General features: G+C 42.1%; 3 protein-coding genes across 3 annotated transcripts; 2 read left to right on the top strand and 1 right to left on the bottom strand.

Moving 5' to 3' along the window:
- The first annotated feature begins 121242 nt into the window (after positions 1-121242).
- Positions 121243-204701, top strand: ppargc1b (peroxisome proliferator-activated receptor gamma, coactivator 1 beta). The gene is made up of 12 exons (XM_072395142.1): positions 121243-121346; positions 176560-176745; positions 182700-182900; positions 188757-188882; positions 191341-192355; positions 192509-192554; positions 194047-194111; positions 194362-194983; positions 196867-196924; positions 197153-197271; positions 197573-197700; positions 198549-204701. The coding sequence occupies exons 1-12, from the start codon at positions 121266-121268 to the stop codon at positions 198638-198640; spliced, it is 2739 nt and encodes a 912-aa protein (XP_072251243.1). The 5' UTR covers positions 121243-121265; the 3' UTR covers positions 198641-204701.
- A 16239-nt stretch (positions 204702-220940) lies between these two features.
- On the bottom strand, positions 220941-262003 carry pde6a (phosphodiesterase 6A, cGMP-specific, rod, alpha). The gene is made up of 23 exons (XM_072396322.1): positions 261675-262003; positions 261148-261289; positions 257241-257393; positions 253426-253515; positions 252476-252616; positions 249121-249195; positions 248749-248813; positions 244756-244822; positions 242592-242639; positions 239862-240011; positions 238251-238394; positions 237699-237764; positions 237391-237537; positions 235587-235694; positions 235099-235208; positions 233105-233192; positions 232742-232842; positions 229289-229396; positions 229147-229210; positions 225663-225737; positions 221991-222074; positions 221709-221877; positions 220941-221576 (listed from the first exon to the last, which is right to left on the bottom strand). Exons 1-23 carry the CDS (start codon positions 262001-262003, stop codon positions 221536-221538), a joined length of 2565 nt encoding a protein of 854 aa, XP_072252423.1. The 3' UTR covers positions 220941-221535.
- Positions 262004-265142: 3139 nt separating this feature from the next.
- On the top strand, positions 265143-277973 carry slc26a2 (solute carrier family 26 member 2). Its single transcript, XM_072395141.1, has 5 exons — positions 265143-265235; positions 266141-266768; positions 266884-267174; positions 271959-272407; positions 274643-277973. Exons 2-5 carry the CDS (start codon positions 266157-266159, stop codon positions 275409-275411), a joined length of 2121 nt encoding a protein of 706 aa, XP_072251242.1. The 5' UTR covers positions 265143-265235; positions 266141-266156; the 3' UTR covers positions 275412-277973.
- The last annotated feature ends 1046 nt before the right edge of the window (positions 277974-279019 follow it).

The following is a 279019-nucleotide window of genomic DNA, read 5'->3' as shown; positions in this document are numbered from 1 at the left end:
TTTGCAGAGTAAACAGAGCTCATCGCAGGACTCTGCAATGTGAGCAGCCCTCACTGGTAAGATTGTTCTCACAGCAGCTGTCACTACATCATCTACGAGTGTTTACTCATATTCTTCCCCTCTTCCTGTTTCTTAGATTTGTTCATATCCCCTCAACTTTTATCGCAGAGACTGATTAAGCAGCAGTGGAAAACTATTGTTAAATCATCATTTGTCGTGGTGCGTTTCCACTGCAGCAGGCTGGAACCACTCTTTCATCAACATGCACCATCACTGCAGCAGAATATCTATCACATGCACGATTCAAGCTCATTTCTAAGCTGTGTGTTTGTGTTTCAGGTGAGGTCAGTGTTGCCTTCAGTGCTCTGCTGTGAATGTTAAGCAGCAAATGTTTCCCAGACAAATGGAAGTTCAGTTTTAGCTGTTATGAACCAACCTTAAAGCCTTAAAACTTTCTCTTTTTCCCTGCTTGTCAGCCCGTTAAAAAGGATCTATTTTTACCTGATTTGTTCTCTCAGACATCATCAGTCAGACACTGACAGCAAACATCCAAACATGTGCCCTAATGGCTTGTTTGTCAAGTATTACCATCAGTCCAGTGATTTCTTTTTAAGCCGACTCTATTTACGATATTGATAAAGAGGCGAGTCAAGAAATGCTAAATGGGTAAAGACACAAAGACTCCCGGGTATCGATTCACTCTGAAAGAGAGAAACACACAGGATGACAAATATTAATGACATGACCACACAAATAGGAAGAAGCTACATGTTGTTCAGGAGTTTGTGCACATCTGAAATAAACTGCTTATTAGCCCTTCTGTCGCTCTGTGTAGCTTTAAATCAGTCACACATATATCACAGGGCAACCTCCATCAGTGAACGTATTGCTGCAGTGTTTGTATGTGTGAAATACGGTGTATTTGTCAGACAATCGTGATTCATTCTGATAAATTATAGTTATCTATAAATGTATTAACTGCTGATTTACATTTGAGAGGCGCCAGTTCATTTGAAAATGTAAAATGATTAAAAATGTCTTTGTAAATCCACTTTAAATCTTCTTTTTTCCCCACTTTTGTTGGCTTATCGCCACCTTTCTTGGAGCCAAAAAACACAAGCTCTAAATTTATGGGGTTTGAATGAGTTTTCTCTCACAACTGAGGAACTTTGCCCAGATTTTAGACCTGCTGTTGATACCAAAGTGTCAAAAAAGTTACAAAAAAAAACTCTCAAGGCCTTGAAAAGTGTGTTTCTATCCCTTTCATGGGATAGACTTCTGCACTTCTGATGGTGGGGTAATGTAGTCGTGAATGTTCGAATCGGGGAGTGAATCTCAAGATGAAAACTAAATTATGAAAGGTTACTTGCAAGTGGAGGTATCAGAATGGTAATGTATTCACTTTCTATTGCTTTCTACTTTATTAGAATGCACCACTTGCCAGTCAACCAACTTCAGGCTCCTGCAGCTCTCCAGGAGCTCCAGGGGCTCACTTGGTATTGCTTTTACTCTCTGATGACCCGCTCTATCTTGAGCGAGGATCTCATTGTATCGCTGTTGGAATTGGCTCCTCCAACATAGAACATGGAACATAAATACATCTGGCTTTGCCTCCTGAGACTGAAGGTGGTGATCTGCAGATCCTCATCCATGACACTGATGGATAATTCTGCTCTTTCGTACTGAAACAGGATTTTTAGCAGAAAGGGACTGCAAAAAAGCACCTCTGTATCTGGCTAAAAAGGCAATAGTTTATCTATTTAACAGACATTATTACATGACAGATAACTTACATTTTTGTGCCACGAAAACACCTCAGAAACATTTTAGTTGAGCTCTCGGATGTCTTTTTAGTTGTTGTTGTTATTTGGTTTTTTTTAAGCACAGATGTTTGAGCGTAGCATCCTGCTGGAGCCCATTTTTACAATTATTTCCCCTTACTCTGCCAAACCAAGTGAAGATCATCCTCCATACATCTACGTGACTGTGCACTGACTCACATCTCATGAACAAACATTATTAAAGGGGAACTCCGGTATTTTCAAACCTGGACCTTATTTCTGGCATGAAATACGTTCATCTTCTCACAGAGAACAGTTTGGTGAAAGTCGGCGTCCTTCAGAAGATATTTAGATAACTGGAGATCCATATAACGGAGTGAACGGGGCTTAGAGGATGCAGCCTCTAAATAAGGCATTATCTGTCTTTATTTCACCAATACTTTAAGAAGAATGAATGAATGAACGTGTGCTATAGCTCTGTTAGCTCATAGCTGCTGTTATGTGGCTACTTGCGGTCCATCTTACTCAAAGTCGTCGTTCACATCGTCAAAATCTGATAAATATCCTGCCATGTTGCACAAAACTATCAGCAGCAAACTCTGTGTGAAGTTAGCCGACTGTCACAGAGCACGGAGTGAATAAACTGTGCTGCAGGGGGGCGTGTGGATGAAGTGGTCCCAGTAGAGTGCCTGTGTAGAAATCCCTCCGTTAGCTCTCCTATAGCTGCAAGTAGCCACATAACAGCAGCTATGAGCTAACAGAGCTATAGCAGACGTTCATTCATTCATTCTTCTTAAAGTATTGGTGAAATAAAGACAGATAATGCCTTATTTAGAGGCTGCATCCTCTAAGCCCCGTTCACTCCGTTATATGGATCTCCAGTTATCTAAATATCTTCCGAAGGACGCCGCCTTTCACCAAACTGTTCTCAGTGAGCAGATGAACGTATTTCATGCCAGAAATAAGGTTTAAAAATACCGGAGTTCCCCTTTAAGCTGTGCTTTCAGAAAAAAGGCAAACTCTTTCACACCAACAGAAGATGCTCTGCACACGAATCCCAGCTGTAAGATTTCTTCTGTGTACGGCCGCAGCTTCCAGAGGAATCTGGCCAGATGAATGTGTGTTTCAAGCATCTCTACAGAGAGCATTAGTGGGCTTCAGCAGGCACTTGAGTGTGAACTGAAGAGCATGTGCTGTGGCTTTTAGAGGGGCACTTAGAGAACAAACGCAGCCTCTGTTTCAGTCTGGATGCTGCTTGCTTGAGTGTCGATGCTCCAGTGTTCATAGTTTTGTGTGCGGACATGTGCACGCATGAATATTCTATGATTTTCTGTGTACACTTTTGCACAGCAAAGGCTTTCTCTATGTCTAATGTGTTAACATTCTCATTGAACATATTGTATGTCTTCATGCATATTCATAAGAATAGCTTGGAGATGTGTGCCATTATCATTAATGCTTACATCAGCAGCAGTTTGATGCAGGAGAGCGCCCTCAAGCACTTGATAGCCTCTAAATGACTGCATGCACGAGTGTAAGTGTGTATTAATGAATTAGTCTTGGCAAGCTTGCCTTTCAGTGTGTGTGTGGGAGGATGCACATCCCTGTGTGTGTGTGTGTGTGTTTGTGTGTGTAGCTGAAACTCAACAGTGCAGTAGCAGGCTGATCTTGAGCTAAAAATATCTAGTCCTCAGGCTGAGGCTGATCTTAAAATAGACGCACAGCTCACTTCAGCATCTAGAGGACAACAAAAGAACTGCATTGAAGCGTTTCATAGATCACTGCTGATGTTGATGTTGGGAGAAATCACCTGAAAAATCACAAACAATTAAATGCTACAAGAGAAAAGAAGGAGAAACATGTCGATGACACCTAGCTTGCAAATTAAAATATCACCCGACCTAAATTTGGTAAATCGTGGATTGGTTAACCAACACATGATAAGTGAAGCACCTGTTTGCTAGTCTTTTTGCTCCGGCTAACACTGAACAACCTACAGTAAGTGCTATTAACTCATCAAAACACATATAGTGAAATCTAAGAGCCGGAGCTGTAGCTGGAGGGCTCAGTCTGGAGCTACAGGGCTATTTTCTGAACATATGCAGATGTTCTGGGTGGGAAAAAACTGCTTTGAATATCATTACATCACTCTGTCTGCTCAACATTTACACCTTTTACTTTCTACACTGCAGAGGTTGTGACAGATTGCTCATAGATGGATGCAACCACCTAAAGCAATGCTCCCCTCCCAAACTGTCCGATGTGACTGAAGAGTTATTTTTAAATCACATTCATGACAAAGAGAATAGAATCTTCTTAAAAGGGAGGAAATGGACAATGAAGGTCTGATCAGGTGCTGGAAAGCTCAGGTGTGAAATCTGGAAGAAGAAAAACGAGCTGCTGGAGGTAAAGACAGAGATGATGGATGAGTGAGATAATTACTGAGGAATGTCAGCCGTCAAGACAATAATTCAAATCACCTGTCACAGAATCTTCTTTAATTGCCTTTTGAAGACAAAGAAAGTTTGGCAAGATGTTTAGAAAATCTAAAGCATCACCTGCATGTGCAGAAAAACCTCTTTATCAGAAACCTTTGTGGCCTTTGAGTTATGAAAACCACCAAATTTAAACTGAAAAGACAAATAGACGAGCATTTTTAAACAATGTTTGAATATAAGTTACTGCACTTTAGTAGAAAACCCAAACACAAGGTGAACCTTTACAGAACAGTCGAGGTCTGTGGTGTTGATTATAAAAGGTCTAACACAATCAATTTGATCTATACACTTCATTCAATGGGCTCCAATGCAGCTTTAACACATTATTAACAGCTGAATAACGGGTTAAAGCTATCTAATCAGTGCAGTGAAGCGACGGGCCTCATTCAAACTTAAAAAAGACGATAAAAATTCTTCAATATGTGCCTTAAAAATAGATTTAATTATTCTAAATTCAACAGAAGCCAATGGTTTATTTCACCAGAACGCTGTTTTGATCAATCTTAAAGAGGCTGCTTCGCGTTGCTAATGGAAACCATGTTTCCATTAGCATGTGTGAGGCTTTGCTCACAGCTGATCCTTAAAGATACGATTTATCCTCAAAGAGGAAGGCAGTAAGAGGCAAAACACATGTTTTCTGTCAGCTCTGCAGCCCAGTCACACAAAATCCCAGCATACTTGTGAGAGTTAAGCATAATGCATACGTTACTCTTCTTGTGGGGACATAAAGCTGTTTTCACCATGTAAGCAGGGTCTGTTTAGGGTGAAAGCTTGTTTAAGGGTTCTGGAAAGGTGGGATTTGGTTGCAGTGATAATAAATCTTAGAGATCTTGTGGCTTTGTGCCATGATTTGTTATGTTTTATCAACCTTAGAAAGAACCATTTGTGCAGCCGATCCCTCTACATGCAAGAGCACTGATCAGGAGGCAACAAAGAAGAAGAAAGTGGAGGAATCACTGGCTGTGGAGGCTGTTTTATTGAGGAAGTTTGGAGCTGGAAGTTTGAGGACATACAGTTGAGATATACAGAAGATCTTAATCATAAAGTAATGCAAGAACTGGCAGCAGCAGGTGAAATCACCGCGTTAATGAAGAGGAAAACATGGACATTTCTTAAATGGAAATCACTGCTAAAGGACAAACAGCTTCGGAGTGAAGATGGAGATTCTTGTTTTCTGTAACTGAGCCCACTGATATAGATGTAATTTGTTGCTAGACAGAGGGAAGATGGTGTTTGAGATGGTTTCTACCTCCATTTTTACCACGAGATGTCAATAACTGTTAGAAACTGTTGCTTTAAGTTTGATGTGTAAGTTTTTGTGTTCGTGGCTATGATGAGTCTCTAAGAGAATGACTGAAGTCAGTGTAAAGTCCTCTGAAGTGTGGAAAATGTGGCTGTGTGTGTGTGTGTGTGTGGTGTGTTGGTGTGACAGCTGATCTGCTCTGAAATTAGGAGCAGCCAAAGTCAAACCCCCCGAGGGGATGGAGAGGTGCTGAGCTGAGATGAAATGACATGAACACACACACAGTCACAGAATGCTTCGCCTCATCTGTGTTACCAGGAAATAAAATATTCATCATGTGACATTTTATCATTTTTCTTTTCTGAAACGGTTCTAAAAATCCACAAAATGTGATTTCTTGTACTCACATTTCATTATTTTATTTATTTCTCATGAAATGCAGCCCTTCACTAGACTGAGTGCCTGCCCTTCATAGTGTCCGTGCACATCTCTGTCATTTCGCAGCGATACATATCCCTGGTTGAGATGCAGATCTGCAGATTTAGCTTCTCCTCGGAAGTGACAGATCTGTGCGTGTCCTGTTAGTTTTTTAAGTGTACAAACTTTGAGTTTCCACAGAGAGGGCACAGAATCATGTGAGTCAGGTGCATTTTTCAGTTGTTTGCAGTAATCTGCACCCAATCTTATAGCTCAAGACTGCACAAAGGGAGTAACCTTACATCCATCCATCTTCTATACCGGCTTAATCCATCAGGCGGGTCGCGGGGGGGCTGGAGCCTATCCCAGCAGTCATTGGGCGAGACATACAACCACAACCACACTCATACTCCTAGGGACAGTTTTAGAGACACCAGTTAACCCAACATGCATGTTTCTGGACGGTGGGAGGAAAAGTAACCGGAGAGAACCCACGCAAACTCGGGGAGAACATGCTCCACACAGAAAGGCCCCAGCTGGGGATGGGAGTAACCTTCATTTCAACATAATTATCATAGCGGCTCCTCTGAATTTAAACAGGTCCTTTCTTATTTATGTAGGTTCAGTATCTTGGCAAAGAATTCTTTCACTTGTTGGACAAACAGGGGATTGAAACAACCTTCCAGTTGGTGATCAATCACATAAACCTTCACTGTTTGTTTTGCCCCACGATGCCAGACTTTTCATCATGTCGATATATTCTGAATATATGTGTTTTTCTTCATTTGAGGTCTACTGTTGTGCCCTCTTCTTCTGCAGTTCTGGCTGGAAAAGTGGCACCATCTACTCTATGGCGTAACCACGCATTCTTTGGGGGGGTCGTGTCCCCCCCAATATTGAGAAAATACCAACCTGTCCCCCCCAATATACAGAAGAAAATATGTAAAATGCATGTTCTCCTTTTATGAACCCTGTCAAGGGATCGGTCTCTTGTTATGTCTTATTTATTTTCAACGTATTTCCGTGTGTTACCATGGGAACGTAACGACTGCGCCGCGGTCGCCGTTGTTGATGCTAACACTCTAGCCAATGAGAGTGACCCACCGGGCGCGCTTGCGTGTGTTACCATGGGAACGTAACGGCTGCGCCGCCGTCTCAGCAGCGGCTCTCCTTATCTTTACGTTGGACTTCTACTTTTGACGGAGCCGCTGCTCAACAGAGCAGATTGTACCAGAACAGGAAATCCAACACAGAATCAACAAAATAAACTTCCGCCCCCTTTCAAAATAAAAAAAAAACTTAAACCAAAAATAACATTAGACGATTAGACTTTTCATTGTTAATGCACATTTTGAGACATTGACACAATAGAAATGAACCTGGACTTAAAAGTCCTCGGCCCATTTTTTGTTAAAGGAAAAGTCTGTAATTTGTTACATCATTAGTTGTCCTTATTAAAATATTTCCATAAACATGCTTTGGGTATTTGGTCGTTTTCCATTGGAAGCTGTCCTATTTGCTACAGAACTACTGGAAGAGCATAACTGTAATTGGTAGGTGTGTTTAAGGTCAGTAAACAGTAAGCAACTAACCAAAACAAAGTGGGGGGGCAGTCACTGTCTCGGAGAAATTACACTATTCCTTTAGATGTGAACTTACATGGTCAATGTAGTCCTCTAAACTATGTTCTAAATGTCCAATTTTTCATATATAAATAAAGAATTGTAGATAATGCACTCAACAATTTTGTTTTTCTTGGACCCCCCCAATGTCTAAACCATGGTTACGCCCTTGCATCTACTGCTTATCGTGACGAACCCTCAGTAACACTCATGGATGGAAGCAGTTTTTACATTTTCCAAGGAAAAGGCTCGCACAGAGCAGCTGTAGTGAGTTTGTTTTGCCACTCAGTGGTAGTCAGGGGAGTGGTGTCATGTTAAAAAGAGGCATCAACACATTCCCATGAGGTCAGTAGTTTTAACCTGCGCTACATTCCTGTGCAGTATGAATTCTGTGCGTGTGCACGCTCCTCCACAAATACACGTGCAGACGACCAAAAACAGAAAGAGATTAAAACTCACTTGCATGCATTTGTTCTTGAAGCTGTGCCCAGAAATGTCACATGTCTCATAGGCGTTATGAGGAAATGCATCTCGGCCTTCATCTTCGTCTCTCTCAGCATCTCTGACATGTGCCACCGAGGCGCCAACTTTTTTTTTTTAAGCATGTCTGCGTGTAAACCTGTGAAAAAGCTCGAAGCATGTTCTCTTTGAGCATGTGAGGCCATCACGGGGATCTATAACTTTCTTTTGGTCTTTTTCTACAAAGTAATGCAATGCATGACGCTGGGTGTGAATAATGTGATGTAGGAACAACATTATGCTGCTTTTATTCATTATGGAGGACTGAAACTACAAGTAAATACAGAAATGTCTAAATAAACAAGTTTATAGAATACAAAATGCCACTGAAATTAATGTTGAAAAGATTTTTCAAGACAGAAAAAGCTAAAGTCGTCGTTTTACATCTAAATGCGTGATTATGTGCACTTTTAGTAGTATTAAATTAACCAGAAAAGGAAGGGAAACCACACAAACTATCGACTATAAGTCCTTCAGCTCCTGAATCATCCTGCATAACTTTTTAAACCCATTCACAGATCACCTCTGTAATACGCAGAGCCTTATATTTATCTATACAGTGTCTCAAGATCTTATATGAGTGTATTTAATGTGCATCTTAAATCTATATTAAACTGATACTATTCTTTTATTTTGCTGATGTAACACGTCGTCAGTTTCTCCTGAATATAAATGGAGTCTTATTCTATCTTATCAGTGTTAAAAATGATGTACCGTATTTTTCGGACCATAAGGCGCACTTAAAATCCTTTAATAGCACAAAAATCGCCTGAAAATGCGGTGCGCCTGATGCATTAATTAATTCTGGTTGTGCTTTCTGACCTAGAACTGATTTTATGTGGTACACGGCGCTCAAAAATCTGTCAAAATGTTTTAGCTCGGCCTTGGAAAGCTTCGAAGCTGCACTGCTGGATGGATTGAGCATTACGGGCCACCGTAGTCACGAGCTTCAACATTAAGGTGTGTGCATTCATTCATTTTCTATACCCACTCCTGTTCAGAGACATGCTGATTTTGACTTATCTGAGTTTTGTTGCATTTAATGCGCTTTATGTATGAAAATAGACCCGTTAGCAGTCGATCATTGATATTGTGCTTTATAGCCCGAAAAATACGGTAGTTAATAGACATTTTTACAGCTACAGGAAGCGTTCCCTGACTTTACCATCTCACAATTTATAAACTTGGCTTATGACACCGATACTTATTGGAAAAACGTTGTCTGCATGTCCTGCACATGACTGCGGTATCCTTCCTGAGATCTAACAGCTTCTCACATCAGTTGCAGCTCTATAAGTTGTCCTGAGGGAGGTCTCAGCAGTGAATTGAGTGATGATGTTTCTTTTTATTACAGCAGAGCAGCCACAATGATAAATAATTATCAACCAATAACAGCACACCGAACCATATCACACTTGAGACGTACAAACTCCCCACAACATTACCGCCTGATGAGGTGCTGCAGTTATTTTATATTTAGACAAGAGACCCTCGTGCTCTCACACATATCAGGTGACTGTTGTTATTAGATCTGAAATGTACTGATGAAACACAGATACACTCACATACTGTCTTCCTCTCATGCACAAACACTCTCCCAAACTATTCTCAAATTACAGCCTCAGCTGTCACTCTTCATTAGCTGTTTCATTGTGTGTTACATTACGGAGGGGTGGGGGGGTGCAGCCGAGCTGCTAAAATATGGAAGAATCTAAATATAGCATAAGTTTAATGCTGTTATGTTATTTGATAGCACTGCATTAACGTTCAGTGAGTCGTGTTGGACGTCCTTCCTGTATCGCTGAGTGTGATGTGAAAGCCAATAAATCTGTTTTGACACTGATTCAGATGAAAAAAGTGTAGAAACTTGTGTTGTTTACGCTGTTCAAGCCTCTTTCCTCACCGACTGTAGCATCTCTCAGAATACTTGAATAGCAGGAGCTGAAAACTTTGGGTAGCAGAAAAGTGTTAAACCGAGAAGCTTCTCATTGAAAGCAAAAAGCTCTGTTGATATCTATAATAGATGTGTGTCTGATTTAATCACACTGATGGAGCTGATGGAGATATTTTGCCTCAAAGCTGGACCTTTGTTGTGAGAAAAGCCGAAACTTCCCGTGACTTTTACAACTTGAGAACTTGTGATGCTAACAGACTGCATGTGATTAATAAAAAACTAAAACAAACTCAGCAACTTGTGTGGCTGCGAAATGAATCCAGCTTCATCATTTATGGAAAAACAGGTTGTTGTAGCTCCCATGTTGTATGATTCATTATTTTATGACAAACTGTTCTTACTAGTTTTCTTATGATTATGCCACTAATTATTTAGAACATCTGTTGCCTTGTTAATGCTGTTTCTCTCTGTTTTTCATCTATCATGTATGTCATTCTGTGGAAGCTAAGCTAGCCTATTAGCAGGCAGGTGGTGCTTGTGCATACAGTGAAATATAATCCTGCAGGCACCACTGACCTCATTAAACATGTTTTTTAGTGGTTTCTTTGGTCTTAATTACTGGTTTCAGATCATATTGAATATGATGTGAGTTATTGCCTCATTTAGAGTGGGGTCCTGTTTACATTTTGTATTAGCGTGTGCTTCCCATGTGGGGAAGATGGGTTTGAGACCAATTCAAATTAAAATGCTTGGGCCACATTTGGTCCAGGATCTAATTTCTGCAGTGGCAGTGAAGAAAGCAGCTGTGAGCACAATTCCAAAACTCTGGATCTACCCTATCGGTCCTGTGATTCACCTCTAATGGACCTTGACCAGAATTAGCTTCTTCACAGCCTTCGTCTCAACGTGTGCAAAGCAAAACAGGGAGATACACTTTGGACACAACTTCGAAGCTGATTTCAAATGATGAATGCAAAAGCAATCAATGGAAATACATTGTTTTACTGAACTGGATCATCGGGATCCTTCTCAATGAAAAAAGACCATTTTTGTGGGGGAAATATGCATCATAGGGGTGGCAACACCCATTCCGACAAGGCTTTCTGTATAAGGAAATGAGCGTTACTCAACAGGCGAGTCCCTTCTTTCTGTTCATGCATTTTACATGTTTTAACACGTTTACAGATAATAAGCGTTATTAAAAACATAAAGTCTCGGCAACTGGAGGAGGAGAAGCAGACCGTGGCTGTCAATCACACCCTCTGAAAACTCAAAAAAAGGCTTACAAACATGGAGCAAAACGGCTCCATAATACACACAAAAATCCAAAAGAAACGAAAGTTAACTTAAAAAAAGCAACGAAAGTGGTCAAAATCGGTGTTTTACGCATGCCTCTGTGCGTCTGGCACATGCGTCTTCGGGCTCTCCCACGTTGGTTTGTGGATGAAAGCCATATGTTCAGCTCCCCTTACATGTAAAAACAATCTCTACATGACATTTACTCCCAGGTGTGACCAGTTAGGTCCTTAAGACATCAACAGGCTGTGTGTGTTTCCCAACATTGGAGCGAGTACTCATAAATCACGTGAATAACACGAGTAAACGTTTTTACTGCATTCTGTTGTCAAACTTTAGGGCGTATTTGCGCCGGCATATCATTGGTGCAAAATGTTTTGTGTAAAAAAATAGGCTGTTAAAAGGAACTGTCGGAAAGGCGGTATGTTAAAAAAAACAACAACATACCGTCATTCCGACCATGGGAGGAAAAAAGTGTTGGAAAGACGGGATAATTTGTTAGAAAATGAAGTCCTGCCATTCCGACAATTGGAGGCCAATGTTGGAATGTCAGCATCAGCGGATCACCAGGAGGCTTCGTTGATGAACAGTTTAACTTTTGTTTTGATTATACTCACAGTAGTCAGAGGGCTCATCATTTAATAAAAAGCTTTGCAGCATTCAAATCAAATTAATCTTAGCTTTCCAAAAGTATACCCACTTATACACAGGCTGCAGGCTAGCTGTCAGCAATCAGTGGGTTATAGCTTCACTGTGCATGACTTTACTATAAGAGGTGCTGTGACACTAAGTCTAATTTATTTTAAAGGGGAACTATTTTTAAACTTAGACCTTATTTCTGGCATGAAATACGTTCATCTACTCACCGAGAACAGTTTGGTGAAAGTCGGCGTCCTTCGGAAGATATTTAGATAACTGGAGATCCATATAACGGAGTGAACGGGGCTTAGAGGATGCAGCCTCTAAATAAGGCATTATCTGTCTTTATTTCAACAATACTTTAAGAAGAATGAATGAATGAACGTGTGCTATAGCTCTGTTAGCTCATAGCTGCTGTTATGTGGCTACTTGCAGCTATAGGAGAGCTAACGGAGGGATTTCTACACAGGCACTCTACTGGGACCACTTCATCCACACGCCCCCCTGCAGCACAGTTTATTCACTCCGTGCTCTGTGACAGTCGGCTAACTTCACACAGAGTTTGCTGCTGATAGTTTTGTGCAACATGGCAGGATATTTATCAGATTTTGACAACGTGAACGACGAGTTTGAGTAAGATGGACGTTCTTACCGGAGTGAATAAACTGTGCTGCAGCCATGCTTTCCCCTTTAAGTCTCTTTACTTCTTTCACATGGTAACGGTTACATAACTTACTGAAACATTTGCTCTTTACTGGTGCCTATGCTCACACACAGTAAATCTACACTTGATAAAAGAGTACTACCTCTTTCTATGAATTATATACCTTCTAAAAGTTAGCCACTGTAAGAAGCCTACAGCCATTTCAAAAGGCTATTAGTTATTTTTCAGGCTCTTTAACCCAAAGCGACTTACAAGACAGGAGAAGGGTTTGGGCAAACAATAAATGCTTCTGTTCAGCTGGTGAGTCTTGGATGATTTGTTATCTGTAATCTGCAACACGTGAAGCTGCAGACAGCCAACAAGGCAATAACTACAGGTCGAGACCTCCTTTTGCTTCCCTTTCTTTCCCTCTTTCTTTTATTCTCTGCCTAGAAACCTTTCCTACACGGAGCTAAATCTCACCGTGACCTTGCTCTGCTGGATCGACCTCCGAGCGCCTCCTTACCGAGCTGTAAAACACTGAAATGAAAAAAGATAAATGGCAATTTGTCTTAGAGAACAAAAAAAAAGAGGGAGGTGCAAAGATACTGTAAAGCAGGTAAAGAAAATATGATCTGGAAGTCCGTAAGAGGAGAAAACCAAAGCAGAGCATCATATTAACATGAGACAGGGAGAAGGAATGGAAATAAGGATAAAGGGAGGAAAAGGGAGAGGAGGAGATCAGAAAGTGAGATGCAAAGGAAGCAGAAAGATGGAGGCAGAGGATAAAGCCTACACAGGAGAAGGAAAAGGTTGTTTATCACTAAACCCATGAAGACAAAGTAAATGTAAAGATATAGCTGGACAGAGGGCAGGAGAAGAAGAAAGGCTCAAATATGAGTAGAAAGGACAGAGGAGCTAAGCGATGCATCCATAGAGACAGAAAAAGTGAGCTTAAAGAGGTTTGAAGTGATTTTATTTGGACTTGAATCCCGTCAATCTTTTAACCAGCAGCAGATAAATGTGTCACCGGTGAAATGGAAAAGGTCAAATATTTTCCTTTCATGTAAAATGCATAAAAAGTTGTACCTGCCAGAGCACTTTTTATCGTTTATGTCTGCATAACCGTGAAGAGGCGGCATTAGAAAAGGTGCTCATAGACAATCACCTGCTAAAAACAAACGATGGCTCCTCAGAAAAGGTACTTTGTGAGTCTTTAGCTTTTGCCATTATTTATTTACCCTTTTTAAAAGGGGAACTTTGGTATTTTTAAACCTTATTTCTGGAATGAAATATGTTCATCTGCTCACTGAGAACAGTTTGGTGAAAGTCGGCGTCCTTCAGAAGATATTTAGATAACTGGAGATCCATATAACGGAGTGAACGGGGCTTAGAGGATGCAGCCTCTAAATAAGGCATTATCTGTCTTTATTTCACCAATACTTTAAGAAGAATGAATGAATGAACGTGTGCTATAGCTCTGTTAGCTCATAGCTGCTGTTATGTGGCTACTTGCAGCTACAGGAGAGCTAACGGAGGGATTTCTACACAGGCACTCTACTGGGACCACTTCATCCACACGCCCCCCTGCAGCACAGTTTATTCACTCCGTGCTCTGTGACAGTCGGCTAACTTCACACAGAGTTTGCTGCTGATAGTTTTGTGCAACATGGCAGGATATTTATCAGATTTTGATGACGTGGACGATGACTTTGAGTAAGATGGACGTTCTTACCGGAGTGAATGAGCTGTGCTCTAAAACCTTTACTCGTCTGTTTTTTCTTTGCAAATTGTAACATTCTTGAGTTTTAATAACATGAAACTGTCACAAAAGGGATTTGGCGCGTTGGTAGAGGTAAGAGAAGATGGACGATGGCTTTAAACCTTGTTCTGTCACACAAGAGAACCAAGATTAGGTCCCATTTTACCAAATATTTTCCAATAATTTTACATTTTCTCACCTTTGAGGTCAGTTGCAGTTGGTTTGGGTTGGGAGAGGTACATGTTGCCTTCAAATATGAATAAGAATATAATTATGTTTGTGTTCAGAATTAATTTCCTGTGCTCACAAGAAGATTAATTTCTATAACGATGGCGTCACATCCTGTAACAGTAGGGGGCGCCAGAGAGTAAAACACGGTCAGATTATCTGGTGCTATTTTAACTGTGACCTGCTACATTTTGGACACAGATGAACCTGTTGTAAACATGTCTGTGATTTTTCTCCTTATGTGCACACTCGTCCACGAGCACTTTTCACACATGCACACTGTGTCAGCTGTGCAGACAGATTCATCCCGACAGGACTGCAGCGCTCTGGATTAATACACTAAGTGTTTCACATGCCAAAATGCATCACTACAGTCATGAACCTCCACTCTCATCTGCTACTCTGATAACCACAGCCAGATGTCAAATCTTACAGCCTTCAGGAAGACCAGTCGGTCACCCTCCTAACCTGCAAGCATCAGACAGACGTGCATCCCAACCCGCCCAGTCATGCAGGAGCATGCCAGCTAAGCTGTTAGCCACCAATTTGACAACTGACCTACTACCCGACAAAATTCAGCCATCTGGTGAGCAAACCACTCACTATTGAGCAAGTAACCATCAACTCAAAGAAACAAGCAAGCAAAAACAGCCTCATAATGTAACTGTCAGTCCCAGTGAGTCTCTTTGGGTCCAGTTGGTTTCAGGTTAGGCTGCAGACTCATGGGGTCGTTGTAACTCTCTCTTCATCCTCCCAGTCTTACCCACCCAGCGTCCTTTCACTGTCTCAGCATTCCTGGATGACATTCAGAATTACTTAGGCTTCTTACACTTGTTTCCCAGAAAAACAGCCTATCACACATAGGTAGTAATTAACCAGTACACTGTCAAGCAGAGATAGGAAATTCTTTAGCAACAGCAGCCCTTAAGGAACACGACACATGGACAGCCAGCTAAAAACAGCCATCCTGTCACATGAAGGCTTTAACAACCAGGGACTGCAGCTTCCCATTATCTGAGCTCTCAAACCCTATTTTTTAGTCATGGAGTATGAATTAGAGTTACAATGGCAAAGCCAAATGATAAGCTGGTCATTTAAGGTCAATGAACAGCAGATGCTTGAGTACTGATTGCAGGGGAGCACTTATGCAGCTCTTTGTGTGCACACACCTCTACCGGCAGAACGCTGGTAAGCTTATGTATGCATATCAAAGCAGGTTGAGGAAGGAAGCGGAGTTAGAGGGTGGAGCAAACAACCACAGCAGCTGCTTTGTCACTTTTACATTCCTGTGCCTCCCTCTACATTGTGTGGTGATTATTTTCACTTTGTTTCCAGGTGGGTCACCAACACACTGATCCTGGGGCTTCCTGTGATCTCGGCTCATGCAACTACGAGCTTCGGTGGCTCAAAGGATGTCTTTCTTTTATCATTAAGCAGCAATCTTATGATTATGAATTTGCTGGGTTTACCACCAAGGTCAGACGGGAATAACACCTCCATCCTGTCTCAGAATCTATTGTTAGGCTGCCTGTCAGCTGGACATGGAACCCTTTACTGCCTGGCCATAGCCACTAAGTGCCAAGTACTGTCCCAGCACTCTGAATGATAAAACCTCGCACATTTCACACAGAGAAAGCAGTCTGTGAGAGGCAAAGAGGGGCGAAGACGTGACAGAAAGAGCACAGCCTGCGGAAAATAATAAGAATGAAAGAAGATGTCAAAATAGGTCAAAGGAAACTGCTTTACAGTCTTACAGCTGCATACACCATTTGGTCTGTGTACCCTGCACGAAGACCAGCTGTCTATACTGAGAAATGCACTGGCTGGGACCCATATTCCTGGTGTTGCAGGGCCTTAGACCTGCAGAACTACCGCACAGGTTTTAGTTTACATCAAACTGGCTCCTCTCTTTCAAATTTAAATGTATACATTTTCAAACCTTACTCTATCTGCCTTACGCCTGTCAACCCTGCAATAATCTTTGACCTGTAAAAATCCAGCTTCCATGAGCATGAAAAACTGAGCTCAAGGTTCGAAACAGCAGGCCGTAAACCAGAGGGTGACATCATGGTTGCTATGTCCATCTTCTATATATACACCCGATGGCCATGGCACACATTTAGGGGCTTTTTTCTGTTTGAAAGACAGACTAAATCTGTATACAGCAATCACAGGATGGTGGATGGTGCAAGTCATAGGCCTGTTGCCTTGACAACACATTCAATTGGATAAATCCACAGATTTTCCACAAGAGAATGACAAGTGATCCACGACCATATCGACACACTTTCCCAGACAAAATGCAACTCAGCAAAACAACACAAGATGAAAATATTGCAGTTTTTCTGTATGAGTTTGAGAGGAAAACAGTAGTTTACATTTAGATGTTTTCCTCACTGACAGTTACAAAGATTTATTCATAGCCTGCAAATGAAAGATTGGTCTCGAGGCATTTTTCCCTCCATAATCCTGAGGCATCTTAGTTTCCATCGAGGAATCTGTTTATTGGCTGCGATGGTGATGGAGGTGTAAACTCATCGCAGAGCATGGCTATAATTCCTGACTTGGATCTGAGCTGGAGCTACTGGATCTATATTTAAATCTCAGTTTATTTCTTACAGTGGACTTGTTGGACTGACACAGCACCACATGATTCAACTGGCTGCCAGCTGGAATGGAAACACACTAATGGAAACATTTTGATGCAAGTGAGACGACAGATCACCAGACATACAGTTTTATAAATAATAAACACAAGCTTACTATTTCACTGAGCTCACGATTCCAGGTTAGAGCATTAACTTAACTGCTAAAACCAAATTTCTCAAGGAAACAATGTGCAAAATGTAGCCAGTAGTGTAGAAGTATCCAAGTAACATGATTAACTGGATCAGAGGGAAATGTTTTACCTAATCTGAACACTTTTGAATGGCCTTTGGATGCCAAGTTCTCAGATTTCTGGCGTTACACACCATCACTGTGTCAGGATCACCTGGTTTAAAGGTCAGAGCAGCTAACAGCATCTGTTACAACACAGCAAGAAAGTGGATTCCTGTTGGCAAACCAGCACACAGTCCAGTTATAAGACAAACCGTCTGGTTTTAGAGCAGTTTTGTGATCTCACAGGATCAAGATAACTTCATCTAAACGCCAATCGTGCACCAACCCAATGTCCTTTCTCTGTTTCAGCATCCCTCAGCACTGAGGCTCCTTACTCCCAGCCTGGTGTCCTAACCCAAAACCAGATGCAGTCTTCAGGGTCGTTCCACTAAAACTTCAATCGATACCTCAGGATCTCCAGAGACTCCCAATTCTCCTGCTCTTTTTGGTGAGACTTTGCTGTTGTTTATGCATTTAGCAGACGCTTTTATCCAAAGCGACTTACAGGTAGGCAGATAGGGTAAAGGGGTCTTGCCTAAGGACCCCTACTGGAGGTAATACCTTTCATGCAGGGAATTTGAACCCAGATCTCCCACATGGAAGGTGGCAATCATACCACTACACTATCCAGTCCTATCTGCTGTAGTCCTTCTGTCTGACATCTGGAACTTCAGCTATAGATTCAATCTTTTTTTCTCCTCACTTGAAGCCCCAGAAACACCCTCCGATCCAGAGAAGTGAAAAGGAAACAGAAAACAAAGAGCTAAAGAAACAGCTGTTCCATGCAGGTCTTAGCTTATGGCTCTTAAGCGCCACCTTCCTTTTTAGGAGTTTGTTAATTGGTGAGCAGCCACTAATAAAAGTTTTTTCCCTTGGCTCCTAGCACAGCCTCAGCTGATGCATCAAAGCACTGACACCAAAAAAAAAACACCTCGTATTTGACACATTGGGAGTAAAAATAGGCTGAAATATTCACCTTACTCTACTAATATAGTTACATGACTTAGTTCCAGACATGTATTTAGTATTTTATTGCAGCACACAAATGGACACTTTCTACAAATGTTGATCTTGCTTTCTTAAAGGGGAACTCTGGTATTTTTAAACCTAGACCTTATTTCTGGCATAAAATACGTTCATCTACTCACTACTAACATGACGTCATCGACGCCCGCCGCTGCAGCACAGCTCATTCACTCCGGTAAGAACGTCCATCTTACTCAAAGTCGTCGTTCACGTCGTCAAAATCTGATAAATATCCTGCCATGTTGCACAAAACTATCAGCAGCAAACTCTGTGTGAAGTTAGCCGACTGTCACAGAGCACGGAGTGAATAAACTGTGCTGCAGGGGGGCGTGTGGATGAAGTGGTCCCAGTAGAGTGCCTGTGTAGAAATCCCTCCGTTAGCTCTCCTGTAGCTGCAAGTAGCCACATAACAGCAGCTATGAGCTAACAGAGCTATAGCACACGTTCATTCATTCATTCTTCTTAAAGTATTGGTGAAATAAAGACAGATAATGCCTTATTTAGAGGCTGCATCCTCTAAGCCCCATTCACTCCGTTATATGGATCTCGAGTTATCTAAATATCTTCCGAAGGACTCCGATTCTGTTTCTGTATTTATCAGACGCTTTTATCCAAAGAGACTTACAAATGAAGATATAACAAGCTATATAAAAAGCTAACAATAAGCTACATAGAAGGAACCCAGGAGTCCGACTCTGTCAGAGGGGACAGAGTAGAGATAGGGTGCAGGCATAGAAGGAAGTGCAGAAAGATAAAGTGCAGAGATAGAGGGGGTAGGGAAGTACAAGGTAAGTGCTGGGATAGGAGATGCTCTCTGAAGAGCTGGGTTTTCAGGAGCTTCTTGAAGATAGACAGGGACGCCCCTGTTCTGGTAGCGCTCGGTAGGTCATTCCACCATCGTGGGACGACACATGAACAGAGTTTGGATTGTCTTAGGCGTGGTGTAGGAGCTGCTAGACGACAATCCTGGGACCAACGGAGGGACCCAGTTGGGACAGAAGCCTTTGCAAGAGCATTCAAGTAGATGGAGCCGCTCCATTAAGCTCTTTGTAGCTAACATCAGGGACTTGAATCTGATGCAGGCGGCTAAGGGCAGCCAGAGGAGTTAAAGTTTCACCAAACTGTTCTAGGTGAATAGATGAACGCATTTCATGCCAGAAATAAGGTCCAGGTTTAAAAATACCAGAGTTCTCCTTTAATGTAAATACAATCTCCATCATCCACAAATGCAACTTAAATGAAAAATTAATGTGTTACAATTAACAAAAGTGTAATAATGACTCACTGACTGTGTGCAGTCTTACAAATAGATTTCCTACGAATCACTTTAACTTCCTGCGGATGTGATGACACACGTCCAACAGTTGCTGTTTGGAGTCGTGTTATAATAAGGCTTACATATCAACAATGATGGAGACTTACTCTCTGTCACTAAACAGCTAAACTGTTGACAGTGTAAGCAGCCAACAGAAAGGATTTCCACCACAACCCAAACAGTGCAAAGCCTGAAAGGGGAGATGGCAAACTTAACATAGTCCATGGGAAGCAGCACCACAGCACTGACTCAACCATTTACCACTGAGGTTTCCAAATTAACTTAAATCCATGTCAAAACAAGGTTTCAAATGGCGTCTTCCTCTGTCGTCAGCTTGTGCTTCAAGTAAAAAAGGACTTGACTTGTTGCTGTCAAGCCTTGTTTCCTTCCAACAGGAAATCCTTCATGACACCAAAGCTTTACTACTTTTTACTGTTTGAGCTTCAGTTCAGCAACACTGAAATTTGCTCTTCAGTCTGCTTGAGTGCAGTGATCTCAAACCTAGAAAAAGAACCGGCAACACGTCTGAAATCATACAGTGAAGCTTGTTCACATTCACTGTAGATCTCAATGTAAATAAGCAACAGCAAAACCAGCGACTTAAGTGCCAATTTTTACTGTTTGGCTACTGAAAACTGATCAAATATACGACAAAACCTGTAATATGCAAACTTTGCTTTACAGGCAACACAGTCTTACAATCTTATTTAGTTAAGACTGATGTAATAGAAACATAATTAAATGCACACCATTCATACTCCCATTTCTTTAATGTTTAATCTTTTTATGAGTCTATTTCTTATTGTTAGCCACGAGTACAATAAAGTACGCTACAACTAATTTGACATTTAACTGAAAATAGTACAATACAACATGTCTGTTTACCACTGTTTAATGTGCAGCCCACAGAAAATGTATTACATATTAGATTTAACATGATTACATTTCTCATTTTGATCCCTTACAGAAGAGAATTAAGCAGGCTCAGTCCTAGCTCTGCAGCATACCTGTTCCTGCCACCACACCTGTAGCTGCAGCTAGTTCTGATTTGTTTGTGTTTTCTACACCTACTAATTACTCTGCTAATTATATGTGTAGCAAACAGGCTAAAGCTGAGCAGGCCGATGGGAACATACTTTGTTTTATTGTTGGTATAATAACTTTGTTGTGGGGAAATGTGTTTCATGTTGTTTCAGTAAAACACGGAACCATAAGATCTAACCTATAACTCTGGTGCATATTAAAGGGGAACTCTGGTATTTTTAAACCTGGACCTTATTTCTGGCATGAAATACGTTCATCTACTCACCGAGAACAGTTTGGTGAAAGTCGGCGTCCTTCAGAAGATATTTAGATAACTGGAGATCCATATAACGGAGTGAACGGGGCTTAAACGATGCAGCCTCTAAATAAGGCATTATCTGTCTTTATTTCACCAATACTTTAAGAAGAATGAATGAATGAACGTGTGCTATAGCTCTGTTAGCTCATAGCTGCTGTTATGTGGCTACTTGCGGCTATAGGAGAGCTAACGGAGGGATTTCTACACAGGCACTCTACTGGGACCACTTCATCCACACACCCCCTGCAGCACAGTTTATTTACTCCGGTAAGAACGTCCATCTTACTCAAAGTCGTCATTCATGTTGCCAAAATCTGATAAATATCCTGCCATGTTGCACAAAACTATCAGCAGCAAACTCTGTGTGAAGTTAGCCGACTGTCACAGAGCACGGAGTGAATAAACTGTGCTGCAGGGGGGCGTGTGGATGAAGTGGTCCCAGTAGAGTGCCTGTGTAGAAATCCCTCCGTTAGCTCTCCTATAGCTGCAAGTAGCCACATAACAGCAGCTATGAGCTAACAGAGCTATAGCACACGTTCATTCATTCATTCTTCTTAAAGTATTGGTGAAATAAAGACAGATAATGCCTTATTTAGAGGCTGCATCCTCTAAGCCCCGTTCACTCCGTTATATGGATCTCCAGTTATCTAAATATCTTCCGAAGGACGCCGACTTTCACCAAACTGTTCTTGGTGAGTAGATTAATGTATTTCATGCCAGAAATAAGGTCTAGGTTTAAAAATACCGGAGTTCCCCTTTAAGAAACAAGAGGAAATATCACATCATAACCACACTTGATGTTTATTTCCTTTCCTGACACCCCCAGGTCCACATTAAGGTAGGGGCCAGATTAATATCCAACTCAGCAAATACGAATGCAAAGTTTTCTGAAGTAGAAACGAGTTTTTTTGCAAAAGTGAAATTAGCCCATGATAATATGTACAAATATCAAATATATGAAGTGCTTTATAGGTGTTTGTGTGAGTAAGTGAATAAAAAACTAATTGTAGAGCACTTTGTCGAAGCCAGAAAAGGTCAAAAGGTGGACCACTTACCATTAGTGTGGACCATTTAAATCCCAAAAGTCCCATCTCTTATTAGGCCTAATTGCCTCCGCCACGGTAGAAGGTATACAATCGCTCTTAATTGGCTTTTTCTCTAATGGAGAGCTTTTGGAAACCCATGAAGATTGCTGTGGTGTTAGACACTTAATGAAAGGAGCAAAATGCTTTAAAGATGGTGATAAAGTTAACATAAAGGGCCTAATGTGACAACCATGCTGTGCAGCTTCCAGCAAGAAATCAGTTTCTATAAGTAATCAGAGATATATGGAATATGTTTGTGTAAAATCATATTTTCCAATGTTTAGTTGTTGTTGTCCTGCAGGTTAAGCAGTTGCTTTAGAAACAACATGCCAGGAATATTCTGGATCTGCTTCCAGATTCCAGTTGAGACAAACATTTCCTTGCTTGGTCGGACTTCTGCACAGACATCCAATGCTTTAGTTTCCGCTTCTGTTTTCCGTCTTTCACGGTAAGTATGTGTTTACTGTGCATTAATAAAGACTTATGAGCCTGTTCAGCACCAGACTAACTTGGAGAGTAAGGTTTTTACTTGGGTTAGTGTCACCGTCTTTCTCTCTGGCTCCGGTTCTGCTTGCTTTGCTCGGACGTCACCACCGGGAGGTTTTGGGGTGGGTTGTTTACTTCTGTCCCCGGCAGATTGACACATGCCAGTAAAATGGTGTACTTACCGTCGTTCTCGATGTGAGAGACTGAAACGGTGTTTGATGTTTCAATCTCTCCAGACACCGACGTCTAATAGGTACTCTGTGATGGGCTATTACAACACTTCCACCCACACACATATGTGGGTGAAAAGGATGCTGGCAGCACTCACTGAGTGAAGGTGGGAAATCCATTTTGAAAATTTCATCCTGGAAAAGTGAAAATATCTGTCAAAGTTACAGATGTGTTGATGACAGCACAGGTCATGGAAGCTTTGTCTTGAGAGAGAAAAACATATAAATACGAGCTGGTTTTCAAGGACCACTCAATAACTTTTACTGTGTGGTGAAGCCAGCTAGTGTGGCTGTTATTTTCATCCAGCTGTTGGATTCACAGCCTGCAGTGTTCATGTATGCAGTAAATCTGTTAAAGATACAGAAAAAAGACACAAACTAGTCAGAATTTTACATGAAATAACGACAAAACTTATCGTTGGATCCTTTCGCCTTTTTGGGTGTTTGGTGACAAGCACGTAGCACGCTAGCACGTAGCACGCTAGCACGTAGCACGCTAGCACGTAGCACGCTAGCGTGTAGCACGCTAGCACGTAGCACGCTAGCACGTAGCACTCTAGCACGTAGCATGCTAGCACGTAGCACGCTAGCACGCTAGCATGTAAATCTCATATGAATCTCATCATCTAAGAATGAGCATTTCATAAAACCGGATGGGAAGCTGCTAACTTCGGCCCCTCTTTTAGCTGAAAATAAGTTTATTCATCCAAAATGGAAAGATAAAAATCTATTTCCACACGTTTAATACGAGGGGGTGGAGTCTGTTTCTCATTATGAATTACACACCGAACACAAGTATGAAAACAAGGCAGAAGTATTAATTGCACAGATCGATATTTTGTTTTGAGGCATCAAAATGATGCATTGTAGATTAAATATGAATTAGAAATTCCTCTAACAAAGGTCGTGTCTCCTCAGCAGTTGAAGTCAATGAAGGAAATGCAGAAGATACACTCAAATACTGTTTCCTTTGATATTTTTTTAATTTTCATATATGTAGGTTTTCTTAGTTTAACCTTAAAATCTTTGAAAAACCTAAAATTGTCCAGTAAAACCTTTTATTTCTCAGTCTCTGAAGAAACAATGAACAAAAAACATCTTAGAGGTCAAACCTGCTGCTTTTATTGTAAATTATTGACTTTTCGCTCATGTTTAACCTTGTTTTTTGTTGCTCCAGGTCATAATGGGACACTTGGGGAGTGAGTTTGATCCTTCAAAGGGTGCACACACTCAGACATGCAAGGTTCATTTGACATAAAACAGTTCTGGGGATTGGGGATCAAGGACATGGGCCCAAATGAGATGAGATTCTGGTAGTATGATAACCTTAAACAAAAATATCAGTCAGACATATGTTGGTGTTGATTTGGCGTCCCGTGGAGGTACTCTGTCCTCACTCCGTCCTCCACGGGTTTTTTGTGACTTCTTCTATGAAAGACTGATGTTTACTCTGAAGTTTAAACCCTCATATTTCCTTTCTGTCCCTTGTAGGAATAGTACTTTACAAAAACATAGCTGTAAGAACTATTTAAGGGTGCAAACAACTTACATTTATGCTCATACTGACCAAACCAATCAATGTCCATTAGATCACTCTTGGTTCTGAATAGGAAGAACCAGCTGAGGGTTAAAATAGGGTCGAAATTACCGTATTTTCCGCACCGAAAAGCCTTAAATTTTCACAAAAATCGACCGTGCGCCATACAATCCGGTTTCCTTTTGGGATAAACAAAGTAGTTTTTCATTTCATTGTGAACATCCACAGACCTATTCCATCAAATAGTGTGTGGCATGTGCATGTGGGGCTGTGTGTGTGCATTTCCCTATTTCCACATAGACCAATTCTGACGAAAAGGCTTGGGGGCTTTTCTACTCCAACTCAGAGGACACCTCTAGTTTAATATATATCTATATGCTAATGAATTCACATCATTACACAAATGTTTTCATATACAGACAGTGATCTCATTGGTATAGTTTCCTCAACTCTTTAGACCCTGAAATTTGTTTATTGCTAAGGTTCCCTATTTCCAAGGCACAAACATCTTTTAAACCAGTAAATCATAAGATCTTATGCTGAGTTGAGTTGAGAAAAAAGCTCTACTTTCTATATTACTATTCAGGGTTTGATCAGTCCAGTACAAATACCTAATTTACACCCCTCTCTATCTTTAAAACTAGGCTTAAAACTTTCCTTTCTGATAAAGCTTATAGTCAGGGATGGCTCAGGTGATCCTGAAACATCCCATAGTTCTGCTGCTATAGGCCCAGACTGCTGGGGGGCCTCATCTGTCACACCTTTCCTCACTTTGCTCTTTTTCCCCCTGTTCAATTTCTCAAATATTATGTACATTTGGCATTATTGTGGTGATTAACTTGTGTTTTCCTGTCTCAGCAGGTATCCTTTGAATGGTGTTACGATGTTTTTTGTCCCCTCTTTCCTGTCCTCTCAGCCCCCAGCTGGTCCAGGCAGATGGACCCTTCCTGGTTCTGGTTCTGATGGAGGTTTCTTCCTGTTAAAGGGGAGTTTTTTCACTCCACAGTCCCTCAGGCTCAGGACGGGAGATTGGACTGAAGAGAAGTTTCAGTGCAATCCAGTGGTTTCCTTAGCTAGGATATTGTTTTTGACTTTGCTCTGTGTGCATGAATTAGATTAATGAATTTAATTAATTGGATTTGATTGGATTATGATTAAAATTAATTGAACTCCAATTGGCCTGAACTGGACTGTATCATTGAAGTGCCTTGAGGTGACATTTGTTGTAATTTGGCGCTTTATAAATAAACTGAATTTAATTGAACTGCAACTTGAGCTGTAAAAGGAGTTGAGTATATTGGTTTTGAGGTGGGGGGTCACTGTTATGTGCATTTTATTGATCAAAACTGACCATAACAAAAATAGCCAAATAATTGATGCTTTTATTATTAAACATTGGCAGTAACTTATCGTACCGCTAACCCAGGTTGAAGTCAATCACATATCGTAGAACCGAAAAAGACACTAAATCTTGATTATGTGCATGCATCCCTTTGTGCATGTCTATATGAGTGAAATCATGGGCAATAAATAAGAAAACTTTTGTACCATTAGCACTTCTATCAACATGCCAAGGCTAAAGAGAACACCCCGAAGAATCTAGTTTTAGCCTACTGACAACAGAAAAGAGCCAAATGTGAATGTCGTGCTGAAAAGGTCATGACTGAGGAAAGGAAATGAAGTGAAATGAGACGAAAAAAGGTGTGAAAGCTTGTGTCTTGTTGTGGAGCTTGTTGACAATAAGACTGCAAAGCTGATGATGGCTGACACATTCAGGGTCAAAGGTGGCAGTGACTGACAGTCCAGGCCCAGCATCTGTGCAGCCTCCAGCCTGACAGCCATGACAGACAGGCACAGGGAAGAGCGATAGGCTCGAGGCTGGATGTCATGATCAGAGACTGACAAACCAAGAGGTCGTGGTTTGCCGTATGGGTCAGTTCTGCTGGTGTGACAGTGAGGATGATGAATGAGTAAATCCTCTCGAATCAGCAACTCCCGATTCATAAATTAAGATCCAAAGTAAGGTAAGTAACGTTAATCTAACTGGAACATCAAATAAATATAAGATAAAACCCACCTGGAATATTCAATTTTAAAAAGGCAGATGGATAGCATTAAAAAGGCAGATGGAGGCCTTTTAGTATTAGCATGAATGGGACATAATGTTTATGAATTACTGCAATTTTTTCTAATAAATCAGATTTTATGCGGCAAGCATAACTCAACAGCCGTATCAAGTAACGTGACAACCTCCCTCTTAAAAATCACCGTCCATATTGGTATGAGGACACAAATGCGGGACTAAACAGGCAGTAGGTGGGCAGGTGTTGGAACTAACCAAAAAGCAAACTATGCAGGAGATTCGATATGCAGATGCAGGTGACTAAAACTGCAAAGAACACCAGAAAACCAAGAATAACCCAAAAAAAAAACAGCAACTGAAAGACAAAACAAGCCTAAAAATAAGAAAATCCACAGACCAGGACAAATAATGGTTAATATATCACGTCAGCCGAAAAATTACCGATAAAAAGCAGTTTGTTCGGACATCCTTTTAAATGTCAACGAAAGGTGATATTTACATTATGAAACAGAAAACTAAATATATCTCCCATCAAATGAATAACAACTTTAACATTTTCAAACATACATCCATCCATCAATAAGAAAGATCAGACCATACCTGACCCAACATGCCCCCAGCTCCTGGTGCAGGCCATGGTCATCTCCCGCCTTGACTACTGCAATGCTCTCCTAACTGGTTTCCTAACTGGTCTCCTAACTGGTTTCCTAACTGGTTTCCTAACTGGTTTCCTAACTGGTTTCCTAACTGGTTTCCTAACTGGTCTCCTAACTGGTTTCCTAACTGCTCTCCTAACTGCTCTCCTAACTGCTCTCCTAACTGCTCTCCTAACTGGTCTCCTAACTGGTTTCCTAACTGGTCTCCTAACTGGTCTCCTAACTGGTCTCCTAACTGGTCTCCAGCCTGTGAAACCTCTGCAGATGGTCCAGAACGCGGCGGTGCGTCTGGTCTTGGATCAGCCTAAAAGAACTCGTCCCCCCTCTGTTCATTGAACTCCTCTGGCTGCCCTTAGCCGCCCGCATCAGGTTCAAGTCCCTGATGTTAGCTACAAAGTGCTTAATAGCTACAAACGGCTCCCATCTACTTGAATGCTCTTGCAAAGGCTTCTGTCCCAACTGGGTCCCTCCGTTGGTCCCAGGATTGTCGTCTAGCAGCTCCTACACCACGCCTAAGACAATCCAAACTCTGTTCATGTGTCGTCCCACGATGGTGGAATGAGCTACCGAGCGCTACCAGAACAGGGGCGTCCCTGTCTATCTTCAAGAAGGAGAGCATCTCCTATCCCAGCACTTACCTTGTACTTCCCTACCCCCTTTATCTCTGCACTTTATCTTTCTGCACTTCCTTCTATGCCTGCACCCTATCTCTACTCTGTCCCCTCTGACAGAGTCGGACTCCTGGGTTCCTTCTATGGAGTTTATTGTTAGCTTTATATAGCTTGTTAAATCTTCATTTGTAAGTCGCTTTGGATAAAAGCGTCTGCTAAATACATAAACAACATAAACAACAACATTGTCATCCACTTATCCGAGATCGGGTTGCTAAGGGCAACAGGTTCAGGAGAGAAACCCAGACATCCCTCTTCCCGGCAACAGTCTCCATCTTCTCCTAGGGGAACCCTAGGGTAATCCCTGCAGTAAGTCCTGCATCTGCCCAGGACCTCCTCCCAGTAGAAAAACCTCCACAGGGAGGCGACCAGGAGGTAACCAGATGATCAAACCACCTTGCCTTTTGGGTTTGGTTGTCTCAGGGGTTACCTAAAGCAGCTGACAGGTACTGTGTGACTAAAAAGCTGCTGTGTTGGTGGCTGCTGAAGCTACAAATGGGTGTAGGAGGATCTCAGGAAGACAAGGACTTTGGGTTGGCCTCAAGGATGTTCTGGCAAACCATTCAACAACTCAGAAAGGGAAAGCAGGGACATTCCCCGGTTGTGCTTGACTTGGGTGAACAACTGCTGACCTAAACTGAGGATACTGTCGGGCGATGGAAGGAGCACTTTGAGAATCTCCTCAGTCCGAGTAGCATGTACTCTATTGAGGAGGCAGAGTCTCCTGGCAATGGACGAGATCCGCCCTGAGATACTAAAGGCTCTGGGGCAGACTGGGGTAGTGGTTCCCAATTAGCTGACGCAGCACTAATAGCATAGAGTTTATCCTCTGCCAAGGCTAACTCCGTAACACTGTGGATTAAACCCAGAAGCAGGCTCACACTAATGTCAGGTAAAAGGAAAAAGGTTTGGCAATGCTGTTCAATTAAGAACCAAGTAGTGTGGCAACAAGAGAAACAGGAAAGTATGGACAAACATTTAGATTAGGAGTACTTGGATGGTGTCACGATCCGTGAAGCACTGGACGCAGATGCAGGGTAGAAACAATAACCAGATTTTATTTATATAATGATAGTCACTCTCAGAGCAAAGCAATAGATTATGAATTCCTAACTCACTCTTCTCGATACCTATGGGTGGAAGAGTGAGACTATAAAACTTATCAAAAGAAAACTCTCTCCACGCTAGGAGGAAAAAACAAAAGGTTTTATAAATCTTACAACTAAACTTATCCCTCTCCGAACCGTCGGAGGCTCTATAGAAATTTAACAAAATCAATAAACAAAAGAGGCTCCTTCTAATGGAGTTGCTATGAAAGTTATAATTATAAATCAAAGACACTCCTCTACCGGAGGTACTACTGAATAAATGACAAACAAAACTTCACTTGACTAAATCTATGAAAAAACTTAAAACAAAAAATCGCTCTCAAGGAGGAAATCATTAACAAACAAGATCTTTGGTTTACGTAGGCGTGGAATCACTGTGGAGGCTAGCGGACGAAAGCTCGAGAGACAATTCAACACACTGGCAACGAGACAAAGGGAAACCCAGACTAAATACACCTGAGGAACCAAGGGGAACAGGTGGAAACACTTGGGAATCAGGGAAGACAATCAGAGGCATGACACGGGAGGAAGGGCAAGTTATCTGAAACGAGAGGAGTTGTTAATTTCAAAATAAAACAGGAAGTGACAAGACAATAAACAAAAACCTAAGAGTCTCTGTGAGACCTGACAGATGGAACATAACAGACTAGATTTAGCAAGTTAAGATCTGGCAACCGGTAGAGGCAGCATACAGGTATTTATAGACAGGTTGAGGTGTGGATAATACTTTGTACTTATCAGTGCAGGCAAGACAGTTTCTCTGTATTCAAGCTTATTGGAAAGAACAGGTAAGGGGATAGGAAGCAAGAGAGGAAATCTGGCCTGGATGACAGGGGGACCGTGACATTGTTGGGTTTTTCTAGTGCTCAGGCTTCAACTCCCCACCAAGTTCATCCAAATTCGGCTTTTTCACAATAAGATGCAGGTGTTAACTGCTATTTCTAACAGAAAACAAATAGTAATACAAGTGTTATTTCTGTTCTTTGATAATAGAAGGCATCATAGAGGTCGTAACTGTAATTGTATAATTAAAAGAAAATAGTAAAAGCAGTAAGAATGAGGAAGTTGAAGTTGTGGACATACAGTACTTGCTGTTTTAGAAGGAGTCGCATTAAGTGAAAGCAAAACAGACAGTCCGTTAGTCAGTTAATCTGCAGTACTCAGATGTTGACCTCACTGCCCTTTATAGCTGGATAATACTGTAATCCCACATTCACACACACACACGCATATATGTGTATATATATATATATGTGTATATATATATATATATATATATATATCTTTGTAAGGATGCTATTGGCATAATAAATGTATTTGTCCCTCATCCTAACCACAGCACTCTTAATAGTATATTTTTTGCCAAATTTATACATAGTTCTAAACCTTAAAACCCAGTTTTAATCACCACACAGCTTTTTGAATGCCCGTGTAGAAATGAAGCCTTATTCTGATTAAAAACTACGACCTCAAAACTATAGACATGCTAACATCCACTTACACACATGCAGGGTACCCATAACTAATCTCATAAGTCCAGATGGCCTTTGACATGCAATCATTATCTTCAGTTCTACATGTGGACATTGTCTCCTCCATCTGCCTTTATCTGTTTTACTTTATTAAAACTGCTGCTTAAAACTACACAGAACAAACTTTAGCAAACTAACAAAGATATTTCAGCAGCCAGCGATCCTGAGTTGCTGACACCCCCACCCTTAAAGGGGAACTCCGGTATTTTTAAACCTGGATCTTATTTATGGCATGAAATACGTTCATCTACTCACCGAGAACAGTTTGGTGAAAGTCGGCGTCCTTCGGAAGATATTTAGATGACTCGTGATTGGCGTATATCCAGATAACGGAGTGAATGGGGCAGGGACGATGCAGCCGGAGGGATTTCTACACAGGCACTCTACTGGGACCACTTTATTCACTCCGGTAAGAACCTCCATCTTACTCAAAGTCGTCGTTCACATTGTCAAAATCTGATAAATATCCTGCCATGTTGCACAAAACTATCAGCAGCAAACTCTGTGTGAAGTTAGCCGACTGTCACAGAGCACGGAGTGAATAAACTGTGCTGCAGGGGGGCGTGTGGATGAAGTGGTCCCAGTAGAGTGCCTGTGTAGAAATCCCTCCGTTAGCTCTCCTATAGCTGCAAGTAGCCACATAACAGCAGCTATGAGCTAACAGAGCTATAGCACACGTTCATTCATTCATTCTTCTTAAAGTATTGGTGAAATAAAGACAGATAATGCCTTATTTAGAGGCTGCATCCTCTAAGCCCCGTTCACTCCGTTATATGGATCTCCAGTTATCTAAATATCTTCCGAAGGACGCCGACTTTCACCAAACTGTTCTCGGTGAGTAGATGAACGTATTTCATGCCAGAAATAAGGTTTAAAAATACCAGAGTTCTATGTATGTATCTATATATGGGAATTATATGGACAAACTCTGAAACTCCAAGCAACACTACAGCAAAAACCTCAGTCAGAATGGCAATGAGGCCTTTCTGTGTGGAGTTTGCATGTTCTCCATGTGTCGTGCAATCTGTTGGTTTCCTTATCTAGGATATTATTTTTTGAATTAGCTCTATATGAATTCATTGGATTATGATTACAATGAATTGAATTGCAATTGGCTTGAATTGGACTATATTACTTAAGTGCCTTGAGATGACAATTGTTGTAATTTGGCGCTTTATAAATAAAATTTAATTGAATAGGTGTGGGTTCTCTCCAGGTACTCCGGCTTCCTCCCACCACCCAAAACATGCATATTAGGTTAACTGGTGACCCCAGAAGTGAGTGTGTTAGTGTGGCGCTCTGATGGCAACCTGTCCAGGGGGAATCTTTGTTGGTATGAACCAATTTATTTCTTTATGAAATATTGAATATGTCACATTTTCTCTTCTTTTCTTCAAGCTATTTCTTTAAGACGTGTCCTACTTATTTCTGACAGCTGCTGTACAGTGTAAGTTAATGACTAAACCATATTTCCGTCTCTCCCCTTCTCGCTGTTGACCTCTGTGACAGCTCCCCTGCTCACCCTTCATGCCTTTGCTGCTGCAGCTCTCACCCGTTTGCTGCTGACATGCTTACAGCAGCACTCTGCCTCCTCAAAGGCAAACCATTAACAGCAACACAGCTGCATGACACATTCATTCCCGATAACCAAGCTACGTCTCGTTAAAACTCCCAACACACACACAGACGAGCAACTTTGTTAAAAGATTAATTGGCTTACGATAAGGAGCTGAGATCGACCCGAGTCCCCTGTAAGTAAGGATCAAAGTCACAGAAAGAGCTGCAGAAGGTTCAGTTTCTCATCTTTTTCTCTCTCGTCACATATCTGATTCGTTCTCTACAAGATGCTTCCGCTGGATACTAAACTGTCTAATTCACTCTCCAATCCTGTGTGTGGGCTGACAAAAGACTGAGGTGTGGGCAGTAAATTACAGACTAAATTAATCAGACCGTATTTCGAACACGGCTTTTTTAACACTGAGATCTGACGGATGATCTTTCCTGTTCTACCCAGATGGAAAACTGATGCCACCAGCTAATAGTAGTGAAAAATATGCAAGTTTTGGATACATTTTGTCTAATTTTGTGTAAAGAAATCTCGTAAAAAGTCCTACCTTGGTGTTCTTGGATAGGATTGAGCTGAGGACTATGGTGGCCTGACTAATTCTATCACACATATAACACCGTAGTCCTGGCTTGGTGTACTGGGTTGCTGTCAGGTTGTTGTAGGAATAGAACCTTTCCCAGACCTATTTCCTGTTTCTTTATCTGATAAAAAATAAAATAAAGTACGTCCGCTGGTTTTAATCTGTCTTTGGTCTACAATACTATCATCTCAAATCTTCCCCAGCGTGCTGAAGCCATGATTCTTGGATTTTCTTTTAGATAAGGATTTGCTGGTGTTGAGTTTCCATCGCGGGATCAGATGCATGTATGTGTGGAAGTCTAGTGGCTACCAGCAGAGTTATTGATGCTGGTGACCTTGAGGCCCTGAAATGACAGCCATCTACTCAATAATAGATTGCACTGCTCTTCTGGGGAAAACTGGGCGTGAATCTGTGAGTTTGCCCATGTGTGTATGAGAGAGTGAGAAAAAATTAAATATGTATTGCTTTTTTATAAGGACATTTGTGAATCTGTATGTTGTGTATACCTGTATGTTCTGCAGTGTGAAGGGAGTTAACAGCTGCCATGAAAGAGCTGAATATTTTCCTCTCCACAGGGGGGGGGGGGTTCCTGGAAGGAGGTGATGTGGTGCAAAGGAGGAGATGAAGATGCGAGGACACAAAAAGGAGACGAGGAGGAGCTGATTCATCATAGCTGATATGAATATAAGTAACATTTTACTCTCCAAAGCTGAGAAGAGTTGCAGAGCTGATTGGCTGCTAATTGAATGTGTGAAAATCCTAAACTGGCCTGCGTCCAACTCTCATCAGTATCAGTAGTTTCGAGTCACTGCTTGTGCTTAGGCACCAAATATTCTGGGTTTAAGATGATTTAAAATGTGTGGTTCCCCAAAAATGAAAACAGAGTTTCCCTTCTGCTGTTTTTTGAATAAAAGAATCTTTTCACAGAGGCAGTAAACTCATTTGGGGTGGCAGCTTGTTGCTGTCCATAATACCGTCGCGTTTTCATTTTCCGTTCGTGAGCTAGTCTGGGATCATCTTTAGGGAAAAAGAAGCAGCCAACTGAGGTACGTCATGCATTGAATCTTGATGTCTCCTACATGTGTCTCAGTGGAGGTGCTCTATTCCTGTCACGTGAAACTGGAAGGACGCCCTGGGGCACCCTGCTGGAAGGATTACATATCCCAGCTGGCATGGGAACGCTTTAGTTTCCTCGTGAGAAGAAACTAGCGAAGCAAAATTTGATCAGTAGGTACCATTTTCGAATGTTACACCTACATATTACTGCCAAGGGTGCGTGAAAGTCACTGCAGTCATGTGTAATGCGCACGAAATACTGCAACACGGTATGATTCTTAGAGAAAAACATATTTCTCTTCTAGCCTCTTTTTTCTATTCCGGTTTCTGGGCTTTCTGCATGTGACAAGATGATTGCTGGAACACAAAAAGTCAGCTTTCAGTGCAAAAAGCTTTTTCAGCACAGGCAGTGAATTGAATTTCGTGCTGCTGTTCATCTCTATTTGTCGGTGTCAGTCTGAATTAGGCGTAGGGGGAATAAAAGGTAAAAGCAGGTGAGAAAGAAGAGGATGGTTGCTATGTAAGTGTTACTCACTTGTGATTTACAGAGTTCTCCCTAACTATGGGAATAACTGCTCCAATGGAGACAATATAGAGAGCGATAAATGTGAAATCTCTAAATGGTGCAGAGAGCCTCCACAGCTGAAACTCCACAGCAACTGAGAGACAGATGAAACATTTAGTGTAATAAAATTCTGTTATAATTAAGAGAAGATCCCGGCCCTGGAAAGGGAGAATGACTGAGCCTCAGAGCAACAAATGCTGACAGGAAGTTCAAACTAAATACAGCATATCACAGGCTTTAAGATAGGTAATAAAACAGGTGCTTTTATGTGAAATTACCATTTTTATGTTGAAATATGGTGGAGTCAGTCGCACCTGGTCTGTCTTTTTCTTATATTTGCATTATTTAAAGACTAAAGACTGCATCTAAAGTGTGACTGAACACTATAAAACTGTCATGAAACAAATCAATTGATTCATGTCAAAACTTAGCACATGAAGGCAGCCCACTGAGGGCATGATGCTCGTCATCCAGAGGATCTGAGCTCATTTCCATGCTTTATTTCATTTTAAACCACACTATCAGGGTGCTTGAGCAGGCTCTTCATGAACAGGGGCAGAAAGTCCTTCTTACAACAGGCCTTGACTTGAATCCCCATCAGTTGCCCTCCACTGCATGTCATGACCTTCTCCCTGCCTGCTTTGCAGATCATCTCAGGGTGTTAAAACCCATGTTTTGGGGTTTAGGAAAGAAAAACTGCTTATTTAGGTTGATGAAAACCTCTTGGCTTGCCTTAAACTAGACACTAACACAACAAAAGATTAATAAAGAACTTTCCTTTCTGATAAAGCTTATAGTTAGGGATGGCTCAGGTAATCCTGAAACATCCCATAGTTCTGCTGCTATAGGCCCAGCCTGCTGGGGGACCTCATCTGTCCCACCTTTCCTCACTTTGCTCTCTTTTTCCTCCTGTTTAATCTCTCAAATGATTTTATGTCCATGTGACATTATTGTGGTCATTAACTTGTGTTTCCCTGTTCCAGCAGGTATCCTTTGAATGGTGTTATGGTGTTTTTCCCCCCTCTTTTCCCTCTTTTCTGTCTTCTCAAACCCCAGCTGGTCGAGGTGGATGGACACCCTTCCTGGTTCTGGTTCTGCCAGAGGTTTCTTCCTGAGTCTGGTTCTGCCAGAGGTTTCTTCCTGGTTCTGCCAGAAGTTTCTTCCTGGTTCTGGTTCTGCCAGAGGTTTCTTCCTGGTTCTGGTTCTGCCAGAGGTTTCTTCCTGGTTCTGGTTCTGCCAGAGGTTTCTTCCTGGTTCTGGTTCTGCCAGAGGTTTCTTCCTGTTAAAGGGAGTCGTTCCTTTCCACAGTCCCTCAGGCTCAGGACGGGAGATTGGACTGAAGACAAGTTTCGGTCCAATCTGTTGGTTTCCTTAGCTCGGATATTATTTTTGAATTGGCTCCATATGAATGAATTTGATTATGATTACAATGAATTGAATTCCAATTGGCTTGAATTGGACTTTATTACTTAAGTGCCTTGAGATGACAATTGTTGTAATCTGGCGCTTTATAAATAAAATTTAATTGAATTGAATTGAACAGATTCCACATGTTAAGTTTCACCACATCTATGAAGAACTAAAGAACAGACATGATAAAAAGAACAAAACCTTCCAGTCAAATGCATTATTGTAACATTCACATTAAGGGCGGCCGTGCAAAAAGGAAAAGAAATAAAAATAAATAAAAATAAAATAACCATCTGAACTGAATAACCATCCATTTTCTATACCTGCTGAATCAAACTGTCGGGTTGCAGGGGGGCTGGAGCCTAACCCAGCCATCAAATGTCAGCAAATGCTCACATTTTAGACACTCTGCATGCTTTTGGACGGTGGGAGGAAGCCGGGGTACTGGAGAACCCACGCATTCACCTTAAACGCCCCAGCTGGGAATTGAACCCGGAACCCTCTTGCTGTGAGGCGACGGTGCAAACCACGACATCACAGCCCTGACATCTTTACCCCGTTACATTTCAGAAAATGGTTTGACTAAAAAACTAAAAACACATTATTTACAGTAGTTTTAAAGCAGAAAAAAGCAGGAAAAAAAGCTGTAATATATCTCATCGACTTCCTTCATCTCTTTATTTACTGGACTCCAGAAACAGCCCAAACATTTTAACATCAGTCAGTGGAAGTGCACATAAATAACTCAGTGTTTCTGTATGTGGGATTCACCATTTCAACCACTCAGGTCAGGATCTTCGTGTCTTTCATGTCTGAAATATGAACTCACTGGAGGATAGAATGACTCAGAACAGCTCTGTGCTTCTCTATTTGTGTTTTCCTGTGTGAAACTCAGCAAACTCTGATGACTACTTCTATAAGACAAGCCACAACAGCAATGTAGGGTTTTTATCTCAGGATTCCATCGTCAGCTTTAGGGATGATAATGATCAGGATAATGAAAATAGTGTTTCTGTTGCTTTTCTCATCTTAACTGCAGAGGAGATATATTTTGGCCTTTTTTCACAAGTTCACACAAAGTCCTGAGGTCTTAATCAAATGTCTGGGGCAGGATTTGGTCAAAACGCCACAGAGAGGAAGCTCTGTATATGGCAGCCAGTTTCAGGCAGTGAGGTGAGCCACTCGACTCTACTCAAGGGCGTAACCATGGTTTAGACATTGGGGGGGTCCAAGAAAAACAAAATTGTTGAGTGCATTATCTACAATTCTTTATTTATATATGAAAAATTGGACATTTAGAACATAGTTTAGAGGACTACATTGACCATGTAAGTTCACATCTAAAGGAATAGTGTAATTTCTCCGAGACAGTGACTGCCCCCCCCCACTTTGTTTTGGTTAGTTGCTTACTGTTTACTGACCTTAAACACACCTACCAATTACAGTTATGCTCTTCCAGTAGTTCTGTAGCAAATAGGACAGCTTCCAATGGAAAACGACCAAATACCCAAAGCATGTTTATGGAAATATTTTAATAAGGACAACTAATGATGTAACAAATTACAGACTTTTCCTTTAACAGAAAATGTGCTGAGGACTTTTAAGTCCAGGTTCATTTCTATTGTGTCAATGTCTCAAAATGTGCATTAACAATGAAAAGTCCAATAATCTAATGTTATTTTTGTTTTAAGTTCTTTTATTTTGAAAGGGAGCGGAAGTTTATTTTGTTGATTCTGTGTTGGATTTCCTGTTCTGGTACAATCTGCTCTGTTGAGCTTGGCGCGGTTGAGCAGCGGCTCCGTCAAAAGTAGAAGTCCAACGTAAAGATAAGGAGAGCCGCTGCTGACACGGCGGCGCAGCCGGTGGGTCACTCTCATTGGCTAAAGTGTTAGCGACGTAGCGGTGCAGCCGTTACCACGGTAACACACGGAAATAAACTGAAAATAAATAAGACATAACTAGAGACCGATCCCTTGACAGGGTTCATAAAAGGAGAACATGCATTTTACATATTTTCTTCTGTAAATTGGGGGGGACAGGTTGGTATTTTCTCAATATTTGGGGGGACACGACCCCCCCAAAGAATGCGTGGTTACGCCATAGACTCTACTCCAGCCCTATTTTCTGTGGGGGGTGCATCTGATGAGATCGACGGTACAATCATGCAAATTTGGGTACAAATTACACTCAAAATTTGAAACAAGTTACTACCAAATGAGAGAATAAATTAGCCTGAGAGCTGACACAGCAAGCAAAGCTCAAGGCTTTGTGCAATTTAATCAGACATCCAACAAAAACTGTTACACACACAAAACTGAGCATTTAGGACGATTTTAAGAAGGTATCGAGATCAAGGAGGGTTTCCCCATCTGATCAAAGCGGTGCAGAATTATCCCGACCGTTTCCAGGTTTAATTTAGGATGTTAAAGCAATACTGGTTCCACAAATTAAAAAGAAGAGCAGTGACTGAACAGCAACTAGCCATGTCTGAGGGAGGGATGTGTACGGTGGCTTTGAGAGGTCAAACCTACAATTAGGGGATGGCACAAAGTTGTATTTGATTTACTACCAATGGAATACCTAACGTGCAGATTCAAATGTAAGATGGATGATTTTGGTAGGATTTGGACGCCTTTCTTTAAGTATGCAGGTAAAAGACTCACAACCATTGTACTAAAAGGGATGTTAGATGGCATTGAGGGGAAGTGGCTAACTGATGTTTTTGGATCATAAGGCTGGACATTAATTTACTCATTTGTTTTTAATCTATTCATTAAAAAAAATAGCCTTTTCTCTCTAAATTAACAGTTATTTTCTTTCTTTGCTCATATGTATTTGCTGCATCGCTGTCAATGGTAACTGGACTGAGCGTTTCCTTATGTATTTGTGTGATGGTGTATATATCTGTATGTATATATACTTTGTTCCCACATCCTCACAGCTTATTTATACAAGGAGATGTTTTTTTTTTGGTTTTTTTTGTATTGTAGTCAGATATTTGTTTTTGTGGCCATGTTGTTCTGTTGTTTGTAGTCTGTGTTCATGTCAGAAAAAGTGATAAAAATATTATATATTAAAAAAAAAAAGCATTCGTTTGAGTTTTATTCAACAAGATATTCCACAGAAAGTTAGCTCACAGGGTGGAGAGATCTTTCACTTGTTAGTCTGAATCTAATGAAACAGTAGTGGCACAGCACTTTCAATTGATTTATTTCTATGGTAATTGGCTGTTAATTAGCAAAGAATTTTGAATGCAAAGCACAGAAAATGTATGATCTGAATATGATTTTGGGAGGAGCTATAGATGAAGAATCTGGATAAAGCTACTATGAGCTGGAACCGTGATGTGACTTTACCCTGCAGACCTGAAAGGTTCCCCAAACGTTTATAAAGTCACTGATATGGAGGGCGGGAGGCACTGAGAATCCAAGAAGAAAAGCAGATAGACTGACAGGTGTGCAGCAGCATGTCAAAGTCAAGGTCAGATGATGAGAAGGGAAGCTGAGAGTGGTGTGGGAACCAGGACACAGTTTGAGTGTCACAAATACAAAAGCATGCAACACAATTTAGCTTCAGTCTCAGATCACCGGGGCGCCCGACCTCTCTCACTGATTGATCTGTCACCACACATGCACACTCCGAGCCAATTATAAATAACCTTAAAAGAGACTCAGAAGAGATCGTCAGAGGCTATTCCTGAGATCTGGAGGCCTCCTGCTCCCTTCCTTCTACAGTCAACAGCAACTGGTCAGCAGACCTAAAGCGTAAACAGGCATGTCTGGAAAGAGAAGGTCAGCACTGCAGAATGGGTGAGTGAACAGTAAACGTTGGCTACAAGAAAGTAGGGCAGCCAAAATGTGGGAAAAGTGCTTAGAGTATGACTTCCTATTCTGTTTATTCCAACATTTCTGTCGTGTTTCACATGAAGTCGGTCAAATAAGAAGCTCCAGGGCAAGTCTGCCTCCATTCAAGCCCAGTTGGAGCTCTTTGACCTCATTCTAGGTCAGGACAATAATGAATATGTGGAGGATATTAAGAGCTGTAGCATAAGTTTGGACTAGCTATGGACTGAAGCCGAAGTTACGGTTTATGGTCCTTTTGGAGCCAGCTTACAAATAAGGAGAGTGAGGTGTCGACTTTCACACTCACAACCACGCGGCAGCCATCAACAACTTTTATAAGCCTTCAAAATAACTTCAGAACCCATTTTAGAGGCTTCAAAGGTACCAAAAGTAAACGTAGTGAAAACAGACACTGTGTAATATTACCCTGATATATTTTACTATCTAAAGCCAAAGCAACCATGGTGAAATGAATAATAAACAGAACCAAGAACATTTATCTTTCACACCACCAAAAGCATATCCAGTGTGTGCCAAACAATGATTTATAAGTAAGAAGAGCGGCTTTTACTACTGCAAGCCCAGCAGATGCAGGTAAAAGCTTGCAGGCATCACCTCAAACAAACCTGTGATAGAGCAATAAAGTCTGGGCAGAAAATTTATGCCTGACAGAGCAGCCAGCAGGGTCAGCAGCTTCATCTGAGCTGATAAACCCGGAAAGACGGCCCAGACCCAACCATATAATCAGCTGAGGATATGCACCCACTTTGCCAGCGTTTATAACTTATATTAATGGATTTTTAGTGATGAAATAGAGGAAATGCTTTTGTTTTATTGATGTATTTCTTTACGTATTCATCTATTCATTTTTTGCTGTGGTCTTCCTTGTATGGTGTGTATTTGGTGGTCATTTTGTTGTGGTTTTGTTTCTTTTGTTGACCTCGTCTTTAGGATGTTTTGGTATCCTCGTCCTACTTAATTAGCTTTTGTTAGTTCTTTTATTAATGTTAAGACTTGGTTTCCTTTTACTTTTATTGTTCCTGTAAAGCTGGTCAGTATTTGCTTTATTTCCTGTTTTACGTCACAGACTATGCTTCCCTTGCTTTAACTTCCTGTCTGGTGTTATTTCACTGATTGCTACACACCTTTCTTGTGTTTGTCATTACCTCCCTGAGTGTATTCTGTCAGAAACCGGCAGGATCGATTTCAAAATAAGATTATTATGAATAAACTCTCTTAACAGGTCTCCGAACAGAGAAATAAATACTATGAAAAATTACTATGGCTCTGATCACTATAACTATGGCTGTGACAGATGCCGGTATAAACCTTAATCAAAAGAAAGAGTCTCTCCACTCTAGGAGGAAAACGAAAAATTCTATAAAAGAGTATTACTTTAAATTTCTCTTCTAAAGAGGTGAACAAAGAAAACTCTCCTTCTACTGGAGGCACTACAAGATTATACGAAAAAACGAGCTTCCGCTCCTATAACGGAGGAGCTGTGAAACATTAGAACAAAAACTCTCAAAATGAGGAAACCAAAAATGACTGAAAATTTGTCAAAGCAAAGCTGAGATAATCACAAAAACATTTACCAAAAGAAACTCTGAAGGAGAAACGCTCGACTTCAGGAATCCACCAAGGGGTCAAAAACACAGGATACCGCAATGGTCAAGAATCTGGGTTTTTCAGAACAAGAGCTTTTCAGAGGCTGGGATGAAGACTGTAAAGTACAACTGGCAACAACTGTATACACATGAGGATCCAACACTAATAATAATCAGGGGAGACACGCAGACGCAGGACACGGGAGGAAGAGAAGAAGAAGGAGAAGTTGATTTTCAAAATAAAACCGGAAATGACAAGACAAGCTACAAAAACTACAAGTATACAGGAATCATGACATATACACTTCTTGCCTGTGTTCAAAACTGCCCACTGCTCATTCTATAGAGGACTACACTGAGACTTTTTCTGTCATTTTCTAGATCCGTCTGAAATATTCACAATATACAAGAAAATTGATGCAGAATTGATGGTCATGAACGCAGCAAATATATACCATAATGCATGGGGCCAAAGGAAACCAAGTGAACTTACTTCCCTTTAACTGCAGGCATGAGGCAAATACGTTCAAAAACGTTCTTTCTTTATAATGAGCTCACTTTATCGTCTTTACATACACTTCCCTCAGTAGTCGGCAGGGATTAGTGATTAGTGTGATTCCAGAACCGGCTCTTTTTTCCTCCTCCATGCCAAAATACGTGTTTTTTCTTTCCTTGTTTTTAGGTTTTTGGACCTTATCTTGGTTTGTTTTTCTTTGGAATAGGTCACAACACCACGACACAAGAGCACATTTCTCACAGCGAGGGTGTAGCTTTGTAGGGTCCAAGATGGCAGTCATTTTCCTTCTAAGTGAACCACAGCCAAGATGCTAAACAGATCTACATCAACCAGCTGGAGAGGAGGTACCCGACTGAAAAACTGATTAACTGCTGACTGTTCCTCTGTCTTTTTCGAAAAGCAGACTTTTAATTTTATATGACAGTTTAATCCACAGTCAGTTAAAAGTTAAAAAATTATGAAAAATGAAACATGCTAAGGAATATTTTTAACATTTGCCATTCTGAAAGCATTGCTGTGGAGAATAAAATACGAGTAATATTGGATGGACTGCCACTGATTTCAGTATAGATATTAAACATTAACAGTCTCTCTGTTTTGCATGCTATAACCTGGTGAAAATTAAGTGCATATCAGAGACAGACTAATTTATTTTCTCACTTTAAGTCTGGATGAAGCTGTGAAGAACACTAGAATAAAAGTGGAAAAAGTCTGAGGGCTTTGAGCTTCATAATCACCGACATTTTATCATAATTTTTCATAAACACTCGGTTAATGTAGCATACCCAGCTGAATGATGGTCTTAGGCCTTGACTGTGTTTTATTTTAGTGAATTTCCTTCACTCATGAACTCACCGTAAGAGCTAAAAAAGAGAACACAAAACCATTGTTTCCAACTTACATTCTGACTTTCAACATGTCATTTCCAGATAAAAAAGCAGCTCCAACACACATACCATGAAAGACAACAGAAGGCACACAATTACATTGTTTTTACATTAATGAACACACTTGTAAATTAACTATAGAAGGACCAGGAGCTCAGCTAACGCCGATTAGCATTTACGCTAGCAAAACACGTGTCAGCAAAAAATATCCAAGAAATAAAGCACAACAATTCCAACTCGGTGTTACACCTTGTATTAACTTAAACAATCACAAACCTTGTGTCATATCAGCCGGGAGCTTATTAATAATAGCGTTTTCTTCTCTGAACACTTTCACGTGCGGACTCACCTTCGACCGGGGTGCTTTTCAAAATAAAAGTTTCCATTTCCAATGTAAATAATTAAATAATAACCTGGCTTCAAAGAACATTAATAAACTTAACTTAGAAACAATAATCACGTCAAAGGTCATTTACAGTTAAACATCCAGGAATGACTTCTAGTATCTGTTGATTACCTCAAGAAAAAAACGACCCAAACTATGTACAACATGGATCTGGTTACGGTTCAAAATTCAGCTGAGGAGCTGCCAGCGGCCTTCGCCACCAGGATCTTATTTGGAGACACTCTGTGTTTGAAGTTGCTGCTGAAAGAGTGAAACGTCCGTTGACAGCGCCTGATTCAGATGCTCTTGGCAGATTTCCTGTGTTGGGTAGAGTTAGCAGTTAATATAGCTGATAAATGATTCAGGGAGCGGATCTATTCTCGTCTATTCCACCTTCTTTTAGCCAGGTCTTCACTTTCAGTTTTTCTGTCTCTGAAGGTTCTTTCCTCTTCCTATTTTCCTCCACCTCTACTATCTCTGCTTCTTTTCTCACCTAATCTGGCAGTTGCATTATCATTCTCAGCTAGGGATTAATGTGTGTGTGGCTGCTGTATTTCTGTCATACCACAGGGAGCAGCCGCTGGTGTCCGCTCGCTTTTGTGGCCCACTGCTATTTACAGAGTGCATCACATGAGCACAATGACAAACACACACACATAGACGCACACACTGACCTTCACACACATGCATGCACACATATTTCCCATTCGAACACACACACAGCCACGCTGACACTGAAATTTGCTTACACTTATGCAGGCAAATACACGCTACATGCACACCAGCTAGGGTACATTTGGTGTTTAAACCGTACACAAATGCCTCCGACATGCATAACAGCCTCTTGGCTTGTTGGTCACACCACACCTGCTCAGGTCTACTTACTTTTGGTTCTCTTTGCAGGTAAAAGTACAGAATCTCATGATTTAAAGTACTTACTGTACTGATATGAAGTACTTTCGAGCAGTTACTGCCTTAACTACAGTAGAAGTGTAAAGAGAGATTATTTAGTTGAGAAAATGGCAGTAAACTGTCTTACTGTCATGGAAAAAATCATCAAAGCATTTGCTCAAATTACTATAAAATTGTGAATGTTTGAGTTGTTTTATGTGGCTGAAATTTGAGCAAAATACGAATAGTTTCATAAAAAACCTGGGGACAAATCTTCCTCTTTCCAGATACTTTCACTCTGTTCTTTCTCATTTTATAAATGTGGAAATATGGTCATTTTAAACCCTGGTAAAGTTGTTTTTGTATGAATTATCCGTCTGTACAATAGAGCAAAACCGAGGAAAATTTAAGTTCTCGCAGACTTGAGACATTTCTCTGCAATAACCTAATTTAATTGAATCTACATTTAGTTCAGAGTTTATATTCAGCTATTTTTTATTTATCTTGCATACTTTATACTGTATATTTTGTATCCTAATGTGTGGTGATCCTTTATATTTTTTGCATTTTTTGTATAAGCTGCTGGAGACTTGAATTTCCCTGCAGGAGTCATCCCAAGGGATAAATAAAGTTGAGTCTAAGTCTGAGAAAAGTCTTGTGTGCACGTGTGTGGCGCTACCTGAGAGTTAGCTTCAGGCTGCTCTCTGAAGAGGCCGGCCTCGACACATGGTGTCGAAAGACAGAAATGGAACTAAAGGCACGTGGGACCAAAAAATGTCAAATTCAACAGGCAGGGGAATACAACACAACCTGAAACTATGAAACTTTAAAGGCACATTCATGTTGAAGATGGCTTTTGGGGCTGAAAACACAAAAAGTACAAAGAAGCTCTTAACATGTCTCAGATTACAGGTTAAAAATGCTCTTTTTCACGTCAAGCTAACAAACCCGTCAGCTTTCATGCTTGTAATATTTGCCCCTTGCCGGAGGATTTGCACCCCCTGTGCAGCCTATCAGCCCCCGGATCCATATGTCCACCCACGGCCCCTCCCCTGCACCTGAGTTAAAGGAAGCGTTAGGACGCTTTGTTTTGCTCCACTTCAGTGGCGGTGTCTGTTAATGTGTGTGCACCTTAAACAAGCAGAGTCAGACATAACCTTTACACCATGTTATGAAAACACAGGAGGTGGGGGCCGCAGCATGCGTTTGTCCGTTATTTTGCACACCTATGTGACTATTGCATTTATTTGTGTGAGCATATCTGTATCCAGGCACAGGTCTGAGTGTGTTTGGGAGGTTGGCTGCCCATGGGGAAGACTGGAGGCACTCTTGTTTTGAATTCCTTCAAGCCAACTGTCATAATAGAGTTGCATGGAAGCAATACTCTGTGAGAGGGGAGGAAGAGAAGAGGAAAACTACCACAGCAGCATAATAACTCCTCCTTATTAATGATTTATGATTCTGTCGACATGTAATCGTGTCTGCTGATCAGATTGCGACAGCATAAAGCAACGTCATTTATGAAATACTAATCAAAGCAGCTATGGTACGATGATAATCTAAGAGGTTTTATATGTTCCGTCCAGCAGCCAGATCTTCTCGTAATCTTTAAAGGTGGTTTTGGGTAATAGTTCTCCTGGCTTTCTGAAGGTCTCTCAAAGTTTTTCCTTTGACCTCGGCAGCTTTTTCATGCATTCTCAGTTCAGAAACGCTGACCTATGCATTATTCAAGCGCTACAAAAAGGCTTATAACTCAAGGGATGAACAGTTGCTGTCTCCACAAAACAGACAACTTGGCAAAGAAGCCATTTTAAATGGTATCCTTAGGCTCTTTGTTACTAGCAGCCTGTCACAAAGACAAATTTGCACCCATTTCCTCAGCTGAATCTTCTCTAAATGCCCAAGCTAACAGTTTAACACACCTAAAGTGATTCCAAAAGAGCTGTTAGATGAAAACTCTTTGGTCAGATGATCACAGAACTGATAAACACTTCGCTGAAGCTGTTGAGCTGTATGTTTCAGTACAGAAACATCTTTTTTTCTGCTTTTTGTACATAAATTAGGACACAGAGACAACCAAAAATAAGAATACACCCTTATGACACGACATGAAGCTGTCATGTAATGTAACAGATGAAAGGATTCACAGTAGGAAGCTGGTCTGTGGGCATCCAGGAGACTTCCTCACCATATTTGATTTAAAAATCACTTTGGTTTCAGGCCATTGTTTGCTGTTGCTATCACTCAACATTCGCCCCACATTGCAGCTTGTAATTCTTTCTGCTTGAGTCCTGCCACCTCCGTCAGGTATGGAAACCTCCCATTAGATTACATTACTTCAGAGTTGTGTTAAGTCACCAAAAACTATTCTTTTTTGTGATTTTCATGTGATAAAAAGGCTGAAATCCCCAAAACACTTGAACCTCTCACAGAACTCTGAACGCTTAAGAATTCCAGACTTGTTTTCACACTCCTCATCTTGCAGAATATAAAGAAGGTCCAGTAGTTAATTTGCAGTCATCTTCATGCCCTCTAAAATCACCTCTGTGGAGATAAGAGTCCGTGTTTTATTAGTTGGTATAAAGAACTATATGCATGAGAAATTAACTTGAGGAGATTGGAGACCTGCACTTCTTCAGTAAAATTACACTTGGAATATCCTCATTTTTATTTCCCCATCATTAAACTTCCTTGTGATTGTGGATATAATTATTAACTCATCAGAAGAATCCTCCGAGGGCGGCTGTGGCCTCACGCGGACTCTTGAGAATTATATGACAAAAAGAAAAAAAGAAATCCTGCATCAAATCAAATGGAATTACATGTGATATGGAAGCAGGAGGCAATCAGAGGTCAAAGGAGGTGCTGAAAGAGTTTGGAGAGACTCCAAGCGAGACTGTTTTCTTCATTCCGCTCCCGCTGAATTTCTGACCTTTACCGCCCGCTCCCGCAACCTGTGTGTTACACTCCCGCCCGCTCCCGCAACTGTGTGTGTTACACTCCCGCCCGCTCCCGCAACTGTGTGTTACACTCCCGCCCGCTCCCGCAACTGTGTGTTACACTCCCGCCCGCTCCCGCAACTGTGTGATACACTCCCGCCCGCTCCCGCAACTGTGTGTTACACTCCCGCCAGCTCCCGCAACTGTGTGTGTTACACTCCCGCCCGCTCCCGCAAAACTTTGAGAATTTATACCCGCAAAACAGTTAGTTCTCTGCTTTAGTGATTGCGCACTTTGAAGGATTCAATAAACTTGAAAATTAAACCTTGGCCTTTTGGGATGAACCTAATTCAAATTAAAGTAAATAACTCAAGGCGAGTTTATGAAATGGTGTCTGTCTTTCAGTTTAACCATTTTTTGTAGGGTAACTTAACCTCGCTCACCTACACAAATGGCCACTCCCATCAGCCCCGTTTCTCATGCTTAATCAGTCAGTCCCTTCCCCCTTTTCTGCTGGCTGTGATCATGGCGAGGCGCTGTGTCACCGGGGTAATCAATGCTCCTGTTTCCACTAAACGGCCACTTCACAACGCACAAGCCCCACATAGGTGACTCGGCTTTGATGAAAATACTCCGCCGGGCTATTTTTGAACGACAAATCAAAGAAGACACACATCCTATAATTTACTGGAATGGGCCCTGGATCAAATAAGGAACTGATATAAGAAAAGAACAACAATCCACAAAATGCAAACATACATGTACATCACACTGGTTTCTATCACCCAATTCAGAACTATGTAGTGAAATGTCACCGTAGCAGATAAAATCTTAACGGGAGCCCTGTGGTGTGCGGATTGTTCCTTTATTATCCTGTTTTTGAACGATCACCTCAATCAGTGCAGTCGAGATGAATCGGATGAAATATTTGACATAGAAAATCCAGTTACCTTCCCAATAAAACACCCTGTGGAGACTCTTGGTTGTACATCACATCACTACATTGTTAAAATATAAGGATAAGGCCAGAAATCAACTTGCCAGAGGATTTTTATCACGGTTATAGAACAACAACACGAAAGAAGGAAGGAAACGAGTGGAAATCTGAAGAGGTTTTGGACACAAGTGAGTGAGTAAATAAAGATAAAAGAAATATGTGATCTTTGGCAGAAGATACTTTGTGTTTAAAAAGCTTCAGATGTGAGATAAAGTCACACGAGGGAAGGAAAAAGCATTGTTTGCTGGAAACACTGGGTTAGTCTCCCACATCATTACAGTTTGATCAATCTTTAGTCTCCAAATCCCACCTGAAATAGCCACGTTGACATCACTGTAACATCATGAGTATTTATCTTTTTTAGTCATTAGGCAGGTTAGTAACGTTCCTGCAGAGCCTCAGATATTAAAGAGCTGCCTCTTTACCCGACAAGGCAACTAAACTTGATGCATTTCCCTTGTAAAGAACACATTTCAGCAGACCTCTAGAAACTTAGAATCAAAGAAGGTAAGAATATAATTTATAACTATCCATTGCTTTGAATATCAGAGAACTGCACTGAACCGAGCTAAGCTAACCTGAGCTGTCCTCTGTGACTGCAGCTCCAGCTTTACGCCTCCCATTCTATAAGAGCATCGATCCAGAAGAAAACACTCCAGAGGAAGCTGATGCGCCTTTGAGATGACCTTGGTACCCATAGAATTAGATGAAGGCTTATTATCTTAACCTTTCAGACACAGACACATGGACACGAACTGTCCAGCATGCATACCAATGGACAATGAAACCAAGGCAGGCCCACAATCGGCTACATCTGCACACACACGCTCACGAATGCACAAGCACACACTCAGGTGGGCAGACTCATGAGTAATATCACTGCGCTGATTAAGAGCTGAGCTAACAGGAACCTGTGAAAAGTCACAGGATCAAAGCCAAGACACAAACTGCACGTTTTTTTAAGCCCTCAAACACACGCTTCAGTGTCACTGTAACTGAGGAGCTCCCTTCAAAGTCAGAGTCATGCTCCTGCTGTGCTGAAATGCAAATGCAGCCTAGAGGTCAGCCACTCCTCACTCACATGCACACACCCCATGCACACACCTCATGCACACACAGCTGAGTGCGGCGCCAGTGGAATGTCATCTGCTCATGTGGAACCAGCTGACCTTCGACCACTGATACTTGTCCTTGAGTCCCTTGAGGGGGGCCACAGCGGTGGGAGAAGGACAGCGTGTGCACGTGTGCATGCAAAACCGCTGTGCATTTCAATCTCAATTCAACGCCGGATATTCATAAGTAATGCGTCGCGTGTTGAGTGATAAAGGACGCTTACAACCTGTAATGTTACTGTAACTGTCACAGGAACATGTTGGCATCTGACTTTTCTCCAAATCAGACATAGAACTGAAACTGTAGTGTAACGTATTTCAAAATAAACTAATTTTAAGAACTGAAATGACGAAAAAACCTTTTGTTTCATGCAAAAGATGAGATTTAAACTGTTGTCCAACTGCTTCCAGACATAGAACTGAAACTGTAGTGTAACATATTTCAAAATAAACTAATTTGAAGAACTGAAATGACAAAAAACCCTTTTGTTTCATGCAAAAGATGAGATTTAAACTGTTGTCCAACTGCTTCCAGACATAGAACTGAAACTGTAGTGTAACGTATTTCAAAATAAACTAATTTGAAGAACTGAAATGATGAAAAAAACCTTTTGTTTCATGCAAAAGATGAGATTTAAACTGTTGTCCAACTGCTTCCAGACATAAAACTGAAACTGTAGTGTAACGTATTTCAAAATAAACTAATTTGAAGAACTGAAATGACAAAAAAACCCTTTTGTTTCATGCAAGAGATGAGATTTAAACTGTTGTCCAACTGCTTCCAGACACAGAACTGAAACTGTAGTGTAACGTATTTCAAAATAAACTAATTTGAAGAACTGAAATGACGAAAAAAGCCTTTTGTTTCATGCAAAAGATGAGATTTAAACTGTTGTCCAACTGCTTCCAGACATAGAACTGAAACTGTAGTGTAACGTATTTCAAAATAAACTAATTTGAAGAACTGAAATGATGAAAAAAACCTTTTGTTTCATGCAAGAGATGAGATTTAAATTGCTGTCCAACTGCTTCCAGACATAGAACTGAAACTGTAGTGTAACGTATTTCAAAATAAACTAATTTGAAGAACTGAAATGACGAAAAAAGCCTTTTGTTTCATGCAAAAGATGAGATTTAAACTGTTGTCCAACTGCTTCCAGACATAGAACTGAAACTGTAGTGTAACGTATTTCAAAATAAACTAATTTGAAGAACTGAAATGATGAAAAAAACCTTTTGTTTCATGCAAGAGATGAGATTTAAACTGTTGTCCAACTGCTTCCAGACATAGAACTGAAACTGTAGTGTAACGTATTTCAAAATAAGCTAATTTGAAGAACTGAAATGACAAAAAAACCCTTTTGTTTCATGCAAGAGATGAGATTTAAACTGTTGTCCAACTGCTTCCAGACACAGAACTGAAACTGTAGTGTAACGTATTTCAAAATAAACTAATTTGAAGAACTGAAATGACATAAAAACCCTTTTGTTTCATGCAAAAGATGAGATTTAAACTGTTGTCCAACTGCTTCCAGACATAGACCTGAAACTGTAGTGTAACGTATTTCAAAATAAACTAATTTGAAGAACTGAAATGATGAAAAAACCCTTTTGTTTCATGCAAGAGATGAGATTTAAACTGTTGTCCAACTGCTTCCAGACATAGAACTGAAACTGTAGTGTAACGTATTTCAAAATAAACTAATTTGAAGAACTGAAATTACGAAAAAACCCTTTTGTTTCATGCAAAAGATGAGATTTAAACTGTTGTCCAACTGCTTCCAGACATAGAACTGAAACTGTAGTGTAACGTATTTCAAAATAAACTAATTTGAAGAACTGAAATTACGAAAAAACCCTTTTGTTTCATGCAAGAGATGAGATTTAAACTGTTGTCCAACTGCTTCCAGACATAGAACTGAAACTGTAGTGTAACGTATTTCAAAATAAACTAATTTGAAGAACTGAAATTACGAAAAAACCCTTTTGTTTCATGCAAGAGATGAGATTTAAACTGTTGTCCAACTGCTTCCAGACACAGAACTGAAACTGTAGTGTAACGTATTTCAAAATAAACTAATTTTAAGAATTGAAATGATAAAAAAACCCTTTTGTTTCATGCAAAAGATGAGATTTAAACTGTTGTCCAACTGCTTCCAGACATAGAACTGAAACTGTAGTGTAACGTATTTCAAAATAAACTAATTTTAAGAACTGAAATGACAAAAAAAACCTTTTGTTTCATGCAAGAGATGAGATTTGAACTGTTGTCCAACTGCTTCCAGACATAGAACTGAAACTGTAGTGTAACGTATTTCAAAATAAACTAATTTTAAGAACTGAAATTACGAAAAAAACCTTTTGTTTCATGCAAAAGATGAGATTTAAACTGTTGTCCAACTGCTTCCAGACATAGAACTAAAACTGTAGTGTAACGTATTTCAAAATAAACTAATTTGAAGAACTGAAATGATGAAAAAAACCTTTTGTTTCCTGCAAAAGATGAGATTTAAACTGTTGTCCAACTGCTTCCAGACATAGAACTGAAACTGTAGTGTAACGTATTTCAAAATAAACTCATTTGAAGAAATGAAATGACATAAAAACCCTTTTGTTTCATGCAAAAGATAAGATTTAAACTGCTGTCCAACTGCTTCCAGACATAGAACTGAAACTGTAGTGTAACGTATTTCAAAATAAACTAATTTGAAGAACTGAAATGATGAAAAAAACCTTTTGTTTCATGCAAGAGATGAGATTTAAACTGTTGTCCAACTGCTTCCAGACATAGAACTGAAACTGTAGTGTAACGTATTTCAAAATAAACTCATTTGAAGAAATGAAATGACATAAAAACCCTTTTGTTTCATGCAAAAGATAAGATTTAAACTGCTGTCCAACTGCTTCCAGACATAGAACTGAAACTGTAGTGTAACGTATTTCAAAATAAACTAATTTGAAGAACTGAAATGATGAAAAAAACCTTTTGTTTCCTGCAAAAGATGAGATTTAAACTGTTGTCCAACTGCTTCCAGACATAGAACTGAAACTGTAGTGTAACGTATTTCAAAATAAACTCATTTGAAGAAATGAAATGACATAAAAACCCTTTTGTTTCATGCAAAAGATAAGATTTAAACTGCTGTCCAACTGCTTCCAGACATAGAACTGAAACTGTAGTGTAACGTATTTCAAAATAAACTAATTTGAAGAACTGAAATGATGAAAAAAACCTTTTGTTTCATGCAAAAGATGAGATTTAAACTGTTGTCCAACTGCTTCCAGACATAGAACTGAAACTGTAGTGTAACGTATTTCAAAATAAACTAATTTGAAGAACTGAAATGATGAAAAAAACCTTTTGTTTCATGCAAGAGATGAGATTTAAACTGTTGTCCAACTGCTTCCAGACATAGAACTGAAACTGTAGTGTAACGTATTTCAAAATAAACTAATTTGAAGAACTGAAATGACGAAAAAAACCTTTTGTTTCATGCAAGAGATGAGATTTAAACTGTTGTCCAACTGCTTCCAGACATAGAACTGAAACTGTAGTCTAACGTATTTCAAAATAAACTAATTTGAAGAACTGAAATGACATAAAAACCCTTTTGTTTCATGCAAGAGATGAGATTTAAACTGTTGTCCAACTGCTTCCAGACATAGAACTGAAACTGTAGTGTAACGTATTTCAAAATAAACTAATTTGAAGAACAGAAATGACATAAAAACCCTTTTGTTTCATGCAAGAGATGAGATTTAAACTGTTGTCCAACTGCTTCCAGACAAAGAACTGAAACTGCAGTGTAACGTATTTCAAAATAAACTAATTTGAAGAACTGAAATGACATAAAAACCCTTTTGTTTCATGCAAAAGATGAGATTTAAACTGTTGTCCAACTGCTTCCAGACATAGAACTGAAACTGTAGTGTAACGTATTTCAAAATAAACTAATTTGAAGAACTGAAATGATGAAAAAAACCTTTTGTTTCATGCAAGAGATGAGATTTAAACTGTTGTCCAACTGCTTCCAGACACAGAACTGAAACTGTAGTGTAACGTATTTCAAAATAAACTAATTTGAAGAACTGAAATGATGAAAAAAACCTTTTGTTTCATGCAAGAGATGAGATTTAAACTGTTGTCCAACTGCTTCCAGACATAGAACTGAAACTGTAGTGTAACGTATTTCAAAATAAACTAATTTGAAGAACTGAAATGATGAAAAAAACCTTTTGTTTCATGCAAGAGATGAGATTTAAACTGTTGTCCAACTGCTTCCAGACATAGAACTGAAACTGTAGTGTAACGTATTTCAAAATAAACTAATTTGAAGAACTGAAATGACAAAAAAAACCTTTTGTTTCATGCAAAAGATGAGATTTAAACTGCTGTCCAACTGCTTCCAGACATAGAACTGAAACTGTAGTGTAACGTATTTCAAAATAAACTAATTTGAAGAACTGAAATGATGAAAAAAACCTTTTGTTTCATGCAAAAGATGAGATTTAAACTGTTGTCCAACTGCTTCCAGACATAGAACTGAAACTGTAGTGTAACGTATTTCAAAATAAACTAATTTGAAGAACTGAAATGACGAAAAAAACCTTTTGTTTCATGCAAGAGATGAGATTTAAACTGTTGTCCAACTGCTTCCAGACATAGAACTGAAACTGTAGTGTAACGTATTTCAAAATAAACTAATTTGAAGAACTGAAATGACAAAAAAAACCTTTTGTTTCATGCAAAAGATGAGATTTAAACTGCTGTCCAACTGCTTCCAGACATAGAACTGAAACTGTAGTGTAACGTATTTCAAAATAAACTAATTTGAAGAACTGAAATGACAAAAAAAACTTTTGTTTCATGCAAAAGATGAGATTTAAACTGTTGTCCAACTGCTTCCAGACATAGAACTGAAACTGTAGTGTAACTTATTTCAAAATAAACTAATTTGAAGAACTGAAATGATGAAAAAAAACTTTTGTTTCATGCAAGAGATGAGATTTAAACTGTTGTCCAACTGCTTCCAGACATAGAACTGAAACTGTAGTGTAACGTATTTCAAAATAAACTAATTTGAAGAACTGAAATGACATAAAAACCCTTTTGTTTCATGCAAGAGATGAGATTTAAACTGTTGTCCAACTGCTTCCAGACATAGAACTGAAACTGTAGTGTAACGTATTTCAAAATAAACTAATTTGAAGAACTGAAATGACAAAAAAAACCTTTTGTTTCATGCAAAAGATGAGATTTAAACTGCTGTCCAACTGCTTCCAGACATAGAACTGAAACTGTAGTGTAACGTATTTCAAAATAAACTAATTTGAAGAACTGAAATGACAAAAAAAACCTTTTGTTTCATGCAAAAGATGAGATTTAAACTGTTGTCCAACTGCTTCCAGACATAGAACTGAAACTGTAGTGTAACGTATTTCAAAATAAACTAATTTGAAGAACTGAAATGACAAAAAAAACCTTTTGTTTCATGCAAGAGATGAGATTTAAACTGTTGTCCAACTGCTTCCAGACATAGAACTGAAACTGTAGTGTAACGTATTTCAAAATAAACTAATTTGAAGAACTGAAATGACAAAAAAACCTTTTGTTTCATGCAAAAGATGAGATTTAAACTGTTGTCCAACTGCTTCCAGACACAGAACTGAAACTGTAGTGTAACGTATTTCAAAATAAACTAATTTGAAGAACTGAAATGACATAAAAACCCTTTTGTTTCATGCAAGAGATGAGATTTAAACTGTTGTCCAACTGCTTCCAGACATAGAACTGAAACTGTAGTGTAACGTATTTCTAAATAAACTAATTTGAAGAACTGAAATGACAAAAAAAAACTTTTATTTCATGCAAAAGATGAGATTTGAACTGTTGTCCAACTGCTTCCAGACATAGAACTGAAACTGTAGTGTAACGTATTTCAAAATAAACTAATTTGAAGAACTGAAATGACAAAAAAACCCTTTTGTTTCATGCAAGAGATGAGATTTAAACTGTTGTCCAACTGCTTCCAGACATAGAACTGAAACTGTAGTGTAACGTATTTCTAAATAAACTAATTTGAAGAACTGAAATTACAAAAAAAACCTTTTATTTCATGCAAAAGATGAGATTTGAACTGTTGTCCAACTGCTTCCAGACATAGAACTGAAACTGTAGTGTAACGTATTTCAAAATAAACTAATTTGAAGAACTGAAATGACAAAAAAACCCTTTTGTTTCATGCAAGAGATGAGATTTAAACTGCTGTCCAACTGCTTCCAGACATAGAACTGAAACTGTAGTGTAACGTATTTCTAAATAAACTAATTTGAAGAACTGAAATGACGAAAAAAACCTTTTGTTTCATGCAAGAGATGAGATTTAAACTGTTGTCCAACTGCTTCCAGACATAGAACTGAAACTGTAGTGTAACGTATTTCAAACTAAACTAATTTGAAGAACTGAAATGACAAAAAAACCTTTTGTTTCATGCAAAAGATGAGATTTAAACTGCTGTCCAACTGCTTCCAGACATAGAACTGAAACTGTAGTGTAACGTATTTCAAAATAAACTAATTTGAAGAACTGAAATGACGAAAAAACCTTTTGTTTCATGCAAGAGATGAGATTTAAACTGTTGTCCAACTGCTTCCAGACATAGAACTGAAACTGTAGTGTAACGTATTTCAAAATAAACTAATTTGAAGAACTGAAATGATGAAAAAAACCTTTTGTTTCATGCAAAAGATGAGATTTAAATTGTTGTCCAACTGCTTCCAGACATAGAACTGAAACTGTAGTGTAACGTATTTCAAAATAAACTAATTTGAAGAACTGAAATGACGAAAAAAACCTTTTGTTTCATGCAAAAGATGAGATTTAAACTGCTGTCCAACTGCTTCCAGACATAGAACTGAAACTGTAGTGTAACGTATTTCAAAATAAACTAATTTGAAGAACTGAAATGACATAAAAACCCTTTTGTTTCATGCAAAAGATGAGATTTAAACTGTTGTCCAACTGCTTCCAGACATAGAACTGAAACTGTAGTGTAACGTATTTCAAAATAAACTAATTTGAAGAACTGAAATGATGAAGAAAACCTTTTGTTTCATGCAAGAGATGAGATTTAAACTGTTGTCCAACTGCTTCCAGACATAGAACTGAAACTGTAGTGTAACGTATTTCAAAATAAACTAATTTGAAGAACTGAAATGATGAAGAAAACCTTTTGTTTCATGCAAGAGATGAGATTTAAACTGTTGTCCATCTGCTTCCAGACATAGAACTGAAACTGTAGTGTAACGTATTTCAAAATAAACTAATTTGAAGAACTGAAATGACGAAAAAAGCCTTTTGTTTCATGCAAAAGATGAGATTTAAACTGTTGTCCAACTGCTTCCAGACATAGAACTGAAACTGTAGTGTAACGTATTTCAAAATAAACTAATTTTAAGAACTGAAATGATGAAAAAAAACCTTTTGTTTCATGCAAGAGATGAGATTTAAACTGTTGTCCAACTGCTTCCAGACATAGAAGTGAAACTGTAGTGTAACGTATTTCAAAATAAACTAATTTGAAGAACTGAAATTACATAAAAACCCTTTTGTTTCATGCAAAAGATGAGATTTAAACTGTTGTCCAACTGCTTCCAGACATAGAACTGAAACTGTAGTGTAACGTATTTCAAAATAAACTAATTTTAAGAACTGAAATGATGAAAAAAAACCTTTTGTTTCATGCAAGAGATGAGATTTAAACTGTTGTCCAACTGCTTCCAGACATAGAAGTGAAACTGTAGTGTAACGTATTTCAAAATAAACTAATTTGAAGAACTGAAATTACATAAAAACCCTTTTGTTTCATGCAAAAGATGAGATTTAAACTGTTGTCCAACTGCTTCCAGACATAGAACTGAAACTGTAGTGTAACGTATTTCAAAATAAACTAATTTGAAGAACTGAAATGACAAAAAAAACCTTTTGTTTCATGCAAAAGATGAGATTTAAACTGTTGTCCAACTGCTTCCAGACATAGAACTGAAACTGTAGTGTAACGTATTTCAAAATAAACTAATTTTAAGAACTGAAATGACAAAAAAACCCTTTTGTTTCATGCAAAAGATGAGATTTAAACTGTTGTCCAACTGCTTCCAGACATAGAACTGAAACTGTAGTGTAACGTATTTCAAAATAAACTAATTTGAAGAACTGAAATGACGAAAAAAACCTTTTAGTTTCATGCAAGAGATGAGATTTAAACTGTTGTCCAACTGCTTCCAGACACAGAACTGAAACTGTAGTGTAACGTATTTCAAAATAAACTAATTTGAAGAACTGAAATGACATAAAAAACCTTTGGTTTCATGCAAGAGATGAGATTTAAACTGTTGTCCAACTGCTTCCAGACATAGAACTGAAACTGTAGTGTAACGTATTTCAAAATAAACTAATTTGAAGAACTGAAATGACAAAAAAAAACCTTTTGTTTCATGCAAGAGATGAGATTTAAACTGTTGTCCAACTGCTTCCAGACATAGAACTGAAACTGTAGTGTAACGTATTTCAAAATAAACTAATTTGAAGAACTGAAATGACGAAAAAAGCCTTTTGTTTCATGCAAAAGATGAGATTTAAACTGTTGTCCAACTGCTTCCAGACATAGAACTGAAACTGTAGTGTAACGTATTTCAAAATAAACTAATTTGAAGAACTGAAATGATGAAAAAAACCTTTTGTTTCATGCAAGAGATGAGATTTAAACTGTTGTCCAACTGCTTCCAGACATAGAACTGAAACTGTAGTGTAACGTATTTCAAAATAAACTAATTTGAAGAACTGAAATTACGAAAAAACCCTTTTGTTTCATGCAAGAGATGAGATTTAAACTGTTGTCCAACTGCTTCCAGACATAGAACTGAAACTGTAGTGTAACGTATTTCAAAATAAACTAATTTGAAGAACTGAAATGACAAAAAAACCCTTTTGTTTCATGCAGAAGATGAGATTTAAACTGTTGTCCAACTGCTTCCAGACATAGAACTGAAACTGTAGTGTAACGTATTTCAAAATAAACTAATTTGAAGAACTGAAATGACATAAAAACCCTTTTGTTTCATGCAAGAGATGAGATTTAAACTGCTGTCCAACTGCTTCCAGACATAGAACTGAAACTGTAGTGTAACGTATTTCAAAATAAACTAATTTTAAGAACTGAAATGACAAAAAAAACCTTTTGTTTCATGCAAGAGATGAGATTTAAACTGTTTTCCAACTGCTTCCAGACATAGAACTGAAACTGTAGTGTAACGTATTTCAAACTAAACTAATTTGAAGAACTGAAATGACAAAAAAAACTTTTGTTTCATGCAAAAGATGAGATTTAAACTGTTGTCCAACTGCTTCCAGACATAGAACTGAAACTGTAGTGTAACGTATTTCAAAATAAACTCATTTGAAGAACTGAAATGACGAAAAAAAACTTTTGTTTCATGCAAAAGATGAGATTTAAACTGTTGTCCAACTGCTTCCAGACATAGAACTGAAACTGTAGTGTAACGTATTTCAAAATAAACTAATTTGAAGAACTGAAATGACATAAAAACCCTTTTGTTTCATGCAAGAGATGAGATTTAAACTGTTGTCCAACTGCTTCCAGACATAGAACTGAAACTGTAGTGTAACGTATTTCAAAATAAACTAATTTGAAGAACTGAAATGATGAAAAAAACCTTTTGTTTCATGCAAAAGATGAGATTTAAACTGTTGTCCAACTGCTTCCAGACATAGAACTGAAACTGTAGTGTAACGTATTTCAAAATAAACTAATTTGAAGAACTGAAATGACGAAAAAACCCTTTTGTTTCATGCAAAAGATGAGATTTAAACTGTTGTCCAACTGCTTCCAGACATAGAACTGAAACTGTAGTGTAACGTATTTCAAAATAAACTAATTTGAAGAACTGAAATGACGAAAAAAACCTTTTATTTCATGCAAGAGATGAGATTTAAAGTGTTGTCCAACTGCTTCCAGACATAGAACTGAAACTGTAGTGTAACGTATTTCAAACTAAACTAATTTGAAGAAATGAAATGACAACAAAAAACCTTTTGTTTCATGCAAGAGATGAGATTTAAACTGTTGTCCAACTGCTTCCAGACATAGAACTGAAACTGTAGTGTAACGTATTTCAAAATAAACTAATTTGAAGAACTGAAATGACAAAAAAACCCTTTTGTTTCATGCAAAAGATGAGATTTAAACTGTTGTCCAACTGCTTCCAGACATAGAACTGAAACTGTAGTGTAACGTATTTCAAAATAAACTAATTTGAAGAACTGAAATGACATAAAAACCCTTTTGTTTCATGCAAAAGATGAGATTTAAACTGTTGTCCAACTGCTTCCAGACATAGAACTGAAACTGTAGTGTAACGTATTTCAAAATAAACCAATTTGAAGAACTGAAATGACGAAAAAACCCTTTTGTTTCATGCAGAAGATGAGATTTAAACTGTTGTCCAACTGCTTCCAGACATAGAACTGAAACTGTAGTGTAACGTATTTCAAAATAAACTAATGTGAAGAACTGAAATGATGAAAAAAACCTTTTGTTTCATGCAAGAGATGAGATTTAAACTGTTGTCCAACTGCTTCCAGACATAGAACTGAAACTGTAGTGTAACGTATTTCAAAATAAACTAATTTTAAGAACTGAAATGACAAAAAAAACCTTTTGTTTCATGCAAGAGATGAGATTTAAACTGTTGTCCAACTGCTTCCAGACATAGAACTGAAACTGTAGTGTAACGTATTTCAAAATAAACTAATTTGAAGAACTGAAATGACAAAAAAAACCTTTTGTTTCATGCAAAAGATGAGATTTAAACTGTTGTCCAACTGCTTCCAGACATAGAACTGAAACTGCAGTGTAACGTATTTCAAAATAAACTAATTTGAAGAACTGAAATGACAAAAAAAACCTTTTGTTTCATGCAAAAGATGAGATTTAAACTGCTGTCCAACTGCTTCCAGACATAGAACTGAAACTGTAGTGTAACGTATTTCAAAATAAACTAATTTGAAGAACTGAAATGATGAAAAAAACCTTTTGTTTCATGCAAAAGATGAGATTTAAACTGTTGTCCAACTGCTTCCAGACATAGAACTGAAACTGTAGTGTAACGTATTTCAAAATAAACTAATGTGAAGAACTGAAATGATGAAAAAAACCTTTTGTTTCATGCAAGAGATGAGATTTAAACTGTTGTCCAACTGCTTCCAGACATAGAACTGAAACTGTAGTGTAACGTATTTCAAAATAAACTAATTTTAAGAACTGAAATGACAAAAAAAACCTTTTGTTTCATGCAAGAGATGAGATTTAAACTGTTGTCCAACTGCTTCCAGACATAGAACTGAAACTGTAGTGTAACGTATTTCAAAATAAACTAATTTGAAGAACTGAAATGACAAAAAAAACCTTTTGTTTCATGCAAAAGATGAGATTTAAACTGTTGTCCAACTGCTTCCAGACATAGAACTGAAACTGCAGTGTAACGTATTTCAAAATAAACTAATTTGAAGAACTGAAATGACAAAAAAAACCTTTTGTTTCATGCAAAAGATGAGATTTAAACTGCTGTCCAACTGCTTCCAGACATAGAACTGAAACTGTAGTGTAACGTATTTCAAAATAAACTAATTTGAAGAACTGAAATGATGAAAAAAACCTTTTGTTTCATGCAAAAGATGAGATTTAAACTGTTGTCCAACTGCTTCCAGACATAGAACTGAAACTGTAGTGTAACGTATTTCAAAATAAACTAATTTGAAGAACTGAAATGATGAAAAAAACCTTTTGTTTCATGCAAGAGATGAGATTTAAACTGCTGTCCAACTGCTTCCAGACATAGAACTGAAACTGTAGTGTAACGTATTTCAAAATAAACTAATTTGAAGAACTGAAATGATGAAAAAAACCTTTTGTTTCATGCAAGAGATGAGATTTAAACTGCTGTCCAACTGCTTCCAGACATAGAACTGAAACTGTAGTGTAACGTATTTCAAAATAAACTAATTTGAAGAACTGAAATGACAAAAAAAACCTTTTGTTTCATGCAAAAGATGAGATTTAAACTGTTGTCCAACTGCTTCCAGACATAGAACTGAAACTGTAGTGTAACGTATTTCAAAATAAACTCATTTGAAGAACTGAAATGACGGAAAAAAACCTTTTGTTTCATGCAAGAGATGAGATTTAAACTGTTGTCCAACTGCTTCCAGACATAGAACTGAAACTGTAGTGTAACGTATTTCAAAATAAACTAATTTGAAGAACTGAAATGACAAAAAAACCCTTTTGTTTCATGCAAAATATGAGATTTAAACTGTTGTCCAACTGCTTCCAGACATAGAACTGAAACTGTAGTGTAACGTATTTCAAAATAAACTAATTTGAAGAACTGAAATGACAAAAAAACTTTTGTTTCATGCAAAAGATGAGATTTAAACTGCTGTCCAACTGCTTCCAGACATAGAACTGAAACTGTAGTGTAACGTATTTCAAAATAAACTAATTTGAAGAACTGAAATGACATAAAAACCCTTTTGTTTCATGCAAAAGATGAGATTTAAACTGTTGTCCAACTGCTTCCAGACATAGAACTGAAACTGTAGTGTAACGTATTTCAAAATAAACTAATTTTAAGAACTGAAATGACAAAAAAAACCTTTTGTTTCATGCAAGAGATGAGATTTAAACTGTTGTCCAACTGCTTCCAGACATAGAACTGAAACTGTAGTGTAACGTATTTCAAAATAAACTAATTTGAAGAACTGAAATGACAAAAAAAACCTTTTGTTTCATGCAAGAGATGAGATTTAAACTGCTGTCCAACTGCTTCCATGACAGATCTCCCACATCTTCTTCCACAGCCTCTCTCTGATAAGTGATGGACCTCGCAGGTGAGAACCAGCACATGTATTTGTGGTTTGCTTTCTGCAGTAGACCCTCCTAAAGAGGGCCTTGCAATTCATTATTCACCCCTTTAAAATCCTCTTACGTTGCCTTAGAACCTGAAATTAAAAGGATTTTTTGTAAGATTTGTATCATTTGATCAATACAGCACACCTCCCATGCTGAAGGAGGAACATATTTAACCCTTTGGAGTGTGCACGCCATACGTTTTCATCCCAAAGTCAATACTCTGTACTCTGGTGCACCTTTTTGAGCCAAATCTGGTCACGAGAACTTTTCCTGATTTTTCAAGGAAGGACCGCTTTAGCCACTTCAAGCTGGATGCTGTTTTACAGAATCTCGAAGTCCATCCATCCATCCATCTTCTTTACCTGCTTAATCCATCGGTCGGGTTGTGGGGGGGGTGCAGCCCATCCCAGCAGCCATCGGGCGACAGGCTGGTTGAGGCCTGCACTTGAATGGTTTTATCTTTATCTTTTTGCCTTTTCAGATATGGATCAACGTTTTCTCTCGTAAACATGCCCAGAAACAGAAACTTTGAGTTGTGCCGGTCCAGCTTTTGCGTGCCACTTGTGTGCATGTGCTGGGTTACTCTGGGACTGTGCAGGAATATGTGCGTATGTGCTGACAGATCCTTTTCCCACTGTTCACTAAGAGCCCTCTGGTTGACTTCTGATCCTCTCAACCCAGAGAGATTAAAGCCTGATGGAGGAATTCAGGGGAGATGTGGAAAATTGAACGACCTTGCTCGTCCTCTATCCTCAATACTGCCCATTTGTCTTCCCTCTACAGCTTTTTATCTCTCTTCTACCCCATCTCACCCCTTTTCTTTGAGCATTTATACATCTGTTTCCTCCTTGTCCAATCTCTGATCCCCCCTCTTGCAACTTCTTTATTACCTCAAACAATCCTTCCCCCTTCTCCGCCCTATGTTTTCATGCTGTAAATTTTTTATGAGAACACAATTCTTATCCTCCATCTTAACTCACCTGTTTCCTCCGTTTTCTGCTGATTCTACTCGGCTCCTGCATCATTTTCCTCCTTTTGAGCTCATCTAATCAGATTAATCCAACCAAACTCTACAGAAACTGAACCTGATCCAGTGTAATTTCAATAACAAACTAACCAAAAACAGATCTAAAATGATCTAATCTTAACATTGTGTGTAAGAGAGAAAGAATGAGTTGCCTCATGGTGATTTATGAGCTCTAAACCTTGTGTCCTTTCAGTTTTTCTTATCATAACGGTGGTTTTATAGCACTTAATCAGGTTATAGAAAATTACTTGGAAGATATCAATTCAATACAACTTGTTGAAACACACCTTAAACACACAGAAGGGTAATTCTGCCTTCACTGTACTTTGATGATGAATAAATTACATGTTTTAAAGCTTTAAATGCTCTTTTAACTGTTGTGCAGCATCACAGGGAGTATATTTGATTCTGTAACCTTTTAGCAGTTTTAGATAAGCTAATAAAGATAATGCAAGGCGAGAAAAACACAAAAACAATAACAGATCTGCTTGAAATGCAACAATTGTTTGGGCTGAATGGACAAAATCGTGCACTGAAATATGCTCAGTTCTGCAAAAACTGTCCTGTACTCGGTCAAAATGCATTACTACGCATTTTTAGAGCACCTCTCCAATCAATGGGGCATTTTCTGCAAAGTGAGAGAAGAAGTGTAATAAGTCACACCATAGTTTTACATTTGATTGCAGTCAGTGTAAAAATGCAGAAACAACAAACCAGCAGCACGGACTGCATGATTTTATGGGCTGGAACTGTTCAGTTTGATCTAATTAGCTGCAATGTTCAAATTAAAATCTGCTCAGTATTTGTAATGTGTGGAGCTGTGATTTAACTCCAGATTAAAGTGTACAAACACTAATTCAGTGTGGACTCTGAAAAATCAATACAGCACTTTTTATAGCCTGGATGCAGCTCTACGGCCTCAGCCGGGGGGAGGTGACAGGCTCAGTGTTGCAGTAACAAATGCCTTGCTCAAGGGTGCATCGTGAGCCGGTTGTAACTCATCTCAGGTAAGAGGAGAGGCTGATAGCTTATCAAGCCAAGGTCTCACATGTCTTCTGAAGGTGCTCTAAAAGTCCTGATAGCATAATCAGGAAATGTGATGAAAAAACCTGCTTAAATGAGGCGGCAACATGGGTTTTTCAAGGTCCCCGCCGCAGAGAAACCGAAATGTAATTACAGGCACTGTCATTAGGGAGCAAATAGGGAATTCATTTGTCTGTTGCTGCTTTTTTTCTGGGGGAAAAATCTGCAATAAGGGACTGCAAAATACATCGCCTGGCCGATCCAGTCCCACTTTAACAGTTTGATTACATTTAGCTGACACTCGTTCACTCTGGCTTTGTTACAGCATTCATTTTCATCTTGTATTGATGTTGGACCGCTGCATGTCTTCTCCGGCACATCCCAAAAGTGATCAAGGGTTTTAACTTTGGCCCTTCTGGGGGCCAAATGATGTCTCATGCTCCCTGAACCGCTCTCTCGCAGTGTGAGCCGGATAAATCCTACATTCAGGGTGTCAGCTCACCTCATTTCTGGGGAGGTGAGCTTACTGGTCCCTTTTATGTTTTGTATTTGTGTTAAATCTTCAGTTTCCTTGCCTCCTGTTTTTCGTTTTGTAGAGATTTTCCCTCCTGTGTTTGTATTTTTCAATTCAATTCAATTCAATTAAACTTTATTTATATAGCGCCAGATTACAACAATTGTCATCTCGAGGCACTTAATAGTAATATAGTCCAATTCAAGCCTAGAGTTGATTCATTAATGCTAATTAATGCTTAATAAGGTTTCTGTAAGACAAAATATATCAAATCAAATCATTCACTAACAGAGACTTCGAAGGGAGAGATCTAATATTCAGCAAACCATATTTAATAGTTTGATGTTTTTGTTCAGTTAAAGTTTTTTTTGCACAAGAGGATTTGCTCCTTTTGTGTTTTTTTGATTGGGGGGGGGGGGCAGCATCAGGTGGGAAGCCGCAGAGAAGTGTGTAAGACTACAACTCTGCATCCTGGTCTCAACCCTGGGTTGTCATGTTTCTGGATGACTAATAAATTCGTCCATATTTCTAGAAATGAGAGCCGCTCCTTCCAAAGTGGGACGGATGCCGTCTCTCCTCATCAGACCAGGCTTTCTCCAGAAAGATTGCCAATTATCCATGTAGCCCACGTTGTTTGAGTTCACTTCTGCTCACACACCAGGTCTTAATTTGCAGCTGCCTCACCTGATCCTTGTTAGCTTTTCCCTCCCTTTGTATATACTCTTCTGGTCATCTTCACGTTGTAATTCTGCGTTTCCTCGTGGGTCTCCTGTGGGTTTCACTTTTTCTGTCCCGCCCCAGTTAGATTAATTAACCCTTTTCTCATTTTACCACCTGTATAAACCTGCTCTCCTGCAATGGTCCAGAATTTGGGTCGTCTTCCTCCTCAATCCCTGACGAACTGAAACAATCCCAGATCTTAACCCTGCCCCCACAGGCTTGTATAGGGGACACCAGGTGTGATAGGTGCGGCAATTTAAGCTCCTATTATGAAAATTTAAGCTTTTATTTCATTAGCCTCACTGAGAAGTGGTTTTCTTAAGGAACACAACTGTTTAGACCCTGAGTTCTACTGTTAATTTCCTCCCAAGTGACATCACCAACGGTTAAATGAGGTTTTCAGAAGATGAGGGTCACGCTATCTGCCCAGGTTTTAATATGCTGAACAGATCTTAAACCTGCTTTAGAACAATCTCCTTTGCTTGCTACAGATCTGAAACAGAAACATCTCTCCCCACAACCACAGGATGCCTCCTGGCACTTGTTTAAGGAAGGAGAAGCTTCTGACTCTTCAGTTAGGGGTAAATAACTTGTTACAGCTGAAACATATCAGAACTCTGCAGTACTTTTCCAGAGCTTAGTTAAATCCAGGTGGTGGCTTTTTGTTTTTTGGCCAGGCAGGATATGAGATTGAAGTCACACTCTTACTTTCTGACTGTGCTGACTCATCGTCTTCATTGATCGGGTTACTGTTCATTTCATCACTTCAGGTGAGATCACACCTTAATATTTTCTTTTCATTACATTAACACTTGGTACAAATAGTTTCACAACCACACACTCAAGCACTTGGACAGAAAATCACCTCGAGGTGATGCCTTAGATTAGGCTTGTTTCTGCAGGTTGTTGACGAGGAGGTGACACATGAACGGGGGGGGGGGGGTTGTTTTTCAGATGTTGCACCCACAGCTGGCAGTTAGTATTTCAACACAGCAGAGCATAGACATTGTGTTAGTTTTTTATACACTACCAGCTGTTTGTGCTTCTTCTTTGCTCATTTACAACTACTGATGACTGGTTAAGTGTCCACTGAATCAGTTTTGAAGGCCAGGCGAGTTTATCTGTAGCACAATTCGTACACAAGGCAATTCAAAGTGCTTTACAGCTACATAAAATCACAAGAAGGCAAATAAAATCATTCCAAAATATTAAAAAATAATCATTAATTAATTAAATTAAAAGCAAAGAGTGCAGATAAATACTTTCAGTTGTCATATTCACAGCTAAATAAACTGTTTTCAGCCTGGATTTAAACAGAGTTGAGGCCCGTCTCACATCTTCTGGACTGCTCCAGATTTTAGGAGCATAAAGCTGAAAGGCAGCCTCAGCTTGTTTAGTCCTGACTCTGGGCCCCAGCAGGAGACCCCCCCCCTGAGGTCCTCAGAGTCCCAGCTGGTTCATGTGGCTCTAACATGTCAGAGATGTGCACGAGCAGAACTGTTTTAAAGTCTCTGAGTGACAGGAAGCCAGAGCAGAGACCTGAGACCTGGACTAATATGGTCGTATTTCCTGGTTCTGGTCAGGACTCGAGCTGCAGCGTTCTGGATGTCCTGCAGCTGTCTTACGGCCCGTTTAGAGCCCAGTGAGCAGCCGTTACAGCAGTCCAACCTGCTGGAGACAAACGCATGGATTAGTCTTTCTAAGTCTGGTTTAGACACTGTTCCTTTGATGTTTTTTAGATGGTAAAAAGCTGCTGATGTCATTGATTTAATGTGGCTGTTAAAGTTCAGGTCTGAGTCCAATATTACCCCCAGATTTCTAACCTGATTATTAGGTTTTAGAGACACAAACAAACACTTTCTCTTTGTTTCTGTGGACCACAGACAATGGTTTCAGTTGTGTCTGAGTTTAGCTTTGAGAAAACGGTTTGCATCCACACACTGAGAACCAAAATCGAGTTCCTCAAAACTAACACACCCAGATAATGCGGATGGGGATGCGATAACTGTCACGGTTTGGAGGTGGAGGCGAGGAAGGAGGACCCAGGTGCAGACACGGAGCAGGAGGTAACTTAAACTCAGTTTATTTAGGATCAGAAATGAAAATCGCAGCCATGCTGGAACACCAAAAAACCATAAAACTAAACTTGAACAAACCAGAAACACCAATAGCAGGCTGTGCATTAGTTAGCAGCTGATGGGGAACACCATACTACACCAACACCAACTACCTTTATGCACCCAACTAGGCTAAAATAGGCACTATGTGTATATCAGTCCAGCTGAATTCCCAATAAAACTGCTCTCATTCACATGAAAAACAGCCCATTAAGACCACATCAACTGCTTAAAGCAGAAGAAATTGATTTAGTCTTGTTCGTGTCATTCTTGAATGGCTACTTTTGGTTGAATGGCACATTGTGTGCTGCTGAACCTGTTTGTGGACACAGAAAGTAACATAGCTGTGTGAACACTGAAGAAGAACCTCGGAGAATTTCAATGCTTACCCGATCTATCGACTCTGCACAACTGGCAAGTCTCTGCAAAATATACGCGTGACCGTTAGAGTCTGTAAGGCTGCACATGTTTTGTCCAGGTCCAAAATCGTAAAAGTGTGCCTTGCAGGGCCTTTAAGACACACACTTTTGTCAGTTAAACAAGATATTTGGAAGCATACCAAAGCCTCTACATTCCAAAATGAATCATTCTCTTTCTGGAGAGCCTTTCATTCCTTTAGATATGAAAACATGTCAGAAAAAAGGCTCGGCCCAAAGATTTTAAATCTAAAAAGATTAAAAAAAAGCAAGACAAAGGTGAGGTTACACAGGATAGAAACAGGTCTCTGCAGCAGCATCTCAAACGATCTTCAGGACAACACCATCTACCTGGAGATGCTCCTGTACTAACATAAGGTGCGTTTCCATCAGCCTGCTTAGATCGAGAAGTATCGCATCGGAAAATTATGATGGAAACGCCATGATTAAAATCCTCTGATTCGCACAAATGAAAATAGGCTCACAAGCGCAGGTTTGGGTTGATTTGAAAGGGATGGAAACAGCTGGGTTGCATCAAGTCTGGGCACTTTCACCCGATCTCTTAAGGGCATTGAATAACACATCTTACCGCCTTCTCCTCTAATCGCCAGGACCAGTGTTGCCACGTGTATGATAATTATCGTATTTGTACGATCAATAATCCCAAAAAAGGCCAAAAATATGCGATAATTTGACCTTTCTGTGCATGTTTGGTTGTAATCAGCCTGTCGCGACTGTCTGTCGGATTTTTTTGTGAACCCTGAAGGCATCTCCATTTCCAGGTGACAAGTTTCAAGCAAACCGTGCTTTTCTATGAGCTACGTGCACGCGTTTGCCTCAGAAGTTCCTAACAGTAGGAGGCCTCCAGGCCTCATGATTTGGCTCATTAGTTCCCACTTGTCTTTGTTTTCGGGGACATTTATTCTAACGCACCTGCTGATGCAAAGCCGTGAGCCTGTTGGACGCCATTCAACACCAGAGGGACTAAAGCCCATCAATAGCCTTGTTATTTTGGTTATGACGGGTGGGAAACTACATTTCCCACCTGGCAACACTGTCCAGGGCTGACAGCTTCAATACCACTTGCCCGATTCTTAATTAAAGGTTCAAGTCTTCTCTCCAGGGTGATACACTCCGGGTCGGAAACAGGCGAAAACTGCGGAAAACTCGCGCAATTTAGTAGTTTTCACCAAAGTCCGTCCTTTTGATGGAAACACACATGATTCGGATTTCTTTTGGATGGAAACACGATAGATTGTTGTTTGATAGACTTCAGAGGAAGAGCTTTCTGTTTTTATGCTCCATCAGAGGCTGATCATTTTAATAATCAGCTTTAATATGTCACTGAAATCTCAAAAAAGGGAAAATAACATCTCCAAAAAGACTAAAAATACATTTAAAAGCAGTTTTATCATTTTAAGAAGCAGCAAGGTTACATTTGACCTCACAAGATGCATCTTTTTGGTTGATTTTAGAATTATATTCAATGTCTTTAAGAAACTCTCAACTGTTTATGTAAAAAATCATTAGAAGCACATTGGTGTCATGGATTATTTCATTAACATTTGCACCGGAATCAGATATCGGCTTGTTGACAGCTGTTTCCTCTCTGATCCCAGCTGAGAAGAGAAACCACTTTATTGAGGGAAGATTTAACTTCAGGGGGTTGTTCTGTGAAATATATGATGAAACCTTTGATCCCAACCCCTTTAAGGATTTAATTATTGTGGGTTTCAAACCCTGATGTGAACAGACTGATGATGGAGACGCACTGTATCCCTGTTTTTTTAGTTTTCTATTCATTTTTAAAGGAAGTATCTTTAAAAAAAACGTATTTAGGGTGGTGCATTCTCTTGTTTCTACTCATTGGCTCTTGTTTTAAACTACAAAGGGACACAGCAGCTGATGAATGGGCTAACAGACGAACTGCAGTCAGATTAATACCTGAAAGAGACGTTTTACATTCACAACCACATCGATATTATCTTCAGGCTGGCATGCTAACAGCTTCTGCTTCCACACCTTTATCACCTGCAACAACAGTAAGAATGTCAAAGGTCAGAACAGCATGGAGGTTACACATTTCTCTTTAAATGTCATTGCCATAGTGTTGTCGGGATTCTGTTGCTCTAACCTTTGACCTCCTGGATCTTTATTGTTTGTTCACAAGCCGCTTTGAAGTCGAGGCTTAAATAGATTTGTATTCACATAAAAAACAGGAGAAATTATCCACTTTTTCCTTCGTTGGCCTCCTCTGAAATTCTTTTGGAGCTTTAAGCTTCATAAGGACAGATTACCCATGTTTTTGCTCCTGTTTTGGTTAGCTTGTTCTGGTGGAATCACTGACCTTACAGGATGCGACAGTTAAAGACTTCACACTTACACTTCTTTTCATTCAAAGGGTTTTGTCTGAAAACTGAGTGGTGCTGCAGCTGCTGCTTTAAAACTGTCCTCCTCCCACAAACATGCAGTCAGATACGGCAATAATTACGTTAAAAGACCTCAAGAGGTCAAAATAAAGACTGTATTTAAATGCTTTTTATGTGTTTTTACTATCTAATCAGTTTTGGTTTCTAACCCTAGCCAAGTGATGTCACTGCGTAAAGAAAGAAAACCAGGAAGTGACAGTTTATTTGAGACATTTTATTAACTCCCATTGATTCCAGTAGCCGATTGGATGTCTGTGACGTATGCATTTATGTGTGGTTAGAAGGCTACATAAACATCTGCATGAGATTCAGGGAGACATCTGGGCTGCAAACCTCACACTAAATATCCTGATGACCTCTGTGTTAAACCATTACAGCAGCATATCATCGAGCTAACATGCTACCTTTTATGGCAACAAAATGAAGCAGCAATAAAAGGCACATTTCTGTACAGTACAAACATGAATCCACAGATAGAAAGCGTTTTAATAGCTGTTAGCTCACTAGATCAGATAAGAAGAATGTGGTTGCAAAATCAAGCATCAGACTACATCGGTGTCAAAGTTTGAAGTTCAACCTACATATTCCTCCAATAAAAGCTGCGTCTGTGCATTAGTGGAGCAGCTCAATGGGACAAACGTAAATTTACAACCACATTAGTAACGCTGACCTTGTTTGTGTTTCTCTGCCAAAGATGCTATCTCTAAGCTAATGATTAAAACACGATTGCATACATAAAACAATAAAGGGATGTAGGGATTTAATTAAGCTTAGTATGGCATTAACTTTATGGCAGAATAGTTAATCTGTTCATCTCAGAATATAAATTTGGTGAAACGTTGATTATTATGACCATCTGACCCTCTCTACTGCATTTAATTCAACTCACTGGGAAAACTATGCACATGAAATTTAGACACAAGGGAATTTTCTGCTCCAGAAAAATAAAAACGTGGTATTGTGTAATTAATTTGTGCAGTAATTACACCTTTAAAGTAAAGCTTGAGGTCTGTGAATACAAAGTTGTTTAGAACCTCCTGGTCTGGCAGATGCATATCAGTAGAACCAGCTCAGCAATATGATAAGACCAACGAGAGGCTGCAGAAAAGGATCTAAACTTACAAAAGGTCAGCAGATTTAAACATTAGTGGAAAGTCGCTTTGATTAAATGTCACATTTAAAGTCTGGGTCCACCATTATGACTCTTTGTCACGGTGCCTGATAAGCTCAGGAGCATTAAAGTAAAACACTGACTACTTGTCTGACACAAGGATAATTCACTTTGTTGTCCTTATTCATGACTTTAATTGTTACTTGTAATAATTGGCATATTTTAAAGCTTTTTAAGCTTGTTACATCTGTGGTTTTGCTGATCCAAAGGGAGTTAAAGGTTCCATGTGCTGTCAGGTCAGTCCCTTTGCTTTCAGTAACTACGTTTTTATGACTGAACTGATAAAATGATGAAACTTTATCAAGCTACACTGCTTCTACCCTACCAGGATCCAGCTGGAGTGACAAAGTGTGCAGCTATCTGGGACCATTTCATGTTGTGTGCAGCAGTCACTTTATAAGCTCCAGCCACTTTCCAAACTCCCCAGGGAATCAGTCTTTTTATTTACACCACAAAGCCTCTAGTTGAAGTCAAGTACAATGAAACTTCTTGGTTTTGTCCTCAGAAAAAAAGAAGATCCTGCAGATATTTGTAACTATTTTCTCCGTAGTGCTTGTTAATTTGTCTTTGACCTTGAAATAAATGCTAAATAAAAAGAAACGGCATTGACTGAGGAGGAAATGCTGCACAGAAGGAGATATTTACCCCCATTTTTTAGTGTAACAGAGTTCCAAACCCTGCCAGTGTATTATTAAATGACCTCTTGCTTCATCATTGTTCAAAACTGTTTTTGAGTCATTTCTGCGTCTGTTTCACTATGTTTTCCTTTCCTGCGGCTGCAGCCAATCACAGTTCGCTGCTGCTTGAAGAACAAGTAATTAGCTCACATATGCTTCCAATTCTTCAGACTTCTACTTTAGGAACTTATCCTGACAGTGAGGGAAAAGGGAGCTTGTTTTCTTACTTAAGTACATGAACCCATTTTCCAATATTAATTCAAGAATCTTTAAGCAATAAAAGAGCTCTGAGCTTGAGCCCTGCGCGGGACTGTTTTCGTCATCCCGCTCCCGCAAAACTTTGACAATTTACGCCCGCACAATAATAGAAATGCATTCATTTTGTGTCTTCGCCCGTCCCGCAGCAGAAAACACATAATTTTATAGGTTATTAATGAAGAGATTCATGGACAACACAGCCAAGCGGACCGGGCTACATCCCGATCCCGCTGTGTTTTTGTTTTAGCCGCCCGCTCTCGCGAGATTTGAGTTAGGTCCCGCGAGACCCAATCCCAATGCAGCCCTCGACTCTGAGCGTCACAAAATGTTGAAGAAGACTAAAAGCAAACTTGATCACATCTCTGTCACCAACAAACAAACCCTGTCCAAACCCTGTCAGTGTATTATTAAATGACCTCTTGCTTCATCATTGTTCAAAACAACTGTTTTGAGTAATTTCTGCGCCTGTTTTCCTTTCCTGCGGCTGCAGCCAATCACAGTTCGCTGCTGCTTGAAGAACAAGTAATTAGCTCACATATGCTTCTAATTCTTCATACTTCTACTTTAGGAACTTTTCCTGACAGTGAGGGAAAAGGCAGCTTGTTTTCTTACTTAAGTACATGAACCCACTTTCCAATATTAATTCAAGAATCTTTAAGCAATAAAAGAGCTCTGAGCTTGAGCTGTTTTCTTCATCCCGCTCCCGCAAAACTTTGACAATTTATGCCCGCACAATAATAGAAATGCATTAATAATCTTCTCCCGTCCCGCAGGAGAAAACCCGTCATTTTATAAGTTATTAATGAAGAGATTCATGGAAAACACAGCCTAGCGGACCGGGCTACATCCCGATCCTGCGGGGTTTTTGTTTTAGCCGCCCGCTCTCGCGAGATTTGAGTTAGGTCCCGCGAGATCCAATCCCAATGCAGCCCTCGACTCTGAGCGTCAAAAAATGTTGAAGAAGATTAAAAGCAAACTTGATCACATCTCTGTCACCAACAAACAAACCCTGTCCAAACCTTGTCAGTGTATTATTAAATGACCTCTTGCTTCATCATTGTTCAAAACAACTGTTTTTGAATCATTTCTGCGTTTGTTTCACTATGTTTTCCTTTCCTGCGGCTGCAGCCAATCACAGCTGCTGCTGCTTGAAGAACAAGTAATTAGCTCACATATGCTTCTAATTCTTCAGACTTCTACTTTAGGAACTTTTCCTGAGAGTGAGGGAGCCAAGCGGACCGTGCTACATCCCGATCCCGCAGTTTTTGTTTTAGCCTCCCGCTCTCGCGAGATTTGAGTTAGGTCCCGCGAGATCCAATCCCAATGCAGCCCTCGACTCTGAGCGTCAAAAAATGTTGAAGAAGACTAAAAGCAAACTAACAAACAGTTATTTAAGAAAGAAAACTGAACTGAACTTGACCCCAGCGAAGGCTTTTTCTAGCATTCCCACTTTTTTGTGCAGTTTGTCCATATCCGGTCCCACAGGGAATCAAACTCCCACAGCTGACACTGTTAGTGCCTTGCTTTTCACAGTAGCTGAACTAGACAGATGAGGGGTGAAGACGGAGAGAATACACAAGGAAACGTGATTAAAAGTTATAAATGAGTGTCATCTAACTACAAATGAACAGGATGTTGCTGAATGTGAGAGAACTACCATGAAAACATGTCCAAAAAGAGCTTGACGATGAGAGCCTGTGTTGTGTGTGCGTGCATAAGAAGCTCACACACAATGTGGATCAGCCTCTGCTTAATCTGCGCACATCTGCATGCAAATAAAATCCTTCATTTCGATTTTTCATTTATTTATTTCTTTTGTGTGTGCATAATTTTAAGTGTCATCTCTTTTTCCCTTCTACACAGTCTTCTTCGATGTGATTACTCTCTTTTTCTCGCTACCCGGATCATGCTTATCATCTCTCTCCCTCGCTAACCCACTTGTTTTTCCCCTCTCAGCATCTTCTGTTGGTTCCCACGTGCGTGTGTTGTGTGAACGTGAGTATTACTATTTGTTTGACTGAGTGAGCAAACGGCTGAGCTGAGGGCTTTTGCAACATTTTGGTCGGATTTACCGAGGTTATTTGAGGATTTCCCTGCCCTCTCTTGCTGTGTGTGTGCGTGTGCACACGTGCATGCATGTGTATGTGGTCTTACAGGCTCTGAGGTAATCATGGGAGATTTCTTCCTCACTGGAGCGGTTGAGGAGCAGGTGCCTGAGGGATAGTCTCTCTCCATCTCATTTTCCCTCTTTCACGTGATCTCTTATTTTCTTTCAGTTCACCATTCCCCACCATCACATTCAGCTGATTTATTCATCGCTTTGTCTTGTTACAGCATTGTTTGTGTTATTAGATCATGTCGGTTTGTTTGAATTGTGTGAAAACAGGCATATAGTCTGAGTGAAAAGGCTCAGTTATATGATCCACTCATAAACACATAAACTAAATGCAGTTTATGACACTAAATGCAGTTTATGACACTTAATTTTCTTTACTCTAAAACATAAAAATAGAACCGTGGAGTGTTTCCTCTTCAGTTTACCAGGCCTCTCAGTTCATAATGACAGCTCATTTCACACATCATCATGCTCTGTATTAGGCACATGCACTAATAAGCCATAACATCATGAGCAGGTGAAGTGAAAAACATTGATTGTTTTGGATATATTAGGCAGCAAAAGGATCATTCTTGTCCTTAGTGTTGACGTGTTGAAAGCATAAAAATAGACAAACCACAAAGATTTGAGCGACTTTGACAAGGACCAATTTGAAATGGTTGGGTAGTTGGGTCAAGCATCCCCACAAGTGCAGCTCATGTAGGAAGTTCCTAGTTTTCAGTGGTCAGAATCCACAAAAAATGGCCCTGAGGAAAGTCCTTCAATAAGGCTCATCTAGCTATCCAACTGATGAGCTCCTATAGCTCAAACTCATGAAAATGCTCATATTGGTTCATATAGAAAGGCTTCGCAGTTTGTTGGGAAGGAAGCTGTAAGCCGCAGACTGGGTCCATCATTTAGCTGAAGAAGACGTGGCACCAGGACACAGAAGGTGTGTGCTTTAGGCAACGTTCTCCTGGGAAATCTTGGGTGCTGCCATTTATGTGGATGCTTCTTTAACTTGTACAACCTGCCTGCTGTAAACTTTCCTTCATACCAAGGACACGCCTTCATGGACAAAGTAGTCACTGATAGCATTAGCTTTTTTCAGCAGGGTAATGGACCATTAAACACTGCAAAAATCAGCTTTTTCACATCTCAATCCAACCGAACATCTGCAGAATGTGCTGGAGAAACAAGTCTGATCCGTGGAGGTCCTACCTCCCAATTTACAGGACCTAAACCCCAGCATACTGTCAGAGGTCAGAGTTCAAGCTCCAATGGTCAGAGCTGTTGAGACAGAAGAAGCGGAACCTGCTAATTGGTCTAAAAAGCTTTTAGTGTTCAAAACATCATCAAAAACCTTTTATACTCTGTTCTGTGTGTAAATGTAGATACTTTCACAAATACATGCATATGAGTCCAGTCAGGACAAGAAAACACGGTGCACAGTGCACGTGTGTGCAGAACGAGGCATGGCTGTGTTTCCTTTTCATACAAAGATCACGTTTGATCCTTGTTGAGCCGTCAGATCCCCTCAGATAAACCAACTCTGCATGATTATAATACCCAGAATTCTTCTCTTTATGACGCTTGTAATCAATCTGCTCAGATAAATGCTTTTTTAATGGGTTACATATGTATGAATAGCATTACCTTCAGTGCAGACAGCCTTAAAATGAGCATTTTCTGTGTTTCTGAAGGCTAATGGAAGCACCTGTGTGCAGATGCTGTTCAAAGTTTCTTTTATGCTTTTTATATCAACGCAAGCATCTCATTTCTTTTCATTTAAAGCCAGTAACAGAATATTATGTCAACTAAAACAGCTGACGAGCTCCTTTCACAGGTTGAGGTTTGGTCAAGGTGTGTTTCAGCTCCACTGCTGAGTATCTGAAACCCACATCTGCATAACAGCCGTCTGTGCATAAAAATCAGCAAAACCGCGTATGTCTGTCCAGCAGATCCTCTTTTTTGATGAAGAGCTCCTGGGCGTTGCTTTTTAAAGCCCTGGGTAGGCCTTTAGCTTTATTTATGATGCATGGGGTATTAGTATTCATCTGCATTATGCCAGGTGGGGCGGGTGGTGTAAGATTAGGTCACAGGACTTTCAGTCAGTCCTTGAAAACTGACACTAAAAGGGTACCCTGCATCTAGACATCTGACGCCAATGGGTTATTCCTGACTAAGCATCCATTAGTGATGAGCTGGAAGAAACAGAGAGGGAGTCATTCAGATGAGCATGAGGGTGGACAAATCCACACAGAGCTGGTCATTCAGGATTAGAATTGGTTTTCCTGCGTTATGTTAAAGCACCAGGAAAGGTCATGTTATGTGTTATCGACACACATCTTTTGCTCTTCCCGTTAGCAGAAACCACGTAGCCCCAAGGAAGGACCTTTCCCCCGAAAACGACTTTGATACACCTTCGATTTACCCGAGAAAAGCAAAATGTAAAAGTGATGTTCTGCCCGTATGCAGTGCTGTGATATCACGTTAATTAAAGCTGTGTTTTGTCTTTCTTCTCTCATTCTTCCCTCTTTTTTCCCATGATACCCTCCCATCTTATTTCCAATGCCTTCCACAGATGACTCATCCCGCTGTTTCTCTCCTCTGTTTTCATCTTTGCGCCCCTTTAACTCTACTCCCCCTCTCCTTCCTCCCTCGTCTTCGCTCTCTGCTCTTTTCTCCTCTTCTTGTGTGCATCGTTCTCTTCCCCTCATCTTACTCTCATCACTCCTCCTCCCCTTGTGCCAGATTAATCTGATGTTCTGGTTACTGTCCAACAACAGCTGTTTATATCGGTTGGCAGAGGTTTGTGTATGTGTGTTCATTAACTCTCCAAATCTGTCTCTCATATTTCCTCTCCCCCTCTCAGTTCAATTCAAATGGGCTTCAGTGGCATGATTTCTGTGTAACCACTGCAGAATACACACACACACTCAGTCTCTTTTCGTCCTCCCCCTGCAATCTGCCTGTTTGTGTATGTGAGAGTTGTGCCTCGTGAATCCAGTGATACATTTCAGAAATACTCTTCCTCTGTCGCACGTGAATCAGGGATTATTTCCCTCTACCAAAATAAAGCTGATCGAGGGAGAGCAGCAGAACGAGGGGGAGGCAAAGAAATGGGAGGGAGACGGTGAGAAAAACACAAGAACAGTGAAAGAACTGAATGCCAAAGAGCTGCAGCATCATTCAAAGAGCAAATCCGGAGGTGAGAAGCAAGACAGAGACCGATGCAACAGGAGAACGAGCCAGACGGATGCAGAAAGATGTGGAATAAACAATAAGTACAAACTGAATGACAGAAGTTTGATGGATTGTTAAGCTACAACGCGATTATATTGCAGTTCAGAAGCCAGTTTTCAGCCAATCAGTGCCTGTTGGTCGTTTTCTTAGAAACGAACGACTCAACCGACTAAAATCAGTGAAAGTATGATTTCTCAGCCTGAATGTGTGCGTCAACAACCAGAAAACAAGTCAACATTAGCAGGCTGAGACAGTGAGGAACACAGCTTTATCAGTTTTAAAGTTCAACGTTCAGCGTGAGTCTGCAGATTAACGTTAGAAGTGATTATTACAGCAGAACTGTGGAAAGTGGACCTAATGATGCACAAAGCAAGGCATCGAGCAGGACCTGCAAGATGCCTGCAGACGCTGGAAATGGACTGATGTCGTGTCAGAAAGTATGTTTCTGTTTATGCATTTAGCAGACACTTTTATCCAAAGCAAATTACAGGTAGGGTAAGGGGGCATTGCCTAAGGACCCCTACTGGAGGTAATACCTTCCATGCAGAGGATTTGAACCCAGATCACCCACATGAAAGGTGGCAATCATACCACTACACTATCCAGTCCTAAAAGTAAGCTGTGTGTCTGCAACTGAGATGTGAAAACATCCGGACCAAAAAGGATTTATATGCACCATCATGAGTTGTTTCTGCCTTTCACACACAGTACCAATAAAGCTTTGATAAGTGACAAGATGGCAGAGAGACACGGCTCCCCAGGGTTCAACGACTTTGGATGCTTTTACACCAAGCTCCAGTGACTCCAGTGTGTGTGCGTGACTAAACCTAACAATCAAACTTTGGTCCAACAGAAACAGGAGGTGGATCAAACCAGATCCTGATCTGGCGCTTTTATCACATGAAAATGTTTCTGGATGGTTTGAAATGTCGGACCAACCACAGGATGCTACAGCTATCATCAGTGCACGAGGGAAGCAAGATTCAACGATTAAGAAGAAGTAAATGAAGGGCATAAAAGGTCATTTCGATAGGAAGAACAGTGGAAAATTCAAGGGTTTTACAACATTATCACAATAACTATGAAATAGATTTCTTAATTGTTTGTTTCTCCATTAATTTAAACAACTCTGCAGCCTTAAAATGTGACGCCCAAGGCCATGAGATCACATTTAGTCATCAGGACTGAACTCATTTCACATATTCAGACTGCATAAATTCATTTGCATAATTTTCATTTTAAGGTACCCTTTGTAATATAAATGAGAGCTTGTCACATACTTTCTTTTGTAAAGTGATTCATCTGAATTTTATCGCTTTCCTCGAGAGTTTTTCAGTTTGTTATCAAAAGTTGAGAGAAAAACAGTGAATAAAAGGACAAAGCAAGCCGACAGGTATGAAAACACAGTATACATGTAAATATATTCACTGTATATAGTAAATAAACACAGTGTACAAACAGTACTAAGAAAATATGCATTTACAGGTGAATATACACACACATACTCTCACAAACACACTGCTGAGTGCCCATGGATGTGTGAGTCATCTAATGCAGACTGACTGCAGCATGATGTTGTGCGCTGTGATGCTGCTAAATAAAGAATATATATATATATCTCACACAGACTGCTGTTTGCAAAAGCTCTAAACTTTTAATATCCACTAACTGTGACATCCCAGAGCTTGTAAATCCGAGTTGTATTTGTACAACAGACTGTTTCCACCACACATAAATGATAAATGCTGTTTTCAGATCACATGAAGTCGATAAGTGAGTAGAATATTCTCGTACAGCATCTTGAGGAGAGTATATATGGTATATATGGATAAGGGATGAGGGTTTGAAGGGATCAGCCAAGGTGCAGGACTTAAATGCGACAGTATCTGTACATACAAAAACAATAGAAATATACTTTCATATGCACAGCAGAGCAACAGGCTTCAATTAAAGCCCTTAAATGTCTGACATGAGGCCATAGCAAGCTGTTCCTTGCTGGTTAAATCACTGTTGAGGGTAATCCTGGCCCAGAAAAAACAGTTAAATCCAAGAATTAATGTCACCCTAAACCCAACCCTGCAGTTTTGCCAACCTAAACTTCACTAAATAGCAACTGAAAACATAAAACTACAATAAAACAATAATGTTCCCGTGTGGGGCTCCAACTGCAGTTTCCTGGCGTAGATTCTCATTGTTTTTCCTCCACCACTATTACAGCCTCCTAACGCAGACTTTATTCCTGGACCAGCGTGATAATGAGGTAGATTACTACCTGCATGTTGAAATGTGATGCCAAACCTGCACCTGGTGCGCTAAAACATGATGCAGAGGCTCACGAGTCAGTCAGTATGTGGTCCTGGCAGCTATTGATCACAGACATGCAAGCATCAGATAATATTTCCAGTCCCATCCAGTGGTTTCGTGCCCTCACTTACCCGCCTGGGAACACCAACGATGAGCCAAAAGCAGCTGAAGCAGTGGGCTGCAGGGTTAGGACATGGCAACTGCTATAGTTGGGTTCTGCTCCTTATCTGAGGGTAATTATCCTTGGATATATGGCGGTGAATGAATGGAATCACTGGCACAAAGCATGTCATACCCCGGTACCATAGGTGGCGCTGTCCCCATTTCAGCTATCGCTAATAGAGCCACTTCCTGTTGACGTCTTCACCACCAACAGCAACAAACTCAGGCATTCAGAAAGATGGAGAACGCAGAGCGAGATGAAGCTGCGTCCCTCTCCATCTGTGATGAGCTAGTTATGGCACAGACGATGCACAACGACGCATTCTCCATCGCCTTGTTTCTTTCTTTCTGACGACAACAGCAGGAATATCGTCTCCTTCCACTTCCGGGTGACGATCGCGGGAAAAAATCTGGAGCATGCGCAGAACGCTCGATCCGATCCACTGTCGTCTCGGGGTCTTAATTCGATCGCAAATAACCCGTTCCCATTCAATTTCTTGTCGGATTAAGCTTGTTACATGAGCTGAATAACTCAATCTTATTGAAGTGATCTACCATTGTTGCAATCCGATCCGATTGCCCGTCTGTAACCGCACTGACTGCCAAGCAGGATGTTACCCGATCCCACAGTTTGTTTAGCCGCCTGCTCTCGCGAGATTTGAATTCGGTCCCGCGAGACCCAATCTACCTCCAGTAGAGGACCCAAGTTTGAAGGCGGACATTCATAAAGTCAATGAGGGACTTTTAGTTTGCTTTATTAAAATCATATGTATTTATGTGTGTGTTTCCGTCTTCATAAGCACTTTGAATTGCCTTGTGTAGGAATTGTGCTCTACAAATAAACTTGCCTTGCCTTCATGTGACTCTCACAATCATCTGATATTAAATACACTCATAATTTCATGCGTTTCTCTGTATACGTAAACATAAATGTGCACGTGAATATCTAATAACTGTGTGTGCGTGCGGTGCTCTCTCATGAGTCATGTTACACAACCAGCTGCTTCAGAGCAGGATTCTGATTGGTCAAGAGCCTCGACCAGCCAAGCAGGCCAGGCAACTAATTCTCTCTAAAAATACCATCGGGAAATCCATCACAAACTCACACGCGTGTATAAAACAGTGTTTTCTGTGCATCGCTGCCCTGTACACAGTCCTGACTGTAATGCACATGAATTATCAGGTAAACCCTGATATTAAACCAGCTCACGCTCGGCAGCAGATGCTCACAACTCACGTAATTCATTGTTTCATCCATCTTATGCTCCATCTTTGCCACATTTTCATGGTAACAGGCCGTATGACAGACCAACGATTAAAATATCAGAGGGCACATGTTCCTCTATTCAGAGAAAAATCACACATTACATTTATTTCTCCAGAAAAACAAAAGTTAGACACTTAGTATGTTCTTGCTTTGGATGCTTAAAGCTGTGTTTCACTTATCTAACTTCATATGATGGTGATTATTTTAACTGCAGTCCCTTCATGTCTACCTGCTTTTGTCTCATTATCTGTAATCTTATTTTTCTTTCTTTCTTTCTTTCTTTGTTCTGACATTCTTCAGGGTCCAAATTCTCAATGATTTGCTTGTTCTTCATGCAACTAGACTGATGACTTGTATCTTTTTTATCTGTCATTGCTAACTTTTCAACAGGTGCAACCTTTAGACTCTTGTAGAAGCGGTTAATACATGTCTTTCATCTGCTTCTCAGACTTATTTCCCTCCTCTTTATGTCCTTTTATTCATTTTTATTTGCCATCTGCATATTCATTGTCCTTCCTTTCTTATAGTTCCTCATAGTTGTGTGTTGGGATTGAGGAAGAGTTCACTTAAATGTACCTGGATCACCTCCAAGGAAATTCCAAGGAAGTTAAAAGATAAAGTGAACATGAACTCATGTAATGATTTACCAAAACATCTTTTTATTAAGCAATACAAATGTTATCAAAGCTACAGTAGACATGATGTACAGAGACAAGAAGAGAGCTGATCATTGTGAAAGACGGAAACCATTTAATCACTTATTATCTGTAGCTATTGTATGCTTCCTATGAAATGGGAGTGGTGTGTGTGGATGTGGGCTTGCCATAGCGAGAGAGTAAACCATTAAACCGCTGCTTTTCCCAGGGGATAGACGGCGTAGCAGCGAGCTATCACCTGCTATGCTGTCATGCTGCTCACCCTGGAGCAGTTAAAGCAGCACTAGAGAAGTTTGTGAGCCTTAAAACAATATGCTTGGGACTCAATCTGAGGTAAACTGACTTTTGTTGTGAGCATTGCAGCATCTTCCACAGAGCACCCGGGGGGGCTGAGATACAGCAGTTCATGACTTTGGTTTCCCTGTCTGTCTTGCCTTGATTATTACCTGCAGATCTCTGGTATTATCATGGAAAATAAAGCAGTGCGGGGAGGTAACTGCACTGATCCTACAGCGTGATACTGTTTTCCTCCCCAAAACGTGCCTATGAGTTGTACGTTAGTGCTGGCAGATACCACCTACAATCTCATTTAAAGTACACACAACTGGTGGAGGTCATGGGAACAACTGCATTCGATTATTTTCCAACTTCACTCAAGTTTTTGTGGTTTTTAGCCCCAATTAATTGATGTTACTGCCTAAAGCCAACCAGGAAGTGACTTAGTTTCTTCGTAAAGCTGGTGTGTTCTCATGAAACCATGACAACTGGCAAAGAAGACGACAGCCATGTTCAACAAAGAATAGATTCTAGCCCTGAGCTTGATTGTTTTCTGACCAAGTATTGTTGTCTTGGTCTTGGTTTAAAAATACCGGAATTCCCCTTTAAGTCTCTACATCTTCTGTCAATGTTGACTTTATTTATAAAGCATGTCAAAAAGAAAGACAGCTCTCGGCCTTTAAAAACTTAGTAAAAAACAATGGGTTTTATGACTAATAAAAGAGAACAAAAGAAGTTAAATAACATCACATGAAAAAACACATTAAATCGATGAATCATCAAACTCTGCTCATGTCGAATGCCAACAAGAAGCGGTGGGTGTGAAAAAGCATTTTAAAAACACTTCTAAGGTTCTCATATATTTAGCTATGGAGCAAATACTGTAACGACACAACAATTTTCATTTTGTTCTTAAAAACAAAGAGGAATCCAATGGAATGAGGCCAAAACTGGTGTCATATTAAGCATGTTTTCCTGATAAAAAGACCAGCAACTGTATTTTATACCAACCGCAAACAACAAAGAGGCCGTGGTTGTCTAACAAAGAGGAAATAAGGGCATAAATAACTTATTTTAAAGTCTCTTGGAGAGTGGGGAAGGAAGAGCTTCGCCTTGGCTAAAAGTCTTCACTTAAAAAAGCTTGTTTTAACAACTAAGTGGGTCTGTTTGTCAAATTTAGGAGCTGTCAAAAAGTCATTTCACAGAAGATTGATTATATGCAGCCAAAGGCCAGAGAAAGCCATCAGGTTCATCTTCAAAGTCTGGTCATCCAGATCTCCAAAGATCTGTTTTCATGAAGACGAGAGAGGTTTGAATTCATCCGACCGTTGATGTCATTAAAGCAGCCAAATAAATAATGTAATGAAGCTGCTTTACATTCATAAATATGCACCATTTATAAGAGATTAGAAGATCACTAGGTTACAATGAATTGCATCTCTGATTTAATGCGAGACATTTTAACAACATCACAAATATTTAATCCTTCATTTACTTTGAAGCATTTCTTACAAAGAGACGATGTGAAGGATCGTTAAAGTAAAGCTGTGTGGAGAGACTAAGATATTCCTCCTTTGGAAAAACATCTTCTGAAGCCATGTTCAACCACCAAAGACCTCCTTATCAGCCGGTGTTTTTATTCTCACACGGTGTTGTGGGGCCTGAAAGGCTCTAATGAAGAATTTGGGCTTGTGTGTGCATGAATGTGTGACCTCTTTGAGGGCTGAAGAGCAGAAGTTGCCTTGAACAGACACCGGCCCATTGAAACCTCAATGACAAGAATGCGACGCATCCAACGCAGAGTACACACACGCTGCTTTGAGTCAGCCTCACACACTCACAACAGTCTGGACGCCCAGTTAACTCCTTTCTCTCTGGTTCTTACGAGCAAACGCATTTCAGATCAGTCACTGTTTGAGAAACATTCGGCAGCAACACTCAGACATACCCCAAATAGCAGCAAAAACAGCAAATGTCCAACACCTTCATTCAGTATTTTATGTGAGAAATATGTCAAAGTTATTGTGTTCATGTAAGTCAGGGATGTCAAACTCCGGTCCTGGAGGGCCGCTGTCCTGCAGGTTTTAGACGTTTCCCTGCTTCAACACACCTGATTCAGATTAAATGAATCTGTTCTGTTATGGAAGTTTTCAATCACTTCCTTCCTAATACCTCTGATGAGCAATGAAATAGAGAAACTTACTTTTTCTGCCAGTTTTTATTCTTCGTTGCAAGGAAAAAGATCAGCGGAAATGGTATGAAAAGATCCAAACAAAAGGAATACAGAGCATTTATACCTGAGGTGGGGGGCTTTGTTCTTTAGGTGTGTAACCACACCTCCGGGGGGGGGGCAGGATGCAGTCTTGATGATTAAGAAACAGGAGGTTAAAACAATTATCTTGTCTGAGTGTTAATTAAGAAGTAAATGATTTAAAACAATTAGCATGTCTGGGTGATACAAATGGTTAATGTGGATTGGAGGGTCTGTCAGTCCTGAGACATAAAATTTACCATCACAGTTCGAAAGATTGTTAAGTTCTGCAGCAGTCTGCTAATGATGCATTGATCTGAATCAGGTGTGTTGAAGCAGGGAAACATCTAAAACATGCCGGACAGCGGCCCTCGAGGACCGGAGTGTGACATCCCTGATGTGAGACGACCGCAGAGCTTCGAAAAACATATTTAATCCAGTTTAAGTAGCGTTAAACCCAGAGTACGGATGTTGTTATCATGATTAACTGCTTGATTAAGACCGTCTCACTTCCATGGACCAAATTCCATGGAAACTTCTATGAATTCTTCACCTTTTCAGTGCTTTTAAATGAACAAAACATGAATAAAACAGAACGTTTTGTCCCATCACTGAGCTGACATCTATTGGTAATTCGAATCTTTGACAAGTGAGTCTGTTAAATTGTGTTTAAGTGACTTTAAAAATGGTTTTGAACGTGTTTTTTCTGTCTTATGGAGTGATTTAACATTGCTGCTGTCCAACCTGCTGTTAAGCAGGAGCACACATGAAACCATGTGGTCACGGTTTGGAGGTGGAGGCGAGGAAGGAGGACGCAGATGCAGATACGGGACAGTAGCCAAAGATCACAGCAACACTGGAGCAGCTAAAAGCTAAACTAGAAAAAAAAAAAGCAACAAAACATGGCACAGAACAGGGCGGAAACCCACGGGTGTGTTGACAAAGGATCTGGCAAAGAACGAAGAGAACTGGGAGACTAAATACTGTGGGGAGGGTGATTAGTGAGAGGCTACAGGTGAGGATAATGAGCACAGGTGAAGGCAGTGGAGCTGAGGAAAAGTGAGGAAATGGCAGGACTAAACTGAGAGACTAACCAGAAGAAACACACAAAAATACATGTGGGAAATATGGATTGTAGTTTCCTTAAAATAGCAACAAAAGTCCGTGATTGGAGGGTTCAGCCAGCAAATTCTCATCATTAGTTATGTAGTTTGCTTGAGTAAAGACGGGAAATATTAGCTAATAATGTTCCAACAGGACTTTGTTTCATCTTTCATGAGCTGAAAAGGACATTTTTCTGCTTTTCTCATTGTTTTTGGTGTAAAACAGTGACTCGCTGTCCCTGAACGAGTTGCAATAAAAAGAGCTGCAGATTCAGGATTTATAATGGAGTTGCTGTGCTGTTCTTTGTGATATTTTCACCAAAGCATCAGTGAATAAGAGACATATAATATTTCTGCTAAACAGAAATCGTGTTGTAATCATATGAGTGAAAGCTCTCCTACACATTTCTGCATAAGAAGCATGTTTACATCAAGTCTTGCTTCACTTTCTGGTCCAATACAGGAATATTGTTATTGCACAACACCCTAAATCCAGGAATCCTCCAGTTTTCATTTCCTATTTTTACAGTAAATCTTACTTAGATGATTTACAGTAAAGAATAAAGTTTTTGCAATATATGAAATAATCTTTTTATTCGAGAGCTCGTATTTGATAAATCTTTTACTTGAGAGGCTATCGACACTTTCAATGGGAGGTAAATGAGTTAAGTTTGCATTAAATAACCCTAAAATGAGCAAAATCACTGCAGGCAGCTGCCCTGAGTGGGTAACAAAGGTCCTCAGTGAGGCTTTTTTTACTGTTTTGTGGTGCATTGAGTTAGAAAGTGTGATAAATATATGATAACAACAGGATTGTTTGACCAGCACTGGAAGTGAAGTCTTATTAAAACAAAATAAGATTCAGTGTGTAGCATTTAGTGTGGGGATATGACAAAGTTGTGTGTAGAATCAAGTAAAAATAACAATTATTGTACTTTCAGTACGTTGGAACAAGCTATTTATGTGCAGATATGTTACACTGCTATTTTGCATGACAAAATTGATTTATTTCATCGGCTTTAGTTCACTTATATGACTTGGAATCTTCATTTTTATTTTTAGTCACTCTTAACGTCTGCCTTTTTTCACCATGTAGTGATGTTATGAACTGAAAAAGCACGTGGTTTGGTTTAGGCTTTAAAAAAAGCCGTTTTTCTGCCTCATCAGGAAACGTGTCCCACTTCCTCTGCAAAAATACATCAAACCTGCTCTGCAAACTCACACTAAAAAGCTTTACTTTCCTGTTTCTGCCTGCGATAAATCTGTCTGTGCATCACCTGAGTCAGCGGCAGGGACAAAGAATAAGAGAAGCAACAGCAACAGCTCTGGTTTAAAGAAGTTAAACCAGGGTCAAAGTCTAGTTTTCTCTGTTTGGAAACACATTGACACACAAGGCTTGCTCTAGAGCACCTTGGCTGTGGACTGCCAACCCTCCAGCTGTCAGTTCACCAGTCTTTTGAGTGGTGAGGCTGGGAATCAAACTGCCAACCTGCTGGTTATTGGACGACCAACTGTAGCCACTGAGCCATGGCCGCCTGTGGCTAATAAGCAAAGAAGTAATAAAAACATAGAAAAGAAGCAGCTGGAGAAGGAAATTAAAGGAATCTGTTTGTTTTGGTGCATCAGAAATAAGAAAGTTGAATAGATGCCGTCTTTATCACCTCCTTAATATCTGCAAACGTCGGTTTTTTGCATCTGTTTACTCACTGAAATCCTAAATTTGGTGAAGAAAGATCGATGTTGGTCCAGTTTTACTATAATGGATGAAAAATTACATGCCTGGTGTGCAGATGTGTGTCTCCTCTGCTTAATATTCTTTGTAGAATCAGAGCAAACAACAGAATTTGGGTCAGAACCAGCTCACCTGCTGCTGGTGTGTTGTGTTGACTTAAAAAATTATAACAGAGAAACTGTTCGTTACACATCAAGCCGCTAAAATCCGTGCAAATCACACACTCAGGGGGGTCATGGATTGATTTTAAACAAAGATCCATCCCAGATTTCTCCCATGCATTCAAAAACAAAGCGATTTCGAGGCGCTCCTTTGCTGCCGTATGCAGCAGATAATCCTGCGACTTGAAGCTTTTCTGGCTGAGATAGAAAAGGAGAAACTGTTGAGGAAGCTTCTTACCGTACATTTCAGGTGTTTGTGGGCGCTTTTAAACAATCTTAGACTAGTAAATGATGTTCTATCAAAGCATCCCCAGGAAGTAAATGTCAGAACTGATGAGGGTTCTTAACCTGACAAGCAGAGTAAGAGCTTCAGTATGAGGAAAATGCTTCAAATCAAGCAACTTTCAGCCACATTTTAACACCAGGAGCAGTGACTGTGGCTCTTGCTCCACTTGACATTTTGAGCAGAGGTTAAAAGGTTTGGATTCATCCTTTTTCTCAACTGGGGGTTAATCTTTAATCAGTATAACTTCCTGAATTAGGTTTCTGGGGTTTCATTACAAATCAGGATTTCCTTTGCTACTTGCCAGAAGTTTATTCTATTTTACTCCAAAATCATTATTCTCTTATTCCCAGTTTCATTGAACAGCTGATGAAGGACATATTTATTGCTGCTATAACAGAATAAACATTAATATTAAAAAAGGTAGCTGCTTAAGTCCTAAAAAAGCCATAAATTTGATGAGACCATATCTGAGCTACATTTCTTCAAGCTTATCTCTGCCTTTGGAGGCAGGAAAGACAGCGATTTGGGCTCGTCAAGTAGCTTGAATTGTTTCTTTTTATTAAAATTCATCTTATTTTCTTAGATGTAAGGTGAATAAAAGGCTTTATTTTTGTATATCTAAATGACATGATGTAGTTACGCTGTTTCTGGGTCATTTTTAATCCACTCAGCTCTATACGGACGGTTTGTTTGGTGGCAGCTGGTTGAATCTGATATTTGGGATAGTTGGATGTCTTCTTTCTTCAGAGTCAACCTACCAGATATAAGAATGATCTTAATGATCTGAATAGCAGCAAAGACTTTTGGTATAATTTGAATACACTTAAACAGCACACTTAGGTCACTAATATCAATGTTTAGAGCACCCTCTATCATTGCCAAACACTATCTGTTCACAGGAACTTCCCCTGTTGCTTAAAAAACCACGAAAGTCACACAACATCCCCCCAGAAAAGTCATTTAGGTTACTCAGCTTATATGAAAGCTTCTTTCTATGTGTAGATTTTAGAAAGGTCTTATTGCCCAGCATATAGGGCTTTAGCTAACATTACACCATGTTCAACTGGATCCAACAGCCTTCTTTTTGAGAATAAGAACTCCACCTTTTGAGCTCCAGTGTAAAATATTATCAGAGTTCATAATGCCTCCAACAGGCCTACAGCCCTACTTCTCCTGGCTTGATCATCGTATTCTCCTACACAGAATAGTTTTTCTATAATAGTTTTTATTTAATAATAGTTTTTAGCCGCAAGTTTTCTTGTTTTATTGAGTCCTCCTCAGAGAATGGGGCTCCATTTTAGGCCCAGCCATCAGAAAATATAGAAAATATAGCTTCATTTCTACGCTGATGACACCCAGAACTACGTTTCTGTGTCCCCACATTTTTTATTCCTACTTATAAGCTTCCTCAGTGTTTATATGATATAAATGTATGAATGACAGTTTAAATCATATTGTATAAAAACCCAGAGAGCCACAATAACCTCTGGATTATTGTTTCATAAGAATGTAATTTATTATCTTACATACATAGCTAAAGAGCCAAAAAGACCATTTAACCATGCTTCTAGACTTAATGTCTTACCTCCTAAAAGCTGGTGGCTCTTGAATATCGCCGTGTTGGCCTGTTTTAGTTTTCGAATTGATGAGTCTTGTCATTTGAATTTAATTTCTGGTTCCAGTCTGTCCTTCGATATGATTTATTAACATATGCCTCAGTAAAAGAAACTTGTTTAGCTTGGCTTTTACTTCAGCTGCACCAAGCACCAAATATTAAGCCAATTTCGAAACACGACTGTTTCAAAAACATGAAAAAAAGTTAATCAAATCTTCCAATAGGTTTAAATCATTCCACTATTGTTATTTCAACTTCAAATTCCTTCAACCAAGACTTCAGCAACGGGTTTTTCAGCAATTGAAAGATTTTCCACTTTTTTTAGCATTGTCAGCTATCCCCATTCAACTTCATCAGCATTCTCACTGCTGTTTCACAGGAACAGCTTTTTCTAGTTATATTAAGTCTCTACATCTTTAGTTTCACTCTACAAATGGAGCCTGAATATCCTAAACCTCAAGAGTTCAAGCACAAAAAGTTAAGTGAGCTAAAAATGTGTTTATGTGTGGTGGAATAGCTAAAATACTTATTTTTTAATACGTCTGTGTAGACTCAAGCACCTTTTGCCTGAACTGTGACCTTTTCCTCAACCCAGTGAGGTAGTTATGTTGCCTAAACCTAACCAAATGGCAACCAAAAGTAACTAAAAGTAACAAGAGCTTGAAAAACAACAACGAGGCATCATTCGCAGTTAAGTAAAAGTAAAAGTGAGTAAACGTTGCTGGAGGAAACATTATTATTATTATTATAAAAAATAGTGTAAACACACTTTTAAGAACAGACCAGAAAGGCCTGTGCTGAAACTCTCCATTTTCTGCCTTCCCGAATGTTTCATTTAGATTATTTTGCTTCGCTTCTTTCCTTCTGAGAGTCCCATCATTCCCTCCCCTCTTCCTTTTGTCGCTATCCATAACAGTTACTACTTTGAACTTCTTTTTTTTTATGGTAGGCTATAATATTTCCTTCTCTTTTTCATAATAACTGCCTTGGATCTTAAGGTTGCCATACATAATGCCCCCATCCAGCAGGCCTTTGATCCTTAGCTACATTATCTCTGGTATAAATTCACTGTTTCACTCAATTTAGTGCAGAATTTATTTCGATATGCAGAGAGACATATGAAACTGTGCAGTATATAGAAATAGCTCGTAACATACTGTTAATCTGTAAAATACACATGTTCATGATTATTTAGTCATACAGTCATCTTCTGACAGTTTCACATTACCATAATTATTATTATAATGAATTGTACTCTAATTGGTTTGAACTGGACGGTATCATTGAAGTTCCTCGAGATGACATTTCTTGTGATGTGGCGCTATATAAATAAATTTAACTGATTAAGATATCCCTCCTCAACCCTTCTTTGAACAATGCCTCACAGTGTTTTTATCTCACGTCCTTCCCTTGTTTATTCCTGCCTGAAGTTACACAGCAAAGCTCAGAAAAACCATCTGTTTTTTTTAAAGTAATGTGTTTAATCAGCTTTCAGTCTTGTGTCAAATTGTTCTGCAGGAGTCTTCATCATCTCCGGCTCTGACCTAGATTGATGTTAAAGAACACCTGGGTGTGCATGCAGATTTCCAGTGAGGGAGAGTGGAAACAGCTCGGTTTTTCATCACAGAAACACACATTTATTGTCTTTAACAGCTCGTATTGAGCAGCTAAAACTGACAGCAACTTCAGACAAATCCAATCTTTATCAGTCCCACTCTGTGGGTTGATTGCTGTGGTAATAAACTCAGATATTTCTCTGATTTAGTTGTGAAACGGCCTCCAGGATACAGTGTAATACCTTCATGCTGTGGTTGTTTACAGGCTCCTCCTGGATGGAACTGTGAAGTTCTGTGAATACATCGCAGACAGTGTTGTGCGTGACCTGCTGTACAAATGAGCGCTTTACATAAGCTGCGTCGATATTTTCCTTGAATTTTGACCCAAAGAAGGCCGTTTTACACTGAGGAACCCAAAGTGCCGCTCTTTCTCCTGGCATGAGCACCGGACTTCTCTGCATTGACTATTTCCTGCTGAATTTTGCTCTGAGGCACCTCACAGGTGCGCTCTACAGCAGAAGCCTTGCTGTAATTTCTGTATAAATATTATATTTACAACTAATGCAACTGTCACATGCAGTTTCTTTTTAAAACACCAGCGAATAAGTTGATTTCCACTGTCAAAAAAAAAAATAACTGAGTGTGGTCTAAAGGTATTTATTGCCAAGATAATTAGTAATAAGGACCAGAAAAAGGCCGGCACAAAAAGCAATAAAATGATCCTTCCGGGTTAAAATATGTACATTTAAAAGCCAGCCACCAACATGCTTTAAAAACAGTTAAAAGTGGCTTTAACGAAGGGCTAAAAGGGCAACAATTCAGATTGAGACAGCAGACACGGACGAAAACACCGGCACCGACTGTTCTTTTCAAAAGAAGAGTCCAAACTTTGCATCCAAAAGATTTAAGAAGTTACAGTTCGACTGTTTTTCTAAAGAGGCGATCTGAACCAGAAGCTTTGTCAGAGTCGTCTTCATGCTTCTCGCCACTACGAGGAAGAGGAGAGCGGGCCGTAGGTGGTGCAATCGTTTCACCGGAGGCTGTTACTTCACACTCTTACAACCAAAACAAGCTCTTCAACTTTCCCTCACTTAGCTTTTCACAGTCGTTGTATCATGTCTCTCTCTTGCTTCCTGTCTGGCTCTTCTGTTCTTTCCCAAAACAAAGAGTAAGGCACCAAAACCGAAAGGAGGCTCACAAAGAGTTGAATCTGAATCTGAATCTGAAGGATGTGATAGATGACTTTACAGCGTAGAAAACCAGAGAAGAACACCTGTAACCTGCCAGCTGAACAAGCAGCTGCAGGTTCACTGACACCGACTCATGTTCTGTGTCGTGCACTTGCAGGATCTTTAATTAAACCTTTATTTCACCAGATAAAAGACCTCTTTCACAAGGGTGGCCCGGCCAAGAAAGGCAGCAGCACACATCATGGTGGACAAGACAGATAAACGACAATTACATGCACAAACATTAAAGATATAAAGTGCAAGCTGTTTGACAAATAAAGTGCAGAAGTTATTGAACACAGCCAGTGTTTGGAGGATTTCCACTGCTGCTTTTTTCTTTCAGTGGAACAAGTTCTGACAGTTTCAAATCCGACTGGAGATCGTTCCATGCAGAGGGGGCAGAGAAACTGAAAGCTTTCTTTCCTGTTTCAGTTCGCACACGAGGAGCAGAGAAATGCAAAGCGTCATTTGACTGTAAGGCGTAAGAAGAAAAGTGCATAAATAGGTGGGAACCAAGCCAATAAGAGTCATCCAGTGTGTATGTGGCCTGCCAGCTTTAGCATACAGTTCAGAGAGGTGGGTGAGGGATAAATCTCAGAGCTCTGTGGTAGACCGGACTGTAGGCTGCTGGTTGAAGCACGATGATTTTATCAGCTCCTGATTGTCCGTTTGCTTAGATTCTTTTAGATGTGTGACATACAGCTGCTGATAGTTTGTTTCTGGAGCTGCTTTTTTATTCACTTGCTGCTGCAGCGTGTCAAATAAAAAAGGCCATGAACTAAAACCTTTTTCTTTTTAATCATGGCTTGAGTTTGAGTATCTTAATGGTTACTAGTAGAATAGACCAATTCAGAAATGTTCCTGCTTCATCTCCAAAACATTGTGTTTTATACAAAGAAAAGAATTCAGAAGAGCTCCCAAAAAAGTGAGAAATTACGGTAAACTTCTTCAAAATTTAAAATGCTGAAAGATGAAGATGAATCTGTTTGCACTGATGGTAAACAAGCTCCGACTGGCAGTCTGTCTGAGTTGAAAAAGCTGTTTAAACGTCTCGCTTTTAGTGTAAAAACATATAAGTGAGAGTTTGTGGGCTGGCAGGATCGGGCTTTGATTTTTCTTGGGGGAGGTCTCATTAGAGAAGCTCAGCAAACTGAACTGCCAACCAGATTTTGCAGCTGAATCTGGACAAGTGGCTGCGATAGCTGGGGGCAAGAAGGGAAAAACTCAAGGGAGAAAGAGATTGACGGGAAAAAATATAAGAAAGAAAAGGGAAAGAGAAAAGAAAGTTTGCTCTTGGTTGTTTCCATGTCACTGAAGTGTGCCGTTTTAGATGAAACATGGAGAAATATTTGATAATTAAGGGGTGTAAAACCGTGCCTGCAAGGTCGTTAATGTATCTCTTCAGTTGTATTTGTGTTTCAGTGTCATCAATGCAAATTTATCTAATTAGAGATAAGAAAAGAGAAAGAAAGTGAGTGGAAGGGAGAAATTAAATATGATAAAGACACAGCACTTGATTTAAAAGAAAAGAGAGAAAACGGAGAACAGAGAGCCAAAAAGGAGACAAAACAGTGGTTGATGATACAGAGAATGAACTGAGAGGAACAAAATCCAAGAAAGAGAAAAAAAAAACAGAGCAGAGAGCGTGACAGAAAGGAAGAAAAGGGGTAGAAGCTGAAAAGCAAAAGGAGAAAGAGCGCAGGGAGGGGAGAGGAATGTGGATGGATGGGAGAAAATGGAGCAGAGCAGAAAGGAGAGCGTGGAAAAAGAGAGCGATCAGAGCTGAGAATCATGTGACAGAGCAGCACGTGTCGGCCGCCAGTGTCAACTCTCCCTCCCTCTTCCTCCCTCTTCCTCCCTCTTCCTCCCTCTCCTTCTTTCCACTCAGATACAAGAGCTGCTCCCAGCCAATCAGAAGGCAGCAGCTCTGTAACGCACTGTTTACGTGTCTTTACCTCCGTGAGAGTGTGTCACCCGAAGCTGACATACTCTCTATTTAACAGACAAGTGTGGTTCATTTCTTTTCTGTTTTTCAATATTCAAACCAAGGACTATTTTTGCAACATTAAAAAGGAGTGTTGTTGTCAGCACCACCGACACCAAGTGACCGAGAGTCCAATTAAATCCAGACAAGAACAGGGCTTAAAAGGATTGAAAAACGTACAGAAAATCAAAGTTTTTCTAATAGTTCCACAAGATTGAGAATGACATGATGATATGAGGCACTCAGCCTTGTCTCAAGTCAAAGAAAAATAGACTCAAATGTAAAATAACTTGTGAATTCCCCCATGAAACCCAGCACGACTTTCTAAGTGATGCACTTCAGAGGCACCTCCTCTCGCAGGTATGTCAAATAAAGGAGATTTATGAAATCCAGCAGACTTTTTGATAGGATGCATTTTAAAGGGGAACTTCGGTATTTTTAAACCTTATTTCTGGCATGAAATACGTTCATCTGCTCACCTTCAGAAGATATTTAGATAACTGGAGCTCCATATAACGGAGAGAACGGGGCTTAGAGGATGCAGCCTCTAAATAAGGCATTATCTGTCTTTATTTCACCAATACTTTAAGAAGAATGAATGAATGAACGTGTGCTATAGCTCTGTTAGCTCATAGCTGCTGTTATGTGGCTACTTGCAGCTATAGGAGAGCTAACGGAGGGATTTCTACACAGGCACTCTACTGGGACCACTTCATCCACACGCCCCCCTGCAGCACAGTTTATTCACTCCGGTAAGAACGTCCATCTTACTCAAAGTCGTCGTCCACGTCATCAAAATCTGATAAATATCCTGCCATGTTGCACAAAACTATCAGCAGCAAACTCTGTGTGAAGTTAGCCGACTGTCACAGAGCACGGAGTGAATAAACTGTGCTGCAGGGGGGCGTGTGGATGAAGTGGTCCCAGTAGAGTGCCTGTGTAGAAATCCCTGCATTTCAAATGCTACGCTAAGGTGACACCAACCAAGGCAAGCTCATTCTCACCCGCATCTCATCAACACTTTCAACTGATTTACAGCTGCAGGACCCGTGGACACGGGCCTCCTGTCCAGGACCAACCTCGGGATTACCTTTCATTACCTTCCTTTCACTCATTTGCTCTTTAGTTTCACTTTGAATCATTTAGCAGCAGAACTGCTCGTAGAAGGTTTGCAATGCTGAGCGCTGAAGTCCATCAATTGGTTATCTCAGTCAGTAGCTCATCGGTTTCTTTGTTGTTCCGATATTCATTTGCTGTGTTTCTACATGAAGTGTACTTTTGATACATAATTATTGCTACCCAGCTTCTGAAATTGATGTGGCACTCATGGCCAAACCAGTTATTTTCTTGACAGCACACAGAAATAACAACTGACTCTCAGGTGGCACAGAGGCTGATGCATCTCTTCAGCATGAGAAAGACTGATTGACAGCACTCAGGGGCGGAGGACTCTTAAAACACACAAGCTCAGCGGTTTGATTGGGTGACGACTTGTCATCAGCTGTGTATTCAAACTCTAAATTAGCCCTCTTAACGTAGAGTGTGCTCATGACAACGCAGCCTATTCAATACATGAATTAGAAGTCGAGACTTTCTCTTGTCACATTCCTGGCTGTCACACCCCAGAGCAAGATCGATTTCCCTGAATATTTGATAAGTTGTGCAACTAGTTAGGCTTAAGGGACACGATTTGTGTAACAGAAAACAGAGAATTGTCCGAATACACAGGATAATCAATACATGATTTACATATCTTTTTTTATAACCTGTGAAAAAGAACAAGCGTTGCTCAGTCATCACAAGTAGGTCACATTGATTGTCTCAAGCATATAGACTCTGACAAGTGCTTGATTGTGGCATTGTGATTTCCTGCAGGATGTTGCTGAAAAACCACGGATCCTTTGTTAATTTGACACATGATACGTATAAAAACATTGTTGGTATTTGTGCCATTAATCTGTCATGACCTCTTTCTGCAGGATAGTGTTTGTAAAAGTTAAATAACCTTTGAATGCAACCATTAAAATCCTATCTTTACCTTTGTCTCTCCCTCAGAAGTGACCACTGAGTGGACGACCCACTCTAACCACTGAGCCACGGCTGCTGCAGAGTGCAGCTATGCACAAAATGGGCCTTTTTTCATGTACTTAAATGCCAACTTTCTTCTTCTTTCTTAAACTTTCTTCTTTGTTTGCATCAAGTTTGAACCTAGTGAAATGTAGTCACATGCTCTTGGAGACAGATGCCACACACATATGCACAGGCAGCCATGGCAACGAGGTGAACTGCCACCCCTCCAGCTGTCAGATGTCTTTGGTGCGTGGCGAGATTGGGAATCGAACCGCCAACCTGAGCCACGGCCGCTCTATTTGTGCAAAAATGTGCCAACTTTCTTCTTTGTCGGCACCAAGTTTGACAGTTTTATCCCAGAAAAAGATTTGTAGCAACTGAAAGTGGAAGTGAAGAGTGCCTGAAAGCTAAAATGAAGCTTCAGACTTCAGTATGTGTGAAAGCTACAGGAGATAAACTGCTTGGCAGCTCGCCACCAAACCCCTCCAGCCTCCAAATACAGACGGTCTAAGCTGATAAAGCTGATAATTATGCCACAGCCATATGACCGCACTCCTCAGTGTAGTTATATTTGTGTCCATGTGCAAGAAAACAAAAGTTGTATAAGGAGATACAAGCTATAACATAACAGGGGTGTCAGAGACCATGTGAACACACCCGGAGGTCTGAGATCAGCAAATTATTCTTTATAAGGTTAATTACATGTTAGCTTCAAACGTTTACACATAAATAACTGTGGCATGTATGTATATATATAGTTATAGTAGTTATTAACTGTTCTACAATACACAAAATATAGAAAAACAGAGAGAATATTCATAAATACAAATTTGCTAAACTAATTATGAAAATAAATGCATATTTATACAATAAACAACCACCCACAGTATGCATACAGGTCTGCTCAGGTCACATTCTGGCTGGTATTGTGCAATACAAATAATGCAAGAGCATGTAGGAGAGCAGAGAATTCTACAATAAATATTGTATGACTGTAGGGATAAGTTTGAGCTTTGAGGGAACTTCATAACAGCAGTGGGCTGTTGGTTTGTGTCCGTTTCCTGACTCTAAACAAATTAAACTTAGATTTGTATGTAAACAGAACCCATGCAGCCTAATCCTAAACAAAGCTGTCAAACTAACAGCTGCTTTACTGTCACGATACAACAAAATGTGTTTATTTCAGTGCGAGTATATCAAGATCTTTCAAAGTCGTTTGGTTTTTGAACAGATATTTTGTTCACCGGTCGACAGCAGATGCTGATGAGAGAGACATAATGGACCATTTCTCTTCAATCAGTCACTTCCTCCCATCTTCTCTCTGTCCTCAGTAATACCAGCAGTTTAAATCTTCATATGCATTTCCATCTGTCTCTCTTTCTGCTGTCCAGTGTTGTGCAGCGTGCTTAGCAGAGGATGAAAAGCTGACACACACTCGCACAGGATGACTAGGTTAAATGCAGTGCATGCTAAGCCTCCGTGTCACTATGTGGCAGATGGAAGAAGAGAGAGAGCGAGCGGGAGAGAGAGACATAGCCCGTCAAATGTAGGTATTTGTCACGGATGAGCTGAGAAGCCTGAGCTGTATCTGCACACGCAACCGAGTGTTAAAAGGTGTCGTTTGTGTGTTGATTCATCAGAATACATATGAGAATAAAACCTGTGTGAAGCAGACTGCATGAAGATGCATATGTTTAGAGTGTGTGTGTGTGTGTGTGTGTGTGTGTGTTTACATTTGAATTGTCTGGACATCATCATACAATGTGGGTTGATCAATAAACACACATAGAATTGATTTACTACGCTGCGTTATACGAGTGAACATGACGCAACACATGGATTGCGAGCGAGAGAAAGTCCTGAGCAGATTGTGTGTGTGTGTGTGTGTGTGTGTGTGTGTGTGTGCTGACAGATGTGACAGTGCAGTGTAATCGTTATGTTAAATGTAAACACCCTAAGCCCCAACAGAGATTACAGTTCCTGCAGAGCTAAGAGTCATCTGCGTCATCTCTTCTCTTCTTTTATTCCACAGATCAAAAAAACTCATTTTTCTGCCCAGTTATTGTGCACAAGTTGATGTTTATGTTTAATAATTCAGTTTATTATATGCAGAGCCACTTCAAAAAACAATTTCCTCGTTAAGGAAACCAACAGATTGGACTGAAATCTCTCTTCGGTCCAATCGCCCGTCCTGAGCCTGAGGGACTGTGGAAAGGAACGACTCCCTTTAACAGGAAGAAACCTCTCTGAGACAAGCTTTCTGTCATTTCTTTAACTTCAGGAATAGTTCTCCAGGCTTCTTGAAGGACATCCCAAAGCTCTTCTTAGGATGTGGGCTGCCTTTTGTTCCGTTCTCTGTCAGATGATCCCACACTGCTTCAATAATGTTGAGGTCCGGGCTCTGGGGAGGATTCATCCCTCCATAAGACCTGCTGCCACTGATTTTCAGTCCACTTCTTGTGTCATTTGGCACAGCTCAGCCTTTTCTCCCTGTTTCCCTTCCTTAAGAACGGCTTCTTGACAGCCACCCTTCCATGGAGACCATTTCTGATGAGGCTTGGGCCAACAGTAGATGGATCAGCTGAAGGTCCAGATGCATCTCTCAGGTCCTGTCAGGTCACAGCTGGATTTTTTCCTCTTTCTTAAGGACATCACTTTCAGATCCTGTTCATCTGCTGGAGATAGTTTTTTAGGCCTGACACTTCTTCTTTTGTCCTCCACTTGTCCAGTTTCCTCAAATGTTTTAAGGACACACTGCACACCATGCTGAGATATGCCAAGTTTTCAGCTAATAGCTCTTTGGGAATCACCTTGTTGCTGCAGAAATCCTATTTTCTGTCTGTCAAACTGTGTTTTCTTTGCTGTTTTTCATAGATGCAGCTAAAGAAATGGGAACAAATGATGTGTCTTTGTGACAGGCTGCTAGTAACAAAGTGCCTAAAGATCCAATATAAAATGGCTTCTTTGCTAAGTTGTCTGTTATGTGTCGACACAACACTGGTTCAATCATTGAGTTAGGAGCCTTTTTTCTGCTGGAATGATTCATAGGTCAGAGTTTTCTGTTATGTGTCAGAGTCTCTGCCATTCTTCAGTTAATAACTAGATTCCTCTCCTGTGGGTGTATACTAGGACAAGGACAGTGGTCCAGTTAAATAGCACAGACGAGCTGTGCATGCACTTTCTCTTTGGTGCCTTTTTTATGCTTGAGCGATTCATCAGAATTAAATGGTTTAAAAACAAGAAACCGATTGCTCTGAAGGTGGTCAGATACAGAGACTGGACTGAAAATTGGAGACAAACCAGAAAATGTCCCAAACAGACCTTTAAAAAGTCTGGAGAACTATTCCTCAAGACCACTTTAAAAGATTAAAGAAAGTTTTGCTGCTTAAAAGCAAAATATAAAGAAGTGAGTGTAGCTGAAAAAGAAATAAACTCTGATAATCTCTGAATTAACAGAGATTAATAAAAACTGTGTGGAGCAAGATGTGCAGATGTAGAAGAGTTAATCTTCATTGATAAAATGTACTTTGCACTGGATAATGCCATCACTCTGTTGGCATCGTTGTAAACTGCCTCTGATTTATAGCAGGAGGCTTACTGTTAATCCACCCACATAAAACAGGGCTTCTGAGCCCCAAATGGAGTCAGTGGTTGGCATTTCTTGCTGACACGTGTATATATATAAGATAAGTGGTTAAATGTGTACATATAAGCCATAAAATCAATGTGAACCACATAACTAATATTGCTGATCATGAATGTGTCAACAGCAAAGTTGCCTCCAGTTACATAAAGTTGTTCACAACCCTAAATTAGCTAAAGAAGGAATGACTTTGAGCTTGGCTCCACATTTGAGCTCCCTGGTAATTGTGTATGTTTGGCTGTATTTTGCACATCTGTTATTTATGCATCATTTGCAGTTCATTAACCTCGCCCCACCTTCCACACCTGTGACTCTGCCGGGGGGCTCCTCACACAGTCTGCTGTTACACTGGGAGGATTCTTCCTTTCTGAGGATGTTTGTAATGTGACCGGGTGACGGCTCGGCTCTTGTTCTTTGTCTGACTTCTGGTCTCCTGAGGGAGGTGTGGTTTCAGATCTCACTCCACAGAGATGTGTTGATATTCCACCGCTGCTTTGTCAAAAATGTGTTTGTTCCGGGGCAAATGAGTGAGATTCTTCAGTTTTTTTCCAGGGGAATTGAATGAAAAGGAAAGTAGAGCAGATGAGATGTCTCATTTGTTTAGAAAACAGCACAGGATCCCTCAGGACCCATGACGAGGAAATGGAAAGCATGAATCCACATCGACACCTTCACATGTGGGAAACCTTTCTTTAATCATTCTAATTTGTTAGACTAATCCGTTTATCTCCATAAATACAATGAATCATTTCTGCAGACCAGCAAAGAAGGTAATCTCACCACTAAACATAAAACTGTGTGCTTTTGTGCCACCCAGCAGGTCATTTAAAGTATTGTGTTCAGTTGGGCTGCTTTAAAGGGGAACTCTGGTATTTTTAAACCTAAATAAATACGTTCATCTGCTCACCGAGAACAGTTTGGTGACAGTCGGCGTCCTTTGGAAGATATTTAGATAACTGGAGATCCATATAACGGAGTGAACGGGGCTTAGAGGATGCAGCCTCTAAATAAGGCATTATCTGTCTTTATTTCACCAATACTTTAAGAAGAATGAATGAATGAACGTGTGCTATAGCTCTGTTAGCTCATAGCTGCTGTTAGCTCATAGCTGCTGTTATGTGGCTACTTGCAGCTATAGGAGAGCTAACGGAGGGATTTCTACACAGGCACTCTACTGGGACCACTTCATCCACACGCCCCCCTGCAGCACAGCTTATTCACTCCGTGCTCTGTGACAGTCGGCTAACTTCACACAGAGTTTGCTGCTGATAGTTTTGTGCAACATGGCAGGATATTTATCAGATTTTGACAACGTGGACGACGACTTTGAGTAAGATGGACGTTCTTACCGGAGTGAATGAGCTGTGCTGCAGCAGCGGGCGGCTATGACGTCATCCCAGGAGACGAGTGTGTAGAAAGCCCTCTATAAGCCCCCCGATAGCCGCCATCACACACCCAGGGCAGCTGGGATTCAGCAGCCCTGAACTGGATTTAGTGGGTCTAGAAAATGAATGGACGAACCAACGTAACATATGATCAATAAGAATAATGAGAAGAAGACACAAAGGGGCAGAAACATTTCACAGAAACTTTGAAAACAAGGTTTTCTCCTGATGACGGGATACTGTTTCATACTGTTTCAGAATGCTGCACCCAGGCTGAGATCTTCTCTGAATCAGCCGGTTCAAAGCTTGGTTCAAACAAATGGCTCAATTTAAATCAGGCTGGAAGCCTGTGAGTATCATTTCATTTTTATGATGGTTTTCACAGCTACAGCTCACACAAGGGGAGCTCTTCAGCTGTCAGCTTCCATCTCAGAGTGCTGCTGAGATGGAAGCTGGAAGCTGCTGCTGATGATGGTTAAAGGAGGTTTATCTGGTGATCCAACACCAGCAGTTCTGCCCATGGAAACCTGGAAAATGCTAGCCTTAAGATAAAGTAAGCTGGGGTAAATATAGATACAGATTTTTCATTGCTGCTGGTGCCTGCCAACCTCACCCCCCCCCCAGTGCAGGTCACTTTGAATGTTTTCAACTTGAATTAAAGGGAACTCGACTGAGTATGGTTTCTGACATCAGTTCACCCACAGCCCATTTCAGAAGCTCCAGTTGGTGTTGGTGTAGCTGCAGGGTTTTATTCACTGTAAATTGACTGATGTTTGCAGTTTCGTCGGTTAGCAGCGACTTAATGGACTAGAAAAGAAGAAAATTGCATTTAAATATGGCCACAATCCAGGTCACCAGGTGGAAACACAGACATAAAGGAGAAGAAAATTAAGCATGAGAAAGAAAATGAAAAAGGGGTTTTTAATGGAGGGGAAGGGGGGGGGTGGTGGTAATGAAGGTGGGAAGCAAAAGGTTAAAGATATTTGAGAGTAAAATTAAGAAACTGGGTAAGTCAAGGAGAAGAAAATGAGAAGGAGATGGTGAGAACAAAAGGAAGGGAACAAGGGAAGAACAGGAAGAGGAAGTTCTAAAAAGGTGATGTTAAAGAAGGAAACTGAGGGTTTAAAATGTGATGGAGGAGGCTGGGAGGCAAAAAGAGGCATAAGGAGGGCAGTAACTGTAGGAAGACTCTGTATTGATCTGATATATTATCTATCCCTCTTCCTATTGGCCTGTAGCTCCCAAACACATAGGTTTACAGCATGATTGTGAGGACAGAAAAGTGAGATCAAAGCCCTCAACGTAACCTCAACCTAAACATGATGAATCAGCTTTTTCTCGTGCATCTTAAAATTGATTTGTCAGGACCTTTGGCATCTTTTTAAAGCTTTTCGAAGCTGTTTTCTTCAATGGCAAGATGACGCAAAAATGTACATATTAGTTTTCTAATATCCAGGTTGGACAGAATCAATCAGTCATTAATTATTTTTTGTGGAGTTCTTTCCAAAGTCGCATTTAAAGCCAAACAAAATTGTTTTAAATGTCAAATTAAGCAGTGTTAACATTGCTTAGGGTTAGAAATGATCATGGTAAGAATTAAAATACATTATTTTGACAACACAACCATCACTTTTATGTTTGCTGGTTGGTGACACATCAACACAATGACAATATTTTCCGGTTGTGTTAGAATAGAATCATCCCAGCCTGTTTATTTTAGACTGATTTGTGCAATAGATTGCCTGTAAAAGTGATAAAATTGGTCTGAGCATTGATCTCATTCGAAAACAAAAAGCTTGAGTCTCCAACTGGATTCAAAAAGCAACAAAAAACATCTTAATTTTGGTGTTTTTCGGAGCATGTTCCAATGCATCTATGACTCTCCAGCAGGCCCCAGGAGCCTCCAACATTAAGGAGTTGTGATGGAGAATCGTGACTCAAAAGGGTTGAGAAACACTGGTTGATGGATGTAATTTTGCCGGCATGAACAAATGACTCATGGTGTCATGTTTGGGAGGAGGAGGGTTTTGAAAAACAGTGATGTCACAGAGGTCATGTACCTTACTCCATCCCAAATGTTCTTATTGTTAGCTTTTTGCTTGCTCATAAGGCAGCGTTTGCACCAGGAATCAAACATTAAATAGATCTTGAGCAAATCTCACAGACTGAAAGACGGTTTGGCAAAACATCAGTTGCCCTGGAAATGAGAAGGAGTTGACCCAATACAAACCTCACCCCTGCAATCAGCCCTTACAGCTTCAACGTTTCATGTCCAAAACTGTTTCCACACCCCAGATATGTCCTCATTGTCCTAATTCTTTGCTAGGGATGGTCCTCACAATAATACATGTTCAGGAAAACATTCCACGTGGATCTGGCTGAGTTTTAGAGCTAAAGGAGAACTAATCTCCCTCATTACAAGCTATTGATTTAGACTGAGAGCTGCGTACTGTTTTAAAGTTTGTGTCCAGCTCTTTTAACCCATAAAACTATAACTCAGTCTCAGCTAAACTGAATTAATGATGTTGAACTAGATGCTTTCCACCAAGCCAACGTCCTCCAAAACAAACTGTGTTACAGCTCAAGAAACTTCTTGGTCCTGGTCTTGTCTTGGTACAGTAGCTACAAAACCGTGTGTGAGTTTTATTGATTTCCTGTTTTGACACAGTGGGGGAAAACGTGGCCCCCTCTCCCTGCTGATCAATCGACCAACTGTGTGACCCATCTATTATATAGGCCACGGCACCGAAAGATAACTGAAAACAAAACATGGCTTCCAACAGCAGACATCGATAAAGGGTGTTTTCTGGCTGCACTGATGCCTGTAACACTGTAATGTCTTCTGGTTAAAGTTTAATTGATAACATATTTGATCAATGAAACAGCTTTTAACTTGAATTGATACCGAAGCAACATGATATTTAAGGTATTTAAGAGACCTTTATTGTGAAGAATTTTGAGGAAACGATTAAATGCGTATCTTCTCCGGTTTATTTTAGTTTGTCTGAGTCAAGCTCTTTGAGAAATTTAGTTTCTGTTCATTTTTATTGATATAAAATAACGTCACAGACATAGGCGCCAGGGAGCTTTGTCTGTTTTATCGCTATTAATGGATCGCTGGAGTAGTTTCAACAAGAATCTAATGTTGTTTTGGTGTAAATTCAATTGCATTATCACAGCTGTGTTGTGTGATGAAACAGCTCCCTGTGGGAGAAGAATGAGATGAAAGAGGGAGAAGGAGAACATGAATGAAACATTTAACGAGATGAGGAGTGAAATTACATTAGCCAAGACAGACAGTGAAAGTGAGGAGAGCGGAAAAATGGCTCAGCAAGGATATTATGGTCTGTGTTGGCAAAAGAAGGGAGCTTTGTTATAGTGGTTTCTATTAGAAATGTTTTAAGCAAACAGTCTGCGAGAGAAAATGTAAATCAGTGTGTGTTTCCATACTTTTATTCGTACAAATAAGAGGACTTGATTACATAATGAGGTCAGGGGCACCAGTAAGTATGACGAATCACTGAATCATCGCTGCTGCAGAGGTGCCTTTGTAGCCACTTCGAACAGGAGAAAATCTAAATCTGTCAGAGCACAAAGTAGCATAACAGTGACAGAATGTTGCTTTTAGTTACATGAACTGGGAGAATACAGGAAGTACGACTAAAGAGCAAATTAGTGTTCAACTTAGAACACCTGTCTCACACCACGGTGTCTCACACCACGGAGTCTCACACCACCGTGTCTCACACCACGGAGTCTCACACCACGGGGTCTCACACCACTGTGTGTCACACCACTGTGTCTCACACCACTGTGTCTCACTCCACGGAGTCTCACACCATGGGGTCTCACACCACCGTGTCTCACACCACGGTGTCTCACACCACGGTGTCTCACACCACTGTGTCTCACACCACAGGGTCTCACACCACTGTGTCTCACACCACGGGGTCTCACAACCACGGTGTCTCACACCACTGTGTCTCACTCCACGGGGTCTCACACCACTGTGTCTCACACCACGGTGTCTCACACCACTGTGTCTCACACCACGGAGTCTCACACCACGGAGTCTCACACCACGGAGTCTCACACCACGGGGTCTCACACCACGGTGTCTCACACCACGGAGTCTCACACCACCGTGTCTCACACCACCGTGTCTCACACCACCGTGTCTCACACCACCGTGTCTCACACCACAGAGTCTCACACCACCGTGTCTCACACCACGGAGTCTCACACCACGGTGTCTCACACCACGGTGTCTCACACCACTGTGTCTCACACCACAGGGTCTCACACCACCGTGTCTCACACCACCGTGTCTCACACCACGGGGTCTCACACCACCGTGTCTCACACCACGGAGTCTCACACCACCGTGTCTCACACCACGGTGTCTCACACCACTGTGTCTCACACCACTGTGTCTCACACCACAGGGTCTCACACCACCGTGTCTCACACCACGGGGTCTCACACCACCGTGTCTCACACCACGGAGTCTCACACCACCGTGTCTCACACCACCGTGTCTCACACCACGGGGTCTCACACCACTGTGTCTCACACCACTGTGTCTCACACCACGGAGTCTCACACCACTGTGTGTCACATCACTGTGTCTCACACCACGGAGTCTCACACCACCGTGTCTCACACCACCGTGTCTCACTCCACTGTGTCTCACACCACCGTGTCTCACACCACCGTGTCTCACACCACCGTGTCTCACACCATGGAGTCTCACACCACCGTGTCTCACACCACTGTGTCTCACACCACTGTGTCTCACACCATGGAGTCTCACACCACGGTGTCTCACACCACGGAGTCTCACACCACCGTGTCTCACACCACCGTGTCTCACACCACCGTGTCTCACACCACCGTGTCTCACACCACCGTGTCTCAAACCACGGTGTCTCACACCACCGTGTCTCACACCACCGTGTCTCACACCACGGTGTCTCACACCACTGTGTCTCACTCCACTGTGTCTCACACCACCGTGTCTCACACCACCGTGTCTCACACCATGGAGTCTCACACCACCGTGTCTCACACCACCGTGTCTCACACCACAGGGTCTCACACCACGGTGTCTCACACCACGGTGTCTCACACCATGGAGTCTCACACCACTGTGTGTCACTCCACGGTGTCTCACATCACAGGGTCTCACACCACCGTGTCTCACACCACCGTGTCTCACACCACGGTGTCTGTGTATTTTATAACAGAAGTATCTGCATTTATTGTGTTTATATCTACAAACAGATAAATATTCCTGTTCGGGCACAAAATGCCTCTTCAAAGTCTGTCCAAATCCCTCAATAAATAAATTAGCGTTAAAGCTCACAACTGAGCATGGAGCAGCTGATTGCTCATCCTCTGTTTCCTAAATGGAGGTAACCCAACTTCTCCTCAGCTTATGTATTAGTACAGCATAATCCTCCGTGTCACAGTGCTTACGTAACTCTGCACATGATATACCCTTAAAAACTGTGTCGCTATGGACACATTGTGCAAAAAAAATGACTGTTACTGTCAAGTCAGCAGATATTGGATAACACCCCGGGCACTTGTGTGCATGTGTGCACAGAGACCATCATATGTGTCACGTTTGACTGTATGGAGCCTTGGGCTCATCCCTGACACAGTATTGCCCTTGCCGTAACTAATCAGACAAGAACGAATGTGCAGCAGGGACCAGCTGCTTCAAACTGAGATGTTTTTATTTTGCTGCGAACACAGACCACTCGTAGCGTGGTTTCCCGATAACACATGTAGCTGGGAACAGGCATTTGTCGAGAGAGTAACTGCACGTGTGAACAGCTCAGGGCAGACTGCAGCTGAAGTGAATTATGAACTGCAGGGAAGTAAACAATGAGAGAGGAGTGGCTTGTGAGAATGGGATTGAAGGTCAGTGTATTGTTTATTCATTTCATGCTGCCCTCAGGTGCTAAAGAAAGCCCTTATTGGCTTCTGTTTTGAAAATAAAAGTTGCTGTTTATTCTGTAACTCTAATTTATGGCTGATTTGGGGTTTCATAACTTTTAGAGCATAGCCATTTGCTAGCAACAGGCTAATCATCTGCCATTTCAGGACATGAACATGGTGATTTCAGGTTGATTTGGTTGTAGAAACGGTCAATGGTCTTTTCATAAGATCAGCAACTAGGAAATGGTTGCATGCCTGCTGAGCTGCTACACAGAAATAGCAGATTAAAATTAGATTAGTAGAGTAAAATACCTGCACAACTGACACTATTCTGATTGCAGTCTTCTTGTCTTTGCTGTAGAAACAGTTGCTGTATTATATCACAATAATATGATACATGCAAAATTGTATATTCTGTCCTTGTCTGGTTCATATGAGTGAAAGATGCATCAGTGGCGCCTTTTCCTGTAAACACGTCTGGAGCCTGAAGAGGAAGATTAAACCACAGTTGCTATACCTTGTTATACATAGTTATATATAGTTGTTATACCTGTTGGTCCCAGGATTGTCGTCTAGCAGCTCCTACACCACGCCTAAGACAATCCAAACTCTGTTCATGTGTCGTCCCACGATGGTGGAATGACCTACCGAGCGCTACCAGAACAGGGGCGTCCCTGTCTATCTTCAAGAAGCTCCTGAAAACCCAGCTCTTCAGAGAGCATCTCCTATCCCAGCACTTACCTTGTACTTCCCTACCCCCTCTATCTCTGCACTTTATCTTTCTGCACTTCCTTCTATGCCTGCACCCTATCTCTACTCTGTCCCCTCTGACAGAGTCGGACTCCTGGGTTCCTTCTATGTAGCTTATTGTTAGCTTTTTATAGAGCTGTTATATCTTCATTTGTAAGTCGCTTTGGATAAAAGCGTCTGATAAACACAGAAATATAAACATATACCTGACCCTGTTGAGCTTGTTTAGCAGTACGCCTCCCTGCTCTCTTATTAATCTCACCATTGAAGAAGAGCCTTGGCAAATCCATATGTTTTTACCTCTAAAGAAACTATCAACCTAACTGTAAATGTTTAATTCCTAAGCAGAACTATTAATGAGTGGGTGAGAACAAAAAAAAGGTTGTGAAGATGCTGCAGCAGACTCTGACTTGAAGGCTGGAGACTTAATGCCATCCATGGTCTCAGCAGTTCACCTTTTCAAGCATTTGTTGTTCTACTCAACAGTGGAAGTTGTCAAAAGCATCATGATGCGAACAGGAAAGTATTCTATAGTTATCCTGTGGCAACATGTATAAATATCTACATCCATATGTATAGATATAGATATAGCAGGTGTCTGAGGAGTTCTCCTGCAGTCTCCTCCTAGTATAAGAGGTTTTTTACCATTTACCAAAAAAGCAAATCAACCCATACAGCTTTTCAGAAGTCTTCCTGCAGCTCAGTGCTGCTGCATCAATATTAACGAGAAATCGTTAAAGCTATTGATGCCATAACTGACTTATTGGCTAAGATTACCTGTATGCATGGCCGCCATCTTTATACATTATGTTATCGTGTTCTACATCTTCTCAGCACCGCATCATTGCAATTCAATTACCACAGAAAAATTGCCTTTCTGCTGGATGTGTGCTGGATTGTTCAGGTCCTCTCGGCAGCCAGTTGTGTTCACAGCAGCCTTCGAAGGCAGCAGCAGCAGCAGCTTAGTGCGTTTCCTCAGCCTGACAGAAGTTATTTGAGCCACAGTTGAATTACCTTAAATATCACTGTGCACCAAAACCTTTTAAGATGTATTTTGGGCATAAAGGATATTGGCGAGGCAGGATGAGTTAAAGAAAAGAAACTATAAAAGATTACACAACACCAGGGATTTTGCAGTTATTTGAGCTGCTTTTCTAACATTTTAAAGTCACTCCGATGAACTTTAACCTCCAGCTCAAACCAACGGACACTTCTTAATTAAAGAAGAAGAGAAAGCTCTGTAACAAACCCTCATCAAAGCGCTGCACAACAGGTTCAGAGCAAAAACAATCTGACAGTCTGAGTATCATAAATGGATAAAACAAAATGCAAGTCCCTACTGAAGCAGAGTTATGTGCAGGTCGGAGTCTTTAGCGAGGATTTAAAAGTGGTCATTGTTGGGGCAGATCTCATTTGAAGGGTTAATCTGTTTCAAAGCTAAGGGGCAGCTACTGAAATTAGTTGATCCCCTTTTTGAAGCCCAGAGTTTCTGGTCAGCTGGTTTAAGCAATCGGATAAGAACATGAAATACAGCAGTCCAACAGCATAACTTGGGCCTAATCTAAGGCAAAACATGAAAGCTTGAAATCTTTTTCTGTAAGAAACAGAAAAAATAGTGCTGAAACAGGAGTAATGCGGTCTTCCCCGTTCAACCTAAACGTCACAGACATGAGATGAATTCTAGCTGTAGAGCTTAAAAATGTAATAATATCATCTTTGTCAGGAAATCTGAAGTAATTTGTCTCAAACAGCCAACTAAATATTGCTCATTAGACACATTTCCATTGACTGGTCTGAATAAACTAGGCCTGGGAGTGTGGCAGAATAGGTTGTGTTGCAAATGGTTGTAGTTAAGTAGAGGAAGTAGCGTTGGACATCCACAAGAGGAAAATTAAGAAAGGTCTTCTTTAGGAATTACTTTAATCTCTGGAAATAAATCAATTTGTTTTGATATTTACCAGGTCAGTGTTTTCATCCCCCTTAAAGTGCATTAACCGCTGAGTTTTTCCCCCAAATTGTACAGTTTCTATTCTCTGTTTCTTATTCTCACCTTGTAAATGTGTAAAAACAGCAAAAGAAACACAGTTAATGAGAATGAGTGGCCAAAAATTATGGCTTTTATGGTGCTGTGATTAGAGCTGTGAATTTAGGGAGTATGAAATCCTGAGTGTGCTCCTCATCTCTTTCTCTCCATGTCGGCTGTGATTGGATCTGCAGTCGCTGCAGCCTGAATCAACAGCAACTGACTCATTATATCAAACTGAGATGGAGGGAAGAACTAATTACAATAAAGGGTTTCTGGAGTGTTGAAATGAAAAAGTGTCTGTAAACACTGGATGGAAATAGCTTTACTTGCTGACTAAATTCACTAAATTTGTTTTTGCTACGACTCTAAGGAGAGTGAACACAGACAAAGAGACAACAAGCACAGTGATATTAATGGCAAGCATCACATGATGACTTATTAATAAGCTGGTCTTTCACAGACCTCTGTGTGAGGAGAAGCCCTGTCTATTTACAGCGTTCTTCACACCTTTCATAACTATCTTTGGCCGTGATGTAACATCGACTTGGAACATGAATCTCGCCTTTGACTCCACATCAGCAAACAAATTTGATCATAAATCAAATTAAGAATAGCAAGAGTCCAGATGAGACCCCTGCTGGCTGCTGCCAATGAGGAGACCACACCTGTGTCTGTAGCTCACTGTTAAACAGGTATCCAACCAAAATGAGAAGTTACACAATCTACAGTCTGACATAAGGTGGCATTCGTCCAAAAACACCAAAAAAAGATGTGCTGTAAATCCAGGGAACAGTGCGGTGCTCTTTCACTTTTTATTTCCATCATAGGAAATAAGAGAAATGATGGTTTCATTGTGTGATGAAACAGTTTCCTCCTGAGGTACCGTGGGGTAATAAACAATTCATAAACCCTTCCAAACCCGTGGCTGTTCAAACAAATATGGCATTTCTTTGTATTGATGTATTAATGATCTATTTACATCAACCCAGTTGCTTGTAAACTTGGAAAACACAGCCCAGCTTGGCTCTATTGAAGAAAAGCTGCAATGTAATGACAGCCTAAACCTAACACATGTTCAGAGGGGCAAAACTTCGCCAGTAAACACATGTAATATAACTGTATTCGAATGCAAGTGGACACACTTGCTCTGCCAGCCACAGCGTGTTAAGTAGGGCAAAAGTCAAGGTCAGCCTGCCAGTAGAAAGAGAATGAGGGGGGAGGTAGGTGAGGGTCTAAGCAAATGCCTGCAGAAGCCAGAGCAGAGCAGAAGAACACACTACACAGGATGAATTAATACCTATATCACTCAGATTGCCTTCACACACTATTTTTCTTGCAGCTCTTCACCAGATTGGCCAACCAAGTAATGAAATTCCCTGGTTACATGTGAATGATCTAGCTGTCCTGAATTAAATACTTCTATAAATCAGAGGGCTCTTGATTCGGTGATGTCCTTTAAGGATGAGAAATGTAAATGAATTCATACTGAGGAGCCCATTGCACTGAGGGAGAGGAAAGTCGTGCACAAAAGCAACTTATAAACAAAAGCTGCCCCTTTTCCTCATGTTAATATCTGTCAATTATTTCTTCTAATGTCCGACTGTCATTAACTTAACCAACAGGTAAGTTCTAGATAGAGCTAAAAAATGTCTTTACATTAGTAAATTCCACTTTTTTCAGGTGATTTGTTTGATTTTTCAGGAGATATCGAACACTCACTGTGTTTCTGTGCCCTTTCAGTTTATTACTGTTGTGAAAAACCTGTTCTGTTCTGATCTGTGTGTTAGGAAATACTCTTATTCAACCTCAGAGATAAACACATAATGATGTGATGAGTCACGTCAAACTGAAAGTCTTCTTTGTCCAACTGAACGGCCGTAACGTGATCTTTGTTTCTTGGTCAGCTGAACGGCATGAAGTGAAGGTTGCACTCAAGAAACTGAATACAGCTGTCTGCAGTGAGAACACAGTGTTATGAAGTGTGACATCCATGCTAACCAGTTATCTCTTGGACTGTCTGGCCAGTAGCCCGTCTAGTCTAAAATGTATTCCCATGTCCTGGATGGTTATATTTGGAACATCCCTCTTACATGACTGGATTCATTACAGCCACTCACTTACTGTGTGTTTGATCTGAGCATCACAAGATGAGCCAACGTTAAGTGGTCAGAAACGTCCAATTTAAAAAAGAAAAAAAAAGGTTTATTTTGGGAGATTTTCTTGTGGTATTCATATTTCCAGAAAAGTCCATAATGGTGTCCAAAAACAGGTTTTATAGCAGGCAGCAGGGCAAGGTTGGTCAGCCAGTCCACCATTACTGCTCATACTGGTATGGGATGCTGGTATGTGGTTAAAGTTAGCAGGGATACTGAATGTAGTGCAGTGCTCCCATCGCCAGACAGCTGGTTTGTGCCTCAGTGAGACGGTCTCATATGTGACCCATCAGTCGTTTTCCGTTCCCAGCCAATTGTGAAGCAGCTGGGATGAAAGTCTGAGGCCTTGGTTTTTGTCAGGAAGGTAGGACCCAACTTCAAAATCAACAGGTTTATTTCAAAAATCTAAATCAAAGCAACTCCGGTATTTTTAAACCTGGATCTTATTTCTGGCCTGAAATACGTTCATCTACTCACTGAGAACAGTTTGGTGAAAGTCGGCGTCCTTCGGAAGATATTTAGATAACTGGAGATCCATATAACGGAGTGAACGGGGCTTAGAGGATGCAGCCTCTAAATAAGGCATTATCTGTCTTTATTTCACCAATACTTTAAGAAGAATGAATGAATGAACGTGTGCTATAGCTCTGTTAGCTCATAGCTGCTGTGTTGTTGTTATTGGCGGCTATAGGAGAGCTAACGGAGGGATTTCTACACAGGCACTCTACTGGGACCACTTCATCCACACGCCCCCCTGCATCACAGTTTATTCACTCCGGTAAGAACGTCCATCTTACTCAAAGTCGTCGTTCACTTCGTCAAAATCTGATAAATATCCTGCCATGTTGCACAAAACTATCAGCAGCAAACTCTGTGTGAAGTTAGCCGACTGTCACAGAGCACGGAGTGAATAAACTGTGCTGCAGGGGGGCGTGTGGATGAAGTGGTCCCAGTAGATCATTGAAACAACTTTTCACATCTTGACCTCGCAGTTTAAAGGTGAAAGTATCAGAATGTCCGATTACCTCTGAAGCAGTCTGAGGTCAGCTTTGACCGTGACCGAGTTATTTTCTGATTTGGACATATCATAGCACATCGGTAGTTGAGAATGTAACCTGAAATGTTGCCGGAATGTCCACTCAAATGAAATATTGTACTTAAGTCTAAGACAACCTGACACGTACCAGCCTGGATTAAAGGCAGCCTGACCTTAGATCGCCTTGTTTTTAGACGAGTGACCAAACCCTGAGGATTAAACATCATTGAAATGTCAACTTGAATATTCTGGATGCTGCTAAGACACACATCATCTCAGTTTACAGTTGGGAGATGTGGGTTGCTTTTAGTGTTTGTGGCGGCCTGCTGCAGCTCAGTGTGATATACTGAGGCGCTGATGCTGCCCGGGTTCCTGCAGCTTATTGCCTGTTTGTCATCTTGAGTGGAATTTTCTTTGGGTTGAAAGACATTTGTTGTGTAAGCCCCCCTGCAGCGTTTCGCTGTCTCTCTGGCACATTGTGCTTCCTCTCTGGCTTTTAGTTTTCATTATTTGTATACAGACAACTAAATATAGAAAAAAAGTGAGTTATTTTCGGTCAGAAGATATTTTCCCACAGAGACAACTTAGAGTTTACATTAGAGTTTAAAAAGTCTTGTCTCAGTTTCTTGATGATCGACTGTCGCTGAGGAGAGCACATGCCAGGTTTTAGATGTTTGGATCTTTTAAAAGCCAAAAGGTTATTCTGGGGTCAGCCTTATTGGCTGTTTTTCTGGGTCAGAGGGTTGATTGGAGCTCTAAAGTGTAAAGATACTAAAATGCGGTAACATTAGATGAGCGCGTCACCGGCACGCAACTTGGAATAGTTTGTTGGCATTTCAGCAATGTGGACTTCTTTTGAAGCCAACACCGTGTAAAAATAGTCATCGTGACTTGTATCGAATGAAAGTTGTGGTCCTGACATAGTGATGCAAATAAAAACAATAATACATTTGGGACAGATTAGATGTGCAACCAGACAACAGCTCTGAAGTCCAGTGCACTTGGGACTCCAAAGGAACTGCGTGAACTATCCAGCAGCTAGTTTTAGGTTATTTATAGTTATATTTGTAATGCTAACAGATGATAATAATGTTAATAAAAACACAGAGTCAGTAATCTTATGGCTACCCTCAGGATCCAGACTTTTTTAAGGTCAAAATGACCATACGCCATCGTATCTTAAAGACCTCATAGTTCCTTATATTCCCAACAGAGCACTCTGCTCTCGGACTGCAGGCTCCCTTGTGGTTTCTAGAGTTTCCAAAAGCAGAATGGGAGGCATCGTCTTCGGTATCGGGCCCCTCTCTGGTGGAACTATCTCAGAGTATTGGTTCAGGAGGCCGAGATCCTCTCCAGAAATGGTGACCGTAAAGGTGGCAGCCATGGTTAGGCCTTTAAAGTTAGTGGAACATGCATCCTCTATTGGCCGTGGAAGCAGCTGCATGTGGCTTGTAGAAATGGCGTCTGTAAAAGTGTAAAAAGAGTGCATTTTAGTGCTAATTATGATTGTCCTACTGATGATTGATGGTTTCTAGAGTTTCCAAAAGCAGAATGGGAGGCATCGTCTTCGGTATCGGGCCCCTCTCTGGTGGAACTATCTCAGAGTATTGGTTCAGGAGGCAGAGATCCTCTCCAGAAATGGTGACCGTAAAGGTGGCAGCCATGGTTAGGCCTTTAAAGTTAGTGGAACATGCATCCTCTATTGGCTGTGGAAGCAGCTGCATGTGGCTTGTAGAAATGGCGTCCGTAAAGCTGTAAAAAGAGTGCATTTTAGTGCTAATGATGATTGTCCTCCAAAAAATAACCAACCAAAAAGAGACAAAAAGTGTTGAAACACTCAAGAACTCCTGCCGCCTGTAGCTTTATTTACAGGACATTGTTCAGAGTCTTAATCAAGGGCCCGAACGATAAACCCACATGATTGAGTCAGTTGGAGGACTCTGTCCTGTCCTCTCGACCCCAGCTGCCCCCCCCGGAGGCTGATTTTGCTGGAGATCTCCATCTCTTCAGTGTTGCTGATTGCCCCATTTATGCTCAGGATGGTGGATTTAAAACTGTGACACGTTGGGTTCCATAGCTAGCTTACTTTTTATGAAATCACATTAATATATAAAAGAATGATATTATATAAATGATAATTAATTGGATAACAACTAATTAGATTCCACTGAATATAACTGAACTGACGGATTGGATAGAACGTGCTTGTATATAGATTAAAAAGATCTTCATACATTTTCATTTATTATATATTTGTACATTTATTGATGGTATATATTGAGGCAAAAGAGAAAAATAGTTTGAGTATGAGTTATCAATAACATCAAAGTAAAATTATTGTCGGGTTTGTGTGTCACAATCACATAGAGATAGGAAAAAAATTAAAATAAGCCACAGCTTGCCCTTTTAAGGGTCCATTACTACTTATTTAACATACCTCGGATCCAAATCTGTTGTATATTGTTGTTGATCAGCATCAGCATTTGCTCCCCATATTAAGCAGACATTTCCATGAATTCCCAAAAACTGCTGGTTACGTAATACTCTGATGACGATGTTTACACCATGCAGACGCCACTGGACCCCGAGGGATCCCAACGGACCCTTTTGGACTCTTGGTCAATATGAATCTGTGGCTAATTTTGCATTATTTCACATCTTTCCCCCCTTCACCAAGTAGATTTTGTGCTAAACTGAACCAGGGACTTGAACTAAACCGAAAGTGATGTCACATCTGTTCACATCTGCTGTTTTTCGTGCATCTGAGAGCTTTTGGAAAAGATGATCAGCTCTAAAAGGTCTCTAAATTCAGTTCCTTTGTGCTACTTCAGCTGTGGGTAATTGTCAGTATTGCATCACTCTTTTATCAGCACTGATAATATCATATTCTTCCACCCACAAATGGGCACAAATGATCTCCTTGAAAGTGCAAACAGCCTGCTTTTTCAGTGCATGAATATCTGTAGATGCTGCATTGTATTCTCTCCTTGCAGAATCCAGGAGTCGCTGGTGTAGCTGAACTGCACGACCTTTGGAATTCGAACGCTCAGTTTGGTTTTGAACTGTCTTTGGTTACAAGATACTGCAGCTAACACAAGTGGACTGATGCTGCCATGCAAAAACAAAGCACTTCAGTGTTTCTCGCTAGCTTGGTGTTCAGTGTGTTCCAGCAGCTTCAACCACTGACGGATTCCTTCCTGCAGGTCACTTAATTAACTACTCCACCATAATTATGGACTGACAATAAATTCAGGGTGATGATGCCTGTTTGTGTGTGAATGAGCAATGCATCAAGCTTAACTGCAGCTTGATGAGTCCTACTGAAGACTTTGTTGCTTGTTAATAAGGCAGCGTTTGCTGTAGCTGTAGAGATGCCAGAGCATTAATGCATGGATACCTGCCGTTGTCTCCTGTTCTGTGATTCTCTGTGGATGAAAATGAGTTGCCATTATCTCCTCTTATGGTGGTTAAATTTGATCCCTGTGCCTCGTCTACGGTGGATTTAAAGGAGTCATTGCTCTAATAGATAGATCTGTAGCGATGTGTTAATAAAACAATCTTTACAGTCTGATATACTTTGTCTGGAGCCAGACACAATGGGGTTAAAAGAGTTAAAAGGAAAGAGTCTTCCTGTATTATCAAAGGGAACTGAGGTGTGGTTTTGAACTGGCTTGGCTAGTTTTTGACAACCAGTTATTAAATGTATGTTGTGACACCTTGAAAACAATGTGACAAGTAGAGACAAACCTTGAGAGCATGCTTATTGGTTTTGAAGTTGTTTATGATTAAAATCGGTGTGTTTAATACATTTGGTCTCATGCTAAAGGAGAAGAAGAGGCTCTTCAGTTATGTATATGTAAAAACAGCAGTTAGTTTTCTCATTAGTGAATACACTCTCTGTGTACACTATTTCCTTTTTTACGCACTTCCTCTCTTTTATCCACATTCACGTGTAAACATTCACGTGTCCTTTGATGTTTCCTCTGTTTAGCTTCGCTGACTTAATGCAGAATACCTCGACAACACTGAATCAGACAGGCCTTAAACAAATTAGCAGTATCTCATACTGTATTCTAATAGGATAGCTGTAGCTTTCCTGTTTTAAGTCAGCAATAAGTTCTCCCAGTCAATGTAAACTAGCGACACTGTATGAGATCCTATGAGTAGACGGGTTGAAAAATTGAGCATCTGTTATTTAAAACTGGCCTCATGAACACTGCTTCCTTTGCTGTGCTGTTGCCATTGTGCCTGATGGAGCAAAGTTTACATTATCTCTTTGTTAATGTCCGTTTTTTGCTGATACGTCAAGTCAAAGCGCTTATTTATCAATAATGATGACGTGCCATCATGCGCATCCCTATCTTAAAAGTCAACATTACAACTAAGGCTTTGTTTTCATGATGTACTAACCATAAAGGATGATGTAACCTGCCTCACAAAGTGTTTGGGTTATAGTTTAGTTGCTTATGTTTGGATCTTATGGATCCACTACATGCAATAAACCCTCCAAATAAAACGAGCGTATAGGTTGTATGTTGATGTAATTAAATACGACCCTTAGTGTCCTGTGAGGTATCGCCCCTGGAAACGACAGGAGGAATATACGACTCGTATGACTGCTTCCCCGTCAAGCAGATGTCATTCTCAAGTTCTTCCTTTAACAAGCCATGAGGTCCTGCTAAGGAAGGAGGGGAAGTGGAAGCTGTGCACCTTCGTGGGACATGAAATCGAGACTAATGTATGAGTGTTCAACTGTTTTTCCCCCTCTGAGTTACATTCAGTCACTAACAACACTTTACTGAAACACCTTTTTAACTTCCTGGTTGGGTTTAGATAGTACCACAGATATATACACGTATTTATATCATACATACATTAGAAATGTGATTATTTAGGCAAAGATTTCAGGTATTTAAGGACAACTCAATCATGCATTGTTGTTTTAAAATAACAGTATGTCTTCTATGTGAATAGAATTGTGCATTTTAACAACAGGGAGGTGACAATGGTGTTTTTTAAGGTTTATATGTGGGTTCATTCAATAGGAACCATTTCTAATTATCATTTTATTATCATTTAGTGGGCACTGCGTTGTGTTAGTGAAATATTAAGATCCCCTGAGCATTTGTCATGACACTAACTTTGCAAATATGGTCAGGAAAATTAAAAAGTGATGGTTTCACTCCTTCCTTTAAACAGTTGACTGTCCAGTCCTGTCAAAGTCTGGTTTAAAGTGACAGCTGCAGACGATTGAACAGTCCTTTGGGATAAAACCTCTCCCCCTGAGTGCTGCTGCCCATGCCTGCCTCTTCCATTTATCTTTTGGAAACCTACACACAAAACAGCTCCATCTGAGTTTATGTAGCTACAATTCAGGTTCATAACTTACATTAGCAGTTGATGTTAATGTTAGTGCTATTAAACTGATTTAATAGCTCAATTAGGAGTAACATGGACTACTTAGCACAATTATATACAGTGGCTGATTGCCAAATGTCACTTTCATCATCTTACTGATGTCTTACAAACAAAAACATATTTTGTTTTATTGTCCTGACATAAGCTAGTAACAACCTAGTTTAATTTATGTTATACATCAAATTCAACACGCTCATAACAGTTAAATAATATAAAACAACTACGAAATGTTATTCCAGGTTTATTCGTTTTGGCGTTTCTTTCACAGGAACATCTGTAAGCGTCACAAACGCCTGGCTTTTTGTCAGATGCACAGCCGTCAGACCCGCTCCGACAGTCTGGCTGCTGTCAGAAACCCCGTCCCAAGATGGCGGCCGTGTTGACGTGCCTGACAGGCCCGAATCTACGTGAACTGGTGGGCTGTTAGCTTAACTAAAGTGTAACATGTGTTATGTAAGCTATAATGTCATGTTTCAAAGGTGAACATGATTAAATCATGTTGGGTTTGCATGAAATCGAACAACTACGCATTCATTAGATTAATTCATGTTGTCAGAAGGTAAGGTTGAGTTTCTACAGGTAGGCGGGAAAAGCAAAGCGACATCGCAAGGAAGATCTTCATCGTTCGTTGGCGTGCAAAAGCTAAGCAGAAATCCATTATCGTCCATCTAAATTCAAACGAAATACTATACATAAATGTAGTCAGCAGTTAGTCCATAATTTTCAGCGATATTTGGTCAGGATGATAGTTTGTTATTTATTGTTATTATGGACTAAATAGCCGATGTCACCATGATTCTCTTCGCTATCATGGCGGTGTTGATGATTACAGATAAGAAAACTGCTGGGAAGAATAATAATTGAGGTTAATTGCCGGTATGTGTGGTTTGCAGCGGAATTGTTTAGAGCATTTGTGTTTAGCCGTCACGATGCTAGCAGGCTAGCCGCCAAAAAGCTAATCGCGCCGTTGTGCTGCTGGTGGGAAAGAAGCTCCTGGTTTCTGTACCGGTATGTCTTTACTTTCTTTACTTAATGTCTTTACTTTGTTTACTTAATGTCTTTACTTTGTTTACTTAATGTCTTTACTTTCTTGTGGATCTTAGGTGCTTTTTGGAGCCGGTACCTACTTGGGTCGGTACCAGGGTACCGTTAAGATTAAGATAGACAGTAACGTCACTTGGGTGGGGTTGGAAAATGATCATGGTTGGGGGTAAAATACAATTTTCTTAGTCCCACAACCACAAGAGGTTGTATATTCTCTGTATTCTCATAATTATGGGTCGTATTTGTCTGCAGGAGCGACCCACGAGCACTTTTTGGGGAGTTTACACTGACCTGAAACTACCTCAACCCCAGAAGTATTTCTGACAGGTGCGTGACTCTCAAACTTTAAAGTGACAGGACACAGTTATTGGTTACATTTTACAGCCCAAACTCATTTTGCAGAGGTAATTTGCTGCTAAAATTTCAAAGGCAGGCAGCACAAATGAAAGCAAACAGCTCTGGGTGTATTTGAGGCTTGTGCAGCCATCGACATGGAAGAAAATACATCTTTCATGCTCATCAAATGATGAAATAACTGGAAAAGAATGAGGTAGAAGTCTCACTGTGATCACACATGATAGGATTCAAGCTTCAAACTGTCTCATGTGCAGACGCTTGTCACTGAAGGCCCTGCAAAACAAAACCGAAAGCATCAATTATCACTGACAGCGTGTGAACGTACTGCAGTTGTCAATATAACATATTATTTAGTTTCAGACTGACTTTCACTTCCAGCTACATATAAGGCAAAGCAGAGCAACAGATGTGCTGTTTTTAATCCAAAAATGGGTGCAAAACAAAGCTCAAAAATAGGAAAAAGAACATTTAGAAACACGAAAAGAAACTCTAAACAGAAATGTTCTGATACTTTTTATATGTCCTTATTATTTGACTTTTTAAGTAACAGTGAATGATCAGAACAGCAACGTCAGCACCCAGTAGTGAAAAGGGATTAACGTCACTGCTAATTTAAGTCAGCCGTAGAACAGCTGAGACGATGCCAAAATGAAGAAAAGAGTCGGAGTTGCTCTCCCTGCACACTTTATGCCACAAATCCCAACTTCAGCAGCAACTTTTTGTGACTGAAACCTATTTTAAACCTTCATAACTTTAAATGCTTTCAGACATCAGCAGCTTCGCCAAGCAAGTGAGTGACAGAAGTTGATGCTGCAGTTGCCCAGCAACGGGAGGCTGCCACTCGTGGCTGTGCTTCTGCGACAAAGGCAGCGTGGTGGAGGAGTTTTGGAGTCTGCGGAGCGTTTCCCAAAGTGATCGGGAGCTTTGCTTTTTCCTTTCTGTTCGCCATCACAGCAAATCGAGCTTCCAGTTCTGTTTGGCGTTAACTTGCGTGTTCTCTGCTTTGTGTTTATCCTCAACAGATGGGCTGCAACCGTTAATGTGGAGAGATGAGAAGGCTTGGAATAGTTTAAAGTATTTCCTGGAAACAGCCTGATTGCATTGGAGCAGTTGAGTGAAAATAACTGTAATAAAAATACTGTAGCTGTGGGACTCCATGCATTGACCTGCTGTGGCCCTCAGACCCGCTCTGAGGAGCCACATGTCTTTAAAGTGCTGTTTGTCTTTGAGTGTAAATAGATGCGCCCCCTACAGGCCGCCTGCCCTCACTCCTCCTCCTGCTATACTTCACACTCTGACTCCGCTGCGCCTCATTCACTAGAAGATGGCGGACTGCGCTCCACTATTAGATGAGGAACTCTCGTCCTTTGTCTTCAATTACCTGACAGAAAACTCCGGCAGCCAGGTAAGATCCAGGCCACTTTGGACTCACGAGACTTTGGGCTTTGCTGTGCGGGGTGCGTCTTTGAACGTCGCGGGCCGTGGTGCGCGCTATGGCCGGTTATTGAGAGCCTCTCTATCGGCTTCTCAGCAGCATCTCCCCGGCACAGCGCGACCGGTGTCTCGGTCTACATGCATGTGTGTGTGTGTGCGTGCGTGTGTTAACCTCTACTCAGACTTGACGTCTGGCTTTCACGTGTCTTGGAGGAAATATCATCAGCCATCGACAATGTGGGATTTGATGGATGAAAGCGAATAAATGTCGCGGTGCTGGAGGCTGAGGGCAGCCGGGGTGCCGCCGCTCGGAGAGGATTATTTGGTATGCAGAGGGGCGCTTTGGAAACTTTAGACGCATTCTTGGGTGAAGTTTAAATTTCAGAGCCGGAGACTTGGACACGTGGTGCGCCCCTGAACGCGTGGACGTTGGCGGAGGATTATTATGATATTATGACATTATGACACAGTTTAATCGGGTAGAAGAGCGCGTGTTTTTAGCATTTGTGCTGAGAACAGACGTTTTATAGTTGATGCTTCGCTCTTCTGGCTGGACTGGGCTCAGTCTAAGCGGGTGCTGATTAAAGTGAGCAGTTTGTGGGGCACTGCAGCACTTCAGCGCTATTTCTCCGCTTCATTATAAGCTGCTCGCCACAGCGGATTTAACCGGGCATCTCTGGGTGACTTCAGGCGGTTTGTTGCGCTCCAAAGTTGAGCAACACCCTCTGATTATCCATATACGGTCAACTTATCAGACCATCGCCTTCAGAGCGGCGACAACGACAGCAGACCGTCGGGTTTTGGTCAGCTGAGAAAGTTGGTGCGATTTTGCGTTTTCGTAATCGTTTGCGTAACAGCCTGTCAGAGGTTACAAAACGCGTCTTGTTCACACGATTGTTTGCGTTGGCAGACCGAGTGGATCCTTGGATTGTGCGTGTGAGGGGGGGTGATTATGGCACGATGCGCGCCGTAAAGGTGGCGAAGGTTCGGGAAATCTGCGACATTTAGGGGTTCAAATGATCACGCACCAGACCGAGAATTTATATTCTTAACTTAATCTCCCTTCTGGCTTCAGAGTACGCGCGGATTAGTCCCGTCCACGTAACGCCACAACACGGCGTGTCACTGGGATGCGGGCTCCTGCGTCTCAGTTTGACCGGATCACTGATTTGAATTCGGGGTCATGGTGGGATGCGAAGCTTCCTTCGTGTGGGTGGTGGTGGGGGCGATCTGTCACAGCTGATTGGCACTTTAAGCAGGTTAAATGAGCGTGTGGTGGGATCCACGGAGACCGTGGGCTATTTATAAGCTGCAGCAGTGACATGTGCTTCCACATAACACACATGCAGTATAGGGATAGATGTTTGCAGCATGTGGAAAGAAATACACTGAAAATGTGACAACACTCCTCAGCCCTAAGGTACCTATCCCCCTAAAGGAGCCTTGTAATGTAATATGGTGACAGTATGTTATTCAAATAGACTCTACTTCATCCCTTAAAATGCGTCTCAGTCAGCTGTGTGCAGGTATAAGCTGTGGGTCCTTCACAAAGTCACCCTGTGCAGCTCAGAGGAGAGACGTGGCTTCAGGGAAAAATGGGTTAAGAATAATGCGCATGAGACCTTATGAACATATCCAGAGTGAGCACAACACAAACTGTGGGTGTAGGATGGAATAAAAGCAGCAAACTGCTCGCATCCAGCAGCATTCGTGCAGATGTACGACATGCTGCTGGACTGCAGCCGCATCTTTGCAGCTCTTTTGACGCTGGATTGCTGCAAAGTCCTTGAGTGGCTCAGAAGGGGAAGGATAAAATGCAGCTGAAGACAAACACTCATGCTGGGTTATCTATTCTACAAGCGCTGCATTCATGTGTTAATATTTACTCGTGGTTATTAGGGCGGGCTGATGGCTTTCCCTTGTTCTCCCCATGCGTGTGTGTGTGTTTCAGTGTGTTTTAGTGTGTGAGACAGACACTCGCCCCTGCCGGCTGGTTATTGTAGTACTCTATCCTCGTGACTGGTGTTACAGAACTGGGCTGCTGCAGTCATGTGAGTTGTAGTGGTGGGAGGGACAGAGGGAGGTGTTACTGTGACGTAGAGGAGGGATGGGCTGTCCCTCCTCCCTCCGCTTCCTCCTGACATGTGACTGCCTCCTCCTCTGATTTTCATACAGTTTCTACTGCTTTAGTTCCCTCTCTCACACACAAACCCTTTTTTAATCCTATTTGTCTTTCAAATCAACTCCTAATCCATCTTTTTCCACAGGCTATCGATCACATATTCCAATAAAGCTGGTTTATCTGTCCAGGAATAAATGTAATTCTCAACTTGCTGAAGCCTTGTTTTAGGAAATCAAAAGTCTTTGTTCTTCTGGAGGCAAGAAATGTCTAAATATATCAAACTGACGGGCTTCTTTACACACAAACATTCATATTACTGAAGAGATTAGGGCCAATTCCACCATGGTTCTGTCAAATAACGCCAACAAATGCATATTAACACCAGAAGCTGTGGTCGAATGAACAGTTTAGAGTTTAGAGAACAGTTCCCACACAGATGGGCTGTTGTTTCCTGGTGGTGGAAGTCAGGGTTTCCGAAGTCAACATGTCTTTGGCATTTGAAATATTTTTACTGCTTAAACGTTCTTAACAAAGTCATCGACCACAAGCTTGTGAGTTTGGTTTTTCCACAGAAAGTTATGAGACAAAGAGTCACGTGTCGCAGCTTATTGAAACTCCCGTTTCTGATGTCTTTGACTGTCATTTTGTGATCATTTCTATTGATAAGTTAACATGAGAGTCAGGCCTGTAACGGGGGAATAGAAGTGAAGGATCAGGAAGTGTAGGCTTGTAGAAATGCTCTGCTTATGGATCAGGAAGGAACTTGAGTTGAGTTTTATTAGCTGGAGTAATTCTAGCTCAGGCCTGCTGCCTCTTTCCGCAGAGATCCACCAAAGCAAATGAAACCTTTTTAAATCAATTCAGCTTTTAAACAGACTTGTTCAACTTCCTTTTCGACCAGCACAGTTTCTCGTGTAGTTTCTGTTGGGACGCCTAATGTTACGTGCTGTTTCAGATTGCAGATGGTCCCCTTTCAGTGGTAATCATTGACCGGGTGTCGAGGGTCGATCTTGGTCCGCTCAGGGGATTGACTCCTGGAAGATCAGTCTGACTTAACGTCAGTCACCCCCCCATCCTGCTGTAACAGGACACAACCAGCCACAGGGCACATGCTGGTAAAATATTAGCCGTGGCACATCTCGTCCATTCTGCTGTTCAGACGGGCAGTTAAGCAACCGTGGTCCAACACGGAGAAAGTCACATGGAAACTGAGAGCACACGTGTTGTTTTGCAGTGAGAAAAAGGTTTTTGCTTCTATGATATACGGGTGATTCTCACGAAACTGTCCTAACCTTTGCAAAATGACAATTTTAGGTCAATTTTGCTATTTTTTTTCTCTTATTAGTATTAGGCAGGGTCTCAATTAACTGGCTCAATTAAAATTAGTGATCAATACACGTTCTTTAATACATTTTCGGACAGTTTTATTGAGTCGTTGACCAAATAAATTCATTACCGTAACACATTTTCAATTGATGATAACTGAATATGTATGAAAGGTAGACCTTTTATTTTTTTCATGCGTGTTCTGTTAATAGTTCAGAATAGTTCACACAGTGTAAACATTCAGAAATGTTTTTATTGATACAGTAATTTTAGTTATTATGTTCATTACCGTAACAAAATTTTGCTTTTTTTTTTTTTTTTTTACACTAAATCTTTCCTGTAGTGTAAATTTCACAAGTAATAAAAAAAAATGTCAATTCAGTAATCTGAAAAGACTTGACAAATAGTTCCTGTCCAAAAATAAAATTTGAAGGTATCACTCGTTCCCATCCAAATATTTACATATACAGCAAGTGTTACGGTAATGAAAAGCTGCTACGGTAATGCCTGTGTACAGGCACCAGTCCATGTTGTTCACAGTCTGAGTTTTCACGTTTGTTTCTGTCAGTTTAAACCTGGAAGTGCAGATCTGGAGGTCAACTGCTCATAAAAGTTTTATTGCAAAGTGGTAGCTTTCTACTTTTCTACTTAAAGATGTAGTTGGCATCCAAACAATGTCCAGATGACCGATGGATTCTGGGATGTAAAGTAATCCATGGACTTCAAATGGAGCAAACCGGCCTGAGAAAGTGTTAAATATTTGTCTAGAAAAACGTCAGATTTATCACTTATGCAGCGAGTTTCTTTCACATGTAGCAACCTTGGGAAAATGAATGAAGATTAAAGTCATTACTGGGCTGCTGTGTGGCCTTAACAGTCAGCACCTCGTGTTTCCATGACGCTTGGGTGTCTGCCTGTGGATGCAAATGTGTGCATGAGCTCCACGAAGCAGGCGGTCGGCTCTCATCCCCGGCTATCAGGTGATCCTATCCAGTTTCAAACAGGAAGTCACACAGTCCCCTACTGACCGAATTCAGGTAGATGGCTGGGTTCAGTCTGCAGTTTAAAACCTTCCCGCTTTAATTATGGATCATTTAATTTTTTTAACATATAAATGAATGCAGTGGAAACTTTATGGAGGTAGAAACAAGAACAGGTGGATTACTCCTTTAACTTTCACCTAAAAACGTGAAGATTTCAACATGCATGAACAATTTCAGATTTGTTGGCGCTTTAATTCCTTTACGAAGGCAGATAAATACGATTTAAACTTAACGGAGACGAGAGAAGGCTCCAGAAAGGCAGCAGTCTAAATATCAAGACTTTAACGATCCTCCCAGGAGTGATGGATGCAGGGGTTATAGGCAGTGACTGGGATTTACTCTGTGCCAGGAACTGACTGATCGACTCTCTTCTCTTGTTAGCATCTCGGCTCACAATTTGAAGCTTTTTGTCCCTGCATTTTGTTTGGTGGACTTCAGCCCATCATCCTTTGTTCATCTGCAGTTCTGTGCCATTATCTTTCTCACTGTACCTGTACCAGGAGCCATTATCTTTCTCACTGTACCTGTCCCAGCTGCCTGAGTGTGACTCACCTGGCCCTCCCGCACTCATTAGCATCACTTGCATAAGCTAACACAAGCTAACACACGCTAACACACGCTAACATACAACACAAAGTAACGACTTGCATAATGTGGATACTTTTGGCATATTTTCTGGCTGCAGCCAGTACAGGAGCCACTGAGCAGGTCAGTCAGCATGTCAAGACACTGTCAGAAGATAGAACAATGTGTCCTGCTGACATAATCTGGTACAGTGGGATAGGAAAGCGTAGGGGATTATTTTCTATGTGCAGCCAGCAGCCTGGTTGCTAACTTTGGCTAGCTGTGTCAGATTCACTAAACCAAAGTGCTAAAACTGCCACAGGCCTGGATAAGGCTGCTTATAGCAGTGCTGTGGGGGCCTGCGTCCTCACTGGTGGTTACACAAAGACGCCTCATGGAAATCTGTGCATTTCTGGTGGTATATTTAACCACAAATGCATTTTGATGAGCAGCTGATCCCCGTCGTGCCTGTATGTGTCAGTGTGGTCGCTGGGAATTTGGTTTCTTCCTCCCGAATCCCTCTGAGGTTCATCAGGCATCCGGCTCAGACACTGACCCCCCCCCGGGGCCTGTGCTTGTGCCTTATAAAGTGCATGTGTGCGCTCATCTTTGGGCGAGTCACGTGTTGGACTGTGCTGTTGCTAGCTAACATGCGAGCAGAGGCAGGTGAGGGGGGCTCTCAATAATTAATTACCTGGTGATTCATCAGCTGCTTACTCAGACTTTCTTGGCTTTGGAGCCAAAACTCACGCAGACATATTCACAATTAAGCTGATTTGAATAAGAATCCAGATTTTTATATATTTTCTGAAAGAGCCAGTGTTATAAAAACCCGCTGAGATCTTTTCCACTCACAGTTGTTATCGTCCAACACGTCTTCTGTGGACTTGTTAGCTCAAAAATGACTTGAAATATGAGTGAGTTTCAGCTGAATTGCTTTCATTAGAGCCTGAGAGATACGGAATATTTGCAGCTGATGATGAAAAATGAATGGGTCATTGTTTATTAACTTTCCAGCAGTGTAATTACTCTGCACCACCCGCTGCTCTGCTGTGATATATCGGGATATTCTCTGCTACATATGCAACAAATAGCAACAAGAGGGATGTAATTAAGTGTTTGCTGCTCTGCTGGACAGACACCATGGTTCAAAATGATCCAAAGGACTTTTTATGCATCATATACTCGTCTTTTTTTAAAAGTTGGCACTTATCCTCAGATTTGTACGCTGATAGTGATATCTAAGAAAGGCCTACAGTGGCTATATTTATGTACTGACCTGTCATCGGTGTGATTTGTCTCAGTTTCCAGCCACACCGCTCGTGTACAGGTTGCCACAGTTATGTCTTTTCTTTATTCAGCTCAGGAGTAATTAGAAGGCTTCAGTTAGCTGCTGTAGATCTTATTTTCTCATAGAAGTTGATTTCATTGTGACGTTATGGACATGGCAGTTTTAATATGGAGGAGAGGTTGTGATTATTACTAAAGATATCATCCAGACTCATGATGTTGCTTTGTTTCTGGAGTCCTGAACAGAACATGGTGAGGCTCTTGGGCTGTGTTAACCTTTAACCCAGTTTCCAGACAGGGGTAAACAGAGCTAGCAAAGGCTAAGAAACACAGCTAAGAAATATTGGTTTAATTCAAGGCGGCATCAGACCAGGCTTCTGCTTTTCTTTATTTAGTGTTGCTCTGCAGCTTGCACCCCATCACAGTCTGAAATGTATCGACTTGTGATTCGTTTGTCATAGTGCTGCAGCTTATTCGATTTGACAATTTAGTCACTAGTCTGACTTCCAGAGTAAGTCACGGCAGAATCAAATCTTACAGCAGGGAGCGGGTGGGGTCAGAGGTCAGGTTGTCAGCGGGAGAAACTGCTGCAGAATCTTTAAATCCACTTTTCATGCCATTGTGCCTGTGCACAGCAGGATTTCCTCACAGTTCATCTTCCCCTGAGGTGGAACACCACTCAACCATGCAAAGTGTCCAACACACGATGGCTAGCTTGCGTGTGTTATAGTGAGAGCTTGAGGAACCGGTGAGTGGGGGGGGGTTAAAGCTACTGTATACTGCCGCTGTGGTCCAGGCTGTCGTGACTCAAAGCGAAGTGGGACGTGAAGATGTAGATTTCTCCTCCGTCTCATCTCATGCTCTCGGTTTTTAACACAGATTTCACATTTTACAGCCAGCGTCGTTATCGTCTCTCATCAGATCGTCCTGCTTCTTATTTACGGCTCTTATCTTTATGGTGCATTCACACGCTCCACAGAAGATTTGTCCAGTTTTTGCTGTTTACTCTTAAATCATCTGCATACACTTTAAGGTTCCCGCAGACGAGCAGGTTCAATCAGCTGGATGAATGAGTGCTTTGAATTAGATCTTACTCCTTTAGCTTCTTTTAGCTTCCTTTAGCTTCTTTTAGCTTCCTTTAGCTTCTTTTAGCTTCCTTTAGCTTCCTTTAGCTTCTTTTAGCTTCCTTCAGCTTCTTTTAGCTTCCTTTAGCTTCCTTTAGCTTCTTTTAGCTTCCTTTAGCTTCTTTTAGCTTCCTTCAGCTTCTTTTAGCTTCTTTCAGCTTCTTTTAGCTTCCTTTAACTTCTTTTAGCGTCATCAGTGCATTACTTTGTTCTGTTCTCATGGAACCTTCTCAAATAAAGCCTCCAAAGTACCACAAACTACTTGAAAAACAAAGACAATGTTATTTTACTTTAGGAGCAATGGTTGCTTTTTTGCTTCAGGACTTTGAGGCCTCAGGAGGAAGTGAGGCCCACCAAAGTTCTGGCTATCTGTGGCCTTACGGGCCCATCTGTCCCTGTTCTGCAGCCTTTCCCTTGACCTCAACGTATAATTTTCTCATAATCTGCACTTTTTGTGTCTTTGTGTTCATCCAGTGTAACAATCACTCTATTTTTTTTACTTCTGAAGCTTCTTAATTGTGTGTTTTGCCTCAGATGGTTGATGAAGTGGCCTCTGCTGCATTAAAAGATTGAGATGAGCTGCCGAGCCTCTCGAGTTTCAGGCCATTTCCGCTCATTTTTTCCAACACATTTTGTTCAGGTTGTGAGTATATGTCACATGTCCCAACCTAACCTTTACTGGAGATTTGTATTCATCACACGGACCCTGTTGGCTGTGTTGATAGTGTCAACATGAAAGTGAGCCTGTCATTCTTTGCACACACAGACACACACATACTGCAGCTTTGCACAACATCTGAGGATAGGGAGGGGTTGAAGGAGAGGGAATCCAATCTCATCCTGCAGCTCAGGGCTTTGTAGGGAACCAAGAGCTAGCTGGCTGCCCTATTTCTTTAAAGCTCTCCTCCTCTGTTACCTGATTTATCACGGGGAGGGCAGCCACCTGGGAAATGTCTTTATTTTAAGGCCGAAGGAGCATACCGGGGGTTTTGTCTCTGTCTAAAGTCTGAGATGGGCGCAGTATAGAAGGAAGCTGGTAATTCACCTCATAGCCTGCTGGATGAAACGTGTAACAAGCACCTTGTCGTGTGCCTACCAAATTTTATATACCAGAGTGGCCCCCCCTCCAGTAATCCACCGGTCCAGCAGGATTATTGTGTGCGATTACAACTCATGCTCCACAACTTTGAGGATTACAAGGTGCTTTCGGGGGTAATGCCATCTTGTGGCTTCTCTAAACACTATTTCTGCCGGGACTGAGGAGGGAGTGATGCATCAGCACTGCACATGCCACCCCCCCACCCCCCCGGCTGATTGGAAAACAATCCTGCATCGACTCGGGATGCCAGCCGCAGTTGGAATAGTTGCAAAAATGAAGCTAAAAGCTTTGTCTGTTGCTGTAATTGCAAATCGCATTTTTTGGCTGTTTTAAGGGCTGATTACTTATAGAAGCAGGAACACTACGGATGTAGCTGTAACTGGGCAGTTCTGCCACTGATGCAGCTGTTTCACAGGTTGTAGTAGTGGGACTGTAAGGCAGTAGTTTGAGTTACAGTCTTACGGTCTGATGAATGGTGCTGAGCAGTAGGAAGGCGGGAGGCTGAGCACTGCTTTGCCTCCTCACTTCGCTTTCCTCTGCAGAATGAATCCCTTCAACGCGATCAGCTGCTCATCATTAAGCTGCTGACAGAAAACCGGTGCAATGTCAGGTTTCTCCTCATTCTCGTGTCCTTTCGGCCCCTTTTGCACAGCTGTAACTGTTTTCATGGACTCATATTTCAGGCTTTTTGTCGTATTCGCCGACAGTCTTTGTTTAAATTCAGAGAACAGTTTCTCTCCGGCTGCTTGCTTGGAACCTCGGCGTGTTAGCAGTGAAAAAGCTGAGTCTGCTACCAAGGGGTCATTGTAGAATAAGAAAGCAACTTTTCACCACAAAGACCCAAAATACTGGAGCTTGCTGCTTCCCGGATGCTCTCATGCTGTTACCGCTCACCGGTGCCCTCTATTTCGTTGCAAGCAGCATTTTTTTCTGCTGAATCACAGGCCAAATGATTGCAAGTGCACTGTGCTGCTTACAGGCTGTACATTTTTTAACTCTTATCTTTATGGTGCATTCACACACTCCACAGAAGATTTGTCCAGTTTTTGCTGTTTACTCTTAAATCATTTTCATACACTTTAAGGTTCCCGCAAACGAGCAGGTTCAATCAGCTGGATGAATGAGTGCTTTGAATTAGATCTTACTCCTTTAGCTTCTTTTAGCTTCCTTTAGCTTCCTTTAGCTTCTTTTAGCTTCCTTTAGCTTCTTTTAGCTTCCTTCAGCTTCCTTTAGCTTCCTTTAGCTTCTTTTAGCTTCCTTTAGCTTCTTTTAGCTTCCTTTAGCTTCCTTTAGCTTCTTTTAGCGTCATCAGTGCATTACTTTGTTCTGTTCTCATGGAACCTTCTCCTTAAATAAAGCCTCCAAAGCACCACAAACTACTTGAAAACAAAGACAATGTTATTTTACTTTAGGAGCAATGGTTGCTTCAGGACTTTGAGGCCTCAGGAGGAAGTGAGGCCCACCAAAGTTCTGGCTATCTGTGGCCTTACGGGTCCATCTGTCCCTGTTCTGCAGCCTTTCCCTTGACCTCAACGTATAATTTTCTCATAATCTGCACTTTTTGTGTCTTTGTGTTCATCCAGTGTAACAATCACTCTATTTTTTTTACTTCTGAAGCTTCTTAATTGTGTGTTTTACCTCAGATGGTTGATGAAGTGGCCTCTGCTACATTAAAAGATTGAGATGAGCTGCTCTTATTAGTAGTGTAAAAGGAGCTTTAGTAGGAGCAGCCACAGTGGAAGAGTTTAAAATCTGCTGCTTTTAGGAGGAGAAACTGTCGTATATCTCGGCAGAATGACAGTTGGTTTATCTCTGCTGTACAGTTTACCTTTTAACTGAGCATGTGAGCCTGAAAGAGGCCTGAAAGAAAGTTTTTTTTTTTGGGTGTGAGAGCTCTCGAGGGTGCTGGTGTAAATGGGGGAAAAGGTTAAAGGAAATTTCCATGCAATGGTGCAAGAGAGCACAGGGACAAAAGGACAAAAACACGCACACACACACAAATGCCAACATGGCATGTAGCCGTGGCAACCATGTGGCAGGGGAAGGCAAGTAAAGACTGGTGTGAACTTGCACCTTCACAGGTAGCTTCGCTTATCTGCAAACGGCCTATCAGGAACAGTCCAGCGCTATTGGATAGGGTTCAGTGCAACACACACACTTAGCAGCTCTCCTGTTCCTTCACTTCACTTTGAAATGTGTTTGTTGTCATTTTTGGATCCGGTTGCTTCCCCACGTCAGCGTGTGTCAGAGCTTGTGTGTGCGGCCTTCAGCCGGCTGTTATAAATAGATTATTGACATCGATGCGCTCTCATCAGCATCACATCACACACACTTGACTTGCCTTCGATCTCGGGTTCAATCATAATTACTGAAGATCGCCACGTGGGGCTTGGATGGTGATCCAAGGGGTCACACTTTGAACCCTGACTCCATCAGTGGGCTGCTACATAAAAGATAAGCTTCAGATGCAGCAACTCATCAGAAGGATGTTGCTGTGACATATTCTCCTGATAATCTGAGGAAATTTCACCACTGATAAACACCTTTGGGTGGAGGGGCTCAGGAGGCTGTGCACAGCCTGGTGATGGAAAGTTTACAGGTGTGTGTGTGTTGTGTTTGAGTGTGAGTCACTCCTGTTGGTTGTAAGCAGGCAGGCTTCTGCCTGAGGTGGGTGAGGCCATTTAGTGCTGTTTGGGGTGCACATATCAGGCTGCCATTAATGCCGAATGTGACCTGTGAGCACATGTTCGCATTAAAACACTCATTCTGCGTGTTTACGGTCGGTAACTTTCCACAGTGGCTTCTTCAGACTATTTTCAGTTCTTCTTCTATGTCATATCTGACCAAGATTTGTGCTCGCCTCTCTTGTCTCTCCATTCAGCAATCTTTCGCTCGTTGACCTACTTCCCAAATGGCGCTTAGGCCTGCGTGACTACGGCTCAGTGCCATGGTGATACGGCATTACACACAGGCAGTGTACTGCTTACGCTTCCATATCCTCTGCAGCCTGCCCTGTAAGCATGGACCAGTTTTAACTGAGCCGCTTGGTTACAATCGGTGAGAATGTGTCGATAAACAATCAGATTTAATGTAGATTTCACTCGGAGAGAGACTATGTTCATATATTGGCATCATGGATTTACTTAAAGTCACATCTATAAACAGTATAGGCTCACTTTATTAAGAAAAAACACATTCTAAAGGCTCAAAAATCGTAAAATTATCACAGTCTCCAGGCTCCAAAAGGGTCTCATGCCTTTTAAAGTCATGGCATACCTATGTTTTATATTTCTTATTGAAATTAAATGAAACGACAACATTTTAAGGCTCCATAAACACACATTCTGTTATGAGACTGTAATAAAGTACCAATAGTCTCACTTTATTAAGAAAAAACACATTCTAAAGGCTCGAAAATCGTAAAATTATCACAGTCTCCAGGCTCCAAAAGGGTCTCATGCCTTTTACAGTCATGGCATACCTATGTTTTTCATTTCTTATTGAAATTAAATGAAACGACAACATTTTAAGGCTCCATAAACACACATTCTGTTATGAGACTGTAATAAAGTACCAATAGTCTCACTTTATTAAGAAAAAACACATTCTAAAGGCTCGAAAATCGTAAAATTATCACAGTCTCCAGGTTCCAAAAGGGTCTCATGCCTTTTACAGTCATGGCATACCTATGTTTTTACATTTCTTATTGAAATTAAATGAAACGACAACATTTTAAGGCTCCATAAACACACATTCTGTTATGAGACTGTAATAAAGTACCACTAAGTGACTGTTACAGGCCAATATTGCTTTGAACACAGCGTTCAGTTTCCCTGTTTTTGTCTTCTGTCATGATTAAATATTCCTTTATTCCATTATCAAGCATTGATTAAATTAAACTAAATCTGTTCCTCCTGAAGTCATTGAACATTTTCCAGATTTTTTTTTAAAGCGGATTCTGTTAAATCAAAATGCAATTTAAGCTTATTTGTATTTTAGTTAAATAATTTGGTCTCCCTGCACTCGGTTGAGTGTCTGGCAGATGTTTCCTCGATGAATCCAGTAATTTCCCTTACTTTGCTTTAATCTCTTTAATCACAGAAATTTGACGTGTCTCTGGGGAGCTTCGGGTTCAGGTTAATGAGGAAATGATTTCTAATCGGCTCTGATTTGTTATTAATGCTTGCGGTCCCTCTCTCTCGCACTCTCAGCCTGTCTGTAGTTGGAAAATATCCGATCTCCATCAACAGATTAGAGAATGAGTGCGGTCTTGTTGATTGCTCTCAGGAAATATTGACACACCCCTGCTGTGCTGTGCAGTACCTTTCTCCTTGTTAAAAAGCAAGGCGGGGCGCTGTTGACTCAAGGAATGTTACGAATATGATGCAATTTGGGTGATAAGCCAAGTTCTTTCTTGTTTGAACACGCTTGTGTCTTCAGGCGCTTGAAAAAAAGTGTCCTGAAAGGTAATGGAGCGTCTTGGAAACTGTTTATTGGCTGAAACCTGCAGACTTAATCGGCTTGTGCTGCTTTCAATGTCACCTTGGTGTTGAAATTCCTCGTTGTGTTTCGGTTCTGGACAAATACCCAGAGATTCTCACCCTTACCTGCAATTAGCATGATGCTACATTTCATTTTGTGGTCAGCTAACTAGTCGTTGTAGGTATTTTCAGTCATTTAACAGCCTGCGGTCGTAAGTAATTCATCCAGATGTTAGACTTCTTTATAGATCATGCTGCTCTGAGTGAGTCACATGATCATGTCCCTGCCGAACAACAGCAGATTAGCTCAAAGGCTAAATGTCTTCATGTGGGAACGACTGGCTCCAGTTACAGCTGATGAATACTTTTGGATTATTACTTGTTTCAGTGTGTTAATCAGTACATAACGGACACATCGCTGTTGGGTTAGTTGGTCTTTCTGTGCATGTTTTGCCCCTATTTCAGTCTTTTTGTCTTTAATGTGCTCGTGTCTCACTTCTATTTGCCCCTCCAACAGTTTGGCACTGGCTGATTTGAGATACTGGGGTGCGTGATGGAGATTTTGTCAATCAAATGCGGGATTTGGTTTGACAGCTGAGACACACACTGACAGCATGAGGAGCACGAACAACTGGCCGAGGGCCGGCTGATGGCCAATCGACAGAGTGAAACACAAAGGAAAAAAACAGGAGTGAGTCTGCGAGCCGCTGTGGTCTGATAGCTTATCGATTCTCCTGCAGGTAATGTTAGGAGGAAGAGAGGGAGTACACAAAGAGTCCGGCAGGTGTGGAAGGCAGAGAGAGTCTTATGATTTAGGGAGATGGAAGCAGATTTGGAGGAAGCTCTGTGAGATGTAGCTTTGAGCGCCAGCTCTGACCTCTTACTCCGTGTGTCAAATCAAGGTTTATAATGAAGTTTATCTGACTTTTTCATCACACATAAGGGCAGAATTGTTATTCCGAGGGCAGGAATGGATGCTGAATGAAAATGAAAGGGTTACATAACCCTAGTTAGTCCACAAGTAGAAGCCAAGCTAATCAGCAGGTCTAAGAAAAGCAACATATTACCTTGTGGTGGACGTCTGCGCTGAGAGGGAGCTGTTAATGGGTGTGGCTTTGTCTGCATTTTTAATGAGCTAATTAGTAAAGCCTTAGGAAGCTGTTTATGGCTATTTTAGTGGAAGCAGAGGGACGAGGAGCTCTGCAAAGCCTTGTTGTTTCTGCAGGGCAAAGCGTGTAAATGAGCATGTTGGGCTGTGGCTCTGCAGTTGATGTCTATGCTGTCAAAGGTTTGTTATATTTGACCATGAGACACGGACTTAGTCGCCCTCTGACTGCCTTATGGACGTCCGAACCTGCCTGACTAATACATTCTGGTTGGTCCGTGTGCTCTGCAGTGGAAATGGGGCTTAATAGAAGTTCTGTGCCTCCTCTGTTGCTCTTTCATTTCAACTTGGGTACATGAATGGGCTTTGGTTTGTGCAGCAGCACAACTCGTACAAGTTGGAAAGCCTTGTTTCATGCAGTTTGGCTCCGTGTCAGAGTGCCGAGTAGCGCTGTTTTATACTCAGGCTTTCCTTTTGGTGTTACTGCCATATTGTCTGATAATGTTCTGGACCGCCTACTTAGAAGACTGAATGATCACCCTGGGTGTGGGTTCTGGTCCCATTAGAATGGCAGCCTTGGTCTGGTTCATTAGTGCTGATGCCAGGAGCTGAATGAGGAGCTGAACACCTCGGAAACCAGCAGCAAAAGCTTTTCTCAGCTCTCTGTGTTTCCAGCTCTGTTTCCAGCTCCTCTGTCTCCATCATCAATGCAGATTTGTAGGAAAACCGACAGTTTTCCGTTGCCACGACGCTCTTTCATTTCCCTGCAGGTGCGTCATTTTAGCATGTTCATAGGGGCTCCTGAATTATGTAAAGCCTCCCTCTGGCAGCCATATTGGAGGTTTCCAGCTCTTAAAAAGAGGCAATGAAGCGCCGATTGTGTCTGATTGTGCATCTCAATTTGAGCAGAATTGAGAATTGTGCTGTTTTTTGGTGGCAAATGACACTTTTTTATACTATTCATTATCAACCGAGGCATCATTTAAATTGCCTAAAGATATTAAAACCATCATATAAGAAAAGAAAATGAGATATTTCTGTGTTTAATGGATCCTGCAAACTTTGACTAAGTAAAGAAGTAAAGAAAAGGGGGACTATGTGGGCGTTGGGGGGGGGGGCATAAAGGTGATGTACCTTGATTCGAAGGCGTCAGAAGCTCCAGAAACTTGAGATGTCAGACGTCGTGCCTGTGATTCGACAGTCTTTTAGCAGCCATTTCCCCCCCCGGATATGTTGATGGAGTCGGGAGATTAGTGACACAACGCCTCGGTTGTTCACTTTGAAGAAAAATTGTGCAAAGAGGTTGCCGGTGGCAACAAGGGACACGTTTCCAAAGACGATAAAGCTGAAGAGCAGAAAGAGATCTAAATATCACGGCTTAAAGAGTTGGAATAATGCTGCGGGATCTCATAGAAGTTAATATATCCTCTTTATTTTTGCAGTTCTAGCATGAAAATGATCAAAATAATCCTCTAATTTTCTCTTAATTTGCACCTGTGCTGACACCATGTCTGGGAGTAGCACTGTATGTGTTTGAGTGGTGGTCCTGGCCTGTTTGTGACTGATAAGTAGCCAACCTGCCTTCCCTCCTCCTGCGCTGAACGACTGCTGAGATGACTAACACTTGCATAACAGCATCCTACACACACTCAAGCTCATGCAGCACATACTCACACACTTTACGGCTGGTCAAACACCCACGATTTTGCAATCTCGCAGAAAGACAGCGTGTGTGTCCATGATTTATCCCCTTTTCTGGGATTGTGTGTTTCCTGATTTGTGTGTGTTTTATGAAGTCAGATACCTGCCTCCTTTTGCTTCGAGCTTCAGCTGTTGCTCGCACACAAACAAACTTTGAGTGCACTACACACACACACTGCTTTCCTCCCCATTGGTGTGCACGAGTGTGTGTGACAGACAGTGGAATGAGGGTAGTATAGTAATAGAATGAGGTGGTGGCGTGAAGGTCGTTCTGCCACTATAAACATGATCTTACGCACACACACACAGTGACACACAAGGCCTCACAGGAGCTGCCTGTGTGTTATTTACTGCGACATTTTCCGAGCTTACCCACTACCTGTGCTCTGTCTGAGTGTGTGTTTGTGTGTGTGAAGGCCACTTCCAGCCTGCCAGGTGAAAGATTTGCTGCAGGCATGTTGTCAGGGAGGGACATCGACCAAACGGTCGCTGGCTGGCAGGAAAAACAAGGAATATGTTCTTTTTAGCATCCCTCTCCTGTAGTATCAACAGATAAAGATTGGCCTGGCGGGCCAGGGGTGCCTCATGCTGGTACTGCAACACCAACGCTGCCTAAAGTAGAGAAAACAGAACAAAAACGCTCTCATATGAGAGATGCATGTGCTGCACAAAGGCATTAAATGAATCATTTAGTTCCTACAAACTGCTGAACCTGTAAAGGATTAAAAGTCTTTGCTTCATAAATGTGTTTGACACATAATCTGGTGTGAAACGAGCAGCTCAAAGATGGGTAACGTGTGGGAGCTGCACGCTGCGTCCGTGTTCCTGTCTGCAGACCAGGCTGAACATAATGGAAAAATAAAAGTGCACGTGCGTGCGTGTGCATGTGAGAGATGCAGGGAGGAAGCAGATCTTTTGATGGGACAGCTGGGAAGTTCAAAGCCCGAGAGGCTTCTCGTCTGATGACGAACACACACACATATCCATATTCTGTTTTTTAGCACAGCTGCGGTGACACACAGCCTTCCACGCGCGCACGTACGCGCGCGCGCACGTACGCTCACCCAGCCACACACACACTGTGCATGTTTCGTCAGCCTCTCAGAAGCAGGTTCACTTTCCATGGAGTTGTATTTAAAGATAAACCAGGAGGTCAGAGTCTGCCGTACGAAGTCCAAGTCTTTGTTTCTCTGCCTAATATGGATCTGCTGCTGCACGGGTCGCTCCGTCACGTGCACACTCCAGCTGCGAAACCACACACACACAAACGGAAATGCACCCCCATGCTGTGATTCATGTGACTCTGTGTTGGTAAAACGTATTTGTTTTAAACTGTAAGTTTGCAGAACTCATCTTGAACTGTCCTTTAGTTTGATCGGTGCTTCTGTTCTGGGCTCCAACCTCCATCCTCTCTTCTGCTATTCTGCTGTTTTCTTTCTTGTCTCTCTGTCCGATGGCCTTATTTTCCACAAACCCTCTTATTTCCGGACTTGTTTGCACATCATTCCCTCTCATTCCTTCCTTCCTGACAGTTTTGAGGCGTGTTTCAGACATTTAACCATCTGCTGAATTGGTCTTTTTCTGCAGCTAATCTAAGTGGATTCTTCCAGAGCTGCCATTAGGACGGTTTGGTAGAATTGGATTTATTTCTGTGGGTTCTGGAGAACAACAGGAAGCATGTGATGGCAGAACCCCAGCTGTGAATGTTTATTACACCCAGGTTCTGATTAATTATCACTGCCTCCAAGAAAGGCTTCGTCTGAGTTCTGCTCCTCAAACCAAAACTTGCTCAACTTTGCTGTCACTTAAAAAAAGCTCATAGTATTATAAGCTGTAAGTTTCCCTAATTGCCCTTTATTTATGCTGAAATATCCATAAATTTTCCGTCACGTTAGTTTTGCAGGAATGAAAAGTCGCTGTTGATTGTGGAAATAGCTCCAGGTTATTCTAAATGTTGAGTTTGACTGGAACTCAGAGCATTGCAACTGGTTGTGCTGGACTAATTCTGTATGTGTTAAGCCATTAAGCCGTGGTTATCTGCTCACATTTGGCTAAGCGGCCTAGTCTAACGTCTGGACCTCTGCGGGTCGAATGTAGACGGACCTCCCTCCGCCCCCACTGGTCGTTATGTGAGGACTGGTTGGAGACTTTAACTATTTTCCACTTATTTCCTTCCTTTTCTGATCAAGGGCCTCCACTCGTTTGTTTTCTACTTGATGCTCTGTACAGTGCCCATCATTTACAGACCCAAAGTCCATGTTAAGCAACTCGGCATTGCATCGCCGGCCAGTATTTCTCATTAATGGGCCTGTAATGTAAATCCAGCCTCCTAAGACCTGGTCCATAGGACCCTTGTGGTTTTCTCATCATGAATTTTCCAGAAGCTGCTCTGGACAGAGGAGGTGTTTTAAAGGGGAACTCCGGTATTTTTAAACCTTATTTCTGGCATGAAATACGTTCATCTACTCAAAGTCGGCGTCCTTCGGAAGATATTTAGATTCCTGGAGATCCATATAACGGAGTGAACGGGGCTTAGAGGATGCAGCCTCTAAATAAGGCATTATCTGTCTTTATTTCACCAATACTTTAAGAAGAATGAATGAATGAACGTGTGCTATAGCTCTGTTAGCTCATAGCTGCTGTTAGCTCATAGCTCTGTTAGCTCATAGCTGCTGTTAGCTCATAGCTGCTGTTATGTGGCTACTTGCAGCTATAGGAGAGCTAACGGAGGGATTTCTACACAGGCACTCTACTGGGACCACTTCATCCACACGCCCCCCTGCAGCACAGTTTATTCACTCCGTGCTTATTTCCTTCCTTTGCAGCCTGAAAGAGGCTAAATTGGTGAAAAAACGACAGTGAAATAAGAATTTCTGGAATTAAAGAAGTTGTTTCAGAGCCTTGAGAATCTTAAAAGCTTTAAAAAAAAAGCAACGGGGATGCAGAGAACGAGAGATGCAGAGTGAAGCGTAGAAAAATAAATAAAGGTGGAGGAGCAGGAGATGATGAAGCAGCTCTTCAGTTTAATTGAAAGCTGAGAGCGTGTAAAAAGATACAGAGACACAGAGAATGGGAGGAAAATGGCAAAAGAGAGATAGAGGTGAGTTTTGCAAGTTTCCTCCTCTAATGAAACAAGCCGAAATGTCAGCGGATTAGAGGAAAATGTGAAGGACACACATAAATTTGTCCTTTAATCATCTCCGTGTTGAAGAGAACTTTTAAGACTCTCTGGTATACTGTGTGTGTGTGTGTGTGGACATCAGAGGCATGCAGTGGTTTATTGTGTTGTGCACGTGTCATACGTGCACGTGTGTGAGCTGCCTGGATGATGATGGGTCGTCCCCGGCGTTCCTCAGTCTGCTGAAGGACGGAGTCGCTGATTGCACCGGTCATCCTCCACTACCTCTGTGTGTGTGTGTGTGAGTGATTGTTCTTCTTCGTGTTTTCATGCTGTTTGTTAACTTTTAGCCGTGGCCTTGTGCATCCATCTGTGTGGCTTTCTGTGGCACTGATGGGTTGCAGGTGGAATGAAATGGCCGAGGTGTGACAGGTTAATAGATTTACAAGCTTCTGCATGTGTGTGTGCTGAAAGGACACACTGTGCATCAGATATTTGATCATAGCAGCAGCTGATAACCTGCTCTACTTTCCTCTGTGTGTGTGTGTTTCAGTCATGCATGCAGAGCTGCATATTGTGCTCAGTCCTGCCTGTTGCTTAATGGCAGAGCAGCTCAGGGCTCTGTCTAACATTAGCATGAATCTTGAGCTTGCGTGGACGGTGCACAGGTGTGACCTCCACACACACATCCTGGTGCCTTCACCTCATCGTTCGCCATATTGGGAAACTGGCAGCAGCTCTGGGAAGATGTCTGTGGATAGAAGTGGGCAGCTTATGTCAATCAGAGCTATTTAACCCAACAAAAGTCTTCAGATTAGCTTAAATAGGAGCTTTTGTGGTTGTGGTTTCCTCATCATGAATTTTCCAGAAGCTGGTCTGGACAGAGGAGGTTAACTCCGGTATTTTTAAACCTTATTTCTGGCATGAAATACGTTCATCTGCTCACCGAGAACAGTTTGGTGAAAGTCGGCGTCCTTCAGAAGATATTTAGATGACATCATCCCAGTAGACAGTGTGTAGAAAGCCCTCTATAACCCCCCGATAGCCGCCAATAACAACAACACAGCAGCTATGAGCTAACAGAGCTATAGCACACGTTCATTCATTCATTCTTCTTAAAGTATTGGTGAAATAAAGACAGCTTATGTCAATCAGAGCTATTTAACCCAACAAAAGTCTTCAGATTAGCTTAAATAGGAGCTTTTGTGGTTGTGGTTTCCTCATCATGAATTTTCCAGAAGCTGGTCTGGACAGAGGAGGTTAACTCCGGTATTTTTAAACCTTATTTATGGCATGAAATACGTTCATCTGCTCACCGAGAACAGTTTGGTGAAAGTCGGCGTCCTTCAGAAGATATTTAGATGATGTCATCCCAGTAGATGAGTGTGTAGAAAGCCCTCTATAACCCCCCCGATAGCCGCCAATAACAACAACACAGCAGCTATGAGCTAACAGAGCTATAGCACACGTTCATTCATTCATTCTTCTTAAAGTATTGGTGAAATAAAGACAGTTTATGTCAATCAGAGCTATTTAACCCAACAAAAGTCTTCAGATTAGCTTAAATAGGAGCTTTTTGTGACAAAATGTTCCTTTTGAAGGAGGTGACTGTGATGAGTGGTTGAACTCTGACTCTTTCCTAAAGTAAAGTCCCAATGAACGTGCATAAATGCGTTCTAATTTCATGATTTTTCCGAGCCTAACTGAGCCAAAAAGCAGGCGGTCACATGACGCTGAACTCATGATGCTGACTCGCTCGTATGCGGTTCCTCTGCTGCTTCACTCTGCTCTCAAGCTTTGATTTGTTGTGATTGTGAGGAAGGTAGCAGCCCCCCCCCTCCCCCCGTCTCCAGCTGACGGTTGAAGAACAGCGATTCAGATCATTTAAGTTTGAGTAATCATTGTGACAGCCCCACTCAAAACCCTTAACCTTTGACCTTTGGTTATCTGTTGAGATTAAACTGGGCACTTTTTGGTTTTAGCAAAGCAAAGATAGCAGAGCCTGATACTCCAGAGAAGATGATTTGCAGCAGAAAGGTGGTCAGAGGTGTTTCTAGCTCTAATCTGAAACTATTATCTTGAATCTTCAGACGTTGCACAATGAAACTGTAAGTTTGAGGCGTTATAAAGTCTGTTTTTTAACACCTTGGATAAGCAATAACAGCATTAGCTTTGCCCTGACAGAACTCTTTAGCACTAGCTGCCAGTGTTCTTCTAAAATAGCCACCACAGTCATCCCAGTCATCTACATCTGAGCGGAGGAAGTTCTTTGTAAGTCACTGACCTTGGGTTTCTGAGTCTGACTGACGTGCCCTTTAACAACATGCTTCCTGACCAACTGCTTCATACCTGTAGCGGCGTATTACGGTCCTTTGCACCCTCACAGAGCTTTTACTGCAGGTATTTGAGTCCTGTGGCCATATATATATGCACGTGTAAGCATTTCTCGTCGCCTTTCCTGAATCCGAGAGGGGTCAAAGAGGTCAGCAGTCAAGGGCTCTGTACATTCTGTATCTTCTGGTAATGCTGCCTGCTCTCGACTTCACTTTGTGTCACGTGCGTCTGTGTCAGCAGGAAAAGCTACGCTGTAAGTAGATGTGTTAATGCAGACAGAGGCTTTTGTTTTGTGTGTGTGTGTTTTCTGTCCACCTGGCCTCCCTGACAGTGATGGATGGAACAGGCTTCAGAGTGAGGGCTGCATCTGCCGTCGCCTCCCTGTGCATACGACCTATTTATAGCTGCATGTGTTGCATGTGTGGGAGACCGGGTGTGTTATCGGCTCCCTGTTTTGCACTGGGATTGCTAGAAAACATGCTTAAAAAGCTCCAGTTTGTGTGTTTGCCGGTGGACGAAGTGCTGCTGGGATGAAACCTGATGAGGGAAAGTGAAACCAGTCGAACTGTTATTTTCACTCGTTTGTTTTCTACTTGATGCTCTGTACAGTGCCCATCATTTACAGACCCAAAGTCCATGTTAAGCAACTCGGCAATGCATCGCCGGCCAGTATTTCCTAAGACCTGGTCCATAGGACCCTTGTGGTTTTCTCATCATGAATTTTCCAGAAGCTGCTCTGGACAGAGGAGGTGTTTTAAAGGGGAACTCCGGTATTTTTAAACCTTATTTCTGGCATGAAATACGTTCATCTACTCAAAGTTGGCGTCCTTCGGAAGATATTTAGATAACTGGAGATCCATATAACGGAGTGAACGATGCAGCCTCTAAATAAGGCATTATCTGTCTTTATTTCACCAATACTTTAAGAAGAATGAATGAATGAACGTGTGCTATAGCTCTGTTAGCTCATAGCTGCTGTTATGTGGCTACTTGCAGCTAAAGGAGAGCTAACGGAGGGATTTCTACACAGGCACTCTACTGGGACCACTTCATCCACACGCCCCCCTGCAGCACAGTTTATTCACTCCGTGCTCTGTGACAGTCGGCTAACTTCACACAGAGTTTGCTGCTGATAGTTTTGTGCAACATGGCAGGATATTTATCAGATTTTGACGACGTGAACGACGACTTTGAGTAAGATGGACGTTCTTACTCATGTACTCACACGCTTGTAACCAGGTAACCGCAGCTGTGGCTCTGATTGGCTCTGACTGGGTGTTTAAACTATTTTTAAACCTCGACCTTATTTCTGGCATGAAATACGTTCATCTAGTGAATAAACTGTGCTGCAGGGGGGCGTGTGGATGAAGTGGTCCCAGTAGAGTGCCTGTGTAGAAATCCCTCCGTTAGCTCTCCTATAGCCGCAAGTAGCCACATAACAGCAGCTATGAGCTAACAGAGCTATGAGCTAACAGCAGCTATGAGCTAACAGCAGCTATGAGCTAACAGAGCTATAGCACACGTTCATTCATTCATTCTTCTTAAAGTATTGGTGAAATAAAGACAGATAATGCCTTATTTAGAGGCTGCATCCTCTAAGCCCCGTTCACTCCGTTATATGGATCTCCAGTTATCTAAATATCTTCCGAAGGACGCCGACTTTCACCAAACTGTTCTCAGTGAGTAGATGAACGTATTTCATGCCAGAAATAAGGTTTAAAGATACCGGAGTTCCCCTTTAAGGTTGAAAGAAAACGTATCTGAAGCTGTGCACGTCTTCGTGTTGTTGTTCAGTTCTTTGCTGAGGCTCGTTCCGGCAGCCAGATGAGCAGAATGGGCTCAGCTGAAATTGTTTTCATTTAGAGGAACGGCTCATTTCATCGTCTCCTCTTCTAGTTTACATTTGTGCATTCCTTATGTAACACGGTTAGTTTGATTTGAACTCAAGTTGATGTTAAGATGACTTTCAGGGACTTTCAAGATATTTGGTGGCTGATGAAGTCCATTAAAAATGCTAATTCAACCGTTTTTTAGTTCATTATTTTGTTTTGAGAATGCAAAGTTGCATAAAACCACGACACAAGCACTCTAACAATAGAACTGTTTACATCATTTACTGCGTTTGCCATCAAGGAGGTTTCTAATGTCAGAATGCATTGTTGGCATCACGGCTGCACACTGGGTTGTTGCTGTAGGTTAGCTGTGTGTCTAACTGGGCCAAGCACAGTGTTCTGAGCCCTGGGGAAGAGAAACAGTTTCTTAGCCATCAGAGCTTGGTAAAAAATAGAGCCCATGTGAAAGTGGTTTCAGATAAAGGCTCTAATGCACTTAATATGCGCTGGTGTTCAGGCTCAAAATAGCTACGTCTTTGAAAACATCGAAGCATTGAAATCCAGCACTTTAGTGAAATGCTGAGCCGCACAAGCTAAGTATTTCAGTGCGTTCTGATGGTGCCTTTGCTCTCACGGCTGATGTACTGTCAGCAGCTGAGACACGATGAAGTAAATGAAAAGTTAATCGATAAAAAGTCTCCACACACTGCAGTAAATGTGAACATAATCTTAGACCTTTCCCGACCAGATGGCCGTGAATGGCTCTGCTGAAGTGAGGAAACACTGATGATGAAAGTAATTGTGAAGCATGATGTTTTAAGCAAGCTAAATCTGAGTGTGAGGAGATAAGCTCGTGTGTTGCAAGGATTTGGACAGAATGCTGAAAGTGATTTAATTCAACAAATCTTGAGCAATAAAATCCACGATTTACTTTTATTAAATCAGACTATTTAGAGCAAGTACATTTGATTACAGTGGATTTGAGTTTAAAGGAGCCCAAGAGTCCTGAATTGGTTCAGTAAGTATCCATTTTGGTTTAATATGGTTGTAATTCCAGCTGAAACATGAGCTCTAACTGTAGTTAGCATCTCTTCTGAAGACCACCTGATTTATTCATCTGCTCAGGTCTTAAGCTCATCTTCTTTGCTGCATCCATACATTGTGAATTCACTCTTTTAGGGTAGAAAAACAAACACTTTGCAGCTGAACACATCTAATATTTACAAAATAATCTTTAAAAAGCCATACAGGCGTGACTCTGATTACCAACTGCAGTCTGTAAATAAAAGACGGACTCATCGAGAAGAGGCTGAATTCAGTAACTCTCTGCTTCTGGTGGAGGTTTTCTGTGCAGGTAAAGCAGTCAGATCTACAGAGAGCAGAGGCAGGTTTCACTGCGCCGGCTGAATAATATATTTATAGCTGCACTGTTTCCATGCTCGGCTCTCACATGTTGTACTGCATAGCAGCATATGCTGCATTCACCGCCACCGTGTGTCCTTCACACAAGGAGCTCTCTGCCCTTCATGGCTGCTCTTTATCAGCAGATATGGACAGCAAAGGAGGGAGGGGGGGAGTGACGAAATGAGAGGAGGCCGATGGGGTGACTGTGGAAAAAGAGGAGAGGATAGTGGGAGAAGAAGAGAAGAGGAGGGGCGGCAAAAATGAGAGCAAAGGTTAGAAAGAGCAAAGCGATGTGGTGAAATGAGGGAGAACGAGGGTAAGGAGGACTGAGAGGAAAGGGGAGACAGGGGGTGAGGAAGAGAAAGAGTGAGCTGAACAGCTTGGAGGATGAGAAGGTAAAGGTGTGAGGAAGAGGAGGAGAGGTTTGGGTGAAGGAGAAGCAGCAGGAAGAGCCCTGCTGGGTAAGAGAGGACCGAGGGTCGGCCTCAGAGCTTTTGGATGCGAGGCGACTCACTTCTGGTGGAGCAGTTGGCCTCCAATCACACTTTGTCTTCTTCTTTTTTCCCTTTCACACGTTGGGGGTCCGTGTGCATCCATGAGGACGCTGTGATGCGTGTGCTCTGCGGCGCCGCTGAGGGTCATTGGAGGACGCCGCGGCCCACCGGTGTCGGCCTCCTTTTCTTCTTCTCCTTCTTCACCTGCTGCAGTTGAGATGATTCACAGATTTGAACCAGAGGGGAGATAATTAATCGTGTTCATGCATGTGTGTGCGTGGCGGCCGGTTCTGCTCTGCTCGCCGTCTCCAAGGAGACCCGGGAGGCGAGAGGAGCAGCCAACATGGCGTAGTAAACCCAAGAAGTGTCACCCTGTTTGTGCCACGGAGGGCTGGACTCAGGCTTGTTTAGGTCGACCTCTGTCTGCGTCTTTGTTGCCTGGCAACGCTGTGCAGGCGTCCTTCATGAAGAATGGGGAGACGCTCGGTCTCACAGGTAACCCAGGTGTGTTTGGGCCTGCGAGGTGTGTTTCTATGCTTAAGTGTGAGGGCAACAGATTACGTTACAGCAGCGTGATGAATGACCACATTCACTCGCCTCCGATGCCTCATTTATTCATCACACCTGTTCATTTTCCAGATTATTCCCTCCTCTCTTCTGGCTCCTTGCTTCCTTATCTCCCTTTTTGATGCCCACTCTTTTCCTTTCCGTCTCTCACCTTAGTTTCTTCTTCTTCTTCTTCTTCTTGTCACATTCTTCTACTGTTCTCGCTTCCTTCCCACTCAGCTATATTTATGCAGCCTTCTGCTCAGTCAAGAGTCCAACTGAGTCACAGCTGTATTGTCTCGTTAGAATAAAGAGATGTGTGTATTAGAGCTTTACCGCGGTTTATTTAACCTAAAGTGTGTTTGAGCAGTGAGGTTCAAACTGACTCATGCTGCACCTTCAAGCATTTCATGCTGCAGAGCAGTGACACATCGACTTTGAAGATTTGGTTTCATTCAGAGCGAGTGGGTTTTATCAGCTCTAAAAGTCATTTGCAGATCAACACAGGTTTACTTCCTCGAATCTTCATACAAAGTTACACCCAAAGCAAGTTGTTCTTGTGTAAATGCAGAAGAAAGTGCTTCATTAAGATGGAAAACTAAAGGAAAAGCATTGCAGGGCTGCTGTGGTTCAGTTAAAAGCTGCAAAACTGCTCACCAGGACAAAGAAAAACGAGTGAAGTTTGCCACATCTACACTGATTTGGGTTATAGATACTCAGTCAGGTTTAATCTCTTTATCCCCATATTGTTGTGTTTCGCTGTAGTTAACTGGTTAAACGGGTTATCCTGGTTCTGTTCTGTCAGTCCTGTTTTGGTTTGCTGTGAGGTACAGAACGATGGACTGATGAACGCTGCATTTGGCTCCTTTTTGGGTACAAAAACAGCTGAAAATGCACAACCTGGAACCAAACCTGGATGCCCCCACAGACCCGATTCGATTGTTGACTCAATTTCACAGCTGACTGCGATTAAAAAAGTTGAGTTTGGAGTCTCAGCTCGAGTAACCTGACCCGAGCAGAGCCATTCGCTGCAGTTATTGTTGCAATAAGACACCAACGGCCCTGAAAGGTGTGACTCTAATTGATCTTTTTGCCGGCCAGGTGAAGCAGGTGGGCCCTCAGGCTGTCAGCACCACCTAAAGAGCTTCCTAAAAGGGTAAAAAACTTGTGCTCTTTGACCAGGCTGTGACTTTATATTCTATTTCTAATCCTGTTTTTCTTAAAACTGACTAAAAGGATTTACTTTGAAGGAAATTATCCTTTCAGGGGCCAGTTTGGAGTTCTTCAAACCGACAGGTTTGCTCTGTTTACTACAAACAAACCTTTTAACGGGGATTTTTTCCCACTTTTAACAAATTTAACAAATGAATAGAAGAATCCAAATTTCCTTTGCTTGCTGACAGGTTAGCAGGCTGTTTTTTATCCTCAGAATGGAGGAGAATTAGTAATCAAACAGACATTTCTTCTGCAGATGTCTGAAGTGGCATAATTAGCAGAGTGTGTGTGGATGAGTAAAGTTAAAGGTTTGTATTGGCATGTAGCCAGCTGTTGTAATTACAGTTTAAACAGAACAATGCTTGTTAATGACTGGATGAGTGTGTGAAAGTGAGGAGTTTGTAGTTTATTTGAATAATCACATGTCCACAGTTGCAGTTTCATCTTCTTGTGGACATGTGTTACCTTTGCAGTCATGTTAGCCTCCTGGTTTGTGAGTTATTCTTAAAGATATAACAGCTTTACATCCCAAAATATGCAAAACTTCAGGTTTGAAGATGACGGGGATTGTGGGTGCATGACTAGCAAAAGGATTTCCTTTCAGCTGGATTTTAAGAAGTATAGTAAACACTTCCGACTCACTATTCCCCCCCAAGCTGGAGCAGGAGCCGTAATCACTGGGATGGATCACTGCAGCCTCAGCAGAGCCGGATCCGGCTTTAGTAACACGTAGAAAATCCGGCCCGTTGATAAATGTGGCAGAACTGCCACACTTAGAGGGACTCGGTTCATTATTCCAGTCGCCCCCTGCATGCACCCCACTTTTACGCTCACTCACGCACCTTCAGATGTTTGTCAATCCTCCACCTCACCCAAACAAGATCTCTGTTTAATCTCCCCACTGACTGGCAGGTGCATTCTGGGAAACCCAGTGAGCACCTTGTGCTGCACAGAGGGGAAAAGCTGCAGCTCGTAATAATTCACGTGAACTTTAGACATTATTGAAATTGAATGAAATTGAATTTCCTTCTTAAACAATGATCCTTTCACAGTCTTCAGAGGCATCACTCAAGCAATCAGCCTCACTGGGCCTGTTTGGCCTTGTTGTCAGTAAAGCCTTTGGAAGCTCTGGTGCCAAAATCAGGCTAAAGATTAGCCATGTGTAGGTCGAGTAGTGCCCTTTAGCTCAGACCAAGTTAGTTAGTAAGCCTTATTTAGCTTCATAGACGCAACCAGGCTAAAGATTATACCCGCAGGATAAAGGGCGTCCTCTGTCCTTCCACTTGGATTCTCTGTCAGCCAATCGCTGGGCTCCATGGGAGCGATGTTGCAGGGAAACGTTGCTTGAAAAGGTTGCTGGTGTGCGATTGTCATGAGAGCAGATGGCGCCGCCGTCTGTCTCCACATTAACGAGATCCTGATGAGAGGAGTCAGTTCACACACAAACACACACACACTTCCCCTGCTGTGTGTGTGTGTGTGTGCACGGCTCCTCTCGCTTTGTCGTAACCATGCACCCACCTATCTGTGTATTAAGGCCCTCAGAGTCCTCTGAGGCAGCAGGGAGCATCGCTGACTCACACTAACCACCAGTAAGAGCGGCTGAAACCCGTCGGCTGTCAGGGAATTCAGAAGCCTTTTCCGATCAAACCACTTCTGATCGAAAGCTGTTTTTCAAACACCGAGCCAAAAGACAGTCAGGGTGTGTGCAGACTGGGTCGAGCCTGGAAAACACACCTTGAGTGCATCTGATAGACAATCTGCTGCACTCATGATGCATTTGGTGGAAATGGGGAAAATTCAGAGCGGGGGGGTAGAGTCTGACATTGAAAATGCTCAGAGAGGAGATGTCAGAGAAGAGATTTGAACTCCTGAGTGCATTGATTTAGCACCGCGATCAGGCTGGAGTTATTCTCTAACAATTTGTTTTCCAGCAGTCATTTTCTCTGCCTCAGTGTCTTCTTTAGGTCAGAGTCTGAAGAATCCTCCTCTTTTTTTTTACATATTAAAGAATGTTTTCATGAAACTTCTTTCCAAAAGTTCTATGTGAAGTTCTCAAACCTCTTCCATGACCGTCCCCTGCTATGAAGGGTAGAAACTAACAAGGCTAGAGTTGAGGGTCGGAACTGAAAATAAGTGGTTCTCACATCTAACTTCTGACTTCCTCTCTTTAAAATCCAGCCTCTGAAGTTGAGTTAAAGTTACGAAATGTAGCTTGTGATATGAAGTTACATCAGCTTTCCCATCAGCCGGCACACAGACACTTTCTATTCTTTCTCCCTGAGTCTGCCGGTACACAAAGTGCAGCTCAGCCGGCGTCCTCTGGAAGTAAATCTGAAAGATGTAACTGATTACGCAGCTCTGTAGTACTGCCAGGAATGTGAGAGCAGAGTTAGTCTGCGTTTGTGTCGGCCTCTGAAGCAGAGAAACTGTCATCTTTCCAACTGCTGAGCTCAGAGCTGACTCACTCATGTATGAATCTGAAATGTGTGTTGGACACCGAGGCTTACAATTCTCCTGCTGAAATATATATATTTATAATGCCAGAGAGACTTATTGATGGAAAGGAAACAGAGGAAGGTGATTATCTTGATTAGTAAGATGCAGAAGTCACTTTATTTAGCATTTAGAAAGAAATAGCTGATGAATAACTCTTTCTATCTTCGTCTTCCCCTGACAAGCAACTCTTTAGAGAAGCTGTATTATAGCACATAAATCATCAGGAGTCAGGGTGTACTTCGTAAACCTGACACCTGGCAAACCTGAGCAACAATCAGAACATGCCTGCTTCAGATCCTTTTCCCAAACTTGAGCTTTTACAGCTAGAAGAGCCTTTCTGCTGTATGACGGGACCGTTTACCACCGCAAAACGCAGTGTTTTCACCATAATACTTCCCCCCTGCAGAGAACCTCCCCTGGTCACTCACTGGGGACACTTGGAGATCACCCTCCATGAAATATGTTTGACTGTCAGTTTCTTTGATGATGTCGGTGAAGACGATTCGCGCAGCGAGTTGGTGTCGGGATGCGAGAATGCTGGCTTTGATCTTTCTTTAGCTGGCTGCTTAGCAGTCACTCACAGCCAGGGGCCATCTCAGATCACACAGTGTATTCTCAGGTTTGCAGGAGGTGGGGGGGGGCTGCTGAATGTGAGGAGGCGGCTGGGTCAGATGAGGTGCGCTCCAGACCAGGTGACGCTTTAAATGAACGCCGTCTTCTTCTGCAAAGCTGACTTTTTCCTCAGATTTATGCAGAGGGAGAGAAAAAAAAAACAGATTTATGTTTCTTCCATCAACATAAAGCGCTTCATTTCCTGTTCAGTGGACTATTTTTCGTTTGCAAAGCCTCCCAGGCTCTGAACTTTGATGCATAGCGTGTAGTGTGGAGCTGCTGATGAGCATCGGAGAACGTTTATCTGGATCAAAAAGTTTCTGGATTATCACCACAGCGCAGAGATGCAGCTTGTGGTTGAATAATGACTTAAAATGTTCGGATTCAGCCGGGTGCCAGCAGATGAAACTGCTGCTCCTGGTCAATGTGCACGTGTGGGACATCTGTGCTGGTGTGTGTGGGTCCATGTGCATGTGGCTGTTCAAGCGAGTGTTACAGTAAACATCAGAGTTGCAGAGACTTTAGGAGGTGTGTGTTTACTTTGAAGCGTGTTTGTTTTTGCTGCAGGACATGTCAGCTGTTGGGATCGAACCGGTGACCTTTCTGGTATTAGAGAGGCAGGCTGTTGAATCAAAATAAAGAGGAGTCAATGGGAGACAAGCATTGCAACCCTGAGGCCTATGAGCGCCATGCGAGTAGCCAGCACTTGTGCACACCCGCATGTGTTTGTGAGACCCTGTGCATGCAACACGGAGCAGCTGTTGGTCACCGTGTCCTTTCAACCCGTACACACTCACTCAGACCCCAACAGTCCAGCGTAAAGGTCACAGCTCCACCTCTCCAGGCCGCGCTTGAGTTACAAAACAAACCTGCCCCCCTGTGTGAGACTGGAGGAAGATGAAGGATGTCGGACGCAGTGACACCCAAAAAAGTTGACAGCATGTCACATGCATATATAGCCTTTCTGTCAGGCTGCTTGTTTTGAAGCTAGGGTGACTTAGACGAGTAATTCAGCACCTCTCTTGGTACCGTCTCACTTTTTCTGGTAGAACCGTTCTGATATTATGGGGAAGTCTCGGTAAAAAGCCCTGCTGATGTTTAGATGTCTGTCTGAGTCTCCCGATGCGTTACAGTATCTCCCCGAGGAGGACAGACGGAAAGAAAGAGAGATGATGTCTATCGTCGCAAAAACAATTTCCATATTTAGACTCAGAGGAAGAAAGGCGAATAGAGGACAGATCCCGCAAGAGGCAGATTAAGAAAAGGAGAAGCACTGTTTGTAAAGCTCTTATAGTGAGCTGCAGGGCTGCTTTTCAGAAAAATTACTCTTCCTAAATCACTGTAAAGCATGTCCAGCAGCCTTAATATAGCTAAAATACCCCACTGAGGGCTGATAAACAAATCTCTGAATAATTTAAATGAGTGTGTGTGTGTGGGGGGGCTTTTGACCTCTTTGTCTTGCCCCTTCTTTGCTGGTATTGATGTTAGTTAATGAGTACTTGTCAGATAACAGAAGCTTCTCGGTTTTTCTGACCTTCATTTCTCATTAGCTGCAATCTGACCCTTCAACTGTGCGCCACCAAGGATTTTCCACTTTTCGAATAGTCCGTGAACTTTAAGAAAGGGAATCGTTTAATGCGACAATCCGGATGGATCTATTTTCTGGTTTAACTGGCAGTTGGTAGTTATGTGCTACTGTCACCACAAGGGGGCAGTAATGCACAGAGCTGTGGCTTCATCACAGCATATTTACCCCCGCGAGCTCGGATGCTAACGGTGCTCGAACAAGAGGAAACAAGCTAAAGACCCGCAGTCATCAAACACTATATGAATAGGATATAAAGAGTAAAAAATGGTTGATTAATTTCACCTGAAATGCACATCTGGAGTGGCATCATCCTCCCTCTGAAAGTACAAAGCCTGAGAAGGAAATGTCCTGAGAGGATCTTCTGTTGTGCTCTTTGAAGCCGTCACACATTTCACTTTTCAGCTTGTCCTTCAAAAAAAAAAACAACCCCAGAGCGAAGTTATTTTACTGGCTTTCCACAACGTAAAAAATGATAGATGGCAGAAAAGAAAAGATGGCGAGATACAAACCAGGTGACTGATGCATTACTCAAGGTTAATTGGTTCTGTGGACCGTAATAAATGAATAAACTGTGTCCTTCACTGCCATATTTTCCAAACATACTTTCTTTTCGCACTCCTTGCAGATTTGGTCGGATGGTATTCTCTCTGAGAGCTTTGCTGCAGCTTGAATTCCCTTAAATTCAACCAGTTTTGTTGAACTGTGATCGGCTAAACTTAAATTTCACCTCTTATTCACCTCTTCAGCCAAGAAAGTAAGCCATAGACCTCCAAAGGCGCACTAAAACACGCCTTCTGTTACTTCTGGTGCCTCCGAGGGGGGCGTTGGAGGCGGAGCTAAAGCACAGCAGAGAGGGATGCAGCTGATTGTGAGCAAAAAAGTTCTGCTTATGTTTACCAAGAGTTCGTTTCAGTCCTTCTCATGTGAATTTGATTTGTCACGTTAATACAAAAAGTGCATCACAACTCATGCTGACAGATTTCCAAATTAGATCTTTGTTTTTTAGATTAATGTTTGAGATTTTCTTGCCTTCGAGGCAGCCATCAGTTTCTGTTCATTTCAGAAGAAAGACAAACTTGTTGGGACTGAGAGAAAAGGTAATCCATCACTTATGTGCAGTGATGCAATGTAAAGCAACAGGGGGAAAAATCCCCTTGATGCATTCAGATGCTTTCAGAAACAAAGGAAAAACAAACCGATATGGCAGCCTTGCAGGCCTTAGACCACTCGGTTTGTTTCTTTCTTTGCCTCTTTCTCTCTCTGACTCAGTGTTTCCATCTTCAGGCAGTTGATCTCTGCACGATTAGGGAGTCGTGACTAGATGGATGCAGGAGGGATGGAGAGATGTAGAGGGAGTGGCTGACGAAGGCATGCCGTGATGCTGAGTTTCACCTCTTCGCTCTGCATCAAGGTGGAGCGAAGAAGGGATGGAGAGGGGGGGGGATAAAGAGAGGGAGGTGATGCAAAGCCAAAAGAAGTGAGGAAAAATGAAAGGAGAGGACAATTTAAATGAAATATGTAATGATGGGATGGAGTGAAAGGATGTAAGTTTACAGACACGCTGCATGAGAACGAGATAAAACACACAGCGAGTCGTGATGCATCTGTTAGATGAGCCAGTGGATCAGGTGACCGAGGTGCCTGGTCCATTACCTTTTACCTGCTTCTCCTCTTCCCTCCTTCTTTGCGTCCTTTCATTTCTTTCTTTCTCTCCCTCTCAGCCTGCTGCCCTTCCTTCATTGGAGTCTTCACTCATGAAAGTCGTCACTGTTCGCTCTAATAGGCGACTGCAACACAGAAAGGCCATAAATCAGCCTGTGTGTGAGTGTGAGACCAGGCCATTTGGTGTATAATCTGCCCGGATACAGGCATCTTCGACTGTGACACTGAAGCAGAAGTTTAAAGCCTGAATTTTCCTCCACCTCATGACAAGTTGGCACCACCTACAGCTGCCGGGGTGCATAAGCTCGAGTGTGTGTGTGTTATTCAAGCTGTAACTTTAGACACCTGCTGTCTTTGTCTCTGAGTAAAGGATACCACAGTGCTGATGGGCTGGCTGTCCCCTACAGACTGGAGGCGTTTGTGGGTATACTTTTGATGGCCTGGGGAGTCCTAAGCAGTCGTGTCCTTCCTGCTGTGAACAGCCTTGTGTGTGCTTTGCTTTATTTGTGTGCAACAGCTGCCAGCAGGGCTAACTGGCACTCTGAAATGACTGGTATTCCACCTGTGGTGGGTTACGGTTAAAGATTACCGTCCTTGTCAGATTTATCAGTTAGATCTTGGATTGTCACTCATGTCTCGGCGATCAGGGGGATGTTTTCTGTTAAATATCTTTGTCTTGGCAACAATAAAAGCACTTTATAGCACTGATGTAACACAGAGAGGCTATGCTACATTGTGCTAGCTCCTTTAAGCAGCCGTTTGCTCTCCATCTGCTCATCTTTCTCTCCTCCACCCTCAGACACCACAGCTCACATGTTGACTTGTGCTTATTTGCACATTTCCCAGATATCTCGACCTTGAGAAACCACCTGTGTGTATTTGTACGTGTGAAAGAGAGAGTTGCTGAGCAGTGATAACCTTTTTTTTTCCATTAGTCACCCTGACGTAGGGAACACGTTCCATTAGTAGTGATTGAAGTGAGTCTGTAGGATTTACTCATTGAATTAGCCTTTTGGATCACTGATAGGGAATTTGGGTGTTATTTGCTTGGTTGTGTATTTTCACCACTAAACCTACATGTTCTTTAACTTAGGCATCACTTCACAAGGCTATAATCAGCTGGCTGCAACCAGCCGAGAAATCCCAATCAGCTGCTATTTGTCTCTCAGACACACAGAGAGTTGCAGGTTTGTTTATGTTTTTGTGATAGAGCGGCTAAGATGTGATTTGGCTTGTAATTAGCTGTTTGCGCTCAGATTTTCATCAGGTTTATGCTTCTGTTCAGGCTTCATTAGTGAGATGCTTTGGCAGGGGAGACCGTTTCTTGTTTTTTTTTTTGTTTTCTTGTCTTCTTTTAGTAAGTTTTATTGTTCCATCTACTTTATTGTTCATGTTTAGGAAATGGAAATACTAATTGGTTGATTTAGATATGGTTGAAACGACTTCTCTTTCAAAAATTCTCCTTCACTTTTAAAGTTGGAGCATTTTGTCTTTGTATTTACTTCATGTTTTCCCCGTCTTTGATAGAATTTTAGTCCAGAAAAAGCTCCCCAGTGAGGTGTGAGCATTCGGGTCATTCCACACATTGAGGCGTTATCTAATTTGACTCTTGATAACTGTTCAAAGCCCACTGCTGCTGGTGACTCAGTGATATTATATTACAGGGCCACGGGATCGTATTTCCCACCAGTGTCCTTGCTCTTCCTCCTCCTCCTCCCTCTATGCAGCTCTGTTTGTCTGATGTGACTCTGTCAGAATAAGCAGAAACGTCTGCAGCATCGTCCCGTTTGGTCGCCTGTGGGGTCGACAGCCACAGCAGACGGCGAGGCTCTTCCAGAGTCAGGCCGGTGGAGGAAATGCACAATAAGCAACTAGAACAGACCATGTTAGGGCCACATGGACTACACTGAATCTTTATTGAAAACCTGATCATTAAAAGCTACCTCGCCATCATTAGCTCTCATGCTAACCTTTGACTCAACCTAAAATGGGTTAACTCTCACTTTCGTTTGTCGTTTTAACAGCTTTACAAACTCTGCTCGATTCTTAGCCAAGAGGAGAGATTGAGGGATGGATGAATCAGTTTCTTACATCATTTCTTACAGATCACTGGAAGTTGCAGTTAGCAAGTATTTAGCATTAGCATTAGTGAAATATTTTCTTGCTATAAGATCAAAAAATGCAGGAAACTTTCATGTGAAATTAGCCATTTACAGCCAGTAATGAATGTTCTGAGACAGGAAGAACTGAAGGAGAAGAAGAAGGATGGAAGAAAAGGAAAAGCAAGATGTTTCACAGGGTATTTCTCTTTGTACCCTAATGAGTTCCTTCGTGTGAGTGATTGGTAGGCGTTTGACCTTCAGTTCTGAGAAACAAGCATGTGTGCTAATAATATGTGAGACTTAGATTTATCAGTGAAGCAACAGAAGATGGAGTGTGGTCTTTATGGCTTTAAATAAAAAATTAAAACGGGAAACAGAAGGAAGAGATGGACGTGAAGGAAAATATACTCCATATATTTACCCACAGAAAATCTAAAAAGAAACAATTAAAGCAGGATGGCACAAGTCGCTGAACTGGAAATAAGAAACAAAGAGAAATGGATCAGAGAGACTATTTGCTCCACCATCAGCCGACAAAGCTTCTCAGAATGCCTTCAGATACACTGATCTTGGCATGACCTATTCAGTCCTCAGGCTACTGCAGCTCGTGGTTCTGCACCCTCAAAAACAATGGAGGTTGTCAGATTTATTGGTTTCAATTTGATTTGTCAGCAGTGCTAAAACAACCGGCCTTTAACAATGACAGAAGCTGTTTCGGCCATTTTCTTTTTGTTATCGCACTACAAATGGTAGGTAGATAAATCTGAGAAGGTTAGAGACTGTTTAAAGTTCCCATAAAATCGTTGGAGGATATTCACGTCTCCCATCGAAAGCCGAACCCTGACCCAAAAGCCCAGTCTGCTCCATCGAGCTGATCAAGCTCCACCAAGGACTCTTAAATGAAAAACTTAAAATACCAACAGAACCACTTTTCTGCTGATTTTGGGCAAATACTGGTAAATAGGTGTTCGATTCCACGATACGATGCTGATACGATGCTGATACGATGCCGGTACAATACCGATACGATTCCGATAAAATACCGATACGATGCCGGTACAATACCGGTGCGATGCCGATAAAATACCGATACGATGCCGATAAAATGCCGGTACGATGCCGATAAAATACCGATACAATACCGATACGATACTGATACGATGCCGATTAAATGCCGATACAATATGATACCGGAGACGATGCCGATACGATGCCGGTACAATACCGATACGATGCCGATTAAATACCGATACGATGCCGGTACAATACCGATACAATACCGATACAATATGATACCGGCATGATGCCGATTAAATACCGATACGATGCCGATACGATATGATACAATCTGTTATGATCCTTTATGATACACGATCCTATACTGTTGATCTCAGATGCTGCAAACATAGATGCCCTCAGTTACTGCAAAAGATAATCACAATGACATAAAAGCTCATATTGCAGATGCCCAATAGTTCAACAGCTTGAAAGTTTAACAGTGCAGGTATTTTCTTCATTTCTTGATCAGAAGCTAAGCTTATTTCTCTGTTTAATTCAAATGGGAACGATGTCACGTGAGAACATTTCACTGATGCCGTCTCGTAAAGGTTATAAAACGCTGAATAATGTGGTTGTTCACTTTATCAGGACCTTTCTGTTGATTCAGTTCATAAAGTAAAAGCTCCCCATCTGCTCTGTAGCTTCACCTCATGCTGCCCATTGACCTTTAAAGCATGTTTCACATGTACACATATTGTTCTGCAGGTTTATCTGAGATATTAAAAATCCAGGGCAGAGGCAGGATAAAGACACACCTTCCGCTGGGCCTACATCTGACAAAGCAAACATTATAATCAGGAATGGAAATGCCCTCAGAGAGGTCTCTAATGGATTAATGGAAAGAGTGCAGGGGTTCTGGTGCAACGAAAGGCTGAGTTCAAGTGCTCTGGAATTAGATACTGGGATGACTGGACATCTGAGACTGGAACACTGTAGACGCTGAGGGTTAAAGCCAGTTTTCAGAAGCAATTTAATCAGCAGAGGTCTCTCACAGAGAATCTGGAGAGTGATTAGCAGAGCCTAAAGAAAGTCTTCGTGTTGTAGCAGCCAAGAGGAGGAGGTTACAAAGGACCTTCTGACTTCCAGAGACGCTGAAACAATAGGACGCTCTGCTCAGTGAAAAATGTGGTGCAGATTGTTGTTCTAAACATGCAGAACTTGATATGAACATGTCTTATTTTTCATATCATCATGATATATTTATATTTCTTGTATCTTCATGAGCTTTTCCTCTGGTTCTTCAGCCATTTTGTTTATGCGTGACTCCCTCCTGCAGCTCCGCCTGAAAGTGACGTCCTTTTGATGCCGTTTTCTTTCTTCTCTCTTTCAAATCTCACACAGAAGCTTTCGCCTTGAACGAACCTATCTGGCAAAGCTTCCATACCGACTTAGCTGCCACCAACGCTCTTATTTTTGAGCTTTGAATCGGCTTTCCCCCTCCGATCCCATTACAGACTCCTGCAGAGTCAGGGCGCCAGCTCTCTTCGGCCCCCGGTTCTGTCTTGTTTTCATACTTCCATCATCTTCATTTGACTAACCGTCTCTTCAAAGTTGTCTTGGTGCTGCCGTTGGTCTGAATTTAGCCAAAGATGGGAACTCGTTCTCTGACAGATTTCAAAACCATGAAGATCTTTTTAGAAATGACATACTTGGAGGTTCTTGAATGCTTTAATGTACGAAGCGCACTGCACGCTATATTTCAGCCACTTTCTTCAAAGAGCTGCATTCAAATATAAATTAAAGTCTTGGCGAATCTTTTAAAAATGCTATTATTGTTGAACTGAATTGAATGTGACAATCACTGCTTGGAGATACTTTTAGGACCCTTTTGTAAAGCTCTCTGAGGCTCTTGGACCGCTGCCATGTCACTGTAATTCCCATTTATACTTTGACCCTTTGACTCTCGCTGGGCATCTGCCCACCTCACCTCCACTCAGGTTTCACAGGGTTGAAGTGTCGCCCTTCACTTGCTCTTGATTGCCCGTGGCTTTTATCTCCAGCCGGTGGAACAGTCTGATTTAGCCTTGACTGCTAATCTGACAACAATTAAACAGGATGCTGACTGTGGCGATGAGGTAAGGCTGTTGTGGAGAGGGCTTCATCCTCGACCGACCTGCTGCTCGGAGTGTGTAATCAGGAAGTACAGCTAATGTAGCGAATCAATTAGCAGATGCACCTACGTATAATTTATCTGGGAAACAGAAGCAGAGAACACAAGCTGACTTTATGTCGATCAGCCTGTTGAACGAAGTAAACACGGTTTGGCTTAATGTGTGTATTTCCATGCCTCCATCATTAGCTTCTTACAGTCAGTGAACAGACGAGGGTTCACCTGAATTGCTGCTTCCAGATTTAGCCTCGAGCCAGATTAGGTTGCAGAGTGGTAGAGGTTGGCTGGAGGTGAGATCAGTGTAACGGATCTCACAGCAGGAAGGAAGGGACGTAGACCGACTGGGTTCCAGGGCATCGGTAACCCGAACAAACCTCGACCGCGTGGAAGATTTTATTCTAATTTTACACCGCTGCAGTGAATGTAATTCGATGATATTAGGACCTTCTCTCTTCTGGGAAGCGTTCACTCTTACCAAGAACAGGAAGTCGACAAAGGTTTAAACGGGCTCCAGAAGTGAAAACAGCCATTTTTTCTGTTTTCAACTCAGATTTAAACCATTAAGAAAGAGCAATGGACAGATTTTTTTCTGTTTTACCACAACCTTTGACATCAGCAGAACTTTGTGTTGATGTAATCATTGTGAGAGGATAAAGGACCACAGAGGAAGTGATCCTCAGTGTTTTTGAGAAAGAGAACAGTTGAGTACTTCCCTCCATCTTACCTCCTATTAGCCTCTTTTCATCACTCCACCTCTCTTTCTGGTCACTTTCCAGAATTTCAAGTAAGTGCCAGTAATTGGAGAGGTAAAAGGTCCAAGATCACGGTGCCATTTGTTCCAGAGACTGTATAAAATCCGAGTTATTTTACCATATATCCTCATTCTGACTGGGTCTAATCCTTCGGTGGTTTCAGTTTTTGCAGAATTACAGCACATTACCTGGATAAGCTGTTCCTGCAGTAATGGGGCTGGATGAACACTCCTTTCAGCCCTTGCACATCATCATTTGCAGCATTGAACAGTGCTCACATTTTTGTCCTCAAGGTTTGTCACAACACTTTCCAGTCAGTGGAAACATGCCTTATTCACATTTCTTTTTTTCCTTTTACTGGGCTTTAAAAGATTACTTTGCTTCACCTGGTTACTGACACCTGGTTGAATCCAGTGCAGTAAACTTTAACAGATTACTTTGCTTCACCTGGTTACTGACACCTGGTTGAATCCAGTAAACTTTAACAGATTACTTTGCTTCACCTGGCTACTGACACCTGGTTGAATCCACTGCAGTAAACTTTAACAGATTACTTTGCTTCACCTGGCTACTGACACCTGGTTGAATCCAGTAAACTTTAACAGATTACTTTGCTTCACCTGGCTACTGACACCTGGTTGAATCCAGTAAACTTTAACAGATTACTTTGCTCCACCTGGTTACTGACACCTGGTTGAATCCAGTGAACTTTAACAGATTACTTTGCTTCACCTGGTTACTGACACCTGGTTGAATCCAGTAAACTTTAACAGATTACTTTGCTTCACCTGGTTACTGACACCTGGTTGAATCCAGTACATTTTAACAGATTACTTTGCTTCACCTGGCTACTGACACCTGGTTGAATCCACTGCAGTAAACTTTAACAGATTACTTTGCTTCACCTGGTTACTGACACCTGGTTGAATCCAGTAAACTTTAACAGATTACTTTGCTTCACCTGGTTACTGACACCTGGTTGAATCCAGTAAACTTTAACAGATTACTTTGCTTCACCTGGCTACTGACACCTGGTTGAATCCAGTAAACTTTAACAGATTACTTTGTTTCACCTGGTTACTGTCACCTGGTTGAATCCAGTAAACTTTAACAGATTACTTTGCTTCACCTGGTTACTGACACCTGGTTGAATCCAGTAAACTTTAACAGATTACTTTGCTTCACCTGGTTACTGACACCTGGTTGAATCCAGTAAACTTTAACAGATTACTTTGCTTCACCTGGCTACTGACACCTGGTTGAATCCAGTAAACTTTAACAGATTACTTTGCTTCACCTGGCTACTGACACCTGGTTGAATCCACTGCAGTAAACTTTAACAGATTACTTTGCTTCACCTGGTTACTGACACCTGGTTGAATCCAGTAAACTTTAACAGATTACTTTGCTTCACCTGGTTACTGACACCTGGTTGAATCCACTGCCGTAAACTTTAACAGATTACTTTGCTTCACCTGGTTACTGACACCTGGTTGAATCCAGTAAACTTTAACAGATTACTTTGCTTCACCTGGTTACTGACACCTGGTTGAATCCAGTAAATTTTAACAGATTACTTTGCTTCACCTGGCTACTGACACCTGGTTGAATCCAGTAAACTTTAACAGATTACTTTGCTTCACCTGGTTACTGACACCTGGTTGAATCCAGTAAATTTTAACAGATTACTTTGCTTCACCTGGCTACTGACACCTGGTTGAATCCACTGCAGTAAACTTTAACAGATTACTTTGCTTCACCTGGTTACTGACACCTGGTTGAATCCAGTAAACTTTAACAGATTACTTTGCTTCACCTGGTTACTGACACCTGGTTGAATCCAGTAAACTTTAACAGATTACTTTGCTTCACCTGGCTACTGACACCTGGTTGAATCCAGTAAACTTTAACAGATTACTTTGCTCCACCTGGTTACTGACACCTGGTTGAATCCAGTGAACTTTAACAGATTACTTTGCTTCACCTGGTTACAGACACCTGGTTGAATCCAGTAAACTTTAACAGATTACTTTGCTTCACCTGGTTACTGACACCTGGTTGAATCCAGTAAACTTTAACAGATTACTTTGCTTCACCTGGCTACTGACACCTGGTTGAATCCAGTAAACTTTAACAGATTACTTTGCTTCACCTGGTTACTGACACCTGGTTGAATCCAGTAAATTTTAACAGATTACTTTGCTTCACCTGGCTACTGACACCTGGTTGAATCCACTACAGTAAACTTTAACAGATTACTTTGCTTCACCTGGCTACTGACACCTGGTTGAATCCAGTAAACTTTAACAGATTACTTTGCTTCACCTGGTTACAGACACCTGGTTGAATCCAGTAAACTTTAACAGATTACTTTGCTTCACCTGGTTACTGACACCTGGTTGAATCCAGTAAACTTTAACAGATTACTTTGCTTCACCTGGCTACTGACACCTGGTTGAATCCAGTGAACTTTAACAGATTACTTTGCTTCACCTGGCTACTGACACCTGGTTGAATCCAGTAAACTTTAACAGATTACTTTGCTTCACCTGGTTACTGACACCTGGTTGAATCCAGTAAACTTTAACAGATTACTTTGCTTCACCTGGTTACTGACACCTGGTTGAATCCACTGCAGTAAACTTTAACAGATTACTTTGCTTCACCTGGCTACTGACACCTGGTTGAATCCAGTAAACTTTAACAGATTACTTTGCTCCACCTGGTTACTGACACCTGGTTGAATCCAGTAAACTTTAACAGATTACTTTGCTCCACCTGGCTACTGACACCTGGTTGAATCCACTGCAGTAAACTTTAACAGATTACTTTGCTTCACCTGGCTACTGACACCTGGTTGAATCCACTGAACTTTAACAGATTACTTTGCTTCACCTGGCTACTGACACCTGGTTGAATCCAGTAAACTTTAACAGATTACTTTGCTTCACCTGGCTACTGACACCTGGTTGAATCCAGTAAACTTTAACAGATTACTTTGCTTCACCTGGCTACTGACACCTGGTTGAATCCAGTAAACTTTAACAGATTACTTTGCTTCACCTGGCTACTGACACCTGGTTGAATCCACTACAGTAAACTTTAACAGATTACTTTGTTTCACCTGGTTACTGTCACCTGGTTGAATCCACTACAGTAAACTTTAACAGATTACTTTGTTTCACCTGGTTACTGTCACCTGGTTGAATCCACTGCAGTAAACTTTAACAGATTACTTTGCTTCACCTGGCTACTGACACCTGGTTGAATCCAGTAAACTTTAACAGATTACTTTGCTTCACCTGGCTACTGACACCTGGTTGAATCCAGTAAACTTTAACAGATTACTTTGCTTCACCTGGCTACTGACACCTGGTTGAATCCAGTAAACTTTAACAGATTACTTTGCTTCACCTGGTTACAGACACCTGGTTGAATCCAGTAAACTTTAACAGATTACTTTGCTTCACCTGGTTACTGACACCTGGTTGAATCCAGTAAACTTTAACAGATTACTTTGCTTCACCTGGCTACTGACACCTGGTTGAATCCAGTAAACTTTAACAGATTACTTTGCTTCACCTGGTTACTGACACCTGGTTGAATCCAGTAAATTTTAACAGATTACTTTGCTTCACCTGGCTACTGACACCTGGTTGAATCCACTACAGTAAACTTTAACAGATTACTTTGTTTCACCTGGTTACTGTCACCTGGTTGAATCCACTACAGTAAACTTTAACAGATTACTTTGTTTCACCTGGTTACTGTCACCTGGTTGAATCCACTACAGTAAACTTTAACAGATTACTTTGTTTCACCTGGCTACTGACACCTGGTTGAATCCAGTAAACTTTAACAGATTACTTTGCTTCACCTGGCTACTGACACCTGGTTGAATCCAGTAAACTTTAACAGATTACTTTGCTTCACCTGGCTACTGACACCTGGTTGAATCCAGTAAACTTTAACAGATTACTTTGCTTCACCTGGTTACTGACACCTGGTTGAATCCACTGCAGTAAACTTTAACAGATTACTTTGCTTCACCTGGTTACTGACACCTGGTTGAATCCAGTAAACTTTAACAGATTACTTTGCTTCACCTGGCTACTGACACCTGGTTGAATCCACTGCAGTAAACTTTAACAGATTACTTTGCTTCACCTGGCTACTGACACCTGGTTGAATCCACTGAACTTTAACAGATTACTTTGCTTCACCTGGTTACAGACACCTGGTTGAATCCAGTAAACTTTAACAGATTACTTTGTTTCACCTGGCTACTGACACCTGGTTGAATCCAGTAAACTTTAACAGATTACTTTGCTCCACCTGGCTACTGACACCTGGTTGAATCCAGTAAACTTTAACAGATTACTTTGCTCCACCTGGCTACTGACACCTGGTTGAATCCAGTAAACTTTAACAGATTACTTTGCTCCACCTGGCTACTGACACCTGGTTGAATCCAGTAAACTTTAACAGATTACTTTGCTTCACCTGGCTACTGACACCTGGTTGAATCCAGTAAACTTTAACAGATTACTTTGCTCCACCTGGCTACTGACACCTGGTTGAATCCAGTAAACTTTAACAGATTACTTTGCTCCACCTGGCTACTGACACCTGGTTGAATCCAGTAAACTTTAACAGATTACTTTGCTTCACCTGGTTACTGACACCTGGTTGAATCCAGTAAACTTTAACAGATTACTTTGCTTCACCTGGTTACTGACACCTGGTTGAATCCAGTAAACTTTAACAGATTACTTTGCTTCACCTGGCTACTGACACCTGGTTGAATCCAGTAAACTTTAACAGATTACTTTGCTTCACCTGGCTACTGACACCTGGTTGAATCCAGTAAACTTTAACAGATTACTTTGCTTCACCTGGTTACTGACACCTGGTTGAATCCAGTAAACTTTAACAGATTACTTTGCTTCACCTGGCTACTGACACCTGGTTGAATCCACTGGAGTAAACTTTAAAAGATTACTTTGCTTCAGCACTGTAGCTGGATGCAATGATGATCTTTTTCAGACAGAACTGGGCCTTTCTGCATGATCCAAATGCTCCTCAAACCCTTCCAGTTTCAGTTTAGCTGTAGCTCTGAGGCGGTCGTAGTTTTCAGCAGCGAAGGAGATTGAAACAGAAGCAGACAGGTACTCAGGGTAGGAAGAATCTGCAGGCCTGTCCCAGTGGTCGACATCAGGTGAATCAGACCTCGATGGGTCATTTTGTGGGATTAACCTCGTAAATTAGCAGTTTTGCTACTCCTGATGTGCACAATGGTTCCTCAGCAGGGCCGGGGGAGGATCTAACCTTGCTGTTGTGTGTTATCTAAGGACTGGGTGACATGCACTAACACATCAGATCAAAGCGTTGTCACTCATGCATTCACACACATTAAGCACAACACAGTATATTCTATAGTATCTATAGTATAGTATAGTATATTCTATAGTATCTATAGTATATTCTATAGTATCTATTGTATAGTATAGTATATTCTATAGTATCTATAGTATATTCTATAGTATCTATTGTATAGTATAGTATATTCTATAGTATCTATAGTATAGTATAGTATCTATATAGTCTTTTCAGCAGCATCCAGTGTTGCCTGGTGGGAAATGTAGTTTTATCGTGCCTAAATCGTACCTAAAAATGATCGTACACCCGTCATAACTAAAATAACAAGTCTATTGATGCGCTTTAGTCACTCTAGTGTTGAATAGCAGTTGCTTTAGAATAAATGTCCCCGTAAACAAAGACGAGTGGAACTAATGAGACAAATCATGAGGCCTCGAGGCCACCTACTGGTAGGAACCTCTGAGGCAAACACATAGAAAAGCACGGTTGGCTTGAAACTTGTCACATGGAAATGGAGATGCCTTCAGGGTTCACAAAAAAAATCCGACAGACAGTCGTGACAGGCTGATTACAACCACACATGCACACAAAGGTCAAATTATTGCATATTTTTGGCCTTTTTTGGGATTATTGATCCTACATCGTACACAGGGCAAAATTATCGTACAAATACGATGATTATCGTACACCTGGCAGCACACACTTATCGGGGGCTCACACCAAAAGCGTTGTGAGCGACCACAGCCGCTCACGACGCTCACAACTCGCCGCTTCTACTTCTTCTGCCGCCGGAAGCGGCCAAAGGGGCGGGGCTTATATGTATAGCAACTAGCATGTATATATAATAATCCATCCATACATCGGTTCCCTCTTTCACCATGGATCGTACTCTGGGCAGTTTTCTTTGTGTTTGCGCTCTGCCGTTTTCCGCTTTCTTTCCACCTTTTTTTCGCCTTTTTTCCCGCCTTTTTTCCCGCCTTCGGAATCCAGATCGGCCCTAATTGGCTGTCGTCACGTAGCGTCACTGCTCATTTGCATAAAGTTGAGCCTTTCTCAACTCTTGAAGCTCACGATGCCAGCTTACATTGAAAATGAACGGCAGCTGGCTGCTCACGCTGCTTTTGATGTAACCCCCGGTTACACACACACTGACCGACTGCTTCCAGGTTGGTCTCTAAGTTGAAGGAAATGAACTTATAAAGAGAAGTTGATTCTGTTAGGTTGTAACGTAGCTGCCTCCCTCCTCAAACTGTTTCCCATTCGAACGCACGCTCTCCCACTGCTGAGGCATGTAATGAGAACCGCTAGCTGCCAATTTAGCTTTTCATCCATTCATTACCGCTGCATTATGTGAGTGTGTGTGTGAGGCGCTCTCATTCACGTAAATCACTTTATCTGTCATGTGGCTGCAGCATTGTTTGAGGTCAGTGCCACGCACACACCTGCAGACGCACACAAAGCCGCGCTGCCACCACAGCTTGTCCGATTAGACTTTATTGATTCCACAATAATCCTCGTTCACTTGCATCATCCAGCTTTAGGTTGTGCATGTGTGTGTGAGAGTGTATGAGGGGTCATCTGTGTCTGGCAGCAGCTCCTCAAGTGTTCGGCAGCCTGTGGAAGAAGTGGTCATGAGACCGGGATCGTGGCTAAATATAGTCGCCTGTTTGTGCGTCTACCACAGACAGATTTGCATTCTGCTTAGTTTTCATCCATTTATCCTCCTTCCTTCATCTTTTATTCCAGATAAAAAGAAACAGACTGATGGCCTTTTTTGTCCCAAATAAATCCCATTTAATGTAACTGATGTCAGTGTTTTCCAGGCTTGTGATTCACCTTTTTCTTACCTGTATAAATTATAATGAAGACCTGATTTACAGCTGGATGTTATTCGGGTTTCGTTCTTTTTTTTGCTCAGTCGCTCAGAAGAGGCTCAAACTTTTAAGATTTTGTGGTGGTAAAGATGCACAATTAAAGCCTGGTTCAGCCGTAGAACATGAACTGAACAAATATGCTCATTTCCCGAGATATTGCATCTCATAACAGGTTAGTTTAACTCACCCATTTTTAGAAATAACGAGATAATTCAAGCAGATGAATTAAAGGAGGTTTGGGATGTCAAGATAACAAAAAGATTAGATTTTGATGTTGAGATAACAGCATTAAGATGAATAAATGTGGACATAATCTGGTTTTTTGTGCAGTCAGAGATTCATCTGTGAAGACACAGCTGTAGGTTTGCAGAGGTGACCTCACAAAGGTGGAATCCCTGTTAAATCTGGAATATAAGCTGCTCAGCTTCCCATTGAGCTGCATCCTGTCTGACTTTGTGCCTCAAAAATCAAACGCTAAATAATTGTCTTTTTGTGGCCTTTATTAAGCACGGCGTGGGGGGTGATGGATGGAGGGCCGTTCTTTTTGTTCACCTTAATTAAGCACATCCCTGCCCTACTGGCTGCGTAGAGGAAAATTGAGTTTTGAAGCTTAAATTGTGCAGCTTTCGCTTCTCATTACCCATCAACAAATGATTCTCAGACTCACCGAGTCACAGGCGACAATCCTGCAGTGGGGCCCCTCGGAGGGCCACAGCAGGACTTCAAAGGCTCATAACATAACGTTTGGGAAGTTCTCAGAGCTTATTGATTTTATTTTTCATTAAATCAAGCTATTTTCTTTTGAAAAATAGCTAAAAGTCCAATCAGATTCCCCACAGGTCCAGCTGAGGGGTCATCAGGGCAGAAACTGTGCGAGGTGGAAGCAGACCAAGCTAATATTCAGTCTGTCCAGGTTTAAAGTGGAATTAAATCTGGAAATGGAGTCTCAGGTAACGTTCTCATGAATAAAACGCTTCCTGTCAGTGTGACCTACAACAAAGTGTGAGTTTGGGGCGTGGGGTCCTTAACAGAGTCCCCTGCTTGGCTCTCTATCTTCTATCTTCCGTGTCACTTGACTGCGAGGCTGGACGGTGATTACAACTCTCCACCCGGCTCCTCATCACCATTTTTCAGCCATGCAGTCTGCAGTGTGTCACCTGACCTTCACACGTTCCTCCTCCCGCCCATTTCCTCTATCACAGGGTCTCGCTAAGACAGTGCGAGGAGGAATTTTTACTCATTTTAAATTCAGAAAGAATCTAAAAAACGATGCTTTGGCATGCGCCATCTTTTCTTACACTTCTCAGAATCCTGCATTTCCATCATCTCGCCTTTCTGTACGCCAGCTTTATCCTGTTTAGGGCAAAGGGGGGGCTGGGGTTAGTCCCAGCTGCCGTGAGGCGACATATGGGGTACAGCCTGGACGGGTCCTCAAATCATCTGAGATTAACCAAATGTTCAGAACCATTGGATTAGCGAGTTTACCAAGAAAAGATATGCTGCAGTGTTTCTGTCACACACACACACACATATATATGTACATATGTTTGGGCTGCACTAAATAGTCGACTAGATTATTGATTATTATCGATTATTGAAACTAATTACTAATTAAAACAATCTAAAACTGAAAAAGGATTCATTCAAGCCATATTTCATCTTGACCTTTAACATTAACTGAAAATGCTAAGAAGACTGCGGCTGTAATGCACCAAAAGTCAAATCAATACCAAAAAGGAAAAAGAATACAGCCTGGTTGTAACTTTGGACTGAAGTTGAATGATACAATTTTAATGTTAAAATCCAAGACAACTCTGCTTATTTATAGCTAGCAGGCTAGCAGGTGGAAGTTGAGCTAGCAGGCTAGGCTAACAAGCTAAGTATCTTACCATGGTGCATCTGCGTCTCCCAGAGCTCCAGCCTGCTTCCTCCTCAGATGTTCTGCCCTGATGCGTGAGGTCATCTGTTTTTTTTCTGGGTAAAATGCTCCCGGACCCTGGACACTTTTGGACGATAATAGTTCAGTTTATACGGGTCATATCCTGCTATTATTTACCGTAACGCGCATGCGTCTCTAAGCAGAGATAGGTTGGAAGTGAGATGACTCACTCCGTACGAAAAATTATGTTCAGCCTGATTTTATCGATTATGATTACCTGGAGTAAGTAATAATATTATTATTATTATCGATTTTTGTCGACTAATCGTTGCACCTTTAATATATGTTCTTATTGAGCCTTATTTTGGGATATTTTGCTGCTGAGTAGCAAGAATTTCTTGTGATTTTCCCACTAATTTTGGGTCCAGTCCTTGTACCTGATGTGATTTGTTCGTTAAGCTGTTCAGCGCCGACCTATGACTCCTCCTCCATGGGGGCTTCTCTGGGATCTGAACATGGTACCTCACAGAAGGAAGTGTCAGGCCTAAAGAACTATCTGCAGCAGATGAGCAGAATCTGAAAGTGATAGTGTTTTAAAAAAAAGGAAATAGGATTTTTTTATATTTCTTAAGCGATACTCAAGTTAGGGATCCTGAAGAAATCCAGCAAAGACTCACAACCTGAGCGATGCAAAGTGTCTAAAGAGCGGTACTTTAAAGCAGCCTGCCTGAAACAGATCCCCTGATATCCTTTTATTTTAAAACAAAGTGCAGTATTTGCCCCCTTCTTGACCTCCAGTCTCACATTCTCAATCTGAAGGCTTGGTTCTGTTTGGTAGCGCTGAGGCCCGCGATGCTGAAAGCTGATTCTTCATTTAAAACCCACGGTGGGCGTACCAGCTGACCCTAGAAACCATCTCTTACATCCAAGAGGCTTTTCACACAGTCTTTCCTTCCCCTACTCCCCCGTCATCTGCACAACAGAGTCCAGGGAGCTTGACCTTGTATGGTGCTGGATCTGATCGAGTGTGAGAGAGATCGAGTGTGTCTAAAGGGAAGTTTGGCCCGTCCAGAGCGCTGATGGGGACTCGCCGGCACGTGACCAGGCTCGTGACTGACCTTACGTAACATTACAGACAGCTTTGATTTCTGTTTATGGATCAATGTGTCACATCATCACCAGAACTGTGTAACTGAGATCTACTTGGATGCGTTATGATGAGGAAAGTCATTGTCTTTATGTTAATTAATGTCCTCTACAGATAACGCCTTCTGTGCCATTCAATGTCAACCTGCTGAGATTCGTAGCTTCGTAGCTTCATAGCTTTTCCCTTTAGTCTTAAAATGAAACATGTCAGCTCCACTTGTGAAAGCTCAGCTTTAATTATAACATTTTAGCCCCAGGAAAGGCTTTTTTGTGAGTAGATTTCCATTTTTCTGCGGCGTTTTGCTTCCATTGTGGGAAGTGAAACAGGAGCCAGTCCTTTGGAAGAATGTCCCTTGTGTGTGTTTGTATGTTTAAAGATAGAATACATGGATGAAGTTTAGTACGTCTGCATGTTGGAGCGGCACCGCAGGGCCTCTGGTTCGTTTTAGTCCAGATTGCTTCCCACATGTAGGGCTGCTATAATTAGCAAAGGTCCAATATGCAACCGTCCCGGCCCCCAACGGCCCAGTAGGCTTTCTGCATTGTTATTAAAGCACAAGAACAAGCACCTGCGATGGTTTTTTCTCACGCCCCACCCCCCCATCGCCCCTATTACAGTGTGATGTAATGTTAGTACGTTTGAAAAGGTTAAAGGTCAGACCTACATCTTAGAGGAACGTTTTAAAAAGAATGAAATGCTGTGAATTTAGATGAAATCGACCTGTTTGCTGCAACGTTTTAGGAGACGTTTCATTTCTTCTCAGTGAGGTCGAAGTGGGAGGAGCTTCAGAGGAAGTTACCACCTCCTTTGGTCCATTTTACCCAGTTCTGCTGCGATAAGCTGCCTCAGAGCCTGAACCTTCCCTGGACCTTCCCAAAAGTATTTCTTTTGCTCGTCTTTCATTTGCAGGAAAGGACAAATTATAGGTTTTTATAAAACCCTGAATCTCTTTCATTAACTTCAAAGGATTGAAGAGTTTCAAACCTCATCTGCCTCATCGGCCCATTGTGTGCAAAGCTGAGAAACTTTGGTGTTACTCAGCAAAAAGCTGGGATTGGTGTTCATATTTTACAGATCTTACCTGCCTTTATGCACACATACGAACAGTGTGATGTAAATCCTAAAGGTGCAGGAGCAGAAACAGCAGTTATGAGAAAGAAAACTTAGGAAAATAAGGACTTGGGTTCGGTTGTTTTGCTGCAGAGCCTCGATTGATGATGTTTTTGGTGCTACGTTCTGTGCACCGAACTCATTTATTGAAGAGTAAAGCTACATTTAGAGGAGTACCAGCCTGTTTAGATTGATTACTGAAGTCTTCTGAAGCTCTTCTTTATCAGTCAGGGCTCGCAGCGGCTTCAGATGGGATCTCAGAACAGTGTTTTCTTCCATCTCAACGCTGTTCGCTGGGATTTGAACGCTGAACCTCACAGGAAGGTGGGAAAAAGGGGAAATCCTGGGCATGTAATTAAGAAAACAAGCTCCAGCAGAGGCGATAGATTAAGCGTCTGTGTGATGTTGAGAAGCGTGTTTCAGTTTAGGTTTAGTGTTCCTAAAGATTAGCTCGCTGTCGTCAATGGCAACCAGAAAGATGTGGTGGAGTGTGTTAGTTTTTCACTGCGCTCAATCACGATGAGTTTTAGAGAACATGTGAAATGAAACGAGCTCCTCGCAGAGCAGTGGAGCTGCTCGGCCTCCGGCTGCCTCCTCCTGACGCCTGTGAGTCATGTTGTGAAGCTGTCAGAGGCTTCATCACGACTCGGAGGCACGGCGCCGTAAACACGGCGCAGCGACAGCCGCTGGCCACATTCTGCCTTCTGAAAGAAAGCCGCACAGGTCGTTTCGGGCCTGGTTCTGGGTCATATTTTAGGGAAGTGTGGGATGTCCCACTTTGTCACAGGGGCCAGGCTTTTATCGGTGCATGTGACAGAGAACAGGACACTTCAGCACAGCCTCATATAAGGCAGGGGGCGCCTGCTGTGGTATGTGAACGGGACGCTTGTGATGTCACATGACATGTGCAGCCTGGTGTGTTTGCATCGCTCACACCGGTCCTATGTAGGTCCAGTTCACGCTGTGTCCTGGTCCAGCGTTAGTGAATGTGTGTGTCATGCCCAAGGATGTTTTTATTGATTGTCGGTTTGTAATAGACAGAAGAAGGGAGAGAAAGAGATGATAGAGGGAGAGAGCCTGTGCAGAAACAAAGAAATCAATCAGCGAGTCCTCTGAGTTTATAAGGAGGGGAGAAAGGGAGGTCATGGAGAGAAAGATGGATTGTTGCACAAATAGAAAAGAAAGCTTAAAGAAAGCAAAACAGAGGAATGAAGAGCCACAAGGGAGCAGGGGAAGAAAGAAAAGACAGAAAAGGTGGATGAGGTAAAGGAGAAGCATAAAAAATCTGCATAAACAGGGAAGGAAGAAGAAGTGAAGAAGAAGAAAGGAAAGGAGGAGGAGATGCTGGTTGAAGGGAAGGAAATAAGGAAGAGGATGAAGGAATGATGAGCTGAGCATCAAACGGGTGGATGTGGGGGATGAGTCAGATCAATGTGTGAGCCGCATGCTAACGAACACAAGGTGAAAACACACCTGCATCAGCAGCTGGAGGGAGAGGAAGCTGAGGGAGGGTCTCACAGAGGGCATCCTCTCATCCTTCTCTTTTTTCGTGCTGCTGCTCCTCTTTCCTCGGCTCTGACCTACATGTTGCTTTTTCCTCCCTTCATGCCTTCTCTTACCTCCAGTCCCAGTATCCGTGTCACTCTCCCCTCCCTCCCCCCCTCCTCCTCACATTTATCTTTCTCCCTCCACTCTGCTGATTGGCTCTTTGATCATGTCTCCTCTGGTCTACGGTTTCACTTTACTCTAATTTATGGAACCATAAATGATATCAGCTCATGTTATTCGTTCCGTGACCTAAATAAACACTCGTCCTGCAGACCAAACAAACAGAGCAGGCAGAGAGCTGTGAGGTCGCACATCAAAGCTCTATGAGAAGCAATCATGGCTTGGATGGGATATTTGAGTGATTAAAACCTACTGCTGAACCTGTTTTTCTGGTTAATGGGAAGTAGAAACTGTAGTTGTAGCACGCTGGGAGACAAAGAGACACGAGTTGGATTTATGGAACTCTGTAGAGCCAAAGGATGGAAGTAATTCATTATTATGTGACCGTGTCCAAGATCTTAAACTGCTGTGTATGTAACGGCCATTTAAAAGTATGAAGTCGATTTCAAACTCACAGTGACAAATAATGAGGCTGCAGAGACGGAGGGAGGAGAGATTGATGATCATACACTGTTTTGCAGAAGCAGAGATAATTAATTATCGTAGCATTTTCTTCATTTATCACGAATGTGTGCTGGTTGTTGATTACCTCCAGTTTTGGGGGAATATAGATACTGTTAATTGCTTTTGTGGAAAAGTCTAGAGCTGTGACAGAGGAGGGAAAAGAGCACGGCTAGCTTAGCATGTTTCAAAATGTCATCATCTGGAAGTAAGTTTAACCGGTAAAAGTTACCCAAAGCTAATCTACAGATCCAGCCTAAACAAAGTTACAAATCTGGTTGTTGATTACCTCCAGTTTTGGGGAAATAAAGATATTGTTAATTGCTTTTGTGGAAAAGTCTAGAGCTGTGACAGAGGAGGGAAAAGAGCACGGCTAGCTTAGCATGTTTCAAAATGTCATCATTGCTTTGGTGCTTAACTAAGATCTGGAAGTAAGTTTAACCAGTAAAAGTTACCCAAAGCTAATCTACAGATCCAGCCTAAACAAAGTTACAAATCTGGTTGTTGATTACCTCCAGTTTTGAGGCAATATAGATACTGTTAATTGCTTTTGTGGAAAAGTCTAGAGCTGTGACAGAGGAGGGAAAAGAGCACGGCTAGCTTAGCATGTTTCAAAATGACATCATCTGGAAGTAAGTTTAACCGGTAAAAGTTACCCAAAGCTAATCTACAGATCCAGCCTAAACAAAGTTACAAATCTGGTTGTTAATTACCTCCAGTTTTGGGGCAATATAGATATTGTTAATTGCTTTTGTGGAAAAGTCTAGAGCTGTGACAGAGGAGGGAAAAGAGCACGGCTAGCTTAGCATGTTTCAAAATGTCATCATCTGGAATTAAGTTCAACCGGTAAAAGTTACCCAAAGCTAATCTACAGATCCAGCCTAAACAAAGTTACAAATCTGGTTGTTAATTACCTCCAGTTTTGGGGCAATATAGATATTGTTAATTGCTTTTGTGGAAAAGTCTAGAGCTGTGACAGAGGAGGGAAAAGAGCACGGCTAGCTTAGCATGTTTCAAAATGTCATCATTGCTTTGGTGCTTAACTAAGATCTGGAAGTAAGTTTAACCGGTAAAAGTTACCCAAAGCTCATCTACAGATCCAGCCTAAACAAAGTTACAACTCTGGTTGCTGGTCCTGTGAACATCTGGATCATTAAAAGCATATCCAGATGTTTTCATGCTACGTTTGAGTCGTCATTGCAGTGGATTTATTAGCAGCAAATATTCCAGGGAAGCAGCGTCCTGTCGGTTTGAAGCAGGAATGAGGAATGATCTGTGTTCGAACAGCTGATGTGCAAACATCCTTGTTCAGGAGGTGCAGCACGTGTTAATGACTCATAAAGAAGCAGTTAAACTGCTCTCTGTCCCTGTAAGTTCCCTCCTCTTTTCTATGCTCCTTCACTGAAAAGTTCCTTCATCCTTCTACCCCAAGAGACTGCGGTCGGTTCCTTTGTAGCGAGTCACGTCCGCTCACTTCCTGCTCGTATTTTTATGCCGTTCTCACAGAGTTTCTGTCTGAAGCCACATGACTCGAACTTCTGCCTGAAATAAAGTTTTACAGGTTCCTAAGTGTGTTTTAGGGCTTTGTTGGAGGAGGTTTAGGGGAGCTTAGAGGAAATTCTAAAGAGAAGCTTCCTATGGGGTCATTGCTGATGTTTTTCTTTAGTTCTCTGGCTGTAACAGCTCAGTTTTAGTTCCTCTGAGGGGTAAATAACAGGTTCTATTGACTTCTTCTGTTAAACGAGTTATTGGAAGGGTTTCAAATGCTCCTGGAGGTCCTTGAAGAGGTTTCAGGTGGGCAATAAGGGGGATCCGAGGATGTTTTACCGTCCTTAACCTTAATCACATCCAATCTGTCCTCTTTCAGCAATCTTTGCTTGGCCATATTTGATCATATTTCAGGACACACTTCACAGTACCTGGTGGAGATTTTACTGATTAAATCAAACTGATAAACACAACCTGCAGACCACTCAGTCACTGTGGAGGCGTCTTCCTGCAGTTATGCCGCTCATCCCCTCACAAAGCGGCCTATCGGTGTTCGTGACATGCTTTGTGACTAATGCAGACGCCTCCATTGGTTTCAGTGTTGAAGCTCCTCTAACATGGAGGTCTCATTATCTCTAATGAGTAGCTGTTGAGAGTTGAAGGGCTGTTGATGAGAGCTCCTTGTGACTCAGACAGCGAACGGTGTAATAATATACAGTATTTGCCAGATGACGGAGGCTTTTATCCAAAGTGCTTCAGTTGCATATGTGTTTTAGAGAAGGTGGCTTTGGGGGAACGAACTAAACCTCTGATTCTATCAACGTTTCTGCTGTGACTGAATGATTTTGTCTGAATATAAGACTGGATCTCTGTCCTTATGCCCCCTCTGTGTGTGAAACAAACATCTGGAAATGATGCTTCAGTAACCAATGTGAACTTTCCCTCTCTTTCCTCAGTATGGGGAGGAGGAGGTGTGTTCAGATCGCTTGGACACTGATTTTCCGGACATCGACCTCTCCCAGCTGGACACCAGTGACTTCGACAGTGTCAACTGCCTCGGCGAGCTGCAGTGGTGCAACGATCAGCCGGCAGATGTGTCGCCGCCCTCTATCCACTACAGTACGGCAGACGAGCTCTTCGAGGTGAGCTTTCATCACCAAAACAAAGCTGTGCTTTAAAACTTTATCAGGTTAGCGATGCTCTGCCGCGAGGCTGTGGAGCAGCATCAGGATGCAGCAGAAACCTTCCATCTCAGTCTGTAAAATCACTTCTAAAGTGCAGCTACAGTCATTATATTTCCAGGATTTCTTATGAACATTTTAAGTTTAATTTGGATCCCTGAAACTGTACTTTAGCTGTAAGACTGCAGTTTAAACTAAACGCTTCATTCGGTGTCTGAGAGGCACCTTTCCGAGTTTGATTTACAGTAATCTGAGGGCCGTTTAGGGTGTTAATAACCAACCAGGCCCACGGTGCCGTTTCTCTCTTCCTCAGCTTGGGTTAAGCTTATTCATGAGGTGATTATGGCTGAAAATATGCGAATTGTTAGGATTTTTCTGTCCTATTGGAACTGTGGATCATCTTAACCGAACTAGTGAACACTGAGGCCTTCATTCTTCATTAGATTTAGAGAATTATGAGGCAAAACTCAACATAACGACTCTTTTAAGAGCACAGGCTAAAACACAGAATAATTCAGTGAAATGTGGGCAGATACTGCGGCTGTTTTAAACAGAGAAAACAGTCCATGGAGACTCTGAATGGGAAAATAACCAAAAAGAAAGCATCGTTGCCTGAATTAGCGAACGAAGAGCAAAATGTAACACACATATTTAAAGGGGAACTCCGGTATTTCTAAACTAAACCTTATTTCTGGCATGAAATACGTTCATCTACTCACCGAGAACAGTTTGGTGAAAGTCGGCGTCCTTCAGAAGATATTTAGATAACTGGAGATCCATATAACGGAGTGAACGGGGCTTAGAGGATGCAGCCTCTAAATAAGGCATTATCTGTCTTTATTTCACCAATACTTTAAGAAGAATGAATGAATGAACGTGTGCTATAGCTCTGTTAGCTCATAGCTGCTGTTATGTGGCTACTTGCAGCTATAGGAGAGCTAACGGAGGGATTTCTACACAGGCACTCTACTGGGACCACTTCATCCACACGCCCCCCTGCAGCACAGTTTATTCACTCCGTGCTCTGTGACAGTCGGCTAACTTCACACAGAGTTTGCTGCTGATAGTTTTGTGCAACATGGCAGGATATTTATCAGATTTAGACAACGTGAACGACGACTTTGAGTAAGATGGACGTTCTTACTCATGCACTCACACGCTTGTAACCAGGTAACCACAGCTGTGGCTCTGATTGGCTCTGACTGGGTGTTTAAAGTCAGTCACAAGTTATTTCTAAATGACTTAAAGGGGAACTACGGTATTTTTAAACCTCAACCTTATTTCTGGCATGAAATACGTTCATCTAGTAAATAAACTGTGCAGCAGCGGTGGGCATCGATGACGTCATCCCAGCAGGCGAGTGTGTATAAAGCCCTCTATAAGCCCCCCGATAGCCGCCAATAACAACAACACAGCAGCTATGAGCTAACAGAGCTATAGTACACGTTCATTCATTCATTCTTCTTAAAGTATTGGTGAAATAAAGACAGATAATGCCTTATTTAGAGGCTGCATCCTCTAAGCCCCGTTCACTCCGTTATATGGATCTCCAGTTATCTAAATATCTTCTGAAGGACGCCGACTTTCACCAAACTGTTCTCTGTGAGTAGATGAACGTATTTCATGCCAGAAATAAGGTTTAAAAATACCGGAGTTCCCCTTTAATATTCCGAGTAAAGCTTTGGTTATGAACTTGAAAAACACGCCGTAGCTCCGTCTTTTCTCAGCTCTTGGCCTCTGAGACACTTTGTACCACAGCCAAAGCCCTCTTACCCAATGACACATGCAAGACCCCGACCCCTGCACCCGATCCCTGTGCTAAAACTTTGACACAGAGCATGCCTCAGCGGGCACTGCCAAGAAAGTAATTCCCAGTTCAACTGTCTGTAATACGATGATGGAGGCAGTCCATCAGTTTGGACTGGCCCAGAGCTTCTACAGCAGCCAATGACAGCCCTGAGGCTCCAGTGTCCCGACTCTTCCTGGATGAATTCAGGGAATACCAGTCATATTTTTGCATATCTGATAGTCAGTCCTGGATTATTGATTGCGGAAAGGTTTCCAGCTTCACTGAAGTCTTCTGCTCCCGTTACAAAGGCTAAATTGAGAGCACCTTGAGAATAACCGACAGCAGGGAGATAAAGTAGCGTTTAGGTCCAGATCATCCGCCATGTAACCCTACTCTGCCGGTGGAAACGGCTCCGATGCTGTGAGTATTGTTTAAATGAAGACAGGCAAAGCATGCTGGGAATGCAGGTGAAGTAAATACTGACCGTCTCTGTCTGCACTCTCTTAGTTTTATCAAGTGACTGTTTGCCTTTCTGCTGCCGGCACCAAACAGAACCTAATGACTCAGTTGGGCTGTTTAGATCCACTCAGAGGTGCACATTAACAGGAATAGATGTTCCTCTCCTCTCTGCAGAGGCTTCATTTGACTTTCTTCCAGCCGTACGTTTCCCTCCCTTCACATCTTTTAGCTTCCAACATGCTTTCTGTCCTGAACCATGTCCACGTCTCCCAGTTCTAATCTCTATTTAGTGAATAGAGCTCATAGAGAGCGATGGAAGTGTTTTCCTTGTGCTGTACCTACCAGTCCCCGTCATCCCTCTGATATATTATATTTTAGCCGATATTGTATTGATCAGAGCGATGCAGACAGTCGGGCAGCATCTGATTATAAACACCAGTAATGAATAGAGTGATAAGGAGACAGATGAAGCCCCGCTGCAGCAGTTATTTACAGTAGCACATTGGAATTTAATCCCATGTTGGGAGGTATCGATCGCCCTCGGCTGTTAGGACTTAATTTAACCTTGAGCACCGTGGAGTGAGAAAGCTATTGAGTTAAAGAGGTTATGCTAGGCTACGTTATTACTTCTCTATGACATTATTTTGCTCTTTGTTTACACTATTACCAGAAATTAAACAATCTTATTAAACAGATTTGGTAATATTCATGGCTGCACTGGACTTTTTGAGCATCTTCTGGTGAAAGAAAGGGAAAAAAAGAGCTTTTAAATGAAGGTTTAAGCCCACAGCTCCGGTGATGTAGACATGCTTATGACTGGGATGTTGTACAGTCAGTAAAGCGGCTGCAATCATGTGTGATTCTGCTTATTTATCACTACATTATCCCAAACTCCAGCACAGAGGAAGCGAGGCAGCCAGCCTGACAGACACTGAATGAATCTAAAGATAAACAGTTTGGCAGCCAGGGACAGATAAGGCGGGATGATAAAAGGGAAAGACAGATGAATGAAACTTGGGCTTCACCTCTTCACCGGAACCTCAACAAGATGGCAGCTCCTCAACAGCAGCTCCTTTGTGGCTGAAAACAGGAGCTGGAGCTGCACTGAAACAGCGTTTTCTATTAACTACGCTTCTATTTTTGTGCTTTAAACTGAGTGTGCATGAGGGCTGCAGGATTATGACCAAAATCATAATCACATTTATTTTTTATCAATATTGTAATCATGATTATTAATCACGAAAAACTGGAAAAACATGGATTTTATAGTGTATTTTATGTTTTTTAGTGAAAAATTAAACTTTAAATTAGAATAAATTATGAATAATGCAAAATAAAACCCCAATAATTTAACATTTTAAAGCACTAACTGTATTGATCGGACAAATAAAAAGCTATCGCTGTTATTTCTGCGTGTCTTTGGGAGGTGGAAGGATCGGGTTCTGCCCGGTGCAGGCTGCTGTATTCCTCGTATTTAGGTTTGTGATGTATTTTCAGGTGATTTCAGGTGAATTTGAAACAAGTCCAGACGATGGTTGTCGCCCCGTTTCGAGGCTCAAGCTCCTCCTCATCCCCAGATGCTTATTCTGCTGGATTCTTCTCGGCTTTCTCTTGCTCTCATCAGTCTAACTCACAGACTGTCTAACCAGCTGCCTGCAGGCTTGTTATTCAGGCAGCTTAATGAAGCCTTAACCATGCTGGCGCCCCCTGGTGGCTGGAGGACTACTGGTTGAGAACATGTGGTTAGAAGCAGGCAGCAGAGCTGCATTTTGACTGTAAATATAGTTGATGATCAGGTTTAATTTAATTGTGGCCTCCAACATCGTGATCAGGATCAAAATAAGATTAATTGTGTCAAACCGAGAGAGTCGAACTGAGCCACATTTGAACATTTATGGGAGTGAAGACGACTGGTTTGTTGCTACAGAGATCGAACTGATCACTGGAATTAATAAGAGAGAAGAGAAGAGTTTAGATGGAGCTGGTCAGAGTGAAAAGAGGATGTTGATGGAGGAGAACGACACTCACATGTATCCGTGAGACACTTTTACACTCAGAAACCTCTCAGAGGACACTTGTTTTCCAACTGTCCTGATGACTCATGACTAAATGATTCCAGTCGAGTGGATTTTTGTTGTGTGACAGTTGAGGGCTGGAAAAGAAAAACCTGCTTGCTGCAACACTTGAAGGTTTCGTTTAATGCAAATAAATATATATATATATTCATATATTTGTTCTTTGACCAGCAGATCTGATTCTGTCTGAAGTCTTCACTAGATTTAGTAGTGGGTCCAACTAGTTTAATACTTCAAATCACTGGGAAGGTCAGAAATAACAAGCTTGTCTTTTGGCCTTCAGTATTAGTCTAATTTAAGAGCTTCTTTCACAGTTCGATACAGACATGGGACACGTGGTTTCTCTGCAGGCTGAAAGGAGGCAGGAAACTGAACTGAACTGAGGATGATCTGTAGGTTTCCTCAACAAACATTTAGTCGGTTTGACCTTCTGAAGTTAACTTTCCCGTCACCGCAGACGGTGGAGAGCAGCGACCGGCTGAAGCAGCGTCGGTTCAGCTCTTATCTTTCCTCACAGATGCTGCTCTTTGTGCCCAAGAGCAGACGTTTCCCAGACTCAGAGGAGCAAACAGAATGACACGTGCACGCCGTGGCTACTGTTACAGGCCGCCATGACGGGGAAAGTGATGATGATGAAATGAGGCGATAACGCCGTGACGTCAAGAAACCAAAAGCTTGTTTTCTCATGATAATAATTAGCTTGTTATCACGTAAAAACAAGCTTTGTTAACTCAAGATAAGAACGCTTAGCATCAAAATGAATGATTAACTTTAGCTTTAAAGGTGAACTAAAGTGAATTAAGACCTTAATTTTTGAGTAATCCTGCTTCTAAACAAACTCTCGGTGCACATCACAACCAGCGCCACGAGTGCTTCAATGTTTAGTACAAATACCACGAATGGACGGGTGGAAACAAGACTTTAACATGTAGAAATGCTGAAGTTTCAAAGGTAGGAGGCAGTTTCACACAGGAAAGCAAAGAGAAGACGTCCAGCTCCTCCATTACAACAGATTCTGACCTTTGACCTGACAAAGTTGGGGTCAGGTGAGCTTCATGGAGTCATGTATGAGCGTCTGAAAGCACATGCAGGCGTTGCTTTAACTTTAAATTAACTCCAGATAAGAACGCTTAGCATCAAAATGAATGATTAACTTTAGCTTTAAAGGTGAACTAAAGTGAATTAAGTCCTTAATTTTTGAGTAATCCTGCTTCTAAACAAACTCTCGGTGCACATCACAACCAGCGCCACGAGTGCTTGAATGTTTAGTAGAAATACCACGAATGGACGGGTGGAAACAAGACTTTAACGTGTAGAAATGCTGAAGTTTCAAAGGTAGGAGGCAGTTTCACACAGGAAAGCAAAAAGAAGACGTCCAGCTCCTCCATTACAACAGATTCTGACCTTTGACCTGACAAAGTGGGGTCAGATGAGCTTCATGGTGTCATGTATGAGCGTCTGAAAGCACATGCAGGCGTTGCTTTAACTTTAAACCCGCAGACACCACTAAAACGTGTCTGCAGGGACTTCCTGTGCGCACCGAAGCCCGTTCTCGGTTGAAAGTGACAGGCTCCCATGTTCTCTCCCTGCAGATAGAAGAGGAGAATGCGGCTCTTCTGGCCGCGCTCACAGACAGCTTGGACGGCATGGTGGATGCCGAGGTGGGCAGGCTGTCGGTTTTCCCCGCTCTGGAGGAGGAACCCAGCCAAGAGGAGGAAGACGAGGACAGTCTTCCTCTCAGCGCCGAGGACTTCAGCCACTCCCTGGGGGCCGAGACAGAGGACCCGTCTCTGGTAAGAACCCTTGTTGTTAAAGCTGCTGTTAACCTCACTTCTGCTGGTCCCTGAACACAACATTCCCCCCTGAATCAGATATATGTGATATATCGTTTCTTTGCAGCTCAGAAAGCGAAGCTTGTTGAAGTGGATCCTTTACTTCATGCTTCAAACCCCTCCCATGCTGTGCCCCCCCCACCCCCACGCATTCTAATCAGCGTTTGCTAACCTTGATGTTCCTGGAGTTGGCCTGCGAGGTTCAAAGTCCACCTTGAACTCCAGGAAAAAAGTTTGGCACTGAGGCACAAAATAACCTTTCATCCCTCCTGCTCCTCGTCTGTTTCTGTATTTTTGGGGCCGTTTCAGGGACAGAAATGAAGCCTGGAACCGGGAGACATTTGGTTTGAGGTGCTGGAGGATGAGATTAAGAATCAGAACGATGTTTCGGATCATGAGCAGCACAGGGCAGGAATCCAAAGTTAGCTTGTTTTCAGGCCTGGCTCCCCTCTTTCTCTCTTCACACTCTGCTGCTGGGTGCCTCTCTCTGGGCCCCTCCATCTTTCCCTGAACCACACTTCTAGGAACAGAGGTTGTTTTTCTCCCCCTGATATCAGCCCCTGGCTGCACCTGAGCCCCCCCCACCTCACAACAACACATTTCACATCCCTTTCCAGGCAGTATTGTGCCCCATGTTCGCTCTGATGACAAAAGAACGCAGCCCTCTGCATCCTAATTGAAGCAGGAAGCTATTTTGCTGCAATAAACGGCTTATGATTAGCGCTGTAATGTGGCCTTATTGCACTTGTCAGGTTGAAATCTCCTTAATTTGACTTAAATTTCACAGCAAAACAGCTCTACTTGCAGGGTTTTCTGGCAGGCTCTGATTTAGTTGCAACTTACAAAGATGCCATTGTTTGGCGGTCCCGAGTCAGTCCGGATGAGTGAACACCTCCAGCGTAAATATTCACCCGGCTGCTCTGCCCTCCCGTTTTCAATTACACACCGAGCTCAAGTGTAAAACAAGTCTGCCAGCGAGGATTTGTTGAGCTTTAAAGAAACCAGGCTGGGTGTTTAGCAACATTTCAGGACTCCCATAACTTGTAGCAAACAATTAAAGGTGTCCTGCGAGTCCAGAATGATTCACTCAGACAGGACTCCCTCCTTTTCGGTGGTATTCGGATCTTTTACCATTTCTATCGCTGGTTTTGATAAAATCAGGTCAAATAATCCTGAGCCTGTGTGGAACAGTGGGTCAAAGTTGAACCAGGCTGTGACAGATCTCCCGGAGCAGGTTCGGCTGTGTATTTATGACAGTCGGACCTATTTTTAGTGGCTTCTTTTCGTTAGCATCGTGTTTATAGCTGCTACAGGATGTGAAAGGATTGCCAGAGGACAGGACACCCCCTTCCAGCCTGATGGATGAGCAGCAGTGCGTGTTTACGTGGAGTTTAACAGCCATTAATGGAGGCCGGGCCGACTGTTAAATGCCACCAAGTTCTAGTTTTAGTCCAAAACCACGCGTCAGCAGTACTGAGAAGTCACCTCCAGATTTTCAGTGATCTGTCAGCTTGTGTCGGTGAGTTTTTCCTGCTTCATCCAGACGTGACCGAGTGACCCACAGCTTCTCCTTTGACCCTCGCTGTCGTTTACTCGGATAAATCGGACGAGACGATTGATTTTTTTTACGATAAATGGATCAAACACTCTGGACCCAGGAGAATAAGGCAGATGACGTGGAGTTCGGAGACAGATCAGTTTAATTCGAACCTCTTTATGCTCCGTGCTCCAGTCCATGCTTGAATCTCCCTTCTCTGGCTGCAGTTCCCAGAGAATAACCTTCAGAGAACAACCTTCTAATGATTCCTCCTGCAGTCAGCCCTAAAAACAGGATTTTCTGCTCCTGTAGACTCCAGCCGGCTTGCTGTTGCCTCATACCTTTGACAGCTGCTGAGATAACACCTCTGTCACCAGCCCTCTTTCTGTAAAACCACCTCAAGCTTTCTGCCTGAAATAGTGTCCCTCAGGTGTCGTTTTGGCGGCACCTGTAAGAAGCTAAGACTCCTGTCGCTTTGTGGAGTTTCTGTGCCTGAAATGAGATGCATTGGATTGGAAAAACTTCCAGTATGCTTCACCTAAGCAGCGAATACTTGCTTTTCCTCACTTTTGACTAGTTTGAAATAGAATCCTGTCCCCTTCCCTGCTTTTCTGCAGATTTACGCGGCGGTTCACTCGTCTGCTGATGCTCAGCTCCTCTGACAGAAAGCAGAATATTTCAGTGTACCAAATATAAATCACATCCTCCTGAATCCTGACCCGGTTTGCACCGCACACACGGTCAGTGGCTAAAAAAGCAACCTGACAGAAAGCTCTGGTGTAATAACATAATGCTCTTCACTCTCCTGAAGATGCCACATGTGTGTTTGAGTGTGGGCTTCATCTCTTTCCATCAGCTGAGTGCTTCACTGTCACATGACTGCTGTCACTCATGCGTTCAGACCGGCGTGTGACGCTGACCTCTACTGGTGAGGAGTGGTACTGCAGGTGACCTCACCGGGGCCCGAATGCAAGTAACAATTTGGGTCGATCAGTCAGTGGACAATATGTTTATACAAATGCTGTTATCTTCATTCAAAGTGGAGCAAAATGTTTTTGTTTTACAACTAAATGGTAAAACCTGTGTTGTGAGGTCCGGGGTGAAGCAGCAGGTGCTTCTGGACTCTTTGGAAGATGGTGGGTTCTTATTTGTCTTTATTAATTAACATCTTTTTGAACAACAAAGGATGATTTGCTTATTTCTATTTAGGCAAATCATCCTTAAATGATGTTAGCCCATGATTTCCACTCATCTCTGTTGGCATGTGCTTGCAGTTCCACTTTTACTGAGTCTGTTAGTGTGTTCCGCTGCAGAACAAGGCCTCTATTGATGATGCCAGAGGAGGAGAGTGGGGCATAGTGAGGAGGAAGAGGCTGTTTGAGGGGCTCTGAAGCTGTCGAATGTGTTTCACACAGACACAAACCTTCAGTCTCCTCTCCTCTTTCCTTAATGGGGCTCTCAGAGGAGCATCATCAAACACTCGGAGCCAACTTGGCTCTCCCCACGGCCACAGTGGCCCCATTAGCCATGCAGGCAATCTTCCCGTTCAGTCAATTGACCCAGAAAGTTTCCTTTGGTTCCAGCCAGTGCTGCTGGTCGGTGGTGCTGTGATCATGAAAGCATCGCGGTGCTAAAGTGATGCAGCTTGGCTGAACTTTGACCTGCACCAGCGCTGCTGCTGCTTCTTCCGTTTGATTTACAGAGATTCAACCTTTAATGGTGGGGAACCGTCAGTCCTTATGGGACATTTATAGAGCTTGTCACCTGTAAAGGTGTGAATGTGCCGCCTCTCCGGGGGTCAGGGGTCACGGGGGCAGCAGCCTGAGCAGAGAAGCCCAGACGTCCACTTCCTCCTTCCTCCTTCCTTCGTCTCTGTCCAAACCTGCACATCACACACTTTGCTGAGTTTAAAGCTAACCGGGGGCTCACAACCCGCCGCTTCTACTTCTTCTGCCGCCGGAAGCGGCCAAAGGGGCGGGGCTTATATGTATAGCAACTAGCAGATATATATAATAATCCATCCATACATCGGTTCCCTCTTTCACCATGGATCCTAATCTGGGCCTTCTTTGTGTTTCTTTGTGTTTGCGCTCTGCCCTTTTCCACTTTTTTTTCGCCTTTTTTCCACCTTTTTTCCACTTTTTTTCCACCTTTTTTTGCCTTTTTTCCACTTTTTTTTCGCCTTTTTCTGCCTTTTTTCCACCTTTTTTCCGCCTTCGGAATCCAGATCGGCCCTAATTGGCTGTTGTCGCGTAGTGTCACTGCTCATTTGCATAAAGTTGAGCCTTTCTCAACTCTTGAAGCTCATGAAGCTCACAACGCCGGCCGCTCATGGACGCCAGCTTACATTGAAAATGAACGGCAGCTGGCTGCTCACGACGCTTTTGGTGTGAGCCGCCGGTTAGACTGATGAGAACAAGAGAAAGCCGAGAAGAATCCAGCAGAATAAGCATCTGGGGACGGCGAGGAGCTTGAGCCTCGAAACGGGGCGACAGCCATTCTCTGGACTTGTTTCTAATTCACCTGAAATCACCTGAAAAAACATCACAAACCTAAATACGAGGACTGCATGAAGGCCAAAGCTAATGCTAATTCACAAAATCCCCGTCTGTGTCCAGCACCGACCCAGAGAACCATTACAGCACCGGGCAGAACCCGATCCATCCACCTCCCAAAGACACGCAGGAATAACAGCCATAGCTTTTTATTTGTCCGATCAATACAGTTAGTGCTTAAAAATGTTAAATTATTGGGGTTTTATTTTGCATTATTCGTTTGCTCTCTGCCGTTTTCTGCCTTTTTTTCCGCCTTCGGAATCCAGATCGGCCCTAATTGGCTGTCGTCGTGTAGCGTCACTGCTCATTTGCATAAAGTTGAGCCTTTCTCAACTCTTGAAGCTCTTGAAGCTCACAACGCCAGCTTACATTGAAAATGAACGGCAGCTGGCCGCTCACGCTGCTTTTGGTGTGAGCCAAAAGGTTATAATTTCCAAGGAGGTTTTCCAGTGACTGCGTTGAAAATCTGCCAATGAACAAGCTGGCGTGGAGCTGAACTCTGATTGGCTGCGGCCCTCCCAGCGCCTGTCCACACAGGAAGCTGAGTATGCAGAAGTAGGCGGTTTAAAGTAGACTTTAAAGGTAAAGATGTGACAGAAAGACTAAACCGGGGTTGTGATTGTTCCCATTAAAGCTGCACAGCTGCTGTTGGAACCAGCAGAACAACAACTCCTCTCTCATTTACATTCCTGTGGCCAAACCACCTTTTACTGAAGCTCCAGCCATCATCAGAGGGGATGAAATTGTTCACAAAGGCAGGCAAGATGCCTCCATCTCCCAAGAGATTCAGAGCTGCAAAATGACCGGGGGGGATACTGCATTTAGTGAACCATCTATACCCAGAGCTCCTCCAATCCTCATTCCTATCACATCTGTGTTTTCTGCACCATCTACTGTAGCAAAAGCTGCAAAGCTTAGTGGGAGATTTGCTCCTTAAGCTGATTTTATATCAACTGATAGCCCTGTCATAAAGCCAAGAACTGGGATGAATGGGTGGATGAATACACAGATGGGAAAAAGGTAATGAAAGGAAGGTAGGAGAAAGCGGAGCGGTTGGGTTGGTATCCGACTGAAAGGTAATACCCAGGAAGGTTTGTTTTGATCTAAAGGAACAAGAGGAGTGGAAAAGAATGGATAGAGTGTGAGAAAGAGGGCAAAGTTGATGTGACAGCATGAAAGGTCATGGGGAAATAAAGAAATAAAAAGAAGAGAATAGAAGAAGAAGAAGAAGTCAGAATCAAACAGTGCGTTAGGTCGGATGGAGAATGATGGAGAGAGGACGGAGCGTCACGTTCTGAGGAGAGAAAATGGCTGAATCCAGCACAAACGGGCCATGGAGCTGCCAGCTTTAGTCAAGTGATAAATGTACAGTATCATGGCCTTTTCCTCCTTATCCCCTGATACAAACATCCATCTGCGGAGCATTAACAGCTGACAGAATATAGATTAAAAACTGGGGGAAAAAAGAGTCAAATGTTTCCTTTTTCTTGTTTTAATCTCGGATTTGACTGATTTACTGCATCCAAACATTCCTCCTTTGCCTTGTCATCTCCTGATGAGCTCATCAGACGTAGCCCCGCAGTTATCTACCATTATTCCTTCACTAAACCAGAGCAGGGCTCCAGAATCCAGGAGAATCCAAGCACTAACACGCCTTCATTTAGCAGCCTGATGGATGCCAGCCTGCAGATGTCTAATTTACGCCTTTTCATATGTTTTCTGCAGCTGAAGAAGCTCCTGCTGACTCCTCCCAACGTCCCCACGGGCATCGACGTACACAAAGATGGACTCCATGGCCATCGCTACGGCAACAGAAGCCTGCGCCTGCGGCCAGTCAGACCTGTGGCAAAGGTGAGGAGCAAATGACTGAAAGCATTTGAAGAATCTCCCTTTATTTAGAAGCTGAGACTTCTGTGGAGGCTGCAGATCTCTGTGTTTTCTGGCTGATGCCTCATTCCTGCATCCTCCAAACCGCTTCCTGCCAGGGTGGCGAGCTAAGGCCACGGTTAGCAGCCTGTAAATATCTCCTGTTAATACACTTCATGTATGATCTCACACTGACAAATGAAAACTTTATGGAATAGAGTTTGGCTTTTGGACAGGATCAGAAGTTCCTTTCCTCTTGTTTTCAGTGGGATTCTGTTCAGATTCATAAGTCTGACAGATTTATTTCAGCTTTTCTATTGATCGGTGTCGCCATCATTTTGCAGTGAAAGTCTGATATCTTTGCAGAGCTTCTCTGCAGCTTTGCCTCATGTCAGGAAAATATGAATCCAGTCATATTATCGGTCTGCTGTGTGACTTAAACTGACTCCAGTCACCGCTGCGGTCAAAAAAAGACTCAACATGGCACCAACCTGCTGCTAGGTGGTTGTTTTGGTCCCATCTCCACCTTTCATAGTGGAGCAGGACATGTGTCGGTCAATAAATCGACTTCCCACTCATGCCTGAATAATGGGACAATGACAGTGGTGCAACTGAATGGAAAAGTCAAGCTACAGTATAAACAAAGTTTGGCTTCACTGTACGTCGAAACAAAACGTGGTGACATCATCCGGTTACCTTTCAGGGGAGAGTTCAAGTATAAAGTCAATGTTCAGTCAGCTTTGAGGAGGATTTCCCACCATGAAGGGATCAGATCCGGGTCTTAGATGCTCTCTTCATTTACGGGAAACATCATCGAAACTGCAACCGGCAGCAGACTGAATGTTTTACAAGAAAAGCTTTGAGCCTTGAAGCTGGCGGAGGCCTTCAGCTGCTGGTCGTGATGAATGTGGTGCTGGGGAGGAGACGACGTTTACAGTGGCTGCCACTGTATGACTTGGCAGTAATTGGATAGCTGCTAGCATTGTACTTCAAGTGCTCATTGATTACAACACCAGTCATTTATCTAGTACAAGCACAAAGAACGGCAAGCCTTCACACAGACTTCTGCTCAAGTGAGGAGGATGCAGAATACCCGCTGGAAGCAGCTGGGGAAAAGCCAAGCCTGTATCCATCACACCTCCCCGCCGCTGGCCCTGTGTGTGAGGGCTGCGGTTCTGGAGTGGCGTGGCTTTGCTGTGGCAGATGGTGGAAGTATTGACTGACAGGGCAAGAGGGCAACAGTGAATCAGAGCGTCTCCCTCTCATCTCGCTGTGTGTGAGTAATATAGAATCAGCCATTTTATTGCAGCTGCACTCTGAATCATCCCTTCACAAAGTCAGGGGGAAGATTTACTGCCGTGTGCTCATGGATGCTGAAAACTGGAGATACGCCCCCGCCTTTAAACGCGGTTCTTTTTCCTTCACATTGTCAGCGTTTGACGGTGTCGTGCACCGTTTAAAGCAGAGAAACATCAGTAGAAAATGGCCGGGTTTCATCCACGGAAGCCTGAGATTGTGTTGTTGCAGATGTGAATCACGACAGGAAACATCACAATGAGAAACTCCTGCATCTGCCTTTGGGATAGTTCCCAGAGTTCATCTTATCTGTGCCTCCTCACCCGCTCCGTCCTTCCTCATCCATTCCTGGATCACATGACATTAATTCCACATTTTAAAATGAATAAATGATTTAACTTTGTGGCTGTGAAGCAGGGACATCTCAGTTGGATATATGCCTGTTACTTCACCTGCTTCTGGTGGAAGAAACCGAGACACGAGGAGATGAAACTAGATGAGGGGCAAACCTTAACAGCAGCCTCAGAGCCTTTAAATGCAGAAAAATGTACATAATTATCGAAATAAAGATAAAGTTCCAAAAAGTCTGAGACATAAACCACAGCTCCATTTTCCTTCTGTTCTGTGGAATAAAAGCTGTGTTCTGTGGAATAAAAGCTGCAGAAATCAGCTGGGTTCTGTGGAATAAAAGCTGCAGAAATCAGCTGGGTTCTGTGGAATAAAAGCTGTGTTCTGTGGAATAAAAGCTGCTGAAATCAGCTGGGTTCTGTGGAATAAAAGCTGTGTTCTGTGGAATAAAAGCTGCTGAAATCAGCTGGGTTCTGTGGAATAAAAGCTGTAGAAATAAACTGGGTTCTGTGGAATAAAAGCTGTGGAATAAAAGCTGTGTTCTGTGGAATAAAAGCTGTGTTCTGTGGAATAAAAGCTGTGTTCTGTGGAATAAAAGCTGGGTTCTGTGGAATAAAAGCTGGGTTCTGTGGAATAAAAGCTGGGTTCTGTGGAATAAAAGCTGCAGAAATCAGCTGGGTTCTGTGGAATAAAAGCTGTGTTCTGTGGAATAAAAGCTGTGTTCTGTGGAATAAAAGCTGGGTTCTGTGTTTCAGGAAGTCTGACACCTGTCTTTTATCTTTGCTTGTGTGCGTCCCAGAGCGACCTCCCTCAGGAGCGAAAGCCCCGAGCGGTGCGACCCGCGGGCCGCCTGTGCACAGAGCTGCACCGCCACCTCACCACCGCCCAGGACATGGAGATGGAGGACACCCCGGCTCCCGACACCGAGGAGGACGACGAGGAAGACGAGGACAGTGAATCGGAGGAGGATGAGGAGGAGGAGGAGGAGTCTTCCAGCAGCGAGGTGGAGGGGGCTGCGGTTGTGGCGGTTCCCGCCGAGCCTCCCAAGCCTCAGTTCAGCTCGGAGAAGGAGCTGCACTCAGTGGTGGAGCTGATCACCTACATGCACACCTACTGCCTGCCCATGCGGAAGCAGCAGGGCTGGGAGCGCAAGGACCGCGACCTCCCCAGGCCTCGGGCCAAGCCAGAGGCCTCCCGCCCCGCCTCCACAAACTCTCACAGCAGAGTTGTACTGGTGGCCGCTCCCGGGACTGCAGGGAGCCTGACTGGGGCAGGCAGCGGCGTCCCCAGGAGGCTCGCCTTTGCCAGGCGGAGGGAGATGAAGGCCAACTCTCTTCTACGCGAGCTCCTGCAGCAGAGCAGCTCTTTCGATGTGAGCAAGCCTTACAGACTGCACAGCCCTCCATACTCCCACTCACACAGCCCCAGCAGAGGTGGAACAAGTGCTGCCTCTGCCCAGTCCCCAGCTTCCACCAACCCCAAACCAGAGCTTTGTAAAGACTCACCCTCATCCGAGAGGAGAAACTTTAACTCTGAGCCACCACAGAGCCTGGAGGAGCCCGCAGAGGCCAGCGGCTCTTTCTCAGTTCGCCGCTCCAGGCGGCTGGCCTCCTTTCCCAGCCGCTTCGCTAAAAGGTTGCGGCCTGGGCGGGTGAGGGATGGGGACAGCAAGGAGGAGAAAGAGGAAGGACAACCAGGAGTCAAACTCCTGCCGACCCAAGCCGGAGGGGGAACCACGACGGAGCTGCAGCCCGAACATCTAACGTCAAGCGATGGCACCACCTCAACAGAACCGACCAAACCCTGCTGCCACGGTGAGAAAAACCACACTCCCAGCTTCTGTTTGGACTTAATCTCACATAGTCTGCTCCGACACTTTCTCACATATCACTGACTTGATTTAGAGCACGTTAGACTTGGAAAGACACCAAAGTTTAGACGTTTAACTGGTTTTATTCCGATTACAGAAAAGCGAGCCTGCCTCTGTCTGCCGCTCAACCCAAAGCCCACAGGGTGAGTATCTCCATCCAAAGAAACTTCCACTTTAGACACTTCTGATGCCACAAACTGTTCTGAGGACCTGCTGTGGGTAACGTTGACCTGCAAAGTTCCTGCTCTGAGCTCCAGGAGCGCCACACGTGAAATGTAGCATCGAGAAGCAGCTGAGATCAGCTCTCAGGTCCTTTTCAGACCATTTCTTGCAAAGACTGAAACATTTTGGTGTTTTAAAGAGAAATCACAGCTGAGGATTTACTTAAATTTATAATAGAACTGAGGTGAGACCCTTTATGTTGTATTTAGAAACTAAACAGGCAACAGCTTTTATGCCGTTTTGCTTCACATTTTTAAAAAAATACACATTTAGTTGTTTTTTTTACTACTTTTTGTGAATCAGACGCCATTAATATCAGAGTTGAATTAAATCATCAGACATCAACCTACTTGATGCTCTCCTGGTCTAAAGGAGTGGCTGATTTGTCCCTTCTGGGCTGCTGTAGGAGGCAGAAGAGCTGCTGATGGATAAAATGCAAAAACATTCTTATTCAGACGTACTGCCTCGTCACACAGGGACGACGTCGTGGTTAAGTCGTTAAATTACACGGTAAAATACATTTTATTCTCACTTTGCCGTCATTTTTCTATATCACCATGGCAAATAGTTACTGAAAACGTTCGTTTACCTTTAAAGTGTCTGAATTCAGCTTCATGGGAGCTGTTTCTGAGCACAGCTATAACAACATAACGCCTGCTAACGTGTGAATTACTGCGTTTAATCACCTGCCTAAACTGATTTGATCCCATTTGTTAGATTGTTTCTTATAAAAAGCGCTGCTTCATAATCAGGCTCCATTAAAAATGCAAACGTGTTGCCACCAGGAGAGAAAACCACCGAGTAAAAGCCTTTAAAACGGGACTCAGTGTGAGTTATTCTGCAGTCAGAATGGGGACAAAAAGACTTTATGCAGGTCAAACATAAGCTTTAAAGTAGATTCTGAACTTGTAACAAGATGAACGAGGCCCACATTCATCCTTTTTCATCCAGAATCTGAGCCCCTGTCCGGCTAACTGGGATTTTTTGCTCTTACTTTTCCAAATTAACCTCGAAACTCTGGACCCCGTCCAGCTCCAGCCAGTCACCGAGCTCCGCGGTCTTCTGGTAAAAACCCCAGGCGACTGTCCATCCTCTAACCGAATCAGTCTTCTGAAGCACTCACTAAAAGAGGAAAAAAAACTTTGTTTTCCTGTTTTTTTTGTGCAGGGTAAGTAATATCCTGCCTGGAGCCAATCCAGTTGGTGCAGCTCCTGCCTTTCATGGCAACCGTAGAAATAGAGACAGACAGCCACAAATAGAGGAAGAATAGGGGAGAGGACATGTGGCTGGTGTGATAAGAAATGAGAGAAATGCCAGGGAGGCACATCATTCAGAGTCATCAGACATCAGCTGGAACACCAGCACGACAGAGCCGTCTTTAACTTCTCTGCTTCTCTGTTTGTTCATCACCAGAGAGGCGCAGTACAGCACCAAGCCTTTTGAACAGACGCTCAGTGTGGATCTGTGTGGAACAGCAGGTGAGATTTCATTTGTTCTGGAGGTAACTGGTTGCTCTGGACCAGCCTCCACGGGAGGATTCCTTCCAGGCTGCAGAGACGTAAAGGGTCCTGGGAGAATAGTGAAGCATTTGGGAAATGGGCTTAATCTCACAGAGTTGCCCAATAAGAATGAAGCCTGCAGTCTGTTAGCTTAACAAAGATGGAAGAATAAAGGTTCATTTCGCTCTATCGGGGGTTGTTTTCATGTGCATATCTCTTCCCCGCTCAGGTCTCACGCCTCCCACCACCCCCCCTCACAAATCTCTGGAGGATGAGCTGTTTAAGCCAACAGAGGGAGGAAAGGGCGGCGGCGGCGGTGACGGCGGAGGTGGCGGCGGGGAGTGCTCCCACCTGCCTTCAAACGCCACAAAAAGCTCATCCTGGCTGAGCCGTTCCCACCACCAGCGAAAGCTGCCAGAACAGACAGAGCTGTACGCCCAGCTGCGGCGCATGGGCCAGGCGGGCGACGCCGACACCCAGCGCAACTTCGGTGACCACGACTACTGCGTGCTGAGCCTCGGGGAGAGCCGCAAGCGTAGCGCCGCCATTCTTGGCGCCATATTCCAGACACAGGGAGCGAGTGAGGGAGACGTTGCACCCAAAGCAGGCGATGATCAGTTACTGGATGAAAAGGGCAGCGAGAGCGTGGAGGAAAGGCTGGTGACAGAAGTCATAGAAGCACAGGAGCAGCAGACCACCGTGGTGATGTCATCACCTCCATCAGACTGCCAGTCAGCAGCTGCCACACCACCGGTTTCTGAGGAGGAGGCCGAATGCTCGTCAGCCTCCCGCTCACCTTCACCCATCCTCCACCCGTGTCCCGACTCCCCCTCCAGCAAAACAGACTCCAGGTGAGGCGAGAGAGGATGAGAGGAGCTGCATTTAGGATAAAGTTTTACACATTTTAGCAGAAATGCAGCTCGTCATCATCAGTAAAACTAAATATTTAATGTTGAATGCTCAAGGTTAAAGAATAGCCCCTTTTTCATCTCTAATGTTCTACATATTCAGAGAAAAAAAAGATCATCTGGTTCTTAACGGGTCTTAAAAAGAGGAAAAGCAGAGTGTGAAGAACGAAATATTTATTAATCATCATCAGCCCATCAGTCTGGGAAGGGTTATAAGGCCATTTCCAGACTATCTGGAGTCCATCATTCTACAGAGAGAAAGATTATTCACAAGTGGAAAACATTCAGGACAGCTGTCAATCTTCCCAGGAGTGGACGTCCCAGCAAGTTCACCCCAAGGTGAAGAAGCCCAGAGCTACATCTCAGACTCTACAGGCCTCAGTTAGCATGTTAAAGGTTAAAGGTCACCCCAAGGTGAAAAAGCCCAGAGCTACATCTCAGACTCCACAGGCCTCAGTTAGCATGCTAAAGGTTAAAGGTCACCCCAAGGTGAAGAAGCCCAGAGCTACATCTCAGACTCTACAGGCCTCAGTTAGCATGTTAAAGGTTAAAGGTCACCCCAAGGTGAAGAAGCCCAGAGCTACATCTCAGACTCTACAGGCCTCAGTTAGCATGCTAAAGGTTAAAGGTCACCCCAAGGTGAAGAAGCCCAGAGCTACATCTCAGACTCTACAGGCCTCAGTTAGCATGTTAAAGGTTAAAGGTCACCCCAAGGTGAAGAAGCCCAGAGCTACATCTCAGACTCTACAGGCCTCAGTTAGCATGTTAAAGGTCAAAGGTCACCCCAAGGTGAAAAAGCCCAGAGCTACATCTCAGACTCTACAGGCCTCAGTTAGCATGTTAAAGGTTAAAGGTCACCCCAAGGTGAAAAAGCCCAGAGCTACATCTCAGACTCTACAGGCCTCAGTTAGCATGTTAAAGGTTAAAGGTCATGGCAGCACAGTTAGAAAAAGACTGAACAAGGATGGCTTGTTTGGAAGGGCTGCAGGAGAAAGCCTCTTCTCTCTAAAAAGAACATGGCAGCACAGCTTAGGTTTGCAAAGCTGCATCTGAACAAAGCTCAAGACTTCTGGAACAATGTCCTTTGGACAGACCAGAGCAAAGTGGAGATGTTTGGTCCTAATGCACAGCAGCACGTTTGGAGGAAACCAAACACAGCATATCAGCACAAACACCTCATACCAGCTGTCAAGCACGGTGGTGGAGGGCTGATGATCTGGGCTGGTTCTGCAGCCACAGGACCTGGGCACCTTGCAGTCATTGAGTCCACCATGAACTCCTCTGGATACCAAAGTATTCTAGAGTCAAATGTGAGGATCAGGGGTTCACTTAGTTTTTGTTTAATTAAATAATCTCATGCCATGTGAGGTTGTATTTAACCTGATGAGGACCAGATGATTTCTATGTCCTGATATGTTAGAATTTAAGGTGAAACCACCTTTCAGCCACTCTCTGCCTGCATTGAACTGTGCAGCAGAGGCATTCAGTCGTTAAATCTGCTCTAATGTTTCAGCAGATCTACACTGGATTTGTTCTTAAACCTCTCATCAGCTGAAAGCCGTACTGTCTGAGTTAATAGGGTCAAAACTCGTGTTATTCCTGTGCTGGTGAAGGTTTTCAGCCAAATGTGGAGATGCAGCTGTCAAAGTTCACTGAATCTGATGTAGTTTGACTTGACAGTTTCACTCTGAATGAGGTCAAACGATCAGGTGATGTGGAAAAATGTGAGGCCTTAAGAACAGAGATGCTTAACGGCAGCAGTTCAGCTGCTTTCTCACATGTGATATTTAACTTTCGCCTTCTTTTTCCTCTGCTTCCTCCTTCAGTGAGAACTCGGAGCTCTGTCCTGACGACAAACAGAGGAACAAAGCCAAGTCTGACGAGGTACGCCGCTCAGCCTTTAGAATTCACAGCCTTAGCAAACTGTTCAGGCCTCTAAATGTCAGTAAACACAGAAAAGTGCGCTCAGGTCTGGAGTATCAGACTCCATCAGAGGGCAGAACCACAGGGCGCCGCGGCCCACTCAGCCTGCCTCCTTTAGCTCAAACATCTATCAGTATTCTGGATTGTTGTCCTTTGTCCTGACTGTTGCCATGGTTCCCCTGTTGCCAGGACAACTGCCAGGTGTTTTACATCCACAACCTGCCAACCAGCGTCACCCAGAACATGCTGAGAAAACGCTTCCAGGTTTTCGGCAACACGGAGGAGTGCAAGGTCATCATCTGCAACGAGTGAGTGTCCCGATAAATATGCACCAGGAGTTTTATCTTTGCTCAGAAAGAAAAAACAGACTCTGATCAACACTGTCCTGCTTTCAGTTCTTAGGCTCCTGAACAGTCAGAATGGGATTAATTTTCCCTGTGGAGGCAGATTAAATGTGAATTTAAAGCCTTTTTGTTGCAGACAGACCTCGTTCTTGTTCATTTTAAACTAATACAGCACTGAAATGGTTCGTGTGGGAGAGAAAAAACAGACTTTTAGGCGTGTCACATGCATGCTTTGCTGTATTTTCACCTTCCTGTGTGGTTGCAGGGAACGCTGCGGGGTCATAAAGATTCGGCAGGCAGGTGTTCAAAGACACCGGAGAGAACGGGAGACGGTGTGTCAGAACGGGAACGCCGGCCTCAGGAGGCTGACGAGGAAACGCTACATCGATCTCGGTAATCAACAACAAGCATCGACATCCTAAAGCCCAAAGTAGCAGCTTAGGATTCTTTTTCTGCTTTGTCAGGTTGCTTTGAATACATTTTGAGAATAAAAATAGCTTTAAAAAGAGTTAGAAGTGTGAACTAAAGTGTGATGAAAGTATTAAAGGGAATGTTGCAAATACAGAGTTCATAATTAGTTTTAAGCCTAAAAAAAGTCTAAAAGGTCCTTCGGGGTGTGAATTAAAGGAGAAATCACTGGAGGTCAAGGCAATGCCGTCTGTTTATGTTTGGCCAGAGAATCTGAGATTTTTAGGGCTAAAAACAAATGGTTCTGCCTGAATTTAGAGCTTTCAGGTATCAAGTTTCCTCAGGTTTTATAGACGATTAAAGCTGGGCATCATCTGCAAAACAATGTAAATTTGCATGTAAAGGAAATAGAAGTGGTACGAGTTCAGAACCCTGTGGAACACCGTAATTAACCCAAAGACCATTTAAATCAGCTGGACATGACCTTAATGGAGTCGGGTTTATTTGATCTAATGAGACTTTGGGTCACAATCTAATTGAATTGAGACTTCATTGAAGAAGTTGGACAATAAGAGAAAGAAGTTTGAAAGCACTTCAGGACCGGAAAATAATAAGAAACCGAAGAACGAGCCGCGATTAACTAAACTACCTGTAGAAAATCTCAGTTTCCCTCTGAACAGACGTCTTGGTCTCTTCTTCCTCTTCTTCCATCTGCAGAAAAAGCTTAGATTTAGGGATTTGGGCGTCAGAATTCTAATTTTAACTCTTGCTTAGACTGAAGCTTACAGTCCAAGTGTAAGAAGCTTGTGTTGTGACTGGTTTCTCTGTTTCAGACGAGGCCGGCCCCGGCCCTGTGAAGAGTAAATACGATGCACTGGACTTTGACACTCTGCTGAAGGAGGCCCAGAAGTCCCTGCACCGTTGACAGTACAGCGCTGCTGACTGGCCAGCCTTAGTAAACTGCAGCAGCACCCCTCCGACAACAGGTCTGCCCTCACACAGGCCTCTCAGTACCTCCATGCAAGGCAACCTCGCAAAATGTTTACATTTTTACCATTGGAATAAAGTAACAAGGACCTTGTTTTTTAAGTTTCTTTCACCGGAGGATACTGCTTAAAAACGAGGACGCCGCTGGGAGTCCGGTTCAGAGACAATGGAGGAAAAAAAAAGGACTTTAAACAGCTATAAACAAAACTTTCTCCACTGAACAACCGTAACAACCAAGCTGCTTCCTGTCTGTACCGGTGACATCATTGCCCTGCCTTGGAAAAGTGGGCGTGAGAGACCTGTAGCAAATCCTTGCTATCCCCGCGTTGCGTTGGTCGTCGTGGTGTGTGTTCCTGCGTGTGTGTGTGTTCTTCGTTCTGTTTTTTTAAAAAAAAAAGAAAAGAAAATCCTCCCTCTTTACGGTTACGGGGCGGCGAACCTGCAGCGCTGCGTTCGCTTGTCCGCTCGTATTACCAGGAAAAAAAACTGCTTTGTTTTAGCGAAAAATTGTGGATGTTATAAAATTTTAAAACTTACTGTGTGTGTGTCATGGACAAAGAATATAACAAAGTAACATTAACGTAATCAACGGATGACTGAACAAGTTTACAAGTCTAAAATGAAGAAAAAAAACATGATTTTTTTTTTCTTCTTTGTAATTGTAGTGCTTCCTTGATTTGATCTATGCACTGTAAGGAGGTAACTGTCTCTGCTGTCCTTCACCTTTCCCCGATAACTCATCTCCAACTCTGCCCATCTGGGCTTCTTCTACTGGCTGCTGCAGGCTCCCTTTGATCAGTCATATGTTCAAGTTCAGACTCCCCCTAAAACACGGGATCATTTTCATTCATTTCCCAAAGAGGCAGAAAAAGCTCTCGTGTTGAATGTTGTGAATTAGCCTCAAAATAACGACAGATTATTCGGACCTCCAGCTTCCTGTTGCAGGCCTGAAATGGCCCTAAATTAGAAAAAGTAACAATTAGAATCACGTGAAGACGTGTTTCAGGGTCAGTATTAGACTGATATCCGAGTTAAAAAGGTGCTTTAAGCCTCAAATGATGCCTCTTTGAATATTACAGGAATATCCAGTTGATAGAAAATGCAAAATGTAACAAACCTCATTAGCTGGGATTCAAAATTACAGCAAAATCTTTAAGTTTCACCGAACAGAATTCCTTTTAAGCAGTCATCAGATGCAACGTTACGCATGGCTGGAACAAACGGTACCAGAAATAAAACCGGATACACCAATTAGCTTTTACTGCAAATAGTGAAGAGAGTAAATCAGTGTTAGTCTGACTAAAACAAGACTGTTTACAATACATGAAAACCTGGACCGTAATCCAGTTAGACGGTCGACTGAAGCCATAAAAGTTAGTACTTAATACCATATTTACTTTCTAAAAGCAGGAAAGGACGGGATCATTTCTAATGTTTGCTGAACGGTTTCTAAAAAACGTTGATGGAAACGCATCAAATTTAGCATAAAAGTTTTTATGTTTTTAATTTCTAAGTTCTAACATTTACTCACACGGACGATCAATAGTTATATATGAAAGAATGATGAAAACGTGCCCAGGAAACAGCAGCTTTTACTTCCACACAGTCATTAAATAGACTGTACCGCCACCTGGTTTACGGTCCATTAAATAGACTGTACCGCCACCTTGTTTACGGTCCATTAAGTAGACTGTACCGCCACCTGGTTTTTGGTACATTAAATAGACTGTACCGGCACCTGGTTTACGGTCCATTAAGTAGACTGTACCGCCACCTGGTTTAGAGTCCATTAAGTAGACTGTACCGGCACCTGGTTTTTGGTACATTAAGTAGACTGTACCGCCACCTGGTTTTTGGTACATTAAATAGACTGTACCGGCACCTGGTTTACGGTCCATTAAGTAGACTGTATCGCCACCTGGTTTACTGTCCATTAAATAGACTGTACCGCCACCTGGTTTAGAGTCCATTAAGTAGACTGTACCGCCACCTGGTTTTTGGTACATTAAATAGACTGTACCGCCACTTGGTTTACGGTCCATTAAGTAGACTGTACCGCCACCTGGTTTACGGTCCACTAAATAGACTGTACCGCCACCTGGTTTACGGTCCATTGAGTAGACTGTACCGGCACCTGGTTTACAATCCATTAAGTAGACTGTACCGCCACCTGGTTTAGAGTCCATTAAGTAGACTGTACCGCCACCTGGTTTAGAGTCCATTAAGTAGACTGTACCGCCACCCGGTTTACAGTCCATTAAGTAGACTGTACCGCCACCTGGTTTACAGTCCATTAAGTAGACCGTACCGCCACCTGGTTTACTGTCCATTAAATAGACCGTACCGCCACCTGGTTTACAGTCCATTAAGTAGACTGTACCGCCACCTGGTTTACAGTCCATTAAATAGACTGTACCGCCACCTGGTTTACGGTCCATTAAATAGACTGTACCGCCACCTGGTTTACGGTCCATTAAATAGACTGTACCGCCACCTGGTTTACGGTCCATTAAATAGACTGTACCGCCACCTGGTTTACGGTCCATTAAATAGACCGTACCGCCACCTTCTGATGACGCTCCACAGCCGATGGAGCCTGAAGCTCATTTTCTGTTCAGCAACCATTCAAAAGTCGTGTCAAAAAGCTGCTGATAACACCGAGGCTTTGAAAATATCCACCCACAGAAGGAGGTCATGGCCAGAGAGAGACTGCAGATTCAAATAGAATGTATTTAAGAAGCTGAATGTAATCATCGTGTTTCCCCACACTTCCGCCTGTCCAAAGATTGTGGAGCTTTTTGGTGCTTTTAAAAAAGTGGACTTGCTTAGAGAGAGGCTTATCCGGGCAGCACCTGATTTACATTCCTGTAGCAGCCAGTAGCAGCACGCCCTGCAAAGGGAGAGAGCCTCCAAAGCCTGCCAGTAACCCACAGCCAGGGAACAAGCAAGGGATCGTCTGAAAAGAAGAGCAGTCGGCTGAGAATCCGACTTGTCATCTGAGAGGTACTGTATCAGATGAGCATCTCTACCTCACATCCATCCATCCCGGCTCATTTCTGTTGGATGCTCTCCCCCCTCCCCTCCTCTCAGTTTGGTTTCCTCAGCCGATGAGCAGTTAAAGGTGGTAAAGCTGAATAATCTCTGCTCCGGTCTGTCCTCGGCTTGCCTCATGGCGGTTTTTAGCGTGTCCGTTTGTTGGCGTCTCGACCGTTTGTCCTCGTGTTGCTGAATGTTTCGTCTTTGTCTCGTGTTCGAGTCGGACGCTGCTCGCCGGTCAGCGAGGGGCTGAGCGGCGGTCTGGGGGCTGGTTGGTCCTTGAATGCGCTCAGTGAGGATTCCTAATCTTCATATTTTCTTCTGGGACGCGCCACTCCTCCCGATCCCCCTGCTCTCCCTCTCCCTGCCTACATAATCGACTAAAACAGCCCGACTCCATCTCTAACTTTAACCCTTCTGACTCCATGTGGGATCAAGGCCTCTTTCCCAGTCCCAGTCCATGATAAAGTCTCAGCTTTTCCACAGATAATCCCCCCTCTCCCCACCTTCTTCCTCGTCTCTTCTCCAACTAATCAACACACACACACAAAAAATTGAATGTTTACATCACTTGATTCTCCTTTGACTTTATTAGGAACGCACACTAAGTACAAAGGCGCCTTATTCAGTGCTCAAAACTAAAGTAACAGCAATTCAACAAGTCTGAGGATGCACCTTTCAGGCTCACTGATGTCTAAAACTAACAGAAACACTTTAGTGCTATACATACTGATTAAAAACAAGGTGACGCTTTTTAATTGTGAACAACTGAATGAGTATTTGTGCTTAGTATGTATACTACTAAAAAGTGAGAGAATGTGCTGGTTTACATATGAAAAAAGATAATATAATATATGAATATATAATGTGTATATAGCACTATGCCTCATTGTAAACAAAATGTATCGTGTGTTTTATTTTTTAAAGGTGGCGGGTCAGTGGATTACTAATCAGACGGTCGGTTTTGTTTTAATATGTTCGTTTTGTTCAGTGCAGGAAGGAAATGAAGGGAAAATGACTTCACACAAAGTCCAAATCTGTAGCAAAGATGACGAAAAAAAAAGGATGAAAGTATCCCTTTAGACCATCAGGAGAAGGTTCACTTTCTTTTTTTCCTAATAAGCAATTTCAGATGCAATACGTGATAATTTCATGACAGCCTTTCGAAGAGGAAACGCTGAGCTAATAATGTACAGAGAGGTGGGCTGCTGGATGTAGACTGGCATCAGAAGAAGAAGAATGTGGTCAGCTGGGACGCACTAATACACCCACCCATGTGTTTTATTCTCATTGAAAGCTGTTGGTTATCACCACATTTTGATGGTGCACAGGTTTAGTTTAAATGAGAGTTGCTTTCGTTACAATAACTATGACTCTGGTAAAGGAATGTGGCAGGGAGGAGAAGCGGGAAACAACAGGAACTTTTCACTGGTTTGACCCCCAGAAATATTGAGGTTGACGCTGTAGAAATCCCAGCCTCCGCCCCCCCGGGCGGCGGCGTTCGTGCGCCTCCAGACTTTCTCACCCATGACCAAAATGAAACGCTGGTGTCTGTGAAGGAGGAGCTTACTCCGTCTTTCCCTGGAATCTGCAGTGTATGACGGGGTTTCTACGGCGACCGCCTCCGTGCCTGTGAGGGTACCGTTCTCCGTTCTTCTAGAGTTCAGTGACATCGAAACTGTCCCAATTTCATAACGGCGAGCCTTAAAAATGGAAACAAAGCTACCACGAGCTTTTATTATTACCGTTTAAACTCCTTTCCAATCCAGTGTGGTTTATTATTGAATAATTACTGACGTAATTAAAACTTTTTTCAATAGCCATATTATAAAAAGGTATATACATATATATATATATATATATAAATATATATTTGTGTGTTTGTGTAGATATCTAGATGATTATATACTTTCTTATAGAAAACTTTGATGTTGATCATTCTCCTCAGTGTTTTGAGAACACGTGACACATTTCAACATAACCGCCGTCAGCGGCAAATGAATCCAAATAAAAAGGAAAAAAAAGAAACTTCCAAAGGGAATTACCCTCATCACGATGCAATACCTTTTCTTTCCACTCTTCGTTTCAGACAAATGGCGAGAAAAACATTTAACTTAACTTGATAGGCAAGTTGACCAAAAAAAAAAAAAAGAAAAAAGAAAGAAAGTTGAACGATAAAGAGCACGTTTGGGCACGGCTCACTCTTCAGATTCTGTGGTATAGGTGTCGTGTTTCCACTAAAACACTTGTTTGAGTCACTCAGTGTTGCTTCAGCATCAGATTAGCCCCCAACAGGACAGAAAAGCCTCAGATTCCACCCGTTTTCAGCTGTGTCACACGGAAACGTCACAGAAGCTAATGGATTACGCTCGGTAGGGACTGTAAACTGTCAGATCTGCTAAATAATGTGTGGGTGGTTTGTTTTCTCTGTTCTTTCGGTTGACATAAAGGGCATACGTTGTTTTTCATTACTATTGATTTCATTGTCTATTTACATCTAATGACTATCAAATTCACAAATGATCTTTTCTTTTTTTTAACTTAGTTTTTGGTAAACAAAAGGTAAATACTGCTAGTGAGATTTTATATTTTTACATATGTTGGTTTTATTTTGCTTTTTTTTTTATTTATATGCCACTTAGTTTGGATGTCTTTAAATGGTGTTTTTTTTTCCTTTGTTGTGTGATTTCATAAGTCTTGAGAATGTGGAGACAAAGGCATTTCAGTATTTTTGAATTGTTAAAATCTAGTTTCATAGAAGCTAAAGTATCTGATGTTATAAATTATATTTTAATTCATGTAAATAGTTTAAAACAGAAGACTACGGCTTCCTTTTAAACTGAATACATTTCTCTTCAGAGATTGTTTACATTATGAAACTGTAGAGATGTGCTCCTCATATACTGTATAAAGTACATATATTCATTGATTTGCCTCCAAAAATAAAATCCTAATGAACAACATCCTGTCATTTCATTTGGTGACTTATTTACACTAAATATGTACATTTTCTTCAGTGAGACCGTCATTTTTAAGCAAATATGACCCATAATCAGAGTAGATGGCAGCACCTTTAGTGGCTGAAGCATTGATCTGGAGCCACTCCTGGTATCTGAGAGGAGTTATCTGCCAAAGGAGGAGTTGTTTACAAACAACAACAGCTGATTTAAATTCCTAAACAGCCGAATTGAGGAAGAAATGAATGTTGGGCAGAAGCAAGATGCAGAAAGAGGAGGTTTAAACCTCCAGATCCCCGGCAGATAAAGTGGGTGAGCTTGTCCAGCTCAGGAGGACATTCACAGAATGAGACTTGGCTGCAGGAGCACATGCCAATGCCTCCCAACTCGGTTTTAAGACAATATGGAGCAACAGAGGAAGTGCTTGTTGGCAACAGATGGTGTAATCCTGGACTTGTTGAAGGAGAAGATTTGTTCCGTTAGCTGTGAGTTTAGCTCAGATATAATTCACCTGTTTCAGTCTGAGTCTGTGCTTCTGCCCAGCCTCCAGCTGCCCTCACATCCTCCCTGTCACACCTCCATACCTGCACCTCCGCCATGGACCCCCCCATCAGGACACAATGAGACCTCGTCTGCCTCCCCCTCCAGCCCTGTCTGCAGCAGCCGGGGGAACTGAAGCAGATGTTTTCAGCCTCAGGACTGTCTGTTAAGGCTTCATATAACCCTGCTGATTCCTTGACTTGGGTGACTTTGTTCTGCTTGAACGGTTCAAAGGTCAAACAACAACACATTCCTCTGAAAATGGTCAGAAACAGGTAACAAAGCAGGCTGTTCTGGCTGCTTGGGAGCAAAATATAAAGAAGTGAGACGTGGCTCAACATATCCGTGGATTAATATGCATCTGGTGCTGTGACAGGTGTTTTAAAACAGATGTAATATAACACAATAATACGACCCATTCTCCTGCTGGCTGAGGAGAATAACCTCCCTGCAGTAAATGAACAGTTACACGGCTCCTTGTTCATTACTTAGACGCTTCAGGAGAGGATCTGTGCACAGATCTCTCATTTCTGTGGTCAGATTAGCTGAACAAAAAAGAAAAAAGTTGGTGTTTATATCAGAGTCTAGACCAGGGGTCGGGAACCTATGGCTCGCGAGCCAGGTGTGGCTCTTTTGATGACTGCCTCTGGCTCGCAGATAAAACTAAATATTCTCACTTGTTTTAATCCATCCATCGATTTTTCATGTCCTGTTCAGGGCTGCAGGAGCAACTGTCCATTATTTTAATTGGATGATACTGGACTACGTTGGCAGCGTAAAACAGGTAAACGCCCCCTTTTGAATCAGTCTGCTCGGTCATTAGCTCAAAGCTAACCCTTCGACGAAGAAGATGGCGAAAAGAAAAAAAGATGACGAGTATCGTACATTTCAGGCCGAATGGACTGAAGAATTCGCCTTTGTGGAGAGAGCAAATTCTGCGGTATGTCTAATTTGCAAAGACAAAATTACATCCATGAAACGATCGAATGTAAAGCGGCACTTCGACACGCGCCATGCTACCTTTGCATCAAAATACCCGGCAGGAGACAGCAGAAAGAAAGCGTGCCAAGAGCTACTGAGCAGGGTACAAGCTAGAGCTACAGAGCAGGGTACAAGCTAGAGCTACTGAGCAGGGTACAAGCCAGAGCTACTGAGCAGGGTACAAGCCAGAGCTACTGAGCAGGGTACAAGCCAGAGCTACTGAGCAGGGTACAAGCTAGAGCTACAGAGCAGGGTACAAGCTAGAGCTACTGAGCAGGGTACAAGCCAGAGCTACTGAGCAGGGTACAAGCTAGAGCTACTGAGCAGGGTACAAGCTAGAGCTACTGAGCAGGGTACAAGCTAGAGCTACTGAGCAGGGTACAAGCTAGAGCTACTGAGCAGGGTACAAGCTAGAGCTACTGAGCAGGGTACAAGCTAGAGCTACTGAGCAGGGTACAAGCTAGAGCTACTGAGCAGGGTACAAGCGAGCCAGCAGCAACCCGGCAAGGTGGCTATAACTCTGCTAGCTTTGCTGGATCTTTAGCAATAGTGAGGAACGGAAAACCATTCACAGATGGCGAGTATGCTAATAAATAATATGCTAATATAATATGCTAATGAATTCAGAGGCTTATTATACTGACATTTAGTTGAATTCACTTTTAAGATATATTATATGGCTCTCATTGAAAAAAATTTCCAAATTTTTTGCTTTCATGGCTCTCTAAGTCAAAAAGGTTCCCGACCCCTGGTCTAGACAAATGGAGGGAGAGGATGTAGAATTTGTAGGTTTCTGAAGAATTATCCTGAATACAATCAGAAGCTGCAGATGTGGTAAATGTAGAAAAAAGAGACCACAAACCCGACTGCAGAGAACAGGAATGTGCAAGCAGAGCGACTCCTTATGATAATGAGTTATTACACACAAAAAGCACCATTTTACAGCTGCTCATTTCCTCCAACTCTGAATTATTCCTGCAGCACAGCGGCAGACGTTGCAATTTCCTTTTCTCCTCAGGAAACACGAGTCTGAGCTCAAAAGGTTTTAACTCACAATTCAACCAGCAAAGGTACCCGATACTATTATTTCTCTCCCTCGTGTCCATTTCTACCCTAAAATTCTCAAAGGATTCCTGGACTATCATTAATTAAAGGTGGAAATATTATTGTAATTTCCTCTCTTTAGCTCCACAGTCTGTGGAAGGATCTTTAGAGACGGTATTAACAGTCTTATTAACACTTTTATCCATCATGATGAAGCTCTTAGCCTTTTATAACACAATGAGATGGACTTTTCTGGTTTTCTCTCCTGATAATTAGTTGCTTTGCTGATACTTTGCTGTCACTGAGATCAATCAGCTGTCTGAAAACGATGACGCCTCGATCGTCTCATATACAGAGGGGTGAACACACGCCCCCCCTCTGTTCATTGAGCTCCTCTGGCTGCCCTTAGCATCAGATTCAAGTCCCTGATGTTAGCTACAAAGAGCTTAATGGAACGGCTCCATCTACTTGAAGGCTCTTGCAAAGGCTTCTGTCCCAACTGGGTCCCTCCGTTGGTCCCAGGATTGTCGTCTAGCAGCTCCTACACCACGCCTAAGACAATCCAAACTCTGTTCATGTGTCGTCCCACGATGGTGGAATGACCTACCGAGCGCTACCAGAACAGGGGCGTCCCTGTCTATCTTCAAGAAGCTCCTGAAAACCCAGCTCTTCAGAGAGCATCTCCTATCCCAGCACTTACCTTGTACTTCCCTCCCCCCTCTATCTCTGCACTTTATCTTTCTGCACTTCCTTCTATGCCTGCACCCTATCTCTACTCTGTCCCCTCTGACAGAGTCGGACTCCTGGGTTCCTTCTATGGAGCTTATTGTTAGCTTTTTATAAAGCTGTTATATCTTCATTTGTAAGTCGCTTTGGATAAAAGCGTCTGCTAAATACAGAAACAGAAACTCTATGCTTGACCGAATAGTTCATAACACATTTTTCTGCAGTTATTTCAGTTTTACTCTGACTTTAAGGTCAATATTGAGAATCCTGGCACCCAAAAGAAAATCCTTGGTGCAAGTAGGACCCGAAAATTAGCCAAAATTCTACAAAAAAAGGTCACATTTTGTCTAAAAATGGATTTGTCAACTAACATTTCATAATGATGTGGTTGATGATGCGCGTTTGTGACAACATCTGCACTTAAATTAACCAAATAACTGCTAAAACGTGAATAATAAAGTCTTTCTGCTCTTCCTTCTATGCCTGCACCCTATCTCTACTCTGTCCCCTCTGACAGAGTCGGACTCCTGGGTTCCTTCTATGTAGCTTATTGTTAGCTTTTTATAAAGCTGTTATATCTTCATTTGTAAGTCTCTTTGGATCAAAGCGTCTGATAAATACAGAAACATACAGGTGGTTCTCTGCATACCAACTGAAGTATTATTGTGCAACTAAAACCTTTCTATGGTTCAGCCTCACAAAGCTTCTGCCTGGTGGCACATGCACACATTAACACACTAATGGACGCTCCCTCTTTCCAGTCTTCCCCTGGTTAACGGCACCCTATTAACAGGCCGCTGGCAATTTTCCGCCTGGCTGAACTGTGATTCACATGTCAGCGGCTGCGCTGATGATGTGTGAGCAGGGAACATCCCTGCACCAGCATGCTCTCCAGCCTCCTGTCATCCCCACACCAGACACAGTGCACAGGAACATGCATGTTTCACAAAGCCCAGGGCTGTGAGGAAAGGGGGAAATGTGTGAGGCTGGACATCAGCTGTATTAAACCTGGGGGGGAGCGAAGAGGAGGAAAGACTAAATAAAACCAAACAACACCTAAGACGAGGAAACCGGAGGTCCAGAGCAAAATAACTCAAACTGAGCCGTTTATTCCATCTCTGAATTATCATTTCTAGACTTCTACACCAGAAATTAGAGTTCGAAACATGCTCAATGTTCCCAGAGGAGTCTGTACTCCATCGTGGTCAAATGTTAACGACTCTGTGCAAATCTTCCACCAGAGACTAAACGCTTTCACCCAAGAACAGCCCTTAAAGTGACTAAAGGTCAGTTCTGCTGCAGGCAGAAGACTGGAGCCTCTCAGTTCTGTGGTGGAGCAACAGATGAGGAGGAAATGATTCTGTTTTGGGTAATAATGAACATCCTCTCCACAGCATCCCGGCAGGTCAGAGGAGCAGCTGCAGTGAGAGGCTGCAGGACTGAGAGGTTCAGGAGGTCCTTTGTCCCCACGGCCATCAGCCTTTTTAACAGTGATTATTATTACTGTTTAGTATGAAATCATTGTAAATATTTATCCTTTTTTTGAGCTACTCGACTAATTTGAATGGATGAATAAAGTATTATTCTATTCCAAAGAACTTGGCATCTTCTGGCTCGTTGGCTCCTCCTACCTCTGGCTCATTGGCTCCTCCTACTTCTGGCTCGTTGGCTCCGCCTACAGCAGTGGGATGTAACACCACCATCATGCAAACTAATCTCTGTGTGAGCCCCACACATGCACAGCCAAACCGTGCACTCTGACCCCACAGAAATGGGATCTATGCGGTGCGGGGGGTAGAAACCAAAGTCGTGAACTGCGATATCTCAGCCCAAAAGCAGGCCTTCGAAATGAGTCACAAGCACAAAGATTCACAAATTTCTCCGGTGTTGCTTTAATTCTGAAATCACTTTTACTCCAGCATGAATATGTCAGACATACAGTAAATAAGGATATCTGTGTTTTAGGTTTGGAGAGAGAAGAAGAAAACCTCAAATGGATCAAGATGCAGATGGAGAAGATTGTGAATTAATGCACAAAAATCAAAAACTGATTTTCTCTATGTTCATAGAATAATTAATTGATGGAACACAAAAGATGCAACTAGAAAAAGCAGTAGCGAAGCACCTGGATACTTTAAGGACGTTTGTATATAGCAGAGACGGCCGATATGGAAGCAATTTCAATTCTATGGAGCTGAACTTAAATATTTTGGGAAGATAGATCAATATAACGTAAAACAAATGGTTGTAATTGCTGCCAACGAGGGGCCCAGGGAGCCCGATCAAAGCTTCCATGAAAGGGTAAAGAATTTGCATCCATATTGAGTCTGAGAACCAGAGCTTTTTCACTATGAGACAACATCCCATCTGGAAGATATCTCAACATTTTATTCCCCTCCAGCACCTAAACCTAAAGCCATAGCATCATTTCTTTTTAAGAAAGGATTCATCTAACATGTGATGCCATCCACTGCAACATAATCCTATTTAACTCCTGCACATATTGATGATTGACAGATGGCATCCCACTGGCTCTATATGTGCAGAGAATAATTGATTACATCACTCCTCACTCTTCACAGGAAGGTGCTACCTCGTGTTTTTCTTTTGTTAGCGACTCAGAATATGCTGATGTCGGTGTTATTTCACTGTCAGAACGGAAAACAAGCTGCCAACATCCCCCTTGGTTCGTTTTTCTAGAAAAATGCATTGGAAGGTAATCAATTATGTCTTTAAGATGCATCGGAATCAAATCGGAGGTGAAAAAGGTGCGAAGATTCCCACCCCTCAGATATCTGGTGAGAAATCGTAAGATTTCATTCAGTTTTTCTACAGACAGTAACAGTTCTGGCATTGGATGGAATATTGGGTCTCCTCCAACCAGAGAAATCTTGCCAGTCACCAACTTATCTCATATCTTGGCCACGCTCAGCGAGTCACTTTGCATTTTTTTTGCCAATAACAGCTGGAAACAAGAAACCTCCAAAAAGCTTGAAGCAGGTAAAACATGAAGTTTTATAGGGTTCAGTGACATTATGCAGGTGACCTTCGTAACGCCGCACAGTGGTGCTTGATGTGTGCACGTGACAGTGTGACCAACACAGCAGAAGAAGTATTTTTAGAAGCAGGTCATTATGTATAACTTTCAGGAAAACTACAGCTGGTCGTGTCCCTCTTAGCCCAAGAAAAGCAAACTTCCACAGAAGAACAGAGTCAACCCAAAAAAGCTCTGCAAGCGTCAAGTGTTCATGAACCTGAGAGCCAACAGCTTAAAGGGAACGCCGGTATTTTTAAACCTTATTTCTGGCATGAAATACATTAATCTACTCACTGAGAACAGTTTGGTGAAAGTCGGCGTCCATCAGAAGATATTTAGATAACTGGAGATCCATATAACGGAGTGAACGGGGCTTAGAGCCTCTAAATAAGGCATTATCTGTCTTTATTTCACCAATACTTTAAGAAGAATGAATGAATGAACGTGTGCTATAGCTCTGTTAGCTCATAGCTGCTGTTATGTGGCTACTTGCAGCTATAGGAGAGCTAACGGAGGGATTTCTACACAGGCACTCTACTGGGACCACTTCATCCACACGCCCCCCTGCAGCACAGTTTATTCACTCCGGTAAGAACGTCCATCTTACTCAAAGTCATCGTTCACGTCGTCAAAATCTGATAAATATCCTGCCATGTTGCACAAAACTATCAGCAGCAAACTCTGTGTGAAGTTAGCCGACTGTCACAGAGCACGGAGTGAATAAACTGTGCTGCAGGGGGGCGTGTGGATGAAGTGGTCCCAGTAGAGTGCCTGTGTAGAAATCCCTCTATAAGCCCCCCGATAGCCGCTAATAACAACAACACAGCAGCTATGAGCTAACAGAGCTATAGCACACGTTCATTCATTCATTCTTCTTAAAGTATTGGTGAAATAAAGACAGATAATGCCTTATTTAGATATTTAGAGGTTGTATTTTCTATGCCCTGTTAGATGGATATACATGATTACGAGTTATCTAAATATCTTCCGAAGGACGCTGACTTTCACCAAACTGTTCTCGGTGAGTAGATGAACGTATTTCATGCCAGAAATAAGGTTTAAAAATACCAGAGTTCCCCTTTAACCAACTAATAAAGAGGAGTGGAACAATGTTCATACGTCAAGCCTCCATCATTATAATCATGTCCACGCCAACAGGTAAGTTGTCAGCCTGTTGGAGCAGCTAACTGAGCTTTCGAAAGCCTGGAATAAGACCCTCAAATCAAGATGAGTTGAAGAGGAGACGTCTAAGATGCAGAGTTGGAACAAAATGGAGAAAAAGGTGGAGGCGGTTTAAACCATTTCTTCCCTTGATCGTCATGGTGTTACCTTGACGATCAAGGTGTTACCATGGTGTGCCAAGCTGCTGTCAAGGTAGCAAAAACAAGCCAACCCAATGATGGCGACCTCTGAAGGTTTCCACCACACCCTGCTCTCTGCTACACTTCAACTTTCCACAGGTTTGTCAGATCATATTAATCTTATTCCATTATCCATCCACAACAGCAGCATACGTTCATTAATAATGAATACTGTGGCAACATAATTTCCTATCAGAGATTAAAAAGTATTAAACTGAATATCTTTTGTTCTCGTCTCTCAAAGGAAAAAGCTCAAAAGGATTGGAGATTTAGAAAACTAGACCAAATGACTCACAACCTTTAATCTATAAAGCCAAAGAACCGAAGGAGGAAGGTAAATATCAAATAACCATAAATCATTGTGGTCTGAGAAAACATGGGTGTGACAAAAGAAAAGGTGCACGTATGAATACATGCATGCATATGAATATTTGTGAGTGATTAAAGGTTTTGTTGATACAGATATTTGCACAAGTATTAACCTTTAAATCTGGTGACTGTACAGCCAAAAGCCAAAGGAGATTAGAAATCATCCTGTCAGCCATTTCCTGTCCTGCTGTCCTCTGTTTGGATGTTACTGTGGGGCAGTCGTGACTGCAGCAAACAGAGCTGCTCTGCAGTGCAGTGCACGGCTATCATCCCCATGAGCCTCACTGTAACGGACAGGAACACCAGGAGGTAGACATCACCGCCAAACTAGAGACTCACAACTTCATCAGCTGTGGTGCTTCTGAAAATATCATCAGTGGAAAGACTTCCATTCGATTAAAACTAAACGTGTTAGTATTTGGGTACATTTTGAAGCTTTTCTCAGTTGTCTTTAGCATAAAGAGATAAAGCCTCACATTCCCAGAGTGATGAACCTTCTTATAAACCAGGAGCTGATGAGCACACTTCTTAGCTTTAACATATCACCTGCATGGCTTTGTTGGAGAAACATAGATTTCTATGAACATTCAGTTCTGCTCAGACATGTTTTTCTCACATCTGACAGAAAATGAACAATTTTCTTCCCTGCACTGAAAAAAATGAGGGAAAACAAAGTTTTAACCATAAAACTGAGAAATATCTAGCTTTTAGCCTCGAAATTAAACTGATCAGCCTTTGATAACGGTACAGTTAATACGCCTTTAATGTTGTTCTGTCACTGAACAGTGAAGAGAATATTAACCGGCTGCCAAAAACAATCATTTTAAATGTTTGAATCCCAGCTGATTCAGCTTCAAACACAGTTTAACTCAAACCCGAAACCACCTTAAAGGTGCCATGGGCTCCTCGAAGGTACACTCGGGTATGCTGGTACTGTCTTGTTTTTAAGAAGTTACACGACAGGAATAATGGAAGTGGATTTGGGCTTTTTATTCTTCTTTTTCCCACATTCTGCTGTAGATCTGCTGCTGTGTTTGGGATCTTTGTCCTGTTGATGAGCCAGTTTCAGCCCAGCTTTAGCTGTGGGACAGATGGCCTCACATTTGACTCTAGAATACTTTGGTATCCAGAGGAGTTCATGGTGGACTCAATGACTGCAAGGTGCCCAGGTCCTGTGGCTGCAGAACCAGCCCAGATCATCAGCCCTCCACCACCGTGCTTGACAGCTGGTATGAGGTGTTTGTGCTGATATGCTGTGTTTGGTTTCCTCCAAACGTGCTGCTGTGCATTAGGACCAAACATCTCCACTTTGCTCTGGTCTGTCCAAAGGACATTGTTCCAGAAGTCTTGAGCTTTGTTCAGATGCAGCTTTGCAAACCTAAGCTGTGCTGCCATGTTCTTTTTAGAGAGAAGAGGCTTTCTCCTGCAGCCCTTCCAAACAAGCCATCCTTGTTCAGCCTTTTTCTAACTGTGCTGCCATGACCTTTAACCTTTAACATGCTAACTGAGGCCTGGAGAGTCTGAGATGTAGCTCTGGGCTTTTTCACCTTGGGGTGATCTTTAACCTTTTATATGCTAACTGAGGCCTGTAGAGTCTGAGATGTAGCTCTGGGCTTCTTCACCTTGGGGTGACCTTTAACCTTTAACATGCTAACTGAGGCCTGTAGAGTCTGAGATGTAGCTCTGGGCTTTTTCACCTTGGGGTGACCTTTAACCTTTAACATGCTAACTGAGGCCTGTAGAGTCTGAGATGTAGCTCTGGGCTTTTTCACCTTGGGGTGACCTTTAACCTTTAACATGCTAACTGAGGCCTGGAGAGTCTGAGATGTAGCTCTGGGCTTTTTCACCTTGGGGTGACCTTTAACCTTTAACATGCTAACTGAGGCCTGTAGAGTCTGAGATGTAGCTCTGGGCCTTTTCACCTTGGGGTGACCTTTAACCTTTAACATGCTAACTGAGGCCTGTAGAGTCTGAGATGTAGCTCTGGGCTTCTTCACCCTGGGGTGACCTTTAACCTTTAACATGCTAACTGAGGCCTGTAGAGTCTGAGATGTAGCTCTGGGCTTCTTCACCTTGGGGTGACCTTTAACCTTTAGCATGCTAACTGAGGCCAGTAGAGTCTGAGATGTAGCTCTGGGCTTTTTCACCTTGGGGTGACCTTTAACCTTTAACATGCTAACTGAGGCCTGTAGAGTCTGAGATGTAGCTCTGGGCTTCTTCACCTTGGGGTGACCTTTAACCTTTAACATGCTAACTGAGGCCTGTAGAGTCTGAGATGTAGCTCTGGGCTTCTTCACCTTGGGGTGAACTTGCTGGGACGTCCACTCCTGGGAAGATTGACAGCTGTCCTGAATGTTTTCCACTTGTGAATAATCTTTTTCTCTGTAGAATGATGGACTCCAGATAGTCTGGAAATGGCCTTATAACCCTTCCCAGACTGATGGGCAGCAGCAGCTGCTTCTCTAAGATCATTGCTGGTGTCTTTCCTCCTTGGCATCGTGTTAAACTGACAGAACTCCTCCTTTTATAGAGCTGCTCACACTGACTGAGGATCAGTTAATCAGAGCATTGATCAGCAGCTCCTGGCTGCTATTTATCCTCTTAATTTTCTGAAAATAATTGAAAAATTGATGATTTAAATAGAAAAATATGCTGGAACAGGTCAAATTCTGCCTTTTGAAGGAAGAAGCATTCTTTCATTAAATTTTCACAGTAACCGTTCAACCTGTTTTTAATCAAAATTACCTTTAATTATCTAATATTTAAATATATAAACTAAGCAGCACTCTCAAAACCAATCAACTGTGCCTCAACATACCAGAAACATTCAATCCTGTGATTGTGACTCATCTTTTAACCTAAAACCTTCTCCATGTCTTTGCTCAGTTTCCTACCTCTCGATGCGTTTTCATTCTACTGTTATTTGTGATATAAACGCTTATATTGAGCTAAACTGATTAGCTGTCATTTTATATTTGTAGAGAATACAATCTGTGCTGCCTATAAAATCTTATTAGCCCAACAACATGCCAGAAAACCTCTGAGGATTCCAGCCCTGAGATTCTTGGAGCTGCAGCGTTACAATCACAGAATGAGTGCAGAGCAAGTGTTCCGGTTTGGTTTCTGCACAGAGGAAAATGCTGGATAAGCCTCTTAAACTTTCCTCGTGAGACGCTTTGATTCCAGAAGCCACACCTGCAGAAATGAACCGACTTTGTTTTGGAAACAACACGATGAAAAAGGTCACCTCCTGAGGTTTATTTCTGGTGCTTTTACATCCCTTCGTCTTTGAAAACTGAAAGAATCCAACTGTTCACGATATAAATGCTACTTAAGCCTCAGCAGCCACTGTAACGACTCATTTTTAACCACTAACATCCAGTCTCAGAGATGCACTTCTGTAATTCTTCATTATGTACAGGAAGCCATCTGAGAGGCGTCCAGCTGATCAAAGACGCTGCAGCGTCAGATCTGACAGGAAGAAGCATGAGAGAAGCTCTTCTCTCCCTGTAACTTTGTGCAGATCTTTCTGATCCGTGGTCACTCTCCTCTTCCCTTCATCCCCACCAGTTCATGAACGTAACTCTCCCTAAACTTTGTTTTCAGTGCAATCTTTCTCTTACAACTCACTCCGAATGATGGCCCACAGAACTGGCGATTCATGTCTAATATGACAGCCAATGCTTTCTCTTTCTTACAATTCCCACATCTATGCAGTGTGGTTCCACCGGTGGTGTTTTCACCAGCTCTTGTGCAGCCAAACCTGACCGACACAAAGTTATCAAAGACGCGTATCAAGCTAAGAGTTTGAGTTTGCGCTAATGAGTCTGAACAAACTGATGCAGGAATTATGACACGTCATTCAGAGTGAAAGACGTTACATTTAGGGACACAGAACAAGGGAAATTGAAACATAAAAAAGTGGATTTCGAGGGGTTAACACTCATTAAGTGGTGGTTATATCAGTTCATGATCGGCGCACGAGTGGATTACATAAAGCACTGCTAACAAACTAGTCAAGTGACTTCCTCTGCTTAGAAACTGCAGCCAACCCATGCATAGTTGTTCTATAAATAGTCCTGCATCGCTCTCTCTGCTGTGGCTTGCAGGCTGGCAGCTCTGCAGTCACGACTGCCCCCCAAACACAACGAGAACACGGCAACAGCCTCCTTCCTGTGGGCTCACTGGGGGTACTGCAGCTGCCGCTCTCCCCCTGCCTTCCTCTCTCTCTGCAGTCACGGGATGTTCCTGCGTCAGAACCGAGCTTCGCAAGCTCCGCTGAACATCACCACCGTATACGGCAATCCTCCGAGCTTCCAGCACGCCTTACGTCACGGAGACCTGCGTCACACACCGGTGACGACACACTTCGGATTACGAATCCACGGCGTTATTCTAAAACTACAGTGTGTAAGGGAGGGAGGGGTGTGGGATAAATTTAGCTTGTGAACTGCCCTCCTGTGGAGGCTCCAGTGGCAATCAGTGTTCATTATTCTGCTCTCTGGCGTCACGTTGCGTTTTGTAACCGTGTTATAGGCGGCTCTAGGTGGGTGAATTAACCAAAGTGAGCCCACACCGACACAAACAAATGGATCGGGCAGCTGGAAGACGTTTATGGAGCCAGCTTTGTGCGAGTTTGCACGTGTCCTGCTGCAGTCCTGCATCATCACTGCAGACAGATTCTCTCTGACCCACAGTTTTTCTTTTTTTACTTACGTTTTCACCCCATTTCCAGCTCCTGTCTGGACGCTGAAACGCAAACAAACTTTGAACCAGTGTTGTGGTTTCTGTTCAATTCAAACCGGACGATCCAACTTGATTTTGTTGCTTTCACCATGAAAATATTGCCAGGATTTGCTTTCCACTAGAATGTGTCCTTCTTTGTCCTTACTACTGAGCTACTGCCAGCAAACACCGAATCACTTCCAGGTCAGTACATCTGGGTTAAAACGAAGCGCAAAGTGGTTAAAAACTGAGTCATGGAGCTTAACTTTGACATGTTCTAACAACTTTTAGATAAATATGTTTTATTCTCAACTTGTTTTGTTAAATCAGTCCTTCATGGGTCATGATAGGTAAAAAAAAAAGCCCCTTTGTGGCCTATTAACAGATTTCCTGTGGCATATTTTGGGGGATAAGGGAGAGAGAGAGAGACTTAAACATCCAGTGGAGATGGGAAACCTAAACAAACTCAAGCTGTCACCACAAACAAAGAATTTACTCAAACCAACATTTAATAATCAGAACATTTTACGATAAATTCAGCTGAGGGAGGGGGGGTAAGACGGCAGCGTTTCAGCTTCCAGTCAGTAAAGGAGATGTTCTGAGAACAGGACTCTGTTATGAGCCACTAATTGTATCTCCAGCACTCAATGTAATAAAACGTTCCCTGAAAAAAGTCCCGCCCCCCCCTCTATGACCGCTAAGGGACTTCAATTCATAAAATGAGAGTTTGATGTATGATGAGCATTTAAAATAGTTATAAGCGTTGAATGTTAACATAATGGTGGAAAACTTCTACAACTTGTGTCCAAAGACTTGAATTTCTATTTTTGATGAGTCCCTGCAGTCCCTGGTTGCTGTGGTCTGGTTCTCCTCTTCATGATGCTCCAACATCTGCAGCAGGAGACAGATGTGGACTGCAGGCAGGCAGCCGAGCTCACACACTCTGTGTGTCTGAAGCTGCTGGAAGTCCTGCAGAATGAGGTCTGGCATCGTCCTGCTGAAATAACCACAGAAGTCACCTTGATGGCAGCATCTGTCTCTGCAGAACTCCAACATCCAGCATGCATCAGTGGTACCTTCACCCAGATGAAGCCCTCCATGCCCTGGACTCTGATGCAGCCCCAGACCATCACAGACGCTGGCTTTAAACCTTTCTCTGAGAACAGCCTGGATGCTCTTTCTCAGCAGTTTTTTCCCCAGAAGCAGCTGAAACGTGGACTCATCTGCCCACAGAACACGTGTCCACTGTCTTTCTGTCCCTCTGAGATGAGCTGGAGTCCAGAGAACTGGGCCGTGGTTCTGCTCAGAGCTGATATATGGCTTCCTCCTGGTGTGATGCAGCTTCAGCTCACATTTCTGGATGCAGCCGTGGACTGTGTTGAGTGGAAATGCTTTTCCCAGCTCCTCCTGAGCCCATGTGGCTGTATGGATCATGGTGGCCTGACGGTTTCTCCTGCAGTGCTGCCTGAGGGCTCCGAGCTCATCCAACAGGGCTTTCTGTCCTTGGCCTTTCCACACTGAGATTTCCCCAGACTCCCTGAATCTGTTCACAATATTCTGCAGCATCTGTAGATGCTGAAAGACCAAAGTTCTTTACAAAGCTTTGAGAAATTATGGAAGTCTGACCCATCCCCTGGGATGGAAAGACTAAACCTTTGGTGGATGCTGCTTTTATACCCAATCCTGACACCCTCACCTGTTTATCTGCTGTTTGCAGCATTTTCCCAAAGAAAGTTACTTTTATTTTCTGCAGCCAACTTGTAGATTTGTTTATATATATTATCTTAAACACAATTTAATTAGTGCTGCACAATGAATATAATTACAATGTCAGCCTGTGCAATTATGTGACCACAAAAATGCTCCGATTTTGAGAGTGCATGCAGGGACATGACAACTCATTCCCTCTGAGAGCAGTTCAATCTATTTTCAACAGCTAATAAGTGAGGACCAGTCTGGTTCGTCTCAGTTTGGTAGCGTGTCTGATCGCACACACCAGGCGAAGATAGATGTCGACTCGAGTGACACGGAACTGGTGGCCAAAAAAGTAAAAAAGCCTCCATCTCTGTTATTTGGCGACACTTTAGCTTCAAGCTAGCGGACATCGAATGGAGAGGTAAGAACTTTAGCTTCAAGCTAGCGAACGGAGAGGTAAGAACTTTAGCTTCAAGCTAGCGAACAGAGAGGTAAGAACATTAGCTTCAAGCTAGCGAATGGAGAGGTAAGAACTTTAGCTTCAAGCTCACGAACGGAGAGGTAAGAACTTTAGCTTCAAGCTAGCGGACGTCGAACGGAGAGGTAAGGACTTTAGCTTCAAGCTCGCGGACGTCGGACGGAGAGGAAAGAACTTTAGCTTCAAGCTAGCGGACGTCGAACAGAGAGGTAAGAACTTTAGCTTCAAGCTAGCGGACGTCGAACAGAGAGGTAAGAACTTTAGCTTCAAGCTAGTGAACGGAGAGGTAAGAACTTTAGCTTCAAGCTAGCGGACGTTAAACAGAGAGGTAAGAACTTTAGCTTCAAGCTAGCGGACGTTAAACAGAGAGGTAAGAACTTTAGCTTCCAGCTAGCGGACGTTAAACAGAGAGGTAAGAACTTTAGCTTCAAGCTAGCGGACGTTAAACAGAGAGGTAAGAACTTTAGCTTCAAGCTAGCGGACGTTAAACAGAGAGGTAAGAACTTTAGCTTCAAGCTAGCGGACGTTGAACAGAGAAGTAAGAACTTTAGCTTCAAGCTAGCGGACGGAGAGGTAAGAACTTTAGCTTCAAGCTAGCGGACGGAGAGGTAAGAACTTTAGCTTCAAGCTAGCGAATGGAGAGGTAAGAACTTTAGCTTCAAGCTAGCGGACGTCGAACAGAGAGGTAAGACGTGCAGAATTACAGCCGATACATGAGAAACTCGTATCAACACCGCAGAGAAAAGTCTGATGGAAGCATGGTGGTGAAAGCGCAGACGAGCTAACAAAACTAAACAAACTGTATAAAATAAACCAATTCCAAAGGTGTTTGTACTTATGTGAAGTATTCACAGATAACTTGTTTTATTTATTTAAAGACTTTTACTTTTGAGCTTGTAAAAACATTTTATTTTGAAAAAACTGGATTTCTAATTGTTGTTACTTCCTGTTTGTTCGATTTGAGGAGAATACAATTCAGCCACAGCAGTAATTTGTGTGCATTTTGTTAGATATCCGAACAAAGTGGATCATGACACCATTTAATTATCACACCACAGCCACATAACTGACATCAGTCAGCGCCACATGGCTTTTTCCCCCCAACTCGTGCAGCGTTAAATGGAATTTAACCAAGATGCTGAAACACTAAGTGTTATATAATGTGAAAGTGACTCAGATGAGGTGGTATGTACTGTAATATAAACCAATACAGAGTCAGAATAGACTTTAATGCACAGAAAGCTGGAACAAACGGTCAGAAACGACCAGTGACCGAACAGGTTACACATACTTTAATTGCAGTATGCCTCTATATTACAGTTTCATCTGCATTTACATTTTAAGGTGATTATTCTAACTATTTGACAGCATGTATACAAACGAGAATGTCGGCACAGCAAATGTCACGAGAAGTGGAAATAATTCAATACAACTGTTGACATTGGACTTGTGCGGCCGTTTCCCTTCGATCAACTCTTAAAGGAACAAATTAATTTCAGTTTTCAGTCAAAGAGACTTATTAATCGCTGTATTGATGTTCTGCTAAAGGAAAAGAACTTCTATGGTTTATTTTCTTACCCGTGTGACTTTCAGACATGTGTTTGCTGCATGTAATGGTTTTTGGTTGCTGACTCACAGCTTGGATCTAAGTGATTTTCATCACCTGAACGTACCATAAAGCTTAGTGCAGCTAATGAAAAAATAGCTCACAGAGGAAGAAGCAGCGTGGAAAGAGAGCAGAGGAGAAAAATACGTTGACTTAAGAAGTCACATTTCTATTTACACCAAGTTTCTGAAGAGAGAAATGGCCGAAAATCCCACCAAAGAAAGAAAGAACCGGTGCGAGATCATGCTGCAAAGCGAGGTGGCGTCGCTGTAGAATTTCTAGCTGAGGATACAAGTTTTTGACTGGTTTGCACTCGCCGCTGGAGGAAGGAAGGAAGGAAGAAACAACGGAAGGAAGGAAAGAAGGGAAAAAGAAACGAGTTAATTTGCTGTGAACTGGTTCATGTCCTTGAAGAGAAGCAGGGGATTCTGTGGGTTTGTATCAGTCCTACCTTGTCGAGCAGCAGCAGCTTGCTGAGCTTCTTCCTCCTTGGCTTTCTTAGCTTCCTCGATGGCAGCCAGTTTGGCCTCATGCTCCTCCTTCAGGGCGTTCCACTCCTTCCTGTTGTTCAACAGGCGGTCCAGCATGGGGGTGATCTCCACATGGAAACGACTGAACTCCTGGGAGGCGGGAGGGCGTCAACACAAGAGATAAATGAGATAAAATGACCCGGTTACAACAATCAGAGTCTAAACTAAAAGGATGCTTGTGGTGGAGTGATGGGATGTCTGACCTTGTACACAAAAGCACAGACGAAGTCGATGAAACCACACTGCAGCTTCGGCAGATCAGCTGCTTTGTTTCTGTCCATCATGGGCTGGAGAGAAAAGAAGCAACTCGTCACTGATCCAGGCGCCTTTATCTCACATTTTATCTGTTCGTGTGAAGCTCAACTGTAGAGGAAACAGCCTCTTATTGTGCTGCCTCAGAATTACTGATGTTTTCTCTGCTGGAATTAATCGATGAAAACCAAAACTAAAGAGCAAAATTACAGTGAAAGCCGGATTATCTTAAAAGTTTTGCCCCCTAAATGAACATTTAGGTGCAGGTTCTCCATCAAAGATTCATTTTCTTCCTAAGATGAGAACTTTCAGCCAGGAGCGCTGCCATGGAAACCTGTTCAGCAACCAAAAAAACTCCCTTTGAAATCAAACTGATCATTTGTGAAGCAACTTGTGTCTTCACAGCACCTGAATTATGTTTGAAAAAGTGAAAAAAAAGCCAGTTTTCTTCTGTAATGAGGCTGTCCGGCTGTTGGCTGCAGATAAAACCAAACTCAGAGTGCTTGAGACATTAAAAAAGTAATAAAAGTGACCAGTTTATCTTCCTCCAGGATTATTTTCCACGTTGTGCTCAGTGTAAATACAAATTAAAGCTTTCCTCTCTGAATACAGATGTTTGCTACCATGTGAACAGAAAACTTACTGCAGAGTCTTTACAAACAGTAATGACAGTAATGGGGGGGACTATTCCTGGAATTAAAATGGAAACCGTGTTCCATTTTTCCTAATCAGGAAATTGTAGATTCATTGTGTTCAAACCTTGGACCCAGGTTCTGTCTGAATGCACCATGCAAGGTTACAATAGCCTCACATTAGCAGCCATATTCAAACTGTACTTAAAGGCATGTGTGAATAGCACACTGGACTGTGAAATCCCACCGAAAGCTGGGCCATAATTGCTGCCCACCTACATTTCCTGATAAAAGTGAACTCTTTTCAGACTGCAGTGAGTCACAATCCACTGCTGGGGAACTGCAAACTGATCAAAATGAGAAGTTTTCCCTGCTGACAGATGCTATTAAATTCAGAGGACTGTGACGTGGAGGAGTGAAGGAGTGGAGGACGCTGCTTTAAGCGTCTCAAGGACACGAGGGAATGAAGCACAGCGAGCCGGGGAGGGTACGGTCGGCTGGGTCAAGGCCACAGTGACCGAGCTTTCTGAATCAGCGCTCCACATAATGGCTTCAACCCTGCTCAACAACGCCACCACAGGGAGTTCAATCTCCTTTCATTTTCATCCTCCAACTGTGTTTCTGTCTCTGGATCTGCTTTCTAAACTGTCCCAAAGAGGAGCCTTATTCTGCTTTAATTCCCACGAGTCCTCCCATCGAGTCGTCCTCCTCCTGCATTCAGCTTTTCTCTCTGGGGAGAAACACGGTGCAAACTTAGGTTTAAAGTGAACTGGCCCTTTGTTTGGTCTTTACAGCTTTTAAGCTCAAGCACATTTCAGACTTTTCCTAAGTTAAACTGCCTTTTAATTCACCTAAAGTCTTCCAACTGCCTTTAATGTGATTACTCTCCATGGTCCAGACCGTTATGAAACAATTTCAAGGATACAAATTTCCAATTAGATGTCTGAAGTGTTAACAGGGAGCTGATGTTTTGTTCATACCGTTAAGTAAGAGACCATGTGATGGATTATTGGATTGGAATCTGTAAGTTTCTGTAAGCTTTATTATTGCAAGGTGTGATACAATTGCCAGCTTTATTGGTTGGTCCTCTTTTTGTTTTATTACTGCTTTGTTACAGGAGAGTTTATCATTCACCAACAGGTGCTATTATAAGATAATATAAGATAATAATCACAAATACAGGTCAGAAAGCAGAAAAATCTTAATGGAAAGCATAGTTTCCAGTCTGGGTGTTCACTTGACTAAGTTTTTAGTCCACTTTCTATGTCAGGAGAGGGTTTCTGCAGGCAGCTGTTGGACTCTACCCCTAAAAAAAGAGAAAAAGGGCTGAATGGGTTCTGCCTACTTCGACAAAAGAGAGCTGTGAAGATTACTGAGGCAGAAAGAAATAAAAAGCCTACGTTGTCAGTGAGCCGCGGGCTCAAATAACCCAACACCTGCACATTAGTGCAGTTATTACACTTCAAACCTGGTTCATTTAAACACGATACGTGCTTTTAAGAGTCCAAACAGAACCTCATCCCAGAGGGAGGCCCGATTTGAAACCTGTCGTCGGGCTCAAATCTTGATCCGATGTTCACTTCACCTCAAACAGTTCTGACTTTTCACAGCAGGAAAAGAAAACATTAACAGCGGCTCAGTTCACTTCAGCGGCACATCAGCAGGGAGTCATTAACACACCTACATGCTCCCATGCGTAGAAACTCAAAAGAAAAGTTGGAATTTGACATGTCAGGCGATTATAGGAAGTTCCTCTGTTTTATCATCCAACAATAAGTGTGAACCTTTAGATTTAGGCCCATTCTACATGTTTAATTTAGAAAAACATCCTCTTTAAATGAATGGCGCTAACAGAGGCAGGCTGAGCTAACGCAGCAGATGCTGCAGAGCAGACTGTCAGGACGAAGTAAAACACGTCAGGAGATTCACTTTGTCAACTCTCCCCTGAATTTTAGACACAAGTGGAAAAGATGTTTTAGCGAGACGATGCAGCCTCTAAATAAGGCATTATCTGTCTTTATTTCACCAATACTTTAAGAAGAATGAATGAATGAACGTGTGCTATAGCTCTGTTAGCTCATAGCTGCTGTGTTGTTGTTATTGGCGGCTATCGGGGGGCTTATAGAGGGATTTCTACACTCTCGTCTGCTGGGATGATGTCATCCACACGCCCCCCTGCAGCACAGCTCATTCACTCCGGTAAGAACGTCCATCTTACTCAAAGTTGTCGTCATCTATTCTAATCTTCACAGCTCTCTTTTGTCCAAGTAGGCAGAACCCATTCAGTCCTTTTTCTCTTTTTTAGGGGTAGAGTCCAACAGCTGCCTGCAGAAACCCTCTCCTGACATAGAAAGTGGACTAAAAACTTGCAGTTTAACTTAGGAAAAGTCTGAAATGTGCTCGAGTTATTTTCTGCTGAAGCTTAAAAGCTGTAAAGACCAAACAAAGGGCCGGTTCACTTTAAACCTAAGTTTGCACCGTGTTTCTCCCCAACGTCATCAAAATCTGATAAATATCCTGCCATGTTGCACCAAACTATCAGCAGCAAACTCTGTGTGAAGTTAGCCGACTGTCACAGAGCACGGAGTGAATAAACTGTGCTGCAGGGGGGCGTGTGGATGAAGTGGTCCCAGTAGAGTGCCTGTGTAGAAATCCCTCCGTTAGCTCTCCTATAGCTGCAAGTAGCCACATAACAGCAGCTATGAGCTAACAGAGCTATAGCACACGTTCATTCATTCATTCTTCTTAAAGTATTGGTGAAATAAAGACAGATAATGCCTTATTTAGAGGCTGCATCCTCTAAGCCCCGTTCACTCCGTTATATGGATCTCCAGTTATCTAAATATCTTCCGAAGGACGCCGACTTTCACCAAACTGTTCTCTGTGAGTAGATGAACGTATTTCATGCCAGAAATAAGGTTTAAAAATACCGGAGTTCCCCTTTAAATTAGCGTAATGAAAGCATTTGTGTGAAGCATTTTGAGTTCTTACAATGGGCTGCTGCTCCAGGACGGTCCTCTCAAGGTCTCCCTGCTCCCAGAACTCTGCAGCCACGGAAAGCGCCACCTGCAGGGGAGTTTAAGTCAGTCACACTTCGAATATCATTACATCATGTTTTACAAGATCTGCAGCAAAAGAACTGGACAAATAATGAAGGCAGAACCATTTGCTTTCTGTCAGTCATTTTATATTCTTCAAAGGGCTCTCTTAAATTTCCTCAGTGCTGATTTGAAGGTTATTCTCCTCCTTTTCACGTTAAAAATCATCCCACAAAGCTCTCTCAGTGTTCTGTAAGTGAGAAATGTGTTCACAGATCACAAGGCGGTTTCGGGCTTTGTGACTTGATGAGATGAAAGCCTGTTTTGTCTCCCCTTTAAAACCCAAACCGGCGCAACGAGAGATCCGATGAATAATATGGAAATTCAGAAACCTCATTTTCGAAGAGTTAGTCATCTCGCCAGTTTTCAGGGAACAATTGCCACAAGGCTGTACACAGAGACTCTGCGTGGGAAGCAGAACTGGATGAAAAGTATAGAATATCACCCGCGGAAAGGAGCAGCAGCTCAGGCTTCTGTCTCCACATAACATGATAAAACGCAGTCTATCACTCAGGTATGTGATGGTTTTATCAGGAAGTTGAGAAGAAGCATTAATTTGAAGCTGTCAGAGTCGCTGTGCCTACATTAAGGGTCTCTGCTCATGATCAAAATGAAGCTTTTCGTGCAGCAGCTGCAGTGTAACTGTGAAATTCACCTTTTGAGAGGTTTGCCAGAGGGGGGGGGGGGCATCAGATAATGCAGTTACACTTCCTGATGAGTGTGTGGGACGGACAGCTGGACCAAGACTGAAGATGATGTTCTGATCTATATCAGCGTATTAATCACATCTTGAGCTTGCTCTTTGACGACCTTCAACCTTTTTTTTCCCTTTCCACCTTTAAGATTAGGCTTAAAACTTTCCTTTCTGATAAAGCTTATAGTTAGGGATGGCTCAGGTGATCCTGAAACATCCCATAGTTCTGCTGCTATAGGCTTAGACTGCTGGGGGACCTCATCTGTCACACCTTTCCTCACTTTGCTCTCTTTTTCCTCCTGTTTAATTTCTCAGATGATTTTATGTCCATGTGACATTATTGTGGTTATTAACTTGTGTTTCCCTGTTCCAGCAGGTATCCTTTGAATGGTGTTATGGTGTTTTTCCCCCCTCTTTTCCCTCTTTTCTGCCTTCTCAAACTCCAGCTGGTCGAGGCGGATGGACACCCTTCCTGGTTCTGGTTCTGCCAGAGGTTTCTTCCTGGTTCTGGTTCTGCCAGAGGTTTCTTCCTGGTTCTGGTTCTGCCAGAGGTTTCTTCCTGAGTCTGGTTCTGCCAGAGGTTTCCTCCTGGTTCTGGTTCTGCCAGAGGTTTCCTCCTGGTTCTGCCAGAGCTTTCTTCCTGGTTCTGGTTCTGCCAGAGGTTTCTTCCTGGTTCTGGTTCTGCCAGAGGTTTCTTCCTGGTTCTGGTTCTGCCAGAGGTTTCTTCCCGAGTCTGGTTCTGCCAGAGGTTTCTTCCCGAGTCTGGTTCTGCCAGAGGTTTCTTCCTGGTTCTGGTTCTGCCAGAGGTTTCTTCCTGGTTCTGGTTCTGCCAGAGGTTTCTTCCTGGTTCTGGTTCTGCCAGAGGCTTCTTCCTGGTTCTGGTTCTGCCAGAGGTTTCTTCCTGTTAAAGGGAGTCGTTCCTTTCCACAGTCCCTCAGGCTCAGGACGGGAGATTGGACTGAAGACAAGTTTCGGTCCAATCTGCTGGTTTCCTTAGCTAGGATATTATTTTTGAATTGGCTCTATATGAATTAATTGGATTATGATTACAATGAATTGAATTCCAATTGGCTTGAATTGGACTTTATTACTTAAGAGCCTTGAGATGATAATTGTTGTAATCTGGCGCTATATAAATAAAGTTTAATTGAATTTAATTGAAATATTTCATCAGCTCGAAGGTGAGCTAGCTGATCTTCCCTGAAACTATTTCACATCTTCGATGCGAGAAATACAAAGTCTAAAACTATCGATTCCTTTGATTAGTCACCTGAGCGTCAAAATCAGCAAAACTAGATGCATTTTCCTCCCGAAAAATGCTCAAATGCTCAGAATTGGTGCTCAAATCAGTGCAAAGGTGCACAGATCCAGACTGTTTCATGTGCAGAAATCGCTGTCGACATTTCTTCCAACTCCAGTTTGTTCTTTAGAAGCATCTCTGCACTGCTTTATGTTTCTTTCAGGACTTTGCATCTGCTTGGATGCCATTTAAAAACACATCAGTCAGCTATTCGCACCGCTGTAGCTGCAACACCTCCGTGCACACGGTGTTTGATGCTCCGCATCTTCACACAAACTCCAGAAAATGCATCATTTTGGACGTTTGCTAATTCAATTTCCTCAGCTGTAGAGGAGTGTAAACATGGGGGGGGGGCACAGGTTTCAAATCCCTGCCTTATGACATGTTATGTTCCAAAAAGCTGCCAGAAAATGAAGATTTTCTTCCTTTCATTACACCAACCTCTGCCGTGCGAAGTGACTACACCCACTGGCTGTGTGTGAAGATGCTTCTCAGAACAAAGTGGAAGAGAAAATATGAAGATATCAGCTTTTCCATCCATCACTCTCCACCAAAAATGTGTTTAAGAGCGAAAACACTCATCATCAGCTTTGATTGTTTGGTTCTAACCTGCAAAACATGCTGGAACGGTAAGTAAAATGTTGGAAATGTTCCTTTATTTGGGGAAAGATTTGAATGGGGCTGCCTGTAATCCAAGACTTAGTTCTTCATATAGAGCAACAAGCTCCCTGCAGAACTATATGATGCATATGAGGCAACCTTTTCAGTTTTCAGTCGACAAAAGTGATATGAAACGCGATATTTTCTGAATATATTGCAGCGATTTAACTCAATTCACGCCTGCTTGTTTAGGTTTATTACCTTCCAGCTCTGTAGATTTATCCACTCATCTATTTAGACGGATTACCATCTGTGGCTGAACTGAGTTCTCTGTTTGGGCTTCATAATTCCACTTCAATTTACTGCAAATCCAGCGTTGATACAATGAATCCTCAGCTTGTGAAAAGAGGCAGAAAACGCCTGGCAACTGCAAACAAAGGTAACAAATGGCCAAAGACTGGCTGATATGTTTGCTGTTTATGTTGATGTGCTTGCAGGCTTGATGGCGCTGTGTATATTACATTCTTCAGTAAAATAAAATGCTGAGTCTGGCAGGCCGTGATGAGGGGAATGAAAAGCAGCAGGTTGCTGTTGATGCATGAGGCCATCAGGAAGCTGACAGAATGTCATTCTCTGTCTACTTTATCTTTGGTTCTCCTCTCAGGCAGCCTCTCCGGAGCCCGAGTGTGTGTCTTATTACTGTGAGCAGACAGATGTGGCACATTTTAACTTCTAACTTTGAGCATGGAAAGGACCGTGTAATGAGAAGCTGCGTGGGCCCACCTTGCTCTGGACCTCCCACGGTTTGGCGATGGCAGAGAGATCGCAGGCGGTCATCATCATGGCCCTGGAAACAACACATGAATAAGATCTGCACAGTTTTCGACCCATATTGGAAGCGGTCTTGTTGTGAGTCTCTGCCTACATGACAATCTCTTTGCGAGTGGTCTCCAGCATCATGTATTTGGTCCAGTCGTTCCAGGTTTCGTAGGTTTTGGACTGGTCCACGATCTTCTGAAACATCGTCCTCTTCCTGCAAAGGAACAAACAAATGCCAGATAAATGGGGCTGATAAAGACTTCGAGGTTGTTCTTGATAGTTAAAATGTTTCTGTTTCTGTATTTATCAGACGCTTTGATCCAAAGCGACTTACAAATGAAGATATAACAGCTTTATAAAAAGCTAACAATAAGCTACATAGAAGGAACCCAGGAGTCCGACTCTGTCAGAGGGGACAGAGTAGAGATAGGGTGCAGGCATAGAAGGAAGTGCAGAAAGATAAAGTGCAGAGATAGAGGGGGGAGGGAAGTACAAGGTAAGTGCTGGGATAGGAGATGCTCTCTGAAGAGCTGGGTTTTCAGGAGCTTCTTGAAGATAGACAGGGACGCCCCTGTTCTGGTAGCGCTCGGTAGGTCATTCCACCATCGTGGGACGCCACATGAACAGAGTTTGGATTGTCTTAGGCGTGGTGTAGGAGCTGCTAGACGACAATCCTGGGACCAACGGAGGGACCCAGTTGGGACAGAAGCCTTTGCAAGAGCATTCAAGTAGATGGAGCCGTTCCATTAAGCTCTTTGTAGCTAACATCAGGGACTTGAACCTGATGCTAAGGGCAGCCAGAGGAGCTCAATGAACAGAGGGGGGGCGTGTTCTTTTAGGCTGATCCAAGACCAGACGCACCGCCGCGTTCTGGACCATCTGCAGAGGTTTCACAGGCTGGAGACCAGTTAGGAAACCAGTTAGGAGACCAGTTAGGAGACCAGTTAGGAAACCAGTTAGGAGACCAGTTAGGAAACCAGTTAGGAGACCAGTTAGGAGACCAGTTAGGAAACCAGTTAGGAGACCAGTTAGGAGACCAGTTAGGAGACCAGTTAGGAGACCAGTTAGGAGACCAGTTAGGAGAACAGTTAGGAGAACAGTTAGGAAACCAGTTAGGAAACCAGTTAGGAAACCAGTTAGGAAACCAGTTAGGAAACCAGTTAGGAGACCAGTTAGGAGACCAGTTAGGAGACCAGTTAGGAGAGCAGTTAGGAGAGCAGTTAGGAAACCAGTTAGGAAACCAGTTAGGAGAGCAGTTAGGAAACCAGTTAGGAAACCAGTTAGGAAACCAGTTAGGAAACCAGTTAGGAGACCAGTTAGGAGACCAGTTAGGAGACCAGTTAGGAGACCAGTTAGGAAACCAGTTAGGAGACCAGTTAGGAGACCAGTTAGGAGACCAGTTAGGAAACCAGTTAGGAAACCAGTTAGGAGAGCAGTTAGGAGAGCAGTTAGGAGAGCAGTTAGGAAACCAGTTAGAAGACCAGTTAGGAGACCAGTTAGGAGACCAGTTAGGAGACCAGTTAGGAGAGCGTTGCAGTAGTGAAGGTGGGAGATGACCATGGCCTGCACCAGGAGCTGGGGGGCATGTTGGGTCAGGTATGGTCTGATCTTTCTTATGTTTAGTAGAAAAGCTGCCATAACAAAACAAACCGAGTCTTTAAACTCTCAGGATTTAAAGATGCCCCACTTTCATTATTCATAGAGACTTAAAATAAAATTCTGAGCAACAAAAGACTCAAATTTCACAGTTCCTTCAGTAACAGCACCTTCCCATGACAGCTCCAGGAGTTTGTGATGCGCCCAAAACCCGTTTCACAGGCGGCCAAAGAGCGATTTATTCATTGTGAGGAGCCGAAGCTTTAAACTCCTGCTGCAGATGCACAATAACTGGGGATGATTGACAGTCTTCTGCCGGCTGCTTGGCCACCTCAGGCTGATCAACCAATCTGTTCCTCATGAGAAACGTTTCACATCATGGTCCTTCAATGACATTTCTGTTGTAACGTGCAGCTAAATGGGGGAAATGACCTCTGATTGTCGTTTGAATGGCCTTGATTTTTCCTTTTTTTTTGCCCTTTTCCACAAACTGGAGGTCCAAATCGACTCTTCTCCTAATCCACGGCTTGCCACTTATCACACCTGATTCCACCAACTGATGACCTTTGTTGCTCATGTATTTTTATTATTCTATTTATATTTATTCCTCCAGTTTTGCTGCTTTTATTGCTACAGGCTCTGTGCAACATCCCGGTTTTGTTGCATTCTATGACCTTTGTTTTGGTGTTTCAACCTTAAAGAAAATGAGTTTTTTCCTTCCTTTTACTCTGTGTTGAGTGAAGTCTTATAGTCTTATTTACTACCTCTTGACAGTTAGAGCATAAACCATTTAGCTTTAAAAGAGTGTTGTATTCTTACATTTCAGAAACACTTTAAAACAAGAAGTCATTCAATCTAAAAGCTTCAATTAAAAATTATCTGTGATTTTGTCCTTAAAGGGGAACGACAGTATTTTTAAATCTAGACCTTATTTCTGGCATGAAACACATTCATCTGCTCACTGAGAACAGTTTGGTGAAAGTCGGCGTCCTTCAGAAGATATTTAGATAACTGGAGATCCATATAACGGAGTGAACGGGGCTTAGAGGATGCAGCCTCTAAATAAGGCATTATCTGTCTTTATTTCACCAATACTTTAAGAAGAATGAATGAATGAACGTGTGCTATAGCTCTGTTAGCTCATAGCTGCTGTGTTGTTGTTATTGGCGGCTATCGGGAGGCTTATAGAGGGCTTTCTACACACTCGTCTACTGGGATGATGTCATCCACACGCCCCCCTGCAGCACAGTTTATTCACTCCGGTAAGAACGAAAGTGGACTAAAAACTTGCAGTTTAACTTAGGAAAAGTCTGAAATGTGCTCGAGTTATTTTCTGCTGAAGCTTAAAAGCTGTAAAGACCAAACAAAGGGCCGGTTCACTTTAAACCTAAGTTTGCATCGTGTTTCTCCCCAACGTCATCAAAATCTGATAAATATCCTGCCATGTTGCACAAAACTATCAGCAGCAAACTCTGTGTGAAGTTAGCCGACTGTCACAGAGCACGGAGTGAATAAACTGTGCTGCAGGGGGGCGTGTGGATGAAGTGGTCCCAGTAGAGTGCCTGTGTAGAAATCCCTCCGTTAGCTCTCCTATAGCTGCAAGTAGCCACAACACAGCAGCTATGAGCTAACAGAGCTATAGCACACGTTCATTCATTCATTCTTCTTAAAGTATTGGTGAAATAAAGACAGATAATGCCTTATTTAGAGGCTGCATCCTCTAAGCCCCGTTCACTCCGTTATATGGATCTCCAGTTATCTAAATATCTTCCGAAGGACGCCGACTTTCACCAAACTGTTCTCAGTGAGCAGATGAACGTATTTCATGCCAGAAATAAGGTTTAAAAACACAGGAGTTCCCCTTTAATGAGGAGCACATAAATCTTGATATGGATCATTAGCATTGAGAGAATATATTGACAGAATTATTCAAATCATCAAAACATTAATCTGCTGTACTGACTTGAAGTAGAGAGCCAGATCAGTGGCGATAATGGCGATGTCCATGAGGTGGATGACGAGGTCGTGCTGGCGGCGGTTCAGATTCTGATAAATGTTCAATGCCTGAAGCACAAGAGAAAGTCAACAAGTCATCTCACAGTAAAAAAGCACCAGATAGCTCAGGTTTGATGGGGAAGGCACAGAGATGTGATTTATATGCAACTAATTTGAGTTTTTATGTCTGCAACCAACAGTAAAACTTGAGCATTTCAGCTTGTATCAGAAGAAGTTTCTTTAAACATTAAAAAGCTGCAGCAGGGATGGAAAAAAACCATCAAACCATCACTCTTTATGTTCGTGTCACACAACCCTGCATGCATGTCACCTCATCTCTCAGCAACGTCTTGCCAAACTCCAGATGGTGTCTTTCCAGGATGGAGGAGCCATGAAGCTTCGCCAGAGGATTACCGGACCTGGAGACACACACACACAGCATGAGGGGAGGTTATATTGTGATAAATCATGCATGTTGAACCTCAGGGTGGGCTTGGCCTGGCGTGGCCTCAGCTAATGGTAGCTCTCATAGCTCATCCATCAGTAGGTGGAGCAGAGCAGCTTGAGGTGCATCTGATCAATATCAGCTGCCTAATATTCTCAGTTGTCTACTCGGGGGACAGAGGGAGTGATATCTGCCACTTTGAGCCAATCAAATAGACGAGAAATATGTCAACATGATGTCCACAAACGAGTTTAATTGCTCCTTGTTGAGAAAATGACGACAACTTTTCTTTTTCTTTAAAGCGAGACGTCCGTCAGGTCGAGGATGGATGGGTGTTTGTGTCTGTTGGACAGTCCAGGATGTGCTCCACCTCTCGCTTGATGACAGCTGAGATAGATCCCAGCTCCTCACCAGAATAAAGCCGGTGTAGGAAATGAACAGCTGACTTCTGGCTTATATTCTTCTGGATAGTGTAGTGGTTTGATTGCCACCTTTTGTGTGGAAGATCTGGGTTCAAATCCCCTGCATGAAAGGTACTGTCTCCAGTAGGGGTCCTTAGGCAAGACCCCCTGACCCTACCTGCCTATCTGTATTCTGGTTTTTTGGTTTGCTAAAAAGGGTGGAAATAATTTCCATATGATGGGTCACAACCCGAGAAGCTAAATTAGCCAAGGAAGAACATACAGAATATACATTTAGGCACAGGCTGTGCAGCATCTACATGAACGAGGTCTGTTCCCCAATGAAAACCCAACTGAAATTATGATAATAAATATATCTCTAATATGTAGAGTGTTGAGATAGATTTGTTGTGCCTGTGTGGTGCTGATCCAGGATCAGTCTGAGCTCTGTTTTAGGGAATTTCCTCTTTATTTCCCACCTCTGTACCACACTGGAGACCACTTTATATGCTTTATATGGTATGATTGCCACCTTTAATGTGGAAGATCTGAGTTCAAATCCCCTGCATGAAAGGTACTGTCTCCTATAGGGGTCCTTAGGCAAGACCCCCTTATCCTACCTGCCTATCTATAAGGATAAAAGCGTCTCCTAAATGCATAAACATAACATATTCAATTTCTGCTTTACTTTGGATTGGCTGCAGGTTCTCCTGTGGGATTTAGTTTGATTACACGCCTGCTTTTTACTCAGTGATTGTTATGAATTGTCAAGAATAACTGTTCCTGTAGCATGTAATGCATCATGCATGTGACTCTAACAGTTGTTGCTTAACCAGTCTCCTTTAATTATAGGATTCTTAACAAGTTATACATTTCTAAATCTTCCGTGTCCCTGAACAACTCTGAAAAGTATCCATGAAAACGAGCTTTAACGGTATGTCTGCCTTATGCAGAAAAGCTAAATATAAATACTGTTTGACAGTCTGTTTTCAACCGATTTGGTACAGATGCACAGCAGATAGAGGTAGAACTGTTGCCTGTGCTATAAGGGAGGAGACAGCTGTGTGGGTGTCAGCATTCAGTCGCATGTCATGCTTTTCACCTTGATTTTTACAGTATGAAACTCGCCGCCTCTCGCTCTCTTTAATAAGGCAGAAAACATCTTGGCTGTGCTGCTTTCTGCCTCCAAAGCAACTCCACGAAATCATTCTGCCAGGCAGGTTTTAAAACTCTGTACAGAGAGTTCTACTTGTTTTTTCCATGCATATCCAGACCTAAAACAACACTGAATTCACATTTCATGCTGCGGAGGAAGTCTGCCTTAGAGAATAAACCCTGAAGCCGATTCAAAATGCTTCCAGTGTTTGGAGTTTGATGAACACTAAAATAATAAAAAGCTAAAACTTTACAGCCTCAAAGTGAAGATGAATGTTCATAATGAAAAGTTGCTCCACAAATTCTCTTTCCTGCATCTCTTACTTGAGCTGGTAGAGGTTGTTGGTTCCTCTGTGGTCGATATCATGGCACAAACCAGCGGTCACCATGGCCATACACTCCAGGTCTGTGTAGTAACGCTTCAGGTCACCTGTCTGAGAGCACAAAGAGAGCAGAAGGGGGTGAATGGCACAAAGGGAGGGTTTGAGTTCATGATTACGCACACAAATAGAGTCTGAGCTGTTTTTATAGTGGGTTTTCCATGTGTGTGAACTGCAATGATGCTCTCTCTCATTAATGTAGCAGTTAATGCAGCCCAGACTCACATTTCATTTTCAGACACACTTCATTACCTCTCTCCTTTCTCACGCCTCCAAACGCACATCAACACCCCCCCCGTGCATGATTACATTTACATTTCAGGAGAAGATAAAGAACGGAGAGGAGGGGAAAGGAGGAGGAGAGACAGCGGGGGCGGGGGGGGAGAGATGACCACTCAGACGGGAGAGGATGGAGGAATGAGTCATAGTCACCATCAGCAGCGTGAACATGGTCTGTCCAACGTTGAATCCGTGTCTCCAGTTGTGGTACGTGATCTTCCTGTAGCCTTTGCTCAGAGAGAATATGAATCTCACCAAGACCTGCGGGAAACATTGTGCATTTTACTGCTTATATTTCAAGTTTGTTGCCCAAAGTTCATCTGGATAAACACGACTCTACGAGCACCAGGAGCCACTGGAAACTCATCATCATGATCTAACTTTCATTTAGCTTCATCCTTATCAAAGCTACATGAACCACTGATTTATTGTTGTTTGCGTTGTGTTTTTCCTGTTCAGTAAAACAGTTTTTTTTGGCATTTGGAAGTGTTTGGGTCCAGGCAGTGAGGATAAAGCTCAAAGTTAAGCAGAGGGCGACTGTGGGATGCTGAGGCTCCTGGACAGCTGACCATGACCACGGACCAGAGTTGAGCAACTGGAATTTCATTGCAGGACATTGAAAACGAATGAGATCCTTCCCCAAGTGGAGGAGTTCAAGTATCTCGGGGTCTTGTTCACAGTGAGGGACGAATGGAGCGTGAGATTGACGGCGGATCGGTGCAGCGTCTGCAGTGTTGCTCTGCACCGACCCGTCGATGTGAAGAAGGAGCTGAGCCAGAAGGTGAAGCTCTCTATTTACCGGTTCCTATCCTCACCGATGGTCCCGAGCTGTGGGGAGAGACCGAAAGAACGAGATTGAGATACAAGCGGCTGAAATGGGTTTCCTCCACAGGGTGTCTGGGCCTCCCTTAGAGATAGGGTGAGAAGCTCAGTCATCCGGGAGGGGCTCGGAGTAGAACCGCTGCTCCTCCGCATTGAGAGGAGTCAGATGAGGTGGCATCTGGTTAGGATGCCTCCTGGACGCCTCCCTGGGGAGGTGTTCTGGGCCCGTCCCACTGGGAGGAGACCCGGGGAAGACCCAGGACACGTTGGAGAGACTATGGCCTGGGAACGCCTCGGGGTTCCCCTGGAAGAGCTGGAGGAAGTGGCCGGGGACAGGGATGCCTGGGCTTCTCTGTTAAAGCTGCAGCCCGACCCCCGGAGAAGCAGCAGATGATGGATGGATGGACATTGAAAACATATCCATGCATAGTTAATTCCAGTTGGTGTTTAACAGTGTTTTAAAAAGGTCACTGCAACCGTCACAAGTTTTTCTGCTACAACAGCATCGAGTTGTGTCAATAATAATTATATTATCTGTTGATTTAGCATTTAAGCTTTCCTTAGATGTACCAAAAGCTGATTAGTTTGCATTGTTTAGGCATTTCTCTCCATCCACTTGGACGTTAAAGCTCGTTAGTGTTGGCTTGTGATCTGATATTTGGAATCAGAAATAATCCGTTTGAATATCAGCCAAACGACTGGAACCTGCAATGAACTCCTGAGTTAATTCAGCAGATTCAGATGTGAAGAGGAAGAGAGACTGTTGGAGCCTGAAAGGTGTACGGTTTAGTCCTGCCCTCCAACTTTACTTTAAACTTACGAGTGGGAGCTGCTGTCGAGTTAGCTTCGGATGCTATCTAATCTAAATCAATGAACTACCCCCGGTATTAATAAAGTTCTCTGAATATCTTAACCCTACATCCAAAATGGTTATCAGCACAGTCTGAAGCTCAGAAGAGAGAAACCACAAGCCTTTCACCTCCTGGTTTCACATGCTTAAAGGCTGGATTCAGTTAGCTGCAGCTACCTCTGACCTGTTGCAGCTTTGTGATGCTTGACCAGATCATTTTCTTGCAAAACAAACAAAATAAACGCAGCCCCACTAATAGGCTGACAGACTAAACTACGCACTGACCTCTCTGGGGATGTGAAACTTGTCCACCACTTTCAGCTCGTAGTACATCTTGATGCCGCACTTCACCAGGTCCAGCTCGCTGTGTTCGAAGTCGCAGAAGTGAAACTCTAAGATCTCAGACTTCTTAGAGTTTGGAAGAACCTCCGACTGTGATCAAAGACAGATAAACTCACTATTTTCATTCCAACAGTGTGAATCTTTTCCTTCTATTAATGAAGCATAAGCTGAGTAGTATAAAAGGGAAACGTATGGAGACGCTAATGGTCGGCGTAGAGCTCCAGAATCATGTTGCATCAGGTTTTATTTACCAGAATCTCCTGAAGCTCCTCTTCCTCGCACTCGTCTGGCTCCTTCCCCCATCTCTCTCTGGTGTTCTGGACAAACATACATCATCAACACTCACCTTGGATGAAACGGCGCGGCATCAATCAACTGACTCCTGATCTAAGGTCAAAGCAGGTGATCTCTTTCAGCGTTTGTTCTCCCTGTCCACTGACAAATCACCCCATAGAAAAACTGACAGCTTATTTCAGCTTATATATGACACATCCTGCTTCTGTCACCTGCTGATTTTGTGCCGTTCAGGAAGAATATCGAAGGGAATGAAGCATGTTGAGCATTATTTAAAATAACTGCTTCTGCTTTTAAACATTTAACCGTTAAAACAAAGTACAAAATGTAAAAGCTGCCAGTTAAAACATCCTTTTCCCTTTAAATTCATTGCTCCTGTGTCCCATAACAACATTATTTTGCACCCAAACTGATCAGAGCTTCAACTCTGAGTTTAAGGATAACATTTCACACTGAAACTTCAGACTGATGATGACCAGCAGGCCTCTTTTCCACATCCACGTACTCACCAGAACGGTCTGGATTTCATCCTTGCGACACTTGACGTGGTACATCACCATGTCCTGGAAGATGTCCTTCCTGTTCTCCAGCTTGTACATCTTGTCATAAGTGTCAGTGTTCAGCACAGACCAGCCCAGGAACTGGGTCAGGGACTGGAGACAGACCCAAATACAGCATTAAAATATCGCTCCGAGGGCTTTAAATACTTTTTTTTTTTTTGTTCAATACGGCATTCATCAGCAGAAATGTTTAAATCCTTCATTTGAGGGCAGCTATCAAAAGAAAAATATCCCGAGAATGTGTATGTTGGGAGAAACCTGTATAGCAACATGGAGACATGTACAGTTACTAATTCATAATAAAATATTCAAGTTTTAAGGTGGTTATTGAGCACTGCTGCTTTCTGCTGTTAAATGAAATGAAAAAATCTGTGTTGCAGTATATATTTCTATAAAGAATCATCATAAGCTTTCAATATGATACTATTGCTGCTGGGAGGAAGGACCTCCTGTATCTTTCTGTGTTACAACGGAGCTGAAGCCTCACACTGATCACTCTCTGATGTTTCAACACATTGTTATGTGGAGAGTGGTCAGTGTTATAATAAATACAAATAAATAACCATATTGGAGAACATAAATGTGTCAGGATCAGCTGTTTTTGATTAATGCTCTTATTTAGTTGTTTCCTGTTTTTTCTTGGTGCCGTTTCCTGGTGGACACAGTTCAACTCACCTGTGGCGATGACTGGCTTAACAAAATGTTCTAAATGCATTTTCTTTTTTAACAATCAGCCACAGGGACTCCAGAGTGGTCCCCGGCACAGAGCTAGCCCTAAAGTCTCTAGCCCTAATGCTGCTGCCCCAACAGATGGCTGTAAAGCACTCTCCACCACAAACTTATAGTGGATATTAAGCATTCTTTTAAAAAGCTTCCCACTAGTGAAGCACCAAGGGTGGACGAGATTCGCCCTGAGATGCTAAAGGCTCTGGACATGGACTGTCTTGGCTGACTCCTCAATGTCGCATGGAAGTCTGGGACAACACCACTGTTAATGGTAACAGAGATGCATTAATATATGAGCTCCAGCTTCATTCTGCAGCACTGACACTTTGGCTCCTCTTTGTTGATTTATTGTAGTTTAAAAGAGGTTTAATATATAAAGGCTTCTCTGCATATTTGTCAAAATATGATTTCCTTCTTTTCTATTCTGTAGACGGCGCAATTAGCATCCATTTCCAAATAACACAATGTTTAAAGTCCACCAATCAAATGCTGGCACTTAACAGCTTGTTGAATTAAGAGCAAAAGATATAAATCTGAAATACTATACAATTAGCATCCATTTCCAAATAACACAATGAATATACTCATGTTTAAAGTCCACCAATCAAATGCTGGCACTTAACAGCTTGTTGAATTAAGAGCAAAAGATATAAATCTGAAATACTTCACTCAGAAGCTTCCTCTGATGTGAAAGAGCAGCTGAAGATCAAATGTTCTGCGTGTTACAGTGAGGAGGACCGCAGTGAGAAGCCTAATGCAGACGCTCTGTGGCCTGCAGGGTTTTTATAAACCAGCGACTCAGTGTGGTCACAAACACACACACCGAGTGTGTACCTCCATCAGGGTTTCGTCCATTTCATCAAAGGGTTTCCCATCCTTCCTGTTGTAGAACGTGGCCACACCCACTATCTCTTCTTTCTTGTTGACGATTGGCAAAGACAGGACGTTCTTTATGGTCCAGCCGGAGTCATCCAGAGGCTCCGACTGCACAGACCGACACAAACACACAAAGAACATCTTATTTAATCGCTTATGGCCTGATCTGCACAGTCACTTCTGTTGGTGGAAGATTAGATTTCTTAACGGTCACTATAATCACAAACGTGGCGTGAAGCTAATAACTCATCCCTGGAGTTTGAACTTGAGGCTCAGGTGTCACTTTAACACATGGTTTCATTGATGAAACTTTGGAAAACCTTCTAAAAGAAACTAATTTAATCTTTTACTGGGAAACACCGACGGAAAACAAGCCCGAGACAGGCTGCGATGGGAGTTACTTTATGTGATTAACCCTGAAGGGCAGAAATCTGACCCAACACTGGAAAGGTTTAGTGCTGTAAAGCCTCTGATAATAAAACACTAAAAAGCAGAACCACCATGTCAAACCACAGAAAAATCCAATAAAGGAAACAAAAAAAACAGGCATTTCTGCAATTAGAGGAAAAACAATGTTGGAGAGCAACGCTGGGCTTTGACTGAGGGGATCCAGCTCGTCCTCGGCTTCAATGATCCACCCTCACAGCTGGAGTCAAAGGCTTTTTGGGGAAATATGGGAACCAACTGAAACATATCTGTTGGATCAAAACCAAATTTCACTCAGGGATTAAACTGCAAAGCAGTATAATATTGTAATTTCCTTCATTGTCTGCAGGATTGAAGCACAGTCTGAGTATAATAAGGAAAATATACGAGCTGGTTAATAACCCCACAGCAAAGAGGTGGTCTATCTGGTGGTCTATTACTGCATCTGAGCAGCATTTATAAAGCCAGCTCCTCTTCCATACATTACTTCTATATACACTCACACTAAAGAGATCCGACAGCGAGGTGCTGATTACATCCACTTCTTTATATGAACCGCTGCACAGCAACAAGTGTTAGCTGTGATATAAAGTCATGAATTTAAAAAGGCATCAGTGCCCAACTGGTTTCTATCCAGAATAAATAGATGCATAATGCAAAATTAAATGGGAAAAATTGCAGCTCATCGCTTATGTGCTCTGGTTCGGGAGAGAAGTTTGCCAGATTTATGCAATAATAACTGCATATTCCACATAAGATATGATGGCATTACCATTAATTTGAGCTGAATTTGTCAGCAAAGCAAGTCTTTACAGAGGTGCATTAAAGCTTTTTAAATGAATCTTTGAAGGTGGAGTCTGGCTGCCTCCACTTTTATTCCTGGTTAATGAAACCCTTCCCACTTGTTTATAGTTCTTAACTAACCATCAATCTGTTTGCAAACTGGTAAGAAACCACAGTTTGTGGTACTAATCTCAATTTGTCAGCAAAGCAAATCTTTACATTAAAGCTTTTTAAATGAATCTTTGAATAATCTGAGGTGGAGTCTGGCTGCCTCCACTTTTATTCCTGGTTAATGAAACCCTTCCCACTTGTTTATAGTTCTTAACTAACCATCAATCTGTTTGCAAACTTGTAAGAAACCACAGTTTGTGGCACTAATCTCAATTTGTCAGCAAAGCAAATCTTTACATTAAAGCATTAAAGCTTTTTAAATGAATCTTTGAATAGTCTCTGGAGGTGGAGTCTGTCTGCCTCCACTTTTATTCCTGGTTAACGAAACCCTTCCCACTTGTTTATAGTTCTTAACTAACCATCAATCTGTTTGCAAACTGGTAAGAAACCACAGTTTGAGGCACTAATCTCAATTTGTCAGCAAAGCAAATCTTTACAGAGGTGCATTAAAGCTTTTTAAATGAATCTTTGAAGGTGGTGTCTGGCTGCCTCCACTTTTATTCCTGGTTAATGAAACCCTTCCCACTTGTTTATAGTTCTTAACTAACCATCAATCTGTTTGCAAACTTGTAAGAAACCACAGTTTGTGGCACTAATCTCAATTTGTCAGCAAAGCAAATCTTTACATTAAAGCATTAAAGCTTTTTAAATGAATCTTTGAATAGTCTCTGGAGGTGGAGTCTGTCTGCCTCCACTTTTATTCCTGGTTAACGAAACCCTTCCCACTTGTTTATAGTTCTTAACTAACCATCAATCTGTTTGCAAACTTGTAAGAAACCACAGTTTGAGGCACTAATCTCAATTTGTCAGCAAAGCAAATCTTTACAGAGGTGCATTAAAGCTTTTTAAATGAATCTTTGAATAGTCTGAGGTGGAGTCTGGCTGCCTCCACTTTTATTCCTGGTTAACAAAAACCTTCCCACTTGTTTATAGTTCTTAACTAACCATCAATCTGTTTGCAAACTGGTAAGAAACCACAGTTTGTGGCACTAATCTCAATTTGTCAGCAAAGCAAATCTTTACAGAGGTGCATTAAAGCTTTTTAAATGAATCTTTGAATAGTCTGAGGTGGAGTCTGGCTGCCTCCACTTTTATTCCTGGTTAACGAAAACCTTCCCACTTGTTTATAGTTCTTAACTAACCATCAATCTGTTTGCAAACTGGTAAGAAACCACAGTTTGAGGCACTAATCTCTCCATCGTCCTGTAGATCATTAGAACTAATCCAAGAATAACCAAGAGATCGTTCCAGTACGTTATCCAAAGGTCAGGTAGGTCAGAGTGAGCCTAACTAACTAACCCATCTTACCTGGAAGCTGAAGAAGTCATCCTGAGCTGCATTCATGATGTTGCAAATCTGATGGAAAAGCAAAAAGAAAACACATTAGAGCAATGAGGGTAGAAAGTTTCAATGTGGCGGGGCTCCATTTTGATTTAATTAATGGCGCCGGAACCCGCAGACGAGGCTGAGTGAGCGCAGCAGCAGGGAGAAAGGACACCTCTGGAATACCGCCGCATAACAAATCCTTCACCTTCACTTTGTGGCTGGAAGCACATGTTCATACGTAATTTTCAGGAGGAGACAAAGTTTCATATCCCCCTGCGCCGCATCAAAAACCATCAGCGTCAACGTGACTAATCTTTTCTCCTCAATTTATGAAAGTGAGGCTCAGTGGAGAAGTGAAGTTTCATCTTCCACATAATGCCGGATAAGAAAATACAACGGAGGAAAAATGATGCAGGCTTGAAAAATGACAGGCGCCGAAGACAATGAGAGGACGAGAGGAGGAAAAAGATGGAGGATAGACGAAAAACTCACCCTGATTAATTACAACCGCATCAGAAATTACAATTATACATCACAGCTGCACGCTTTTCACTTCCACAACAGCTGTGTAATACGTCTTCCTGCTGTTCTGCTCCTCTGACCTCCAGCAGCTTTCATTTCTTAAAGCATTCTGGTCTCACTCTGGAGTTAAGTTGGTCCTCAACTCACCGACTGTAAAAACTAATGGAGCATTTTCCACACTTTTTCCTATTTGAGACACTTTAATGGCGATAAAGTGATAAATAAAATGATTTTAGTGCGTCTTTGTGAGCTTTTTATGCGAAGGTCAACAGAGGGAATGTGACTCGGTTGAGAAGCACAACTCAACTAATGCTGATTTCCCATCTGTGAGCTGTTCTAATGTCTAATGGAAGGTGGAGATTCCCTTAAGACATAGGTGCCAAACTCTGGCCCGCAGTGTAATTATATTTGGCCCGCGAGGCAATTTCAAATAAATATTAGAGCTGGCCCGCCAGTATTATACGGCGGCAGCGCTGTAACACCGCATTCACCACTTATACTACAAATCCCATAATGCTTTGCGGTTGTTTTGGCGCGTCAATTAGAACAGAGGCAGACACGCCCCCTCCTCTGTGGCAGTAGCATCTATGCTAGCGGTCTTCTTGCGCACTCCGTGCCTCTTCGACCACACTTCGACCTCAAACCACAGCTGTCACTGTTACCTACCAAAAAATGGCCAAAAGAAAGGCAGAAAATAGAACTTTTCTGGACAGGTGGGAGACAGAATATCTGTTTATGTAAAAGACAGACCTGTTTGTCTTGTTTGTGGAGCTAACGCGTCAGTAACTAAGGAGTAACTAAGGAGTATAATATCAGACGACACTATGAAACGAAACACCAGGACAAATATAAGGACCTGGAGCCAGAAAGTAAAGGAGATGAAAAGAGGTTTATGTTATTTTATTTTCACATTTATTAGCCTGTGTAAGAAGCTAATTTTGACATTTACCTCAGAAAGCTGCAAACAGAAAGGAGGCATTCAATTTTTTAATTTGCCATTGATATGTTTTTATTATTATTATTAGCAACTCAATTTCACACCCCTGGACTTTAAAGTTATATAAGCCTTGTTCAGTATTCACTGTTAAATCAAAACTTGTTGGGTTCCATATTAAAAGGTTCATTTGTTCAACCTTGGCCCGCGGCTTTGTTCAATTTAACATTTCGGCCCTCTGTGTATTTGAGTTTGAGCCTTAAGACCTTCGAAGGTGTCTAAAGCTGCAGAAGATCCTTCGTTACATCGTCTGAGAGGTTGTTATTACTGCGCTCAGGTTAATTATTCCCCTGCTGAACCAAAACAGCTGGGGCAGCCAAACAGAGAGGCCTTGAGGCCTCAAGTTGAAATCCGATGTCAGGTTTGATTTAAAGCCTTTTGGTGTTGATTTATTCCGCAACAGCTGGAAAAAACTTCCCTGGTGGGCAGAAAAGTCAAACTAAAGGAAGTAATAATGATGTAATTACTGTAAATAACTATTTTGGTGGCCATTAGGTGGCAGACTGACACTTTTAATGTGCTCATTACGATGTAAAAAGTGCATTTCTCTGAATGCGATGATTAAAAAAGCATCTTTTATAACACAAACTGATCTGAAAATACATGTTTGTAATAAAAACAAGTACTAACCAGCCCGGTTTCTGCTACATAGGTTGGTAAACCGCTAACCAGGGCCCAGTGTTCGGGTGGAGGACCCCTGAGGATGAAGAGAAGACGACAAGCAGAGAAATCAACAACCATCTTCGATAAGAACAGATCAAATAAAGAACCTTTTGGACCAGGATATAACATTCAACCCGTCAACTGAACAATTACCAATTATTGTTTATAAGTGGGGTTAAATAACCTGAAAAGCTTTTCCAGGTTACCTGGTTTTAGTGCATCAAACTTTATGGATTTCTGGAAATCTGAGGCCAAGTTTAAAGTTTTTTGACTTTTAGCTTCAGCTCACCAGTCTGGAAACCATCTGATTCTCCAAAATAAGAGCTCGGGTATTTCATATAACCCCAAAGTTGAGAGTGCAATTATTGTTTATGAGTGGGTTTAAATAACCTGAAAAGCTTTTCCAGGTTACCTGGTTTTAGTGCTTTGGATCTACATCAAACTTTGTGGATTTCTGGAAATCTGAGGCCAAGTTTAAAGTTTTTTTACTTTTAGCTTCAGCTCACCAGTCTGGAAACCATCTGATTCTCCAAAATAAGAGCTCGGGTATTTCATATAACCCCAAAGTTGAGAGTGCAATTATTGTTTATGAGTGGGTTTAAATAACCTGAAAAGCTTTTCCAGGTTACCTGGTTTTAGTGCTTTGGATCTACATCAAACTTTGTGGATTTCTGGAAATCTGAGGCCAAGTTTAAAGTTTTTTGACTGCTCACTTCTCATATTTTGGCCCAAAGTTGTTCTTTTACACATGTCAAAACCCTTTGTGGGGCGTTTAGGGAACACTGGGAAGCTGTAGCCACACCATGTAGCTGCACGGTGTAAAGGGGTGTTTATTTTGGGGTATTCATGAGCTGTCTTACCCGGAGCTTCTAGCTTCAGCTCACCAGTCTGGAAACCATCTGATTCTCCAAAATAAGAGCTCGGGTATTTCATATAACCCCAAAGTTGAGAGTGCAATTATTGTTTATGAGTGGGTTTAAATAACCTGAAAAGCTTTTCCAGGTTACCTGGTTTTCGTGCATCAAACTTTGTGGATTTCTGGAAATCTGAGGCCAAGTTTAAAGTTTTTTGACTGCTCACTTCTCATATTTTGGCCCAAAGTTGTTCTTTTACACATGTCAAAACCCTTTGTGGGGCGTTTAGGGAACACTGGTAAGTTGTAGCCACACCATGTAGCTGCACGGTGTAAAGGGGTGTTTATTTCGGGGTATTCATGAGCCGTCTTACCCGGAGCTTTTAGCTTCAGCTCACCAGTCTGGAAACCATCTGATTCTCCAAAATAAGAGCTTGGGTATTTCATATAACCCCAAAGTTGTTCTTTTACACATGTCAAAACCCTTTGTGGGGCGTTTAGGGAACACTGGTAAGCTGTAGCCGCACCATGTAGCTGCACGGTGTAAAGGGGTGTTTATTTCGGGGTATTCATGAGCCGTCTTACCCCGAGCTTTTAGCTTCAGCTCACCAGTCTGGACACCATCTGATTCTCCAAAATAAGAGCTCGGGTATTTCATATAACCCCAAAGTTGAGAGTGCAATTATTGTTTATGAGTGGGTTTAAATAACCTGAAAAGCTTTTCCAGGTTACCTGGTTTTAGTGCTTTGGATCTACATCAAACTTTGTGGATTTCTGGAAATCTGAGGCCAAGTTTAAAGTTTCTTGACTGCTCACTTCTCATATTTTGGCCCAAAGTTGTTCTTTTACACATGTCAAAACCCTTTGTGGGGCGTTTAGGGAACACTGGTAAGTTGTAGCCACACCATGTAGCTGCACGGTGTAAAGGGGTGTTTATTTCGGGGTATTCATGAGCTGTCTTACCCGGAGCTTTTAGCTTCAGCTCACCAGTCTGGACACCATCTGATTCTCCAAAATAAGAGCTCGGGTATTTCATATAACCCCAAAGTTGAGAGTGCAATTATTGTTTATGAGTGGGTTTAAATAACCTGAAAAGCTTTTCCAGGTTACCTGGTTTTCGTGCATCAAACTTTGTGGATTTCTGGAAATCTGAGGCCAACTTTAAAGTTTTTTGACTGCTCACTTGTCATATTTTGGCCCAAAGTTGTTCTTTTACACATGTCAAAACCCTTTGTGGGGCGTTTAGGGAACACTGGTAAGTTGTAGCCACACCATGTAGCTGCACGGTGTAAAGGGGTGTTTATTTCGGGGTATTCATGAGCCGTCTTACCCGGAGCTTCTAGCTTCAGCTCACCAGTCTGGAAACCATCTGAGTCTCCAAAATAAGAGCTCGGGTATTTCATATAACCCCAAAGTTAAGAGTGCAATTATTGTTTATGAGTGGGTTTAAATAACCTGAAAAGCTTTTCCAGGTTACCTGGTTTTAGTGCATCAAACTTTATGGATTTCTGGAAATCTGAGGCCAAGTTTAAAGTTTTTTTACTTTTAGCTTCAGCTCACCAGTCTGGAAACCATCTGATTCTCCAAAATAAGAGCTCGGGTATTTCATATAACCCCAAAGTTAAGAGTGCAATTATTGTTTATGAGTGGGTTTAAATAACCTGAAAAGCTTTTCCAGGTTACCTGGTTTTAGTGCTTTGGATCTACATCAAACTTTGTGGATTTCTGGAAATCTGAGGCCAAGTTTAAAGTTTTTTGACTGCTCACTTCTCATATTTTGGCCCAAAGTTGTTATTTTACACATGTCAAAACCCTTTGTGGGGCGTTTAGGGACCACTGGGAAGCTGTAGCCACACCATGTAGCTGCACGGTGTAAAGGGGTGTTTATTTCGGGGTATTCATGAGCCGTCTTACCCGGAGCTTTTAGCTTCAGCTCACCAGTCTGGAAACCATCTGATTCTCCAAAATAAGAGCTCGGGTATTTCATATAACCCCAAAGTTGAGAGTGCAATTATTGTTTATGAGTGGGTTTAAATAACCTGAAAAGCTTTTCCAGGTTACCTGGTTTTAGTGCTTTGGATCTACATCAAACTTTGTGGATTTCTGGAAATCTGAGGCCAACTTTAAAGTTTTTTGACTGCTCACTTCTCATATTTTGGCCCAAAGTTGTTCTTTGTGGGGCGTTTAGGGAACACTGGTAAGTTGTAGCCACACCATGTAGCTGCACGGTGTAAAGGGGTGTTTATTTCGGGGTATTCATGAGCCGTCTTACCCGGAGCTTTTAGCTTCAGCTCACCAGTCTGGAAACCATCTGATTCTCCAAAATAAGAGCTCGGGTATTTCATATAACCCCAAAGTTGAGAGTGCAATTATTGTTTATGAGTGGGTTTAAATAACCCGAAAAGCTTTTCCAGGTTACCTGGTTTTAGTGCTTTGGATCTCCATCAAACTTTGTGGATTTCTGGAAATCTGAGGCCAACTTTAAAGTTTTTTGACTGCTCACTTGTCATATTTTGGCCCAAAGTTGTTCTTTTACACATGTCAAAACCCTTTGTGGGGCGTTTAGGGAACACTGGGAAGCTGTAGCCACACCATGTAGCTGCACGGTGTAAAGGGGTGTTTATTTTGGGGTATTCATGAGCTGTCTTACCCGGAGCTTTTAGCCGATTCTCCAAAATAAGAGCTCGGGTATTTCATATAACCCCAAAGTTGAGACATCCTTTAAGCTGTCACCATGACAACACAAGTTTCCATTTGATTACTTAGCATCTTCTTCAGGGTGTAGAAGTAATGAGGATGAAAACATTACTCATGCAAACAGAAAGAAATGAAGCAACAGTGAAGCCTGGGGTTTGTCCAGCCTATTCGCCACTTTTTCTATTGATCAGTGGATAGCTGTTACTCTATTTCAGAAACCCTAATAGTGGAGCAAATGCACCACAGAGAAGACCTTGAGGGTATGTTTCATTCAGGAAGCTTCAGGGGAACACAGCCCTCAGATAGTGAAACGTCTAAAAGCTGCAGGACAGAGGCCCTCGAGGACCAGATGGGGGTTTAGTGCATAAATGCTGTTTGTAACCTGAAATGAGACTTTTGCAGTGACTTACGGTATAACTTTGATGTCCTCCTTGCCGTGGAGGATGTAGTCAATCACTTTGTAGAAGATGACTTCCTGGGGAAGACAGAATAAATGAATGAGACTTTGTGTTGTTCAAGAACAAAATCAGGGGAAGGCATCTTTATTGACTCATTTCATGCATTGAAACAGGCAAAAACAAGAAAATTAATAAAGAATGCTTTAAATCAAGGTCTATTTTAGCTGCTAAATACAGTGAAAGTAAACTGATGAAGTATTATTGGTCTGAAAGTTGAAAACATCTTGAGACTTGTGCTTAAACGGGTCCATTTCAGAGCACTGGGAGTATTTAATTCGGCTTAGCAGGTGGCGTGGAACAGTAAAGACGCCATTTTCTCCTCACCCTGCCATCAGGAGTCTTGGGTCCATCATACGGTGGAACTTCTCCCATCAGAACGGGCCACAGGTCGAAGAACTCCTGCAGACACACACAATGATACCAACAGCTCCGTTCTGCATGAAAACGCCAACTCCAGGCACCTCGGAAAACACATAGTTTCCAAAACAAAGACTTAAAGTTTTGTTTATTCTTTTCCACTCATGATATCCTGCCATCTGTGCAGCCAGACAACATGTGTTTGTTCTCAGATAGCAGGTGTCTGCAATCAGCTGGCAGCTGCTTGTAATTAGGTGACAGTCACAGCCAGCAAGTTGCATGCATGACGACGTGTTCGGTAACAGAAAAGCATGAAAGTGATCAGACGGCGTTCTTTTATCGCTGCACAAGCAGAGAAATCAATGAGATTAGACAAAGGAACCCCAACAGTGGCTGAAAGTACCTCCGATCAGGGGAGAGCTGAAGGAAAAAAGATGTTACAGCAACGGGATTCAGAAACAGACGCATTGTTTTATGCTTTTTAAGTCATTTTAAGGTTTCTTTATGACTCAGACTAAATTAATCAATTGTGTTTTTATCTCTGTATTCACATCACTGTTTAAGTTCCAAGAGTTTATACTTTATTTTTGTGATTTCTGTAACTTTCTGTGACTGAATCTGATGTTTAGCTGGTTATGACCCTTAAAAATGCATAATTTAATCTGGAAAATGATTATATGGGGCAACTAAAGGAGGAAATTATGTGTTTTTACCTCTGTTCCAGGAGTTTCTACTTTATTTTTGTGATTTCTGTAACTTTCTGTGATTGAATCTGATGTTTAGCTGGTTATGACCCTTAAAAATGCACCAATTTAATCTGGAAAAATGATTATATGGGGCATCTAAAGGAGGAAATTATGTGTTTTTACCTCTGTTCCAAGAGTTTATACTTTATTTTTGTGATTTCTGTAACTGAATCTGATGTTTAGCTGGTTATGACCCTTAAAAATGCACCGATTTAATCTGGAAAAATGATTATATGGGGCAACTAAAGGAGGAAATTATGTGTTTTTACCTCTGTTCCAAGAGTTTATACTTTATTTTTGTGATTTCTGTAACTGAATCTGATGTTTAGCTGGTTATGACCCTTAAAAATGCACCGATTTAATCTGGAAAAATGATTATATGGGGCAACTAAAGGAGGAAATTATGTGTTTTTACCTCTGTTCCAAGAGTTTATACTTTATTTTTGTGATTTCTGTGACTGAATCTGATGTTTAGCTGGTTATGACCCTTAAAAATGCACCAATTTAATCTGGAAAATGATTATATGGGGCAACTAAAGGAGGAAATTATGTGTTTTTACTTCTGTTCCAAGAGTTTATACTTTATTTTTGTGATTTCTGTAACTTTCTGTGACTGAATCTGATGTTTAGCTGGTTATGACCCTTAAAAATGCACCAATTTAATCTGGAAAAATGATTATATGGGGCATCTAAAGGAGGAAATTATGTGTTTTTACCTCTGTTCCAAGAGTTTATACTTTATTTTTGTGATTTCTGTAACTGAATCTGATGTTTAGCTGGTTATGACCCTTAAAAATGCACCAATTTAATCTGGAAAATGATTATATGGGGCAACTAAAGGAGGAAATTATGTGTTTTTACCTCTGTTCCAAGAGTTTATACTTTATTTTTGTGATTTCTGTAACTTTCTGTGACTGAATCTGATGTTTAGCTGGTTATGACCCTTAAAAATGCACCAATTTAATCTGGAAAAATGATTATATGGGGCAACTAAAGGAGGAAATTATGTGTTTTTACCTCTGTTCCAAGAGTTTATACTTTATTTTTGTGATTTCTGTGACTGAATCTGATGTTTAGCTGGTTATGACCCTTAAAAATGCATAATTTAATCTGGAAAAATGATTATATGGGGCAACTAAAGGAGGAAATTATGTGTTTTTACCTCTGTTCCAGGAGTTTCTACTTTATTTTTGTGATTTCTGTAACTTTCTGTGATTGAATCTGATGTTTAGCTGGTTATGACCCTTAAAAATGCACCAATTTAATCTGGAAAAATGATTATATGGGGCATCTAAAGGAGGAAATTATGTGTTTTTACCTCTGTTCCAAGAGTTTATACTTTATTTTTGTGATTTCTGTAACTGAATCTGATGTTTAGCTGGTTATGACCCTTAAAAATGCACCGATTTAATCTGGAAAAATGATTATATGGGGCAACTAAAGGAGGAAATTATGTGTTTTTACCTCTGTTCCAAGAGTTTATACTTTATTTTTGTGATTTCTGTGACTGAATCTGATGTTTAGCTGGTTATGACCCTTAAAAATGCACCAATTTAATCTGGAAAATGATTATATGGGGCAACTAAAGGAGGAAATTATGTGTTTTTACTTCTGTTCCAAGAGTTTATACTTTATTTTTGTGATTTCTGTAACTTTCTGTGACTGAATCTGATGTTTAGCTGGTTATGACCCTTAAAAATGCACCAATTTAATCTGGAAAAATGATTATATGGGGCATCTAAAGGAGGAAATTATGTGTTTTTACCTCTGTTCCAAGAGTTTATACTTTATTTTTGTGATTTCTGTAACTGAATCTGATGTTTAGCTGGTTATGACCCTTAAAAATGCACCAATTTAATCTGGAAAATGATTATATGGGGCAACTAAAGGAGGAAATTATGTGTTTTTACCTCTGTTCCAAGAGTTTATACTTTATTTTTGTGATTTCTGTGACTGAATCTGATGTTTAGCTGGTTATGACCCTTAAAAATGCATAATTTAATCTGGAAAAATGATTATATGGGGCAACTAAATGAAGAAATTATGTAAAGCGGAGCTGTTATCAGTTTTATTATCATTGTTGGTACTAACAGCCTTATTTTTTTCAGTAACGAGTAATTTAATTCATTAATTTTTAAAGTAAGATGACTAATACTGACTACAGGTTTCATCCCAGACATAAAAACCTGAGCAGCTACCATCAAAACGACTGATTATGTATATAATTAAAGTTCCAGATGGAAACTGATCGATAACAAACTCAACTAGTTATATTAAAGCATCAAATAGCAGGAAAACAACAGGATTAATGAGCTCCTGATGTCTTTTAACTGTTATGTCTTGGTTTAATTAGACCAGATGCAACACTGTCCCTGGATTTTTAAAGGTCTAACTTTTTTATTGGCCTTCCTGGGCTCCATAAAGCAAACTTAACCTCCTGATTTAAGAGGTTCTGCTGCTTTAAATTAAATCAAACTCAGTTAGACCAGAACTGGAGCCACTTTGGTGCGAACAGTGAGCTTCAAGCAGATGTTAAGGTTTGATTAGTTGTTGTTCTGAACCTATCAGTAACCCACCTTGGTTTTGGTCATGTCCAGCAGACCCACAGAGTAACGGTCACAGTTGAGAAAAGCTCTGACCGTGTACAGCGCCTTGTGGAACTGCCTCTCTATATCTGTCAGCTCCTCGAACACCTTGCTGGCTGACCACAGCAGCACCTGGAAGATAAAATACAAGAAAGAGTAAAAAAAAAAAGGACAGAATAGACCCTTCATGAAGCCTAAACTAAGCTGGTTTCTACAGGAATAAATCTTTGCTACAGTTCACACTCTGGTACAAGTTTTTAAATTCAGCTCACAATCATGCAGCTTGATGCCTTGTTTCTACATATGTGTCCCATCAATAATATAGGAACAAGGCCTCTTAGTGTGCAGCGCAGTATCTGATCTTGAAAGCTTGAAAATCTAAATAATTAAAATCAATCACGCCCCCCTGCAGCACAGTTTATTCACTCCGGTAAGAACGTCCATCTTACTCAAAGTTGTCGTCCACGTCGTCAAAATCTGATAAATATCCTGCCATGTTGCACAAAACTATCAGCAGCAAACTCTGTGTGAAGTTAGCCGACTGTCACAGAGCACGGAGTGAATAAGCTGTGCTGCAGGGGGGCGTGTGGATGAAGTGGTCCCAGTACAGTGCCTGTGTAGAAATCCCTCCATTAGCTCTCCTATAGCTGCAAGTAGCCACATAACAGCAGCTATGAGCTAACAGAGCTATGAGCTAACAGAGCTATAGCACACGTTCATTCATTCATTCTTCTTAAAGTATTGGTGAAATAAAGACAGATAATGCCTTATTTAGAGGCTGCATCCTCTAAGCCCCGTTCACTCCGTTATATGGATCTCCAGTTATCTAAATATCTTCAGAAGGACGCTGACTTTCACCAAACTGTTCTCGGTGAGTAGATGAACGTATTTCATGCCAGAAATAAGGTTTAAAAACACCGGCGTTGCCCTTTAAGCCTTACCTGTCCCTTTCTGGTCTCACAGTTGTGCAGGTAGCTCAGGTGGAAAACTCTCAGCAACAGGTTGGCAAAGTTCAGGTATTTGTTGAGAATCTGGAGGGGAAAAGAACAAAGTCTTTTTGTACTTTTTTATCTATAGATTACAACATCTGTTGTATTTGATTCACTTCAAAATGACAAAATAAATGTTTAATTTATCGAGTTAAAATTCCCACAAATCAAAAGACACGTCACATGACTTAAAAGCTAAACTCAGTCACATCATTTAGGCATTAAAAACACAGCACACTGCAGGAAATATCACAGGGATTACTGGACTTAATGCTCTTTGCACCGAGGAAAGTTTATAATTGTTTAAAGAGGATTAATGATCGTAATTTATCAGTTTTCTCCCATTCACTGTGAAACACTGTTCAGACGGGATGAAAAAAGATGGAACAGAATAAATTGGAGTAGAAAGATGTCTCCATTAGACCAACTCTTATATAGAGAATGAGAAAATATCACACTCTAAGGCCAGTGTTTGTCCATTGTAGGTGAATATTAGCAAGAAATGATCAGTTTGAACTTTGTAGTTTTGAATATAGATTGTAAAGGATTTGTTTTTATCTACGTTCAACACAATGTTGGAGTTACAATATGCAACGCTGTCCTTACAGTCACGCAGTTTGCCTTCTTGCTCTAAAGCTGGAAAGATACTGAAAACATTACTGTTACCAGCAGGCCGTCACATCTGGAACAGCCCAGGGATTGAAGTGTGAAGACGCTGCATGATGAGATTAACTGGATTACAGCTACAGTTGGGTTCTGCTCCTTATCTGAGGGTAATTATCCTTGGATATATGGCGGTGAATGAATGGAATCACTGGCACAAAGCGTGTCATACCCCGGTACGATAGGTGGCGCTGTCCCCATTTCAGCTATCGCTAATAGAGCCACTTCCTGTTGACGTCTTCACCGCCAACAACAACAAACTCAGGCATTCAGAAAGATGGCGAACGCAGAGCGAGATGAAGCTGCGTCCCTCTCCATCTGTGATGAGCTGGTTATGGCACAGACGATGCACAACGGCGCATTCTCCATCGCGTTGTTTCTTTCTTTCTGACGGCAGCAACAGGAATATCGTCTCCTTCCACTTCCGGGGGACGATCGCGGGAAAAAATCTGGAGCAGAACGCTCCGATCCACTGTCAAGTAACCCGATCCGATCCGTTTTTTAGTCAGATTAAGGTGTCTACATGAGCTGAATAACTCAGTCTTATTGTAATTTAGCCTTTAATCCGATCTGATGGCGCTCATTAAAGTGATTTTACCTTCTTGGGTTTTTACGGGTCATGCAGAGATGGACACTTTTCCTGCAGTTCTTCCTGTTTTTACAGACCCGCCCGTTGCAAATCGACACCTTTTCAATTTCTGCTAATTTAGCCATTAATCCGATCCGATGGGACTCATTAAACACACTGAGTGTGAAGAGAAGGGGGAACAGCACGGTGCCCTGTGGAGCTCCTATGCTGCTGGACTCAGACGTGACGTACTGCGGCCTGTTGGTGAACAGAACGCACGTTTGGATCGAGTTGTCTCGGGTCTTAATCCGATCGCATGTAACCCGATCCGATTCTTAGTCAGATTAAGGTGTCTACATGTTTCTGTTTCTGTATTTATCAGACGCTTTTATCCAAAGTGACGTACAAATGAAGATATAACAGCTTTATAAAAGCTAACAATAAGCTCCATAGAAGGAACCCAGGAGTCCGACTCTGTCAGAGGGGACAGAGTAGAGATAGGGTGCAGGCATAGAAGGAAGAGCAGAAAGATAAAGAGCAGAGATAGAGGGGGGAGGGAAGTACAAGGTAAGTGCTGGGATAGGAGATGCTCTCTGAAGAGCTGGGTTTTCAGGAGCTTCTTGAAGATAGACAGGGACGCCCCTGTTCTGGTAGCGCTCGGTAGGTCATTCCACCATCGTGGGACGACACATGAACAGAGTTTGGATTGTCTTAGGCGTGGTGTAGGAGCTGCTAGACGACAATCCTGGGACCAACGGAGGGACCCAGTTGGGACAGAAGCCTTTGCAAGAGCCTTCAAGTAGATGGAGCCGTTCATTAAGCTCTTTGTAGCTAACATCAGGGACTTGAATCTGATGCTAAGGTCAGCCAGAGGAGCTCAATGAACAGAGGGGGGACGTGTTCTTTTAGGCTGATCCAAGACCAGACGCACCGCCACGTTCTGGACCATCTGCAGAGGTTTCACAGGCTGGAGACCAGTTAGGAGACCAGTTAGGAGACCAGTTGGGAGACCAGTTGGGAGACCAGTTGGGAGACCAGTTGGGAGACCAGTTGGGAGACCAGTTGGGAGACCAGTTAGGAAACCAGTTAGGAAACCAGTTAGGAGACCAGTTAGGAGACCAGTTAGGAGACCAGTTAGGAGACCAGTTAGGAAACCAGTTAGGAGACCAGTTAGGAGACCAGTTAGGAGACCAGTTAGGAGACCAGTTAGGAGACCAGTTAGGAAACCAGTTAGGAGACCAGTTAGGAGACCAGTTAGGAGACCAGTTAGGAAACCAGTTAGGAAACCAGTTAGGAAACCAGTTAGGAAACCAGTTAGGAAACCAGTTAGGAAACCAGTTAGGAGACCAGTTAGGAGACCAGTTAGGAGACCAGTTAGGAAACCAGTTAGGAGACCAGTTAGGAAACCAGTTAGGAAACCAGTTAGGAGACCAGTTAGGAGACCAGTTAGGAGACCAGTCAGGAGACCAGTCAGGAGACCAGTTAGGAGACCAGTTAGGAGACCAGTTAGGAAACCAGTTAGGAGACCAGTTAGGAAACCAGTTAGGAAACCAGTTAGGAGAACAGTTAGGAGAACAGTTAGGAGAACAGTTAGGAGAACAGTTAGGAGAACAGTTAGGAGACCAGTTAGGAAACCAGTTAGGAAACCAGTTAGGAAACCAGTTAGGAAACCAGTTAGGAAACCAGTTAGGAGACCAGTTAGGAGACCAGTTAGGAGACCAGTTAGGAGACCAGTTAGGAGACCAGTCAGGAGACCGGTCAGGAGACCAGTTAGGAAACCAGTTAGGAGACCAGTTAGGAGACCAGTTAGGAAACCAGTTAGGAGACCAGTTAGGAGACCAGTTAGGAAACCAGTTAGGAAACCAGTTAGGAAACCAGTTAGGAAACCAGTTAGGAGAACAGTTAGGAGAACAGTTAGGAGAACAGTTAGGAGAACAGTTAGGAAACCAGTTAGGAAACCAGTTAGGAAACCAGTTAGGAAACCAATTAGGAGACCAGTTAGGAAACCAGTTAGGAGACCAGTTAGGAAACCAGTTAGGAAACCAGTTAGGAAACCAGTTAGGAGACCAGTTAGGAAACCAGTTAGGAAACCAGTTAGGAAACCAGTTAGGAGAACAGTTAGGAAACCAGTTAGGAAACCAGTTAGGAAACCAGTTAGGAAACCAATTAGGAGACCAGTTAGGAAACCAGTTAGGAGACCAGTTAGGAAACCAGTTAGGAAACCAGTGAGGAGACGGAGCGGCTAAGGGCAGCCAGAGGAGCTCAATGAACAGAGGGGGGGGGACGTGTTCTTTTAGGCTGAGTTTACATGAGCTGAATAACTCAATCTTATTGTAATTTAGCCATTAATCCGATCCGATGTGACATCAAAGTGCTTCCAAAAAGCTGATAGAAGCTGCTTAAACAGAAAAGGTTCGAACTCGTGACATAAAACACGGAAAATGGAAATGAGAGAAATCCACGAAAGGAGATTTTTCTGCTCTTTGTTCCTTTTTAAAAACATGAAACTTGTGGTGATGGTGCAGGGAGACGGTACCTCTTCATCCTTGGTGGTGAAGCTGTCTCCATCCAACTTATTGATGGCCATCATGACGGCCACCATGTCTTTGCCGTTCATGATGGGGACGGCGAGGACATTCTTGGTCTTATACTCGGTCAGCTCATCCACAAAGTTACTGAAATTAGGGTTCTGGGAGGAGAAAAGAAGAAAAGAACATTAATGCATGATTGATTGTTTGAGTCTTTCATTCAGATAACTCAGAATCAGCTTTAAACACACAGCTCTCATCCATAAATGATGCAAGAGAAGCTTTTGATTATCCACAAACTGCACTTCTACTTCTCATCCTGTACAGATGGGGTCATCAGTTGTTTCCCCCTGAGGGTATAAAGGCTTCATTAACTCCCAAGAGGGAATAGAAACCTAGATTTAGGTAAACTGAGGCCTCAGTCCTTTATCTTCAGAAGCCTTTGACAACCAAAAGTATTTTACTTTTTTAAGGAAGCAAAAAGATTCCTTTAGATCCTGGATTTCAGCGCTTTCACTGTGGTCTGAAGCACCAAGTAGAAAAAAGGCCAATGAGTCCTCTGCAGTGTTGTTGTGCGTCTTTAAGGAGGTTAAGGAGTCACAGAAATCAGCAACATGGCGCTTTTCTGCAGGTTTGTGCCGTGGTGTCGGTTTTAAAGTCTCTATGAACCCCGTTTTCCCTGATTTAACACATTCCTCATCATTCATTTAGTCTACTCAGCTGCCACCGTTTATGCTGGACTGGGAATAAATAAATAAATAGCTGTGTTTAAATGCACAACAGGAGATGACAACAAGAGGGTCCCAGGTCCAGGCCAACCAGCACCTTTACTGGCTGTGATTAGCATCCTGCTGCCAGCCCCAACCCAAAAGAACCAGAGCTGTTTTAGGGGGGAAATGTCCCATAGAGCCGCTGATTTCTATGGTTGAAATGTAGCTCAGACGCTGCTACTGTCACATGCACATCCCTCCTGTTCTTAACTCCCTTCACTGGCTTCCTGTCCTTTATAGAACTGATTTTAAACTTTTAAAGTTTGGTTTTAAAGCTCTTAACGGCCTCACCCCATCGTATTTATCTGAGCTTTTAACTGTAACCCTGGCAGAGCTCTGAGGTCAACAAATCAACTTTTTCTGGAAGTGTTCAGGTCAAAATACAAGCCCTGGGGTGCCCCCAGGCTCTGGAATAAGCTCCCCCCCGATATTCATCTTATTTCTGACCTGGGCCTCTTTAAATCAGGGCTAAAAACCTACTTATTTCAGATGGCTTTTAATACCCAGTAGTATGATGACACTTTTATATTATCTTATTCAATTTTGCTGTATTTTATTGCGTTTACTGTTATTTTATTGTTTTGTACTTATTCTTTTCTTTATTTATTACCTGCTGTAAAGCACTTTGGTGCCGAAATGGACTGTTGTAAAGGGCTGTAGAAATAAATTACATTTACATTTTACAATGCAGATACAGATCATGGATCTATGAGACTCTTGTTTGCAGTATCAGATTAAACATAGTAAAGTTATGTTATGTTTATGCATTTAGGAGACGCTTTTATCCTTACAGATAGGCAGAAAGGGTAAGGGGGTCTTGCCTAAGGACCCCTACTGGAGGTAATACCTTTCATGCAGGGGATTTGAACCCAGATTTCCCACATTAAAGGTGGCAATCATACCATATAAAGCATATAAAGTGGTCTGAGGTGGGAAATAAAGAGGAAATTCCCTAAAACAGAGCTCAGACTGATCCTGGATCAGCACCACACAGGCACAACAAATCTACCTCTAAACTCTACATATTAGAGATATATTTATTATCATCAATTCTGTTGGGTTTTCATTGGGGAACAGACCTCGTTCATGTAGATGCTGCACAGCCTGTGCCTAAATGTATATTCTGTATGTTCTTCTTTGGCTAATTTAGCTTCTCGGGTTGTGACCCATCATATGGAAATAATTTCCGGCCTTTTTAGCAAACCAAAAAAGTGCAGCAGAATACAGATAGGCAGGTAGGGTAAGGGGGTCTTGCCTAAGGACCCCTACTGGAAATAGTACCTTTAATGCAGGGGATTTGAACCCAGATTTCCCACATTAAAGGTGGCAATCATACCATATAAAGCATATAAAGTGGTCTCCAGTGTGGTACAGAGGTGGGAAATAAAGAGGAAATTCCCTAAAACAGAGCTCAGACTGATCCTGGATCAGCACCACACAGGCACAACAAATCTATCTCAACACTCTACATATTAGAGATATATTTATTATCATCATTTCTGTTGGGTTTTCATTGGGGAACAGACCTCGTTCATGTAGATGCTGCACAGCCTGTGCCTAAATGTATATTCTGTATGTTCTTCTTTGGCTAATTTAGCTTCTCGGGTTGTGACCCATCATATGGAAATTATTTCCGCCCTTTTTAGCAAACCAAAAAGTGCAGCAGAATAGACTGAAGGTGTGTTATAGTGCTGAGTCTGTGAAAATGGCTCAGGGCGTATGTGACCTCTGGGAGTAATCCGGGATCGCTCTAATTCAGGACAGATTAACTCGCTCCATGTGCAGCCTTCTCCATCTTCCCTCAAACACACGAGCTACTCCAATAAATACATCTTCATTTACCGAATCACACTTTCTCTGTAAATCAAGCGATTGTTTAATTTACTTTGAAGAGAGAAAAGACGGATAACAAGGGGAAGCTGAGGCCAACTCTTAGTCACTGTATAATCCCCACCCACAGCACAGGAATCCTGACAGGTTAGTCGGCCGGTGCTATATTGGATTGGGATGGAAATAGCATGCAGAGAGCCAGTGATTTCCAGTCTGTGCATTGCTAAAAGGCCATTCTCCGTGCATTAGCATCATAAAGCCAACCAATTATATGGAAACATTAGCTATGCTTTTGCTGCCAGTGGGTAAATCGAGGCTTGGAGCCTTTCATCGTTCTCTTATTGCGTTTTCACGCGTTTGCGTGAGGCTGTGGCTTGAAAGGCCGCGGTTTCGAGCAGCAGGATGCTTGTTCTGTCGTGGGTCACAGTGAAGGCACAACAGGCAGGCCTGGCAGCTGAGTTAGGAGATAAAAAATACACAAAAAAACAAACGGGGACAATCAACCCGGGTCTGTTTTGTTGGTACGTCAACAGCTGAGCTCTCTAATCTCCCATGAAAGGATGTGATTGAACTGATACTGAGGAGTGCTTGTAATCCATCAGTTATGTGGAGTGGGCTGCTGCCTTATCAAGTGTAAATGTCACAATGACACAGTGGGCAGGTATGGACAGGGGGGGGGGGGGTGGGAGGACATGAAGGTAGTGCACCTGCAGCAGCATAATGGGTACATGAGAAAAAGCTTGCCAGCTATTTTCAAATGTCAAAGGTATTGGCTATAATAAGATTGAGCTGGCTTTGGTTATTTGGAATTAGATGCTGAGGCACAGTGGTGTCATGGCGCCCTCTGGTGGCCAAACGGAAGCAAAACCGCAATAAAAAATAAAGTATTTAACAACAGGAATGTTTAAACTTCCTTAAACAAGGACTTCAGTTCCTTTTTTAAATTTTTTTTATCTTTTTATGATTAATTATCATATGTTCCTGTTCTGTTTTTGTCTCTTGTACGTTCAGTTAGTCTAAAACAGGAGATTTTTTAAAAAAAAATGCAGTTTTAAGACATTTCTCACACATTAATATGTCCTCCGTGTGAATTAATTATAATAATGTACCAGAAATGAATTTCCTAAGGGGTCCCAGCCTAAAATATAATGAAACTGGACCTGATCAAGACTTTTTTTGTTGTTTCACTCTATGTTAAAGTGCCGATATGTCTCTCTATGATAGTAGATGAAGCTATAAGGTAAGACTGAGGAGCCAAAACTAGTAATTTAAGCCAGAACTAAATAAAAATCAAGCTCTTGAGAGGTGCGTCTACCTGTGACACATCAGGAACGTTGACCATCTTCTTGCTGGTGGCCACGTGGCCCACGATGCCCATATCCAGCGGGTAAACGATTTCACTGTCAGGTTGGACCAGACAGTCCTCGTATGTTGAATCTTTATCCACATTGAATAACCTGGATTTAAAGGTTTAAAAGAGGTTTAAAAGGTTTAAAAGACAACATCACGACTCAGTGAAATGCAGCCACATTACATTTTTAATGTAATTCAAAGGGAAAACCTTGATAAAATGATAAAAGTCATTGAACTGAGTAAAAGCAAATGTTCCTGAGCAACACAAGTTCATTTAGTTTGGTTCCCTGAACCAGAAGTAATGAGACATTTCAGCTAGACTGTCAGGGTGAGATGGATCAAAGCATGAAAAATTAACACTCAACTGCCCATATTTGGATTAAAAAAAGGTCAAACTTCCCTGTTCTAAACACATCTCCCTCTGCATCAGTCGACTTTTCTCATGGTTTAAGCAAAGCGTCAGAATTTTGATGATAAACAGCCAGTAACCTGGTGGCCAGCTCAGCCACGCCGTTCCTCTGCCGGTACATGAAGAGACTCATGCGGTCCGCCCTCATCATGAAACTGAGGTGCTTCATGAGCTTGAACACAGACTTCTCCATCTGCAGGTTGTCCTGGATATCTCGTATCAGGTCGAACAGGATCTCGCTCTCGTCCATCATCGTCAGCTCGTGGAACTTGCTAATGTCAAGCACTGCCGCCCGGTTGGTATCCAGCAGGTCTGAGATGACCTTAGGCCGTACATTTACGTCATAGTACTGTTTGGCGAACTGTGGGTTGGCATCCAGGAACTGCTCTGCTGCCGCTGCATCCACCATGGTTGCTGCCGACAAGGAAAAACCTTTGAGTGGACGCTTAAATGTGGAGTCTAAGCTAGCTCTGATGTAGCCATCAGCTGCTGTGTTTTGATGAGGATCTGGTTCTTTAACCAATAAGTTAAACAGCTGAAAGATGAATAAAATGAGCTAAAAGATCATTTTCTGCAGGGTCTCATTTATAAACAGGCAGATGTCATTATGTTGTGTTACACAGCGTAAGAAAACCTGTGATTTCAGAAGCTAATAGTGTCCTGTGATGTGAAACGGAGCAGAGGTGCTGTAGATTTATTGGTTTATTCTAAGCATTAATTCATTTAGCACTTCTCTGACATCATCATCTCCTTCTGGTACCGTTATATTCGCCCCGTCCAACACATGATCTGGTTCTTTAACCAATAAGCTAAACAGCTGAAAGATGAATAAAACGAGCTAAAAGATCATTTTCTGCAGGGTCTCATTTATAAACAGGCAGATGTCATTATGTTGTGGATGAATTCAACTTAAACAGCGTAAGAAAACCTGTGATTTCAGAAGCTAATAGTTTTAATTGATGTGAAACGGAGCAGAGGTGATGTAGATTTATTGGTTTATTCTAAGCATTAATTCATTTAGCACTTCTCTGACATCATCATCTCCTTCTGGTACCGTTATATTCGCCCCGTCCAACACATGAAAAACCAGTCAAAGTGATTTAACGACACATTTCTCAGCTCTAACAGATCATATCAATGAAAAACAACCAGCTCTACCTGTTGAAGTCCTTGTATTGTCCCCAGCAAAGTGTGTAATCCCTCTGTCCTGCAAGCCAACCCAACTGCAGATGTCTGAGAAGAGAAAGGGGATTATCAGGATGGTTTTAAATAGTCATGTGTGGACATAAGCCTGCATCCAATTACAACGTTGGGATTACAGGTCTGTCTAATGTTTAATGACACTGTTAGGGATTCCTGTCTTTGTCTCACACTCGGTTATCACCTTTAGCTGTGGTGCAGGGTCATAATAAACAGTTCAAATCATTTAAATATACCAAGAATCATTGGAGTATCTGGTGGGATTTTAATTAAACGCTCTGTTTTAAACTCTGTTTAAAGCTTTGAACCAAAGTGAGAAGATTCAAAACACCCAAAAAAGTTTTGGTCATTTAATTGTAATCTTTTAGTTTTAATGTTTCATTTCAAACAGATAAATGTTGGGAACAGATTTGATTTTTCAGCTACATGTGAGGAAAGCATTTAGATTACTTTGGAAAACAGAAAAGTTGTTTTTCCCTTTGAAATACTTTAAAAAAACCAAAATAAATAATAATTAAAGGCCTAAAATTCCTCTCCCAGTGCATAAAAATAATAGATAACAGTAAAACACGTCTTAAATTAACTTACCATTATGTGTTAACTAATAACAGGAGCTAAAGGTCATTTATCAGCATTTATCAGTGTATAGATTACTCATTAATATACAATTAGTGGGGTCGTGGTAACATGTTACTTTATCTTATGATACTCCTTAAATTAATCCATTTTATTTTCTAAAAAGTGAAAAAATACAAATCTATACATACTTCTGTTTTAAAAGTCACACAAAGCCCCCATTCATCACATCTAAATGCTGTTATAAACTGATGCTCTTATGTCAGCAACTGCTCTGATGACTGATTAGCTGATTAGACACAAAAAGACCGATAAGTGAGTTGGACAATCTGTCAATGTTCACATTTTCAAAGTAAAGTGAACAATTAAGTCTTCAAAGAAGTAGAAGCTCTAAAGTCTGACTTTAGATGGACTTTCAACTCACATCCATCATTGTGTCAAAGATCTGGACAAAAGTCTTGAGCCATACTGTATTTCTTCATTTATTGCCAGGGAAACAGAAAATATGTGCATTAATTAACTGAAACCTGTTAAAAATAGAAATATCTGAGGCAGAAACAGAGTTTTTATCAGTTCTCAGCAGCTTTAAAGTGAATCTCTGGTCTGAGCTCCTTTATTCTCCAACACAGCCTGAACCCTCTGAGACAAGCTTTCTGTCATTTCTTTAAGGAGTCTTCAGGAATAGTTCTCCAGGCTTCTTGAAGGACATCCCAAAGCTCTTCTTTGGATGTGGGCTGCCTTTTGTTCCGTTCTCTGTCAGATGATCCCACACTGCTTCAATAATGTTGAGGTCCGGGCTCTGGGGAGGATTCATCCCTCCATAAGACCTGTTGCCACTGATTTTCAGTCCACTTCTTGTGTCATTTGGCATAGCTCAGCCTTTTCTCCCTGTTTCCCTTCCTTAAGAACGGCTTCTTGACAGCCACCCTTCCATGGAGACCATTTCTGATGAGGCTTGGGCCAACAGTAGATGGATCAGCTGAAGGTCCAGATGCATCTCTCAGGTCCTGTCAGGTCACAGCTGGATTTTTTCCTCTTTCTTAAGGACATCACTTTCAGATCCTGTTCATCTGCTGGAGATAGTTTTTTAGGCCTGACACTTCTTCTTTTGTCCTCCACTTGTCCAGTTTCCTCAAATGTTTTAAGGACACACTGCACACCATGCTGAGATATGCCAAGTTTTCAGCTGATAGCTCTTTGGGAATCACCTTGTTGCTGCAGAAATCCTATTTTCTGTCTGTCAAACTGTGTTTTCTTTGCTGTTTTTCATAGATGTTCATAGATAGAACTAAAGAAACGGGAACAAATTATGTTTGCTTAGAAATACAATATCAGGTACAAGGACTGGACTGAAAATGAGTGAAAAAGTAACCAACGCCCAGAGAAAACCTTTGAAACTATAACTATTGCTCAAGGTCACCTCACAGATTACAAGAAAGTCTTGCTGCTTGGAGCAAGCTATGAATAAATTTAAGAATTTTGGATTATACTGTATAAACAGCTGATTCACCAGCGGTTCAGTTTAGTTTCAGTTTTATTTTCAGTTTCAATACGTGATTAGAATTTCCTCAATCAATATGCACTAATTTTAATTAAAAATATATATAAATGTGTTGTTTTTAATATAATGTGTTGTTTTGTATGACTTAAAGATCGCTTTATAAGTTTGATCCACTTACAAACCGCGACTCCAAACACACTGTTTATCTGAGCTTGAGCGCTCAGCCAGTCATGTGACGCGTTCCATCATACGTCATGACGCACAGAGCTGCCGACGAGCGTAAATGAATTTGAGGCGGAATAAAACTCGGCCGTCGGAGAATAACTTCAGAAAAACTTCGTACGGTCGACTGATTGGAGTGCAGGTGAGTAACTTTCCACATTAACATCCTTTTGCTTTTCACCCTCACACGGCAGCAAAGTGTCACGTTAATGTACTTTAGTTCGAGAAAGTTTCCGTCCGTGTCCACGTTGACAACTTGTTTACAATGGTGACCATTCATACCTCCACTAAGGCAATGCTGGCCTACAGACAGAAAGAAACTAACATTAACTATTCATTTTAGCGTGTTTAATGGGAAACCCGCGTGTCTCAATAAGAAATGTCCGCTTTGTTGCGTTGGATTTCATTTAGAAAGCCTCGACGCTCTGACGTTTCCATTGAGAAGACTGTCTTCTTCCCACAACCAGCTTTAAATAACCAGCAGGTAATCTGATTAACTCTGCCACTCATGGGATCCGTTGTAAAACAGAACCACTTAACTTTCTATTAACGACAATAATTGATTTTATTAAAAAATAACCAAATTAAGCCCATTTTAAAGTTAAACCTATCGATTCTGACTTGCTAAAAATCAACAAATGCAACCACATAAGGTTCCTTACGTCATATTTACTCCTATAAATCATGACTAAATTACTATGACTAATTAATGGAAAGTTATAGCTCGTTTATAAAATGACCAAAACTGATTTAGATAAGATTGAGATTGTAATTTTCTCACTTCTGAAACAGTACTTTGTCCTTGGTTTGGTAGATATCATTACTGATGATTAACAGCATGTGCTAATTTCGCTGTTTAAAGGTCACTTAGAGTATTTCATGAACTGTATGAATGATGGAAAAGTGGTTGCACAGCGCCCCCCCCCCCACTTCCTGTGATAGTTTCCTGTGTGAATGTGACTGCGCTCCGGTTGTCACGTGTTTTAGAGCAGAAGGTGTTTAAGGTGGCGTTGCCTTGACTACGAACCTTTCTCCACATCACCACAGCTCCAAAGGCTCAGTCATGCTTCATGGGGACGACTGCTGCACAGCAGAGGACGACGGCACCGAGACGCACCCGCAGCAGCCGCTCATTCTGGAAAGAGTTGAGGAAGAACCAGGAAAAAAATGGCAAACGACTGCGTCCCGTCGGCTAAAGAAACACTGCTCATGCGCCCCAAAGAAGCTGAAATCCAAAGTACTGGGCTTTGTTCCGATTCTGAAATGGCTTCCACATTACAAGCTCAGGGACTGGATACTGGGGGACGTCATGTCAGGACTTATCGTTGGAATCCTGCTGGTGCCCCAGTCCATAGCCTACTCCTTGCTGGCCAGTCAGGACCCCATATATGGCCTGTACACCTCGTTCTTCTCTTCTATCATTTACGCCCTCCTGGGCTCTTCCAGACACATCTCAGTTGGGATCTTTGGAGTCCTCTGCCTGCTTGTGGGTCAGGTCGTGGATCGGGAGCTGGCTTTGGCGGGATACCTCACAGAAACCAGAAGCAGCATCGGTAACAGCAGCGACGTCCTGCTGGCCGGCCTGGGGAACGGAAGCAGTGGGGTCCAATGTGACAGGAGCTGCTACGCCATCACAGTCGGGGCAACAGTCACCTTCACAGCTGGAGTTTACCAGGTAAGGAGTATGCAATCCAAGGCTTTATGCAACTTTAGTGATTAAACTGCCTTTCAGTTGAAAACATTTTGATGAAATGCTTCTGGCAGCTTACTCCTGATGCTCTTTCTCTCAGGTTCTTATGGGCCTTTTGCAAGTTGGCTTCGTCTCTGTCTACCTCTCAGACTCCCTTCTCAGTGGCTTTGCTACAGGAGCCTCCCTGACCATCCTCACTTCCCAGTTCAAGTACCTTCTGGGCCTGAAGCTCCCCAGGCCCCAAGGCTGGTTCACCCTGTTTAAGACCTGGTTCAGCCTGCTCTCCAACCTCGGAAGCACCAACATCTGTGATTTAATCACCAGTTTGGTTTGTTTGGCCATACTGATTCCTACAAAAGAGCTAAATGATCGCTTCAAGGCCAAATTAAAGGTAAAAAAAGAGACTTTTTACAATCAGTGTGTTTACATGTGTGTCATCGGATCGGATTAATGGCTAAATTACAATAAGACAGTTATTCAGCTCATGTAACAAGCTTAATCTTACTAAGAATCGGCTCGGATTAATGGCTGAATAACTCAGTTATTAGTTATTCAATTAATGGCTGAATAACTCAGACTTATTAATTACAATAAGACAGTTATTCAGCTCATGTAGACACCTTAGTCTGACTAAGAATCGTTTCGGGTTACTCGCGATCAAATTAAGACCCGAGATAACTCCATCCAGACGACAGCGGATCGGATCGAGCGTTCTGAGCATGCTCCAGATTTAGGTGCTTTTCAGGCCCTGAGACATTCCAGGAAAACCTTTTTCTACTCACCTCTGTTAAAAGCAGCTGTGACTGGGTTATATGAGCGCCATCGGGTCGGATTAATGGCTAAATTACAATAAGACTGAGTTATTCAGTTCATGTAACAAGCTTAATCTGACTAAGAATCGGATCGGATTAAATGCTTAATAACTCAGTTATTCAATTAATGGCTGAATAACTCAGTCTTATTAATTACAATAAGACTGAGTTATTCAGCTCATGTAGACACCTTAATCTGACTAAGAAACGGATCGGTTACTTGTGATCACATTAAGACCCCGAGCTTTTTCCCGCAATTGTCACCCGGAAAGGCAAAATGCAGGGAAGGTGAAAGTCATGTTTAGGTGCCGATATGCAATCTTTGACTAACGCGGTGCTCATTTCCATCAGAAAGATGCATTACTCAGTTTGTGACATATTAAACATGATGTCACAACAACAGACTGACAGGCGACACACAGTCACTGCGTTTAATGAGCGCCATCGGATCGGATTAATGGCTAAATTACAATAAGACTGAGTTATTCAGCTCATGTAGACGCCTTAATCTGACTAAGAAACGGATCGGGTTACATGCGATCGGATTAAGACCCGAGACAACTCGATCCAAACGTGCGTTCTGTTCAGCGACAGGCCGCAGTACGTCACGCCTGAGTCCAGCAGCATAGGAGCTCCGCAGGGCACCGTGCTGTTCCCCCTTCTCTTCACACTCAGTGCGTTTAATGAGTCCCATCGGATCGGATTAATGGCTAAATTAGCAGAAATTGAAAAGGTGTCGATTTGCAACAGGCTGGGTTTGTAAAAACAGGAAGAACTGCAGGAAAAGTGTCCATCTCTGCATGACCCGTAAAAACCCAAGAAGGTAAAATCACTTTAATGAGCGCCATCGGATCGGATTAAAGGCTAAATTACAATAAGACTGAGTTATTCAGCTCATGCAGACGCCTTAATCTGACTAAAAAACGGATCGGATCAGATTACTTAACAGTGGATCGGAGCGTTCTGCTCCAGATCTTTCCCCGCGATCGTCACCCGGAAGTGGACGATATTCCTGTTGCTGCCGTCAGAAAGAAAGAAACAACGCGATGGAGAATGCGCCGTTGTGCATCGTCTGTGCCATAACCAGCTCATCGCAGATGGAGAGGGACGCAGCTTCATCTCGCTCTGCGTTCGCCATCTTTCTGAATGCCTGAGTTTGTTGTTGTTGGTGGTGAAGACGTCAACAGGAAGTGGCTCTATCAGCGATAGCTGAAATGGGGACAGCGCCACCTATGGTACCGGGGTATGACATGCTTTGTGCCAGTGATTCCATTCATTCACCGCCATATATCCAAGGATAATTACCCTCAGATAAGGAGCAGAACCCAACTGTAGCTGTAATCCAGTTAATCTCAGCATGTGGACCCTCTGAGGGTTTAAATTAAATGACAAAAATGGTGATTTGAAAACATCGCATTGCATTTTTGCCCATCAGGTCACCTGCTTATCATTAAACCCACAGTTAGTGCTGCTTGTTACACGGAACCATCTGAACAGTTTAGAAATGATGAATAGCAAGCGAACCTAATAGAAATAGGCTGAATATTTCAGATTGATCGAGTACTCAGTAAATCTCATAAAATCTGTAGCATTCAAAGTCAGACCGTTATTTTAGGGACTTCAGAATAAAGAAAGAGACCAAGGTCAGAGTGGGACCAGAAAGCAGTTCAATCAGTTCTGCTCTAAGGCACAAACGCAGCCACCCAGAACCCTGCAGACATGTGTGATATTAACAGCTGAGAAGACGTGTTTCAGCACAATAAAACATTCATCTCAGGTGGTTTCTGTGTTGTTTAACCTCAGAAGTGTGTAACAACACAAATTTGAGTCAATACAGCTGAAGTGAACTTTCTGGTTTCAAGGTAGCTTTGATCAAATGAGGCCTCTTTACAACAGATGCTGGTCAGAGACTCCACTTGTGCCAATAAAGTACTTTTTTCCACTTCTTCCAGCCTCAGTAGTGGTGAAGACATTAGATCTCTGCTTCTGAACTATAAATTCTGTATTATTCATCAATAATAACAACCAAAACACATCAGTTCGCTCCATTTTCATGTTTTGTTTTGTAACATTTTGCAAGATTTAATTAGCAGTCAGTGGTGTCTCTTTCTGAGAGGTGAAGGGAAGTCATGGGATGGGAACCTGCACATGGTTTTGTGTGGTTAAAAAGGTCTGATGGAGCACAGAAAGAGATAAACGACAGAGTTTATAGTGCAGATGACTCTACTTCAGCCACATCCTGCTCTTTGTAAACTGCATTTTTTGGGCTGAGTGGATACGGATCGACTTCTAAATTTAAAGTGAGCAACAATATCAAAGCTCTATGAGAGGAATATTATTTTAAACAAGATTTCAATCACTTTTCTAACTGAATTCTACATTTTTAATGCCTGAGAATGAAGCTTTTATGGTTGTTTGAGCAGCGGATCGTCCGAGTGCCAAAAAAAGCTCGTAGAGTTTGATGAAGACAGCGGAGGAATCAATAAATCTGTTCAGTGAGAAGTTTAAGGGAGCGTATCACACCATAACATCACCGGAGAACCAGTCGGGGTGCATGAATCACACTCTTCAAAAGATGAAAAGGCAGAAAGCAAAAATAAGCATGAATTTCCCCTGATAAATAATCATTTTCCTCAGAACAGGTAATTCAGCTGAACAGAATTAGCTGCTACTGCTGGAGGGGTTCGAGACCTGCTAATCCAATTATTAGAAGATAAAAAACATCCTTCCAAGTTTGTTATTTTTACTGAGTCACTCGCAGCTGCTTTTATCAGTTGCTGCTTGTGTGATAATAGAAGGGATTTCTTTTTAAATCGGGTAGAAATGTGCTGAAAGAGCTAACCTTTAAAGTTTGTGCCTTAGTTTAAGCTTCACATCATCCGTGGGTTTTTAATTCAATTAAACTTTATTTATAAAGCGCCAGATTACAACAAATGTCATCTCAAGGCACTTAAGTAATAAAGTCCAATTCAAGCCAATTGGAATTCAATTAATTGTAATCATAATCCAATTAATTCATATGGAGCCAATTCAAAATAATATCCGAGCTAAGGAAACCAACAGATTGCACCGAAACTTGTCTTCAGTCCAATCTCCCGTCCTGAGCCTGAGGGACTGTGGAAAGGAACGACTCCCTTTAACAGGAAGAAACCTCTGGCAGAACCAGAACCAGGAAGAAACCTCTGGCAGAACCAGAACCAGGAAGAAACCTCTGGCAGAACCAGAACCAGGAAGAAACCTCTGGCAGAACCAGAACCAGGAAGAAACCTCTGGCAGAACCAGAACCAGGAAGGAACCTCTGGCAGAACCAGACTCAGGAAGAAACCTCTGGCAGAACCAGACTCAGGAAGAAACCTCTGGCAAAACCAGAACCAGGAAGAAACCTCTGGCAAAACCAGAACCAGGAAGAAACCTCTGGCAGGACCAGAACCAGGAAGAAACCTCTGGCAGAACCAGAACCAGGAAGAAACCTCTGGCAGAACCAGGAAGAAACCTCTGGCAGAACCAGGAAGAAACCTCTGGCAGAACCAGAACCAGGAAGAAACCTCTGGCAGGACCAGAACCAGGAAGAAACCTCTGGCAGGACCAGAACCAGGAAGAAACCTCTGGCAGGACCAGAACCAGGAAGAAACCTCTGGCAGAACCAGAACCAGGAAGAAACCTCTGGCAGAACCAGAACCAGGAAGAAACCTCTGGCAGAACCAGACTCAGGAAGAAACCTCTGGCAGAACCAGAACCAGGAAGAAACCTCTGGCAGAACCAGAACCAGGAAGAAACCTCTGGCAGAACCAGAACCAGGAAGAAACCTCTGGCAGAACCAGGAAGAAACCTCTGGCAGAACCAGACTCAGGAAGAAACCTCTGGCAGAACCAGAACCAGGAAGAAACCTCTGGCAGAACCAGACTCAGGAAGAAACCTCTGGCAGAACCAGGAAGAAACCTCTGGCAGAACCAGGAAGAAACCTCTGGCAGAACCAGGAAGAAACCTCTGGCAGAACCAGAACCAGGAAGAAACCTCTGGCAGAACCAGAACCAGGAAGAAACCTCTGGCAGAACCAGGAAGAAAGCTCTGGCAGAACCAGGAAGAAACCTCTGGCAGAACCAGAACCAGGAAGGGTGGCCATCCACCTCGACCAGCTGGGGTTTGAGAAGACAGAAAAGAGGGAAAAGAGGGGAGAAAAACACCATAACACCATTCAAAGGATACCTGCTGGAACAGGGAAACACAAGTTAATAACCACAATAATGTCACATGGACATAAAATCATTTGAGAAATTAAACGGGGGGAAAAGAGAGCAAAGTGAGGAGAGGTGTGACAGATGAGGTCCCCCAGCATTTAACCTGCTTTTCTTTCCATTTCCAGGCTCCGATCCCCTTTGAGCTCTTCGTGGTGATAATTGCAACGCTTGCCTCTCACTTTGGCCACTTCAACACGGATTACGGGTCCAGTGTGGCCGGCGCCATCCCCACAGGCTTCCTCCCGCCTCAGCTGCCTTTGTGGTCGCTGATCCCCAACGTGGCCGTTGACGCCTTTTCAATCGCCATCGTGGGCTTCGCCATCACGGTCTCGCTGTCCGAGATGTTCGCCAAGAAGCACGGCTACACGGTGGACGCCAACCAGGAGATGTACGCCATCGGCTTCTGCAACATCCTGCCGTCGTTCTTCCGCTGCTTCACCACCAGCGCCGCTCTGACCAAGACGCTGGTTAAGGAGTCCACGGGGTGCCAGACTCAGATGTCGGGGCTGATCTCTGCGCTCGTCCTGCTGCTGGTGCTTCTGGTTATCGCTCCGCTCTTTTACTCCCTTCAGAAGTAAGCGTACCAGAGTCTTAACCTCAGCCTTTCAAACTTATTTCTGCCACAAACACGGTTCAGATTATCAGCTCCATTCATTCTGATGGTTGGTACAATAAGCTATAGATGGATCAGCAACTGAGCAAGGGCGTAACCATGGTTTAGACATTGGGGGGGTCCAAGAAAAACAAAATTGTTGAGTGCATTATCTACAATTCTTTATTTATATATGAAAAATTGGACATTTAGAACATAGTTTAGAGGACTACATTGACCATGTAAGTTCACATCTAAAGGAATAGTGTAATTTCTCCGAGACAGTGACTGCCCCCCCACTTTGTTTTGGTTAGTTGCTTACTGTTTACTGACCTTAAACACACCTACCAATTACAATTATGCTCTTCCAGTAGTTCTGTAGCAAATAGGACAGCTTCCAATGGAAAACGGCCAAATACCCAAAGCATGTTTATGGAAATATTTTAATAAGGACAACTAATGATGGAACAAATTACAGACTTTTCCTTTAACAAAAAATGTGCTGAGGACTTTTAAGTCCAGGTTCATTTCTATTGTGTCAATGTCTCAAAATGTGCATTAACAATGAAAAGTCTAACAGTCTAATGTTATTTTAGTTTTAAGTTCTTTTATTTTGAAAGGGGGCCGAAGTTTATTTTGTTGATTCTGTGTTGGATTTCCTGTTCTGGTACAATCTGCTCTGTTGAGCAGCGGCTCCGTCAAAAGTAGAAGTCCAACGTAAAGATAAGGAGAGACGCTGCTGAGACGGTGGCGCGCCCGTTACCACGGTAACACACGGAAATAAGTTGAAAATAAATAAGACATAACAAGAGACCGATCCCTGGACAGGGGTCATAAAAGGAGAACGTGCATTTTACATATTTTCTTCTGTATATTGGGGGGGACAGGTTGGTATTTTCTCAACATTGGGGGGGGGACACGACCCCCCCAAAGAATGCGTGGTTACGCCATAGCAACTGAGGATTCAAATAAAGATATATTTATATGTAGAGGATTTATCTCTTCAGCCGTAAATCAGTCCCAATGCATGAAATTTGACCAAAAATCGATATTTTTTCTTGCTTGAGGGAGGATTTGCTTGTGGTTCCTACTTTGTTTGCCTTTGAAAAGCGGTTTCAAAGGTACACAGATAACCTGTGATTGAGGTTCAGGGCTAAAGCCGACTGCCGTTTCTCACCTGAGAACAAACTGATATCCATGCAGCTGTTGCATGGAACAGAGGTCAGAATAAGAAAGAGTGAAAGGCAGAAATGAATAAATACAGGAGAAGTTCATTGTCAAATAGAGGCAACTTAACCCCAGTTTTTTCTGCTTCAAGCCGGTCGGCATCGATCTGCTTCCCTCCTGCTGTCTCCTTGTTTTTAGAAGGAGCTTCAGAGGCGATTATCGGGAATATCTGCTGAGGCCCAACTCAGTTTTATCTTATTTTCTCTTAAATCAACAGTTTTAGCCAATTAAACAGATCAGTTTGTGTGTGGGCGCCTCTCTGGAGGTCTCAGTGATCTCCCCCTTCAGTCTTTCTGCTGAAAAACATCACATAATTCAACATTTTTAAGCACAGTACCAGTCCAAAGTTTGGGTAATTGTTTCCAAACGTGGGGTGAATGCCGTAAAATAGTGTTGTGGTATGATTGCCACCTTCCACCTGAGTTCAAACCCCCTGCATGAAAGGTATTACCTCCAGTAGGGGTCCTTAGGCAAGACCCTACATGCCTACCTGGATAAAAGCACCTGCTAAATGCATAAATATAAAATCCTGACTGATTGTTGTGTTAATGGGATACCAACCTTTCTTTCTCCATTCCCTGCTTGTGTGCAGATGTGTTTTAGCTGTTTAGGCCGAACTCGGAACAGTTTTAGCCAATTAAACAGATTAGTTTGTGTGTGGGCGCCTCTCTGGAGGTCTCAGTGATCTCTTTCTGCTGAAAAACATCACAGATTCAACACATCAAACACATAATTCAACATTTTTAAGCACAGTACCAGTCCAAAGTTTGGGTAATTGTTTCCAAACGTGGGGTGACTGTCGTAAAATAGTGTCGTGGTATGATTGCCACCTTCCACCTGGGTTCAAAGCCCCTGCATGAAAGGTATTACCTCCAGTAGGGGTCCTTAGGCAAGACCCTAAATGCCTACCTGGATAAAAGCGTCTGCTAAATGCATAAATATAAAATCCTGACTGATTGTTGTGTTAATGGAATACCTTTCTTTCTCCAGATGTGTTTTAGCTGTGATCATTGTGGTGAATCTCCGTGGAGCTCTACAAAAGTTCACCGACATCCCCCGCATGTGGCGTGCCAACCGAATCGATGCCTCCATCTGGCTGATTACCATGGCAACGTCAGCGCTGGTCAACACCGAGCTCGGCCTTCTGGTCGGGGTTTTGGTGTCGGCCTTCTGCGTCCTGGGGCGAACCCAGAAGGCCCAGGTCCTGGAGCTGGGCCGGGCTGCCACCAGGGAGCACTACGAAGACTTGGCGTCTTACCGTGGCCTTCAAACGCACGCCGGAGTGGCGGTTTTCAGATACGAGGCACCGATTTATTACGCCAACCAGAGCCTGTTCAAGAAATCCCTCTACAGGTGCGTGGGGCTCGACCCGGTGAGGGAGAAAACCCGGCGTCTGAAGCTCAGGAAGGGTAAACCGACGCAGATGCAGTCGGAAGACAAAGCTCCTGAGGAGAATGAGGTTGAAGCGGCTGCAACGCTGATGTCTTCCCCAAACCTCCGCAGCTTAGTGATGGACTGCAGCGCCGTTCAGTTCCTCGACACCGCCGGTGTGAGCGCTCTGAAAGAAGTTCGCAAAGACTACGGAGAACTTGGAGTCGAAGTGGTTCTGGCCCAGTGCAACACCTCGGTGATGGACACTCTGGAAAGGGGGGGGTACTCCAGCGCTGAAACCAAAGGGATCTTCTTCACCATCGCAGACGCCGTGCTCTACCTCCAAAGCCTCTGTGCAGCCAACGGAGTTCATGACAACAAACGTTAGGCTGCTGAAGTATCCGTCCAAATATTTCTGCACATTTATACGCCTCAGATGCAGAAATGCAGTCACGGTTGTGCCTTGAAACGTTGCAGAGAAGCGTTTTCTTTCTGAATGTGTCCCTCAGCTCTCCACAATCGGTTTCAGTATGTTTAAATCCATCCTTGCGCTGTGTCTCTGAGTCCTAACCCGACATTTAATTACAGTTCAGGGACCTCAAGGACCGCCGTTGTGCAAAATATAGTGAAAGTGTTGAAGTTACAGTGCAGATCATTTCGTGGCTGTTACTGAATGGGATGTGTGCAAAAGGTTTTCCTCAGACTTGGATGTAAAATACTGACAACTTTGTAAAACTTTGGAGCCAAATAACCAGATCTGATGTTTAAGTAAATTTACTCTTTGAAAGATTTGAATTTGAATGTGATCGCAGTTAATTTAAGCCACAGAATTAGATGTAAAACTGACAGAAGAAGAAGAAAGAATCTCTTCAGAATAGGTCTTTCTCTAAGAAAAGCACGGTGAAGTTAGCCAAGCTTCAGCTTCAGTGCATCTCAGGCTGTAGATGTATATAAATTATACGTTTTAACTCGTTCAGACCAAAGCAGAACCTGTTTGGGTGGTTGAATGCACTGAATGCTTTATTCAATGCTCTGATAAATAAATTAAAACAGGACCTAATATATAAGGTGAAGCCATCAGAACCCAGAACTCAAAGTGGATGCTACACTTCTCTTAGGAGAGGAAACTTCTTTCTTTTAGAGGAGAAATAACATCATACTTAACATGATATGTGCCTGAATGTGAATATAACTGGTAACAAGGTCAGTTCTAAAAAGCAGTAAAATAACTGATAGTTTCTTCTTATTTAGCAGGTTTTTGGGGGTTCTTTTATCCCCGACTTCAGTGCCTTAAGCTATTGCTTCTTATGTATTTATGTGCAAATCTGACTAATGAAACCCTGCCTTACTGCTGCAAGACCCAATTTAAAGTATTTTCCCTTTAACAAATCCAGCAAATGTGCCACTTTGACGCATGTCTTCAGGTTCGTTTTCACTCTGTTTGCTGAAGGTAACTGGAGCCTGCTGGCAGCAGGATGACGAATGGATGAAAAGTTAAAGAAACATGAGATTAACATCCACAAAACCTGCTTGAGACTCTTTTGTTGAACTGATATTTGAATAATGGCAGCGGGACACTCTGGGTTGGGTTCGTGGCGGTATGTAGGAGCACCTCAGGGTGCGAGTGTCTCCTCTGTTAAAGGGAAAATACAGCCAGAGGTCGACGTTAGCGTAAAATACTTATTTTCAGTGCAAAGAGAGTAGAAAGAAAATGTATTCTGATTTTTGGCTGTGATTCAGAAAGCAAAGGAAGTCATACCTCATTATAATACCTGATAACTTTGATTTTATAGCACTTAGCGTTGCAAAGCTTGCTTCAAACCTCTGCAGGTTTCATAAATAAGTAGCTTGGTGTTTGTGCATCACTCTACGTCAGCACTTATGTGGAAGTTGTGTCACTTTAGGGCTGGAATAAGGAGACTTTGCCGTTTGATAATCAGATCTAAGAGGAGCTCAGGAGTGAAATTTGCGGTTGGTATGTGACGGGGTAATTTAGATGTAGTCTCTCAGGTGGAACTGGTTGTACCGGGTTAAAAAGTGGAAGATAAGAGGCGGAAATAGAGTCTCAGAAACTAAAAATGTGCGTTAGGTTTCTCCAACACAAAGCTGTGAGGTTTTAAAACTAAAAATCATTGCTTACAAGCCGTTTCTGGAGCAGCTTTCACCCTGAAACTCTCAGCCGTTTTTCATGCTGTGCATTTATTACTCAGACTTTAAGTTTCTTTGGCTCTATTAAACGCACATTATCATTTATGAGGAACTTAAATGGACTGGTGACCTGCCCGGGGGGCACCCTGCCTCTCGCCTGGCCACAGCTGGAATGAGCTCAGCTGGAGCGGGTGCAGAAAATGAATGAATTTATAATGAAATTTACAGGAAGTTCAATATTCTCAGCTTCCGTCATACGTGTGCCTGATTAAAAGCATACTTTTTCTATACTTTACTGTATATTCTGTAATATCTGAGGACCTAAATAAAGGTTTGTTCAGGTATTTGTGATTTAAGCCCCAATATAAGCCCAAAAGTTGAAGAAATCCACTCGACTGTAAGCAGCTGTCCACATGCAGAAAGGCCTGAAACTGTCCCGTCTGGTGAAATGTCAGGACTTGTACTCCCTCTGTTTGCTTTAGGAGGCTTAGATCACACCCTCAGACAGTGAGTTCATGCTTTTGGGACTGGAGCACATGCAGCTGCAGAGTTGAATGTGTCCTGATTAACTGCAGTAGGCTGCAGAATCATTTCAGCACGATGTGTATTATAATATTCTGTGTAATAGCTTTTCTATCAGTCTTTTGTAGCTGTACACGTCTGTAATTCTTTTTGCATGTTGTGGCTCTGCATTAGATACTTTATGCAGTAAATTAGGAGTTTTCCCTTGGAACAAAACACTGTAAATGTTCAGCATGTCCAGGATTAAAGGAAATGTTTTATGTGTCATTTTTGGTGTATTTTCTTCAGTTTTCACAGCTGAGGTGACCCGATAAGGGATGTGAAACGCCATCTTTTCCTAACTGACAGTTTGGAAAATAAAAGCAGGCTTTGACAGCTATTGTCCCGCTGCCTTTTAATCCTTTTCCTCGAGGCGGGCCTCATTGAGTCGCTGTTAGTTAACAACATGTGTACTGAGCAAACACGAGAGTTCGCTCACTCTTGGCTCTCGTTCAGGGTCCTCACAGGCTTTAACAATGACTAATGCAGTCATTTTATTCTTACTTTTCTGTACAGATTATATTCAAACTGTGAGATATGACTCTACTGGTAGCAGGGCTGAAGTTTTATTAAATTATAAGGTTTTTTTCAGGGATCTCAGGATGCCAAACAAATAAAATATGGAGAATTTGCTTCACTCTTTGATCCTTTTCCAAGCAAAACAGCTCCAGATGGTGGCACCAGAGCTCCAAACACTGACCAATATTAACGCTAAAGACTGTTCCACCCAATGCACTGACAGAATGAGTCCCTTTCATTTCAAACTACTTACTATACTGTTGCTATATATGACTACAGCAAGTCGTCTTTCCTGAAACTGTTGGACTGGTTGATTAAAACCATTATCCTCGGTGCAAACCTTTGCTTTTCATTGAAACTTCTACAGGATGGTGCACCGAGGGGAGCGACGGGAACAGACTCGAGGTAGAATTAACGTGGTTTGAAGCCCCGAGGGACGACTTCAGGCTCCGACTCCGTTTTATACCATAACCTCAATCTTAAGATTTAGTTTTTTGCCAGATAAAAGTGGGTAAAAACCCTTTGGTCTGTGGAAACTTGAGCTGAGGCAGCCGGTGACGACCGAGAGCTGAAGACAAACCAGTTTCTATTCAATCGAGTTTCAGGGCTCAAGTTTTATTAAATTATAAGGGGTTTTTTCAGGTATCTGGCAGCAACATTTCAACTGCCAAATAAAATATGGAGAATTTGCTTCACTCTTTGATCCTTTTCCAAGCTAAACAGCTCCAGATGGTGGCACCAGAGCTCCAAACGCTGACCAATATTAAT

The sequence above is a fragment of the Leuresthes tenuis genome, unplaced genomic scaffold (genome assembly GCF_036924035.1).
Source record: "Leuresthes tenuis unplaced genomic scaffold, fLeuTen1.0.hap1 SCAF_11, whole genome shotgun sequence".
In the NCBI taxonomy this organism is placed as follows: domain Eukaryota; kingdom Metazoa; phylum Chordata; class Actinopteri; order Atheriniformes; family Atherinopsidae; genus Leuresthes; species Leuresthes tenuis.
The sequence above is the reverse complement of the archived record's forward strand: the minus strand, read 5'-3'. Positions and strand labels throughout refer to the sequence as shown.

Excerpts from the sequence above, each read along its gene's own strand:
- ppargc1b (XM_072395142.1), top strand. The coding sequence starts at position 121,266 with ATGGCGGACTGCGCTCCACTATTAGATGAGGAACTCTCGTCCTTTGTC. Across the intron at positions 176,746-182,699 it reads CGGCAGACGAGCTCTTCGAG|ATAGAAGAGGAGAATGCGGC; the intron begins GTGAGCTTTCAT and ends CTCTCCCTGCAG. Across the intron at positions 194,112-194,361 it reads GGATCTGTGTGGAACAGCAG|GTCTCACGCCTCCCACCACC; the intron begins GTGAGATTTCAT and ends TTCCCCGCTCAG.
- slc26a2 (XM_072395141.1), top strand. The coding sequence starts at position 266,157 with ATGCTTCATGGGGACGACTGCTGCACAGCAGAGGACGACGGCACCGAG. Across the intron at positions 266,769-266,883 it reads TCACAGCTGGAGTTTACCAG|GTTCTTATGGGCCTTTTGCA; the intron begins GTAAGGAGTATG and ends TCTTTCTCTCAG. Across the intron at positions 272,408-274,642 it reads CTCTTTTACTCCCTTCAGAA|ATGTGTTTTAGCTGTGATCA; the intron begins GTAAGCGTACCA and ends TTCTTTCTCCAG.
- pde6a (XM_072396322.1), bottom strand. The coding sequence starts at position 262,003 with ATGGTGGATGCAGCGGCAGCAGAGCAGTTCCTGGATGCCAACCCACAG. Across the intron at positions 244,823-248,748 it reads GAGGACATCAAAGTTATACC|GGGTCCTCCACCCGAACACT; the intron begins GTAAGTCACTGC and ends CTTCATCCTCAG. Across the intron at positions 225,738-229,146 it reads CGTGGGAGGTCCAGAGCAAG|GTGGCGCTTTCCGTGGCTGC; the intron begins GTGGGCCCACGC and ends ACTCCCCTGCAG.